The sequence below is a fragment of the Eschrichtius robustus genome, chromosome 2, assembly GCF_028021215.1.
Source record: "Eschrichtius robustus isolate mEscRob2 chromosome 2, mEscRob2.pri, whole genome shotgun sequence".
Classification (NCBI taxonomy): domain Eukaryota; kingdom Metazoa; phylum Chordata; class Mammalia; order Artiodactyla; family Eschrichtiidae; genus Eschrichtius; species Eschrichtius robustus.
The window spans coordinates 165,879,700-166,156,239 of record NC_090825.1 but is presented as its reverse complement, the minus strand read 5'-3'; the positions used below and the strand labels follow the sequence as shown (position 1 = coordinate 166,156,239).

General features: G+C 53.3%; 14 protein-coding genes across 30 annotated transcripts in view; 5 read left to right on the top strand and 9 right to left on the bottom strand.

Moving 5' to 3' along the window:
* The window catches only part of UPF1 (UPF1 RNA helicase and ATPase), a 35,556-nt gene extending 12,530 nt beyond the window's left edge, over positions 1-23,026 (top strand). The window contains exons 2-24 of one of the 2 annotated variants that reach the window (XM_068536685.1): positions 933-1,075; positions 2,692-2,781; positions 5,109-5,276; positions 5,700-5,880; positions 7,014-7,175; positions 7,803-7,887; positions 8,073-8,171; positions 8,665-8,773; positions 8,948-9,107; positions 9,211-9,329; positions 9,791-9,955; positions 10,051-10,165; positions 10,778-10,921; positions 11,317-11,530; positions 14,617-14,734; positions 15,137-15,293; positions 15,509-15,651; positions 16,790-16,964; positions 17,525-17,606; positions 19,506-19,667; positions 19,802-20,019; positions 20,364-20,486; positions 21,184-23,026. In XM_068536685.1, the coding sequence (XP_068392786.1) occupies positions 933-1,075; positions 2,692-2,781; positions 5,109-5,276; positions 5,700-5,880; positions 7,014-7,175; positions 7,803-7,887; positions 8,073-8,171; positions 8,665-8,773; positions 8,948-9,107; positions 9,211-9,329; positions 9,791-9,955; positions 10,051-10,165; positions 10,778-10,921; positions 11,317-11,530; positions 14,617-14,734; positions 15,137-15,293; positions 15,509-15,651; positions 16,790-16,964; positions 17,525-17,606; positions 19,506-19,667; positions 19,802-20,019; positions 20,364-20,483 (3,129 nt within the window). In that variant the 3' untranslated portion in view covers positions 20,484-20,486; positions 21,184-23,026. Of the gene's footprint in view, positions 1-932; positions 1,076-2,691; positions 2,782-5,108; positions 5,277-5,699; positions 5,881-7,013; positions 7,176-7,802; positions 7,921-8,072; positions 8,172-8,664; positions 8,774-8,947; positions 9,108-9,210; positions 9,330-9,790; positions 9,956-10,050; positions 10,166-10,777; positions 10,922-11,316; positions 11,531-14,616; positions 14,735-15,136; positions 15,294-15,508; positions 15,652-16,789; positions 16,965-17,524; positions 17,607-19,505; positions 19,668-19,801; positions 20,020-20,363; positions 20,487-21,183 lie in introns of both variants that reach the window. The other variant, XM_068536683.1, reaches the window with a different exon arrangement.
* Positions 23,027-23,417: 391 nt separating this feature from the next.
* GDF1 (growth differentiation factor 1) lies at positions 23,418-25,194 on the bottom strand. The gene is made up of 2 exons (XM_068534721.1): positions 24,870-25,194; positions 23,418-24,205 (listed from the first exon to the last, which is right to left on the bottom strand). The coding sequence occupies exons 1-2, from the start codon at positions 25,192-25,194 to the stop codon at positions 23,418-23,420; spliced, it is 1,113 nt and encodes a 370-aa protein (XP_068390822.1).
* Positions 25,195-25,473: 279 nt separating this feature from the next.
* On the bottom strand, positions 25,474-44,070 carry CERS1 (ceramide synthase 1). The gene is made up of 7 exons (XM_068534722.1): positions 43,717-44,070; positions 41,200-41,359; positions 36,828-37,008; positions 34,045-34,206; positions 33,423-33,570; positions 33,079-33,188; positions 25,474-25,562 (listed from the first exon to the last, which is right to left on the bottom strand). Exons 1-7 carry the CDS (start codon positions 43,963-43,965, stop codon positions 25,520-25,522), a joined length of 1,053 nt encoding a protein of 350 aa, XP_068390823.1. The 5' UTR covers positions 43,966-44,070; the 3' UTR covers positions 25,474-25,519.
* Positions 44,071-47,663: 3,593 nt separating this feature from the next.
* COPE (COPI coat complex subunit epsilon) lies at positions 47,664-65,048 on the bottom strand. The gene is made up of 10 exons (XM_068536682.1): positions 64,862-65,048; positions 58,944-59,006; positions 56,926-57,026; positions 53,686-53,838; positions 52,416-52,469; positions 51,828-51,909; positions 50,524-50,679; positions 49,170-49,238; positions 48,011-48,085; positions 47,664-47,860 (listed from the first exon to the last, which is right to left on the bottom strand). The coding sequence occupies exons 1-10, from the start codon at positions 64,985-64,987 to the stop codon at positions 47,813-47,815; spliced, it is 927 nt and encodes a 308-aa protein (XP_068392783.1). The 5' UTR covers positions 64,988-65,048; the 3' UTR covers positions 47,664-47,812.
* A 284-nt stretch (positions 65,049-65,332) lies between these two features.
* DDX49 (DEAD-box helicase 49) lies at positions 65,333-72,381 on the top strand. Its single transcript, XM_068536681.1, has 13 exons — positions 65,333-65,481; positions 66,361-66,484; positions 67,101-67,186; positions 67,275-67,396; positions 67,738-67,925; positions 68,069-68,209; positions 68,952-69,027; positions 69,329-69,405; positions 69,582-69,679; positions 70,770-70,844; positions 71,496-71,584; positions 71,675-71,746; positions 71,838-72,381. The coding sequence occupies exons 1-13, from the start codon at positions 65,367-65,369 to the stop codon at positions 72,024-72,026; spliced, it is 1,452 nt and encodes a 483-aa protein (XP_068392782.1). The 5' UTR covers positions 65,333-65,366; the 3' UTR covers positions 72,027-72,381.
* Positions 72,382-72,988: 607 nt separating this feature from the next.
* Positions 72,989-80,308, bottom strand: HOMER3 (homer scaffold protein 3). Of its 2 annotated transcripts, XM_068536680.1 has the most exons (11): positions 80,158-80,308; positions 79,475-79,604; positions 78,479-78,560; positions 78,235-78,391; positions 77,851-77,982; positions 76,735-76,842; positions 75,613-75,734; positions 74,952-75,108; positions 74,508-74,621; positions 74,312-74,398; positions 72,989-73,457 (listed from the first exon to the last, which is right to left on the bottom strand). In XM_068536680.1, the coding sequence occupies exons 3-11, from the start codon at positions 78,490-78,492 to the stop codon at positions 73,266-73,268; spliced, it is 1,083 nt and encodes a 360-aa protein (XP_068392781.1). In that variant the 5' UTR covers positions 78,493-78,560; positions 79,475-79,604; positions 80,158-80,308; the 3' UTR covers positions 72,989-73,265. The 2 variants fall into 2 exon arrangements, with proteins under 2 accessions (XP_068392781.1, XP_068392780.1); XM_068536679.1 differs by lacking the exon at positions 79,475-79,604.
* Positions 80,309-103,042: 22,734 nt separating this feature from the next.
* LOC137759912 (heterogeneous nuclear ribonucleoprotein H-like) lies at positions 103,043-104,630 on the bottom strand. The gene is given in 3 exon segments (XM_068536678.1): positions 103,043-103,330; positions 103,381-103,698; positions 103,700-104,630. Coding segments are annotated over 3 exon segments (1,356 nt in total). The 5' UTR covers positions 104,618-104,630; the 3' UTR covers positions 103,043-103,210.
* Positions 104,631-129,302: 24,672 nt separating this feature from the next.
* SUGP2 (SURP and G-patch domain containing 2) lies at positions 129,303-160,085 on the bottom strand. Of its 8 annotated transcripts, none has more exons than XR_011073213.1 (11): positions 159,914-160,085; positions 158,327-158,458; positions 153,236-154,843; positions 150,338-150,458; positions 143,987-144,474; positions 142,825-142,936; positions 138,245-138,762; positions 136,338-136,399; positions 132,882-133,018; positions 131,485-132,243; positions 129,303-129,546 (listed from the first exon to the last, which is right to left on the bottom strand). XR_011073213.1 is itself a non-coding variant. In XM_068536671.1 (11 exons), exons 1-10 carry the CDS (start codon positions 159,942-159,944, stop codon positions 132,123-132,125), a joined length of 3,330 nt encoding a protein of 1,109 aa, XP_068392772.1. In that variant the 5' UTR covers positions 159,945-160,085; the 3' UTR covers positions 129,303-131,924. The 8 variants fall into 8 exon arrangements, 5 of the variants coding, with proteins under 5 accessions (XP_068392772.1, XP_068392773.1, XP_068392774.1 ...); XR_011073212.1 differs by having other exon boundaries at positions 131,494-132,243; XR_011073211.1 differs by having other exon boundaries at positions 129,303-131,587; positions 131,782-132,243.
* A 144-nt stretch (positions 160,086-160,229) lies between these two features.
* Positions 160,230-174,164, top strand: ARMC6 (armadillo repeat containing 6). 2 transcript variants are annotated; one of them, XM_068536677.1, is made up of 8 exons: positions 160,230-160,359; positions 164,229-164,398; positions 165,574-165,656; positions 168,479-169,052; positions 170,784-170,929; positions 171,596-171,727; positions 172,102-172,239; positions 173,389-174,164. In XM_068536677.1, exons 2-8 carry the CDS (start codon positions 164,272-164,274, stop codon positions 173,599-173,601), a joined length of 1,413 nt encoding a protein of 470 aa, XP_068392778.1. In that variant the 5' UTR covers positions 160,230-160,359; positions 164,229-164,271; the 3' UTR covers positions 173,602-174,164. The 2 variants fall into 2 exon arrangements, with proteins under 2 accessions (XP_068392778.1, XP_068392777.1); XM_068536676.1 differs by having other exon boundaries at positions 160,230-160,463.
* Positions 174,165-179,369: 5,205 nt separating this feature from the next.
* On the top strand, positions 179,370-204,516 carry SLC25A42 (solute carrier family 25 member 42). 2 transcript variants are annotated; one of them, XM_068536670.1, is made up of 9 exons: positions 179,409-179,457; positions 190,716-190,878; positions 192,531-192,645; positions 196,653-196,758; positions 198,509-198,534; positions 199,224-199,390; positions 199,787-199,903; positions 200,397-200,548; positions 202,177-204,516. In XM_068536670.1, exons 3-9 carry the CDS (start codon positions 192,565-192,567, stop codon positions 202,482-202,484), a joined length of 957 nt encoding a protein of 318 aa, XP_068392771.1. In that variant the 5' UTR covers positions 179,409-179,457; positions 190,716-190,878; positions 192,531-192,564; the 3' UTR covers positions 202,485-204,516. The 2 variants fall into 2 exon arrangements, with proteins under 2 accessions (XP_068392770.1, XP_068392771.1); XM_068536669.1 differs by lacking the exon at positions 190,716-190,878 and having other exon boundaries at positions 179,370-179,457.
* Positions 204,517-212,004: 7,488 nt separating this feature from the next.
* Positions 212,005-224,024, bottom strand: TMEM161A (transmembrane protein 161A). Its single transcript, XM_068534720.1, is given in 13 exon segments — positions 212,005-212,753; positions 213,127-213,223; positions 213,345-213,519; positions 213,661-213,774; positions 213,878-214,021; positions 214,118-214,178; positions 218,398-218,549; positions 219,405-219,561; positions 219,674-219,771; positions 220,166-220,246; positions 220,894-220,997; positions 223,858-223,913; positions 223,916-224,024. Coding segments are annotated over 13 exon segments (1,602 nt in total). The 3' UTR covers positions 212,005-212,499.
* Positions 224,025-231,004: 6,980 nt separating this feature from the next.
* LOC137759904 (BLOC-1-related complex subunit 8) lies at positions 231,005-264,707 on the bottom strand. 4 transcript variants are annotated; one of them, XM_068536661.1, is made up of 16 exons: positions 264,561-264,707; positions 264,136-264,310; positions 260,781-260,893; positions 257,586-257,696; positions 256,016-256,091; positions 253,946-254,007; positions 241,154-241,253; positions 239,629-239,703; positions 235,308-235,390; positions 234,570-234,773; positions 233,498-233,632; positions 232,512-232,659; positions 232,213-232,346; positions 232,031-232,124; positions 231,763-231,874; positions 231,005-231,462 (listed from the first exon to the last, which is right to left on the bottom strand). In XM_068536661.1, exons 2-16 carry the CDS (start codon positions 264,170-264,172, stop codon positions 231,237-231,239), a joined length of 1,710 nt encoding a protein of 569 aa, XP_068392762.1. In that variant the 5' UTR covers positions 264,173-264,310; positions 264,561-264,707; the 3' UTR covers positions 231,005-231,236. The 4 variants fall into 4 exon arrangements, with proteins under 4 accessions (XP_068392762.1, XP_068392765.1, XP_068392763.1 ...); XM_068536664.1 differs by lacking the exons at positions 231,005-231,462; positions 231,763-231,874; positions 232,031-232,124; ... (6 more) ...; positions 253,946-254,007; positions 264,561-264,707 and adding an exon at positions 260,239-260,303 and having other exon boundaries at positions 241,191-241,253; positions 264,136-264,218; XM_068536662.1 differs by lacking the exons at positions 231,005-231,462; positions 231,763-231,874; positions 232,031-232,124; ... (6 more) ...; positions 241,154-241,253; positions 264,561-264,707 and adding an exon at positions 260,239-260,303 and having other exon boundaries at positions 253,109-254,105; positions 264,136-264,218.
* On the top strand, positions 264,278-269,756 carry RFXANK (regulatory factor X associated ankyrin containing protein). 3 transcript variants are annotated; one of them, XM_068536665.1, is made up of 10 exons: positions 264,278-264,367; positions 264,963-265,102; positions 265,610-265,803; positions 267,044-267,127; positions 267,269-267,334; positions 267,602-267,702; positions 267,883-268,008; positions 268,408-268,474; positions 268,886-268,966; positions 269,600-269,755. In XM_068536665.1, exons 3-10 carry the CDS (start codon positions 265,617-265,619, stop codon positions 269,668-269,670), a joined length of 783 nt encoding a protein of 260 aa, XP_068392766.1. In that variant the 5' UTR covers positions 264,278-264,367; positions 264,963-265,102; positions 265,610-265,616; the 3' UTR covers positions 269,671-269,755. The 3 variants fall into 3 exon arrangements, with proteins under 3 accessions (XP_068392766.1, XP_068392767.1, XP_068392768.1); XM_068536666.1 differs by lacking the exon at positions 264,278-264,367 and having other exon boundaries at positions 264,895-265,102; positions 267,047-267,127; XM_068536667.1 differs by lacking the exons at positions 264,278-264,367; positions 268,886-268,966 and having other exon boundaries at positions 264,895-265,102; positions 269,600-269,756.
* On the bottom strand, positions 269,324-271,416 carry NR2C2AP (nuclear receptor 2C2 associated protein). Its single transcript, XM_068536668.1, has 5 exons — positions 271,008-271,416; positions 270,722-270,812; positions 270,397-270,502; positions 270,257-270,324; positions 269,324-270,002 (listed from the first exon to the last, which is right to left on the bottom strand). The coding sequence occupies exons 1-5, from the start codon at positions 271,043-271,045 to the stop codon at positions 269,883-269,885; spliced, it is 423 nt and encodes a 140-aa protein (XP_068392769.1). The 5' UTR covers positions 271,046-271,416; the 3' UTR covers positions 269,324-269,882.
* Between the last annotated feature and the right edge of the window lie 5,124 nt (positions 271,417-276,540).

Genomic DNA, 276,540 nt, shown 5'->3' with positions numbered 1-276,540 from the left:
GGTGTGGGTTTTGGTTTCCCAGCTCTGCGTGGCAGGCCAGTGTCTGATCCCGTCTCACAGCTCAGAGAAACCTGGTGCCTGCCCTGGGGCTCGTCACTCCTTCCCGTCTTTCATCGCATGATGCTTCCACTGCTTGACCCAGCCTTGTGTGGGCTGTGGCCCGTGGGGACCATGATGGGGACTGCTGGCTGCTGTCTGAGGAGGCAGTTCCTGGGGGGGGCAGCATTAGGAGCGCCTGTTTCCCTCGGACAAGCTGAGTCTGTGCACCCATGAATGGATGTGTGAGCTCAGCAGAGGTGCCTGTGAAATTCATCGCTTAGTCATTTAAAGTTGCCTATTTGTATGTTTTTGCTGTTATAACATATAAAGGGTACATTTAGTAAGATTGTGTCCTGAAACAGGAAGATTATCCTAACATTAAATTTCTAATTCATAATTAAGAAGGGTTGCCTTCTGGAGAGGGGAACTGTCAGTGAAGGAAGTATGTGGACTAACGGGAGAACTGCATTCCCACATCTGCAGGGGTCACAACCTTTATTTCTGGTGCTTAGGCTTTAAAGGAGGAGGACCCTTGTGCAGCTGTCCGCAGGGGAGGACCATACCTGGTTTGTAAAAAGTCATCTTGCTTCTTGTGGCCCTCAGCTTCCTGCTTGTAGTCATGGCGCTGTGGCTAGATGGGGTTGGGCCTGGGTGTGCCAGTGGCAGGGCGGATGACCTCAGCCACCTGTGCCCTGTTTTTGGCCAGGTAGGTTTGATAGGGAAGAGGAGAGTATGAAAAGTCAAATCAGAAGATGCTGAACTGTTGCACAGTAGAGAGCAGGCCAGTGCTTCACAGGAAGGTTGCCATGACTGCTCATATGGGGAGAAGCCACGTGCCTGGGCTGAGGCCCGGAAGCTGCAGTCTTTCATGGTGACGCTGCCTTCTGCCATAGGTCGGTGGACCTGAGGGCATCCTGCAGAACGGGGCTGTGGATGACAGCGTGGCCAAGACTAGCCAGTTGTTGGCTGAGTTGAACTTCGAAGAAGATGAGGAAGATACCTATTACACGAAGGATCTCCCCATACATGCCTGCAGGTGAGCACCTTCAGCGGAGGAGAGGACTCGCCTCCCAGAGCATCCACATTCTATATGCATTTGCATATAGAATGCATATAGAACTTTACAGAGGCCCCTCTAAGACCATGGACTGTGACACTTGGAAACACTGTCCTTGGGAATAAGGAGGTTGCTCAAGCCTTTGTACACACATAAGTCCCTATTACTGGGCAGGCGAATGGGATCAGCACCCTCTGTCATCCCTGATTCTCCCAGCTGGAGGGGGAAAGGTTCCCCTTCTCTGCCTTCCTCAGGCCCTTGGGTTGTTACCCGGTACCTGCCCCACTCACTTATCAGAAAGAACTCATCACATCGGGTGAGCATTTGGAGGGTGAATAGAGCAGCTAAGATTTCTCTTACAAAGAGATTACTGTAGGCTTCTTTAAAAATCTGCCTCCTTGTTGCGTTGAAGATTCCTGAAAAATTGGAAGTGAGTAGTCAGTGGATAGACCTGCGTGTTGACCAAATTTGGAATTCTCATCTAGAGGAGGACCCACCCCTTGTGTTTGGACTTACCCTTGCTTTTTTGTTACACGCACGTGAGGAAATTGAGACCAAAAGAGGTGAAATGATCTTGCTCAGGGCACCCCGCCAGGCAGGGCAGTGGGCCTGGGCCTCTACTCAGCTCTGCCTGCCCCTTGGGCACGCTGCCCCTCTGAGGTCTGCACCCATCACGGGACAGAGGGCCGCTCTTTTCCCTGCTTGGTGGGCACACTTTTTTACTTTGTTGGCTCTTTGTTCACTCTCATTTACAGTACATTTTTACGTATGTATTCGCGTTCCTGTTATGTACCAGATATGCCTGTGAAGTGGTCCTGGTGAAGCTGCAGGTCGTTAAAGTCTGCACACCCCCTCGCACACCTGCCGTCCCCGGGGAGTGGAGTAGGGAGAGCCCCCCTGGCGTGAGGTGTTACAGGGAAGGTTCTTGGCCAGAGGACATTCTCGTTTGAGACTTGAGTCTTGGCTTCATCCACACACAGAACTCTGTGGAGAGCCAATGTTTTTGTTTTTGGTGTGTTGATTTTCAGAAAAGGGAGGCCAGGGGGCTCTCCCTAGGCGCTCCTTGCGAGCTGAGCTCAGTCTGTACCCCAGGACCCTCCGCTGCTGGGTTGAGCTGAGTGTTCCCAGGAGCACGGCGCCCTCTGCTGGAGCATGGGAGGCACTGTGAACACAGCGTGGTCTCAGCTTACCTTCTGTGTGCCCAGAGTTAGGGATGCTGATTTCCCTGCTTATAAGTCACAGTTCCTGAAACTTCAGGCCAAGGGGAGTGACTAGGTCACCGGGGGGGTTTTAGGACTCCGTTGTTGGGCTCACCTGGCACCTTGCACTGCTCTCACCCCCCCACCTCACCCTGGAAGGGGCTTTGCTGCTGTCTGAGGAGTCTCCACAGCACCCCTAAACCCTTCCCTGCGTTCACAGGGTCAGGAAGCCTCTGCAGTTAACTGATTCGATTTTGTTAGTGGGATCGTTGGGTTTGAGTATGTGTTTAATGAAAAACTTAAAAATGTTGTAAGAGGAAAGAATTTTACATCCTGCCAAATTAAAACCAGAGAGTGGTCTTCTAGCTTTAACTGTTGATGTTTTGACTTTTTTAGTTACTGCGGAATACACGATCCTGCTTGCGTGGTTTACTGTAATACCAGCAAGAAGTGGTTCTGTAATGGACGTGGAAATACTTCTGGCAGGTAGATAATCAAACCGCGCATGTGTCTTTAATCAGTGCTGTGCTCAGATTTGTGTGTAAATTATGGAAATGTTGAAGCGAAGCACAATATAAAATCACGCTAACAAACCTGGTTTTTTCCCTCCTCTGTGACTGGTTTAACTTGAAACAGATGGTGGTGTGTGAATGCCTTAATGTATTTACCCTTGATTTATTCTCTGTGGTTCTTTTTATTATGCAAGTAGGGTTGGCTTAATTCTCTTTCCCAGTTTTTATTTATATTTTTCTGCAAGATGAGCTCCTGGCACGCCCGTTCATCTTCATTACTGGGTGCCTGGGGAGGATGTTCCCAAGACAGTAATGGGCATCCATGGGAGCCCCTTCCTGAGAAGGCTCCCTCTGGCCTTAGCTCATCAGAGCAGTCCTGAGGCTAATATGGGCCAGATCCTGAATCATCAGATGAAATTAAGTTCACTTGACCGTCGGCTCTGGGCTTCCCTTCCTGCTGTTGATCAGCAGCAGCTGTGACTAGGTCCCTTGTTTTGTGTTTGGGGTGAGACCCGCATTGTGAGGGTGCTTGGATTCCAGGAGAGAGTCCGTTTGGCTAAGCTCGAGTGGTGAGACTCCTCAGCCTCCACCACTGGCATGGGTCTGGTCCTGGTGGCTCCTCCAAGGCCGCCGTGATGTGCAGCGACTCACTCCATTACCACAGGGAAGCAGAGCAGAGTCTCCGTGGGACAGGGATCCAGGTCGCCTGCAAGAAAGCGGCATCTTCCTCTGAGGTTCATGTTTTATAGAAATAAAGTGACAAAATTCTGTAGGCAGCTTTATTTCTACAGAGCCCATACCCTTCCTGTGCCTTTGGCAGCCGTGGCTGAGGACACAGAATGGTCAGATCTCGTGTCACCTTGGAGTTAGTAATGCGAATTGTGGGGTTCTGAGTGAGGCAAGAAAGGGAGCTGGTGTTTTTTTAGAGATTTGAAGGGAAAAGCATCTTCAGGGTACCCAGAAGAGACTGGTATACCATTTTCCAAACGTTCTGGGTAATTATAAGTGTTACCGTGTTCGCATTAGTTCCTCTCCTGCAGGAAAAGCAGTTAAATAAAACTTGCCTTGGCTGGCAACCCCAGCTTCTGGTCAGCAGAGCCAAGATCAGGGAAGTGAGTGGAGGGCCTCTAAGAGAAAACAGACTCGGCCAGCCAGATTGTGTGTTCTGTGCAGGGTCAGACTGTGAAGGTGATGGGACAGCCACTCGCCTTCAGGAAGCTGCCAGTGTAATGGGGTGAGGTGGGCCTAGAAAAGACAATAGGAAATCACTGATCCTGGTAGAAGGCCCAGGGGTGGCGGGGTGGGGGGAGGGGTGGCTTTGGAGGTACGGAGAGCAGTGATGATTAGTTAGGTAATCTGACAGTCTTCGTGGGGCCAGAGAGGATTCGGATGTTGGCATCTGAGCCGAAGCTTGCAACGGGAGGGGTTTCCCAAGGTGATGTGAGGGCGGCAGCAGGGAAGGCTGGAGGCTTGGCAGGCATGCTCAACGTGTGACAAACCTGCAGCCAGGCTGCAGATCGCTGGGGGGGCTGGGAGGGCTTGAGGCAGAGCCGTGCACCACCCGTGGGCCCTGAGTGAGGCTGGCGTGGCGGAGGGTAGAGTTCGGTGGCTGGGGCAATCAGGCCCTGGTTTAGGTGAGCCGTGTCCCGGAAATGAGAAAGGCGTCAGAGCCCTGGCCACGCGCAGCAAGGAAAGAGCTGAGGCGGCGGGGCTTTCAGACCGTTCAGGGCTGGCCCTGTGCTTCCGGAGAGTAGCCCTGAGCCCCACTACTCAGTATTTTTTACTGTCCTCAGGTTTCTAATACATTTGGTTATCAGGTTTCCTGGCCTGCAGCAAATGAGGAGGGGTGTTGCTCCTGGAAGCAGGCACAGGGGCCATGAGAAGTGACTTTGAAAGGAGCAGGAGAGAAACTACAACGAGCAGAGGAGCAGTGAAAGGGGCGAGCCTCCTGCCTCTCCAGGACAGCAGCCTTGGCCCCAGCCTTAGATTCACTTAGGTCCAATAAGTTGGATTTAAGAAAGCAGGAACTGGGGGCGGGGGGGGGGAGAGAAATAAGCAGGAACTGTGTGAAACATGTTAGGAAAGTTTTCCTTAAAAATGGTTCAAGTCGGATTGATTTTTGTGCTCAGTGGGGAGCCAGTTCAGGGGCGGGCTGGTCCCCCGGGATGCCAGATGGATGAGGTGTGACCACTCCTGCTAATGGACCGTGAACGGTACCGGAACTTTTAACGGAGCTCGAAAATTGGAAGTGGTGAAAAGCCAAACTTTGGGTGTTAACTATTTATCATTTCCTGGTTTCAGCCACATTGTAAATCACCTCGTGAGGGCAAAATGCAAAGAGGTGACTCTGCACAAGGATGGGCCCCTGGGGGAGACGGTTCTGGAGTGTTATAACTGCGGCTGCCGCAACGTCTTCCTCCTCGGCTTCATCCCCGCCAAGGCTGACTCGGTTGTGGTGCTGCTATGCAGGTGAGGGCGGGGCCGCGATTTCCCTGGGGGAGTGCCTTTCAGCCCCAGTCATCTTCCCCAAAGACTCAGCCACTCCATGGCTCTGACTCCATGGAGCTTTAAAATAGTTTCTGCCGACTGACGAGGTGTAAGGAGGTTCGGGGGGTTGGGGCTTGTTAGAGAGTTAGGAATGTCAAGTAACCCTTTTGGGGTGTGTTCTGGTTAAATCATGAAAACAATTCTGTAAAAGCAAAGTCTGTTCTGAGTTTTAAGAGTTCAGAGCTCAAGTGTGTGGGGAGATGCAATTTATTGCTAACAATTTAAAGGTAATGTGATCATACAGTAAAATGTAGGGAACGCCCCTTTGAGGTTAAAGGCAGTAAGCCTTTGGGGGGCTAGAGGTCATCCTCACCCGGGCTCTCCCCGCCCTCGGGGCTTCTGCAGGCAGCCCTGTGCCAGTCAGAGCAGTCTCAAGGACATTAACTGGGACAGCTCGCAGTGGCAGCCCCTGATCCAGGACCGTTGTTTCCTGTCCTGGCTGGTCAAGATCCCTTCTGAGCAGGAGCAGCTGCGGGCGCGGCAGATCACCGCCCAGCAGATCAACAAGCTGGAGGAGCTCTGGAAGGTGAGGGCCTGCTGGGAGTGCACATCCATCTCAGCACCGAGTGTTGGGGGGGGTGGGTGGAGAGGGGAGCTGGGGGTGGTGTCTCAGAAACAGGAGATTCCAGAAGGAGCTCGAGGGAGACTCTGCAGCCTCTACCTGGAGTGGCCCCTCGAGCTCCTTCTGGAAGCGGGACCGAGGGCGCCACGGGTACCTCCCGCCAGGCCTCTGGGAAAGGAAAGCTCCGGCTGTTGGAATTTTTCTCTTCTTGCTGAGGGCAAAGGTAGGTGGTGGGAAGGAAGTGGATGGGAACTGGCCATTAGTGACTGTGTGTGGACATGTCAGGAGGAGCCGGGCCTGAGTAGACAGACAGGACTGTGGGTGCACTCTATAAAACCTGGTTGGGCCTGTGACGCATCGGAGCCAGGGCGACACCAGGCTGGGGGCGCGCGGGATTCCTGCTCTGCCCACAGACTCTTTCTCCAGGGAAGCCCATCTCTGGTTCTGGCTGTTTATATTTTTTGATAAAGTTTTAGTAACTAGGCTAGAAATTTTAATTAGGCACCCATATAATCAAAGATGTGAATTTATCTTCACTTCAAGTGCAAGTCAAAATATTTCTGAAGGACAGTCCAGCAAGGAACCTTTCCACCTTGATTTTCAAGTTGCCACAATTGTTTCACTGTTCCTGTTTGTATCCAAACAGCCCACATACTGTTCTGTCCCTGCCAAGAGAGTGTGCGTTGCTCCTGTTGGTGAAGCATAGGATCAGGAGGAAATGGGGAGGTGGGCCTTCCTTTCTGTTTACACAGCCAGGGAAGCCAGTAATCTTTCTGGCAGCCAGGAAGAAGTGTCATCTCTCCCAGGTCAGGGGCTAGGCCTTTGTTGGAGAATGCAGCCATCTGATGGTATAGGTGTGTCAGGGCTGTGTACCTGGGGTGTCCACCCTTGTGTGCCACGTGGACTTCCTGATATGAGGGCTCTCCTTACGGGGTGGACACCACCGACCACCGGGTGCCCTTCTCTGCATCAGCCCAACATCAGCTCGTTCTAAGAAATGGTGGGTGTGACTGTGCCTCTGTTGACTGGGGAGCTCGCATATAGTTCATTTTAGAGGTGAGAACAGGGAAGAACGTGGTGCCGTTCTTGTCCTCTAGGAAAACCCTTCTGCCACCTTGGAGGACCTCGAGAAGCCGGGAGTGGATGAGGAGCCACAGCATGTCCTCCTGCGGTATGAGGATGCCTACCAGTACCAGAACATATTCGGTCCTCTAGTCAAGCTGGAGGCTGACTATGATAAGAAACTGAAAGAGTCGCAGGTGATGTGGTGTGTGCAGGAGGGTTTGGTCATTTTAACAAAGCATCTCTCCTAAGGTCTGGGGAGGGTGGTTTTCTCTGCAGACTGCAAATGCTGACGTGGGCCGAGGCCCAGCCCCTGAGAGACGGAACCGTGGATTGAGGACAGGCCTGTGGGCAGACGCCCCATCACTCAAAGCCAGACACCCGCCTGGGTGTTTTCTGATTTTAAATGCAACAAAAATTCCTTACAGTTGGGTTTGTAGCCTTTGCCACAGCCATGAGAGTCAGACCTCAGGAGCCCACAGCACACTGAGGACACTCCTTGTGCCCATTCCTCGGAGACTGTGCATAGGAAGCAGGAGCCCTGAGGCTCACGGGATGTGTCCTCAGCCATCGGCTTCCTTCTCTCCCTCCGCAGCCCACGGAGAAGCCGCCTCCAAGAACAGACATCATGTGGGGGTCTCCTGGTCGTCCTGTGCAGGTTTCGGGGTCCTAATGACTTCTCTCTTGGATGTGCCCTTGTTGGTGTTTCAGGCTGTCCGGTGCTGCTCGCCATAGGGCACGCACCTGTGGAAACCCAGACACAAGGAGTCCAGGCCTGTGTCTGTGTTGCAGGCTAACAGGGCTCTTATTTTTTATGTGCTCAGACTCAAGATAACATCACGGTCAGGTGGGACCTGGGCCTTAACAAGAAGAGAATCGCCTACTTCACTTTGCCCAAGACTGACTCTGGTAATGAGGATTTAGTCATAATTTGGTTAAGAGGTGATTTTAAGTTTTAAAATATTTGTGACCATAAGTAGCATAAAATTCCTAGTTTCACCCCTGTAAAGTGTCCCTTAATTTGAACTCTTCATGGTAGCGTCTGTGGCGCGTGTGAAAACTCTTAACTTTTCTTGCTGTCTTTTCCCTGTAAGACATGAGGCTCATGCAAGGGGATGAGATATGCCTGCGGTACAAAGGGGACCTGGCGCCCCTATGGAAAGGGATCGGCCACGTCATCAAGGTCCCTGATAGTATCCTTTGTGTAAAGAAGGGCTGGCACAGGCACTGTCTGCCCAAGTCTCTGGCGAGCTTGTCCTGAGCACAGGAGACCTGCGTGGGGGTCACTGCTGAGAGCAGCCTCGGGGCCTCAGGTGGAGGGAAGGGTGTGTACAGCCGCGGCTGGAATGCCCTTTCTTCAGGTGTCCTCTGAGGGGGCACCGTTTATATAAAACTGATGAAGAGAGCTGCTTAGGCAGAAGCCAGGGTGCTCCGAGCTATGTGCCTCAGGGCTCTGCGGAAATCCACAATCAGGGCCTGGAACCTGGGCCCTGAGCTTGGCTGCTCCATGCTGGGTGCTGGCTGCACTGGCCCCGGACACGGTGGGCAGAATCTGTCACTGAGAACATGGGGCTCTGGCTGCGTTTTCTGTCTTTGGTGCAGAGGAGGGTCTGTCTCTTCAGTAACAAGAGTGAGGGCTCCTCAGAAAGGCTTTTGACAAGGATGAGACTTAACTCGGCGGCATAGATTATGGCGACGAGATCGCTATTGAGCTTCGGAGCAGTGTGGGTGCACCTGTGGAGGTGACTCATAACTTCCAGGTGGATTTCGTGTGGAAGTCAACCTCATTCGACAGGTATGTCTGCCTCCTTCCCAGCCTCTACTTCCCTGCATCTACTTTGCGGTCACCTGCCCTTGGCATGGCTGCTGCCTCCGGCGTCTCCGTGCTTCTCCTCCTCGTCACAGAGGGGCAGGTCTGCACAGCAGCTCCACGGTGGTGCATGCCACTGACCTGGAGCTTTCCTTTCAGGATGCAGAGTGCGTTGAAAACCTTTGCTGTGGACGAGACCTCCGTGTCGGGCTACATCTACCACAAACTGCTCGGCCACGAGGTGGAGGATGTGATCATCAAGTGCCAGCTGCCCAAGCGCTTCACGGCGCAGGGGCTCCCTGACCTCAACCACTCTCAGGTTCTCACCCGCCCCGGGGGCAGGAGGGTCCCGGACTGCAGAGCCTGCCTGGTGAGCGGCCCTCCGCTGTGTCTACACCCCTAACGGCCACTTGTATCTGAAGGTTTACGCCGTGAAGACTGTGCTGCAGAGACCACTGAGTCTGATCCAGGGCCCGCCGGGCACAGGAAAGACGGTGACCTCAGCCACCATTGTCTACCACCTGGCTCGGCAAGGCAACGGGTAGGGCTCTGCACAGCCCAAGTCGGGGAGAGAGGGAGGCCTGTCTTCCAGGAGGCTTTGGGGCCCGGGGTGTCTGGCATGCTGCATTCTATGCCGTTTATATTAGATCTGGCCTTTGTGGTTGCTTTTAACAAGCAAACCTGCCATTCTTGTAAAGGCCGTAGTGGGTAAGTTCATCCTGGGTTGTGTTGTGCCTGCGTGCACCTTGGAGCTTTGAAAGTCTTTACAGTGCAAACAGGAGGTGAGGATCTTGGACTCGGGTGTTAGCAGTGGGTTGCATGAGTGGCGTGAAGATCAGGAAGCTCCAGACCATCTGGCTCTTAGCTCCTTCAGCATCATGTCACTCCTGGCTTTAGTCTTAGAGCTTGAGCTAGCTCCACTGCCTATGATTCAAAACAACAGTCTTGGCTAATTAGACTTTCTCTGGGCGAGCACTGACGTTTGCTCACATTGTGTTGAAGGCCCGTGCTTGTCTGTGCTCCAAGCAACATAGCCGTGGATCAGCTGACTGAGAAGATCCACCAGACTGGGCTGAAAGTCGTGCGGCTCTGTGCCAAGAGCCGAGAGGCCATCGACTCCCCGGTGTCGTTCTTGGCCCTGCACAACCAGATCAGGAACATGGACAGGTGGGTGTCGGGTAGCCGGCCGTAAGCGAGGCGTGTCTCCCCTGGGCAGGCCCTGGCGGCACACGCCTCCCTCTCACGCGCCCCTGTGTCTGCAGCATGCCGGAGCTCCAGAAGCTGCAGCAGCTGAAGGATGAGACGGGCGAGCTGTCGTCTGCGGACGAAAAGCGGTACCGGGCCCTGAAGCGCACTGCCGAGAGAGAGCTGCTCATGGTGAACTCACCCGCCCTGCTGCCGGGGGAACTGGCCTGGGCCTTTGGGCGTTTGTCTTGTTCACTTGGGCCAAAGGACCTGTTTGGATACGTTAAGTCCACGATGGCACCTTTAGCTAGTTTGTTGTTTTGCATTTGAGGAGAGAACTCTGATACCCTCCTCCATATGCTTTCTCTGAGATCACACAGAGACATCTTGTTGAGGTAGATTCCACTCCCCGCCAGCCTCCCTGCTGCTGGGATCTTGGGAACCTGGTCCGTACGCGGGGTGGGGCAGGGGGCAGGTCTGGAGCGCCGTCTCCTGCTCTTTGCTGATGAACCAACCGAAAGTGGATCTCAGCCTGAGCATGGTGTCCCTGGCTTAGCGCTGCCCCTCAGAGGCTGTCTCAAGGCACCAAGCTCTTTCTTAGGCATGAAGCCCAACCACTTAGGATCTCGAAAGTTAGGGTCATTGCACCCTGGACAGATGTTGTCAGGGAGGGACCATTTATTTCCATAGTTGCGGAGGAGGGCGTGGACCGGAACGGTGTGTGTGCCCCGTCCTGCCTGCTTTTGGGATCTGGGAACATTGACTGTGCAGGTGCCCTGATGCCTGGCGCACTCTCTTCCCCAGAATGCAGATGTCATCTGCTGCACGTGTGTGGGCGCCGGGGACCCGAGGCTCGCCAAGATGCAGTTCCGATCCATTTTAATCGACGAGAGCACCCAGGCCACTGAGCCAGAGTGCATGGTCCCTGTGGTCCTTGGAGCCAAGCAGGTGGGCCACAGCCCATCCATTATAGTCTTGTTTGAAAATTGGTGTGCATTCTCTCCTGTTCCAGTTCTGTGTAATTCTTAGTGCTGGGGGTTTGTTTTTAAGTGTCCTATGGTGCTGTTTGATGCCCTGGCAGAGCGCAGAGGGATGCACAGCAGGCCCTTTGAGGGGGTCTTCGAAGGGTGGACTTGGCACAGAGTGCCTTTGTGTGGGTTCTGAGTGCAAGTTTGCGTGTTTCATGTATGTGGTGGGCAGTTTTCCCACCCCCAGTCCATATCTTGCCACTTGAATTCACATAGCCGGGTGGTTGTATGGACCCTGGCCCTCTTAGTCCCCTGAGTGGGCGTCTAGGCTATTCCATGCTTGAGCTTCTTACCTGTGTGGGCCTTTCACCACAGCTGATCCTCGTGGGCGACCACTGCCAGCTGGGCCCCGTGGTGATGTGCAAGAAGGCGGCCAAGGCCGGGCTGTCCCAGTCGCTCTTTGAGCGCCTGGTGGTGCTGGGCATCCGTCCCATCCGCCTCCAGGTCCAGTATCGGATGCATCCTGCGCTCAGTGCCTTCCCATCCAACATCTTCTATGAGGGCTCTCTTCAGAATGGTGTCACTGCAGGTAATACTCGGCCCAGAGTGGGGGGCCTGGGGAGACAATACCTCCTGTCACTTCCTTCTTAAGTGGCCTTACGTGGTGACTGCTTGTGGGTAGGGGACGCCTCAGAGAGATGCAGTGGTCAGTGGGACAGAACGTGCGCTCTGGAGTGCACTCTGGGACATTCTCGGGGTGTGGGCAAGGGGGAGCCCGCGTCCTCGTAAAATTCAGAGTCACTGTGTGAGAATCCCCACCATTGGCGCGTCACACACAACACACAGAAGAGGGGGTGGCAGAGCTGACTGCCCGTCCCGCTCCCTCCTCTTATCGCTGGTTCTCAAGGTCGGGGCCCTGGCGGTCTCAAAGACCTCTGCACGACCAAGGCCAGACGACTTCTGTAGTAACACTGGGACATCGTGCGCCTTTTGGCTGTGCTGACACTCGCGCTAATGGCACAGAAGCCGTAGCATGAGTCAGCGGTGCGACGAGGCTGCTGTGTGTCGTCACCACCGCACACCTGTGGCAGGCACCATCCTGGGTGCACAAGCGAAGAGTACTCAGTTTACTAATCCCTGAGTGCACGTTCTTGTGATTCTGTGTGTGATGGGAGAGGACGTTCTCCTGAGAAACTTGGCAGGGGTGTGAGGTGCTTGAAGGAAGGACTCACACACTGGTTATATAGACTGGGGTATTTAGCAGGCGTTTTCCCAAAAGTGACCAAAGCGAGCCTGTGGCTTCAAGGAAAATAACTGAGAATATTCATCATCAGTGATAAAATCTGAGAATTCACACCAAAATTAGAATTTTGGAAAACCCATGTCCCCTATCATGAGATGATCAAGTCTTCCCAGTGCTGAGTGGATTTTCTGATGAGATCTTTGGTGGTGACAGATGTCAGGTGCGTCAGCCTTTGGAAGCTCTGCCTGACGGGGTGAGCAGGCACTTGCCATTCCAATGGCCGGCAAGGGTGCTCCCAAGTCACTGGGGGGTCAAAAGCCATGCAGGTGCAGGGCAGAGTAGAAAGGCCATCGTCACTGACCCTGCAGGGTGACCTCCCGTCCAGCTTTCCTGTAGAATCAGGGACAGAATTCCACAGTAGTAGGAAAGGTCATAAAACACGCTTCCCTTTTCCAACCACGTGCATCTGTGACCATCCTCACATGCTGCAAGGGCTCATGGGAGACTGGGAACAGGAGTAGAGTAAGCTGGATAGTGAAGTGAGTTGCAAAAATTCACTAAATATATATTTTAGTGGAAAATACAGTTATATTTCATTAAAAAAAATTTGTAAGTTAATATGTTTATCTTTAAATGAATTTTAAAATATTTTAGATTTCTGGGTTTTAAAATACAATAAATATCAATAGGTGTAATCCACAAAAACAATAGCTGTTTGAACTCCTCAACTTTTCAGAGTGTAAAGGGGTTCTGAGAGCAGCATTCATTCAAGAACCACTTAGTATCTCGTTAATGCCAACAGCCCACCACGTCGGCCTTGTTTAGCCCATGTTATAGGTGAGGAAACTGAGGCTGAAAGTGTGCGTGCCTGGGCAGGGCCACACGGCTGCTGTGCAGTGCAGTCTTGACACTTAGAATGCTGCTGGTCTGTTGGGTGGTGGGGCTAGAAAAGGCCAGGACATGAGAAGCTTGTTTGTGATTCTCTGACGCGGTTGACGCTTGTTGGGAAAGCCACCGCGTAACCCTGATTCACACCCTTGCCCACCTTGCTCCACCTTCCTCCATGGCGTCAGCTCCATAGGGCAGGGGTTGGTGGTGGTGGTTCACTGCTGAACCATCAGTGCCCAGGACATAGCACCCCATGAGTATATTTTTTTAAACTCTCTACTGAAGTGTAAAAAAGTGCCTAGATCCTAAGTGTTCAGCTTAGTGCGTTTTCTCTAAGTGAACACACCTGTGTAACTAGCACCTGCATCTAAAAGCACAACCTGACCAGCTCCTTGCAGCCTTGAAGTGACCCCTGTCCAGGGCAGTGCGGGTGCCCGCCCAGACCCACGGACTCAGGGTAGCCTGACATCAGTGGTGGCGGGAGTGTTTACACCACAGAAATTGCCCAGCATTGTAGATTAGCCCTCGCCTTACCCCCAGCAGGTGGTTAAACGTTTGCCAGCAGCGAGTGGGTCACCAAGCTTGCCAGCCACTGCCCTTGCTTGAAAGGTTGAGGCTTTGCCTCATTTTCAGCTTGACATAAAAGGGATCATACAACGTGTTCTCATGGGTCAAGCTTCCTTCATCAGTGTTAGGCTATTTTCATGCAGAAATACCAGTTTTCTTAACACTAATCTGATTAGGTACAACTCCAGTCAGAATTCCCAAAGGTGTGGGTGGGATGTGTGATTTGACAAGCTGATTTTTTAAAATTGTAAGGACCAAGCACCCAAGACGAACGTGAAGAGCCTGACAAAGGTGGCAGCTCGTACTAGAAGATGTCAGGAGTTACTGTAAAGCTGTAGTCGCAGAGACACTGGGCACAGTGCCCAGGATAGAGTCCAGAGGCAGACCCATCTGTCGACAAGCCCTGGTGTGTGACAAGATAGGGTCAGCTCAACAGTGTAATTCTTTTTTTTTTTTTTACCGCACCACGCGGCATGTGGGATCTTAGTTCCCCAACCAGGGATCAAACCTGCACCCCCTGCATTGTGGAAGTGTGGAGTCTTAACCACTGGACCACCAGGGAAGTCCCAACAGTGTCATTCTTAAAAGCCAATTGTAGGGGCATATGAGTCCCTTAAGGTACATCATAAAGCTTCTGGAAGGAAATAGAATATCTTCGTTACCCTGGGGCAGACACAGCTTTCTTAAACAGACTGCAGAAAGCACTAACCAGGGAGATCTGTTCAGTCAGTGCGCCGGCTTCGTCCCAGACACGGTGCCAGGTGTTCCTGGGAGTTTCGGTCAGAGGACGTACTCGGTGGCCTGCCCCGGGCCCGCAGACCTGGGTCTTTTGCCTGGAGCCTGCGGTTTCCTGCCCTGCTGTGTGCCTGCCCAGGATGGCATGGCCTCCACTCAGCTCTCCACGTTAGCTCAGTCCAGACTGCCTACACTTTCTTCTCTGATAGGATATTCTCTTTTTTTCTCCTCTACGATGACAGCGGATCGTGTGAAGAAGGGGTTTGACTTCCAGTGGCCCCAACCGGATAAACCGATGTTCTTCTACGTGACCCAGGGCCAAGAGGAGATTGCCAGCTCAGGCACCTCCTACCTAAACAGGTAAGCAGAGACTCATCTGTGGCGTCTCCTGGCTTCAGTGATGGCTTGTCCAGTGACTGCTAACCTGTGGTTTTGTTTAATGTGGTGGTGAAACTTTGCCTTGTCCCCCTCATCCTTATTCTGTTCAGACACTTAAACCAACAGCCTATTTCCAAGCTCATCTTTTCAGCATATGTTTTTATGTTGAGCAGATCCTTCATAAGCCCACGTGTGAGCCTTTCTATCCCTCATGACTCCCTTGGTAAAGGATGGGCAGCCCAGCCGTGGCCGCACTGGGCAGGGCCTTCACAGCGTTGTGCTGGAGGCGGAACTGCCCCTGAGCCTCCCGCAGCCTCCAGCCTTGGTGGGGGGTCTCAGGAGCCCAGAGATGGAGCCTGGGAAGTGAAAACCTGATTTTCTTAGGACGGAGGCTGCAAATGTGGAGAAGATCACCACGAAGCTGCTGAAGGCGGGCGCCAAGCCAGATCAGATCGGCATCATCACGCCCTACGAGGGCCAGCGCTCCTACCTGGTGCAGTACATGCAGTTCAGTGGCTCCCTTCACACCAAGCTCTACCAGGTGCGCGCACCCAGTCCGGTCTGCTGGCTCCTACCCCAGGCACTGACCTTTGACCACCTTGTAGCAGAGGCGCAGTGAGCCGGTGGCCAGCACCTAGGGGCTCTGCAGGCTTCAGGTCCCAGGCTCATCGCTGGGATTTGATGGTGCATCTTAACACGAGGCTGAGGGGTCCTTGAAGGAAGCCTATTGGCTGACCGTGACCATTGCCCCTGCAGGAGGTGGAGATCGCCAGCGTGGATGCATTCCAGGGCCGCGAGAAGGACTTCATCATCCTCTCCTGTGTGCGGGCGAATGAGCACCAAGGCATTGGATTTTTAAACGACCCCAGAAGGCTTAATGTGGCCTTGACCAGAGCACGGTACGGAGGACTGAGTCCTGTTGGGCCTTGCTGGTGGCTCCTCTTGCATAGGAGTCCTTCTGAGGCGCTGGGAGGTGTTGGCCTAAGAGGCTGCTCAATGCCTGGTTCTCTTCCTATTAATTCTCCTACCCCAGCTGCGCCCTGTGCTGTGGCACAGGGCATGGTAGAGGGGCTTCGCCAGTGCTAGCGGTCAGAGGGCTCCCAGCAGCAATTCGGAAAGAACGTCTCACTCATGAGTTGTCTTTGTTTCTGTGTTCTGGTGGCTTTCTACGGCCTCAGTCTCGAAGGAAATTCCATCCCAACAGCGGAGTGTCCCTGTCAAGTTGTTTAATCTATGAGTCTAATGTTTTAGTCCTATTTGCCTTGTTCAGTTCTGGAATATAACTTTTCTGAAATGGTGAGGGACCCAGAGGGCAAGGTGGACCCTGTGTTAACCCCACGTGGCACCAGACAACAGCCACCATCGTGCCAGCCCCAAGCTGGGCTCACGTTCGCATGTTGGTTCCTTCCCCACTGAGGGCACCTTGGTTTTCGTTTGTTACCCCATTTGCTTGGTGGCCAGCGTTGGCGGGGGCGGGGGTGGTCCCAGCACAGCTTGATGAGTGTGAGCATCCATTAGCAGCTCAGCTTGGGCCTCGAGTTACATGCCCGGCCCATCAGGGGTCCCGAAGCCGCTGTGGAGCCTGCCTGGGCCACTTATGACATAGTGCCCGGGAGGCTAACTCATGGTTGCAAACAAGGAGACTCATCTCTGAGCTCATCGGCCGCAGAGGTGTTTTGACATCTGGGCTCCACAGAAATGTGCCCTCAAATAAACCCGAGTGTAGGCTCGGCAGCTTACAGGGTGGGCTCCAGTGAAAGTCACCTCGGCTCGCAGTTACCCACCTGTCCCCAGCATTCACGGCGGGCACTGGCACAGGCAGGGCAGGCGTCTGGGCAGGGAGGTCGAGGGTGGCCCCCAAGGCTCCTGTGTGGCAAGAGGAGGGGTGCGTGGTGGGCGGGGTGCCAGGAGAGCTGCCTGGGCACCTTTTACTCTGGACTTGGGTTTCGAGTTTGTTTGCTCTTGCCTTGGACCGATCTGCGTAGTGCTCTGCTCACTGCAGCCCTGAGCACGGCGCTCTGTGCACACGTCTTGCAGATACGGGGTCATTATCGTGGGCAACCCGAAGGCCCTGTCCAAGCAGCCGCTCTGGAACCACCTGCTGAACTACTACAAGGAGCAGAAGGTGCTGGTGGAGGGGCCGCTGAACAACCTGCGGGAGAGCCTCATGCAGTTCAGCAAGCCCAGGAAGCTGGTCAACACCATCAACCCGGTGAGTGCTGGCCGCGGGCAGGGGGCGGGGGTGGGTGGAAGAGACTGCTGGGAACCCCGTCCTCCCCAAGCCGGTGTTCTGGGCACGTGGCAGTGAGCGATGGCAGGTGTGACTCGTGACGAGTGCGAGCTGAGGGTGCGCCGAGAGTGTCAGTGTGTGAACAGGAGCCATGCGTGCCGGTCTGTCCCCACGGAGCCCCCCACGCCAGGTCTCCCCGCTGTTCTGAGGCCTTTCTGGCCTTGGACCTCATGGGATGCTACGTCACGGGTGGCACCTAGGGGTCAGACCCAAGCAGTTAGGGAACTTGGCAAACCCAAAGTGCTCTGGGGGCCTAGGGAGTGGATGCTGCTTGAGCTGAAGCCCAGAGACGGAAATGTTTGGCAACAAAGGCCAGGTCAGGCAAGGAGGGGCAGGCAAGGCCCAAAGCACACAAGGCCCAAAGCCGGCAAGCCTCGGGGTAGTCCTCGGTGCAGCCTGGCCACCTCCCAGGCCACCAGATCTTTGGAAGTTCTTCCTTGTGTCAACATGATAAATTCCTCACTTATCTAAACTCTTTGCAGGGAGCCCGCTTCATGACAACTGCCATGTATGATGCCCGGGAGGCCATCATCCCAGGATCGGTCTATGACCGGAGCAGCCAGGGTGAGTCTCTGCAGGGGACCGGCCCGGCCCCACAGTTGTTGACCGTTCCCACGCCCACAGCTTCCAGCCCTGTTACTCCTGGGGTGGCCTCCCAAGCCTTGGTCCACAGAAGCCTGCCTGACAGAGTTTTCTCAGCTTCCCTTGTCAGAAGTCAAATAACTGGTCTTTGGCCATTTCTAAAAAACATGTTTTTAAAGTAATATAGCTCAATGGACAGCAGTTTCTCAACAAATACCGCAGCTCAGCTAGTTTGCCCCTGTGCTCGCACCCCACCCTACCTGCCCTTCGCTCGCCTTCTCGGGGGGGGTGTTACACCCACCGCCTCATTTCAGGTTTCGCAGCTTCCCCAAGCTTCAGCTCCATCTGTCAGACCTCAGGGTTGCGTGTGCCCTCTTTTCCTGTGTGAGGCTTCTGTATGTACTGAGGCTGAGCCTTATCCTGCTGCCTGGGACGACTCCTCTTGCCTGAGCCAGTCTGTAGACGGTTCCCATTCATCCCCCAGATCCCTGCCTCCTGGGACCCTTCCCTGCACCAGCCCCCATGGAGGGTGACTGCCTCACCCATGACTCTGCCACCTGCCCGAGTTTCACATTGACCTTAAACCTCTCATGTGCTTGCCATTCACCCTGAGGGCAGGCGCACCCCAGCTGCTCCTTTTCCACATTAAATTGGCAAGGCCCCTTTCCCTGCCCCAGTGTTCTCCCTGTCCCTGGGCTCAGACAGGGGATTGTGTTGTTTTGTTTGTTTTTGTCTGTTTAAATATTTATTTATTTACTTTTATTTGGTTGCTCTGGGTCTTGGTTGCGGCAAGCGGGCTCCTTAGTTGCAGCACGTGGGCTCCTTAGTTGCAGCATGCGAGCTCTTAGTTGCAGCATGCATGTGGGATCTAGTTCCCTGACCTGGGATCAAACCCAGGCCCCCTGCACTGGGAGCGCAGAGTCTTAACAACTGTACCACCAGGGAAGTCCCAGGGATTGTGTTCTTGAAGAACAACAGATCTCTTACCGCCATATCTGACGAGTCCCCGTGTGGCTGGGGGTTTCCTGGGTCCAAACTTCATCCCTGATGCCACCGTGGGTCTGGCTACACCCAAGGTTGCCCTGGGGGCTTTTGCTTTCAGTGAGATCTGCTGGTCTATCAAGCTTGGGCTTTTTCTTTTTTTTTAATCAATTTTATTCATTTAATTTTGGCTGCCTTGGGTCTTCGTTGCTGTGCGCGGGCTTTCTCTAGTTGTGGCAAGCGGGGGCCACTCTTCGTTGCGGTGCGCAGGCTTCTCATTGCGGTGGCCTCTCTTGTTGTGGAGCACAGGCTCTAGGTACATGGGCTTCAGTAGTTGTAGCACGTGGGCTCAGTAGTTGTGGCTCATGGGCTCTAGAGCGCAGGCTCAGAAGTTGTGGCGCACGGGCTTAGCTGCTCCGCGGCATGTGGGATCTTCCCGGACCAGGGCTCGAACCTGTGTCCCCTGCATTGGCAGGTGGATTCTTAACCACTGCGCCACCAGGGAAGCCCCTGGGCTTTTTCTTTTGATTGGGAGGTGGCAAGGTGGCAGTGGTAGCATGTAATATGAATATAGCATTTGCCATAAAAGGGGATTTTTTAAGAAATTAGAAATGCAGAGCGGTTTCAGTTTTTCAGATCCCCATGGGCCAGTGATTCTCAGAATCCCCTGGGAGAAAAGGTGCCTTCCCAGGCGCCAGCCTCAAGGAGGCTGTTGGGCGCAGGGAGGGGGAGGGGGTTGAGTTGTGAGATTCTGCATCAGGTGACTTTGCTGTTAGGGACGCACCAAGAAACGCTGGGGCAGACAAAGCAGTGACAGGACCAAACACACTTCAGCTGTGGGCAGGCACCAGACTCATCTGGATGCAGTGTGATACCTGCCGTTCACCTTGTGTCTTGTAGGCCGGCCCTCGAACATGTACTTCCAGACCCATGACCAGATTGGCATGATCAGTGCTGGCCCCAGCCACGTGGCTGCCATGAACATTCCCATCCCCTTCAACCTGGTCATGCCACCCATGCCGCCACCGGGGTATTTTGGACAAGCTAACGGGCCAGCCGCAGGTGAGCACCGAGTGGCATCCCATGGGGAAAAGCAGTTTGGCCTTGGAGTTTGTTCACATCCAGACTTTGAGCAGGAGTGCTTGTCTGTGAGGCTCAGAACCTCCTTCAAGGAACCCTGGATGGCTGTCTTTCAGGCCGGGGCACCCCAAAAGGCAAGACTGGTCGTGGGGGACGCCAGAAGAACCGCTTTGGGCTTCCTGGGCCCAGCCAGACGAATCTCCCCAATAGCCAGGCCAGCCAGGATGTGGCGTCACAGCCCTTCTCACAGGGCGCGCTGACCCAGGGCTACATCTCCATGAGCCAGCCCTCCCAGATGAGCCAGCCCGGCCTCTCCCAGCCTGAGCTGTCCCAGGTGAGCCCTCTGCCACTTTAACTTGAGACATCTCCCACCCACAGAAAAGTCAGACCAGCCCAGGGAGCCCTCTTCACACATGCAGACCCCATGACACTCACCCCTAAAGACCTTAGCAGGGGGACTGTAGGTCTAGAACATTCCATCCACAATACTGTCCTGGGTAGCGTGTCTCCAATGGTGAGGTAACCAGTGTGGGTTTCCTGCCACTTAGGCTTGAGGACAAGTTTCCAGATTATTCCCTGCGGCTGGTGATGGGCTGGACACAGAGCAGGTTCTCAAGGCTGGGAGGGTGAGTGCGCATCCTTCGACTGGGTGCTCATCTCTCCAACCTTGTCTTCCAGGACAGTTACCTTGGAGATGAGTTTAAGTCACAGATTGATGTGGCGCTGTCGCAAGACTCCACGTACCAGGGGGAGCGGGCGTACCAGCACGGCGGAGTGACGGGGCTGTCCCAGTATTAGAAGGCAAGCTGGCCTCTGGAGGAGGTCTTCGCTGGGATCTGGACTTGTAGGAAAATGTGGGAAATGTGGGAGTCTCAAGTCCTCGAGTGGCCAGCGCATCCTGTCACCTGTCACTCTGGGTCCCTGCACCTCTGCTTAGTGTCTGGGGGATGTGAACTTCATGCACACCGTCTGTGCCACGGTCCTCTCCAGAGAGAGTCTTAGAGCTGCTCCTGGTGGGCAGCCAGGAAGTGGACGCACCCCTCGCCCTGACGAGGCAGGTCACGAGGTTGGCGAGGGCCCCAGCTCCTAGGTGCACGGGTGCCTCTGGGGGTGCTTCTAGGTGCCCGTGAGGGCCCTGCCTCATGGTTCTCCATCTGTAACGAGGCCGAGCAGGGCAAGCATAGGCCTGGGGCTTGCCCCTCTGCCCCTTCCTGACTGTGTGCAGGGAAAGTGGGATGCAGTAATGCTGGGAGAAGGGGTGCACCGCTGTTGAACAACACAGGCTCAGCAGCCTTAACTCTCGGCTGCCTTCTCTCCGGGTGGGAAGTCATTGGTCTGGGTACCCGGCCGGCCTCTGAGGTCACGTTTAACACATGAGGACGTGGGTGCCAAGTGGAGTCGGGGAGAAAGCCCCGTCCGTGCCTTCCGGGCCTGGCCCGGGAGCTGCCCCGGCTCCCACTTTCTCTGAAGCCTCTTGCCCTCCCTCCCTCCCCAACAGGTGGCAGCGGAAGAGCTAAGCTACGTGGCTTAGTCCATCAGCATCTTATTCTGGGTAATAAAAAATAAAAATAAATGGATACCTGTTTTCCACTGCTAAAACTGAAGCACCACTGTGAGCAACAGGAGAGGGAGAGGAGTACCCGAGGGAGAGAGGAGCCCGAGACAGAGCGAGCGCCCACTGCTGGCACGTGGCGGCGAGGAGACGGAGAAGGGAGAGCGGGAGGTGGGGCGGCCACGGAGGACCGCCCGCCAGCGAGCCCCGCCAGCCCCGCTCGCCGAGGAGCCCAGCGCTCGCCCGCTGCGTCCACACCTGGGTCTGCGACCAGGGCGGAGGGAGGAAGACCCTCATCTCAGAGTAGCCCTTTCCTCTGTTCTTTTCTTTCTTTTTCTCTTTTATTGAAAGGGGACTACGTTTTAGCCGGAAAAACTACGCGTTTCTGTGCCGAGCAGGCTCCTTGCGGTGGCGGCCGTGCCGGGAGAGCCCCTCAGAGTGTGGGTTCTGTCCACGCCGGCTCTGATATCGCCGCGCTCACGCTGCCTGTGTTCTAGGAGGGTTTTCATTTAAAGAAAATACGGTGGTTTGTGTTTTTCTGTTTGTTTTTTAAAGATTCTTTCAAAGGAGTACTGAAAAATATACTTTCCTGAATTTGTCTCTCAAATCTTAGTGGTGGACCTGGGAGATGCGAGAAGCTTCCAGAAACGAAGTTTAAACATGCCAAAACAACTCAAGATTAGGATCAACACCTGTGACGGGAGGAGGATTTTTTTTTTTTCAGTTTTAGCTTCCAGCAGCTTCTCCCTGTACGTCAGGGCGGTGAGGGAGCACGGTCCTGGGCCGGGCAGGCGACTCCGTGGTCTCTGCTGGACTCCGAGAAGCAAAGCGCTTCCCGTGTGCCGTGGACTCGGCCCCGCAGGAGGGGCCTCGGCAGGACTGGCCGTGAGGCCAGAGGGCAGGAAGGTGGCTGTTCCCTGGCCAGTGGCTCCTTCCCCAGGGTCCTTCCTGAGGATTTGGTGGAAAGCACCAGCCAGGAGGATCTGTCCCCGTCCCCAGGGAGACTCCCACCGTCCCTGTGGCCAGTTAGGCTCACTGAATGCCCCATCCCCTCTTGTTCCCCACCCTGCCTGACTAGTTCGGGGCCCTTCTACCTGCGGGCACAGTTTTGATGAGGTGGGGTCGTTTTAACTTTGGCGGGGAAAGGGAATACGTTTCTGAAATAAGTTGGTTCTGTGCCGAAGGGCTTGAAGGAGTTGTCACATCACGTGGTACAAGGGGGCCTCTGCCTGGGTCTGGGTTGCAACTTGCAGTTATTGTTGCTGGTGGAGTCACCCCCAGCTCTTCGCACACTGTGATGCGGATTAGCCTCCCTGGCGGGACCTAGTTGGGGACTGTCTAACCCTAACCCTGCCTATCCAGGCCCTGATGACCCTGACCCCCAGCATCCCCCTCCCCATGTGCCTTATCCCAAAGCCTCCAGATTCCAGCTGGTACATGGGAGAGATGGGGGACACACAGGCCACCTTCCTTCTGGCAAGGCCTCTTATTTATTACCATTGCTGTAGTGCTTTCGGTTCCCACTTCTTTTGGTAGCTGCATAGAGTTTGGATAGGTTTTTGCTATGACCCCTTGTGCACCGTCCCCATGGGTGACACACCCACCCACCCTGTTCTGTTCCTTGGAATGCTTTGCCTCTGCTTTGTGCTGTTTGCTTTTTTCTCCACCTTAGCAACAGTTGCTATGAGTCCCCCAAATCAAGAAGCATCTGTACCAAGGCAATGTAACTTTTTGATTTTCGGTCAATTTGTTTTAACTTCTTTTGTCACCAATAAAATCTTAATAAACAGCTCTGCATTCACACTGGGGCTGGATAACTACAGGGGGTGGCAGAGCACTTGGTTTGGGGTTCTGCCTGGTTGGGGGTGGGGGATTCGGAGCCACCTCAACGGCACAGCTGAGACGGGCCAAACCTGTGCAGCAGGGACCGGAATGGGGGAAGATGGGCCTATGCAGGGTCAGTTCCTGGGGCCCGTGTCCATTAGATGTTGGACACCCTAGAGATGGGTTCTGGGAAGGCTGGGCCGGCGGCGTCACTGTAGGACCCGCCACCCACCATCCTGGTGGTTGATGGTGATGGACATAGCTGCTTCCCTCCCCACTCCCAGGTGACAAGACCCGAGAAGACAGCAGAGCGGACCACGCAGTGTTTATTGTTGCCCCCTCCCGCCAGCCCCCGCTCAGCGGCAGCCGCACTCATCCACCACCATGTCTTCGTAGTGCCGCAGTACCACGTTGTCGCTGTTGTCGAAGAAGAGCACGGAGATGGGCGACAGGCGCGCGGGCACGCAACAGGGCAGGCCGGCGGCGGCGCTAGGGGCGGCCGCGTGCATGAGCGCGCGCAGCACCGCGTGGTTGAGCGCGGGCGTCCCGCCGGGTTCGGACAGCGCGGCGGGCAGCCCGCACTTGCCCTGGCAGTAGTTGGCCAGGAAGCCGCGTGGCGCGATGACCCAGCGGTGCCAGCCCACCTCGCGGAAGCTCACGTAGAGCCGCCGCGCGCGACACGCGCCCCCGGGGCCGCCGCCCACTGCGGGCTCGGCCTCGCGCCGCGGCCGGGCCAGGGGGTGGCACAGGCGCGGGTCGAGGGTCACCAGCAGCAGCGAGGCCTCGGCCAGGCTCGCGCAGGCGGCGGGGGCCCGGGAACGCAGCGCCAGCGTCAGGCGGAGGCTGCGCGGCGCCGAGGCGTTGCGGGCCCAGGCGGCGCCCAGCAGCTCAGCGCGCACCGGCATTCCCAGGGCGGGCACCGCCTGGCGGAGTACCACCTGCCCGGGGCCCGCGCCCGCCGGCGCCACGCTCAGCTCCCAGCCGCCCGCCGTCCCCGCCGTCGCCTCTGCAGCCGCGAAGCGCAGCTCCAGGCGGGCCTGGCTCGGGCGCTCGGCTGGCTCCACGGCCGACAGGTCGAAGACGACGGTCCACTCAGGGCACTGTCCCGCAGCTGAGGGGGGCTCCGGGGGCCGGGCGGCTGCGCCTGGGGAGGAAGGGAGAGGGCTCGGCTGGCGCTGGGTCCACACTCGGTGCCGACCGGCCCGCGAAGGGGTCTCGGTTGGGGACAGCGGGGGGAAGGTGAACGACCGGAGCTGGGGGGCGCACCATCTGTTAGAAGGCGTCAAATGGTGTGAAGCGGCGGTGGGTGAGGGAGATGGAGTGGGGGCAGGGCATCACTTGCAAGGAAGAGGCCCCGACCAGTGTAGGGCGGCCAGCCCGCCGTTGGGGACATAGGCGGGGGTGGGGAGGTGGGGGGGGGGGTGGAATGAGCGAACGCATGGGGCCAGTGGGGAAGCGATGCTAGGGCGGGTGGCATCTTCAGGAAGGCATCAAGTGGTGTGAAGCGGCAGAGGGGGTGGGATGGAGTGGGGGCAGGGCTTCAGCTGCAAGCAAGGGGCCCTGCTCGGTGCAAGGGAGCCTGGCCTTCGGACCACTCCCCCACCCCATCCCCTGTCCCGGCAGGTGTCCACGCGGAGGAGCTGAGGGAGTTCAGAGGCCCAGGTTGCTTGCGGGCTGGACGGGGCGGGTGGGGACCCTCAGGGCTCTCCGGCCTTCCTCACGCGCCGCTGGAGGCTCGTGGCGGGCTCGGGGCGCCCAGCGGGGTATCGGCCTCCCAGACCCACGCCCCCAGCGCAGACCCCACTCACCGCGGTCCGGGACGTGGCGCACGATGTTTCCGGCGACCCCCAGCTCCTCCACGTGGCACGGCCGCAGGGTAGCCCCCAGGGGCGTCCTCCGAGGGCCCGCCCTGGCCTCCTGGTGGTCCCGGCGGCGGAACAGGCGCCACATGACAGGGGGTACGGGCCGGGACTTGGGGGCGCCCCGGGGCACGTCGGGAAACCCAAGAGCCTGGAGTAGGGCGGCGGCGGGGCCCGGGGGCGCGGGGGCGCGGGCCGGGGGTGACGAGGGCAGCAGCATGGCCAGTAGGAGAAGAAGGACGCGGCGGCCCGGACGCCGGCACAGCGGTGGCATCTTCGTCACAGGCGGCGGCCGGGCGAGTGCTCAGGGGCTGCTGGGCTCCGGGACCTGCGGGCTGGGGGCGGGACCGGGGTCCCTGGAGAGACCTGGGCCAGGTCAGGGTCTCGGGGGGCGTGGCCGCGATCCTGAAGTCGAATAGGGACCAATCACGGGGGCGGGGCAGAGGTCCCGGGAGTGGCCAGGGCGTGGTGGGTTGCGGCGGGGGCGGAGCCTGATAGGGCCGGGGTACAGGGGGCGAATGGGGGAGCCGCGTGGCTGGTCCCCGAGGGCGAGGTTGGGTGGGGCTGGGTCCTGGGCGGCGGGGCCGGGGTCGAGGGGTTCAGAAGCGCTTGTCCTTAACCAGTCCATTCCTCAGCGGCTTCCTGCGAGCCAGAACCGGCCCAGGTTAGCCTAGGGACCCCACGCCACCACGTAGCGCCTCCCACCACCGTCCCGCCCTCCTTGCCCTCCTTTTCCCAGCCCCGCCCCATTCTTCCTCCCAGCCCACAAGGCCAAAAGACCCTGCCATCTGACTGCTGGGCAAGTGGTCCCTGCTCCTTCCCACAATTAAACCCTCCTCTCCCCTCCCCCCTGGGCCACCCGCGACTGCTGGAGGGCAAAAGTCACCTACCAACCTCTGCCTGATTTAAGCCCATCGCCTGGACCTGGACCAGCACTTTATCCTCCTCCTCTCCCAGGGAGGCAGAACTGGCCAGAGCCCCCGACGATCCCACCGGGCAGGCTCCTCCCCAACTACAATGGCCCTACCAGGAAAGGCTTCCCAGCCCATGATTCTCCATCCACTGCCCTCTGTCTACACCTGCCGCAGCCCCTACTTTGCTTCCATGTCCTTAAAACAAGTTACGTAGTGTTTTAAAACGAATCAGTACTGTAAGATCCCAGAGAAAGACCCCTAACGTCTAAACAACGTTCATGGTTTGCATATTTCAAACTGTCTATAAAGATGTCTTCTCCTGCACCTCAATTTTCCAAAAATGTGCCACCGAGATCGCTCCCGTGTGCACTGCTGCTCTCCTTAATTCCATCTTCCCTGCCTGTGTTAGTGGCAGGTCTCTGGGGTTCCGACTGGGAGGGGACCTGCGCCCTGGGGATCTGCCCAGGCCCACCTTACTGGACTCAACAGGTCCAACCCTGCTCCTCACCGCTACTGCCATCACTTGCTCGGTGTTGTGTCCTGTTTAACTGGCCAGCCTGCTGATGCCAAGACAGCATCTCCCCGCAGTCTTATGGTCACGGCCATTGACCATTCCTACTCCCACGTATGAGAACTCTTTGTGCCTTTGCACATGGTCCATCAGTCTCTGCTGAAGTGAATTCTACAGTCTAGTTTATGTACAACTGTATTAAGTTTTCTGAGCCAGTAATATATTCTCACGATCTAGACCTCAGAAAGCATAGAAAACTCACAGTTCAACCGAGCGGCTCCTAGGGATCTACCACCGTTTGACTTCTGTGTATCCTCAGATACTAGCATATGTGCATTACTGCACCCTGCAGCCCTTTGGTTTGTGGAGCACTCTAGCTCAGAGACCGTTCCCTATGAGAACGTAAAGACTTTCCTGGAGAAGATGGTCTCAGTCACTTTAGTTCGCTCTTCCCTGGGGCTGGAGCCACTGGATGCCCCTTCCTGGGAGCACACCTCCCCCCCTCGGCCCACTTCTCCGTGGGCTGCTGCTTTCTCTCGCTGCCACCGCAGGAGCCCTTTATCTGGGAGATCAGAGATAAGCCCCCCGTGGACCTCCCATCTGTCCTGTATCTTCAGCTTTGCCTGTTGGTCTTTTAGACAGAGCACAGGTGGGGTTCCCAGCTTCTTGAGTCTTCTCGTAGTTCAATTGCTGGACGGCACAGTCTCTCATTTCGACTCTTGTTTGATTTCACAGCTTCCATTTCTGCATCAACATCTTTGATGCTTCGGGAGTTTGCACTGGGGGCTCATGCGAGATAAAGATGGTTACCAAGCAAGCGTCCCATTGAAGGAAGTTCTTCCTTCCCTCCCGGGATCCTTCTTTGTTAAAGTTTGATGGGCTTAGCTCTGTTCCCCCTGTTTTAATTCCTATACTTCTATAGAAGGTTTAATACCTCCAAGGATCTGTACCCCCACCCTGTGCCTCTTTATCAGAGCTTTCCTGTGGTGATTCTGGTTTGTTTTTCTGCACAAGCTTCCAAGTGCCCCCTCCCTCCTCAAAAACAGTGTATTTGCGGGGGAGGGGAGTACCCAACTAGGGCGAGATGGCCTCTCTGCAGAATCAGATTTACACTTTTTCGTCTCAGTGCACCACAGCGGGAAAGAGAAAATCAGGACGACGGTGGAAGCTGGAGGGAGATGTGGGCAGGCAGAGACTCAGGTGGATTCTGGATGTTTCCTTGAGGATAAGGAGGAGAGGGAGAGAAGGGGGGCTCCTTAGGGTTTTGCAAGGTTTTCACCCTGAGTTGCCATCAACTGCGATGGACAAATGTTCAGGAGAGGTAGTTTGCGGTGGGAATGGGGGTTGATTCTGGATATTTTAGAAGGTGCTTGGAATGTCAAGCAGACACTGACACAGAGAATGGCACTCAGAGGAGCACTGTGAGCTGGGAGAGAAACTTGGAAGTCGGGGTGGATTAAGTGAAAGGGCCCTGGGAGAGGGGGAGGCCAGACGCGGAGCAGGAAGGCACTAAAAAGTGAAGCAGGAGCCCACGTGCCGCAACTAAGGAGACTGAGAGCCGCAACTAAGACCCAGTGCAACCAAGTAAATAAATAAATATTAAAAACAAAAAAGAAAGTGAAGCAGGGAGCAGAGGCAGACTGGCGATTGCAAAAGGAGGGGTTGGGTTGGGTATGGGTTTCTTTTGCGGGGGTGACAAAAATGTTCTAAAACCGCAGTGATGGTTACACAACTCTGTGAATGGACTAAAAACATTGACTTCTACACGGCAAATGGGCAAATTGCATGGTGTGTGAATTCCATCTCAATAAAACTGTTCAAAAAAAGGCGGTGGGGAGTGACCACCAGATTTGTTTAGCATCAGTGGAGCGGACAGGAGTGGTCTCGGGGTGGTGGGGGGAAGACCCCAGAGGGAGCTGGGTTCGAGAAGGGAGGGGAAGGGGGTGCTGTGTTGTAAGTGAGGCGGAGAGAGAAGGTTTCTCTTCTTGATCAGAATGTCCCTGAGCAGGCAAGGGGGTGGACGTCGGTGGCCTGGGACGGTGGCCTCAGAGGGAGACGGACCATCTACCAAAGCAGCCAGCCAGCACTAGAGGGTGGATGTCCTCATCCGGCTACCCCTGCTTTCCTGGGGACACGGAGGCCAAGTCATCGGGTGAGGGGACAGTGGTGAGGACAGTTGGTGGCTGAGGAGAAGGAAGAGTCTCAGGAGATCAGGCACTGCCCAGGCATCGCTGAGGACCCCTGGCCCCCGTTAGTGCTGCAATGAGGACCAGATGTGCGGGTCGTGGCTCTTCAGATACAGCGGGGGCAGCTGAAAGTGTCACGGAGGAGAAAGCTGGTGTACGGAGGGGTGGGGTAGCCTCGGGCAGGTCAGCAGACCCAGAGCGGGGTGAGGGCCCCCGATGGATGGCGGTCCCAGCAGCCCAAGAGAACGATGGGGGCTTCGGACCGAGGTCGTGACCAGGGTGCAGGGGCCACTGCAGGGGGCCAAAGACAGAGGTCCAGGACGGGCCCCATGGAGGGGGGTTCAGAAGAGAGAACCAGCAGGAGCAAAGAAGGCCTCAGTGCTGCTTTGCCACGTGATTTGTTCTCCACTCCGGGGTCCTTCAAAGTGGTTCTCAGTCATTGTTTTCTTACTGTTTTCAAATCTAACTGCATCTTCATCATACACGGTCTGCACGATCCTGGTTCTGAGCAACTGAAGTTGCCCCTGGTTTTTTTCAATTTTGAGAAGTGTTCCTGTGCTTAAAAAGAACATCTTTTCTTGCTTCGGAGCTGCCTGATGAGGAGCACAGACTTTACCTCCTGTGGTCCCATCTCGCCACGGCTTAGGGCTGCATCATGCGGATCCTTTCACATCAAAAATTACACCTGACTTTCTCCTCCTGTCTTTTTACTTACAACTTTTATTTATCCTGGAGTTGAAGTCTTTTAACCAGGTCAGAGGTGGATTTATTTAAAAGCCCAGTCTCGTAATTGTCATGATTATTCCATGTGTGTTTATTTGCATGCCCAATATTTGAGATTCTACCCTCATTCTGCATTACTTACCCTGCTTTTTCTAGCTTTCCTTTCCTGCATTTACTTTGTTGTACCTGTTTTTGGTTCCATTCTCCCCTCTACACCCTAATAGTGTTAACATAAATACTCAATATAGCCCAAAGGTAATGCCCTACCCTCCTGCAAAATGCAAAGCCACCAATCCTGTTTCAATAATATTAAATATTTCAGCTCTAATTTTTAAAAATATCTCAAATTAGGCGTTTAAAAAAATTTTTACCCAGATATGTATCAATTTCTCTGCTGATCTGTCTCTTGGGGTAGTTTTCTGAAATATTCTCCTAGAGAAGATCTGTGAATGGTAAGCCTTCTTAGTTTTTGTTCCTGTGGATATCTTTTTTTTTTTTTTTTTTTGGTGGGGATGCTGGGGACCAAACCCAGGATCTCATGCAAGCCAACGGGTATCCTTTCTCTTGAGTAACTGTTTTTAAAGTTGTGTATAAGAGTCCCGGTTTCTTGTTACTTCCTTTCAGCATTTGAGGTGATATCTGACTCCAGTCTTCCAGCTTCCCTTGTTGCTGTTAGTCTGTCACTGTTTCGTAGGTCATCTCTTCTTTTCTGTGAATGTTTCACATTTCACTATGATGTGTTTGGGGCCCGGACGCCTTTGTATTCATCCTACTTATGATTTATGTCTTGTCACGTTCTGGAAAAATTCTCAGCATTATGTCTTCTCATGTTGTCTCTCCCTGTCTATCTATCTCCTTATTAGGACTCAGCCACATAATTCTTACCATTCTAGCTGTCATATTTTCCATTTGTTTAGGCTGCATCCTAGGTAATTTCTCCGCAGCTTTCAATTCACTGATTCTCTTTTCAGCTGTATCTAATCGTTGGAGACTTAACATCTATAATAGGTTGAATGGTGGTCCCTAAAAGGATATGTCCACATCCTAAACTCTAGAACTGTGAATGTGACTCTACTTGGAAAAAGAGTCTTTGTAGATGTAATTAAGTGAAAGAATTTGGGATGAGATCATAGTGGTCTAAATCCAATGACAAATGTCCTTACAAGAGAAAAGAGCCAGAGAGAAGAGACCATGTGAAGACAGGAAACAGAGATTGGAGTGATGCAGTCACAAGCCAAAAAACATCTGGAACCCCCAGAAACTGGAAGAGGCAAGGAAGGATCCTCCCCTAGACCTTCAGAGCAAGCGTGGCTCTGCTGACACCTTCAGTTCAGACTTCTGGTCTCTAGAACTGTGAGAGAATAAACCTCTGTTGTTTTAAGCCCCCTAGTTTGTGGTACTTTGTTACGACAGCCCTAGGAAAGAAATATATTTAACATCCAATGCTGTTTTTGATGGACTCTCATGCCTTTTACATCTTTATTTATTTATTTATTTTTAATTTTATGGCTATGTTGGGTCTTCGTTTCTGTGCGAGGGCTTTCTCTAGTTGTGGCAAGTGGGGGCCACTCTTCATCGCTGTGCGCGGGCCTCTCACTATTGCGGCCTCTCTTGTTGCGGAGCACAGGCTCCAGACACGCAGGCTCAGTAATTGTGGCTCACGGGCCCAGCTGCTCCGCGGCATGTGGGATCTTCCCAGACCAGGGCTCGAACCCGTGTCCCCTGCATCAGCAGGCAGATTCTCAACCACTGCGCCACCAGGGAAGCCCGCCTTTTACATTTTTAATAAACTTTTCATTTTAGAATAATTTTAGATTTGCAGAGATAGCATAAAGAGCTCCAGGGTAGCCCTCGCCCAAGTCTCCCTGAACGTTAACATTTTACATCTCCACAGTGCATTTATCACAACTAAGAAACCAACGCTAGAACATCGCTATGAGCTAAACCATAGACTTTATTTGAATTTCACCAGTTTTTCCACAGATGTCCCTTTTCTGGTCCAGGATCCCACATTGCATTCAGTCAATCTGAGCTGAGACGGTTCCTCAGTCTCTTGTTTTCCATGACCTGACGATTTTGAGGTGTCCTGACCAGCTCTTTTGTGGCACATTCCACATTTTCATTGCTTTTTATCCCATCTTGTTTTATACCCAACTGTGCTAACTCTAGCCATCCTTAGGGATCAGGTTCTGCGGGTGGTGCCCATGGGGCCAACCATGGCAGCGTGTCCCCAGTCCCCTGTCATTTCTGTATGGAGTTTGTTCTTTGCCATCCTAGTGGGAATGCTGTCATTTGGGGCTGGAGGCGCCAGCCTCCCAACTCACATTCTGGCTGGACATTCTTGGGGGAGACAGAGCAGGGAGCAGGGTGGAGCTAGGGGGTCTGGCTTGCTCTTTGCCTTGGGCTCGGCATTTACAAGGACATCTCTAGGAGTTCACAGTTTTACAGCAGAAAGGTCTTTCAGTTTTAGATTTAGCCAACCAGGTGCCTCCCCAACCTCACCCCTGGAGTTCTCTTTAATCACTGCTTCTTCTGGAAGCCTCTGAGGGTTGGTCAGACTCCTTGGTGAGACCTCACCGATCTCTACGCGCAATTCCCAACTCACGCTCGCTGGACGTCGACAATCCGACACCCTCAAAACTAGACTCCCAACCCCCTACCCCCACCGGTGCACATGGCCCTGCCCTGAGTCCCGTCTTGGTAAATGGCAGCTCGAGCCAGAGGTCTTAGGTCATCTTTGATTTTTTTATTTCTGTTTCACCTACATCCAAAGCAAGTCTGGTTAGTTCTACAACAGAGTTGGGATCTGACCACTGGGGTGACCTCACCTGCTGCCCAGCCCTCGTGTGTCCACAATCCCTGCTCACCTGCCTGACTCCTCTCTAACCTGGGCGCTGGCTTTTTGGCCGCTCTGGCAATTACCCCAATTCTCTGCTCCCCTTCTCATGTCTTTCAAGGAGATTTTTAAAAAATCTCTGCTTCTCTCATCCTCCTCCCTGCCCATTCTGACCCACACCTCATTGCACTCTGAGCCCACTGCTTCCCCAAAACCATCTTTCCCAGGTTGGTCACTGATGACCTCCCAGGGGCCAAATCAGAGGGTCTGCTGGGGAGTGCCCTGCGAGCCTTCAGCAGCCCCCATCTCACTGCTGCTCAACCACTCCTCACATTGACTGTGGGGCGCTGCACACCTTGGACCCTGCTGGTCATCCCAACCTGCCTCCATTCACTCCTGGGGCCCCTCCAGGCCAGGCGCTTTGGGTGCCATCTGGCTCACATCCCAGGGCTGGCAGTCCCGAGTCCCCTACCTCCAGGACGGTCGAAGAGGCCCCTTTTGCTCGTCATCCCTACAACTCCCACCTGGGCCCGAACCCCCGGCCCCATCTCCTGCTTGGCTGACCAGTGGTTGCTCCGCTGGACCAGGGAGTATTAGCCCGAACAGAGCACAGGCTCCCTGGGCCGCCCATGGCACCCCCTCCCCGCCCCCTTCCACTGCCACCTGCTTAGAGGTTGCCGTCAGGCCTGGAAAACAGCTGCTCCTCAGCACTGGGCTTGGCCCTCACGGCTCCCACCACTGAGACCGATTCTCACCCCTCACCTCTCTACCTCCACCTTCCTCGCTGTCTGTCCTGACAGCATCTAACTCTGTCACTACATCGTCCACGCCTTTATTTCAGTCTCTCTCTTGGACGCAGGCTCCGGGGGGGCAGCGTCGGCATCAGCCTCATCCGCTGCCGTGTCTCCAGGGCCTACCCACAGAGCGCGCTCGATCAGACAGACGTGGTTAAGGAATGAACTAGGGCTGGGGGCCCCTCCACACTCACTCAGCTTTGCTGGGCTTGGGGCTCAGGGCCTCTGCTGTGTCATACTCCCGCACGTCCTTCAGCTCGCGCACCTGGCCCGTCAGCACCTTGGCAGCAAAAGCCACGATGTACTGTGGGAGGGGAAGGCACAGGTGAGAAGAGAGCCCCGTCGCCCCCGACCTCGCTGCCCTCCTGATGGCTGGGTACTCCTGCCACCGGCCCTTTGCACGTCACCTAACATGCCCCTCCTCCCTGGGAGTGCGTGAGAAGGGCGTGCACCTGGAGCGCTCCTTGGGGACTGGGACCAGGACAGGACTGGCATCTGAGAAGAAGGGGGTGGTGAGGAGTTGTGAGCGCCAACTCACCAGGAACCAGTAGAGGTTCATGAGGGTGAGCAAGAGCAGGAGTGCGTTGAAGAAGAAGTAGAAGGGGATGTCAGGCACCGACCGCAGGCTGCAGTGGCTCGTGGCATACAGGACCTTGAGCGGGAACCAGTAGAGGCGGAACCAGAACCTGCAGGAGGGAGGGGCGGGTCGAGGAGGCTGTGGGGGAGAGGGGGAGCGGAGCCCCCCTCCCTTCCCCCCAGTCCCTGTCCTGTCCCGTCTGGACTCATCCATCTGCCCCTGCACATCCCCACCCATCCATGTCTCCTTACCCCACCCTTGTTCATTCCTGCCCAGCTGTCTCCATTCCTGTTCTGTCCTTTCCTGCCCAGCTTGCTTATTGCCAACTCGCGCCCTCCGCTGTCCCACCAGGCCCCGCCCACGTCACCCTGGCCCTGTCTGGCCCCTCCCACCTCACCAAGCCCCCACCCACCTCACCAGGACCCACCCCTTCCCTGCCCACCTGCCTCTCTAGGACCCACTTCCTTCCTGCTTGGCTCCACCCATTCTCACAAGCCCCACTTCCTTCCTGGCCTGGCCCCGCCTACCTCCACCAGGTCCCCCCCACCACCCACTAGGCCCGCCTCCTCCCCTGCCAGCTCACCAGCTGAGGCTGAAGCTGAGGCAGCCCAGGTCTGCAGCCAGGGCGTGAAGCCGGTGGTGGGATCCTCCGCGGGACTTGAAGTAGACATTGAGCTTGGTGAACTCCAGCTGTACGTCACTGATGTCATGCAGGAAGAGCACAAGGATGCCCACCTTGTGGTACCTGAGGAGGAAATCGGGAGAGGAGAGAGGGCTGGTTACCCTGGGACCCCTACCCGCCCCGAGGTTCCCAAGCACAGGTCCCCTTGGCCACCCCTCCAGGCTTCCCGTGGGTCTGTTCAGGGCTGTCCTCCCTGGCCCATCTGCCCTGCCCATCCCCCCCCCTCACAGGGCTAGGTCAGCAGTAACACTCAGGCTGCACCCGTCCTGTGGCAGCCACACCCAGGCTCAGGAACTTCCCTGGAAGTGCCCTCTCTGATCCTTCCTCATCTCTGTGACCTCTGACCCTCCATGACCCCTGACCCTCACACGCCTGGGTCATTCTGTGTCCAGATACCCCACACTTTAAACATGACTGCCTCACTGATGCTCCCAGGTTTGTACATTTAACCTGAACACTGCTGCAAACTGCAGACTTGCCCGGGAAAGGCCGCACCCCCACCAGGATCTGAAGAAGGCTGGAGCCCCGCCCCTATCCACCCTTCCGCCTCACAGCTGCTTGGTGCCTGAGTTCAGCCTGGATGTGGCTGTGCACCTCTGTCACCGTCTTCGTCCCCACTCTGCCCTCCGGACAGCTCAGGCTCCTGACAGCCACAGGCTGTTCTCATCCCCTAACATCCCTGGTGTTCCCGGAGCCTTCCTTCACCGACTTTCAGTCTCAGCTCACCTGTCACCCCTGACCACCCCACCTAACCTCACCACCTCTGCAGTCCTTATCTTCCGACTTGAATTTTCCATAGTGATCACCTTCAAACAAACTGTTAGTTCTTTTCTTTCATGGTTTTTTTTTTGGGGGGGGGGGGAGTTGTTATCTGATTCTACCCTCTAGAGCAGGGCTGTCTAATAGAATTTTCAAGAATGATAGGAATGTTCTAAATCTGCATTGTCCAATACAGGAGTCACCAGCCACATACTGGGCTGAGGTACAGAATGTGTGATTTTATTTAAGTTTAATTGAAGTTGACATGACCACCTGTGGCCAGCAGCTACTGTGCTGGAAGGCACAGCTAGTCCAACAAGAATAGAATTTGAGGGGCTTCCCTGGTGGCGCAGTGGTTGAGAATCCGCCTGCCAGTGCAGGGAACACGGGTTCGATCCCTGGTCCGGGAAGATCCCACGTGCCGCAGAGCACCTAAGCCCGTGCACCACAACTACTGAGCCTGTGCTCTAGAGCCCGTGAGCCACAACTACTGAGCCCACATGCTGCAACTACTGAAGCCCACGTGCCTAGAGCCCGTGCTCTGCAGCAAGAGAAGCCACCGCAATGAGAAGCCCACGCACTGCAATGAAGAGTAGCCCCCACTTGCCACAATTAGAGAAAGCCCGCGCGCAGCAACGAAGACCCAACACAGCCAAAATAAATAAATAAATAAAAATAAATTTAAAAAAAAAGAATAGAATATGAGCTGTATATGTCGTTTTAAATTTTCTTTTTTAAAAAAAATTTTTTTTGAGTTTCCATGTTCAATTTTTATTTTTTAAAATATCTTTATTGGAGTATAATTGCTTTACAATGTTGTGTTAGTTTCTGCTGTACAGCAAAGTGATTCAGTTATACATATATACATATTCTTTTTCATATTCTTTTCCATTATGATTTATCACAGGACATTGAACATAGTTCCCTGTGCCATACAGTAGGACCTTGTTGTTTATCCATCCTATATATAATAGTTTGCATCTGCTAATCCCAATTTCGTTTTAAATTTTCTATCAGCAACGTTTAAAAAAAAAAGTAAAGGGGCTTCCCTGGTGGCGCAGTGGTTGAGAATCTGCCTGCCAATGCAGGGGACATGGGTCCGAGCCCTGGTCTGGGAAGATCCCACATGCCGCGGAGCAACTAGGCCCGTGAGCCACAACTACTGAGCCTGCGCGTCTGGAGCCTGTGCTCCGCAACAAGAGAGGCCGCGATAGTGAGAGGCCCGCGCACCGCGATGAAGAGTGGCCCCCGCTTGCCGCAACTAGAGAAAGCCCTCGCACAGAAACGAAGACCCAACACACCAAAAATAAATAAATGAATAAATAATTTTAAAAAAAAGTCATTCTCCTACATACCACAATACCATTATAAAAAAAAAAAGTAAATAGAAAGAGGTAAAATTAATTTTAATAATATATTCCAATTGACTCAGTATATCCGAAATGTCGTCATTCAACATGTAAATGATATAACAAAGGGACTGCAAGATATTTTCACTCTCCTTTGCCCTTGGAATCAGGGTGGCTTTTACACATACAGCACGCTGTGGCTTGGACAGGCTCTGCCTTGAAGCACTATGACCACGTGTGGTGGCCACAGTGGGCTCTGGAACATCACGTTTGTCTACTGTGTTCACGGCTGTGCCCCCAGCAGCACCTGCCACATGGCAGGTGTTCTGTAAACCCTTGCTTTGTGACCCGGCCAAGGTTGCCATCCAGGAGGAGCTGGAGGGGGACAGACGGGGTGGGGGCAGGGTGGTGCCTCTCTGCACCTGTTTTGCCCCATCACTTCAGAATCTCTCTTCAGAAACCTCTCCCACGGACACCCCCATACCCCCCACCCAGGCATTAGCCTCTGCCCTGTGCTAGCCTCTTGCCACTGCTCACGCCAGTGCCCTCCACTCTTCTGTCCCCTCCTGGACTTACCGGAAGGCGTAGGACGAGATAATGAGGACCAAGGTGACCACATGGTGGATTAGCATGACCACTGAGTCCTTGCGCCAGGCATCCAGGTACAGCGTGGCGTAGATGGAATGGCCGTAGAAGCTTCCCTGTAGTAGGTAGGCAACTGCGATGTCCCGTGGTACCGCCATGCCTGTCTTCCAGTCTGGGGAGGGCCAGACCGTGCCGTCAGGGACCTGCAGGGCCTCCGGGACCCGCAGGCGACCCTGAGCACTCCCTCAAGCCGGGCATGGGTCCTCTGCTTCCTGGGCGTGCCACGCATCTCTGCAGCTGCTCTGGTCGCTGGTTTTCTGTTACCCATTCTCCACCCATCATTGTTTATGAATAGGCATTACTTTTTAGAACAGTTCTAGATCTACAGGAAAAGGTGCTCCTACCCTGAAATTGGTCCTTTGCAGAATTTCCAACTGTGCCCCAGGCCCCCTTCCCGTCTTCTCTTACCAGGCTCGCTCAAGACACCCGGTCCTGGGTGCCCCCCTCCCAGCAAATCCCCAAACCGATGGAGGCTGCCACCTGCCTTGCTGTGCCAGCCAAGCAGCTGAGGCAGAAATCACACACTTTCCAACGCCCATGAGTGCGGGCTCTCCCGCAGAGCGGGCCCGGCTCCGCTTCCCCTCCTCCTGCGGCCACCTCCTGCCCCCCGCCCGCCCGCCCCTGCACATGCGCCCACCCGCACTCAGGCCTCGTGCCTTCCCAGGGGACATCGCTCCCCCCACCAACTCCGCCTCCCCTCCTCAGTCCATCACCAAGGACTCTGCCCGAATCGACCTAGAACTCCAGACTGTGCCCCGCTGTCTGCGGCTCCTTCTTTGTCCACCCCCCGTAATGGCCTCCCTGGGCTCCATCCCCGGTCTCCCGTCCCTCCCCCTCCAAGCCTCAGTGATCTGGAGCTAGACCCTCAAGTCCCCCTGGAGGCCAGCTATCCCCTAAATGCCTCCTATGCTACCACCTCAGTGACAGCCCTTCATCTGTACCCTGGCCCTGCCTGCAACGGAGATCCACTTGGACCTCTATCTGGGGGTCCCTCTTCGGTCCCCGCCTCCACTCACTTGCCCTGCCCCCAGTGCCCCCACCCTGGTCCAGGCACCGCCATCTCCTCCCAGCACTGCTCCAGCTTCTCCTGGCCTCCAGAGCCTATTCCCGACTGTCCATTCTCCCCACAGCAGCCTCGATGGCTGTGAATACACAGACCCCATGATCTGGCAAGTCCACTCTTGGCCTGTGCCCAAGGAAACTGAAAACAGCGACTCAAGAGACCCCTGTATACTCATGTCCACAGCAGCACTAGTCACAATCATCAAAAGGGGAACAGCCCAAATGTCCACCAGCAGGTGACTGGGTACACAAAATGTGGTAAATCCACGTTTCGTGTGTCCACATAATGTGGAATATTATGCAGCCCTAAAAAGGAAAGAAGCATTGACACACACTACAATGTGGATAAGCCTCAAAAACATTATGCTGAGTGAAAGAAGCCAGACACAAATGGGCACATACAATCACATACCAATGATTCCATGTATATGAAATGTCCAGAACAGGCAAATCCATAGAGATAGAAAATGGATTAATGGTTGCCAGGGGCTGGGAGAGGGGGGATGGCAAGCTGCTAATGCGGACGGGTCTCCTTTTGGGGATGATGGAAATGTTCCGGAACTAGATAGACACGGTGCTTGCGCAACACTGTGAACATGCTAAATGCCACTGAATTGCTCACTTTAAAATGGTGAATTTTTAAAAGTTGTGGTAAAAATATATATAACATAAAATTTACCATCTTAACCATTTTTAAGTTTAGTAGCGCTAGGTATATTCACACTGTTGTGCAACCAATCTCTAAAACTTCTTCCATGTTATAAAACTGAAACTCTGTTCCCATTAGACACTCCCTCTCTGTTCCCCCTTCCCCAGCCCCTGACACCCACCAACCTACTTTCTGTCTCTATGGATTTGACGACCCTAGGTGCCTCACATAAGTAGAATCACACAATATTTGTCTTTCTGTGACTGGCTAAAATGGTTAATTCTGGGAATTCCTTGGTGGTCCAGTGGCTAGGACTCCGCGCTTCCATTGCAGGGGGCATGGGTTCGATCCCTGGTCGGGGAGCCAAGATCCAGCGAGCCGTGTGGTGCGGCCAAAAATAAATAAATAAAATAGAATGGCTAATTCTATGTTATATAAATTTTACCTAATTTAAAAAAATGAAAGACACCTGAGAGATCACTCATCCCCCACTTGAACACGTCCAGGGCTCCCCAAGGCTCAGCAGCAAACCTCACACTCCTGGCTGGGGCTCCCCCCACGTTCCGTGCACAGCCTCGTAGCAGTGCTGCAGTCAGCAGAGGGGGGCCTCCCCACACCTGCCAAGTGTCTCTGTCCCTCTTGAGAAGGAAGGGGCGCGGAGGCATCCCCTGTGGAAACGGGACACCCTCTTTTCCACCTATCACACTGGCGAGACTGCTACAGTGGGGAGCACCCTCTCTCCAGCTTTGGGCCCCAGATCTGGGGCAGAGGGAAGAGGGGAGCAGACAGTTCCCCATCTGGGCTGCGTCTGCACCTCCCTGCACGTTGTGGGGTGAGGTGGGCCGGGCTCTGTCTGTGGACCTCCAACCTGCTCTCCACGCACACCCCGCCTGCTGCTCTGGCCTCTCCATGTCACTCCTGCCTCATCCCCCTCCCCGACCTCCAGGATCAGCCACCTGGGCATCCCACACCCAGCTCCTGGTCTCCCCCAAACCTGCCCCACCCTCAGCCCCCTAGACCCTGGCGTCAGCCCCATCCTCCTTCTCTCTCACACCCACCTCTGGTTTGGCAGTGAATCCTATCAATTCTGCTTTCAAAACATTTCTTAAATCAGCCACTTCTCTCCCCGCCGCAGCCCTGTCCTGGGCAGTGCACACCGGCTCCTGCCCTCAGCCCCACCCTTAGGTCGTCCTGTCAACGTCCCCCCTCTGCTCATGGCCCTACGGTAAAGACCCCCTCTGCTCCCACCCCACCTGACTGGGCTCCTTGCTGCTTCTGATCAGCCAGTAGCATGTCTGTCCGACAGTGGCCTTTGCATTTCCCATCTGCCCCAGGCTCCTCCCAGTCCCCACTCAAAAGTCACCTTTGGTGCGGACAATCCCCACCCCTGTAGAAAATGCCCTCCTCCCCACCTCCTAGACACCCCACATGCCCTTCTCCTCTCCTCACTCAAGTTTTCTCATCTGCACTTATCACTGTTAACAGATTTCTTATTTCACGTTAACAGATCTGTCACCCCAAAACACAGGGGTGGGGGCTTTCTCTGACCTACTCACAGTTGTATCAGCACAGCACCCAGTACACAATAGTTACTCAATAAGCGTGCCTGCAAAGAAGCAGCTAACTTGCAAGCGTGCTATCACAGTGTAATTTATAAGGAGGAACCAGAGGCAACTCCATGCTCGAAACTTCAATTACAGAGACAGAGTTCAATTACAGTTCACTCTCATAAAGGAAAATTGAATGACAGCTCAAACCTCCCCCTAGGGATTTATGACACGGGAAATGTGCGTGTGTTACACGGGAAAAGTGGCCATGTGGGCAGCATGGTCACAAGACAGACAGGTGCAGCGCAGGGGTTCCATGCCCAGCTCCCTGGTGCCACCAGGAGCCCTCTCAGGATGTTTATATCACACGGCAGGAAACACGTCCATGTGTGTCCCTGATACATGGTCTGGGTGGTCAGCACGAGAGTAGAGAAGCCTGACCCCTCATCGCAGACTGAGTTTTCTACATCGGCCTGCCAGTTGGTAACAGAGGACACTGCAGTCAAATTCCTGCTCATCCCACCCAGAGCTCAGGCCTTGATGACACCCACATCGAATCCAATCAATGGATGCAGCCACTTCTCACCACCTTTATCTTCTTGCCAAGCTGGTCCAAGCCACACTGGTCCCTTGCCTAACCCCTGGGCCCAGCTCCTCTCCTTACCCAAGATTCATCTGTCTCCACATGGCAGCCAGAAGAAGGTTTTTTATAGTCCACAAACCCATCCCATTTAGGATGAAACTCAAGCTCCTGCCATCCTCCTCTCGTCCCCACACATCAAGCTCATGCAAGCCCCAGGGCCTCTGCACATGTTGGACTGCTTGCCTGGGCCCACACAAGGGGTCCCCTCCTCTAGGATGTTTCCCTGAGTCCTGACAGGGACAGGTGCCCCCTTTTCTGGCCCCAGGGCCCCTTCATCGCCCTTGTCTCAGAGCAGACATCCAGCATGGGATGTCTGATGAGTGTCCAGCTCCCCCATGTACCCTTCTCTGAGTTCAGAACAGGGCCCTCCCCCAACCTGCCCCATCCCGGCAGGTCCCCTACCATAGAAGACGGAGGGTGGGTCGTGAAAGAAGGGGTAGTCAGTGCCGAAGAGCAGGTAGGTGCTGTAGCTCCAGGCGCCCAGGTAGAAAAGAAACTTCCAGGCGCTCTCAGGCATCTTGGCGGCATCTCTAGGCTGGAGGCGGCACCGCTTGGCTAGGGGCTACGGGTGAGAAGGCGGACGGCCATCAGCACTGGGAGCCAAGGGCCGCTCCTCCAGGGTAGGGAAACCAAGGCCCAGGGACTCCCCAGGCCAGGCAGTGCCGGGCCCGGTACCCACAGCCTCCTGGAACGTAACCAGAGCCCACGTGTACCTGCCAAGGGCTAAACTTAGTGCCCAGCTGTCCAGCCGCAGCCGCAAGGGGAGGGGAGTGATGGGGGGAGACCTGGGAGGAAACGTGAGGGGAGGCTGTGAGGGGAGGAGGGGGACACGTGGGTGTAAAGCAAGGGAGACCAGTGGGGTCAGTCCAGGGGACTGAGGGGCTTGGGGGGTCTCAGGGGGAGCTAGAGGTATGACAGAGAGGAAGAAGGATTAAAGAGAAGACTTGGAAGGGGCTGTGAGGGTGAACCTGTAAAAAGAACATAGAGGGGAATATGGGGGCATCCGGGGGAACATGGGGGGCTGGAACCCTAGCAATCCCCATGGGGGAGGAACTTGAGGGAAGGGGGTGCCTCAGAGGAGGAATTGGGGAGATCAGAGAGGAACGGGGGCTGGGGAAGATGGGGTGGGTAGGTGGGGGAGGACACGGGAACTCAGGGGAGAAAAGGAAGAGAGGATGGGGCAGAGGAAGAAAGAGGGTCAAGGAAAGGACATCGCAGATGGGGGGACCTGAGGGGACAGCAGGGAGGGGACAAGAGAAGTGGGAGCATGCAACGGTGAGGCATGGAGGAATTTCAGGGGCCCAGCGCCCCTGGAGTCCTGGGGGCAGAGCTTCAATCTCCCTGGGGGCGGGGCTCCAGAGCTGCCGGCCAAGCCACGCCCCCCTCCCCTAGGCGAGGCTGAGGGGGCCGGAGCACCAACAGTCGCCATGGAGACAGCCAGAGCCAGCTCCGGTAACCCCTGGCAACCACACACTGCCAAGAAGATGAGCTTTGGAGGACGAGGCAGCCCCTCCGCCCGCCCGTTTCTTGGGAAGGGCGAGCCACGAGCTGGAGTGAGTGCCCGACGTCCGGGGATTCTAAAAGTGAGGGGCCCGTGACCTTGCTGTCCCCCACCCAGCTCCCTCAGGAACGTGGGGAGGAAGCCTGCTCCACCCTGGTAGTCCCAGAGCAACCATATCCCCCTCCTGGGCTCTGGCCCTCGTCCTCCTGGACCTCCCACTGCCCAGCTGGAAACTGGAAAGGTGGGGGAAGCAACAAAGCCAGACTGGGACCAGGGCTCACCTACGGAGGGGCCCTAGTCACGCCTGCCTCCCCCTCCCTGGAGCAGCGTCGTGGCTGGGGTCTCTAACCCCCATGTGGGTCATATGGGGGTGGGAGCGGGGACAATGGCAGCCAGACAACACCCCATCCCTGACTTAACAAGGGCCAGCCTCTGCCCAGCCAGCAGAGAAAGGCCCCTTTGTTGGCTCCAGGCACTCTGTCCCTGCACCCACTGCCACCTCCAGTCAGACGGGCGGAGTGACCCCAGCTGGTCCTCAGGGAAGTCACAGCCAAGCTTGGAGCCCAAACGCCTTCCAACAAGCTCCCATAGCAGCGACCCCTCCCCAAGGATGGGAGGGAGGCCAGGCGCCAATGTCACCCCCACAGTCACTTTCCAGCTGGGGAGGTGGCCTTCCCAGGCTCGCCGGAAACTGAGCAATTCGGTGGCGACCCCTTGGAGTCCGCACAGTCCAGCTTCGCAGACCCAGGCCGTGCCACCTCCCCCAAAGGCTGCGTGCGAACACGGCGTGGCCAGGGAGCCCAGGCCTTTGCATCCCTTGATCGGAGGGTGGCGCTGACTCCAGACAGACGAGCGGCAGCGACTGGGCAGCTCCTACCTCTTCCCGGTCGCAGCGGACGAGCCAGTCCCGCCGCCGCACCGACCCCGGACACCGATCCGGTTCCGAGCGCGCCCCGCATGACCCGGAGGCGCAAGGCACACGCAGCCCCTGTGCGCCGAGCCTTCCCTGCCCGTGACCTCCGCTCCTCTGTCCCCAGCTCCGCTAGGTCCGAAAGAGTGCGCAGCAGCCAAGGCCCTCACACCTCCCGGGGCCCCCTTGTCCCGCACTGACCGGGCCGGTTCCCCCACATCTTGAGCATCCTACCCTTGTCAGGGTCCCCATGTCCCAGGCTTCCCCCAGCCCGGCCACACCCCCACATCCACTCGCAACCCCACCCCGCCCTGACCCAGAGGGGCACGCGGCGGCCCAAGATTCCGCGTGCCGAGCTCCTCCAGCCTGAGGCCCGCCACGTTCCAGTCACCCTGGTCCGTGGAGACAGAAAGGGGCGCGCGGCGGTCCTGGGTCCCCGCCCCGGACTCCCTAACATCCCGGCCCCCCAGCCCGGGACCCCCACGTCCCAACCCCCAGCAGCACTGACCCGAAAGAGGCGCGAAGTGGCCGCCGAGCGCAGCGCGGTCCAGCCGAGTGCGCAGAGCGCCAGCAGCAGCAGCTCGGGAGGCGCCAGGTGCGCGTGCTCGGCCAGGCCGCGGCGCGCCAACCCCCAGCCGCAGTCCGCGCAGCCCCGCGCCGCCGCCAGCGCACTGCCCCAGCCGCGCTGCACCAGCTGCGCGTAGCTAGGCATGGGCTCAGGCCCCGCCGGCCCCGCCGCGGTCCCCGCCGCCGCCATGCCGCCAGCTCCCGGCCGTCCCGGCAGTCTGCGCCCGCCCACGGTGGCCGCCGGAGCCGCGCGCCCCGCGTCACGCGCCGCAGTTGGGCCGGGGGCGCGCTGGCCGTAGCCCGTGGAACGGAGGGGCGGGGCCAGCGCTAGCTCCGCCCCGCAGGGACGCGGGGCCGGGGCGCGCAGCTGGGTACCCCGGAGGCAGCAGCGGCGACCTCGGGCGTACAAGTCCTGGCGTTGTCGCGCCGCGTCCTGGAGGCGGGCCAGCGATCTGGCTCATTTTCCAGTGGAGGAAACCCAGGCGCGGGGGAGGGGGGAGGGGGCGACCGGGGGGGTGGAGGGGGTATCTGCCTGGAGCCCGCCTGACCTGAACCCGAGTAGGGCCGGAGCGGCACCGTGTCCCCATCCCTCGTCCCCGCTTGGATGCCCTTGCCCATCCTGGGCTCCTTCACCCCACCAGGCTGTGTCCGCAACATGGGGCAAGGTGAGCACCAGCAGGCCGTGCCCAGGACCAGCGATTCTCTCTTTCCCAGGTCCTCCAGCATGCTTCTCTTGCCCTGTCCCACACTCAGGCCCCACCATCCCCCCCCGCCTGACGGCCACCTGCTGCTCTCTGTGACCCTGAGGACCTGGCAGGCCTCCCTGAAGCGGGTTAACACAGGCCTTCAGGGAGGCCAAGGGAGTGGGTGCCCACGTGGGGGAGCTCAGGCTGGATCAAGACCACCACTTCATTGGGACCACCCCCCATGATCTTCCACTATACACCGACCAGGCCGTGTCCAAAGCCCCCAATGGCCGTCACTGAAGGCACCGGTCACCTCTTGGGGACATCGTCTCGCCTGCCACTGGTAGCCCTCATCCCAGCCCCCGGGACTCCCGCACGCCTGTGCCCCTCCCTTCTCCCCATCTAGGAGTCCTCCCACAGCCTTCCGAGGTGCAGCATGCAGGAATCAGTGTGGGCCCTGCAGGGGCCAGGCTGCGTCCCATATGGCCACCAGCCTGACCTGACCTTCAGGTGCACAGGTGAAAACAGGGAGGGGGGGGTCAAAGGGGCCCTCATCCCCCGTCCTGCAGCAATCCAGTTCTCCCCACCTTCAAATGTTCCCAGAATCCAGCCACTTCTCTGCACCTGTACAGACTTATGCGACCCTCGGCCACCCTTGTGCCTCCTTCCTAGTGTCTCGGCCTCCTCCCTACCCCGCTCAGAGGCCAGAGGAAACCTACCTGTCCCTCCTCCGCTCACAGCCCTCCATGGCTCCCATCACGCAGAGTGAAAGCCCATCTCCTCACTGTGACTCACAACCTATCCTCACGCCCTTCTCTCTCCATCTTTCTCCTTCCGTTCCAGCCACATTGGCCTCATAGCTGGAGGTGGTTCTCCAACACCCCAAGCAGTCCTGCCTCAGGGTCTTTCACTGGCTGTTCCCTCTGCCTAGAATGCTGTTCCCCCAGGTATTGGCAGGGCTCCTCCTTCACCAACTTCAGGCTTTACCTACAAATGTCACCTGCTTGTTGCACCTCCCTGATCCCCCATCAGTCTTCTCCTTGGCACTTGTCACCATCTGTCCTGCTGTACCTCCTACTCATTATTATTATTATTTTAAACTTTTGGCCTTATTTATTTAATTTATTTATTTATTTATGGCTGTGTTGGGTCTTCGTTTCTGTGCGAGGGCTTTCTCTAGTTGCGGCAAGTGGGGGCCCCTCTTCATCGCGGTGCGCGGGCCTCTCACTATCGCGGCCTCTCTTGTTGCGGAGCACAGGCTCCAGACGCTCAGGCTCAGCAATTGTGGCTCATGGGCCTAGTTACTCCGCGGCATGTGGGATCTTCCCAGACCAGGGCTCGAACCCGTGTCCCCTGCATTGGCAGGCAGATTCTCAACCACCGCGCCACCAGGGAAGCCCTACTCATTATTTTTGAATGTGCACTCCATGTGGGCAGGGGTCCATCTGTCCCGTTAAGATAAGTAATGCCACAGCCAGCGTGGCAAGCAGATGGGGGCTAAGGGGTCCCGGGCTGCTGGACATGCCCTCATAGGTCCAGTCGGGCCTGTGGGGCAGCCCTGTACCGTCCCAACCACCCACCTCTGCCCTCCCACCCAGGCACTATCTGGTCACTATGGCACCCATCAGTAATGGGAGAGGTGCCCCCACCCACCAGCCCCAGCCCAGCCTCGAGTTTCATTTTGGCAGGGCCCAGATAGGAGGCTGCCAATGTGTGGGTGCAGAGCGGAAACAGAAAGTGGCTCCCGGTGCTGGCAGCTGGGAAACAGAGCTCCCAGGCACCAGGGGCTCAGTGAGGGGCTGCCGAGGTCCCAAGGATGGCACCCATACCCTGCCCCATCTGAAAGGGCAGGCCTCCTCTTCCCCAGGGAGCTCATCTCAGCCCTCACTCCCCCTACACACCACCGCCCCTGACTGATGCCCCTGCCCTGGGGCATCCGCACCAGGCAGGGAGGGGCTGGGGGCAGGTCCTGATGCTGGGGGTCCCTTGCTCTCTGTCTTGTCTTGGCAATCAAGGACAGGGCTTCCCAAGGCCACCTCTGAGGCAAATGAGGCCAGGCTCTTGGAGCCCAAGTATCTTTCTTTCCCTACCCAGACACTGGCCCAGAGACAGAGCCCTGTCCAGCTCACTGAGTCCAGTGTGGCCTCAAGGTCTTTGCACAGGCTGTTCCTACTGCCCAGGATGCTCGTCGCCCCAGAACCTGTCCTGGCAGATCCTTCTTCTTGTTTTGGTGGACACAGCTCAATGGTGACCTCATCCAAGAGGCCCCAGCCACTCCCCTCCCTCCCTCTGTTGTTCAGCTTTTTTTTTTTTAATTAATAAATTGATTGATTGGCTGCATGGGTCTTCGTTGTTGCACGCGGGCTTTCTCTAGTTGCGGTGAGCGGGGGCTACTCTTCTTTGCGGTGCACTGGCTTCTCATTGCAGTGTCTTCTGTTGTTGCAGAGCACGGGCTCTAGGCACGCAGGGTTCAAGGAGTTGCAGCACATGGGCTCAATAGTTGTGGCTCGCGGGCTCTAGAGTGCAGGCTCAGTCGTGGCGCATGGGCTTAGTTGCTCCGCTGCGTGTGGGATCTTCCCAGACCAGGGCTCGAACCCATGTCCCCTGCATTGGCAGGTGGATTCTTAACCACTGCGCCACCAGGGAAGCCCTTAGCTTCTTACTGAGGGGCGCTCACTATGCATTTCTCTCTCTGGGCAGGGAGCTCGGTGCTTTGGCCACAGCAGCGTTCCGGCACCCACAACCCCGACCACAGTGGGTCTGTCTTGGCTCATGACTCACTACAGGGCAGCAAGGAGCAGGGGTCTGGGGGGCTGATGTTTACTCCTGTGAGGACCCGGTACACACCCTCCCCACTTGGCTGAGCCTGAGTGCTTCTGGCACCCTCACCACCTGCAGACTACCCAGGGGTCCTGCGTTTAAATCCTGGTGCCCCTTGTGATGGCTGTGACTTCTCTGTGCCTCAGTTTCCCTGGATGCCAACTGGACTTGGGGAACATGGCTGTGCCACCTGCAGCTCAGTAACATGAGGTGGCTGTTTGAGGGCAGGGGAGTCTGTACAGCTGCTGCTCACAGACCCTGGTCACCAGGGCCCCCTCCCAGCAACAGCCCTGGGTGATGGTGCCCAGGCCTCTCCCATCTGAGCCTTGGTTCCCACGTGCTCCCCTCAAAATGGCTAGAGCAAACATGGATCCGGTGGGGATACCTGGAGTAGAGACATTTATTGACAAAAGGGGGCTGGGCTGGGCTTCCAGCCTCTGCTTCTGGCCAAACAGCAAGTGCCCGGTCGAGAGGGCAGCACAGCCCTGGCCTTGTATCCCCACAGCTCCGGAAACGCGTCTGGGGCCGGTCTCAGGCGCTGGGGGCGTAGTGCAGCACCAGCCGGTCAAAGTCGTTTTCCTTCAACGTGAATTGGGGGCGGGGAAGGGGGATGGGGGTGGGCAGAGAGAGAAAGGGGAGAACTTGTGAGCCAGGCCCCGAGCTCCGCGCTTTGCCTGGCAGAGCCTGGGGGGTCTAGGGCTCAGAGACGGGCCGCCTGCATGGGCTCACCTTGGCCTGGTACTCCTTGATGAAGGGGTGGGACCTGTGGGCGTCCTTCAGCTGGGATAGGTAGCGGTTTGTCACCTGTGGGGGAGGCAAGGTTAGCTAAATATGGGGACCCCATGGTGACTCTGACCTGCAGGGTAGGGAGTGGGGTGAAACAAGGGCCACCTGGCCAGACCCAGGCAAGAGCCCTGGTTTCCCCACATTTTCTCCATCACACCCTGCTGCCCCGGAACCATGCTGAATTAGAGAGGACCCTGGCGGGTGGGGAGCACCACCTGACACAGAGCCTGCACTTGGCACATGGGTGAAGCATGCACCAGGTTCAGGGATGTGGGCTGGGCAGGGACCCAGGCCCTGGGAGAGGCAGGGGGCCAGGAGTGGAAGGCAGGTCAGGGGGGGACGGGGTTGGGAAAGGAGATGGATTTGTTCTGGGCACGTCGTATGGAGACACCTCAGAGGCTTGGGGATTGGAGCCCTCGCGCCCAGCCTTGCCCTACCCGCCAGGCTCAGCCCTGACCATGTGGGGCTAGGGGCGTCTGTCTGGCTCTGTTTCTCCAAAACTGATAGTCTGGGGATGTCTCTGCGGTGAGTGGGAGAGTCGTCCTATCTGTCCTGCACCACCCCAGCCCTGAGGCTGTCTGGGGGGCTCTTCTTCGAGGAACTGGTGACAGACCATCATGAAGCCCTGAGGTGGGTCCCCGGCCAGCTGGGCAAGGCACCTAAATGGGGCAGTGCCCCAGCGTCCTCCTCCCCGCCCTCAGACAAGGTAGGCTCAGCAGGATTGCTCCCCTGAGCCCTGTTTCTCTGTCCTGGTGTCCGCCCCCAATCCTGAGGTGGCACAGGCCGAGTCCCAGCCTGGGAGCCCTGAGCCTCAGCCCACTTGTCCGTAGGACCCACATAGCAGCTGACCTGCAGCCCCGACCAGGGTGGGGACCCTGGGGGAGTACCCGCAATGCCAGCTTCCCAGGGCCGATCTCAGATGCACCCACTCGTGGGGAACAGGTTTTTGCCCCAAGGCCAGGCCAACCTTGAAGTTCAGACCCTGAAGCCCCAAGCTCCCTCTAGAGCCGGGGCCACACCAGAGACCCCTGCCCACCCCAGGCTGGCACCGTGAGGGCTGGAAAACCCTCCTGCACCTGGCTGAGGGTGGGGAGGGTCCTACCTCGGGAGGCTTGCCCAGGTGCTGGGACAGGACGATGAGGTTGATCAGCGTCTCAGGGTGGCCGCTGTCCTGGCAACACAAGGGGACACCAGACAGGCAGGGTCAGCTCCTCCAGGCCCCCATCTCAAGCAGGGCTGGGATTGCAAGACCCAGCATGCCCCCACCACTGGCCGCTCCGCAAGGCAGTGATCTCAGGGCCCTCCCTTCTGCCTCCCCACACCGGCTGCTTTCCCAGTGAGCGCGTTGCTTCATGTGCAGACCAGGCGGTCACAGAGCCCCCTTGCCTGTCGCAATTTGGGAGGGGCGTTTTTATCACAAATCTCAAAGTAATGGAGTCCAGACCAAGGCGGCCTCAACCTATCACAGCCCAGCTAGCTGCTCCTCCTGCTGCAACGATGAGGCCTGAGACCGTGGGACAGACCCGTCCCGCCCTGCCTGCTCCCCAGGGGCATTGGCAGGAAGCTGCGGGAAATTACCAGAAACTCCAAGGGGGTGGGTGACCTCACCCCACCCGCCCATATTGGGCTCTGAGGCACAGGGAGCTCTGGGAATCAGCTCGGCCGCTGCCTTGGCCAGGAATCCCAGCCAGAGCCCGTGGTTGGGGCGAGGCAGGGACATGCCGCTCAGGATGCAGGGCGCCACAGGCTCGAGGGGCTGCAGGAACCCGGGCCTCCTACACAGATCTGGCTCCACCCCGCGCTGCCCTTCTTTGCAGAGACCTGCATTCTCCCCACAAGCACGGGGCGCTCTGGTAGGCGAGGCAGCTCCACACGGGCAGCCTGACGACGTCAGCCAGCAGGAGCACCCGACTGCCCCCCCTCAGCCTGTCCCCACTCGGCCAACAACCTTCTGACGATAGCTTGGCCCCTCGCAGAGACGAGCACGGAGAAAGCTTCCCATTGGTGTCAGTTTCTCATTATATCGAACAACGTTTCAGATGGCAGCCGTGAGAAGACAACTGCGGCAGCCCTGAGGGCAGCGCTCCAGGCCCTCTGCTCAACAAGGATGGGCAGAGGCGACACCTCCCGTGTCGCTCTCGGCAGCCTGCTCTCCCCTTGGCAGCAAACGGGAGCTGTCTCTCCCAAGCACACACCCAGGTGAGGGATCACCGCGAAAGGCCCCGGGCCAGGAAGCCAAGGCGTCAGTGAAGAGACAGGGCGTGGGTCTGCTCAGCTCAGGCCGACGGGGGGCCCAGGCTGACGGGATCCTCGCCTTTCCAAGAGAAGCTAGAATCAGGATTGTCGCTTGCAATCCCGAGTTTTAACTGATGTGGCATTAAAATCCCCACATGGCCACAGGCAGGCCACGGGGTCTCGCACACCTGTTTCTGGGGTGGGGCTGCGCCTGCCCATACCTTGTCCAGCGCCTCCTGCAGCACGCCCTCCGCGGCCTCCCACCGGCCCTGGGCCATGTGGCAGGCTGCCTGCCCGTTGAGCAGCAGCAGGGTGGACGAACACTTGTCGGCCATCTCCTGGAAGATGTAGTAGGCGTCCTGCAGCTTCTCACCACCCTGCGGGGACAGTTGACGTCACCGCTTTGTCACCCTGCTGCCCGGCCCTACCCTGCCTGCTCCCTCCTGGAGGGATCCCAGCACTTTGTGGAGACAATCCCAGTGCAGCCGGCCCACGGCAGGCACTCTTTGGACACCGCCCCCTTCCCCTAAGAGACCCCCGTGCAGCTAGTGCTGTGAAGGGGCAGAAGCGGCACGCAGACCCCCTCAAACCCGGCTCCCCAAGCCCTATGTTTATAGACTCGAAAGCCTCGGCTTTGAGAGGGAGAATCAGTGCACGGGCAGCTGGGTCAAGGTCTGAGCTGGGAGCACTGGGACACATGGCCCATCGGGGCAGCCTCTGCTCCAGCAGCCGTGACCCCGACCACCCGAATTCTGAATAGAAGGTTCTGTCCGCCTGGTAAAGACACAGCGCCACACTTGCAGGGGAACCTGAGACCAAGATGTGCTTGTGAAAGACTGCTAGGCTATGGGAGAGAGCTGTTCGGGTTTGTCCCACTAAACTGAATGGATACTGTGGGGTGAGGCCTCAGCCTTGCAAAAGGATGTGCAGATACACACAGACGAGGAGCACAATTTAAAGGCCCGTACGAAAGAGCGACTCAGAGAAAGGAAGCCAAATGTCCAAATCCAGAAATGGGGCTGCTGCCAGGAGAGGGGCGCCCAGGCACGTGGGGACGGGGGGCTGGGCCCGAGGGGGTAAAGCGCAAGGGGGATACAGGCACCAACCCTGTGCCGGGAGCCCGGAGAGCAAGCTGAGCAGCAGCCAAGACCAGGGCCAGACCCCAGAGGAGGGTGCGCTGCCAGCTGGCTGGCTCCGTGCACCCGGGCTGGGGGGCGGGTGGGGTGCGTGCAGGCAGAGGTACGCCGAGTCCGGTTCCATAAACCCCCAGTTTGTTCACTCTGGCTCTGGCCAAGCCACTCGGCTGCAAGGAGCCAGAAGGGGTCAAGCCCGAGAGAGGGGGAAAACGTGCTGGGGCTCCTCCAGGGGACTAGCCCCCAAGAAAGCAGGAGGTCCAGTGCGTCTGTGGAACCCCACCTGCACCCTCCCCACAGGAGCAGCCAGCGCTGCGCACAGGGGGTCGCCGCCACCTCCTGGCTCCCGGATGCTCCTGTCTCTCATGCCCGCACACAAGCCGGGTGCTCACCACAGCCAGGCTGACCCAGGCGGTGGCCAGCTGGGTGAGGGTGGCGTCCTCGTCCTGGTCCTGCATTTTCTTCAGCTCCTTCCTGGGGGCAGAGGAGAGAGGCGGGAAGGTGCCCGGTGGCTGAGTGGCCAGTCACTGTGCCCCACCCCACCCCCGAGTTCCTTGCTCACGAGGCCCCAGGACCTCAGGCCCCGGCCCGGCCACCCCCCATCCACGGCTGCACACGCCTCTGCGTGCTTGCGAAGCCCACCCCAACCCTGCAAGATGGGCCCCGCTGCCTGCGTCACAGAAGGAAACTGAGGCACAGACAGTGACGTCCCTTGTCCCAGGCAACACCCTGCAGAGAAGGGCAGGTAAACAATCGTGCAGTCACCCCAATAGACTCGAATGAAATAAATGGAGAAACACTCGTGTCACTGATAATCAGAGCCAGGCGGAGGGCTCTGGGTGGTCCCCATGCCACATGCGCCCTTGAAGACAGAGGTCTGGATGCTGGAGAACACAGGGTCCCAACATGGCCTGGCCGTTGCTAAGATACCCCCTGATGCACAGGCCACAGCCCAGCAGACCTGGGGGGGAGGGGCTTACCGGGCGAGGTCCAGGCGGTCTAGCTTCAGCAGGATCTGCACTGTCATGGCCATGCTGTGGGAAGGGCGGGCAGTCAGTGAACTCCCACCCCACTTTATCTTCCACCAGGAGCTCACTCTGTGTAAGCACCACCTTCCAGAAACCTCCCCTTGAGTGCTCAGGCCACCAGCCCCGCCTTACAGAGGGGAACACTGAGGCTGAATGTCAGCCCAGCAGGGCCGAACTCAGACCTGGGCGCTGCTTGCTGGGCTGAGCACCCCATCGCTTCCCAGGCCCTGCACTCCCGCCTGTCTCTGCTGAGTGTGATTGGGCCGGGAGCTCCCATGGGGTCCCCAGGCCTGTGGCCCGCTCCCTGCCCGCCCCGTGGCTGGCCATCCCATCTGTACCCCCCTCTCCTTTCCAGAGTCCCAGATGAAGTGCTGCAGGGGAGCACCTGCTCCCTGCCTTCAGGGCCCACACCCACTGCACCCCCGCCTCGGGCCCAGACAGCTGTGACCACCGATCACTGATGTGGCCACCTGTTCCCAAGTTTTCCCACCAGAATGTGACCCAGCGCCCAGACCAGCCCAAGGAGAAGCATGAGAAACATTCGTGGGGTGCACTGCCTCACCAGCCGTGTAACATGCTTATTGCAAAGCCCCCTCTGGATCACAGTGGGACATAAATGGATATGAAGGAATACGTGGTGACCAACTAACCAAGGGAAGGCAGAAACCAGAGCGCTCATGGGGGAGAATGGCTGCACCCTGCAGGGCTGGAGCCCTGGCCGCAGGGAGCTGGACACAGCACAGCCCAGAGCCACCTCCTGGGCTGGGGGTGGAGCCGACAGCAGGCTGCACGGGGCTCCAGTGCCCAGGCCTGGAGTGCCCTGAGGGGCGGCCTCAGGGGAGGGTCCGTGGGGCCCAGGGAGGACATGGAAAGTCCAGGGCCCAGGGCAGAGAAACACAAGGCTTCATGGGAGAAGGGAGGGTACAGAAATTCTCAGGCAGAAACAAAGGTGCTTTCTGCTCGGCTGCTGGGAACAGAGGGTTTTCAGCCCCGGGTGCTGTGTCCTCAGAGCAACAGCCCAGCCATGCGGAAAAGTGTGTCTCCTGGACGGAGAACAAGAGCTGCAGCCTAAATGGGAGGCCCATGCCCCACCCCAGTCCCTCTCTTTCAGAGCAGCCCCGCGTGCCGTTCCTATGATGATGGCTGACGAGGCCCTGAGCTGCCCGGACACCAGAGGGGCCACTCACGCTGGCCGTTCCCCCAGTGCAGGACAGCCACTCACCACTCCAGGCTGTCCCCTTGGTGCAGGGTGCGCAGGGCTGCATCCGGGTTCTGGTTGTGGAAGTAGATGGAGGCAGCCATGAGCAGGAAGGTGGTGTTGGTCACGTCCACGCTCCGGCTCATCTCCCGGTCCAGCTCGGCCACGATCCCATCCCTGCGAGACACGCAGCTGCTCAGAGCCCAAGGCAGGGGCAGGAGGCGGCCTCTCCCCCGTGGGAACAGACAGGCCCAGAGAGGGCGAGTCAGGCCCCCCGGGGCACAAAGCAGCGGCGGGCAGGATAGGCCCAGCTGTCTCTGCCAAGCCCCACTAGGTGCCAGTCTCGCCACCTCCCCACCAGGTACTCCTCACCCCTCACATAAACAGGGAAACCAAGGCCAGGAGAAGCGGGGTTGGGTGCTCCAGGCCCCGTGGGGAGTGTGGGGCAGGAAGGGCCACGCCTGGCTCTGCCCACGAAGCAGCACAAATGACCATCCAGGTCTCGAGCTCCCCTGGCCCTCAGTGCTTGGGGGCTGAGGTGTCCATGCCGCCCCGCATGCACAGGGACAGGCTAGCTCAACGGGGACACCTCCACAGGGACACGAGGCCACACAGGTGAACCTCACACTGGCGACGTCACCAACTTCCCAAGGAGGCCAGTGGTCTCAGCAGAGGGTCCTGATCTACCTCGGTCAGCGTCGGGCCTGGGTCCTGAGGGCAGCTGTGCAGGACGACACCCCACTGACAGGGTGGCTGCCCCCGGTTCCCGAGCTTGGTGTGCAGGCTGCTCCCGGCAGGTGGACGTCGTGCGGGACTGGGGGCTGGGAGCCGGCAGCAGGCTGGAGTTCAGGCTTGCCCAAGGACCAGCCGGACGCCCTCACCCGCCACAGGACACCAGAGCCTTGTCTGCTTAACCGAAACGAGGAGCTGCAACTCCTTGTTTCAAAGGGCTGCTGAGCGGTTAATGAGAGAAGGGAGGCAAGGGCCCGGCCCTGTGTCACCGCTGGACAAATGCTGTGGCTTGGGACACACAGTCTCAACAAGCGCATACGTTTCATGCGGGTTGCTGGGGGCTGGTGGCCAAGTGCCTGTGTACCTGAGGGCCCCTGGAGGGCAGGGATGTGCCTATTACTCCCTCTGCGCCCACCAAAGAGGTGCCTGATGGACAAATGACTTCAAATCTGAGTCTCTTCCCCGCTCTGCACAGAAGGACTGTGTACAGGGATCACACAGGGTTGGCGTGAGGAGCCCCAAGGCCACCTCACAAAGCTTCCTGCCTGGTTCTTGGCACACAGGCTGTGAACAGGGCGCCTGCTCTTGTCCTTGTAACGTTAGTGTTGTACGTTGTTACTGGAACACATTGTGGTTATCCTTATGGGCTCCAGCACTTTCTCCACCACCTGCTCGCTGGGCAGTTTGCATGGGGCGGTGGTTTGTACTGCCAGGATGGATGCACCGAGAGCCGCTCTGCTTTCCCGAGCACCTGCCCCGCGCCGTGGGCTTCCTGCGGGTTCTTTTCTGTAGCGCTCACAGCAGCCCTGGGGCTCCTTCCCCTTCCAAAAGGAGAATGGGGTTTGTCACCCCAGCTAGAGAAGTGCACAGAGAGGGTGAAGTGATGGTCTCAGGAGGCTGCCTGTCTTAGTGTCCCGGGGTTGCTGTCAGAAAGCCCACGAACCAGGGAGAGGATCAAAACAACAGGGGTTTATTCTCTCCCAGTTCTGGAGGCTAGCAGTCTGAAATCAAAGTGCTGGCAGGATTGGTTCCTTCCTCCAAGGGAAGATCTGTCCTGGTCCTTTCTCCTGGGGCTGCGGCAGTCCTTGGCTTGTGTCTCTTTCACCCCAATCTCTGCCTCCATCTTCATGTGGCCTCTGCGTCTGTGTCTTCTCTTCCATCTCTTATGAAGATACCAGTCACCGGATTTACGGCCCACCTTATATCCAAGATGATCTCAAGATCCTTAACCACTTACATCTGCAAAGACCCCCATTTCCAATGAGGCCAGGTTCACAGGTTCTGGGGGTCAGGACACGGACATGTCTTTTGGGAGTCCCCACTCAGCTGCCACTGCTTAAGCCTCTTTGAGTAAATCCTTCAAGTGTCTGTGGACGAAGGAGCCTGATCACAGAAGGTGGAGCACAGGGCGCTGCCCTCCATGAGGAAGGAGCAGGGGTGGGGGTCACAGCAGATAGTCGTACCCACACTTGGGACTCACAGATGGCTGCAGCAGCCTCCGAGGAAAGCGTAGTGTCAACAAGGTCATGACCACATCCTGGTCTAAGAAGTTCCACAGGGCAGAGATCGGGGGAGGGCCCCTCTGTGAGGCGTCACAGAGCTGTGAGGGGCGGCCTGGGTGGTGGAAGGGCCCTGGGGCTGGGACAGGTAGGCGGGAATCGGTTCACAGAACAGAGTGGCTCCCTGTCGTGGGCTGTGCTGCCCCAGCCTTCTATCCCAGCCGCCCTCTGGGGAGTGTTTTACCTCCGAAATCCCAGGGGGCCTCACGACCAGCCCATTCCGAGGGCCGGGGGAAACCGAGGTGCAGAGGGGCCACGGGGCCTGCTGCGTCAGGCTGGTGCTCCACGCACAGGTGAGGCAGGGCCACACAGCCCCCACCTGCAGAGGCCGAGTTCACGTGCACCTGGGCGAGCATCCCAGCCAGCAAGGAACAGCCCACGCGCCTGCCTGTGCAGGAACCACCTGAGGCCAGCAGGGCTGGACCGTGAGCTGTCTCAGACCCCAACGGAGCAGCAGGTAACAGGCGGGCCTGGTCCTGGGATGCTCAGCACTTCCCACAGCCCGGACCACCCCGCCTCTCCTGGCCATCGCCTGAGGGAGTTTGATGACTGCTGGTCTGTGGCACAGGTGGACACGCCCAGCTCAGGGCGAAGACTTGCTGTCCCCTCCCACCCTCCATCTGGGCAGAGATGAACGATGCGTGGTGTGGCTGCCATTCCCTCCCCCGCACAGTGGGTGAGCAGCAATGGCTGGAAGACTGGCTGCAGGGTCCCCACCCTTATGTACCAGGGGAGGCCCTCCTGGCAAGAATGAGGCCCTCACAGTCCCCAGGTATCTGTACACAAGGCCTCATCTCTGATCCCCAGCCCCCCGCCCCCTTTGAAGCAGGGTCCATCACTGCCTCCCGCTGTGCAAGTGAGGGAAACTGAAGCTCAGAGAGGTGAGAGGGCAGAGGAGGGATGCCAACTAGACATCCTCTGCCCACCCGGGCCCATCCACCATGCCCCAGGCCCGCCCCCCACCCAACCTCACCGCCGGCTGTCGCTAGCCAGGTACTCAGCAAACATGCGCACGGCCTGGAGCTCTGGGGCCGAGGAGGGCTTGATCTCATCCAGGACCACGCCGTACTTCCTCTGTGGGCAAGACAAGCAGGCTGCCAGCCCCGCCCGAACTCCCCGTAGGGTTTATATGTTCTCAGACCCCAGGAACATACAAGGGCTTCTTGGCTCCAGCACTGCCCTGGTGGAGCCCCAATACCAGGGGCTGGTGCCCACCGCTCCCAGGGACCCCCTCAGCCCACGGCTGCCATCCCCACTGGAGTGCGCTGTGGAAGCCAGCACAGCATCACCCGTTAGCTGTCGTGCCACGCTGCCCACTGCTCTAGCTGGAGACCCTGGCAGGTCACCGTCCAGCCCCCGGTGGTGAAGTGACGGGGTGAGGGCCCCGCCAGCCCTGGGGGTGGGGTGTGGTGGTGTCACCAGGGGCAGGGGGTCTGGGCATTGGCTTCTATTGAGCAGAACATGCACCCCACCGACAGACACCCAGCAGGGAGGTCACTGCAGGGAGGGGAACTGGAATCAGGGACCCATTTTTCACTGTCTTTCTTTCTAGGTAGTTTCAGTATTTTCGTTGCCACCGACACGTATTCATCTTTTAAAGATATATATACACACACAAATATATGAACACATCCAAGGAGATTCTGGGGTGCGCCGGGGCACCCTACTCTGCTGGGGACCACACACACTGTCTGGGCCCCAGCTTCACCCTGGAGGTTGGTGGGGGGAGGGTGGTGAGGGGGACTTGGTCCACAAGGGGGAAGTTCCATCAGGCTCCAGAACGCTCCGTAGAGGGAAAGATGCAAAAAGACCTGGGAAGCCACCCGAGGCCTGATGTGAGGTGGGGGCATCTGTGGAGCCATGTACCCACAACAGAGCAGTCTACGGCTGTGGCTGTGGGACGAGGTTGGTGGGAGGTTGGTGGGCCTGGCGTGGGAACAGGGCGGGGCACAATTCAATCCTGTCTGCGGAGTCCAGATTGTTTTTAGAACAGAAGAATGCAGTCTTACTGTATTATCAGGGTAATGCTGCTTTTTAAAAACCCTAGTGTCTGTGGAAGCAACCTAAATGTCCGTCAACAAAGGAGTGGATAAAGAAGACGTGGTACATATATACAATGGAATATCACTCAGCCATAAAAAAGAACAAAATAATGCCATCTGCAGCAACCTGAATGGACCTAGAGATTCTCAAACTGAGTGAAGTAAGTCAGAAAGAAAAAGACAAATATCGTAAGATAGCGCTTATATGTGGAATCTAAAAAAAGACTACAAATGAACTTACCTACAAAACTGAAGTAGAATTACAAATGTAGAAAATAAACTTATGGTTACCGGGGGGGGTAAGGGGTCCGGGGGGAGGGATAAATTGGAAGATTGGGATTGACACATACACGCTACTATATACAAAATAGATAACTAATAAGGACCTACTGTACAGCACAGAGAACTCTACTCAATACTCTTTAATGGCCTATATGGGAAAAGAATCCAAAAAAAAAGTGGATATATGTTATTTGTATAACATATTCACTTTGCTGTATACCTGAAACTAACACAACGTTGTAAATCAATTATGCCCCAAATAAAAAAAACAAAAAAAAAACTAGTGTCTAAACTGTGGGCTTCGGTTAATAACAGTATCAATACCACTGCATCGATTGTAACCAAAAGCACCCTGCCAACCCAAAATGTTAATAAGAGAAAATGCCTGTGTGGGGGATGGGCATTTGGAATTCTCTTTGCCATCTGCTCAGTTATTCTGTAAACCCAGAACTGTACTGAACAAGTGAAATCTATCGATTAAGTATAAAAAGAAAAGCAAGAAACCCCAACATTGGCCCTCTGGCCTGGTGCTCCAGGGCCTCAGTGACGTGGCCACCTTCTTGTGGGGGCCACACCAGCTGCTCGTGGTCCCCGCCCCTGCCGACACTCTGTTCCTTACTCTCCTTCCCCAGGGTGTTGGCAGTCATGGTCAAGGGCCCACACTCACCTGTGCCAGGTACGCTCTGTACAGGAAGACATCCCTTTCCACATCTCTCTCCAGGCTTGACGGCTGTGGAAAAGCGGGTCAGAACTCTTGGGGGCTCCGTGCCCAACAGGCCCTCAGAGGCCAGAAGTGGGCAGCTTTCCCAGTGGAGTCTGGGTCCTAGTCCCGGCCCCGGCTCTCAGCCGCCTACGACCTTAGGCAGCAGGAGAGCAGCCTCCGCTGAGGGCACGCAGTGTGCCGGGCACCTCATTCTGTGCCACCCTGACATCTCCCTGGGAAAGGAGGCTCGACTGTCACCCCCACCCATCCAGGTGAGGGATGGGGGCACCAAAAGTGCTGAAACTGCTCCAGCCACACAGCAGGGGCCAGGGCAGAGCCCACGCTTCTGACCACCGGACACGTGGCTGCTGGTGTCAATGTGGAAGGACCCCAGGGTGCAGTGGATCAAAACAGAAGCTGCTCAACAGTATGGGTGGTCCGAGGACAGCAAGGGGTGGGGGTGGGGGTGGGTATGGGAGTTCGGGCGGAGCCGCCCAAGTTTGTACAAGCCGAGCAAACAGGCCTGGGAGGATTCCTATCCGGACATGAATGGTGGATACTGGAGAAGGGATGGGACCCAGCGGGAGATGTGCGAAAGGGACTTACTTCCTGTAACGAATACTTCCATGCCTCTTGTTCCTGTCCTGCTTTTGTTTCAAAACGTTCTTTAAACGTGACAACAGGAGAGATGAAGGTCTGCCTCACTCAGAGGACCTTTCTGGGAGAGCTCAGCTTGGCTGTCCCAGCATAGCGATGTCTGGGTCTAGCCAGGCTGGGTGAGACCTTGGGGACCGCCCTGTACTCAGGGACGAGGCCCACGGGCCACACTCCCTCAGCCCAGCCACCACACAGAACCCAGAAGCAGGTGCGAGGTGACCTCATACAGGGTTCACTGTGGGACTGCGAGGGAGGCCCCCACGAGGCTACGGGCAGGCGAGGGACCCTTCCTCGGGAGAACAGCTTTGGACCACGTCCCAGGGTGCTGGCTGACTTCCTGTAGGCCCTGTGGCACTTGGGGTGGCACAGAGCAACTCAGCCCAGAGGGCATGCGGGTGCTGGGACAGGCCACCTGGGGGCTGGGAGAGGAAAGTGACATGGGGGAAGGGGGCCCGGCCACCTTGGAGTCACTACTCCAACAACCTCTAAACCACAGGGCCTGGGGAAAAGCACAGAGAGAATGAATAGCCTGTCCAGCTGCCAGAGCACAGGGACAAATGTTCTGGAGCCCCGCCGGTGGGAGCACGCCAGGACCACTCTCCCCCGAGGCTGAAAACCAGACTCCTAGTCCCCAGGCCTTCTTCCCAGCCTGAGGGGGTGAGGGCGCTGAACGTGTCCTCCTCCCAGGCCAAGGGAGACTGCGAACAAGAAGCCTGGCTCCTGGCCCCAGCCAGACTCAGGCCAACTTTGCCTCGGGGTCCCAGCAGCTTGCTCCGGCCTTGGTGGCCAGGCTGGGGATCCGGCCATGATTTGGAACACGGTGTCCTCCAGATAAGTGACTCTGAAATGACCCTCAGAGGCGGACACTGGTGAGGACAACCCACCTGGGGTTCCCACACCACCCTCAGTAAAAAAAGAGACAAATGTTGGCTGTTGGTATCTTTGAAGCAGGGACACAGTGGGATGCCTTGTGGGGGACCAGGGTCCCAGAGGCAACTCTGAGCCTCAGCTGCCCCCTTTGTAAAACAGGCACCACCACTGACCCTGCAGGACTGCCAAGGGGGGTCACCGAGACCCCACACACAGACGCTCAGGACCCTCTCAATCAGCCAAAGAGAGGAGAGCTTCTGGGAGGTGTTAAGAACAAGGACAGGTGTACAGACCCGGGAATGCCGGGGACTGTGATGCATGCCACCAGGTGAGCGGTCTGGTCCCCAGTCCTGACGGCTCATCAGAATCACCTGGGAGCTCAGAAACCAGAAAAGCCAGGAGGCTTATGTCCACCAACGATGTCCCACCCCGGGGTGGCCTCAAACTGCCTTCAAACAGCTCAGAGGCGCAGCCAGACCTGAGAGCAAGGGGTACTGTCCGGGGAAGTCGGTGATGGGGTTTGGGAAGGAGGATCACGTCCCCTCCCCTTACTGGCCATCAGTGTCCCCCGACCACACTAGACGGTGAGCTCCTGGAGGCTTTCTTAGCCGCTTCATCCCTAACACCTGTGCGGTGCCTGCCATCTTGTGGGCACTTGCGAAATGTCTGACAAGTGGGGAAACAAACATCATCACGGTGCCAGCACTGAGACACACCAGGTGTTCTACCTGGGGCCACCTCTGGTGGTGCCTGAGGTTGCTGGAGCTGCTATAACTAACCACCAGCTGGGTTGGGGGATGTGCTTAAAGAAACAGAAACTTATTCTCTCATGGTTCTGGAGGCCAGAAGTCTGAGATCAGGGTGTTGGCAGAGCCGTGCGCCTTCCATAGGCTCTCTGGGAGGATCCTTCTTTGCCTCACCCGGCTTCTGGTGCCTCCAGGTAGTGCTTGGCTTGTGGCTGCCTCACCCCCATCTCTGCCTCCATCTTTTCTGTCTGCCTCAAGCCTCTCTCTTCATTCACAGGTCCCGGGTGGACATATCTTTTCAGGGACACCATTCAACACAGTACAGGCTGCCTAAGAAGGTTTAGGTGGCCTGTGGACCAGAATTAAATCACGTCAAATGGCTCAGCAGGGATAGGACTCCCACTCTTCTGGATGCGTCAGGTAGAATCTCTTGGTTTGGTGCCGGTGCATCTTTACCACGTTGCTAAAGAGGGTGTATATCCCCCAGCTTAGAGGTTGGGCCGCAGTGTGCCTCCAGCGAGAGTGACTGCTGCGGGTTTCCCTGGTGGCGCAGTGGTCAAGAATCTGCCTGCCAATGCAGGGGACACGGGTTCGAGCCCTGGTCCGGGAAGACACCACATGCTGTGGAGCAACTAAGCCCGTGCACCACAACTACTGAGCCTGCGCTCTAGAGCCCGCGAGTCACAACTACTGAGCCCACAAGCTACAACTACTGAAGCCCGCGTGCCTAGAGCCCATGCTCCTCAACAAGAGAAGCCACCGCAATGAGAAGCCCGCGCACCACAACGAAGAGTAGCCCCCTCTCGCCACAAGTAGAGAAAGCCTACGTGCAGCAACGAAGACCCCACGCAGCCAAAGATAAATATAAATAAAAATAAATAAATTTAAAAAAAAGAAAAAAGGAGTGACTGTTGGGGACTTCCCTGGTGGTTAAAAATCCGCCTGCCAATGCAGAGGACACGAGGTTCGCTCCCTGGTCCGGGAAGATCCCACATGCCATGGAGCAGCTAAGTCCGTGTGCCACAACTACTGAAGCCTGCGTGCCTAGAGCCCGTGCTCGGCAACAAGAGAAGCCACCGCAATGAGAAGCCTGCGCACCGCAACGAAGACCCAACACAGCCAAAAAATAAATTAATTAATTAATTAAAAAAAAAAAGAGTGACTGCTGATCTGGTTTCCTTTGTTTTCCATCACTCTCTACATACAGCAGGTCACGCTGATTCTTTCAGGAAGGAGGTAAAATTTGCATATTATGACACAATAAGACTGAAAGAACACATTGCTGTAATGTAAGCAGAACAGACACACAACAGAAGAGAGACAGCGGATCATGAGTATAACGCTGAACCTCACAGGGACCCTACTGAGATGAATGTCATCGTTCCCATTTGACAGGAGGGGAAAGTGAGGCTCAGAGAGGTGCAGTGGCTCAGCCCTGGCTGCAGAGAGAACACAGAAGAGACAGAATCTGAGCCCAGGTCTGTCTCAATCTTCTCGTGGTCTACACTACCCCAGCAAGGAGGCATGTAACAACCATGGCGCTGAACGGATAAGGTCCCCCAGAGATGTCCATACCAGTCCCTGGGACCTGTGAACAGCTTACGTTACATCACAAAAGGGACTTCACAGGTGTGATTAAGATTATGGACCCTAAAAATGGAGACACTATGCTGGGCTATCTAGGAGGATCCAGTCTAATCACGGAAACCCTTAAAAGCAGAGGACTTTTAGACAAAAGAAATGAAGGAGAAGGGGAAATTCGAGAGACTCCAAGTGAGAACCCTGTGGCTGGTTCTGAGATGGAAGGGTGATATGCGAGGTTGAGGACTGGAGAGAAGCATCCAGAAGCCTCCAGGAGCTAAGGGTGGCCCCTGGCCAAGAAGCAGCAACTTGAACAAGTTAGGAAGGTGTTTCTTCCCCAGAACCTCCAAAAAAGGACATAGCTGGGCCAACACCTTGATTTTAGCCTGGTGAGAGCGGTGTTGGACTTCTACCTACAGAAGCTGCGAGATAATAAACGTGTGCTGCTTTAAGCTGTTGTTTGGTAATTTGTCACAGTGGCGATGGAAAACGAATACAGTCATGCAAATGTTATTTCAACGATTCCTAACCTCTTACTGAAGTCTGTTTGAGGTTTTACCCCCCCATTACGCAGATGACGTTCAGGGACATGGGGTTCACTGCCAAAGGCCAGAAGGGAAAGCAAGCCTTCTCTACTTCAGAATCCAAATTCCTCCCAACCCTCTGGCTGCCTCTGGGAAGATGTCTGCCACTCCCTTGTGTTGTGTGGTGCTCCGATGGCCTCCCACACCTTCAGAATAAAATCCAAACCCCTGCTGAGGCCTTCAGGCCCTGCCCCTCACTCTGCCCACCTCATTCTTCATCTCCCCCACTGTGCTCGCCCCACTCCTGCCACACCACCCTCGTATGCCTTGACTACATGGAGCTCACCGCTGCCTCAGCACCTTTGCAGCAACTTATGGGGTTAGAGCCTTCTCAAGGCTTGGTCACAGGTTAAAATGGCAGTCAGAGAGACCTGATCTGACCACTCCCACGTGAAGCAGCCCCCGCCCCCATTTCTGATCAGCACTTTTTTATCTCCCCTCTCCCCTAGCCGACTCAAGCTGAAACTATGTATTCACTTGATTCGTTACTTGTTTACTCTCTTCAGAACACTAGACTATGAGGGCAGGCAAAGACCCTGTCACGTTCACTGCTCTTAAAAATTCTCCAATGGCTCACTCTCAAAGTGACAGCACCATCCATGTGCCTCCCCAAAAGGTGCTGCTAGTGGCCCCTGCTGCCCCCTCTCCTGTCACCCACTCACCGCCTGGCTGCCTGGGCCCTGCCTTGAAGGGCTATATTTTCTAGCTCTCAAACAGCCAGGCTCACTCCCAACACTCTCCGTCGCACCACCTCCTGACATCTTGTTTATTTACTTGTTTACTGTCTGTCTCCCTTGGGAGCTGAGGCTTCCAAGGTAGCTGGGAGTTTTGTCTATTTTGTCACTGCTTTGAGCCCAGCACGAATATCCTGCCTGGCCCATACAGATGCTCAATGAGGAATGGGTGAATGAATGAATGAGCAAGTCTGGGGAGAAATAACCTGGTTAGTGGGGCAGGGTAACGAGCGAGAAGCCATTTCTCTCTTGAGCCTCCCTTTTCTCACCTGTAAAATGAGGATAAACAACAGTCCCTACTTCACGGGTATTGAGGGCATGGCGGCACAGTGTGGGTGCTCAACAGATGGAAACTATTATTGTTGTTGCTGTCTTTAGTATTACTACTGTAGCGTAATATCATTACCATTGTTATTATTACTATAGCGGTATGAACCCCTCTCTTACTCAAATGCCTCCCAAGGCTCAGTCTGAGCGAGCGCTCAGAGTAAGAAGTATCGCTAAAGTGTTACTGCTTTGAGTTTGGTCATAGAACAAGGATAATTCTTCACCGCGCTCTGAAGAGATGTGGCGGGGGTGGGGGGTGAGGGGGGGATGAAACGGCGCGAGGTGAAAAGGGAGGGTTTTTAAAATCAGAGCGCGACCCGCAGCCACCAGGAAGCGTCTTCCGCCTCCGCCCCCAGGGTCCCCCAGCCCCGCAGCCGCCGCACCTTCACCCGCTGCGCCTCGTTGATGCACTGCTGGTAGCTGCCAATGTAGAAGGCATTCTTCACGTCGAACAGCTCGTCCACCTCCCCGGAGCCTCCAGAGGCTGAGCAAGGAGCCGGAGGCGCCATGTCGCTACCCTCTCACCCGCTACTCCCACTAAGAGACACGTCGGCCGGAAAGAGAGAGCCACCGCGGGGCACGCCGGGAAATGTAGTTTACTCGTTCCTCCCTAGAGATGAGCCAATGGGAGACTCTTAAACGGGAGTCAAAGGGGCGGAAGACGCAAGTGCGTCTCTCAGGGCATCTGTAATTCGATTCGATCCTGAGAGCCAACAGGATTCGGGGAAGAGTGGTAAGGATGTGGTAGAGGCTGGGAATGGCAGTGAGCTTGCAGAGGGTGGGACCAGGCAGGAGGCAGATCCAATAAACTGGAAGGCTTTCCTGACGTCATCAACACGCGCCGGAAGCACGGCTCACACGGGTGCTTACACGGGGCTGGCTGCGAGGATGGCTGGCTTCGCGGAGCTTGGGCTGTCATCCTGGCTCGTGGAACAATGTCGACAGCTGGGTTTGAAGCAGCCCACGCCCGTGCAGCTCGGCTGCATTCCCGCCATCCTGGAAGGTGAGTGTGGCTAGGCCTCTTCTCCAGGAGGCGTCCCCGCTCCTGTCGCCTCACTTTGCCTTCTCACAGCTTTTGCCCACGCCGGCCCCGTGAGGCGAAGGGCAGTCTTGGGCCTTACGGGCGATCCTGGGTTCTGGAGGCAGACTAGGCAGTGTTGGCGTTTAGGGTGTACGGCTGACTCGCCGTGTGTCCGCACCCAAGTGATGTAATCTCTGAAACTTTTATAGCCTCAGAGCACTGGGAGGGTTTGATGAATAACTAATAATAGATAGTACTGGGAAAATTCGGTAGAGCTTGGATTACTATCTCTATTTTAGAAATGGAAACTGAGGTTGTCAAGATTACTGGTAAATCCACGGCTCTGGTCCCTAGACTGCTCTTCTCCCCACTCCTCTGGTCCAACCCAGTTTTGCCATTAAAGAGACGCCTTCAGGAAGCCTAGGATGTGACAAATTGAGGCATTAAATAAACAAGGATGAAGGAGTCAGTAGGGAGCATAGGATGCAGATTGTGGGGAGGGCATTCTGGGTTTCCCAAGCCCTGATACCCCGGAAGGGGTCAAAACGAGGTCGTGGTTAGTGGCAGGCATCTCAGGTCAGATGGATGTGGGTTCCATTCCAGCCTGATACTCACTGTCTGTGTATCCTGGGCAAATCTTTGAGACTCTGTTTCCCCTTCTGTTAAATGGGGATGATAATGGCCTCGCCCTTCTAAAATGTGTCAGTTGCTCTAAATGGAAAGTTGTCAGAATTCCTGGAATGGAAAGGGCACAGGCCAGTACTGAGCACACAGTAATTGCTCATTAAATGTTAGCTGCTGTAAACTGTGCCCGATACAACACCTGTCTACACCTGTGACACTGCTTTGCCCTCTGCCCAGGTCGGGACTGCCTGGGCTGTGCCAAGACAGGCAGTGGCAAGACGGCAGCGTTTGTCCTGCCCATCTTGCAGAAGCTGTCTGAGGATCCCTATGGCATCTTCTGCCTCGTCCTGACACCCACCAGGTGAGCCCCCCAAAGGCCTCGTGGTGAGTTAACCAGCTGTGTTCTCTTGGGCAAGCGCCTTTACCTCTCTGAGCGCACTTTCCATGTGTGCAAGATGGGGACAGAAATTATGCCCACCTCTTAGAAGTGCTGAAGAATTAACAAGACAGTGAGTGAAAAGTTCTGAACACAGAGCTTGACTCAGGGCAAGCAGGAAGGCCAGGAAGTAGGGACACAGGCAGAGAAAAGGCCTGGGTGGAGCTGGGGCTGGGGGCAGAGAGGAGAGGACTTGGACACTGACCAGCCCTGGGGGAGGGGGGACTGACACTTGGGTCTCAGGCTTTGATGACTGTGGTGTTGAGGCCATTGCTGAGGACGTGGGAAGAAGAAAGGCCAGTGTGGGTGGGACTGGCAGGGGACAAGCCATGGGCTGTTTAGGGACCCAGCCTAGTGAGAGGGCAGGGGCCACAAGGGGCCTCCAACACTCAGTATCAGAACCTTTGTCCAAAGGGGACTGGGAGCCTCGGAGGGTGTGTGAACAGGAGAGGTCCAGGCAGGAGGCCGTAGGGTGGAGATGGGAATGAGAGGCAAGCACAAAACCGCTATCTGACCCAGGCTGGCCCCTTCATGCCCACAGGGAGCTGGCCTACCAGATCGCAGAGCAGTTCCGGGTCCTGGGGAAGCCTCTGGGCTTGAAAGACTGCATCATTGTCGGCGGCATGGGTATGGGGGGCCCAGGGAGGCTCTGGGCATGGACCCTCTGCAGCCTCAGACCATCCACCCAGCCCCACCTCTCACCCTCCACCCACAGACATGGTGGCCCAGGCCTTGGAGCTCTCCCGGAAACCACATGTGGTCATCGCCACACCAGGGCGCCTGGCTGACCACCTCCGCAGCTCCAATACCTTCAGCATAAAGAAGATTCGCTTCCTGGTAACTCAGCCTGGGGCCCTGATACATCCATGTGGGAAATTTGTGTCCCATAGGCCATCCAGTACCGCATTGGGAATGGTGACAAGAACAGCTCGGGAACCAACAAAAGGGGGCCTGTATTAGTAAAGATAGTTGGGGGCTGGGCCTCTCTGAGGAGGTGACATTGGAGCCGAGATGGGTGAGGGAGCAGGCCTCCAAGACCTAGAGGGAGAGTGCTCTAGGGCCCAGGTCTAAGACCAGGAAGGAGGCACATGGGGAAGGTGGGTCGAGCCCAGGCATGTAGTCAGGACTTGGACAGCGCCCTCACCCCGGATCCCTACCCCCTGCTGCTGGCACTACAGGTGATGGATGAGGCGGACCGGCTGTTGGAGCAGGGCTGCACTGACTTCACTGTAGACCTGGAGACCATCCTGGCGGCTGTGCCGGCCCACAGGCAGACGCTGCTCTTCAGTGCCACGCTGACCGACACGCTGAGGGAGCTGCAGGGCCTGGCCACCAACCAACCCTTCTTCTGGGAGGCTCAGGCCCCGTGAGTCCATAGCCACGTCCCTGGGGGAGCAGGGCAGGCGGGGGGCCAAGTGGGGGTCACACCCAACAGAGGTTATTGCCCATGGGCAGGGTGGGCTATTGGCCTCATTCAACAGAAGGGGAAACAGGCCCTCCTGTCCCCAGTGTGCGCACAGTAGAACAGCTGGACCAGCGCTACCTGCTAGTGCCTGAGAAGGTCAAGGATGCCTACCTGGTCCACCTGATCCAGAACTTCCAGGACGAGCACGAGGACTGGTCCATCATCATCTTCACCAACACATGCAAGTGAGCGTGGGCAGGCCTGCCTCTCCCATCCCCCAGGCGCCCATCCCACAGCCCTTCATGGAGGCCCGAGAGGTGGCCCAAGTTTGGAGGTATGGGGCACACAGCCAGTCCCGGCACTCTGGGGCCTCTGCTCAGGCCGGCAGTTTCGGAGGATGCACTCAAGGGGGCTTAGAGAGGTCAAGCAGTTTGCCAACGTCACCCCTCCTGAAGGCAGAGCCAGAATTTGGGGTTCCTCAGACCTGCCTTTAACCGGAAGGGCTGAGGGCCTCAGGCTCTCCCCAGGAGACCCCTGCAGCAGCTGAGAAGGCCCTGGAGCAGCCTATTCGCTGTGGTCTCTGGATGTCAATGAGGCCCAGCACATCAGCACCAACACCCGGGGCTGTCCTCTCCGCAGACCCAGGGATTTCAAAATCCTTTGAGGCGTTTAGGGAGAGCATCAAGGAGCTGTAGGGTAGCCTAGCCTGAGCCAGCGTAGAAGGGCAGTCCACAGCATGTGGAGGAGACCTCCTGACTGCTGCCCGCCAAGAATTTCTTGGCCACCAGAAGAGAAAAGTCTGGATGTAGGGCCCACTCTTGTTGGCTTAGGCCAGGGGAGGGGTCAGTGGGCAGGACACTGCACCCCGGCTTCTCCTTCCCCAGCTGTGCAGGGCCACCTACTTGGGGTCTCGGCGGGTGGGAGGGCCAGGAGCGCCTTTCCAGGACCCTAGCGCTAGACGGGCTGACAGCACATCCTTCCTGCCAGGACCTGCCAGATTCTGTGCATGATGCTGCGCAAATTCAACTTCCCCACCGTGGCTCTGCATTCCATGATGAAACAGGTGAGGCGCTGGGCGGCCCCACAGATCCCCTCACCCGCCAGCCTTGCCCTGGGGACTTCTCCCAGCCTCAGGGCTTTTGCCCAGGCCCTTTCCTCTGCCTGGAACACTCTTCCTGCCACCTGTCTGCCCCAGTCTGGCCTCCTCAAGCTCATCTCCCTCACTGGACTGTGAGCCACTTGAGGGCGGAGACTGTCCTGGCCTCTGCCCTGTCCCCAGGCCTCACACAGTAAGCGCGCAAACGTTTGTTGAGATGCTACCTCACACCCCCCCCACCCCCAATTCTCTCCCCAATCCGGCACAGAAAGAACGCTTTGCTGCCCTGGCCAAGTTCAAGTCCAGCATCTACCGGATCCTGATCGCGACAGATGTGGCCTCCCGGTGAGCAGCTCCAGGGTACTCCCTTCCCCATGACGTCCCCCACAAAAGGGCCAGAGGGAGAGACTGGCTTCAGGCATGGGTCAGGCAGCCTCAGCTTCACTGCTGAGCGACCGTGGGTGAGTCCCAACCTCAGTTTCCCCACATGGACAGAGGTGCTGACTGACCTCTCTCTCCAGGGGCCTGGACATTCCCACGGTGCAGGTGGTCATCAACCACAACACCCCCGGGCTCCCGAAGATCTACATCCACCGAGTCGGCCGGACAGCCCGTGCAGGTGAGCAGACAGGGCAGGGCAGCCTTTGGGCACCCGCCCCTCCTGCCTGCCCACACCATGAGGAGTCAGAGTCACAAGCTGGTGGGACACGGGAGGGCTACAGGCCACAGGTGAAAGATACTAGAGGCAGCACTTGCAAGTTGGGGGACTTGCCCTTTCAAAACCATAGGTGGGGATTCTCTGTCTTTTCACCCCCGGCAGCACTAACAGCGACACGTGCTGTTCCCTGGGGACACGGCACACACTGGCCCCATCCCCGCCACTCCCTGTTGCCTCACCTCAGGCCCCTTTACCCGTCAGGGCTGCCAATCCATGCCCAGCAGCAAATAGGTGTACGAGTCCTGGTGGGTATGACGCTGCCCTGTGGGATTTGGCGTCCAAGTTCAACCCCTCGCTGTGACTCTGGCTAGGAGCCAAGGAGGCATCCTTGTGTCTGCTCCCCAGCCCCACCCCGGAGGGGCACGGAGTCCAGGAGATTTTCTCACACCTGGAGTGGGCAGAGATATGGTTTCTGGGGCCAGACTGGGCCTGGCCCTTCTCTCCTGCCCTGTGGCCTCAGGAAGGTCACATCAGCTCTCTGGGCCCCCACTGCCTCATGCAACAATGGGTAGTAAGAAGGTGACACCTGTTTGGGGCTGCTCCGAGGGTCATGGGCCTGGTCAGCTGCCAGTGCTGTTCCAGCACTAGTCACTGTCACAGAAACGGCGAATGGAGAAAGTGGTGTGCAGAGATCTGAGCTGAAGCCTGTCTGGGCTTATTGCTGACAGAACTTGGCCTGGGCTCCCTGGCGGCCACACTGAAATGGGAAATCAGCCACATCACCTGTATAAGGCCAAGCTGGCAGGACAGCCGCCTCTCCCTGGAGTCCTGCAGCTCCCCTGGGACAGACCTGCCTACTACGCAGAGGTCAGGCAGGGGGTTGAGCCGTGACGCCCTGAGCTTCGTTCATTTCCACTCACTCACTCACCCACCGAGCTCCTGTACTGTTCCCCTTGATTGAGAGGAGCCCTGAGCCGCCTGCTGGTCAGGACCTGCTTCTACTGGCCCTTTGTTCTGGCCTCCAGCTCACAGCCTGGGTGTGTCCCCACAGGGCGGCAGGGACAGGCCATCACGCTGGTGACGCAGTATGACATTCACCTGGTACACGCCATCGAGGAGCAGATCAGTGAGTGGAGGGGCAGAGGAGGGGAGGGGAGGGGAGGCGGGTGCTTCTGGGTGAGATGCCGCTCAGCCCTATCAGACACCCGCTAGCCTGCTCACATGGGCAGGCTTAAACTGCGCTTTCCTTCTTATGCAACCCTCAAAGAAGTTTCTTTGCCCAGTTGTTGAAACAGAAGCTCTGCAATGGCCTTCAGCAGCTGAAAGCCACATCTAGTGGGAAGGGACTTTGGTTTCTCAGACCAGAGTGTGTGGGTGGTCCCTGCGGATGAGTCAGAAGCCCCAGGGCTGGGGCCTGGGCATGTTTGAAAAACCCCCTTGGGTAGTTTAATGTGTAGCCAAGACCGAGAACCTCTGGGGCACCTCCAGTCACTGCAAAGACTGTCCTAAGATTCAGAAATGTCTCGACTTTAAAGAACACTGTTTCCAGGGGGAAAAAAAAAAAAAATCCCTAGTCAAATTCATAGTATTGCTAACAACAAAAAAAAGAGCAGTCTATACCTTCCTTGGGTCTGAAATCTTAGATCTTGCCCACCTGATCCTTATCTGCTATGGCCCTGGATGGCCTTGCATGCCCTACTACAAAGGGAACTCGCTACATGATTGAAATCCCTCTCCATGTCGTGCCTGCCCCCCTGTGACCCTGCTGTCCCCACAGAGAAGAAGCTGGAGGAGTTCTCGGTGGAGGAAGCTGAGGTGCTACAGATCCTCACACAGGTCAACGTGGTGCGGAGGGAGTGTGAGATTGTGAGTGTTGGGGAAGGGGCTGGTCCTCGGGGCCCAGGGTGCTTCCTGCAAGATGGTGACCCCCCAAACGGCCTCTCCCTCCCCCCCCAGAAACTGGAGGCAACCAACTTTGATGAAAAGAAAGAGATTAATAAGCGGAAGCAGATGATCCTGGAGGGGAAGGTGAGGGCTGAGCCGGTGGTGGAGTGGGCGTGGGGCACAAGCTTCCCTGTGGATGATCAGCTTAGCCACCTTCTGGTCCTCCCCATGCCAGGATCCCGACCTGGAGGCCAAGCGCAAGGCCGAGCTGGCCAAAATCAAGCAGAAGAACCGGCGCTTCAAGGAGAAAGTGGAGCAGGCACTGCAGCGGCAGAAGGCCAGTGGGGCTGGCCGCAGGGGGTGTCCATCCAGGGCCCAGCCTGAGGCCTGCTTGTCCCCAGCACCCGCTCAGGGCCCAGCCTGAGTTCCACACGGCCCCCGTCTGCCCAGCCTGGGATGCCTTCATCCAGCTGAAGGTTGGAGGGTCCTCCCCTCAGGATAATCCCTCCTCCCAGTCTGCCCAGTCCCCCTCAGCGGAGCCCACGGACACCCACGTGCAGTGCGCAGCCCTCCACCCCACCCTGCAGCCCCTGGTGGCCCCTCCTCAGAACCTTGGCCAAGAGGTAGGCTGCAGAGGAGGAAAGAACGCTATGAGGTTGGGCCCAAGTCCACGTACAGTGACCCCAGCCCAGGGTCACCCTGGGGGTGCTGTGGGGCCCCAGAGCGAAGGTGTGTCGCTTGCAGGAGATGCTCAATAAATGAGTCTTTTGACTTCCTCAGTCTGACTCGGGGAGCAGGGGCAGAGGGAGGAGGGTATGACTGCCTGTACTTCTCAAGTCTCCCAGAACACCACTTACTACCCCCCACCCCCCAGGTCTCCTTTCCTGTCAGGCCAGGCCCAAAGCTTTGAACTGCAGTGCTGACCATTCCAGCCGAGTGACCTTGGGTTGGTGAAGCCCCTTATATGGGCCTTGGTTTCTTCATCTGGAAAATGGGCATAGCAACTGCTCTACTCTGCAAATGCAGATGTTTTGGTGAGATCCCTCCCATGCCCAGTGAACACAGCCATGTGCTAGGACCTTCCCCTCCTGCCCACCTGCTTGCATTTGGGGTTTGTGGCCAGAGCAGAGTGGTGGGGGGAGTCCTGAACCAGGGTTCACCTTAGTCCAAACTGGTCCAGACAACATGGGCAGAGCTCAGGAAGATGGGGCAGCAGAGCCATGTGGCCTGGGCCCCAAGTAGGTGGCCTGGTCAGGCCTGCCTGACCCTGAGGCTTTCTGAGCCTCCCTCATCTCTGAGGGGCTTACCAAACCCTACACAGACTGAGGGCAGAGGGTCCAGTGACGGCGACTAGGTACCTAGGTGCTCACACACCACACACACAGCCACGCTTAGAAATGTAATTTGGGCACCAGCACGTGCCCTGGGGAGTCTAGAAATTCTACATGATGAAGAGCTCAAAAACAGCCCATGAGCTGTGAACAGCCAGGGCCGGCTGGAGTACTGTGGACAGGCCCTCCCCAGGCTGAGTCGGGCCCCACTCCCTGCCAAGGGGAATGGCCCACTGTGCCGCCTGCGGCCTGGCCCGTGCCCCAGGCGGGAATTGTTCATGTAAAACTAGCTCCCGCAGGCCCCTGCTCCCACGTAGACCCAGAGGCCGGACTCAGGGCGCGCCCTCGGCCAGGCGGGCCAGGCCCTCCCGCAGCTCGCTCAGCTCAAACAGCCTGACGTCCAGCAGCTGCGCGGCCCGGCCCACCTCGGCCCGTGCCCGCTCCCGCTCCACCCGTGCCTCCTCCAGGCTGCGCTCCGTTGCCCGCAGCTGGTGCTCCAACTCTGCGTTTCGGGTCTCCAGTTCCTGCAGGGAGAGGGCAAGCAGGGTTGGGGGCCCCAGCAAGTCTCAAGGGTCCAGCATCTGAATGCTATCCCCACAGCCTCCACTCTGGGCCAAGCCCTCTCTGTCTCCTGGCCTCCTCCCTGCCACCTCTACCCAAGACACTCCCTGGTCCCCTGGCTGATTGGAACATCATTGAAATGACCACATTCCTCTTCTGCTCAAGACCCTCGTCACCCATCATGCTGGGAATGAAATCCATACCCCTCCTCGCTCATTCCAACCCAGGCTTGCTGGCTTCCTTGTGGTCCCTTGAACATACTTTCTCCCCACCTCAGGGCCTTTACATGTGCTGTGCACTCTGCCCAGGAAACAACAGGGAGCATTCCCCCAACTTCTCTCTCTTTGGGGGCACCAGCTCCTTTAACTTCTCCCTTCTGCTGGACTCACAGGACATGCTTGAAGCTTTCTCAGATAAAGTCTTCAGTGAGGGCCAGGCCAGCCCACACCTGGGTACAAATGCAAGCTCCTGACCTCAGGCTGGGAATGTGTGAGGATTTGATGGGGTCAAGAATGAAGATTCAACAGAGACTCAAAAACTGCTTGTTGAATGAATGGAAGGAGATGATATATTGTACTAATAACCATCTTTTATAAACCACCCACTGTGATTCAGTCCTTCCATGCACCTGGTCATCCAAATCCTTCACAACCTTAGATGTCTTCCTGACTCCATTTATAGGTGAAGAAACTGAAGGCCAGGGAGGCACATAGCTGCCCAGAACCCACTAGGTAGGGAAGATGCCAGGTCTGTCCTATGTCAGAGGCTGGCTGCCATGGCTGGTCACCCCACCCCGCCTCACAGCAACCGCACACACCTGCACCTTCTGCTGCGTCTCCTCATGCTCGGCGGTTTCTGGGGCCTCACGGGGACCACCAGTCTGGCTCTTCAGCGTCTGGATCTCCTAATGGAGAAGTTCCCAGAATCTGTTCTGAGAGTCCTGGCTCCCCCATGGGCGATCAGGGAAGGCAGGGCCCGAGGAAACACAAATGCATACAGACACGCTCACACACCTGGTCCTTAGTTTGCACTAGTGCCTCCAGCTGCTCCAGCGACTGGCCCGGTCCCTCCTTCTCACTGACTGCGGGTGGCTCGGCGGTGGCAGCCTGGGCCTCCAGCTCAGCCACCTGTGCAGACAGGAAGGTCAGCCCCTGACGCCCCAGCCTGTACTCTCCTGATCCCTGGGGAATATGCCTGACCAGCCAAGCCCATGACTGGGCACTAACCCCTTCTGGTTGGGGCTGCCACCCCGCCTCTGGCAGGTAGGTCTTTTGGGTCTGACAACCCTCTGAGGCTGACATTATTTCAGACCCATACTACAGAACAAGAAGCTAAGGCTCAGGGAAGTGATTTGCCGAGATCACACAGCCAGCCGGGGAACCCAGGACAGATAGGAGGCAGGGGCTTCACAGTGGTCCGGGCCACTTGGGGTCTCTGGGAGGGAGGGGCTTCCTCACCCGCTGTCGCAGCCTCTCGGCCTCTGCGCGCTGGGCCTCCAGCTGCTGCCTCCACTGGGCGGCGGCCGCGTTGGCCTCTCGCAGGGCGCTCGCCAACTTGTTGTTACTGTCCTGCAGCGCGAAGAACTCGGCCTCCCACTGCACCTCGCCCACCGAGCTGCGGGGACGCTGGAGTCGGCAAAGGGCAGGGCGGGGCCTCACTGGGCCTGAGGCAGGGTGAGGGAGGTGCTGGGCTGGGGGCGGGGTTATGGGCGGGGTCAAGATACCCAGGTGGGGACTTCCCGGGGAGGCGGAGTCTTGCCGGGGGTGGGGTCAAAGTAGGCGCTTTGGTGTCAGTTCAGTGAGACACAGTCGGAAGGCCAAGCGGGATCAGCCCAGGGGATGTGGACAGAACAAAGTGGGTGGGGAGGCACCCGTGGGTTTAGAATTAGCCGCGGGAGATGTGGACAGGCCGGGGTTAGCCCCGAGGAATGGATGAGGCAGGAGCGGGGTCGGCTCTGGAAGGGTCATAATCTGGGTGTCTCCTCTCCTACCACAGGCCTTGGGTCCAGTGTCAGATCCCGCCGCTTGAACAAGTCCCTACAGTTTCTGAGAACTTCCTCTCCCCTCTTCCCCCGCCCTTCGTCCTGCCACGCCCCTGTGCCCCGCCCTACCCCCTCACCCCTCGGACAGCATCTTTCTGAGCCGCTCGCGCTCAGCGGGGCCGGGAGCGTCCGCGCTCTGGCTGCGGAATAGCTTCTCGTCGCCGGGGCCGTTGGAGCTGACGAGGGGGCTCGGGGGCACCTAAGAGCATGGGCAGAAGTGAGGGCACAGTAAGGGCTGATGCTACTTGGGTCGTGACTGAGGGCAGGAGGTCCTTCCCAGCTCTGGGATCTGATTGCTCCTTTCCCCTCCTCACCCACCACCCATGGCTCCCGATGGCCCCTTTCTGGGCCCTGCCCCCCATCTTGCCTGCTGGGCTCTCACAAACCCCCAGGAGCAAACCTGATGCAGGCTAGCCTAAACCCCGGGAGATACTCATAATCTGCAAAGTGAGGAGCAATCCAAAACTTCCATGCTGTTCCCTCATAGCAATGACCTTCCCTGGTGCCAAATTTCAACATCCATTTAAAATTCCTACAGGAAACCCACTCCATCAGGCTAAATTCATTATGAATCCACCTGCTGCCTGCACCAACCTACTTTTACATCTCCTTAATCCCTGTGCCCAGCCCTGGGCCTGGCACACAGTATGTGGTCAATAAATGATGCTGAGGGACTTCCCTGGTGGTCCAGCGGGTGGGACTCCATGCTCCCAATGCAGCGGGCCCGGGTTTGATCCCTGGTCAGGGAATAGATCCTGCATGCATGCCACTACTAAGAGTCTGTGTGCCGCAACTAAGAAGCCCACATGCCGCAACGAAGATCCCACGAGCCGCAACTAAGACTCGGTGCAGCCAAAATAAATAAATAAAATAAATAATAAATATTTTTTAAAAAATGATACTGAATAAGTTAGTGGGGGAAAACACCCAGGGACAGTTTTTTACTCTGCCCCTCTACTTAGCCATTTCAACTTCCACATTTCAACTCTGCCCTGTGAGCTGGTTTTCTGGCCTTCCTTGATCTAACATTTGGACAGCCTATGACACGCTCCCATGGCACCCACAGCCCTCTTCCATGGTCCTTGCCATGGATCTAGTTTTACATCATCTGTGAGCGTTTGGTCCTGGGAACCGGCACAGCACCTAGACTCCCCAGTATCAGTTGATCTCCTGGCATGCATGCGACAGGGAGTGCTGACCTGGTGGGCAGTGAGCCCCAGGGCTGGACTGGTGAGCTCTCCCCCATCCTGAGATTTCTCCCGTGCCAGCCTCGCTGCTTCCTTCACTTCCTGGAACTTCTCAGCAAACTGAGGAATGGGGGGCAGGAACAGACAGTCAACAAACTCCCAGCCCCCTCCCCCCAGGTTCCCACCACATTAGCTCCACCCAGTGTCAGCTCTGTCGCTTTGGAAGGAACTTTAGAACTGAGTGCATCCTCTCCTCTCATGAACTGGAAGAGTGGGAAGAAGGCTTGGAAAATGATGCCCAATGAGCAGAGTGGGTATCAGGATGGGGGGTGGGTGGGATGTTCATGGAGGTGTATCACATTGAGCCACCTTGAGAAAGGGACCCCCTTTCCCTCTCAATCAGGCTTATTTCAGCAAGGACAGCCTGAAGTGGGTGCTAATCTGTCTTTCATTTCCAGCTAGGGTAGGATACACTTTTTTTTTTTTCATTTTAAAATAAATTTCCTTAGCTTGAAAGTAATTTTTTAAAGAAACATATTTACAGACATACAGCCACTTGATTTGTGCAAAGGGGCCAGTGCAATTCATTGGGAGTTGGGGGGGGTAGATGGTTTTTTCAAAAAATGGCCCAAGAGCAACTGAATACTCATGTGGAAAAAAAATACTCCTCCTTTAAACCTCTGGTAGAAATTAATTCAAAGATCTAAATTTGAAAGGAAAACTAATGCTTCTAGAAGAAAAGCGAAGAAAAGCATCATGAACTCAACAGGATTCAGAGAGCACGAACCATACAGGGAAACAATGGACAAGACAATACTGAACTCTAGAAACAGCAGAGGGTGGAGGGAGGCGATAAAGAAGGTAATGCCAGGGGTGCGGGGAAGCACCCAGCCCATCCTAGGCACCCAGAGAGGGGCAGGGTGTGTCCGAAATCAGAGCAGGTGGCCAACAGAGCTGGGATGTGAACCAGGGAAGTGGGAAGAAGCTACTGGCTTGTCCAATTCTGTAGGCCCATTCTGCAGCTGGGAAGATGGAGGCCCAGCATCTGTCCAGGGTCCCACAGTGCACCCCCAAGAGAAGACCCAGCCCCAGCCTCATTCCTCCCACCATGTATCCCTGCAGGCCCACCTGAGTCAGATGCTGCTCAGAAGCAAAGCCAAGGCCATAGACGGTGTTGGCGCGACTGTCTGCCCACTGCCCGAACTTCTGGGAGGTTTTGGTAAATGTCATGTTGGGGGTGACAGTGCTGTTGATGATGGCCTGGGGAAGGTGGTGGGGAGAAAAGTTCCCGGGTGATGGGACTGGTAATAATGAATGTGAAACCCCCAGGGGTATAGCTTTGTATCAACACCTCAGAGGTCCTTGGTCTGAGCCATTTCAGGAGGAAGATTGAGACCCAGAAAGACTCAGGGTACTCCCCCGGCCCCCAAGGCACACAGCAAGGAAGCGACTGAACCAGGCTTGTCCCTGGGATTCTTGGCACCTGCCACCCCACCCAAGCCCCACCAGGACCTTGGCACCCCCAAGGCTGATGATTCGGTAGACGTTGCGGGTGGCATCGTAAAAGTAGGAGACAGTGAGTGCGTGTTTGCCCGCGGGGATCCAGTTCCGCTTGGTGGCCGGGTCGATCTGGAACACGTGCGCCCGTGTGCTGAAGATGGGCTGCTCCCTGCATGGGGAGAGGGTGTTCAGCGGGGGCCAGGCACCGGCCCCCCAGGGGACTCAAGGCCAAGCTTTGGTAGAAGCAGGGGCTCACCTGGCTGTGGACATTGGTCAGGCTTGTCTGGGTGGGCTCCAAGGGACAGCCAGGGGGATGGTAGGAACTGCTGGCTTGGCCTCTGGGGGGACAGGAGGTTTGTGAGTGTCCCCGCAGACCAGGCTGAGGGAGGCCAAGCATGTCCAGCCCCAGGACCCACTTCCAAGTACACCATTCATAGAACTTCAATCCAAAAGTGAGGGAACCACTCAGCAAAAAGACCCCAACTCTCTCCATTGGGAGGAAGCTCTTGCAACACCCTGGGCAGGAGACGGCCTCTGATAGGAGCCAGGTGGCATCTAACAGCCCAGCATAAACCTCACATCTTCCTGGTTACTGGACCCCCAGTGAAGTCTTCTCAATCTCTGGGCTGGGTGGAGGAGGCCAAGGTGGCCAACTCCTGTTCAGTACTTCCTGACACTTTCGTCCATCACTCCTCAAAGCAGGGCCTCCATCAAAAAGTGGGGCATTGACAGGTGCCTACTGGGAGACCAGTCCCCCACTGGACCCACAAAGAGACCCCTCAGCTTCCACTGTAGGGCAGAGGCACACCTTGGAGTCAAAGTCCAAATCCCCAGGGAGCCTCCAGCCTAGTTAAAAAGACAAGATGTGGCTGAACAGGTCTACCGTGGTGCCCACCCATCACCACTCAATCCCAGTACCATGGGGCTGGGCAGGATCCAGGTCCACGAGAGACCTGGGGGAGGGGGGGAGGCAAACTAAGGGAAGGGAGGCCCGGACTCGGTAGCCTCCGTGGTCAGAGGGGGGAATGGCGCCCCACTCTGTCCTGGGCAGCTGCTGTCCCGGTCACAGGGTCTGAAACCGGAGCCCCTGGGTGGGGGAGGGGCAGAGACTTTGACCGGGGTTGGGGGTGGGTCCTGGGTCGAGCCAGGGTTCCGGGGCGCAGGGGTCCTAGAAACTCAGGCCCCTCCTGGCCGGACGTTCCTGCAGCGGACGTTCCTGCAGCGACTTGCGGCATTGGGAAAAGTTACTCACCAACTAGTCATGCGCCTCGGACGCTGCCGACCGCGGGGCTCCAAAGGGGAGCCCGACTCCGCCCGGTGTCCGGGATCCACAATCGCGTGCGGGGGCGAAGCCCCACCCCAGGAGCCCCAGTCCAGGGGATCTGATATTCAGTCAGGATCGAGTTCCCAGGGTCAGGACCAGGGTGCCCTATGCGCGCCCCAACTTCGGGAAGTGCCGCCCCCGACCCTGGAACTTCCAGGATCCCTGCGACGCCCCCCCACTCCGGGTCCAGAACTTCGGGGACACGTTATCTACCTCCTGCAACCGCAGGTCCAGAGCTTAGGGTATCCTGCGCGCTGTCCCTGACTCCTGAACTTCGGGGAACCCCCTGCCACCCTTCCATCCCCGGGTCCTGAGTCTCGGGGTTCCCTCGCGTCGCCCCTCCACCCCAGGTCCGAAACGTCGGAGACATCTTCACAGCCTCCTCCAATGACGGGTCCGGAACTTCGGGAACCGCTCGCACTGTCCCCTCCCCGACCCCGACTCCGGAACTTCGGGGTCCCCGCGCCCTCTCAAGCCCTGGAACTTCGGGGCTCCCCCAGCTGCCCCCAGCCTCCGTATCCGGAACTTCGGGACCCCCAGCGCCCTCTCCCCGGCCCTGGAACTTCGGGGCCCCCCGCGCCCCCAGCGCTGGCTCAGCTGGCCGGGCTCACCCTGCCGGCTCGGCGCCCCGCAAGTGTCCGGGCGCTAAGCGGGTGCGGCCCCGCGGCGCCGACTCCCCGCAGACGGGCGCCCCGCTCGCTCGCTGGCTCCGGGGCCCGCGCCCTCCGCGCCGCCCTCCGCACCGCCCGCGCCTTTGTCTGCGCCGCCGCCGCCGCCGCCCGCGCCGTCTCCGGTCCCATCGCGGCGAGTCCCGACGCGGCCGCCGCCCGCCCCGCCTCCCCGGGCCGCCGAGGCCGCCCCGCAGCGCCCCCTGCCGGGCGAAGGTGGGGGGAGAGGGAGAAGGAGGGGCGCGAGCAGGGAGGAAGGGGGGAGGATTGGGGACGAGAGGTTAAGAAGGGTGCGGAAGGGGACAGGGAATGGGGTGGAGACAGAGACCCAGACCTAGAGACAGAGAGATGGAGGAGAGAGGCAGAGACACAGGAGACAGACAGACAGACCTAGGTGGACAGAGGAGAATGTGGCCTCATCCTCTCTTCAACGGGGGCCCTGACCCTCGGGGCCTCTGCTGCTTTTGCCCGTGATGGGGAATCAGGTTCCTCTTCACCCGATGGGAGTCCAGGGGCAGGGCACATCTGCTGCCTTGGTGGGCCCAGGCGCCTGCACACAGTAGCTCTCAGTGGCTGTATCCAGAAAATGAAAGAGACCTCAGCAGAGATGAGAGAGAAGCAAACAGTAGGCACTTAATGGGGCTTGATCCCAGGTCCCCTGCTCAGAATCCTTCCTGCCTGCTCTCCCACCTCACCCTGATCCCCAGGTTGGGTCTTCTGTCAACCTCGGGGCTTCTGTGTCCCCTAAAACAACTGTAACAATGCCGATGAGGCTGGATTAGGATTATCGTTGCTGTGTTATAGGGTCCCCAAATCCAGGTGGAGGGAATGTCAGTGTCCACTTGCCACCAAATGGGTGAATTGCCTGGAGGTCCACAGGCCCAGGTTTGCCACCTCTGGTCAGAGGGAGTCCACCCCTTCCCACACTTGCTGGGAGAGGGTCCTTTTAGAGCCGAGCCAGGATCTCCTGGTCTGAGCCTGCCTGTGGAGCCCACTTTTCAGTCCTGTATCTGCCCTTTCTCTGGAGACACACAGTGTCTCCAAAGTCACAGAGTGCCATCGGGTTCATGGACAGAGGCACCGGGGCTCCTCAGAACCAAGCCCTGCACTTCCCTGAAGCTCTGACTCACATGCCAGGTTTTTGCTTTTCCTCTCCTCTACGTCCTTTCCCTGTTCTTGTCTGTCTGTTTCCGCCAACAAGAATCGCACATCTGAGCTGGTAGCTTCCTTCAAATTACCTTTAGGTGAATCCCAGATCATGTCATTTCCGGAGACTTACTCCCAGGCCAAGATCTGAGTTTTCCTCCCTCCAGGCCTTTGCCCAAGCTGTTTCTTCTACCTAGAATGCCCTTCCCAAAGGCATATATTCTGTTTCGTCCTTCCAGGCTCAGCTCCACGGCCCCCTTGCCTCCTGGAAGCTTCTCTAACTATCCTGGGTTTGGAAGGGATATTACCCGCCCCTGTTCCACCACCCCATCCCTTTCTGTGGGATCTCTGATCTATTTATTTGTTCGATTTTGGCCAGAGCTGGCCCATCCTGGAGCCCCAGCCTCACTCAGCATGAGAGGTACTATCACTCCAGCTAGGAAAACAGAGCTGCAGACTCAGTTTCCCCAGTTGCCTTTAACTTCACACGGCATCTGCATAAGCAAAGGATTTGGCTTCGCTCTCAGGCCTGAAGCCACAAAACGCTTGAACACTGTAGGGAACAAAGAAAATACCGTCTGTTCTGTGCAAAGAATGACTTTTCCTTATTACCGAAAAAAAAAAAGAAAATTTAAAAATTAAAATTAAAAAAAAAGTAACTGGAAAGGTGCCGGCAGAGCCAAGGCTTCTGGAAGCTGCTCGGTGTGTGCTGAGTGCTGGCTGGCTGTAGAGCTGGGGCCTTGTGGTTGTTCTGTGGGGGCGGCTGGGCGAGGAGCCTGGGCAGACTTTACCCCTTATGAGGGCAGGAGGCAACAGCATGAGGGAGAATGGGGTCCCCTCTCAGGTCTCCAGGAAGGACAAGGATGCGGCTGGCCTTGAGCAGCCCTGACCTGACGTTGTCTTAATCAAGTTCAAACTGAGGGAGTGATTTTGTCAGTGTAGACCTCAGTTTTCTTGCCTGGAGAATGGGCTGATGCTTACAGGGCTGTGGGTGGGGGGAGGAGGCAGGAAGGATCCAGGCAACACCAGCAGCTTCTCACTGTCCCCTGGGTATAGATGGGTAGGGGGCTGCCCTGAGCTGCCACTACCATCCCAGCCTGAGCCCTCTTCTGCCTGGTTCTTGGGCCTCTCTTACTGGGAATGTCCTTGAGGGGCAAACAGAGGCCACCAACCCAAGGTGGCTGACTAGTAACAACAGCTTTCTCTTGGGGCTGAGGAAGGACATGAGGGAATGAGCTTCCTGTCACAGGAGGAACCAAGCAGGAAATAGAACAGCTTGTTCGGCTCTAGGGCAGCCGCATTTACAGAGTGGCTCTTAGAGGTCAGGATCTGGCCTCTGCCTAGTTAAATCTGACCCAACCTTTGGGCCGAAGTTATATTGTTTCTCCTCCCTGGAGGGTTCCTGTCCCACCAGAGCAGGGGAGGTCTGTCACACTTCCCCAAAGCCACATGCCCAACCTGATGGCATGAGTCACAGTGGCCACTTAGATCTGTTTATGTCATGATTTGGTTACTGTCTACTTCTTCCATGGCTTTGTCTCTAGAGCAAGGCCTGACTTGCAGCAGGAACTCTGTAAATGTTTCCAGAAGGAAGGGGTCCCAAGGCCCCGCCTTGGTCCTTGGTGGCCTCCAGAGTCACATGAGCCAGGGAGTGAATCCCAGCCCTGCCTCCTACCAGCAGGGTGACCTTAAAGAAGTCACTTTCCTTCCCTGCACTTTAGTTTCCCCATCTATAAAATGTGCATAAGAATGGTGTTCACTTCTGAGGTTTCCTGTAAGGTTCCAACATGTCCTGGCGTGAAGAGGGCATGACCCTAGGAATTTAATAAATGCTTGCTGTTATAAACATTATAGTTATTCTTGGCATGTGGTTTCGACCCTGAGCCAAGTTCTTAAGATTTTCTCTTTTAGGGTTTGAAGGGTCCCAACCAGGCTTGAGCTCTTGAGAACAGAAATGGGTCCAACCTGGCATGATATCCTCTAAATCTTTAGCTCTGGGCACTGTATGTGCCTCTCTAACCATTCTCCTTCTCCTACTCCCTATTGCCCCAGGCTGGCTAGTTGGGCCAGCCACTAGACCTTATCCTCCTGGCAAACTCCTATTCATTCCTCAAACCCCCACCCCCCATGCCCTCTTCTCTAAGAAGCCCTCTTTCCTCTTCTGCTGAACCTTTCCCAACATCCTCCCTCCTTGTAGCCCAACCCTGACCCCAGGGGGTGTCTGTGTCCAGCGCTGATTCCCCCAGCCTGAGGGTATCTCAAGGGCTGGGCTGAGGCCTCTCTTGGGCTTGGCATCTCCCAGCATGGGGTGGACGCATAGGGGTCATGGCAGAGGAGAATTTGATGATTCAATACTGGTGATTTTTCTTCACTAGAAAGTGACCCCACCTAAAATTCAGATCCAGTTCAATTTCTGCCCAAGGCCAAGGTTAATTAATTAAACAAACAGCCCTCAGGAAGTAATGGAACCAGACCCCCTCAGGCCCAGACATGAAGGGGCTGGTGCAGGGGGTCTGGCACTGGGCTATGGACTCAACCTCTCAGGACCAGGGCAGGTTGGGGGTTGAGGGAAGCGGCCCTTGAGCCCCCTCCAAACTCCAAACCTGGATCCGTGGTTCAGTTCCCACAGACCTAATTACACTCATTTGCCACATGTACTAATTACCTCCGCACGGTACCAGGTGGCTGGGCGGGGCTGCCCCACTTTTGGGAGGTAGGTCAGGGCCTGATTATTTTTGGCTGTGTTGTCCTTGAAGGCTCCACCATCTACTCATGTGAAGGGCAGAAAGTGGGGCAGAAAAATCACGGCCACATCAGGAGGGACAGTGGGAGACTTGAGAGTCAAGTTGGCCCAGGAGCTCCCTGAGTAGCAGGTTTGGGCCTAAGGACTGAGAGTCTCTGGCACTCACCTCGGGTGGCAAAACCTGGAGAGGCTGAGAATCATTCATCTCCATGGTGGACTGGTCTGGAGGCCTGTTTTGAACGTGACACCATCTGTGGGAGAGGGCTTGGATTGGGGGGTAGTAAGTCAGGCCTGGGTGTAAGTCCTGACTCACACCAACTTGATGTGTGTCCCTGGACACATGATCCCCTCTCTCTGCACCTTTGCTGAGGGATCAGATAGGGATAATAAGTCACAAAGAGTGCTCTGGGCAGAGGCACAGCATGTGCAAAGGCCCCAAGGTGGGGATGGGCTAGGTGTGTTGGAGGAACAGCAGGGAGGCCAGGGTGGTCAGAACAGAGTGAGTGGGAGGAGACTAAGGGGATGCTGAGGGCTAAGGGAGCCAGGTGGGAGCTCGTGGATGGCAGTGAGGTATTGAGGGTACTGGGGAGCCATGGGAGAGTTTGGAGCCAGAGAGGGAGGGATGTGATCAGATTTACACTGCAGGCTTCAGACAAGGTTTCAACTCTTTTTTTTTGGTGGGGAGGCAGCGGTGCTCTGCGGTTTGCGGGATCTTAGTTTCCTGAGCAGGGATTGAACCCAGGCCCTCAACACTGAGAGCGGGGCGTCCTAACCACTGGACCGCCATGGAATTCCCCAGGGTTTCAACTCTTAGGAGAGAACGAGGTATCTATACACTGCGCAGAATAGGGGCAGACCCTGACTTTCTCTGAGCCTCAGTTTCCCAATCCCAGACAGAGTCCAGAGGCTTTGGCAGCCCCAGGACATTCAGGACCCTCAGCCAGGGAATCTCCCCTTCCCCCAAACTCCCAAATTCTGGCCAAGCAGCCTACATGGCCTCCCCTTCCCCTGCCCTCTCCTCCTACTCTCCTTCTGTGGCCTTGAAGGAACAGCTGTGGGAACAGAGAGCAGGAGGCCTCGGGGAAGTCTGCATGGAGGGGCTCCGGGGGCAGTGTTCCTGCTTTGTGACAGCCCACGTGGGGCCGCTGGGTGCCGAATGTTCTTGCAGGAACCGGGTGACTCAGATGCTGCACCCTCCTCCCTCAGTCTGCCAGGGGAGGTTGTTGCTGGTCCCCAGGCACAGGCTAGAGTCCGGATTCACTCCTCTGGCCAGCCCCTAAACCAGCATCCCCACCCCCGGGACCCCTTAACTGGTGGCATTGCTCACTTTCCTACTCCAGCACCTTCTATGGCTCTCTTGTTAGGTTTCAGAGGGAGAATCAAGAGCCTCATTTCCATCAGCCAAGCTGCTGAACCCCATTTCTGAACCTATGCATTCGGCCTCATTTCTGAGCCTTTGCACTTAACCCCACCTATGGCCTGGAATGCCAGCTCCAACACTTCCTCTTCCAGGAAGCCTTCCCAGACTCCCTCTACTACCCCAACCCTGACCCTACATGATGAGGGGGTATCTCTGTCTGGCTCTGCCACTACCCCAGACTGGGAGTCCCTCAGAGTCCTGACTTGGGCAAAGGCCTCTCAGGGGCGCCAACGTTGTGCAATGTGGGAGGGCACAAAGAGGGAGGGAGATGCCTGCTATGGCAGCCCATGGCAGGACCCCACAGGCTGCCTCCTTGATCTAACCTCTGACTTCATTTTTATAGAAGAGGAAACTGAGGCTCAGGGGAATTAGGCCACTTCCCCAAATTAAAAAATGGCCGAGTGGAAAAGCTTGGCCTCGAACCTGGATCTGACAGGCCAGGCCCTGCTCCGTGCAGCCTTTGGAGCCTTATTTACCCATTGGAGGGGGTGGGGGGGCATTCACTTCCCTGCAGGTAGACTTGATACAATCTGGGCTCAGACTCAAATGTTCTAACGACCCATCTCCACGGATGCACGGGGGGGCGGGGGCCTCTGTTTCCTCCTCTTTTTTTTTTTTTTGTCGCACCGCGCGGCTTGTGGGATCTTCGTTCTGCAACCAGGGATTGAACCCAGGCCCTCAACAGTGAGAGCACGGAGTCCTAACCACTGGACTGCCAGGGAATCCCCTGTTTCCTCCTCTTTAAGATGGGGCTCTTCATTTGTTAACTCATGTTTATTGAGTACCTACTACATGCCAGCATTGTGGGAGGCTCTGCCCTCAGGGCGCTCACAGCTATCTGGTGGACAGAATGGATGACAGAGGACAGAGTAGGCTGGCTTCTGACAGCATTATGCGAAGGAAAGAAAACCAAGCAGAGCAACAGGCAAAGACAGGTGGTTGGCAAAGGCTGCTCTGAGGAGGTGGTGATTCAGGGGAACAGCATGTGCAAAGGCCCTGAGGTGGGAACACACTCAGCCCCTTGGAGCGGCATCGAGGAGGCAGGTGTGGCTGGAGCAGGGTGAGTGGGGGGCACAGTTGGGGGCTGTGTGGGCAGAGAGCTTCATAGACTGGGTCAGAAGGGGCCTTCTGGGCCCCAGTGAAGAATGTGAACTGGGGAGCCATGGGAGGCTTTAGAGCAGGACAGGGACAGGATTTGCTTTTACATGTTGAGATAAGATTCGCCAGCACACCACATGGCAAATGGACTGAGGAGAGTGATTCTAACACTTTCCTCTTCGTTTATCACGAAACAGAGGGTATCCTACTCTGTGCTTGATATACAAATGACATTGTTATTAGTGCTATCATTATATCTTTGGGGAAGGTCACAGGCTCTAAGCGCATCCCTCCCAGGGCTTCCGGGAGAAAGCTTATCTCAGTAACCCTCTTTCTGCTTTGTCTGGCCTTCCTCTTTCTCTCTCTCAAAAACTCTTGATGCTGGCCCCTGGTCTTATCACTGAAATCCCAGGCCTCCAACAGGACGGAAACATCTGGTTTCCGGAACATGTGGATCCTGTAGCCCCAAGGGAGGTCACAGAGGAGCCTGCTTTGCCCTGGGCTGGATTGGAGGAGGGGACCCACTAAGGGACAGAGAAACGATCACACATTGGACACCAACCGCATACACAGGGGAGACTACCTCCAGGCTGCAATCAGAGGCCTGGGTTCGGATCCTGCTCTGTGTTATTCTAGCCAGGAGGCCTGAGAGTAGCGGCCACACACTTCCAGAGAGGGGAATCATGGCTTGACTTTGCTTGCATTCACCTGGCGCAACATAAATGCTTGTTGATTGACGCAGTGGGAGCAGTGTAGCCTGCGTGATTTACAGGACCCAGCGTGAAAGGAAAATGCAGGGCCCCTTGTCAAAAAATTATTCAGATCTTTAAGACTGTGACATCAGAGCAGTAAACTTAGAAGCTGGTCCCAGTTGGGAGCTTTCGTGGACACCTTTTACAGCTGGAGAAACTGAGTCTGAGAGAGGGAAGGGGCATGCCCAAGAGCAGAGGGACACATGGGGACCCTCCCACCTCCCAAAATGTTGGCAAGTGTGATAAGTGTCGTGGGGACAACTAGGACTCAGCCTCCTCGTCACATCTTGGGGACCCCAGCAGGGGGATTGTGGAACTCTGGGTCCCCGCTTCTCAAAATCCTTTAATTCTTTGTTATAACAAATCCCAAAGTGAGCACAGACCGGGGGAACTCAGAGTCTGGGGAAGGGGTGTCAGTCTCATCACATCTTGGGGTGTCTCGTTGCACCTTGGGGCCCAGGCAGGATGTGTCTAGTGGCTGGGCTGAGGTGTCTCTGCTGTTCTGGGGGCACCTTCTAGGGAGAAGAAGAGCAGAGGCAAGAGGGAGGGAGGCTGAGGGGCCCCCACAGGGTCGGCCAGGTGGTCAGTGGTTCCGAGTGGCCTGCCCTGTCTTATTCACCCATCCACTCATCCATCCACCCACCCATTGTCCATCCATCCACCCATCCATTCATCCTCCCACCCAGCCACCCATCCATCAATCCACCCACCCACCATTCATCCACCTACCCATCCATCTACCTACCCTCCTAGAGATGCAGGCATCATCCATGATCCACCCCCAGCTCCTCCATCCATACATCCACCCAGCTAGTCTTCCACTTCTTTTTTTTTTTTTTAATAATTTTATTTATTTATTTTTGGCTGCATTGGGTCTTCGTTGCTGCGCACGGGCTTTCTCTAGTTGTGGCGAATGGGGGCTACTCTTCGTTGCGGTGCGCGGGCTTCTCATTGCGGTGGCTTCTCTTGTTGTGGAGCACGGGCTCTAGGTGCGCGGGCTTCAGTAGTTGTGGCTCGCAGGCTCTAGAGCACAGGCTCAGTAGTTGTGGCTCGCGGGCTCTAGAGCATAGGCTCAGTAGTTGTGGTACACGGGCTTAGTTGCTCCGTAGCATGTGGGATCTTCCCGGAATAGGGATCGAACCCGTGTTGCCTGCATTGGCAGGTGGATTCTTACCCACTGCGCCACCAGGGAAGTCCCTCCTCCACTTGTCAACCTAGCACACTTCTACTCATCCAAGCCCCAACTCTGTGCCCCCTCCTCCATGCAGCCCTCCAGATTTTCCAGGAAGAGCACCTGGCTCAGGCCTGATGCCAGGGAGCAGGGAGCAAACGTATCTCAGCCTGGGGCTGAGGCTTCTTGGGGAACCAGGAGCACCAGTGTGAGGTGTATACGAAGGAAAAGACCAGCGATTTCTGCCAGTGGCCCATTGAGAAATCAAACTCCATGTGGGGTGCAACTCTCCCCATCAATAATAAAGCCACCATCATATAAGCCTAATAAAATGGCTGCAGGGTAGGAAAGAATCCGGGCTTGGCCTGAGTCCATTCCAGGTAGCAGAAAGAGCTCTGGAGGCAGACAGCTTCCATTGACACTTACGTGTTATGTGACATTGAGCAGGTCAACTTACCTCTCTGAGTCTCAGTTCCCCCATCTGGAAATCTCTCCATCTCATCCTGCAGCTTGCAGGATCTTAGTTTCCCAACCAGGGATTGAACCCAGGCCACGGCAGCGAAAGTGCCAAGTCCTAACCACTGGACCACCAGGGAATTCCCTCTCCATCTCATCTTAATTGCACATTTTCTAGGATCCCAGCCCAGCCCCAGACCCTAGGAACTGGGATGTATCAACTCCAGTCTCAATGAGAGGTCAGGAGGAGCCAGACTGGAGGAAAGGAGAGGCACCTGGGAAGATAAACAGCCATGATGAGGGGCGGGGGAGGGTGTGAAACATACACGTATATGTTTTCTAATGGACTTAGATTTATGTGTTTTCTCTTCTGATTGCCAAAGTAATATGCTCAGTGTAAAAACAGTTTCAGAAAACACAAACAAGCACGACATAAATAATTTAAATAGGTCCTTTGTTATAGCATTTAATTTCCTGGGTGAATTTTTACGATGCACCTATGATGTGCCAGGTGCTCACTGTTAAGTTAAAAAACACTGGCAAAGGAGGGCTGGCACACACCAAGTGCTCAGTAAATATCTAGAGTGAATGAAAAAAAAATTTTAATTAATTAAATTATTTATTTATTTTTGGCTGCGTTGGGTCTTCGTTGCTGCGTGCAGGCTTTCTCCAGTTGCGGCGAAGGGGGCCTACCCTTCGTTGCAGTGCGCGGGCTTCTCTTGTTGTAGAGCATGGGTTCTAGGTGTGCAGGTTTTGTGGCACATGGGCTCAGTAGTTGTGGCTTGTGGGCTCTAGAGAGCTGGCTCAGTAGTTGTGGCACATGGGCTTAGTTGCTCCGTGGCATGTGGGACCTTCCTGGACCAGGGCTCGAACCCGTGTCCCCTGCATTGGCAGGCGGATTCTTAACCACTGCGCCACCAGGGAAGTCCCTGAAATTTTAAAAATAAAATCAATGCCCAGAAACCACTGTTACTAACATGATCGTCTATTTCACTCTAGATTTTTTTTTTCCTTTATTTATCTCAGCCACAATGGAATCACACGGTACACATGATTTGTCAGTCAAGGCCCACTTTCCACACTGATCAGTACCATTCTATCCTCTTGTGTTGAAAGACTTCATCATTGTCCAGCTGGGGGATCTTCCATGATTTATTCAACTGATCCCCTATGGTTGGGCATCTAGGTTGCTTCCCTGAGGGATGCTTTTTGGAGATAGCCTTACAAGTGGAATCACACGTTTTCAGGGTTTCTTATGTATACTTAGGGCCACACCAGCTTCTATATTTCCATATGGGATACCCATATCTCACTCTGCTCCCAGCAGCAGTGGGTGAGTGTGTCCATTTCTTTGAACATCTGATATTTGCAAATAAATATTAGAGACATTTACTTTGCAAAATGTGGATTAAAATCAGAGGCCCCCAATGGGGCCCAAGGGGGCATGGGGAGTGACTGCTTAATAGGTATGGGGTTTCCTTTTGGGGGATGCTTTCATCAATGTTCTGGAACTAGATAAAAGTGATGGTTGCACAACATTGTGAATGTACTAAATGCCACAGAATTGTACATTTTACAATGGTTAATTTGACGTTACGTGAATTTTACATCAAAACCAACCAACCAACCAACAAAATAAAGGCCCCAACCTGGGGTTTCTGGCTTCCAGGAAGTCCCCAAAACTCTGCTCAAATGTCCTCCTGTAAGCCTCTCCTCACTACCACACCCAAGCCCCTGTGCCCCTTCCAGCACTTTCCATCAGTCCTGTTATTTGTCTTCACAGCTCTCATCAGTCCCTGGCATTCATTCATTCATTCATTCACTCACTAGCTGTGCTGGTCACACAGTAGGTACTCAGCAAAAAAACACTGATTTGTTAATCAGTGTTTATGAAACAACAGTCACAACCCAATTATTGCTATCCTGTCCAGCAAAAAGGTCAGGCACAATATACAACAGAGAAATCCCAGCCAGGCAAGAAAAAGCAAAATCCACACAGAAAGAGTCATTCCGGCTAAGGGCTGGGGGTAAGGACTCCAACGGAGTGGGGATGGAGCACACAATTCTCAGCCCTCCCTGATTGTCTGTATTTTCCTCATTTCTATCTTTATGAAAAGCCAAAGGCCAAATGAATTGTGGGCATTTAATCACACAGAGTATGGGAGATGGGCAGAAATTTTTCCAGGAGTCGCTCCCCAAGGTTAAAGGGGAGGGAAAGAAGGTGTCCTTGGTGATAAGTTGGGGGCCCCAGCCCAAGGGAGGGACCTCTGGGTCTTGAGTGGCTGGGCAGCAGGGCTCAGCAGGGGGTAGTGGCCAGAGAGAAAAGGGTCACCCTCTCCCATGGCTTGAGATGATACCCACGTGGTCCCCAAACACAAAACCCAAGCCCTGGGGCCCCTTGGTTATTTTTCCTGGTCCCTGGTCAGCATTTACATTCTCTGGACAGAGTTTTTTTAAAAAAACCCAACATAAGCCCCTGGTGGGACTTGCATGGAGGTAGCAGAGGTGTCTCTCCATTGTGTGTCTCCCTACCAGCCAGGGGACAGCCAGACATGCTTCCCGGCTGGATGCTCTGAATTAACATCCCCCCCCCACCAGCAAAAAAAAACCCAGGAAGGAAGCAGGCTGAGGGGTGGGGCCCCATCTCCATCCCGCCCTTGCCAGCTGCAGGACGGTGTGTTCCCAGCCTCAGTTTGCCTGTGTGAAAAGTGGGGATGAGTGCAGGCTTCCAAGGGCAGCATGAGGAGTCATCACATACGCACAACACTGAGTGCCAGGCGGCCTGCGTGCAGCAGGTGCTCAATGGATTCTGGTAGCGGTTATGGTTCCTGTAGGTATCAGAAGTCCTCCGTAATCCACCTCAGCTCTCTCTCCTGCCATTCCCTACAGTGCAGTGAAATCAGGCCAATTACTGGCCTCAGAACCCTCCGGCTACTTCCCATCACCACACCTTTGCCCATGCAGTGCCCTCCGCTTGGAATGCCTTTCCTCCTTCCCCCCTTGCAAAACCGTGCTCAGCCTTTGAGGACACTCAGCGCTTGCTCCTGAAACAGACAGGATGTCCCTTGCTTTGAGGCCACTCAACACTTGTGAATTATCGCGATGGGCTTATAGAGTGGTTAAGACAGCTGAGGACCCTGAATTTAGGGTTCAAATCCTAGTGTGCTGTGACGCCTCCATTCCCTTGCCTGTGAAATGAGAGAGAGGAAAGCCCTTTGTCCCTGCCTCAGTGGGCCAACCAGAACTAAGAGAGGGGGGCCAGGCCAGGGTTCCAGGCCAGGGGGATGCCGTGGGCAATGTGCAGGGCCCTGGAGCAGTAGGGAGGGGACTCGGGCCAGCACTCAGTCAAGGCCGAGCTGGTAGTAGCCTCAGGCCACTAGTGGAAGCTGCACCACTCAACTCTGTAAAGACACAAATTGGAGGCCTTGGGGGACAGGACTGGGGGGCTACTGAGCTGCAGCCTGCCTCTGACCTCCAAAAAACAGGCTCCCTCTGTGGCCAAGCAGCCCTAGGGTGAGGTGGGCAAGTGGAACAGGAACCCGCAGCCTCTTCTCTGGCCTCGTCCTGGCCCTTCTGGCCTGCGCACAGCCTTGAGGTGGGCAGGGCTGAGACAGAGCCCCCTTCTAGCACTTGAGGGTGCTGGGGAGACGTGACCCTCCAGGGTGAGCCCGGGCCGGGTCTGGGCAGGAACCTGGGAGGCTGTGGGGACAGCCAGCAGGATGGAGCTGAGAACTGAGGAGGGAGAATTGTCAGGACCAGAAGTCTGAGTGAATGTGGGTTTGGGAGTGAGAGGCATCAGGGGCTTCAGTCTCAGGGGCCTGGAGTGGATGAGGAGGATGGTCTGAGACCAAGTATGCTTTGGGGACATATGGCATTGAGAGAGGGATTCAGGGAACTTCTGGCCTGAGATTCTGGGATGCAGGTCCTTTCCCAGCCTGCAATCCTGCAGATCATGTCGGGCACACAGTCGCTACTAAATAAACATTTACTGAGAGAAAGAATGGAGAGGGCTGTATACACAGGGAGGTCCAGGCCTGGAGGGTGGGGGAGATTTATTCAGCATGCATTGAGTCCTATCGTGTGTCAGCCTTGGGTTGAGCCTGGGATGCCACTGGGGGCAAGTAGAGACCTGGGCCTAACCTCATGGAGTAACGATCCAGTGCAGAAGATATAGTCAGAGAAATAAATGGCTAAGTCTAAATGGAGCTATTTGGAAAGAAAGGAACTAGTTCTATGAGAGCTTTATCAGGGGGCCTAACCTGGGCTGGGGAGTTGGGGAAGGCTTTGGGAGGATGGCTGGAGCTAAGGGATGGAGAATTCAGTGAAAGGGTCAGGCACAAGAGAAGGTGTTTCTTTTTTTGTTTTTAATTAATTAATTTATTTTGGCCGTGCTGGGTCTTCACTGCAGCGTGCAGATTCTCTAGTTGCAGCACGCGGGCTTAGTTGTGGTATGTGGGGTCTTAGTTCCCCGACCAGGGATCAAACCTGGGCCCCTGCATTGGGAGCGTGGAGTCTTAACCACTGGACCACCAGAGAAGTCCCGGAGAAGGTGTTTCTTTTCTTTTCTTTTCTTTTTTGGCTGCATCGGGTCTTCGTTGCAGCATGCAGGATCTTTCATTGCGGGCGTTCAGGCTCTTCATTGTGGCGCGAGGGCTTCTCTCTAGTTGTGGCATGCGGGCTCCAGGGTGCGTGGGCTCTCTAGTTGAGGTGCGTGGGATCAGTAGTTGTGGCGTGCTGGCTTAGTTGCCCTGTGGCATGTGGGATCTTAGTTCCCCGACCAGGGATCGAACCCGCGTTCCCTGCATTGGAAGGGGGATTCTTTACCACTGGACCATCAGGGAAGTCCCCCAGAGAAGGTGTTTCTGATAGAGGGTGCTGCATGTGCAACGGTCCAGCAGTGGGGATGAGGTGGATGTCAGTGTAACCAGAGTCAGGCAGAGAGTGGCCTGAACTCACTTGAGGGCGGGGCCATCGGGAGGGGCAAGATGAAGCAGGGTCTTGGTGGGGAGTTGGGGTTTTATTCCTAGTGGGCTGGGGGCCGCAGGAGGATTTGGAGAAGCCCGCTGCAGCCGAAGTAGGGGGAGGAGGAGCAAGCAGGGCTTGGGACCTCCGGGAAGAGACCGGGGCACCTTGAGTGGGGGCATCGGGGTGGAGAGAAGTGGGAGGACAAAGGATGTCTTTGGGATAAGAAGATGTCTTACAGTCGTCCCTTGGTACCCATGGGGGGAATTGGTTCCAGGACCCCCCTTGGATACCAAAATTTGTGGATGCTCAAGTCCCTGATATAAAATGGTATAGTATTTGCATATAAGCTATGCACATCCTCCTGTATACTTTCAATCATCTCTAGATTACTTATAATACCTAATACTACGTAAATGCTATGTTAGTGGGGCCTGTGGGGCTGGCTGGAAGCGCCAGGTCAGTGACACTAGAGCAGTGACACTAGAGCCACTGTGACTTCACCCCTGGGGTGAGACCACTCTGCGGTGTGCTCTATCCTGTCTCGCGAGGTCCTCAGTGGGATGGAGCCCCGGTTGCCCACCGCGTTGCCTGCAGAACTCCCCCCGCCTTAGGTCTTTACCCCCCATCTAGGTCTTCCTGGAGCCACTTCCCAAGTAATCCAGGGACCCTCAAGTCTTCGTCGTGGAGTCAGCTTTTGGGAGCCCCAAACCACTACTGATAATGAACAGTGGCCAGATTGAGTGGACTGGATTTGCTCATTCTACAGCCATTTAAAGAGGACCTCCCAGGGCTTCCCTGGTAGTGCAGTGGTTAAGAATCCTCCTGCCAATGCAGGGGGCACGGGTTCGAGCCCTGGTCCAGGAAGATCCCACATGCCGCGGAGCAACTAAGCCCGTGCGCCACAACTACTGATCCCGCGTGCCTAGAGCCCGTGTTCCACAACAAGAGAAGCCACCGCAATGAGAAGCCCGTGCACCGCAAGGAAGAGTAGCCCCCGCTCCCCGCCAACTCGAGAAAGCCCATGTGCAGCAACGAAGACCCAACACAGCCAAAAATTTTTTAAAAATAAATAAATAAAATAAATAAATTTTAAAAAACAGAGGACCTCCCCACCCCGCACCCGCCAACACCTGACCAGACCCTCCCCATCTCTGGGGTATTTGGACCTCCCAAGCTCAGCATGATCATCTCCATGCCACAGATGCAGAAACTGAGCCCAAGGACTGTAATGGCCATGGCCACAGGCCCACAGGCCAGGAGGGGCGGGACAGTTCTGGGGTTTGAACGTGGGCCTGGCTCCCTTCCCACCCTTCCAACTCTCCCCAATGGCTTAATTTGTATGGGACTTGGGGTGTGAGTTGGGGTGAGGTGTATTTGGGGGGGCAGATGTGAGGAGAGCCAGGCAGACTCCAGGCCAGGACTCGGCTTCCGGACTTGGCTTCTCAGCCCCTCCCTCACCACATGCCCCATGAAACTGCAGGTTTAATGCATTCTTCTCCTCCCTGACCCAATTCAGGTTGGCCCACATGGGGAGGGTGTCCTGCTAACAGGAGGATCTGGGCTAGCTCCCCGCTGCTCACACACCTCTTTGGCTTTTAGCTGCCTAGCACCTGTCCCTCTCCCCACTCCAGCTGGCCTCAACAATCTCGTTCTCAAAAGCCCTAAGCAGGGACTTCCCTGGTGGTCCAGTGGTTAAGACTCCGCACTTCCAATGCAGGGTGCTCGGGTTCAATCCCTGGTCAGGGAACTAGATCCCACATGCCGCAACTAAGAGCCTGCATGCCACAACTAAAAAAAAAAAAAGATCCCACGTGCCACAATGAAGACCCAGCGCAGCCAAAAAAATATTAAAAAGAAAAAAGCGCCAGGCTCCCCTGGTGGCGCAGTGGTTAAGAATCCACCTGCCAATGCAGGGGACACGGGTTCAAGCCCTGGTCTGGGAAGATCCCACATGCCCTGGAGCAACTCAGCCCGCACGTGCCACAACTACTGAGCCTACGCTCTAGAGCCCGCAAGCCACAACTACTGGACCCGTGTGCCACAACTACTGAAGCCTATGTGCCTAGAGCCCGTGCTCCACAAGAAGAGAAGCCATCACCGTGAGAAGCCTGCGTACCGCAATGAAGAGTAACCCCTGCTCGCCACGACTAGAGAAAGCCCGCGTGCAGCAACAAAGACCCAACACAGCAAAAAAAAAATTAAAAAATAAATGAAATAAGTAAATTAGAAAAAAAAACCTCCATAGCAGAAAAAAAAAAAAAAGCACCAAGCATATTCCAGCCTCCATGCCTTTGCCTGGGCAGTGGTTTCTATGGGAACACCTGGGGTCTGCAGTGCTAGCCCTGGGCCCCCCCACTTGCTGTCATCTCCCTCAGCCACCACCTCCTCCAACCACTGCCTGTTTCCTCATCTCCTTACCCGGAGGAACTAAGCAAACAACTCCAAACATTTATTGAGTGCCAGCTGTAGGCTGAGAGTCCAATCTTCCTCCTCAAAGTTCTCCCAACAGCCCATTATGAGTGGGGAAACTGAGGCACAGAGCAGTTAAGGTCCTTGCCCAAGTTGACACAGCTGGGAAATCAGGGGCTGGGTTTTGAGGAGGGAGCTCATTGTACCCATTGTACAGAGAGGAAAACTGAAGTCACAGAGGTGAAGTGACATGCCTAAGGTCACACATCAAGGACGTGCCGGAGCAGGTTTTGGGGTGACACTATTCCTGCGTTCAGTGTATAGAGGGGGAAGGTGAGGCTCAGAGGTCAGCACGGTGCCAGAGGATACATAGATGCGGGCATCGAGGAGAAGACTTGAATCTGGCTGCCAGAGCGGTTGGGGTGGGGCTACCCCATCAGGTGGGGCCAGCTGGGATGCACCTGTGCAGAGGTCGTGTGCAGCTGGGAGGATGGGCTTAAACGGGGCTGGTGGGGCGCGGCTACTCACAACGGGTGGGTGGAGCCATGGAGTGAGGGGGTGGGATTGTTCCATTTGGTGGGCGAGGTGGGGTGGAGTCACACATGGTGGGCGGGGCTGGGGAAGGGCATTAGTGTGCCACGAGGTTGAGAATATGCTGGGGGCGAGGTTAGGCAGGCCAGCCACCCATGGTTGTGCACAAACTGTGGTTGGTGTCTGCTCTGGCAGCTCCAGCGAGAAGCTGCAGGGCCACGTTGTCCATGCACTGTGGAAGGGAGGGGGCTGCCGACCTAAGCTCCTCTGCAGAGAAATGGGACCACGATCCCCACCCCCTGTCTGAGCCCCACTCCCCTAGGCCTCTCTAAGCCTCAGTCTCCAAGTCTGACAAAACATTTGCAATATATATCACAGACAAAGGGTTAATATACCTAATATAGAGTTCCCAAAAATAAAGAAGAAAATCAACTACCCTATATTTAAAAATGGACAAGAGATCACATTAAATAAGTGCACTAGCCCTGAAAACATGCTCAACCTTGCTCTAATAAGAGAAATGGAAATTAAAACTACACAGAGGGCACTCTCTTTGCTACCTTCTCTATCCCTTCATCATTCCTATGCCTGGAATGCAGATGTGATGGCTGGAGCTGAGGCAGCCATCTTGAACCGTGAGACATTGGACATGGAGGCCACCAGGGAAAACAAGGCTGAATTCCAGAGGACTTTGTGGAGCAGTCACCATGCCTGCCCTGGACCATCTACCTCTGGACTTTTACAAGACAGAAAATACACTTCCATTTTGTTTGGGGAAAAATATACATGGAGATAGAAATATGACCCTTCATTCTTGGTGAGGTTGTGAAGAAACAGGCACTCTTATTCACCACTGGTGGGAATGTAGAATACTATAATGGCATGGTGGAAGTATGTAGCAAATCTGCATGTTCATTTGCCCTTTGAACCAGCAACCCTACTTCCAGGAATCTTGTCCAAAGAGATGTGTGGGAAATGCATGATAATAACAGAGACTGGAAATGACCTAGAGGGGATGATGGGATGAACTATCCATACATCCACCCAATGGAATACACCACTGTAAAAAGAAATGAGTAATGGGACTTCCCTGGTGATCCAGTGGTTGGGAATCCATCTTGCAATGCCGGTTTGATCCCTGGTCAGGGAACTGGGATCCCACATGCCGCAGGGCTACTGAGCCTACACGCCACAACTAGAGAGCTCTCATGCTGCAACTGGTGAGCGTGTGCACTGCAACTAGAGACAGACCCACGCGCTGCAACGAGGAGCCCACACGCCCCAACGAAAAGATCCCCCGTGCCACAACTAAGACCTGATGCAGCCAAAAAAATATATATATATATACATTTTTAAAAAGCAATGAGTAAAAAAGCTCTATATTACAGGAGTCATCTCCAAGGTATGTTATAAAGTGCAAAGGGCAAGATAGAGAAAAGTGCATGTAATAGGCTATCATTTATCTAAGGGGGATTATGAATGTATATTTACTTACTTATATTTAAAACAGAAGAATAAACCTCAACATTTAAAAGGAAGAAACAGGATGAAAGGGACAGGCTAAAAGCTGATTTATCTGAGTTTATCTTGTTTTGTAAATGTGACTTTGGGATCATGTGAATGTTTTGCACGGTTACAAAACAAAATTAAATGAAAGGGAGAGAGAGAAACAAAAAACTTGAAATAAAAAAATGAGACAAATGGGGAATTCCCTGGCCGTCCCGTTGTTAGGACTCCGTGCTTTCCCTGCGGAGGGCCCGGGTTCAATACGTGGTTGGGGAACTAAGATCCCACAAGCGGCACGGAGTGGCCAGAAAAAGAAAAAACGAGAGAGAGAGAGAGACAAATGAATCTAATTGTGGTTCTGAGCTGTTGGCTTAACCCCACAAACAGGAATTATTTCAGATGACTTTAGAACACAGTCATTTGAACACAGTATACAGTACATAAATCATATTCCCTGGTGGGGAATCATAGCATTAGTAATAATATTGGTGTTGCTATTCTGAAACTATTATATATATATATTTTGGATAAAGCAACTAAGTCATTTTGTTAATGTTAGAAACCAAGATTTTCAGTGTTAGAGGAAAGATGTACAAATAAAGCAAAGAAGTTAAGTAAAATTCTGTGATCCTAAATAGTTGAATTGGAAAATCAGTAAGAATACAGCATGTATTGTCTCTCAAACAGAAGAAGTATGCTCTCACTCTGTCCACTGAAAAGGCCTAGAAACAGTGACCAGATGTGCAGCAATGAGCACCCTTGATGCCAACTGCGGTCTCTAAATACCATTTCCCACAAAAGAAGCCAGGGCTCCTGGAGGAATGGCTGATTCCAGGTCTGGGCAGGAAATGGGCCAGAGGATCCAGGAGCATCTTGCGAGGCCAGAAAGCAAGGATGTTTCTAAAGACCTTCGGGGTCATATTAGAGAGAAGGAGGGAAGGAGGGAAGAAGGGAGAGAGGGAGGAAAGGAGGGAAGGAGGAAGGAAAGGAAAGAAGGAAGGAAGGCAGGAAGGAAGGAAGGAGGGGGAGGAAAGGAGGGGGGGAGGGAGGAAGGAAGGGGGTATTTCCTGGGTCTCCATTGAAAGGTGCTCAGAATCATCTCATTTTTCTACAAGCTGGACTCTCATACACCTGACACTTGTCAGCATTCAGAAGCAGGCGTGTTTGGGCTGATTTTGCAATTGTCCTGCAGGGCACAGAGCCAGCCTGGGCCCCTGTTGTCTCAGGAGAACCCCGGCTTTGCCCCTTCCCACTCTACCTCTGGGTGCGCAAGGTAACCTCCCTGAACCTCGGCCCCCTGGTGCCATCCTCAGCCTGTACTGGAGAAGTCCAGAGAGGCGTCGCTTGGAAGACCCCCCGCCTTAGTTCCCTTCTCAAGGCTGGGCAAATAGGGAAGCCTCTCTGGGTCTCAGTTTCCCCTTCTGGGCTGCCCTGAAGCTCAGGGTCCCGTGGATGTTCCCTCACTGGGGTGAGGTGGGCGTGGGAACCCCAAGGACCAAATTCCCCACCTACTCTCCAATCCGGGGGTTCAATTAGGGCAGAGATGACATATGCCCCTGGAGCAGGGGTAAGGGGAGGCAGAGAGAAGAACTTGGAGCTCTGCCAATTATGAGCCCAAAGGGGCATGAAGTGTAACCATGGCACCCAGGCCTCCCAGCTCCTCAACCATCCCAGCAATGGCAGCAGCTGATACTCCTGGACTCTGCCCTGGTCCAAACCAGGTAGAGGAGAGCAGAGGAAGTCAAAATTATTATGCCTGTTTTCCAGAGAAGGAAACTGAGTCTCAGAGTGCTGGGGTTGCCCCAGGGCACCAAGCCAGGTGAGTGCAGGTCTGGGCTGCATCCTCACATCCCACCCCGGTCCTGGCCCCTTCCAGAGATGCCCAGTGGCCATGGCTGGGGTCATCTTCAAATTGGGGAAAGTGTAAACAGTCTACCCCATAGCTGGACCTCAGAAGAGGTTCTTGTGGCTTCTGGTCCCTTAACCACTTCTGTCCCTTCATTTATTCATTCATTCATCCATCTATTCATTCATTCCATAAAGATATGTTGAGGTCTAACCATGTCATGGGCCCTGGGCTGGGTGTGGGGGGTGTACAAAAAACATAAAAGGCAAATATATAAATAAGGAGAGGTCACATGACAATAGGTACTGAGAAGGAAATTGAACAGGAAAGGGGAGATGGCTGGGAGAGCATGGGGGGGATGCATTTGGAGACGTGACATTTGAACTGAGAGCAGAAAGAGTAGAAGGAGTCAGGCACACTGAGATCAGGAGGAAAGGCATCCCAGGTCGAGGGCACAGCACATGCAAAGGCCCTGAGGTAGAAAGGAGCTGGGAGTGTTTGAGGAACATTGAGGAGGGTGGTGAGGCTGGAGCAGGGTGAGCAAGGTGGGGGAGGGAGAAAGAGGAGGCCAAGGAGATGGGCAGGGACTGGGCCTCCTTGGAGGGCCGCAGGGAGTAGGATTCTAGGATGATGGGAGACATGGGTAAGCTGGGGAGTAACCTGATATGGTTTTTAAGTTCTGGAAAGCCCCCAGCGGCTGCTGTAGGGAGAAAGGACTCAGGGACAGTGGTGTCAGGGGGCATGGAGTATAACTATGGCTCCATTCAACATTTATTAGGCACCAACTGTGGCCCCTAGGCCTCCTGGCTTCCTGACCATCCCCAAACCTTCTGAGGGAGAGATGGCCTGCCTCAACAGGGGGAGAATTTGGCCAGTGGAGGAATGTTCTAGAGGCTGAGGGAGGCAAGAAATCTAGGGAGACTCCTGGATATTTTGGGTGCTTGATGGAGCCTCTCCCTGACTTGGGGAGACTAGGGGGGAACGGGGCCAGTTTGAGGGTGGCCTGGGAGCCTCATGTTCACCTCTCCCAGTGGACAAAAGTGCTATATGTAGGCATGCACTTGAACGTCCCCTTGGCAAAGACATGCTGGACCTTCCGCACTGGGACTGCACACACAGTCCAGACAACTACCTTCCCCCTCAGAAGAAGGCAGAAAAAGGAAAAAAAAATTTAAAGGTGGGGTCAGGGTGGGAAGGAGACAGAGTGAGATGTTTCGCCATCCCTGCAGGAAGGAAGCGAGTTAGAGCTGGCCTCTGCCTCCCCACCCTGCTTCCTCTGGCAAACGCTCTAAAAAAGTCATTCCATTTTGCTGACAGGGCAAAGCTTGCTTGGCTGGCTAGCTGTTAGGACAGGCCCACAGGAGACCTGGAGACTGTTCTGGGTTAAGTTGGATATTTCTGGGTTGGAGTCCCTGCCCTATCCCTGGTTATCTGTGCGAGCTTGGGTATGGATGGACTTTTTAAGAAAATTTTCTGGAGCAACTGGATATCCATGTGGGACAAAACAAACCTTGATCCCCACCTCATGCCATACACAAAAGTTCACCTTTTAAAACTCTGAGCCTCTTCTGGGAGATGGTCCCCACCTTGCAGAGCTCTGGTGGGATTGGGTCCCAGTAGGCCTGCTGTGCAGCTGGCACTCAAGCTACTGCCATTATTATTTCTTTAAAATTCTATGAGGAGCACACATGAGTGCATGTAAAACTGGAGAAATCTGAATAAAATCCGTCGATTGTATCCATGTCAATTTCCTGGTTGTGATAATGTACTGTAGTCACGCAGGATGTTCCCACTGGTTGAAGTGGGATGCAGGGTACCCTAATTCTCTCTGTATGTTTTCTTTGTTTTCAACAGTTTTATTGAGATATAATTCACAGGTCATACAATTCACCCTTTGAAAGTGTTCAACTCAGTGGTTTTTAGTATATTCACAGAGTTGTACAATCATCACCACTATCTAATTCCAGAGTATTTTAATCACCCCCAGAAAGAAACTCTGTTCCCATTAGCAATCACTTCTCATTTTCCCCTCCCCCAGCTCCTGTCAGCCGCTAATCTACTTTCTGTCTCTACATATAGATTTGCCTATTCTAAACATTTTATATAAATAGAATCATATAATATGTGACCTTTTATTTTATGTCTGGCTTCTTTCACTTAGCATAATGTTTTTAAGATTCATCCATGCTGTGGCATGTATCAGTATTTTCATTCCTTTTTGTGCATGAATGATTTCCCACTGTATAGATGTCTCACTTTTTATTTACCCATTCATCAGTTGGTAGACATTTGCATTGTTCCTACTTTTGGTTTTTTTTTCAGTTTTTAAAAGGAAGATTTATTCAACAAGTTTCACTTAGCGCAATACACCTAAAAGGAAAATCACAATACAATGAAAAGATTTAAATCAAGGCCTCAGAATTTCATACAAACACCAAGGCCAAAATCCTAAAGTATTGGTATTGCGTCTCAAATTTTCCCCATTAACTTAAAAAAAAGCTTAAACTTACGTGCCATAGAGGTTATTAAATGAAACTAGAATTAACAAACATGCCAAATGTTTCACTTTTAATTGTAGACACAGCTATATTGAGTTTTACAAAAAAGCATGTCTTTCAACAATGCATCCAACAGTGTTTAATGTAATGTGGTGTAAGCAACATGTAACATAATTCAACTGCTTTAACCTAAGTACACCTACTGCTTAAGTACATACTACATTATAACTGACGTGAGAAAAGCTGAAAATTATTTAACAGTAATAGATTACTCAACCTAGTTACATCCTAAATGAATGTTTGTGTTAAAAAATACTGAACCTTAAGTCTTTAAAACAATCCTGATTTCCACTTAGAGTAAGCATAAATCACAAGCTTGTATTGCAAAACTGTTAAAACTTAAGTTTTGTTTTTCTTTTAAAAAATGTTGACCAAGAGTCAGTGATCAGGATCAATTACATTCCGCATCCACCACTCACACTGGACATGCTAGACATCTCTCCCATTCCGTTCACTCCCATAGATGCTCGGCTTCCACTATTGCAGTAGCTATTGTTCACTGCTCCTTGGCTGCCTATGCAATGTTTGATTGAAAATCACTGGAGTTTTCCTGTAAAACTTGGTCATATCCACTCATGCTGCTCTGGCCACCATAGCCGCCTCCATAACCACCACTCAGCTGCTGGCTGGCTGGGCCGCCATAACTGGACTGGTTTGACAAGCCCATGCCTCCCATCATTTGGCTACCATAAGCACCACCGTTTGCTCCTGCTGTAGAATTCAAGAAGAGTTCTACATATCTGTGTTGCATATTTGCTTTGTCTTTTGACATATCTGCCACAGCATCTTCATGAGTTGCAAACTCGACATCTGCTTCACCAGTTACTCTGCCATCGGGACCAATTTCAATATGTACTCTCACAGGGTTGAGTGGTGAAAAAAAAATTATAAATGTCGTTCTCAGTAGCTCTGTAAGGTAATCCCCGCATGTGTACACAGTGTCCTGTTGTGCTCTGGAAAGTAGAGCCACCATCCCCGTATCTGTGATCTGACATTCCTGAAAAACAATAATTGAGGTCTCTTCCAAATCTATCTGACCCAAATCCATAGCCATCATTATAGCCATTATCATCATCATAGCCTCCATAACCTCCACCATAAGCACCACACCTCATCCTTTCAAAGCCAGCTCCTCTTCCAAAGCCGTTATACCCTCTGCCAGTCCCAGGTCTGTCATAGGGACCTGGCAGCTGCATGGCCATAAGTTTTCGTGGTGGATCATAGTGAGTTCTAACTTCAGCTCGACTGCTCTTAAAGATTTCGATATACCTGTGCCCTATTCTTTCCTTGTGTTTCTTTACAGCCTTTTCAGCTATTTCCTGTGAAGCAAACTGCATGAAGGCCTCCCCCGTACTCCTCCCCCGGAAGTCCACCGACAATGTTATCCCATCTGGCACGATTTCCAACCCTGAGAAGAACTGAACAATCTCTTCCTTGCTACATCCAAAGGGGAGTCCTCTAAGCCGTACAAAGCCATCATTGGCTGTGTCAGGACTATTTGGACCAGTATGCTTCAACACCCAATCCATTTCAACGTTGTTTGACTTGAATACTTCAACATATCTGTGTCCCATAGTTTCTCTGTCTTTTTTCAGGGCCAATTTGACTTCATCTTCTGATTCAAGTTCAACAAAAGCCTCGCCACTCGGTCTGCCTTCTCTGGTGTAGATGAAACGAATACCTTGAGCCCCATTTTGAATTTTGCAGTCAGAAAAAAACCGCTGCACTTCGTCGGCCGAGCAAGACCAAGGCAAGCCCCGGACCTTCACCACGAATCCCTCGCTGCCTTTGGTGCCCAACATCGTCGTCTCTTAGGGGGTCTTGGCGTCGAAACAGCCTGCAAACACAACTTCGGCGCGGCTGAGAAGAAAATCTGTTCCTACTTTTGACTGTTATGAATAATGCTGCCATGAATATTCACATGCAAGTTCTTGTATGAACATATGCTTTCAAGTCTCTGTCTTATTTTTACAACCGCACGTGAATCTAGAATTATTTAAAAATAAAAAGTTTAATGAAGATAACCAACAAGGACCTACTGTATAGCACAGGGAACTATACTCAGTATTTTGTAATAACCTATAAGGGAAAAGAATCTGGAAAAGAATATATAACTGAATCATATACATAGATATATAACTGAATCACTATGCTGTACACCTGAAACTAACACAACATTTTAAATCAACTATACTTCAATTTAAAAAAAATGAAAAAAAAGAACTTGAAAGCAAAAACAAAAACCAAAGTTTAATGAAAGGGAGAAAAAGACTTGCAACGCTGAGACATTAAGATCAGATAGTGAAAATAATGGAGGACAATAAAATTATTTTTTAAAGTGGGGGACAACCTCTATGAAGATAGTGAGATGCATACAGCTATTTGAAACATGATGTACTGGGAAGGGCACCAGGTGACCTGCCAGGTTTACTTGGGTGGTGGTTACCTGGGTGTGCCCATATCAAAAATTAACCAGGGACTTCCCTGGTGGCAGAGTGGTTAAGAATCTACCTGCCAATGCAGGGGACAAGAGTTCGAGCCCTGGTCTGGGAAGATCCCACGTGCCGCGGAGCAACTAAGCCCGTGCACCATAACTACTGAGCCTGCATGCCACAACTACTGAGCCCACATGCCACAACTACTGAAGCCCGCGCGCCTAGAGCCCGTGCTCCTCAACAAGAGAAGCCACCACGATGAGAAGCCCGCGCACCGCAACAAAGAGTAGCCCCCGCTCGCTGCAACTAGAGAAAGCCCGTGGGCAGCAACGAAGACCCAATGCAGCCAAAAATAAATAAATAAATAAATAATAAAATCCATAAATTTAAAAAAATAATAATAATAATAAAGAAAAAATAAAATATGTAAATTTACATTTACCAAAAATTTTAGAAAACATTACAAAAAATGTCAGTGGGGGATTAAAGTAGTCCATTTAAGGAAAACAAATGAGGTAGATCTATGCGTATAGATGTGCACATATATTCATAGAACAGTGTGTAAACAAAACAATTTGAAGATTAATATGCAGAGTAGAATAACATTTCTGTAAAAATAAGAAAAAAAATTGTATATAATGTCTGCATCTGTATATTTATACCTGGCAGGTATAAACTAACTGGAAGGATGCATGTCAAATTGCTCTCAAAAGGGCAAAGTGGGGATTCTCCCTTTATTCAACAGGACTCTAAATTTGAATTTTTCACACTGAGCATATAATATTTTTGTATTTAAAATAAAATAACATATTATACATATCTTAAAAGGTGCATACTCTCTTTGGTAACCTGGATTTTCATATTATAACATATCATAAATGTCTTTCCATACCAATAAATACAGGCAGGCATAATCATATTTCATTTCTGAAACACATTTCACTGTACAAGTGTACCATAAGTTTTGTAAGCAATACTGTATTTCTGAATGTTTTGTTTCTAGTTTTGTATTATTATTAACAACATTTTCTGAGCACTTATGTGATTATTTCCTCAAGATAAATTTCTAAATGCAGAATTGCTAAGCAAAAGGGCATGCATATTTATTAAGGTTTTTGGGATATAATGTCAGATTTTACTTCAAAAAGGATGGACCAATATATACTTTCACTAATTGCAGGAGTTTCATTTATTTAGGAGTTTCATTTTTTAATCTATAAAATGGTTTCATCCAATAAATAAATAAATAATAAACAAATAAAACAAAATAACAAAAGGAAAAAAATTTAAGAATTAGCTTTTTTCCTAATCACTTGACTCTTTCATCCATGTCATGGATCAAGTCTGGACCCTGGACAAGTCACCTACCCGTTTCTGGGTCCCAGCTTCCTCTTCTGTAAAATGGAGAGAAATAATAGCCCCTGCGAGGGTGGATTTGGATATATTAGCCCAGCCCCCTCACCTCTGAGCGAGACAAGCTCTGGGGTGCTGTTCATGCTCCAGGGCTCCCCGTGGGATCAGGCTGGGGCTGGACGTCAGCTTGTCTCTTGCCCTAACTTGCTTTAGGCTGGGCTTTGCTGGGTGGGGTTGCCAACCTTACCCTTCCTATTAGCTGTTGCTACGTGTGTGTGTGTGTGTGTGTGTGTGTGTGTGTGTATTTTTGTGTATATGGTATGTACATCTTAACTTTGTAAGCAGAGGAAAGAAGCATAAAAATCAAGTTGTAAAAAATGTTCTGGGCACAGCAAGTGCATTATCTCAATCTTCACTGTGCCTTGGAAGCATGATGATCATCCTTCCTGTTGTATAGATAAGAAAACTGAGGCCCAGAGAGGTGAAGCTACTTGTCCAAAGTCACACAGCCAGCAGGCAGAGCTAGGATTTGAACCTGAGCTGTCTGGGTCCAGAGTCTTTGCTCATAAGCATTTGCTGTTCTTCATCTCATGAGTATTCATAGTGTGAAGAAACCATAGAACTGGAGTTAACGAGGCTCATCTATGGGTGAAGGAATAAAAAGAAATTGTTCTGCCTTTGGTTTAGTTGTATTTTCTAAATCATTTGCAGTAGACATGAGGTGTTGCATACTAAGAAAAATAAATACTTTAAAATAGAAAGAGTTCTTGGAGGAAAGTGGCTGGGGGCTGGTGGTGGTGGGATGAATTGGGAGATTGACATATATACACTAATATGTATAAAATAGATAACTAATAAGAACCTGCTGTATAAAAAATAAATAAAATAACATTCAAAAATTCAAAAAAAAATAGTAAGAGTTCTTGTTTTGGAAATGATAGGTAATTTCTGCTTATGTTTTCTTTCTCCTTATCTTGTCAGTTGCTTATTCTCCAGGAGAGTCACATTACTTGGATAATAAAAATATAATAAGGCCATTTTTTAAATGCTGGGAGGCAGTACATGAAATGCCAGGGCAGATTATCTCTGAGCTGAGCAATTGTGGGACAGGTTGTGTCTTTTTTTGTTTGTTTGTTTTCTTTTCTGTTTCTTTGGTTCTCCATCAGGAAATTGCTTAACATTTTTATAATTAGGGGAAAATGATCATGTAAAACCCAGGTGCTCCCTCTGGAAGGGACTGGCCTTGAAAATGGGCCTCAGCCTCCTGCCATTTTGAACTCGGGGTAGGGGGAGATGCGTGCAGGTGGGGGTCTCAGGCTCTGCATTTCCTTGGAGGCACCAGCACTATGAACCCTCAAGCAGAAATCCTCTCTTGGAGGTTCAATAAATGGAGATCAGACTCTCTCCTCCCAAGTGTTGGGGGTGAAGATGAAATGAAGTGATTCAAGGAAGAGATGGCCCCGTCTGGCCCAGGCCTGCAGCCGAGTGTTCAAATCCAAAGCCCTGAACCTTCCTGAGCTGCTGTTTTTGCCTCCGGCCATGAGGAGTTAGCATGCAGTGGATGTCCTATTATTGCTCCCAGAGGCATAGAGGTGATGCCCACTTACACTGCGGTGTAAGTTTCCCGTAAGAGAAAGTTTCTCTCTAGTCTTTAGTCTTGCAGGATATTGACATGGAAGCTAGTCTCGGGATGGAGCATATGAGGCCGACCTTGAGGAAGACTGTCCACTGCCTCTGCAGGAGCTGCTTCCCTCTGAGGTCACTCTACAGACGGGGATCCTTAAGCAATGTCCCCCCTGCCTCCGTGTGCCCACCTGCTCACAGTTCCCCATGTTCGCTCAATGTACTCTGACTCATGCTCTTGCAAATTCCCTCTGTCAGGGTCACTGCCATCTCTTCCCCACCCACTGAACTCCTATTCATCCTTCAACACCCAGTGTCATTGCCCCCTCCTCCAGGAAGTCTTCTTTAAACCCCCAGGCAGCGCCCAGCTCCCTGTTCCGGGGTCCTCCAGCCCCAATTCCTCCCTCCAACCCAGCCCTGACCCCATGGGACTGGAGGAATCTGTGTTTGCCTTTGCTCCCCAGACTGGGGGGATCTTGAGGATTGAGGTTTCGTGAGTCCAGCATCACTTGGTGTGGGGCCATGCACAGTGTGGCAACATAATATTTGTAAACAAATGATGTAGACAGGAACATAGTGGCCTCAGCTTCCTGGAACTCCCTTCTCTTTCAGGAGAAGTTCAGAATATTCATTCATTTTGGGCTCAGTTCAGAGCACTAGCAGCTAGTAATTTTGTAGTCAGAAGTGGAAGGTTTGGGGAATTCCTTGACGGTCCAATGGTTAGGACTTCGCACTTTCACTGCCAAGGACCCGGGTTCAATGACTGGTCAGGGAACTAAGATACCACAAGCCGTGTAGTGCAGCCAAAAAAAAAAAAAAGTAGTGGAAGGTTTGAAGGGAAATCAGCATGCAGGAACCCTGTGACATTGGTCACTGGGGACTTCTGGAGGGAAGGCCAGATGGCCATGGATATCAAGGACTCTCAAATACCCCTGCCCTCTCATTCCTCGAGAGACGGCTATGAAATTTTGGCACAGTAATGCACAGCTCAGTGACATTTCTTTTTTTAAAAAATTTATTTATTTTGTGTATTTATTTCTGGCTGCATTGGGTCTTCGTTCCTGAACATGGACTTTCTCTAGTTGCGGCGAGTGGGGGCTACTCTTCATTGCAGTGAGCGGGCTTCTCATTGCGGTGGCTTCTCTTGTTGCAGAGCACGGGCTCTAGGCACGTGGGCTTCAGTAGTTGTGGCTCGCAGGCTGTAGAGCACAGGCTCAGTAGTTGTGGCGCATGGACTTAGTTGCTCCGCGGCATGTGGGATCTTCCCGGACCAGGGCTTGAACCCGTGTCCCCTGCATTGGCAGGCGGATTCTTAACCACTGTGCCACCAGGGAAGTCCAACATTTCTAATACTGGGGAGAATTGAGAGCAGCCCCCAGACTCAACCCAAGAGGCCAGGTTAAGTGAGTGTGTACATGATGAACCATGGTGTGATGTGGGGAGGGCGAGTATCCAAACACCTCTAGCTTGCACCCATGCCCATGCCAGCAACTTCACTCCTGGGACTTGCCCCACAGAAATGTGACACAGATGTTCCCAGAAGCACCATTCCTAGTCACCCCAACCAGAAGCCACCCAAAATGCCCATCCACAGAAGGATGGAGACTCTGTGCTTGAGGCATGCTGTGCAATACTATACAGCCACGAAAAAGAGCCAACTGCCAACCCACAACAGTGTCTGCGAAATCAGTTCTACTTCCACTTATGTGAGATTCTGCCACAGGCAAAACTAATCTGCATACGAAAATTTATCAGTATGACACACCACCTTTAAAAAAGGACAAAAATCACATGATCACCTCAGTTGATGCAGAAAAAGCATTTGACAAAATCCAACACCCTTTCATGGTAAAAACATTCAACAAACTAGGAATAGAAGGGGACTTCCTCAATAGGATAAAGACCATGTATGAAAACCCCACAACTCACATCACACACTTACAACTCATATCACACTCACATGCTTTTAGTGAAAAACTAAAAGCATTTCTTTTAATATCAGGAACAAGACAAGTGTCAGTCAGTTTGGACTGCTATAATAAAGTACCATAGACTGGGTGGCTTATGAACAACAAAAATTTATTTCTCACAGTTCGGAGGTTGGAAGTCCGAGATCAGGGTGCCAGCATGGTCAGACTCTGGTGAAGGCTCTCCTCTGGGTTGCAAACAGCTGCCTTCTGGTTGTGTCCTCACATGGTGAAATGAGGACAAGAAAGCTCTCTGGGATCTCTTTATAAAGGCATGAATCCCATTCATGAGGGCTCTACCCTCATGACCTAATCACTTCCCAAAGGCCTTACCTCCTAATATCATCACATTGTGGGTTGGGATTTCAATATATGAATGTGGGGTTGGGCACACTCAGTCTATAACAGCAAGGATGTCTGCTTTCACCAATTCCATTCAACTTAGTACTAGAATGCCTAGCCAAAGGAATTAGATAAGAAAAAGAAATAAAAGGCTTCTAAATTGGAAAGGAAGAAGTAAAATGATCTCTCTTCACGATGACATGATCTTATATGTAGAAAACCCCGTAAAGACTCCACACACACTAAAACAAAAAACAAACAAAAAACCCCTGTTGGAACTAATAAACAAATTCAGCAAAGTAGCAGAACACAAAATAAACATGTAGAAATCAGTTATGTTTCTATACACTAACAATGAACAACCCAAGAAGAAACTTAAGAAAACAATTCTACTTACAACAGCATCAAAAAGAATAAAATACTTAGGAACATACATAACCAAGGAGGGGAAATGCTTGTACATTGAAAACTACAAAATGTTGCTGAAAGAAATTAAAGAAGATATAAATAGATGGAAAGATATCTGAGTTCATAGATTGAAAACTAATATTGTTAAGATGACAGTACTACCCAAAGGCATATACAGATTCAATGTTACTCCTATAAAAATTGCAATGACATTTTTTTGCAGAAATAAAAAACCTATTCTAAAATTTATATGGAATCTTGGGACTTCCCTGGCAGTCCAGTGGTTAAGACTCCATGCTTCCACTGCAGGGGGCATGGGTTTGATCCCTGGTCGAGGAAATAAGATCTTGCATGCCATGTAGCATGGCCAAAAAATTAAAAAATAAAATCAATAAAATTTATATGGAATCTCAGGGGAACCTGAATAGCCAAAACAATCTTGAAAAAGAAGAACAAATTTAGAGGACTCACACCTCCTGATTTCAAAACTTCTTACAAAGGTGCAATAATCAGAATAGTGTGGCATTGGCATGAAAACAGACAAATAGACCAATGGAATAAAGATCCCAGAAATAAACCCTCAAATATATGGTCAAATGATTTTTGATAGAGATGCTAAGATCATTCAATGGGGAAAAGGACAGGGTTTTCAACAAAACAGCTGGTTCTGGAAAAACTGGATCTCCACGTGCAAAAGAATGAAGTTGGAACTTTACCTAACATCACATGCAAAAATTAACTCAAGGGCTTCCCTGGTGGCGCAGTGGTTAAGAATCCGCCTGCCAATGCAGGGGACATGGGTTCGAGCCCTGGTCCAGGAAGATCCCACATGCCACGGAGCAACTAAGCCTGTGCGCCACAACTACTGAGCCCGAGTCCCTAGAGCCCGTGCTCCGCAACAAGAGAAGCCACCGCAATGAGAAGCCCGCGCACCGCACAAAGAGTAGCCCCCCGCTCGCCACAGCTAGAGAAAGCCTGCATGCAGCCACGAAGACCCAATGCAGCCAGAAATAAATAAATTAATTAAAAAAAAATTAACTCAAAACAGGACTTCCCTGGCGGTCCAGTGGTTAAGACTTCGCCTTCCAATGCAGGGGCGTGGGTTCGATCCCTGGTCGGGGAGCTAAGATCCAACATGTCTCGTGGCCAAAAAACCAAAACACACACAAAAAGAAGCAATATGTAAGAAATTCAATAAAGACTTAAAAATAATTAACTCAAAATGGATCAGAGACCTGAATGTAAGAGGAAAAAAAATAAGAAAACATAGGGCAAAAGCTTCACGACTTTGGATTTGGCAGCGATTCTGTGGATATGACTCCAAAAACACAGCCAACAAAAGAAAAAAATATATAAAATGAAATTCATAAAAATTAAAAACTTTTGTGTACGAAAGGAAACAATCAAGAGAGTAAAAAGGCAACTCGCAGAATGAGAGAGAAGATTTGCAAATCATATATCTGATAAGGGATTAATACACAAAATACATAAAGAATTACAACTCAAAGACTAAAAGACAAACAACCCCATTTTTGGGCAAAGAATTTGAATAGACATGTCTTCAAAGATGATACACAAATGGCCAATAAGCACATGAAAAGATGCTCAACATCATTAGTTATCAGGGAAATGCAAGTTAAAATCACAGTGAGATATCACATCACACTCACTGGGATGTTTATAATAAAAACAAAAGGAAAATAATGCATTGTTGAGGATGTGGAGAAATTGGAACCCATGTGCATTGCTGGTGGGAATGTAAAATGGTACAGCTGCTGTGGAGAACAGTCTGATGGTTCCTCAAAAAATTAAGCATAGTATCACCACATGATCCAGCAATTCCACCTCTGGGTGTACCCAAAGAACTGACAGCAGGGACCTGAAGAGATATTTGTACACCATGTTTATAGCAGCATTTTTTTGCAACAGACAAAAGATGGAAGCAACCCAAGTGTTCATTGATGGATGAATGGATAAACAAAAGAGAACATTGGCCTTAAAAAGGAACGAAGTTTTGACACATTCTACAATATGGATGAACCTTGAAGACATTATGCCTAGTGACGATAGCCAGTCACAAAAGGACAAATACTGCATGATCCCACTTAACATGAGGCACCTGGAATGGTCAGATTCATCAAGACAGAAAGGATGGTGGGTGTCAGGGGCTGAGGGAAGTGGCACTAAAGAGCTGTTTAGTGGGGACAGGGTTTCAGTTTTGCATGGTGAAAAGAGTTCTGGAGGTGAATGGTGGTGATGTTTGCACAACAAAATGAATATATTGTACTTAATGCTGCTGAACTTAAAAACTGTTATGATGGTAAATTTCATGTTGTAGTTTACAAAAAAATTTTTTAATTTAATTTTTAATTTTATATTGGAGTATGGTTGATTTACAATATTGTGTTAGTTTCAGGTGTATACAAAGTGATTCAGTTATACGTATACACATATGCATTCTTTTTGAGATTCTCTTTCCATATAGGTTATTACAGAATATTGAGTAGAGTTCCCTGTGCTATACAGGAGCCAAAAAAAAATTTGAAGGATAAATACTTTATGATTCCACTTATGTGAGGAACCTATAGTAGTCAAATTCATAGAGAGAGAAAACAGAAAATTTACCAGGGGCTGGAGGGATGGGGATGGGAAGTTAATGTTTAATGGGGACAGAGGTTCAATTCGAGAAGATGAAAAAGTTCCTGAGATGGATGGTGGTGATGGCTGCATAAGAGTGTGAATATACTTAGTGCCACTGAACTGTACACCTAAAAATGGTTAGGATGGTAAATTTTATGTTTTATATATTTCACCAATGGACAAGCTAAAAAAAAGTAATAATGTAAGAGCAGTATGAAGATTGAGGTCCTACTGTGCACTGCCTTGTGCGGACCCACACAGCACTTCCTCACCAGGTCTAACCGTGGTTCCCATTGCTCAGGTGAGGAACATGAGGCTCAGTGATGTCCCGTGTCCCACAGCTGGTGGGGCAGAGTCCAGGCCTCCCCCAGGGGGTACCATCAGGTGGATGGTCTCCCCGAGCTTCCAACTTCTCATCTCTAAGATGAGCCCCCAGTGGGATTGCTGTGAGGTCTATAGCACTGCACCTTAGGCAAGATCCTTCCACGTCATCAATACAACCTCTTGCAAGAATGTTTGGTTTTCCAATTCTCACCAGTCTTGCAGAGCAACTAAGCGTCAAAAGATAGAACATTCCTGAGAGGAGCTGAATTTTCTATGGCATGTCCCAACAGGGCATGTCTCATGTCCCCTTGGCTCACATGCGGCTTTTAAGCTTTTTCACATTCCTTGAAGGAGAGTTGACAAATCTCAACAAACTGGAGAGAAATCCCAACTTCTAAAAGAATCACAACTCCTCGAATCCAGTCTCAGATGTAGAAGGAAGGGACATGCTTGGGGGCTGCGCAGCAGCAGGTGAAAGATTTGACCTCACAAGTTCATGTAGAAATGTAAAAACGCCTTATAGACAAAGATGGAGCTGTACTGCAGGAAGGGATCCAAGCGGCATCTGTCCCAGTTCTCCTTGGCTAGGCTAGCCAGATGTATGTCTGTGTGGCTGACAGTCTGGACCCAACATGGAAACCAAGAAGAGGTGACTCACAGTGTGACTCAAATATCTGACTACATGCTTACCTGTGTTAAATAAATGATGACGGTGTGATCCATCTTTCACAGGTGATATCAGGGGTTCCCCAAAAGTCCCCAACCTTTGGGAGACAGAACTGGATGCAGACATCCTCAGAGGGGAGTCAGGGCTCTGTTTGAAGGTAGGGAGTGCTTCCAGAGGAGGGACCCTTTGAGTGGGGTCTTGAAGGTTGAATAGGAGTTCACCAAACAGAGAGGTGGGGAAGAGCAAACTAGGCAAGGGAACAACTTGTGTTTGGAAAAGAGTGAGCAATGAGACAGGGCCCAGTCTGAAGGGCTCTGGAAAATGAGCAGAAGGGTCGGAATGTTCTCTTGAGGGCAATTGGGAGCCATAGAGAATGTGAGAGCAGGGGAGGCCCATAGCCAGACTTACATGTTTAAAAGATTCCTCTGAAGGCTGCTGTGGGGGATGGAATGGACGGAGTGAGGGTGGAGGCTGCAGGAATGGCTCAGGCAAGCAATAGGAGAGGACCAGGAAAGCAGTGGGATCAGCGTCTCCATGGTGACATCAAAACTCTGGGGAGAGGAGGGAAAGGAATCCATGAGTCCAGAGTCATGGTTTGAAGGGTGAGAGAATGATGAGAAGGGGATGTGGCTCTTTATTCATTCACTCGACAAGCAGTTACTGAGAGACAGGTATTGTGGGAACCGTGGATGAGGCAGTAATCAAGGCAAAAAAATCCCACCTTCATGGCTCCATACTCCAGAGGGGGAAGCATAAAATAAAATAAAATTGTTTCAAATCCTGGGCGGTAAGACAGGTGATAGAGGCTGACAATAGTGGAGAGAGCTTCCTGGGGGCGGTGAAAGTTAAGTTGAGCCTAGGGACGAGGAGAAACTGGCCATGGGTAAAATGGTGGGAAAAGCAATCCAGTCAGAGGAAACCGCCAGTGCAAAGGCCCTGGGGTAGGAAGGTTTTCATGTTTGGGGAATGGCAAGATGGAGCCCGTTTTCCCTGCCAGACTGTCTGCCAGGGGAGAGGGGTTGGCTTTCCACTGGGGGCAGGGAGAGGAGGCAGCCATCTCTAGGCAACAGCTCCCCAGTGGTCCCACAGTGGGTGGGAGGCATTGGTGTCACAGACATTCGCGGTCAGGTCACTGACCTTGTGCAGCCCAAGGAGGTATTTTCTGAAATAACTCCTGGAAGAGATCAGAGGCCTGAACCGATGGTCAGAGCTCAGCATGACAGTTTAGCAACTCACATTCATCCCAGACTGATGTACCTGGAAACTCTTAAATCGGCCCCACACCCATCCCCACAGCCCTTGGCCCAGACCTTGCCATTTCCTGCCTGGGCTGGGGCCTTGACCCCCGCTGCCCCCATCTAGGGGTGCTGAGAGACCCATATCAGTCAGTGACAAGTTTTTCAATCGTTAGTGTATCCAACCATATCACTCTCCTGCTCTAAAACCTACTATGGCTCCCCATGGCCCTGGGGCAAAGTCCAGAGCCTTGGCTGGCCTTGGAGCTCTCGCCCTTGCTGACATCTCCACTGCCTTCCCATAGATATCCTGCATGCCTGCCCTGCTTGCTTCCCTTCTGGCTCCCTCCGTCCAGATGCAGCCGGTCAACATGCCTCCATGTTCTCTCCTTTGTGGCCAGGGAACATCACAGCAGTCTTCTCAGAGGAGGTGGCATTCTCATGGATGGTTTGTGGTGGGGTGGGGACGTGGAAACATACTGATGGTTTAAATTTATGTGTCAACTTCATCAGGCAATGGTGCCCAGTGGTTTAGTCTAAATGGTGCTGTGAAAGTATTTTCTAGGGACTTCCCTGGTGGTCCAGTGGTTAAGACTCCGCACTTCCAATGCAGTGGGCATGGGTTCGATCCTTGGTTGGGGAACTAAGATCCCACATGCCACGCAGTGCAGCCAAAAAAAAAAAAAAAAAAAAAGGTAGAAAGTATTTTCTAGATGTGGTTAACATCTCCAATCAGTTGACCTTAAGGAAAGGAAGTTATCCTCGAGACTCTGGGTGGGGCTTATCTAATCAACTGAAGGCCTTAAGAGCAAAAACTGAGTCTCCTGGGAAAAAAGAATTCTCCTCAAGACTGCAACATAGAAACCCTAAGCCAATTCCTTGAAACAAATCTCTTCATATGGGACTTTCCTGGTTGCGCAGTGGTTAAGAATCCGCCTGCCAATGCAGGGGACACGGGTTCGAGCCCTGGTCCAGGAAGATCCCATGTGCTGCAGAGCAACTAAGCCCGTACACCACAACTACTGAGCCTGCGCTCTAGAGCCTGTGAGCCACAACTACTGAGCCCACGTGCCTAGAGCCCATGCTCTGCATCAAGAGAAGCCACCGCAGTGAGAAGCCCGTGCACCACAACGAAGAGTAGTCCCCACTCGCCACAACTAGAGAAAACCCGTGCACAGCAATGAAGACCCAATGCAGCCAAAAATAAAATTAACTTAAATTTAAAAATAAAATTAAAAAAAAAATCTTTGGACTTCCCTGGTGGCACAGTGGTTAAGAATCCGCCTGCCAATGCAGTGGACACAGGTTCGAGCCCTGGTCTGGGAAGATCCCACATGCCACGGAGCAACTAAGCCCGTGCGCCACAACTACTGAGTCTGCGCTGCAGAGCCCGCGAGCCACAACTACTGAGCCCGTGTGCCACAACTACTGAAGCCAGCGTGCCTAGAGCCCGTGCTCGGCAACAAGAGAAGCCACCACAATGAGAAGCCCATGCACCACAACGAAGAGTAGCCCCCGCTCGCCACAACTAGAGAAAGCCCGTGCAAAGCAACAAAGATCCAACACAGCCAATAAATAAACAAATAAATAAATAATTTCCATCTCTCACACCACACACACAAAAAAAGTTAAAAAAATAAAAAGAAAGTAGATTAGTGGTTGCCAGGGGTTGGGGGGAGGAGGAGTGGCAGTGACTGAAATGGGCACAGGGTTTATTTTGGGGGTGGTGAAAGTGTTCTAAAATTGATCTTGGTGGTGACTGTACACATCTGTGAATATCCTAAAAACCATTGAACTATATATTTTAAATGGGCCAATTGAATGATATGTGAATTATGTCTCAATAAAGCTGTTTTTTAAAATGTTCCCCCCAACCTCCACATTTACTGAGCACCCACTATATGCCAGGCACTGCGCTGGGTGCTAGAACAGAGCCCAGAGAGGGACACAGAGTCATAAACAGATGACCACAGTAGCGGAGGATTCCTCTTTTACAGCACAGAGAGGAGAAAGATGTAGCATTTGTGTGGACATGTGAAGGATGGAGGAAGGAGTCTGTGTATTGGGTTTTGACGGATGAATAGGAGTTTGCCAAGTTGAAGTTGGGGACTGAGGGTGAATTCAACTTTGTAAAATTTAATAAACAAAATAAAATAAACATAATTTTAAAAATGAAAATGAATGCATCCTTATTTGTCTGCATGAACTAAAGGAGTGTATATTTGGACACTTCACAACCCACCCCAAACCATGCCTGGCTCACCCATGTCAATTTCTAAGTGACGTTGTTTATGTCTACAGCAAAGACAGTGCTGTAAACTGGCATGTCAGTCTCTTCGTTCGTCAGGAATGTGGAGAAATCTGAAAATTCGGCCGCCCGCACTCCTAGTTGCTGTCTATGGGGATAAACAAAAGATCAAGAGCCAGGCGTGACCAAGACCCTCCCCCAAGGACCCGCCTTCTCTCAGCTAGGCTGGATTCTCTCTGGCCTTCCTTCTCCCAGCGTGGCCAGCGCGCGGCTCTGGCAGGTGGCCATGAGAGTGAGGAGGACTGATGTTCTCGTCCAAAAATAAATCATGGCCCTGAATGGGTAAATAATAAACTAGGGCGGAGGAGGGGGCTGGGGAGGCGCTGAGGGGAAAGAGAGAATTGTGATTTTCCTGGGAGGATGAATGCAGCCTTCAGAGGCTGACCTCCCAGGGCTGGGCTGGCAGCCACATGCTGAGCCTCTGCTGTGTCTCCAGCTGCTCCCAACCACCTGACACCTTCCCTGCTGGGTCTTGACTCCTGAGCCTGACACCTCTCCCAAAGTGGACCCCATCAGCACTCAGAAAAGTCCTTTCCTTGCATTCTTAATGTGGATCTTACTTTTTGTAAACCCAGTGTGACTTTTGACTGTTCACTGAGTGCAATATGCTCCCTCCCTATGACCCATTTTACAGAGGAGGAAACTGAGGCTCAGAAAAGGAGAGAGAGCAGAGACTGGGATTCAGTGGTGAGGGGTGTGCATCCAGCAGAGTCCCTGGAGGGGGACTTTGGCTCTATCCTGCTGGGAGAGCTGGAAACACCTTATGCTACTGATCAGGGCTGCCTGGGGGATGTCAACTCAAGGCACTTCTGGCCTTCTGTTGGTCATGCAGGCAACGGGTGCTCCAGCAGCCCAGGAGAGCCCCTGGCAAGCACAGGCAATCACACAGGTGCCTGTTGTTAAACAGGGAGTGGGATGGAGGAGTGAGGATGGAGCAGCACGTGCCTATTTGCATTCCTGTCCTTCTAAGTTGCCTTTTAAAAGTACGCATTGGAGAAGTCAGATGTAAAAGGCCACATATTGTATGATCCCATTTATATGAAATGTCCAGAACAGGCAAATCCATAGAGACAGAAAACAGACTGGTGGTTGCCAGGGGCTGGGGGACCGGGAATGGGGAGCAACTGCTAATGGGGACAGGGTTTCCTCTTGGGATGATGAAAATGTTCTGGAACTACATAGAGGTGATGGTTATACAACACTGTGAAGGTGCTAACTGCCGTGGAATTAAACACTTTAAAATGGTAACTATGTTATGTAACTTTTACCACAATTTTTAAAAAGCATAAATTGGGCTATGCCCCTTCTGTGCTCTGAAGCCTTCCGTGATTCCCCATTGCCTTAGGACAAAATCTATACTTGTCTCCCACCCCAGAAACCCCTCACCCTTGTCTCCCTCCCTCCTCTCTTCATCTCACTCCTCTTCCCACAGCTGAGATCATTTGCACCTCAGGGCCTTTGCACATGCCACTCCCTCTGCCTGGCATGCCCCTATTCATCCTTCAGTTCTCCAGTGAAAATGTTATCTCCCAGACCAGGCTCCATTATGGGCCTTTCTTTGTACCTTGGATGTTTCCTTCAAATCACTGACTGCAGTTGGTATTGGGCGGGCCAAAAAGTGCCTTCGGTTTTTTTGTTTGTTTTTTGGCTGCGTTCGGTCTTCGTTGCTGTGTGCGGGCTTTCTCTAGCTGTGGCTAGCAGGGGCTACTCTTCGTTGTGATGTGTGGGCTTCTCATCGCGATGGCTTCTCTTGTTGTGGAGCGTGGGCTCTATGGCACGCAGGCGTCAGTAGTTGTGGCACGTGGGCTCAGTAGTTGTGGTCCACAGGCTCTGGAGTGCAGACGCAGTAGTTGTGGCGCACGGGCCCAGTTGCTCCACGGCATGTGGCATCTTCCCAGACCAGGGATCGAACCCGCGTCCCCTGCATTGGCAGGCGGATTCTTATCCACTGAGCCACCAGGGAAGTCCCGCTTTGGTTTTTTAAGTAAAAACAAAAGACACATTTTTCATTTTCACCAAGAACTTTATTGAGCGACGTATTCACCGTTTTGTTCCGCTACCTTCTGCCATTTTCAGGCAACTTCATAATTCCATCTTCCCAAAACTTTTTATCTTTTTGAGCAAAGAACTGTTCCAGGTGCCTTTTACAGTCTTCCAGGAAAATGAAATTTTTTCCATTAATAGAATTTTGTAAAGACCAAAATAAATGGAAATCCGAACGTACAATGTCTGGTGAATACAGTGGATGAATCAGAATATCCCAGGCAAGCTGTAACAGTTTTTGTCTGGTCATCAAAGAAACATGTGGTCTTGCATTATCCTGCTGGAAGATTTTTTTTTTTAATTCTTTATTTTATTTATTTTTATTTTGGGCTGCGTTGGGTCTTCGCTGCTGTGCGTGGGCTTCTCATTGTGGTGGCCTCCCCCGCTGCAGAGCACGGGCTCCAGGCGCGTGGGCCTCAGCAGCTGTGGCACGCAGGCTCAGCAGTTGTGGCGTGCGGGCTCCAGAGCGCAGGCTCAGCGGCCACGGCACACGGGCCCAGTTGCTCCACGGCACGTGGGATCCTCCTGGACCAGGGCTCAAACCCACATCCCCCGCACTGGCAGGCGGACTCACAACCACTGCGCCACCAGGGAAGCCCCCTGCTGGAAGATTATGTGTTTTCTTTTTTGTTGTTTTAAAGATTTATTTTTTATTTATTTTATTTATTTTTGGCCATGTCGGGTCTTAGTTGCGGCACACGGGATCTTCGTTGTGGTGTGAGGGCTTCTCTCTAGTTGTAACGCGCGGGCTCCAGGGCGTGTGGGCTCTGTAGTTTGCGGCACGCGGGCTCTAGTTGAGGCACGCGAGCTCTGTAGTTGTGGCACGTGAGCTCAGTAGTTGTGGCACATGGGCTTAGTTGCCCTGTGGCATGAGGGATCTTAGTTCCCTGACCAGGGATGGAACCCGCGTCCCCTGCATTGTAGGGTGGATTCTTTACCACTGGACCTCCAGGCAAGTCCCAGATTATGTGTTTTCTGTTGACTAATTCTGGACACTTTTCATCAAATGCGTCCAATTAAACCAAATTCATCAGTTGGTCTAATTGGGAGCAGTATTTGTTGGAATTAATTGTTTGGTTTTCTGGAAAGAGCTCATAATAGAGGACTCCCTTCCAATCCCACCATATATGCAACATCACCTTCTTTGGGTGAAGACTGGCCTTTGGTGTGGTTAGTGGTGGTTCATTTCACTTGCCCCACGATCCCTTCCGTTCCACATTGTTATACAGTATCCACTTTTTATCACCCGTTACAATTTGTTTTAAAAACAGAACGTTTTCATTACGTTTCAGTAGAGGATTGCATGCGGAAATATGGTCAGAAGGTTTTTTTCGCTTAACTTATGTGGAACCCAAACATCAAAGCGAGTCACATAACCAAGCTGGTGCAAATGATTTTCATCGCTTGACTTGGATATTTTGAGTATGTCGGCTATCTCCCGTGTAGTATAACATTGATTGTTCTCAATTATTGTTTCGATTCGATCACTATCAATTTCAACTGGTCTACCCGAGTGAGAAATCTCCAGCACAAAACTTCGCAAACCACTTCTGACACGTTTGATCAGTCACAGCACCTTCTCCATACACTGCACAGATCTTTTTGTGTGTTTCAGTTGCATTTTTACCTTTCTTGAAATAATAAAGCATGATATGCTGAAAATGTTGCTTTTTTTCTTCCATCTTCAATATTAAAATGGCTACACAAATTTTGATGTCATATTTTTAAATGCACGCCGATATGACAGCTGTCACATACAATCTAACAAAATTGTTTTGAATGAAGTTAAAGACCACTAAGTGCTACTAGAGCCACCTTATGGGAAAAAAACAAACGAACTTTTTGGCCCACCCAATAATTTCCTACTAGTTTTAGATCTTGGAAGGAAAGTTCCACCTGGAAGGAGCAGTTAGGTGTTTCTCAAATACGTAGTGAATGAATGAGTGAGTGAATGAATGAGTGAGTGAATGAACGAACCAACAGATAGATGGACAGAGGCTACTGAGAGTCTGCTAGGGAGATGCTGGAGGGACTTTCATGGCAGCCTACAAACAGCGGTCCTGGAGGAAGCAATGTTTACTCACCCATTTGACACAGGAAGAGACTGTCTAGATTCACATCTGGTGCTTTTTTCTGCTAAGACCACAGCTGCCTCTGAAACAAAGACCGACAATTGCCGCCAGCACATGCTTCATCATTTTTACTTCCTCTGAATGTTCTTCAATGGGTTTTCTTTTCAAACTGCATAAGCATGCACTCTTGGTGTGCCCAGGCGCATGGCTGGGGAAGGGATAGGAAGAGCTTCTCCCTCGCGCCCCCCCCCCATTCCCCGTGACTCAGACAGTTTGGAGCAAACCCCTCTCACTCTCTGCATGGGGGAATCTGTCTACATTTTATATATTTTCTACAAAAATCACATCACACTTTGCAATTTCATCCTTTCGGATCCTACAAAAATCACATCACGCTTTGGATTTTGTCCTCCAGGGTCTCTTTTGTGAAAAACGTCATCATATTTTACATCCAGAGACCCCTTAACTTCTCCCTACTTTCCCTCTATTTGCTTTGTTCCCAGGATTCCATCTCACATCTGTGGACATTGAGAGTCATGCCCTGGGTTGACCTCGGTGAGTTTCCCCATGAGGGAGAGTATCATGGCTTTTAAAGACACTGGCCCAGATCAGTTGGCAAAAAAGGCTGGAATATGGAGCAACCCCGAGGAAAACAGCTTGGCAGTTCCTCAAAAGATTAAACGTAGAGTTGCTATAGGATCCCGTAACGCCACTCTTTTATGTATAGACCCCAAAGAATTGAAAACAGGTGTTCAAACCAAAACTTATACACGAGTGTTTTCAGCAGCACTATTCACAATCGCCAAAAGGAGTAAACAATCCAAATGTCCATTGACAGATGAATGGATGAAGAAAATAGGGTCTAGCCACACAATGAAATATTACTCAGCCATGAAAAGGAATGAAGCACTGACACATGCTACAATATGGATGAACCCTGAAAACATCATGCTGAGTGAAAGAAACCAGACACAAAAGTCCACATAGTATATGATCAATTTCTATGAAATGTCCAGAACAGGCAAATCCATAGAGACAGAAAGCAGAGTAGACATTATTAGGGCTGGGGGAGGGGGGACTGGGGAGTGACTGCTAATGGGCATTGGGTTTCCTTTTGGGGTGACGGGAATGTTCTGGAACTAGATAGAGATGGTCCTTGCACAACACTGTGAATGTATTAAATGTCACTGAATCGTTCACTTTAAAATGGTGAATTTTACGTTATGTGAATTTTACATCAATAAGAAACAAAAAAATCGGGGTGATCCTCATGGAAGCCAGCAAGGAAGGCGGTGCTGTCCCTGCCAACACAGGCAACCACTGGGCATTAGCAATTCATTAAACATTTGTCTGGGCGTGTGGTCAGCAAAGACGCCCCTTCTCAGGTACCTGTTGGCTGCCTGCATTGCTTTCCTCCAGATCCCTTGCTCATACACACTTCTCGGCTGATGCTCCAGGATGGGGGAAATCTCCTTATTCTACCAATGAGGAAACTGAGGTTCCAAGAGGTGAAGTGAATATTGTAAGATCACCCATGTGGCCCTCCCATCACATCACGAACTTGGGACTTTATTTTTAGCAGGAGCAGGCCAACAGGAAACCTCAATGACAGGCTCCCAGTGTCACAGAACGATGGAAAGAGTGCAGTGAACGTTTGTGAGCTTCGAAGCATGCTGGTGCTGATTCTCAGAAGCCCGGCATTAGATACTACCATTCTCCCATTTTATAAATGAGGAAAATAAGGCTCAGATAGGTGGATCACTCACCCCAGGTCACACAGCACAGGGAGGACATATTAGGACTGAGGACTCAAACCCTCAAGTTCTGCTTTGCTCTGAGCTGCCTCTGGGCAAAAGCAAGTTATCAAGATGTGGACACTGAAATCCTGAAGCTGAAACCTCAAATCTCACACCTGGACCAGGAATTCCAGGAACTGGGAGGTGGTGCGCCCAAAAGTCCAAACAGAGGAATCTCTGGAGAAAAATCAAGCAAAGAAAAGCTCAGTTCATGAGGTCCCCCTCCTTGGGTCCTGAAGGAAGCAGCTGGTGTCAGATTCATCGTGGGGCTGCAATTCCTCAGTGTCAAAGTTCCCAGGGCGGTGAGCATGGGCTTGGTGGGAAATAGGAATGGTGCGTATGCATGCATGTGTGTGTGCACGTGTGTGCGCGCATCTGTGTCTGTATATATACATGTGGTTTTGAGTCTGCATGTGCACATGTGTCTTTGTATGTGTGTACGTATGCATGTACATGCACACGTGTGTGTATATATGGGGAGCTTCAAAACCAGATGAGACCAACTGGAAATCCTGGCATTTAGTGTGAGCCTGGAGTCAGGCTCCCAGGCCTCAGTGTCTCCACTGGGAAATGGGCCAGTTTCTGCTGGATGTGAAGATTAGAGTCCAGAGAGACCACTGTCTATCAGAAGATTTGTCACAGATTTGTCTGAGCTACAGGCTGCGAAGCTGACACCTGTGATCTCCTTTGATTCTCAAAGCAAACCCAAGGCTCAGTTTATCATCCACGTTTTCATAGACAATGAATTTTTGTCACTCTAAAATCGTGCAAGCAAAAGCTTTCAAACCACACAGAAATGTATGAGGTAAACAGGAAAAATTCCACCCGCAGCTCAGCCCACTTCCCAAGGACCCCTGTTGATAGGTGGGTGTGGAGTTTTCCAGAATTTGTCTGTGACGGTGCATGGTGCAGGTATATATGTTGAGTTTGTATCTCTATTTCCATATAGTTCAATACAGTGTATTAAAACAGCGATGTATGGGAATTCCCTGGTGGTCCAGTGGTTAGGACTCAGTGCTTTCACTGCCACAGGCCTGGGTTCAATCTCTGGGTGGGGAGCTAAGATCCCACAAGCCGTGCGGCACGGCCAAAAATTCAAACAAACAAACAAAAAAACGGCAATGTAAATACTGGAGAAAAGTGGCTTTTCAATTAATGGTACATTTTGGACTCCCCAAGCTCATACATCATCATCTGATGTTATGGATGAAGGAGATGGAGTCCCAGAAGTCATGGGGCTTGCTCAAGGTCACGCACTGTCATGCCCCCGGTCTAGGACTTGACTTGGGTCTGCCTGTCCCACCCCAAAGCGGTCCCCTTCAGACACTGTACAAAATACACTTGTTCATTGTCCTTTCATGAAACACTCATTCAATGCTGGGGGTTTAAAGACAAGAAGGCCCAGGTGAAGGAGCTCTCAAGCCAGGTGAGACAGGGCCAGACTTGGACGCCCCAAGCCAGGGGTGTAAGGGACAGACCTGGGGAAGCCAAAGGGGCAGCAGGGCCTCTGTCAGGGAGAGCAAGATGGGCTGCCTGGAGGAGGAGACATGGGAAATGGGCCTTGAAGGTTGAATGGAGGTCCGGCAGGCATAGTGGAGCCTGGGGGCAGGGTGGAGAGTCACCCCCACTGATGGCCAGCTGGGCAGCTTAGGAGTTTCCCTAACACTTGACATCCAGGAGTAGGAGCCAATACTTGACCCCAGGGCTCAATCGTATGTCCCAACAACAGGCTCAAAAGTTTGCTGCCTGCTGCAGCACAGTGCCAGCCCTACCCAGATGGGGAAACTGAGGCTCGAGCAGGCACTGAGACTTTGGAGAACTCATTGTGCAGCCTGAGACTGGCCTCTTCCCCTTTCTGGGCCTCAGTTTCTCCATCTGTACAATAGGACAGGACAGCTGGCAGAGTCGTGTAGCTGGGCAGGAGTTTGGCTCCAGCCCCAGCAATAACTGTCACCCCTGCTCCTCCCCTCCGACTGTCCCCATGCCCCAAACACATGGAAGTTTGACAATTTACCCCTCTCCTAGGGACTGGACCCTAGGCCTCAGCCCCTCCTCAGTGGAAGGGGGGCAGTTTGGGGGTGTGACCCCCACCCTCGGGCTGGCCAGGGAGGGGTGAGGAGGGCACGCAGTGAAGGGGGTTATGGATCCTCAAGGACAATGCCTACTTCACAGGTGGGGAAACTGAGGCCCAAGAGGACAGGATATGGAAGGATCAGTAACAAAACCAGTCCCTCTAAACCCTCTCTAGGAGTGGTCCTGGATTACCCTGCAAATCGGCTGTACCATTTCACTAGAGGAAGCCAGGCACCTTGTCCCACCACCTGCTGTGGCAGGCTCCCCTTCCCCTCCCCGCAACCCCCAGCTGGTGCATATCCAACCCTCATGATGCCCCTTGGGTGGGTGTTGGCCAATTACTGGATAGAGGGGGAAGTCAAGGCCTGGAGAGGCAGGGTCCCCTGCCCAGGCCGATGGGCCCCCTGGGAAAACAAGGTCACCTGCTGCAGCTGTGCTGGCTCCAGAACGGTCAAAATTGGAGGGAGGGGGTGAAGGGGTTAGAGGGATCTGGGGGTAGAAGAGACGGGTGGCAGCTGGACCTGTGTCCTGAATATAGTGCAAGGACGTGGTCCGGAGGGGTCAGGGCTGCAGGCTCTGGTTTGCAGTGGAGCACTTCCCAGGGTCCACAGCCCCACTACGCCCTGGCGAGGCAGGCATGGCTGGGGAAACAGGGGCACCCCCAGGGTTGCCCCCAAAGTCGGATGACACAGGAACACTGGAGGGAGGCAGTGAGGTGGGGAGACCCCAGAAATGCCATTTGTAGGGCTTTATCCACAAAGGTGCTCTACGATGTCGGGGCCAAAGTTTTGGGATAACCCATATGGCTACGGATGGGGAACTTGTGAGATAAATGACAGTCCAAGACATATATACATACTTAAATGTTTTTTGGAAAGTTAAGTGGAAAAAAGCAAAAGGCAAAACAGAATGTGAAGTATGATTTTCTTTTTTTTTTTCTTAAATAAATTTATTTATTTATTTTTGGCTGCGTTGGGTCTTTGTTGCTGTGCGCGGGCTTTCTCTAGTTGGGGCGAGACGGGGCTACTCTTCGTTGCGGTGCGCGGGCTTCTCACTGCGGTGGCTTCTCTTGTTGCGGAGCACGGGATCTAGGTGCTTGGGCTTCAGTAGTTGTGACACGCGGGCTCAGTAGTTGTGGCTTGCAGGCTCTAGAGCACAGGCTCAGTCGTTGTGGCCCCCGGGTTTAGTTGCTCCGTGGCAGGTGGGATCTTCCTGGACCAGGGCTCGAACCCGTGTCCCCTGCACTGGCAGGCGGATTCTTAACCACTGCGCCACCCGGGAAGTCCAATTTTCATTTTTAAGGTCTGTATCTAAAATATGCCCACACATACAATCATCTAGGGACTTGCCTGGCGGTCCAGTGGTTAAGACTCCACGCTTCCATTGCAGGGGGTGCAGGTTTGATCCCTGGTTGGGGAACTAAGATCCCACATGCTGCGTGGCCAAAACTAAACAAAGAAAATAAAATAATCTACATATAGGGATCTGATACCTGAGCGCTGTGGGTCGTGGAAAATTATCTTCCCACAGAACACACTTCTGTACCTTCTGACTTTAGCCAGGCATTACTTACTCACAAACAGTACTTGAAATCAAACTCATGTGGAAAGACTGTTGAGATGACACGGAAGCAAGTCTCTAGGCGGCATGCATGGTATGCCTTACTTTAAATTATTAAATTTATTTTTTGTTATTTTTACACGGGAGTGGGAAAGAGGGGAAACCTCTGTGCTTTGTTCCGCGTCTATCTGGGTCTTGCATTTCCAAAAATCTTTTACAAAGAAAATGTACTCATGTTGCTTGAACAGGCATGTTTGCATGTTATTACGCACGCATGTTATGTAGGTCCGTGTGCAGGCATAGCAAAGGCCTGCTTTAACACTGGAGACTGGAGCTTCTCCGGCAGTGCCCTCTGCCTCTCAAGGTCCTGGTCCAGAAGGCTTCCAGGGAGAGGAGAGGCTGTGGGGGGAGGACGTGGAGGGGAGGGGCCCTCCAGGCTCAGAATGGCATGTTCAGGTTCCAGTTAGCCCTAAATGACAAGGTAGCAGAGGAAGAAATCCTTCCCAAATCGCAGAGGGGAAACTGAGGCCTGAGGTGGAGAGACCTGCCGGAGGTCAAAGCCTGAACAGCGTCCTGGGCTGGAGAACCTCATTCTGTGTGCCTTTGTCTAAGTGACCTTCACCAGCCCTGCACAGTGATAAAGGGGAGCTGGGAAGGGGGTCTCCCAAGAGGGAGGAGGAGAATGGGTGGGGTCCTTGTAGGTTCTGAGCAACTTTCTCAGGGAGTGGCATTAAAGCTCACGGTCAGACACCAACCTCCAGGGCTCTGGTGAAGATGATAGCAAACGCGTGGGAGGTTCTTGGGTGACAAGAGCCCCCATCATGATCATATGGGTCCTCGTCACTCCTGAGTGTCCTCTGGGACATAGTGAGAGGAGAGGTTCAGGGGTCTGACACCAGCTTCCTAAGGGGCCCTGTCTCCTCCATCCCCCCCTTTCTTGCTGACAAAGCCCCCCAAACCCTTCCTGGCTCCCTGCTACCCCAGGCACAACCATACCCCAGGCTCCTGCCCATTACACTGTGCTCAGGTGGAGGTCCCTGCAGGTCCTGTAGGTGCCAGGCTTGCCCACCTATGTGCTCTTTACCCTCCCTCCTCACCAGATGGGCCCAGGGGCTGCTGATGGAGGAATCAGACACAGGCTGGGCAGAATATGGGAACAGCAGGGAGCTTTGAAGATGTCCCACAGGCCAGCTCCTAACTCAGGGGGAAGCCCAAGTGGGCCTTGGTCTAACCCTGGCAGCTGGAACCCCGACCCTGAGATCAGGGAAGGCCTTGAGGTGGGCAGGTGAATTGTGGGCAGCTCAGGTAAAGCTCCCATGTCCCGACACCCTCTCAAAGGCAGATTTCTGTACCCAGCAATAAACCCCCCTCTCCACAGAAATGACAGGGTGGACCCACCCACTGTTTGGCCCTGATCACTACCTGCTTTCTGGTACCCTCTAGGCTTTCCCGGTGACTTACCAGGTCCCCCAGCTGCAGCAAGCCAGTCAGAAAGGCCCCCGCAGGCAGAGGGCATGCCTGGGAGGCAGCAGTGTTTACGACCTGGCTCCACGTAGGCCCTACAACATCTACCATGTGTTCCCCAACCAGTCTGATTTAAAAACACATCAATGGAGACCATGGAAAACTGGGTTTCCTCTACATTTATTTCAACTGCTAAATGATTAACAACATTCACAACTTCTTAGATTAAAAGAAAGAAAAAAAACCCAAAGCTTCCATTTTGTAACATCACAAACGTCTTCTAGGTTTTACCAAGGACCAAAAACGCTAAATTTCTCTATATGATTTCCAGTGATGGAAACAAGGCAGAGACAGTAAGCACCCAAAGTGGTGAGTTAGCACTTTCCGGATGCCTGTCGTCCTCATGGAAGAGACCCTGGAACTAGAATGACAGAAAAGACACTGTGACTTTGACAAGGCTATGCAACTGCACATCGCACTTGCTCTCACGCGTGCTCCCCGCAGAGCGGTCTCTGCTGGAGAGGGCAAGGGCGGGCACAGAGGGCCAGCGCGCTGGTCCCCAGCCGACAGCTGGCACAGGGACGCACCACCACGCTCCTCCCCGGCCCACGCAATGCCTTCACTGCCTCAATGCCAACTCCACAGAAGCGCCACCTGAGTGCTTACAGGACTTTCCAGGCTTAAGAAGTAGGTGCTCCCTTTGACGACTGCCAAAGGCTCACAGTGTCAGCTCAAAGCAGGACACCCCCAGGAGGAGGAGTGGCAGGAGGCTGTGGGAACAGGGCTCAAACCCCGGGAATTCCTAAAGTATTTTACTTATAAATAAAAGCAGAGAAAGCCAAGGATGAGCATACTAGGACAAAGCGAATATGACGGTCAAAGCTACGCTTGAAGAAAGAGCCAGGACCCATGCTGGGGGGTGCACACCTCACTCAGCACCAAAGGGTGCTCTGTGAAAGGCCATGCGGGATCGAGGCCCTGTTCTCAGAGTTCTATCCCTTTACCTGACCCCCAGCCAACGTGGAAGGCTGTTGGAAAGATTAGAAGAGAAAGGAGGTGAACCCCCATAGCTGTGGTTCCCCCAAACCACACCACCCCTGCAGGCTATTTCAACTCTGCTGAAGAACCTCCAGCATGTCCGTGGCCATAAAGATCTGCCAGTTGCCAAAGCAACAAAAGTGACCAGAAGCAAGCAGAGCCCTGGGGACTACCCGTGGCATGAAGAAGGGCAACATCAGGCGGGCACGTGAGATGCTGGCACAGGCCCGTGATGCTGTGCTGGTGAGTGTGGGCCAGACAGACAAGACAGATCCAGAGGAGCCTGGGACTGCAGCCCAGGAGGTCTCGGGCTTTGAGAAAGCAAGGATTTCACAACAGCCAATACGAGTGGCTGACAGGGAAACTCACTGCTGTGTCCCCCAAGCTTATAGTATCAGCAGGATCCTGTTTTCCAGATTTTAGCATGTATTTAAAACTTCAACACTGCTGCTTTATGAGGAAGGGCTGAGAGATTCCCACAGCCTGAGAATTTCGCATGTAGTTGCAAGAGGCAGAGTGCGAGAAGCTGGAAGGGGCGGCAATCATACGCCTTGCAATAGCAAACAGCTGCAGAGCCCACCCCAAGAGGATCCTTTCTGCTCTGTACAAAGGCCCTAATAAAACAATTCTTTACACTGCCACACATGCAAAAAATGAAGAGTCTTGAAGAGTTTACACCTCCCACCCCTTTGTAGGAGAGACTCCATATGTGGTTTAAAAAAAAAAAACACCAGTTTGCTTTGTGGATTCTAAGAGACACGTAAATTTGGGGAAACTTTCATCGGTGTAATGATTACTCCCCACTGAATACAGCTGCTGAATACACTGCTGAAATTTCGTTAAGTCTCTTGGGATGCATTTAAGAGTTGAGACTCCATAAATAACACGTTCATCGAATCCAGTACTTCCACTTGTTTAAAGAGCTTCAGCACTCCGACTGACAGCTGTGGTACCAGAGCACAGACCTCATTATTACTGATTTATATTCCCTATTTAAATTTGAGAAGATACGATCTGTGACTGTTTCGGTATCAAGTTTGCTAGCAGATCACTTTTAGAGAGCAATGTGTCCAGGGACAGGAAAACCAACAGAAGCTGGTTCCTGAGCACTTAAAGGGCGCTGGTGCTTTCAAGGGCAGCCCCACCTTCTGAGCGGAACCAGGGGAGACTTGGAGAAGACTTGCTGCCAAAAGCATTTGGAAGAGGGTGAAAGGCAAAAGCAGATTGGAAATGGTGCGTTCTTTTTTTAAGAAAAAGAAAAGCCAGCGGGTGGAACCTCCGCACCAGAAACTGCAGAGACGTTTGTTTTTCGTGTACACACCAAACCTACTTGGGCACTGGTTCCAGGGCAGATCCGGGACAGAGGTGGCGTTTTAAGAGTAATTGCTGCTTCAAGCCTTATCTTTCTCACCAATGGTTTTCATCTATTCAGGGAGAGAACGATTTTGTTCAAAACTGAGATGGAAATTATGGGTGGGGAGGACAACTAAAAGGAGAGGAGAAAGATAGGATATTTACAGGCCAAAGGCCCCTCAGAAGGAAAAGGATTTGAAGACCCTCAGAAAGGGATGAGGCAGAGTGGCGTCCTCTGCAGCACCAGCTTCCAGGTCACCCTTACACTTGCAAGACACCAGGCCGCTCCCGTGGTGGCTTGTTTCCACAAGATGGCCATGTACAGTCGCACCTGGGAGCCCAGTGCTGAGGCCGCACCATGGGCTGCGTGCAGTGGCGCTTGGCGAGCATGGGGCTCGTTCCTTCAGCCTGGAAGGTGAGAGGTGGGACACATCCACATCCAAACACTCCTTGTTTCCCTCACAAAATTTTATGATCTTTTGGGGGGAGTGATATTTTGATGTTTGGGTTTTGAGTGGGGCACACTAACTTTTCTAGAGGAAGCGTCTCTGTGTACCAGAACATCAGCTTAGGCAGAATGCCCCCCACACTAGCTCACACACATACCTATTTGTTGGCCCGTTTGTGTCTGTACATCTGCATCATCCTCTGACGGAACACGTCAAACGTGTCTTCTTTGTGCTCCTGCCCGTCGGCACCCAACCCCTCCCCTTCCGAGGCAGTTCCCCTAAGGAGCAAAATGGAGAGTTAGCCACACCTGAGCCCAGAGCCCGGCCACCAGGAGATGGAAAATAGCCTGAGCCATCAGAGTGGGACAGAGGTATGAGGGACACACAACAGTGACAGCAAGGGAGGGGGAAAATAAAGACACAATTCACAGTGGGGAACAAGGGATACTCACCCGTGCAGGCATGCAAACTTTCTGAGAAGTGTGCTCAGAAGCCAGCCCCTGATTACAGCAGAAAGCCTCCCCAGCAGGTGCTAAGCTCAATTTTAACTGAAATGCTTGCTGGATGCTAATGGGGCTTAATAAACTCTGGGCCGTGCTCTACCCTGGCTAGTCTTCATGTGGGCTCCTGGAAAAGGGAAGTGGCTCTTAGCGTAACTACGCAGCATTACCACTCAAGCTTTTATGATAATAATGAATGTGGCCAAATGCCAGGGACCAAGTCTATGCAAGTGCAGCAAGGAGCTGTGTGAACACCTGCATATGTAAATGATCTGCTATAAGCCATGTTCGACGTGAAGGAAACCAAGAATCAGGCTGCAGGTCAAAGGACTTAGGACCAGAATCCCACAGAAAGCCTCATCTCCCCAGGCACGGTTGCCCATCCCCACCCCTGGCCCCCAGCGCCCACTGCGTACACGCTGACGGGCTCCCTGATGCCCTTCCCACAGGAGCCCAGGCCGTGGCCCTCCTTCCAGCCCATCTTCTGTAGCATCTGGAACCCCAGGTTCTTGTCGGTCAGTTTCTGCTGGGCGAAATCAAAGTCCTGGGGTTTCTGAGGAGAGAGAAGAGTGTGGCATGTGAGGTGCAGCAAAGCCCCTGGAGCAAGGGTCTGCGTGGGTTACACCTGGACATGGTCCAGTACTAACACCCCTAATGCCTCCCTGACGCCACAGATGCTCAAGATCAAGCCATGGTCCTGGCAACATTCCCTGGGTGGGTTGAGACCTCTAAAGGTTGTAGGTCACCAGCTTGAGGTATCCCCACAGAACCACGCCAGACCAGCCTCTCAGGCTTCACCGTGACCACTCTTGTTGCAGTGTTGAGGCTGTGAATTAAACTTCGTGAGAGGAGGGTGGGTCCTGGGGCCAAAGGGTGAGTAGGAAGAGCCCAGAGTGGAGACCTGGATAAAGAGAGTGGCCCTGTGATGACCAGAGGGCATATCCCAGGCTGAGGGACACAGGGCACAGGACTTGAGGCAGGAAGGCCCCTGGAGTGCAGGAGTCAGAGGGGCAGCAGGGCTAAGGCAGGAGGGATCCAGAAAGGCAGTGGAGAGAGGCTGTACAGAAAAATCGGTTCAAAGGGTCCTCCCTATTTGACCCCCACTCCTCTCCCACTGCTTCATTCATTCTTATGGGCTTCCAAAACTCTGAGCAGTGACCCCATCCTGGAAGCTTTCCTGGCTGCCCTCAGGCATTACTCAGCAAACCTGACTGACCTATGTGTCTGTCTGGTCCTTCCCAGGTCTGGAGCTCTGAGAGCTCCCCAAGGGCAGGGACCGGTTTTACTTGGACTCTGAGGTCCATGCTAGCACAGAGCAGACCTCACTGAGAGCCAGTGCAGCTGGGAAGAAGGATGGGGCCTGGGAAAGACCCTGTGGATGGAAAGGTAAGAAGCCCTAGAGGAAGTCTGGGCTCCAGAGCTGACTGTGGGAAGACAAATTAAAAAGCCTAGAGGCCTCTGGAGGAGGAGCCTGCCCCGTGTGAGCAAAGGGGATTTCCATTCACTCATGAATATTCATTAGCACCCACAGTGTGCTGGAACCGCTGGGCAGCTGGGGGCTCAGAGTCCCTGCCGCCCGAGCCTGTTTCTTTAATCCGTTTACTAAACACTGAACACAGCCTGTCCCCAGGGCCTCACATGCTCCCAGGGAGAAGGTTCCTCTGTCCTGATCAATGCAGCTGGGAGTAGTGGAGAGGGTCTGAGCAGGGGAAGTGTGGGAGAGGAAGAGGATGGGGAAGGCAGAGGGAAGGCTGGCCACAGGTCCCCAAATGGCAGACTTGCATCCCCCTTCAGGAAAGCTGTTCAGGTGGGAGCAACAGGACGAACAGGGGTCCACTCAGCTGGACAGATCTTTGTGAGTGTTCAACTGTGTCTAAGAATCACCCTGCCTGGTTTCCTGGGGCTGGAGCAAAGCCATGCACCAAAGGCCAGGCTGAGGTGTGCACAGAGAGCTGCAGGGGAGACCTCCTCCCTGCCTGCAGTCACCCCAAAGAGAGACCCATGTTTGCAGGACACCAGCTGGCTGCACACCGGGTTAACACACATTGCATTTAATCCTCAAGGTATCTCCTACATGCAGGATAGGTGCAACTGCCCCACTTTACAGATGTAAAAACAGAACCTCAGGATTCACATGCCAAGATTAGATGGCCAGGCTGAGCCTGAAAAGGCTGCCTTCTCAGCAGGCTGTGCCTCACCCAGGCCACCAGATGGGTACCCGGGTACTGGGTCAGCTTAAAACCCAACACAGCTGTTAAGACCACAAGCTTCGGGTACAGGAAGGTCCCTGCTCTCAGCTGTAACTGGGGTCACACTGACGCTTCCTCTGGCCATTGATATTGACACAATGCACTCAGAACAGGTCTGAGCCACAACTTGGGCTTTGCTCACCCCCTGACACCAGCAGAGACCTCGCCTGGTTCCCCACTCACCTCCCTGACCTCTAGAGACCTGTGATGTCCCCACATGCATCCCAGGTGAGTTTGTCTAGCCTCACCTGCCCCAACATGTGTCAGCCCAGCTGTCTGGAGTGTGCCCCCATCTCCTTCCAATGACCTGCTCCCACAGGGGCTCCCCATTTCAGTCAATGGCAGCTCCATTCTCTTAACTGTCCAGGCCGACAACCCTGGAGTCACCCTGGACTCTTGGCTTTCTCTGTTCCACATCCAATTCATGAGCAAGTCCCACCAACTCCACCTTCACCTCTCCTGGCCCCCCGGCTCTGCCTCACCCCCCACCCCACAGGCTGCTCTCAACACAGCAGCCATAGTGGCCATGTCTTCCACCCAAATCCCCACCGTGGTTCTCCAATGCCTCTCCCAAAGAAGGGGCCACAGTGCTGACATCCATCTACAAGCCCTATGTGACCTGGGTGCTTGCCACCTCTACTTCCTCACCCCATCACTCCATTCTAGGCACAAAGGGCTCCCTACTGACCTGTGACTGATCTGGGGCTTCTCCTAGGCCTCCCTGCTTAAAGGGTACCCCCCAACCCACCTTATTCCTTGTCTCCCTTTGACCTGCTTCTCTGCACCCACAGCACCCACCATTCCTGGTCCTGCACATTTCTGTTGCTGCCAGCTCCGCTCATGGCTGCCTCTAGGTGGGCAGATGGAGCTGGGAGCACAAGAGGTGCTGACCAGTTAATAAACACACACACGCACGCACATGCACTCGGCGTACTAGCAAAGTAGCGCACTCTTTTAACCACAATTATAGTCTACTAAATCTGAACTTCTCATTGGCTGAGACATTATCTTGTTCATCTCTCCAATCCATTGCACATATCAGGCCTCACACGTCCATTAAATAGACTAATTACTCCCTCTTGTGGTTTTGAGCAATGCAAAACACTTTTAAGAAGTCCCGAGGGGCTTCCCTGGTGGCGCAGTGGTTGAGAGTCTGCCTGCCAATGCAGGAGACACGGGTTCGAGCACTGGTCTGGGGGGATCCCACATGCCGCAGAACAGCTAAGCCCGTGTGCCACAACTACTGAGCCTGCGCGTCTGGAGCCTGTGCTCCACAACAAGAGAGGCCACCACAGTGAGAGGCCTGCACACCGCGATGAAGAGTGGCCCCCACTCGCCGCAACTAGAGAAAGCCCTCGCACAGAAACGAAGACCCAACACAACCAAAAATAATAAATAAATAAATAAAAATTAAAAATAAATAAATAAATACAGGCTGTTGTTAACTGACAAGAGGCTTGTGCTTAAAAAAATATGAAGTCCCGGGAGAGAAAAGGCTGTGTGTTGTGCTTTGTATGCTGACACCTGGCCTGAAGTATGAGTATAGCTTAGTCACGCCAGTGCCCTTTGGAACTCTGGCAAACTCTGACTACGTCACACGTAAGGACTCACAGCCACACTCACCTTCTTCTTGGTCACGGGACGACCCCGAGGCCTGTCATAGGCAATTCGAACTGGTTCGTGAACTGGAAGACAAAAGAAATGTATATATACACATATATGTACTTTCCCCAAATTATTTAGTAGAAGATGAGGGTGCTGTAGTTTGGGCTTATAGCCCCTCTGCTGACAGAAGGTGGCTAGGAGCTGCACCACAGGGCCAGCCATTCGGCCCTGGCTCCTCTAAGGAATCGTGTGACCCACAGAGTGCAGAGGCAGAACAGAGGCTCAACTGAGGGCTGCCTTGCTGTGGGAGAGTCTACCTAAGCGTGACTCCCACGTTTATGACGAAGGACCTGACACGTGGATCATTTTCCATGACCGTAGGAATACATTTTGCTTCAACAAATGAGCTATTTGCAACACTGTGCCCTCCTCATGTCCCTGCGACTGTTCCGTAGATAGAGAAGTAAAGTCCACTCAGAACTTTCTAGTAAAAACAACCATGCTTCTCATACACAGCACCACATCACATTATTATTATTGTTATTATTATATTTGACAAAGGATATATCAGCAGGTCTGGTACTATCTCATCAACCACCCTATCAAAATAACTGAGAGCTTCTAAAGTAGAAAGAATTCCACTTTCCCCCCACGAAAGCCATCTTAACAAGCATTCTGATGTGCTACCACACTCTGATAAGTTCTGAAGGACATAAGAGTTTAGTAGAACAGTTAGAAATCCATTGCAACACCAAGGTTTCCAAACACAAACCACGAGAACTGTTCCTTTAGCAGGAGAAACTATACTGACACTGCTGGGTGTGAATATGATGGTCTCAATAACGTAGCACACACAGGCTCTCCGCACACGATGGAGGCCTGTTCACCAAAACCACCTGCCACACAAGCGTTGCAGCATCAGCTCCACACAGGCCCGGCTGTGTGGAGACCTGGGTGGGCAGCGAGCAGCCCAACAAAAGGCGGGACATGATGTGGTTCACCTACTGACAGTCTAGAAAAGGCAAAACCACAAGGCCAGAAGATGGTCAGTGGTTGCCCGGGCTGGGTAGAGGAGGAAACTGCAGAGGGACACAGAGACACTTCTCGGACGAGCTCCAGCTCGGCCGTACTGGGGGGCTCATGCCTATACACCTTTGCCAAAACTCCGTGAACTGTCCACTTGAAAAGGGTGCACCTTTACTGCTGGTAAATTGTACCTCAAGAACCTTGACCTTCCCCACAGGCAGGTAGGAGATGGCCTTCCATGGCCAAAGCTGGCAGAGCATGGGTTGCACAGCTCCCACTAACCACTGCCCAAGACTGGTCCCGGTCCGTGTCCTCCTGCCTCATCGTCACTAAGCAGTCATCACTACCCTGGGGTCTTCGGGGGGGTGGGGGCACTCAGAAAGCTGGGCACGCCTCAAGATCACAGGCAGGAAACAGCCAAGATGACCCAGGCCCGTTCCTTCCACAGCCAGGACTCCCCTGTTGGAAGCTGAGCAATAATGGAAAATAACAAGCAGCATGTGGGGTGCTAGAAGCCAAACACAGCATCTCCTTAGAATGCCAACTTCAGACCAACTGGAAACGTCAGTTTCTCATGAACGTTTTGGACTGTGTGCAAAACCAATAGGACTATTTTAGGTTAAAAACATAAGACCGAAGAACTCCATGTTGTGTTGGCCCTGGGAGTGTTCTGGAAGGTAATGTCCAGGTTAGCTGGAGCAATCAGAGGCGGAAAGGGTGACGGGGGCCAGCTGGTCATCTTGCACCTGAACTTGGGCTGAGGGCCAGGTAAATTCTTCAAAACAGTCAGACAACGTCTCCACAATTTTTCATGGCCCACAACCGAGCACCATGACTCCTCCTCAGGTGTTAAACAGAAGACCGTGCTGGGGGCACTGTGTCGATAGCCAGGCACTCACCTTTGGGCTCCTGGATGAGACACAGCCTCTTGGGAGCCGGAATCATGCCGACCTTCAACGACTTGCTGCTGACTCTCTTCCGAGGGAAGCAGGCCCCTGAGGAGGACTGTGACAGGGCAGGCGCACCAGCCGGGCCATCCTCGGCCACCTCGCTCAGGAGGCCATCAGCTGGGGGGCTGCCCTCCGAGCCCTCGGACTTGGTCGACCCTCCTGCCGGCCTGGAGGCCCCTCCAGGAGTGGGGGCCTCCTCACCCCTTTCCTCGTCCTCCTCATCCTCCTCCTCGCCCTCATCTTCCTCAGGCATCACCTCTGGGCTCTCCAGCTCAGCCTCGTGCTGAGAGGGCTCATCCTCAAACTCTCCTTCCCCCTCCATGGGCTCCAGGGGGCTCTCCTGAGAATCGGCGCTCTTGCTGGCATGAAGGTTCAGCGGAGATGACGTAAAGCAAATCGATGGGCACAGTTCAAATACTTTCTTTCGATAGAATTTGAAAGCTGAACTGTTTTGGTCATGTAGAAACCTGGGATAAAGATGAAATACATTGGTTAACCAGAGGGTTCTCTATAAACATTCCTATTTTCTGAAACTGTCCAAATGGACCTGACAAAGCTGGGGGTGGGACAAAGAAGCAAACACATGACCTCTTTCTACCAGCTGTGGTTGATGGGCAGCTTTACAATGAGATAGAAGGCTTGAAGAGTATTAGTAATTTAACGAAGGAGCCAGAACATAAGAGGCCTAATTGCTTTCTGGGGGAGGGAGCTGTAGGAACAAGGTATGCAGGGACGACCAGAGAACATGCTAGAACGAGCTCTAACACTACAGCCAGGAGATCCGACCTGGGCCTTACCTCATCTCTTTCTGATTACATCACCGGCCACTCTGGGCCTGCGTGTGCTCACTGTGACTCTCTGGTTCCTCCCATACTCCAGCCATGAGATGGAGAGAGGTGTGTCACCTCCTGCCTCATGTCCTGCAGCAAAGCTGCGTGAATGTGCTGGCAAAAAGGCCTCTCTGAGCCTCGGAGTCCAATGGCCCTAGCCACAGCTTGGAGCTGCAGCTGGTGTAGGAAACCAAACACACAAAATTTACTTGGGCCAAAGGAAAGACAGCCCCTGTTCTTGGACAGGACAACTCAGGCTCATAACGAAGTCAATTCTCCCTTAATTAAATGTTAATGTATAAAAGTAAAAGCATCATTTTTTTCTGGATCTGAACATGATTCTTAAGTTCATATAGAAACATGAGTATGTAAGACTGTCTAGGAAACCCCTGAACAAGATCAACAAGGGGCCCAGTTCCACCAGGTATTACAAGGTGTGCGAAGCCTCTACAGTTAAAACAGCGTGCTACTTGTCTATGGACAGACAGGCCAAGAAAAAGGCCAGAAACACAGTATCTGATGAAGGTGGCCTCTCAAACCACTGTGAAAAAGAACAGTCTTTTCAACGAATGGTATTGGGACAACTGGGCAGCTTTTTACAAAAATATTTAAATTGGATCTATGCTGTACTCTCTGCTCCTGAATAACCCTACACCGGTCAGAGATCTAAGTGTAAAAACCAAGCCATACAAGTTGTAGAAGAAAATACATAAATGTCTTTATAATCTGAGTGTAGGGAGATTCTTTCTAACTGTAACTCTGTATCCAGGTGCAACGAGATAAAACTGAGAAATTTGACTACATCAAACGTTTCTGCGCTGCAAAACATACCATAAGTAACGTGAAAGATAAATATCCAACTATGAAGGAAACAGATACAATTACATTACAGGTAAAAGGTCAGAGAAACTAGAAAGAATAAATCCAAAAAGCCCAATCAAGAAAAGGGCAAAGATTAAGAACTTCTGCCCTCCAAAAGACACTGCTAGAATGAGAAAACAAGTCACGGACTGGGAGAAATTATCTGCAAACCACACACTTGACAAATAACTTATATCAAGAATATATAACAAACTCTCCAAATTCATTAATAAGTAAATAAACGACCCAATAAAACAATGGGCCAAAGATCCGAGCAGACACTTCACTAAAGAAATACATAAGCACATGCAAAGATGCTCAGCACTGTTAGTCCTCAGAGAAACACAAATGAGAACCACAGTGGGACACCCCTCCCCCACACCAGGACGGCTAACATGAAGACTGACACTATCAAGTGCTGGTGAGGATGGGGAGGAAACAGAACTCTCACCCAAGGTGCTGGAAATGCAAAACTGTGCCACCACTTAGAAAGACAGTCTGGAAGTTTCTTCAAAAGTTAAACACAGACCCACCATGTGAGCCAGCCTTTCTCTGCCTCAGTATTTTACTGGACAGAAATAAAAGCAGACCTTGTACATGACTGCTCACAGAAGGTTCATCTGAAATCATCCCAGACTGGAAACATCTCAATGCCATCAACAGCTGAATGGGTAAATAACTGTGGTCCAGCCATACAATGCGATACACTCAGCAATAAACAGGAATGAACTATGGATACACACAACATGGATGAACCTGAATAATTATGTGGAGTAAGAAGCCAGACAAAAGGAGAGAACAAACTGCATTTATACAAAATTATAGAAAATACAAACTATTTACAGTGAGAGAGCCCTGATCAGCAGCTGCCTGCAGGAAGGGATGACAAGGAAACTTTTTTTTTTTTTTTTTTTAATTTATTTATTTTTGGCTGTGTTGGGTCTTCGTTTCTGTGCGAGGGCTTTCTCTAGTTGCGGCGAGCGGGGGCCACTCTTCATCGCGGTGCGCGGGCGTCTCACTATCGTGGCCTCTCTTGTTGTGGAGCACAGGCTCCAGATGCGCAGGCTCAGTAGTTGTGGCACACGGGCTTAGTTGCTCCGCGGCATGTGGTATCTTCCCAGATCAGGGCTCGAACCCGTGTCCCCTGCATTGGCAGGCAGATTCTCAACCACTGCGCCACCAGGGAAGCCCCAGACAAGGAAACTTTTGAGTCATGGATGTGTTCATCATCTTGATGGTGGTGATGGCTGCATGAGTGTAAACACGCATTAAAACTTATTAGACAGGGACTTCCCTGGTGGCGCAGTGGTTAAGAATCCGCCTGCCAATGCAGGGTTCGAGCCCTGGTCCGGGAAGATCCCACATGCTGTGGAGCAACCAAGCCCGTGTGCCACAACTACTGAGCCCACGTGCCACAACTACTGAAGCCCGCGCGCCTAGAGCCCGTGCTCTGCAACAAGAGAAGCCACCACAATGAGAAGCCCGCGCTCCGCAAGGAAGAGTAGCCCCCGCTCACTGCAACTAGAGAAAGCCCACGCGCAGCAACAAAGACCCAATGCAGCCAAAAATAAATTAATAAAAAAAACTTATTAGACAAATATGTGCAGTTTATGGCATGTCAATTATACCTCAACAAAACTTTTTTTTAAAAAAGGGCAAATGATATGAACAGTTTACAGAAAGATATTCAAAGGACACAAGTTTATGTAAAGAGGTTCAATTTCACTCATAAGAAAAATGCAAACTAAAACTTCACTGAGAAAATTAGAAATTCCTCACCAATCCCACTGGCTCAAAGGCATGCCAAAAGGTGGGGGGTGGGGACAGGCACTCATGACACTCCTAGGAGAGTGGCCCTCAGGGAGGGGAATCTGCACTAACAAAACTTAGTTTGCATTGAACTATGATTCAACAATCCCCTTCTGGAAGATACCCAAAAATTCTCACCACAAACACAGATTGCGTGTAAGGCCAAACTAGAAGTGTGCACTTAGCCACTACTGGGTCCCAGAAATGCTCCAGGAAATGTAAAGTTTTTAACTGTATTCTTAACTAAGCTGAGGCACGACTCTCCAGCATGTTGGGAGCAGGGTGAGGGCCCGGAACCCCTAGCTGGCAATAGGACACAGTCCACACAGCATGGGAACCCCACCCACTCCAAGGGGAGCCCAGCCGGGTTACGGCTCAGTACTGGGAACACATGGCCCTCAGGCAGCCTCTCCCTGAAGGAGAACCCGCACCCCGCAGGCAGAGTGGGGCTCTGGTTCTGTGGCCTCTGGGCTGTGTAGTGTTGAATGATTACGCCATCTGAAGAATGGAGAATATAATGGTGCCCCCTCCTGGCACAAGGGTGACAAGCCATAACTGCGTGGAAGTGCTTGTTGCTCACACCTGGACCAAAACCCACCAACATGCTACATGAGTTGCACATTCTCGTCCTGCCCAGAGTAGCCAGCATGACCAGGGACAGTGCCCTCCTCCTCCTCAGACTCATGGGCGAGGACACACTCTCCTCTTTGCCTCTGCAAAGGTCCGGGGAAACTATAAGTCCCGTGGCCAGGGCATTCTCTCCCCCTTCCCCGGGCCAACGCCCACTGAACCTTAAGATCCAGCTTAAACTTCCCTCTGGGAGAGGCTTTTCCTGATGCCCCAGATGAGGGCAGGTCTCCCAACAACCTAAAACAGATGCTCCCTAACAGCCCTGAGCTCAGCAGAAGTGAAGTTGTGATTTATCCTGGGGCGACCCGCTGTGGGCTCTCAGGACACTCATGGGGTGAACTCCTGTGGGCTCTCAGGACACTCATGGGCTCAAATTAAAGGGGTGTGATGGGTACATACCAAAGGTCGGGGTTGTCACTGCTGTTTTCTATGCTGAATTGTTCAATCTCTGGTCCCACCTGAGCAACAAATTTGGCCAGTTTCTCTGCAGTCTCCATTGTCTTCGTATCAACTACAAAATAAAGCAACTGTCATGTATTGGTTCTGAGCTGCCAATTCCCATGTGAACATCGTGGGGTTGTGGAGGCTGATTACAAAGATGGCCCCTCACTGTACCCTTGCCCTTTGCCATGTGACTCTGCAGCTCTGTCCAGCAGAGGTGGACTCTCTTTTCTCCCCTTGAATTGGGGCTGGCCCTGGAACTCTTGCTGGCTAAGAATGTGACAGAAATGTGGAGTCCAGGCCTGAGAGGGCTTAAGCACCTCCTCTGCCTCTCCTGGATGCCCAAACCCGACTGTCAGGTGAACTGCTGGTGGGTGACAGGCATGTAGCCCACTACCCCTATCACCTCAGCTGACAGTTCCAGACAACTGGCCACTGCCTGCAGACAGTTTGCAGGCCCGGCCCAGCTGACTCAAAGCAACACTGGATGCCTCCTGTTTGAAGCCACAGTTTGGATTGGCTTGTTACGTAGCAATAGCTAGAGAAATGTAGCAGTTGTGTAAATTTTTCCCCTCTCCATTCCCACCTAGTGCTGAGCGGGAAGCACTGGCCAGAGGGCAGGCCTGTTGCAGTAGGAGAAGGTAATGGCTGGGAGAAACAAAAGAAACTGCACATCAACTAACTCTAAGGAAGGAAACACAGAGACCTTAGCGGGGAAGAGGAAGCAGAACGAGAACACGGGCAGCCTTATGGAACATATTAACGGGCAAGAATAGAGAGAAATGGATCAAGGAGCTCAAAGCCCTAAGCACGGGCACATGGCACACCCTGCTGGCCAGCAGGAGGACCTTGCAGGGAAGCACAGAGTCACCAGGCAGCACCTCGTGTCAGCTCCACACTCAGGATAAGAGGAAGGGGGCAGCAGGAGTCTAGGGCCAGCCCCTTGAGGAAGCAAGAGGAGAGAGAGTACCCCTGTGTGTGCCATCCTGGCCAGGTCCCTTTCGCTGCTGCCTGCTGCCCAGCCCAGCCCACTGAAGCCACCTGTCTCTGCAGAGACCCCCGGGGATAGATGAGCATTGGGCCTGCGGCCCAGAGGAGGGGGACAGGAGTGAGCACTCACCATCAGTAGACAGGCAGGGAGAAGAGGTCTGAGGGGCTTCGGAGACATCCACTCCTGCTGGCTTGGGGGATGGGCCTGAGGCTTCTGGGCTGGGGTCCCGAGGAGAGGGTCCGGCGGGGTCTGGCGGGCAGTCCTTGGCAGCATCATTTCCGTCTGGTTGGGGCGGCTTTCCCTGCAAGGAGCCTGGAGCCTGCCGGCCATGGTGTTTCAGCCTGGTGCCTGAGGAGAGGAGGGTCTGGGTCCCGGTGGTCGCTCTCCTCACTTTCCAGGCCCGCAGTCCTTGAGCTCGAAGCAGCCCCCGCCGCCGCCCTGGTAGGAGCCTCTTCTTGAGGCTCCGGACCGCCCGGGCATATAGCATGGCCCGGACTGCACATTCTGCCGCCATCGGCTTCTGATCTGCTCCTGGCAAGGTCTGGCTCATCCGCTGCATTTCTGCCAGTTTCAGCTTATAATATTTATACTCCAGACTACTGTCATCAGATAAAAACCTATATAACAAAAAAGGAATAGCAGGACATTTGTGAATACACCAGCATGACCAAATTGTCACTGTAAATACACTTCTGCAAACCCTTTCTACTTGGTGGCCTCCCTGCTGTTGGAGAGGCTCTGCCCGGCTCCACCAAGGACCCAGAGCTGGGCCCTGGTCATCTGTCCTGCTCAGAGTGACCACAGGGTGACCAGGAGCTTTGACCGAACACTGGTCGATTCCTCCTCAATTTCTGTCATCAGCAGACATGAAGGAGCTCCCAGCTCCTGGTGGCCTCGCAATACAAACCAGTTACCCTGAAACCACGGAAGCGCTCTGCTGTCAGGGACAGGCAGGTGTTGCTCCTGGACATCACTTTCAGGAGATGACGCCCTTCAAATGGTGGACACTCAGCGACCTTTTAACTACATCATTAAGGCCAGTGTGCCACTGCTGTGAAATCACGTGCCAGAGTCATAATGAGAACAGTACAGAAAAGAGGAGTTTGAATTACACGTACTGACATAGAAAGAGATCTGTAATATAGCCCATGGAGAGCAAGCTAGAGAAGAAGAGCAACATTGATACGTACCATATGAAACTGCTCTGTGTACATAACATCCACGTATATTTGTTTTTTTCACAAAGTTTGAAAGAATATAAAGCAAACTTAAGGATTTGCTCAAGGAATGGGTTAGAAAGGGGAAGGTCACATTATTTACTTTGTTGACCATTTCATTAGCACTTTCTTTCATCTCTATTAACCCTTTCCTTGTAGTCTCTGGGCTTTTTGCACCATTTCTTTCTTGCTTCATGAGTTGAATGCTTACCTTCACTCTTTATTTCTGATACACACGCAAGGTCACACCTTTCCCCCAACCACTGTTATGGCTGCATTCTATATGCAATGCTCTCCCTGCTACTTCCTTCTGAAGAGTTTCTAATTCCAATTCTAATTCTCTTTCATACAAAAGTTATTTAGAAGCCTGTTTTATTTTGGCTGTTGCTGGTTTCAACTTTTATGCATTGCACGATGTGGCCCACGTGATTTTCCTTTCCTGGGATATTCTGTAATTTTCTCCACGACCTCATTCATAACAAGGTTTTTGTGAACGTTCAATCTCAGTTTGTGTTAAAGAACGAGTACTGTTTGGTGAGTATGGCAATATTTCATGCGGCTTTTGGACTGCTTGACGTTGAGTTCATATATTAGATGAGGTTCCCAACTACCAATAACAGAAACTGATTGGCTGTGAGGTGGCAGTGCACAGCAGGCCGCTGGCAGCACCGTGTGATGTGGCATGTCCCTGGTGGGCAGCTCCATATGAAGCTCCTGTTGATGCTCACTGCACAGTCAAGGTCTGGCTGGATATGAGGAAACAGCCTGTGTGCTGGCTCCTCTGCTGCCCTGGACACTCTGCTGGGCCAACAGCAGCATCCTGCAAGACTGCACCCTAACAAGCAAGGGTTCCCACATAAGGGAAGGTTGACCAACACGGAAGCTCCAGTTCTCAAGTCAAACGCAGCCCCTCATCCAGGGCAGAAAGTGGAGTCAGTGCCCAGGTGACCTGGATCCCCACAACGTAAGTCCCTTTCCCCTGGTCGGTTCTAATGCCAAGTGCAGTGTGAGGACATAAGTCACAAACCCATCTCCCCTAGTTCTAGTGGAGCATAACATCAAGAGCACAGAATACTCCTAAGCTAGCCTGCCAGGTTCAAATCCCAGTGTAGCCACTTATTAACCGTGAGATTTACTGAATCTTTCTGTGCCTCAGTTTCTCCATTTGTAAGATGAGACGGATGATAATAATAAGCTACTTCATCATGTTGCTGTGAGGCTTGAATTATACACTTTTCATTATAAGGAAAATGCTTTGAGGAATTCCCTGGTGGTCCAGTGGTTAGGACTCGGTGCTTTCACTTTTGGAACCCGGGTTCGATCCCTGGTTGGGGAGCTAAGAACCCACGAGACCTGCAGTGTGGTCATAAAAAAAAAATAAAATAAAATAAAAAAGAGCAACATAGGCTTATCATCTCTAGAGATACAGAAGTAACTGTTAAAAGTAGTTTAATGAACTAAAAGCGACTGTCTCCAAGGAGTAGGACTTCCCTGGCCGTCCAATGGTTAAGACTCTGCACTTCCACTGTAGGGGGCACGGGTTCAATCCCTGGTCAGGGAACTAAGATCCTGCATGCCGCATGGACACAGCCATGGTTTCTGCCATGGATATCATGGCAGAAACATTTTGCCTTTTGTGCTTACTTCAATTCATTTTTTTGGTAAATCACATACAAGTACTACTTTAACTTAAGAATTCAAATATACACACCAAAAACCTAAGTTTACTAGTTCTTTAACACTGTTTTTTTGCACACTCTTTCTTCTTACAGTCTCTGGGTAATTCTTTCTGAAGGAGGTCACAGGCGATCAAGTCTCTGAGTTCAGCTCCCTAATCTGTTCTTCATCCAGGTCAGTTCTATCAGCCGACCACTGAGATCATTTCAACAATCACATTTGTCAATTCCAAGATCCTTAATTGGTTCTTTTCCATAACAAGCAGTTCCTATTTCATGGATGCAATATGCTATTATTCACCAAAGACTATTAACTACACATATGTACTTGTAGACAATCTTCTTTTTCTTATAGTAACTGTCTTCTTAGGTGCCAGATCTGCTGAGTTGGGTGGTCTTCTTTCATGCTGCCAGCTTCCCTCAAATACTTGGTTTAGAGCTCAATGCTCATTTCTGATTTGCAACCCCCTCCCACCACCACACATACACCCAGCTCTGGCTATGCTTCCGTCCGCCACCCCTGGCTGTCAGTGATCATGAACCTGCTGGGTAGTGCGCAGTGGTCATGCGGCAGAGAGGCATGCTCCTAGTCCTCTCAGGGTCCCCCTTCCCTCCAGCCCAATCACCTCGGCAATCACCTGGAAATTGCCCCTGGGTCTTCCAAGTCTAGATGACATCTTGCCCAGAGGATTTGGTCTCTGCTTTCATCTGTCAATCTGAGGCTATCTAGCCTCCTTCCTTCAGTATGAGCACTGGTTGAGACCACAGAGCCAGAATGTGAATTTCAGCTCTGTCTTTTACTAGCTGTGCCTCCTTGAGGCAAGAGGTCTCTTTTGAGCCTCAAGTTTTCTGTCTGTAAAATCAGGATGACAACATATCTACCTCAAAAGGTTGTTTATGAGGGTTCGGCCAGCTAATGCTTAAAGCAGTAAAGTGCTTAGAACGGTACCAAGTGCACAGAAAGCAAAAGTATTTGCTAAATAAAAAGTATTCAATAAATGATACTGGGGCAATTAGGTTGCTGGGTTTCTTTTTTTTTTTTTTACCTTTTAAGTTACATGCCTATCTTATTCAACACATGAACATAATCTAGATGAATTCAAGAATTCTGTAAAGGATTTCCCTGGTGGCGCAGTGGTTAAGAATCCGCCTGCCAATGCAGGGAACATGGGTTCGAGCCCTGGTCCGGGAAGATCCCACATGCCGCAGAGCATCTAAGCCCGTGCGCCACAACTACTGAGCATGCACGCTAGAGCCCAGGAGCCCCAACTACTGAGCCCAAGCACTGCAACTACTGAAGCCTGTGAGCTTTGGGGCCTGCATGCTGCAACTACTGAAGCCCACGCACCTAGAGCCCGTGCTCTGCAACAAGAGAAGCCACCGCAATGAGAAGACCGCACACCACAACAAAGAGTAGCTCTGCTCGCCACAACTAGAGAAAGACCGAGTGCAGCAACACAGACCCAGTGCAGCCAAAAAAAAAAAAAACGAATTCTGTAAAAATAAAACCATAACAAGTTCCAACTCTTCTCCTGAAAAATCATGCTGGTTAGGACCAAAGCCCTGGTGCCATTACACAGAAATTTACACCTTTCAAGCATCTCTAGCAATTACAACAGCAAGAATAGAGAGTTTGGTATGAATACAACATTGACTATACCAGACCTAAACAGACCACTCAAAAAAGAGGAACTACAACCAGAAGTCCTATGAGTAAACACATTATCTCTTTAATTAACAAAGGAATATAAGGTAAAACATCACACTATGAAATTATCTTAAGTCAAAACACTCATGTGAGGGCATGGCACATGTACAGAGTGGCAGTGAGGGTGTCAATCACGGAAAATAACCTGATGATAAAGATCAGTGGTCTCCACCAGGGACAACTCTGTCCCCCAGGGGACACTGAGCAATGTCTGAAGGTATTTTTGGCTGGGATGGAGGTTTCTACTGGCATCTAGTGAGTGGAGGCCAAGGATGCCCAGGACAGTCCCCCCGCAGAGAATTATCCAGCCTCAAACATCAATAATGCTGCAGTTGAGAAACACTGACACAGATCAAAAGCCTCTGAAATGAGCTTTCCTTTTAAACTAGCAATTTCACTCCCAGATATTACCGTAATAAACTGCCAGAAATGTAGACATAAATAAAAGCAAAACAACATTCATCATAACTTTATTAGAATCTAAGAATCCACCAATGGGCAATGGTTGAGTGTAGTATACTGTGTACGAAGGAATAGTATGCGTTCATTGATAATAAGGACAATTATGTTAAGTTTAAAACACAGGACACAACTACAGAGCACACACTGTGGGGGAAAAGTGGGAGAGCTCTGAGTAACACCATCTTTGCCTTTTTACTTTTCTCTATTTTTACAAAGGGCATATGCCACTGTGATCATTTTTTAAAAAGTTAACAAAGTATAAAACCTTTCCACTTCCAGCAATCTAATCTAGAGATAATCCTAAACACACACAAAAATGTGACGCATTGGGCTTCCCTGGTGGTGCAGTGGTTGAGAATCCGCCTGCCAATGCAGGGGACACGGGTTCGAGCCCTGGTCTGGGAAGATCCCACATGCCGCGGAGCAACTAGGCCCGTGAGCCACAACTACTGAGCCTGCGCGTCTGGAGCCTGTGCTCCGCAACAAGAGAGGCCGCGATAGTGAGAGGCCCGCGCACCGCGATGAAGAGTGGCCCCCACTTGCCGCAACTAGAGAAAGCCCTTGCACAGAAATGAAGACCCAACACAGCCAAAAATAAATAAAAATAAATAAATAAATAAAAGATTACTATAAAAAAAAATTATAAAAAAAAAAATGTGACGCATTAAGCTATTCACAGAAAAAATTAAAAATAGTGTACAATCAAAAACATTCTAAAAATCCAACAAGAGAGGAATGGCTAGATAAACTGATCACCTACTCTGCGGACCGGTAAACACAGCCATCTGAAATGTTTACAAAAAGTAGGGAATACGAGCATTTTCCTGTGTTATCTAAAAGGAGTAGGGTATACCACAGCATAATCATAACTGTGTTAAAAACCAAACAGCTCACAATGAGCAGAAAGACTGGAAGCAAATACCCAAAAATGCCAGTGAATGCCAGTAAGCACACAGGTGGCTTTGCCCAATTTTCTGTTCTTCTTTACCTTCTCTAATAAGCAAATACTGTATTTATGGTGAAAACCTTAATTTTAAAAAGTTTTATTCAAGTGAAGAGGCAATAAGGCAAAAGGAAAAGACAGTTCAACAAACAGTAGCAATAAATCACAAACAACTGCTGTGATATATTCCTTATCTTACACTCACTCTTTGCATACACCTCTCACCTCATCCTCAAACCAGAACAGCAGGGACAAAGTGCTCCATGTCCAGATGAGAGAAGGCCACATGGCAGGTAAGTAGCAGGCTGGAGCTTGAACCCACATGAACCTGACCCACCCTCATGCTCTTCCCACTGACTACACCACAGCGCAAAATAAGCATCTCACCCTCTTCTCTGGACATCATCAGAGCAACAAAAACATTGCCATGTACTTTACGGGAGGAATTCTGAAGAGCAACATCTAAAGACCTACCAGTAAGCAGGGTCCTCCTTGAGAAGAGCTCTTTCTTTGGGAGACAGGCTGCCTCCAACAACACGTGTGACCAGCTGGTCAATGGTGTCCACCACCTTGTGGTCTGCTCGCTGGGGGACCTCTGGAACACACAGAAGGGCTTTTCTGAGAAACACACTGGACTACATGGGGCCTGGGAAGACCAGGACAGAATTGAAGGCTTAGGATGGAGCCTAAGCAGGCACCTGGAACTGAAATCCTCGTTCACGACAGACCAGCATTGAAAAGAGGAAAGGGGCCTGTTATTCTCGAAACCAATATGCAAAATATCCTCTCAAAAGCTATAACAGCATAATCGCTAGGAGAGAAATAGTCACAAACTTACGATGACTGTACAGAGCAATATATATACATATTCTATAGGAGAAAATGGTGTGTAGCAACTCCATACCACTTTTTGCATACATCTTAACTTGAATGTTCACAATATTAAGGGGAGAACAAAAGACATAAAATGTATCTAGGTATAAAATATGTAAAAAGTATATCTAAACTGTGAGTTGCAATATGAAAAAAAGGAAAAGAGATACATAAATACAGACACACAGAAAAAAATTAGAAGGAAATATACCAGAAAGTTAACAGAGGTTATCTATGGGTGGTAGATTTATCAGGGATTTCACTTTTTGTGTTTGCTTTATCTATAAAAGTTAAACACACATGTGTTTTGTAATCATAAAACATATACATAAATTTACAAAGAAAAATTTCCCAATTAAAAAAGTCAGTAGTTCCAAGGTAGGTGTTCACAGAAAATATCTGCTGAATGTATGAAAAGAAAACATTTCTTAAAGTGTGAATTTCCTCCAATGACTTGTAATTTACAATGCCACCAGCAACACAGAAGAGCATTATGTCCTTAAACACTAAGATTGTTTAGTTTTCTGATATTTGCTAGTTTTAATAGCACAGATGGTCTATTTTTTCATTCATTCAATAAAAATCACCCCTGAACTGGAGAGGTTTTCCAGTTTGTTCTGTGGAATGGTATTTTAAACATCAATGTGAGTTCTTAACACAGGATGAGTCAATCCTTCAATTGTCATGTCATTTCCCCTCTGAAATTACTTTCCCTTTTTTTGTTGTTGGCTCTTACTTTATAGAACTGCTAGTTTTATATGATTTTAGAAAAGAATAAGAGATTCAAAGTCAGAAGCTTTCAAAGACAATGAAATTTGTGCATCACTGCAACCATCTCTAGAGAAGATGACCATAGTAAGGGCCAGAAAGTGGGTCCTACTTTTGGCCCAGCAATCATTCTGTGAATATCTCCTTTAAGGGAGGATTCAAAAACATTTTTAACGAAAATAATAGCAATAATAAATGCAACCAAAGATGTCATCCCAGCATTTCTAACAGTACTGAAGTAATGGCAGGGCAGCGCCCCATAAGACGTGGGCGCTGGTGCTGTCTACCTGCTGACCGGAAAAGGAGCCAATGCTTTGCAGATGCCAATCTCATGGGAACTGAGCTCTGCTCAGCCTCAGAAGCCTCTAGTAAAAGGCACTATGAGTCCAACATCAAGGGAGAGGTGAGGTAAATTTACATTTAGTCATGATGCTGCAAATGCCGCAGAAACACAGAAAAGAGCCTTTGATAATCCTGTGAAAGAGCAGATTGTAGTGTTTTCAGTACAGCAAGACTGCAGCTACAGGCATGCCTGCATAGCAGCACAACCAGGGGACGGTGGCAGGCAACTTTAAGTTATGGGGGACTTTTTTGTCCTTCTTACGGTTCTTCAGTATTGTTGTTATACTGACTTTCCACCCCACTACTTTGGGGGATGTGGGGAGGAGAGGTCCTGCTTCGGCCCTGAGCCCACTACTGGAAGGCTCTCTCTCTGGGAGTAGGTGTGCCCGCCCATCCATGGAGCGACCTACCCAGTGCCTGTTGCAGTCAGGGCTCCACGAGGGTGGAGAGGATTGAAGAGACTCAGGGACAAATGAGACTTCCCAACTTGGCTGGGGCAATGGAAGCTGAAAACTGTATCAGAGGGAAAGGGGACTTCCTAAATAGCCACATGGCCACTATGTGTGCTCATGACCTCTGGGATGTCTGGGTTGTGAGAACGTCCATCCTGAGAGCAAAGGGGCAGGGACAAGGGACCCCAAACAGCCAGTCATTTCTATTTCTATTACCTTCTTCTAGGTCTTTCCCCTCCCCAGTAAGCCAACTCGTTAACTGCAGGTTACCAGGTATACCTAAGTGATCTCTCAACCTTTAGCCAGTCTAGAAAAGCGAGCAGGTGAAAAGGTGCCTCCACCACGCATCCCTCAAAACAGCTCAAACATGGCCTTCCCGACTCCCCAGGCTGAGCTGAGCTGGGGCCTCTCCTATAGCCCCCTTAATCCCAGCAAAGGAGGGGCTGGGTTTTGTGATTTCTTTCCCTTAGAAGCCTGGGAAATTCTTAAGAGACTGTGCCCAGCATTTACTCTCCCTTCTAGTAATAAGTTGGCGGGGGCGGAGGTAGAGAAGGGGTGCTGTTGGAACAAGGCTTCTTAAAACTTGGCTGCAAGATGACACAAACACCCCAGAAAGTGCAACATTGTGTACAAACATATATGCATTTTTCCTGGCAAGGGCCACAGCTTTTCATCAGATTCCCAAAGGAGTCCGTGACCCAGAAAGTCTAAGGACTTCTGTAACAGACAGACGATTCCTAAGGCATGCTTACATGCTTACAGAATGAATGGCAGGCATGTATACTGGTCATTGTGAGTTTACTACTAAAATTCTGATTTGTTTCCAACTGGCTAAAGGAGTTTTATGTACAAATATCAAAGAGAATGAGAGACATTACAAGAAAACATGAAAAGCAAGCAAATCGCAACAAATAGAAACTTTTGCTGCTTTCCTTACCATCACTCAGACCACTCAGAGCCTTAGCCTGAATTTCAGGTTTGGTAGGAGGAACCGTTTTCTCCTGATCTCGGGTTGGCTCGGGTTCGGCTTTCTTGACCTGGAGTGGACACCCACTGCTGACCAGCCAGGCCTTCAGGTGATCGATGTACTCTCTCCCAAACAGAGTAGAGTCCTCGAAGTTTGGAAATGCGGCAGGTGAGGGAGCTATATCTTGGAGGCCAACAGCTTCTAAGATTTTCTCTTGCCGGAAAGAAGAGGCCAAGGAGAACGTCTGTCCCAAAAGAGCTAGAGACTTCCGGCAGAGAGAATTGGTGGTCTCCAGGGCAATAGCCAAGTCCAGGGGGTTACTGAGGGTCTTCATCTTGACACTCAGCTCGTAGGCATTGCAGGCCATGAGCAGGGGTGTGACACTCTTCAGCAGCCGGTCTTGTAGCCTCATTATGTATTTATCAAAGGGCTTTATGATTTCAAAAAAGCAATTTTTGGTCTTCACAGCACCTTTGTCTAAAAGCATGTTTAAAAACTCGTTATCAACTCTGGGTGTTTTCAAAGCAGAGTGCTTTAAAAATTTGATAGTAAAAAAGCAAAAATCTCTGTGCTCTGGTTTTAAGGAGCATTTGAATGAGGCGAGCATTTTAGCACAGGTTTCGGTTTCAAGTTCAAAGAGAGTCTGGAAAAGCTGGGAAAATTTAACATCATCTTTTATGGTGTGGAATCCTGCCCATTTGATTATTTCTATCCCAAACCTTGAAAAAACATCAGACTTATCTATCAGGTCGAAGCTCATCTTTCTTCTGGGGAGCCGAATATCCTTCAGATTAAGCCCCAAAGGGATTTTCTGAGTGGGAAATTGGACATCTTCCGTCCCTGGGTTTGTCCCCAGGGTCAGATCAGGACTTGGGGTGGTTTTCTGAATTTGGTTAGTGCCCTGAGTTTTGGGAGTGATACAACTTATAGTGGGTACCTTTTTTGTGCTCACATTTCTCAGCATGACAAGTTTCCCGACCCCCCCTTTAGGCGTGAGCAGGCCTTGAGTCTCCCCCTTTCCTAGGAGGGCACCCTCCTGGTCAACGATGTTTAGACCTCGGCCTCTGCCCTGGACTTGGCTGCTGCCCCGGAGCACAGTGTCTGCCTCTCCTGGACGGTCCACGTCGTAATCCCGACTCTCTTTCTCCAAACACTCTTTCTCAATCAGCCTGGAGGAGCCAAAGTCCCCCAGTAATGCAGAAGGACCAAAACTATACTCCTGTGACCAGGAGGATTCTTGAGAAACTGAATGGCCAAAGTCTTGTTCCCAAGAGCCACGGAGTGCAAATTTCCAGTCCTGAGACCGGAAATGTCCCAATTTCCGGTGGCCGAAGACCTGGTCTCGGGAGTCAGGGTGGGAAAATTCCAGGTCCCGACCACATTCTTTGCGAAAGTAGCTGTCGTCACTTACAGAAGGGTTGCTTGATCTGAAGGAAGGTCCTGGAAATATATCACCTCTCAGGCCTTCTCTCCCAGTGTCTCGAGGATGAGCTACAGATCCGCCCAGAGTGTATCTGCTGTTGCTATGAATGTCATCATACATATCTGCTCTGGCTCTTGGGACTGTCCTTAGAAGATCTGAAATAAACAATCCAAAAAGAAACACAAAGGTACTTTAGACCACAGGTTGCAAATGGATGATCCACAAACCACCAGCCAGCAGGGGTGCTTTATCAGTCAGGGTGCATTTTAGAAGCTCATATTTGTTGCCAACATTGAAAACGTGTGTGGTTTCACTTAAAAATAGATTTACTACTTATAAAAACAGAAGACCTCCAAGTACTGGGCCTGCATTTGCCCTTACGACAGTCCATCGAGGCTGGGCAGCAGTGCCTCTCACTCATTCAGATCTCCTGCCCTGGCTCTGTTTTACAAGCCCTCTTTTAGATTCAGGGAAGGGTATTTGGTCCCCAAATAACCTGGGCTTCTTTACTGCTACCAGAACACATGTGTATTTCTACTTCTATCACACAGCAGATGGGTTTTCTAGAGGATGCCTGCTTCTCCTGCTTCCTATGAGGAACTCTTGGCCCACAGTGCCACTGAGGCAGGAGCCATATCTGACACTGCACCCACCACAGCTGGCTGGGCCTTGGCTGAGCATCTGACCCAAAGTTGGCTGACAGGCTCCCTCAGAAAGGTCCGTTAGGCCAACCAATACCTGAAAAAACAGAGACTGAAGCAGATAGGAGGGAAGGCAGAAGCTAAACAAGCCACAGCAACAGAGGCCACAATGGAAACTAAACACTGTGTACTTTTGTCCTCCTCTGTGGAGAAATGAGAAAAATAGGAAACTATGTTTGCATTTGCTCATTTGTGCATAAAGAAACTGTAAGGGAAATTCCCTGGCGGTGTAGTGGTTAGGACTCCACGCTTTCACTGCTGAGGACCTAGGTTTAAGCCCTGGTGGGGAACTAATATCCCATAAGAAGCGTGGCGTGGCCAAAAAAAGAAAAAAAAGACGAAACTGTAAGAAGCAAGCAACAGAAGTGAACTATGGGCATATGGGAACAGTGGGCCTCAGGGAGACTGCACAGAGTGCCTTTCTTTCTTTCTAGCTTTTGAATCAGAATCTATTACCTAGTCAAAAAGTCAAATGTAAGAAAAGGGAGAGAGAGATGCCAGGAAGTAGTGATGGGCCAAGAGGGCACAGGAAGCCAGAGCTTTGTATAAATCCAAGTTTATTTGTCCAACCAGTACTTTCTAAGCACCTACTGCATGTTGGCACTGTTATAGGCCCTGAAGTTACAACAGGGAAAGGAGATAGCAAAGACCCCACTTTCCTGGACCTGTCAGTTGAGGGAGCCAAACACAAAAAGTCCTTGAGGTGTAAGGAAGTGCCAATAAGAAATAAACAGGCAGGAAGGTGAGGAGGGAAGTACATTTTTAGACAGGCTGGTCAAGGTGGGCAGCTCTGAAACAATGTGTCTGAGTAGCAGAGACCTGCTGTGGGGGTCCGAACGGGCAGTTATGGGGAAAGCCTACCAGGCAGAGGGAGTGTGAGGACAAAGCCCTGAGGTAAGACGAGGAGGGGACAAATGTGGCCAGAATGGAACAGAGGGAAGGAGGGACAAAGTGGTAAGAAGGCAGAACCTAAACTCTGCTGCACACTGAAGTCCCTGGGGCATCCTGACTTAATTAACTAGAATGAGGCGTGACCTGGTCATTAGGGTTTTTAAAAAGCCCCTAAATGATTCTAATGTGCAGCAAAATTAGGGAACTATTATGACAGGAGATGCAAACAGAACGGGGTGGGTACCAGATCAAGCCAGGCCCTTGACGGGACTCTGGGGTTTACTATGAATGAGACAGAAAGCCATGGGGGTGGAGGGTGAGGGAGGGTTGGAGCAGAGGGACGACCTCACTGGCTGCTGTGTGGGGAATAGACCACAAGGGACAAGAGTGGATGTGGATGTTCCAGCAAGGAGTCCATCAAGAGAATCCAGACAGTGATGGTTACTGATGGCCTGGTGAGGGTGGCAGCACTAGAGGTAGAGCAGTGGCTGGATTCTACACAACAGGATCTTCCAATGACTTGGTTTACAAGGCATTGGAAAAGTGCAGAGTAGAGCACACGCACAGAGAAAGGCTGACCGATGGACCATGCAGCTCTGTGACAAAGAGATGGTTCCAGAACCATCTAGCACCCTACTGGGTTCACATCTAGCACCCCACTGGGTTCTCCCCTGCCCCCAACCTTTCCTGAGGGAACTTAAGATATGTAATAGTGTTTGAGTCTCTAGATAAAGATAAACCAAGATTCAAATACCCATATATATACACACACGTTTATATATATACACATGTATACGCACTTACATATACACACATATATGTATATATATATATAAAAACACATTAAGTATTCAGGATCCACATATGGCTAAAAGAATTAAAAGATGCACAAAACACCACAGATATGGTTACTTCTGAGGGGTAAGGAAACAGCAAAGAGGCTTTTTACATCCTATTCTTAACTACTTAATTCTTCCAATCTTTTGTAACAGGAATGGTTTTATCTGCTACTCATTTTTGAAAACTCAGAATCTGGAGACAGCCTCTAAGCCTCAGTTTCTCCAGGTCCAAAGCACATAATAACAGTTATCCCTACCCCAAGTACTTAGGCTCATCCAGCCAACACTGAGGAAGCCTCCTCTACACCTCGGCTGGCTCAAGGGCTGGTGCAGCAGCAAACAGCACAGGCCCAAAGGAGGCCTGGAGGAGGCCAGCGCATGGCAGAGGAGCAAGTTCACAGTGCAAAATCAATCTCCAGGCCTACTAGAGCCTCCTGGGGGAAGGCACCTGTGAGCTGGGTCGTAGTGCCTGAGGGAATTAACCATGCAGAGCTGGGATGAGGGAGTCAAAACACAGAGAGGCAAACAGTATGACTGAAACAACAGGCCCAAAGCAGGGGATGAGGGCTAGGAGCCTCGTGTGCTGTGAAGGACCTCCAAGTTGTCCTGCAATCTGTGTGGGCACCATTTTTAATTCTGCTGGCATGATGTTTCAAAACTTTGCAAAAGGAATGTTTTCAGGCAGGGCCTATGTTCAGCAGCGCCACAGGACCCCCAGGCCCTCCTGTCTCGCACATACCAGTCACCTGTCTGCTCCTGCACTTGTCTGAGGATGTAAACCCAAAACGGGGAGCCCCAAGAGTCCAAGCAGGGCCTTGGCCCAGCAAGGTTGGCATTAAGAGATCTGTGGGGAAAGCAGATTTGAGGAAATGAAGCCAGAAGCTGAAAGACCTTTCAGGAGATTATTGCAATAATCCAGGTAAGAAATGATAAGAGCTCAAACCTGGGTAGCGATGGTGGGGACGGAGCCAGGAGGTTTATTTAAGAACCCTTCTTTAGGTGGGGCAAGGTGCCCAGGGAGAAGAACCTCGAGATAATGACAACACCTCCTTCTACATAATGATGTGACGTGACAGGTGGACCAAGAGAAAATTTTCTCTCCCCCTAACAAATAAGAAGGTAGGATCTGAAGAGTTGCAGGTCGGGTCTTGTCCCAACCCTAAACACACGCTCCATCCCCCCCAAAAAAACAGGCACTTTAATTTACCTTGAGCTTTAAACTGAAGAGCTTCGCCTACAGCCTCACCACTGGGGTCCATATGATATCGGTTAGCCTTTTCCTGCAATACAGCATCAAAAGTCTCCTGCGCAATTCTCCTTGCTGCCATGTTTCTCTGACCTGTAGTGAGAAGGGGGAAACGAAAGACACTAAGAATGACAACTAATGCTCACAGAGCCTGATCTGTTTCACCTAATCCTCAAAGTAAGGAGGCAGTAATCCATAATCTGGCATGGTACTTCAGAGGGAGGCTGGATTATTTTAAGGGGAGCTCTGCCCTCATGAATCTCATAGATGTGTACTGGCTGAGAAGGAGTTAAGACAAGCATGTTGATCTTGGACAATTTATTTTGCATCTCTGAGCCCATTTTCCCAGAGTCCCTTAAAAGAAGCTCTATAAAAGCAGTCCTACCTCTGGGGTTGCTGAAGGACTACATGAAGCAACACACATAACTGAACACAACAATGTAGGGCAGTAGGAGCATAACCCTTGCAAATGGTGGTTAGGAAAGATGTGATCTTTCCCATTTCTATTTTCCTATTTTCACAGACATGGCGAAGAGGCTCTGAGAGCTAACTTCCCCTCTGAGAGAGGTGTCTCAACGAGTGAGTGGACAAATCCCTAACCAGTGAGGATGACCTACTGACAGAGCTTATTCTGTGCCAGGTCCTGTTGCAGGGGAGGGACTCCCACAATCCCGTTTACTTCTTGCAAGAACCCAATAAAAAAGTGGGTCCTATTATGAATGAAATTACACAAAAATGCAAAAGGGAGATTCAGGCTAAGTGACCCACCCAAGGTCAGCCAGCCCAGACTGAAACCTGGCAAACAGGGCACTGGAAGTGGGGACAAAGCCCTGAAGACTTAGTAGAAAAAGACTGAGAAGCAACACTGAGCAATCCAGTGGCAGTGTCCTTACCCACCAAGATATCCCTTCCATCTTGAAACCTCCAGCCTCAAAACCCAAGTCTGCCCCTGCCTTATAGTCATTTCTTATAACCATCACCCCCTTTCCCTATCCTTCAGCCCTTTTCCCGGGGCCCCCTTGTTCTCTACTACCGAAGGGCAGGGTCTCCTGGCCAAGTGGCCCGGGATCAATTCAAGTGACCTAACCTTTCCGTGCCTCCGCTTCCCCATCTATGGAATGGGCAGCTCATGATGGGGGTTGCTGTGGGCATGGAACCAGTTAAAAAATGGCAAAGAGCCGGATTCAGCGCCCCGCCGCCGTTATCGCCCCACCAGAGGGGTCGCTCCCGGCTCAGGTTGAATGAATGAACGACCGAACGAATGAACCCCTTCGGGCGCGGCCTGCCTCCTATCGGCCTCCGAGGACGAAGAAAAGGGGGCGTCGGGCCCGGCAGGCCGCAGACAGCCCCCCAGGCCGACCCGGCCGCAACGCGGCCGCCGCGCAGCCAAGGGCCGAGCCCGCTGCGCCATCGTGGAGACCCGGGATTCCCGGGGTGCAGCCCAAAGCCCCCACCCCGGGGCCCATACGTCGACGACGCCCTGGCCCGGGCCTCACCCCGAGCCCACCGCGCGCAGAGCCGCCCCTGCCGCCGCCTCAGGTTCCTCACCCGCCGCCACCACCGCGCGAGGCGGGGACATGCAAATGAGCCAACGGTCTCCGCACCGCCGCGCCGCGCAGGCGCAGGCCGCCGCCGAGCCTTGATGCACAGGCGCAGGCAGCCGCCGCCAAACTCTCTTGCGCAGGCGCACTGCCCCGTCTTCAGGGCGGACACTCCTGAGGCAAAAAAATTTCTCTGCCTGGAGCGGCGGCAACGGGAACCGCCCGAAAAAGGAGACAAAGACGCCGCCGTCGCACACCTGTTGGCTCCCTCGGCTTTACCTGCACTCACGGTCACCCTTGGTCACCCCGGGAGCGGTTCACAGGGCTGAGGGAGGCCGAGGCGAGGCGGCGCCAAAGCGCCTGCGCACGTACGGCGGCCGAAAGGGACCAGAGGCGGCGCAGCCGGTGACAGCCGCGAGCCTCACCGTTTCCCCACGTGGCCGCGAAGACCGGGTGAGGAGCGGTGGCCGCCGAGCCCCCTCGCGCGCGAGGCAGAAAGTGGACGCCGCGGGGTCGGACTAGTGATTGTGGCGCGCCCGTCTGGGACTTCGTTTTGGGTAATGAAAGACTGTTACGAATGCCGCCCAGGGACAAAATCGCCCACTTCCGTGCCCTTCGCTTTTTTTCATTTATTCATTCTTTCACCTCCTATGTATGTACTGACTGCCTGCTGCATGTCCGGCCCCATCCTAGGCATTGGGGGGGGAAGGTGTTTAACAAAACGGGCCCCAGCTCTCATTCAGGTTAAATATCATTGGGGAGGAGACTAGACAGTAAAAGCAAATAAATAGATGAATCATTTTGCTCCATGTTGAGACAGTATTAAAATACTAAAAGAGAGCGATGCGGTAGGAGAGCGGGGCTGCTTTAAACAAAGTGGTTATGAAGGATATCCCTTGGGTAGCTGGGAAGAATGAGAAAGGAGCGGGGAACCACAGGTGAGAAGGTGTAGGTAGGGAAAGTGCTGGTAAGGGAACTGGGTTTTGTTCTGAGAGGGTTGGGAAGCCACTGCGGGATTTTGAATAGGTGAGTGAGGTGGTCTCTGTGCTTTCAAGTCTCCCTCTGGCTGCCTTGTAGAGCACAGAGGCACGGGGTATGGCAGGGAGGAAGCAGGTGAGGCCACCTGAACCAGGGTGGGTGTGGCAGGTGGAGGAAGATGAATCATTCAGGGTCCTCGGTTTGTCAAGGCACCATTTTCTTGAGAAGCAGAACCATGGCTTAGAGAGGGAAGCAGGCTGTCAGTTGAGAGCCTTGATAAGTCCCTTCCCCTCAGCATGCCTTGGACGCAGCATGGGGGTTGGTAATGCTGTTTCCTCTCCTGGCCTGGGCTGTTCCCCAGGTGGCTCCCAGATGACCATTCTCAGGCACCATCTTTCTCATGAGCTGTACTTTCATCCCTGTCCCTGCCCCCCACAGGCCTGTGCTGGACCCAGGGGACCCTGAAGGACTGTCCTAAGTGGTGGTTCCAGAGCCAGACACTGACTTCCCCAGCTCAGGGATCTCAGGGCTGAGCAGAGGGAGATTCTTGGGGCGGGGAGGGCGGGGGGGGGCGGGTACCGAGAGTACACAGTCTCTGTCTGAGTATCTAGGGAAGGCTCCCATGAGGAGGCGGCCTGGAAGGGCTGGTGGAAGCTCCGCAGAGGACCTAGGTGGAGGGAAAGTGTTAATGAGACAGGATAGGATCATGGCCAGGCCTCTCGCTGCCTCTCTGAGCTTCAGATTCCTCATCCTTAAAGTAGGCACAATGACATTCCCCTTTAGGACTGTGCTTCTATGACCAAGTGGCCACTCATCAATGGCCCACTCGGGTCTGAAGCATGGCCAGAGTCAAAGAAGCAACGTCTGGTGGCAGAGCCAGAAGCAGAGTCCCTCCAGCAGCATCCAGCCCCTCAGAGCTGGCCAGGAGCACCCCACCACCACCAGCCTGGGCTCCCCAGTGAGAAATTCTTTATCTTGAAACAGAAAATCCTTATTCTTTAACTCCACCTTTGATTTGGAAATCCTTAGCAATCCCTAAACAGGCTCCCTGTTCTTCTGGAGAATAAAGAGGGGGATATCTGCAAGGGAGTGAGATGAGGTGTTTGATGCCCTTATGTCTGCCACCCCCCCAGTAAACTGGCTGAATTACCTCTTAAGCAACAAAGGAAGAGAACAACTAGGTGATGTTTATTGAGCTCTGTGCCAAATCCTGTTCTAAGTGCTTTGTAGAAATTGATGGGTTGAATTTTCACTGCAGCCCTCTAGGTAGATTCTGTGGTTGTCCCAGTGTCACACATGAGAATTGACCAACAGTGAGGTTAAGTGGAGGGCTGGGGATTTGAGCCCCCCTGGCTGGCCCTGGAGCCTGTCCTCCCCCCGACCCCCAGCCCAAGCGTCTGCACAAACACAGATGGAATAATCACATCCCGTGCTGCCTCCACAAAGAGCAGTGAGGGCATGAGTGGCTTGTTTCCCTCACAGCCCAAATTTGCACATTCCCATGCCACGGTCCTAGTGCCCCCATGTGCCTTTGTCCCCCTAACGCACTTTCTGTGCTTTCTATGATGCATGCTTCTGGAATGGACTCGGGACCAGAAGAAAACAAAACTTTTAAAAGATGATATTACAACAATCAAGAAAGTCCGTCGTGTACTGTATGGTAGAAAATAGCATTGTATCAGTGTTAAATTTCTTGTGTTAAATTTCAGTTTTGCGTGAATGTATAAGAGAGTGTCCTCTTCATGCTGACATCTGTAGCAGGAAGGGGTCCCATGACTAGAACACACTCTCAAATGATGTACGTGTCACACACTCGTAGGCACACACTCACTCACATAGAGAGGTTAACATGGCAAAATGTTAACAATTGGTGAAGCTAGGAGATCCTTCCGCTTATACAGTGCTCCTTGTACTATTCTTGCAACTTTACTATAAGTTTGAAAAGTGATGTATTTTTCATTTTTTAAATTCTTGGCCATACCGCGCGGCATGACCCCAGTGGTCTTCAGAAGCGTCTTTGCTTTCTGGTCTCACTGGATGCTCCTGGCTTCTCCGGCCCATTTCCTGCCCAGACCTGGAATCAACTCTTACTCCAAGAGCCCTGGCTTCTCTGGTGGGAAATGGTATTTAGAGACCACAGTTGGTGTTCAGGGTGCTGCTCATTGCTGCTGTGGTATCATTTCCTCCAGGCATTTTCGGTTCATATTAATAGAAAATTGGTTATTTGCTCAAGAGAAAATGCATCATGAGTTCATATCATATTTCCAGTTCAAATTTAGTTCTGAGTTTTTACTTCTTTGATTTTATGTTAGAATCTTTTTTCTTTTATGCTCATTCCTAATGATATAAACATTATTACTTATTTGCTACATCTATAATTGTTTCTGAATAATATTTCTAATGTGGTTTCCAATAATATGATTACTGAAAACTGTTGAAGATTTTCTTTTGCAGTTCTATCCTTAGGGTAGATCCCAGTAAGAATATACAGTCATATCACTGTGTTTTAAAGTTGCATGAAATGATCTGATCCACATAGAAATACTGTTGGGTTCATGGCTTTCATTTTGCTCTTGATTTTTAGGGATTGCTTTTATTTTTATTTTGGTTATTTTGGCGTATTTCTTTTCCTAATCACATAAAGCATTTAGTTGAGTTCCAAATTCAAACCTGTAAAACAAGGTACGTTAAGAGAGAATAATGCAGCTTCTATTCCTGCTCTCACCATCCTTTTCTCTACCTCCTCTTACAGGTAACTATTTCTATTAGCTTTTGATTTACTTTTCTTTTTATTTATTATCATTTAGTAATAATAATAAATATTAATAGTAACAGTAATAAACATTACTAATTGTTATTATTTAATTAAATAAGTTTAATATCATTATTTTATTTTATATTTTATTAGTGCAATGGTATGCTATCATAACATATTATTTCATTAGATAAGTACATTTGAAGTACATAACTATATAATAGAGTAATATGTGAATAATATTGTTTATATTGTAATATTATAGTATATTATAATCATACAACATACAACATAATATTATTAAGATATTATTTTATATTTATTTTACTGTTACTACTGTTTATTATAAGGACATACATTATATTAACATTCCCCATTTTTTAGATAAAATATACTGAACTACCTGCCCTTGTCTGTACTTTTAGATATTCTGTGGATGTTGGGAGATCACCCTTTCCTGTGACTCGGGTTGTAAGAATTTTTCCAGGGCGGTTATAGGCTCTGGCCCCTTGGTAGATGCTCCCTAAATGGTAGCCAGGTTCTCATTTGCCCTCTGACCCTTGATGATGCTTACTTTTCACCTTCTCAGCTTGGGAGCAGCTACTGGGTGCCCTTGACCCCGCACAGAGGAGATGAAGATGGCCTCCAAGCGCATCACCCAGGAGACCTTTGATGCAGCCGTTCGGGAGAACATCGAGGAGTTTGAGATGGGGCCAGAGGAGGCAGTGAAAGAGGCTGTGGAGCAGTTTGAATCACAAGGTAGGGTGGTGTGGCTCGGTCTCAGCGCTGGTCTGGCTCTTTGCCCAAGAGTCGCCTCCAGTCCACGGCTCTCAATGTGAAAGGAGTGGTATCCTGCCATGACCACATCCCTCCTGGCATGACAGCCCTGGGCACTATCTTCTGTCTACACTCTGCCCCAGGCACGCTGGCCACCCACTCCCACCTTGCTGGAGCCCACCCTCTGCTTGCCTGGACCTTACCCTGACATCTGCAGGGCTGGGTCCTTCAAGGTGGGTCTCATTTTAACTGTCGCTTCCTTGAAGAGACTTTTCTTGACCACCTCTCGAGAAACAGGGCCACCTGTCTCCCTGCCCCACCTGCACCCCAGCTTGAGTTCATGGAGGCAGAAGGGGTGTTGGTCACCAGCCTCTGGAAACAGGTGGCCTGCTCCAGCCAGGCCTTGGAAGAGAGTGGTTAAGAGGGAGCTCTTTGCAATAATGTGGGCAGGGTTAGACCCTGCTAGCCACAGCAGGGACCTCCCCCTTCCCATGACAGGCCAAGGCAAGGGATGAGGGTCATCTGATAGAGGCAGAGGCAGGAAGCTGGGGATGAACACCCTACTCTCCCACTCCTCCTGCCCCTGATCTTGAGTCCGGCTTCCCATTGGCCAAACCCAGTCAGACGCCAGAGGGCGAGGGAGACTGGGGATCCAGCGTTCGAGGTCAGAAGCTGGTGTCCTGGGCACAGAGTAGTGTATAGACACTGGACAGGGGCTGGTGGGGCCCCTAGACAGGTTCTGCACAGTGGGGGCTTCCTTCGGGGGTGCAGACGAGGCTGGGGATGCAGCCAGGGTGAAGAACAATGGGAGCCCCAAGGGAGAAGGCCATGGGTTCCCCTCCCTTCTCAGCCCACCAGGCAGAGTGTGTCCCTCACTGTGGCGCTGGTGTGTAGCCTCACTACTCCTCTGCTCCCATTGGCTGGACAGGGCAAAGACAAGGCAAAGGTGCAAAGACCCCCCCCCAACCCCACACCCCCGTGTGGGTGTGGCTGCTGGGCCCTGCCCAGGCAGGGAGGGAGTGGGGTGGGGAGCTGGGCAGATCCCTGAAGGCCTCCAGAGTAGGGTGGTCCCAGCTGAAGGGACGTGAGGTGTGACTCCAGCAGGCCCATGGGGATGATGGCTGTCACTTGTTTCCTGACTTCCCCATCCCCTGCAGGGGTTGATCTGAGCAACATTGTAAGGATGACGCCGAAAGTCTCTGCGGATGGACCCCAGGAGCCCACACATGACATCCTGCAGGTAGGAGAGGGCAGCCCACGTGGGCCTTACACGCATGGTCCTGCATCACCTCATAACTCTGTCGGGGGCACCCTTTCCCTGGTTCCCAGATGGCAGACACAGATTCAGAAGGTCAGAGCCTACTCAGCAAGCACAGACAAGCCTGAGTGTGCAACCAGGGCTCCTTGAGTCCATGTCAAAGGGCCTCTCAGGGGCCACTGTGATCTGCCCACCCACCCACATGCCACATTCTGGGATTGGAGCTGCCAGAGTGGACAGGGAGTGGATAGCACTCCAGACGTAAGGGGCGGACAGCATTCATGTTTGTCTTGGGGTTCAGGGCCCCCGGGAGGAGCCTCTCTCCGGCCTCCCAACCACTGAATTTGCTCAGAAAATTGGACAGGAATCCCAGGAAAAGAAAATGCAATCACAGTAAGGCTGTCACTTACTGAGCACCGACTCTTTACTGGCACATTACAACCCATCCCCTTAGCACTCTAACTGGCCTGCAAGGTAGGTGGTGTCATCTCTGGCTTTCTGATGGGGAAACGGAGGCCCAGAACCTGCCCTTGCTCTGCAGTGACCCAAACAAGGAAAGTACAGCTCACAGAGGTTAAGTCCTTTATTTAAGGTCATCCATCAAACTGGATGGATGTAAACTGTTGGTAAAACAGCAGAAGGTTCTAGTTTTTATTGAGAACCGGCTGTGGACTCAGTTCTGTGCCAGGTGCTTTCCTTATGCCGTTTCAGTTATTCACCCAAAGACACCTCTGAGGGTAGGGTTATCATCCCCATTTAAAGGATGGGAAAATTGAGATCCAAAGAGAAGAAATGATCCCACAAGCCACACAGCATGGACCCCCCCCCCCCAAAAAAAAGGGAGGAGGAGGGGGAGACAGCCATGGATGTGAACCTAAGGGAAATCATACAGTATCTGTCCTTTTGGAACTGGCTTATTTCACTTAGCATGATGTCCTCAAGGTTCATCCATGTTGTAGTATTTGTGGCTGAATAATATTCCTTTGTATGGTTGAATAATATTCCATTGTATGACTGTACCACATTTTGTTTATCCATTTGTCCATTGATGGACACTTGTGTTGTTTCTGCCTTTTGACTGCTATAAATAATGCTGCTGTGAATATGGGTGTACAGATATCTCTTTGAGACCCTGCTTTCAATTCTTTTAGGTATATACCCAGAAGTGGAATTGCTGGATCTCTTGGTTTAATTTTTTGAGGAACCACCATACTGCTTTCCACAGCAGCTGCACCATTTTATATTCCCACCAATAGTGCACAGGGTTCCAGTTTCTCCACACCCTCACCAACACTTGTTATTTTCTGTTTGTTTTTCTTTTCATAGTAGCCACCTGAATGGGCGTGATGGTGTCTCATTGTGGTTTTGATTTGATGTTGAACATCTTTTCATGTGCTTAGTGGCCATTTGTGTATCTTCTCTGAAGAAATGTCTATTCAAGTCACACACACAAATAGGTTTTAACCTATTTCTTTCACCTTTTAAAAAATTTTCTTTTTTATTGAAGTAGAGTTGATTTACAGTGTTGGGCCAATTAACCTATTTCTTAATATTCTGTTTCATCATAACATATGTTTAGTTAAGTCCACAAATGAGAGCTCAGCGAGGGTTGGCTGACAGGCATTCTTGACTTTCATGGCAGTCAAGGCCAAATCAAAGCACTTTGGGCTGATGGTATCTGTAGACCCACCCTCTCCAGGGCTGGATGCAAATGATGTCATAAGCTCCAGGGGCATGGGTTCATCTTGGGCTCAAGCTGAGACAGGTCCTCAGGTCAGGGCATTGAGTGGCCACTAGACTTGTGTGCCCTATTGAAATTGTCTTCTCTCATTATAAGCTTTTTCTCCAAGGGCTTAGAGTTGAACATGGGTAAACCAACCGTGTGTACAGCATGGTTTCATTTGGCAGGTGCTCAGTAAATATTTGTGGAGTGAATGAGAGAGATGAACAGGAGGTATATGATATGGGCAGGACTGGTAAAGGTGGCTTTCACCTTCCTTAGAGAGCTAGCCATTGGTGGGTATGTCAGTTAGTTATGACTGCGTAACGAACAACCCAAGGGGAATTCCCTGGCAGTCCAGTGGTTAGGACTCCGTGCTTTCACTTCTGTGGGCCCAGGTTTGATCCCTGGTCGGGGAACTAGGATTCTGCAAGCCACATGGCACGGCCAAAAACCAACAACAACAAACAACCCAAAACAATAGCCATTTTATTGTTTTTGATGATTTTGCTGGGTTGACTGATCTCAGCTGGATGGTTCTTCTGCTGGTCTCACTTGGGAGCCTCTCATGCAATGGCAGCTAGAGCTAGAATGTTTAATGTCTGTACTCGTGTGTGTGACTCCTTGTCAGGGACACTGAGATGGCAGGGCCTCTCTCTTCCTCTCTCCCTCTCCCTCCCTCCCTCCCCCCCTCCATGGCCTCTCAAGCTCAGTGGGGACTTCCCTGGTGGTCCAGGGGCTAAGACTCCATGCTCCCAATGCAGGGGGGCCCGGGTTCAATCCCTGGTCAGGGAACTAGATCTCACATGCCACAACTAAGAGTTCGCATGCCGCAACTAAAGATCCCACATGCTGCAACTATAAGATCCTGCATGCCGCAACTAAGACCCAGCACAGCCAAATAAATATTAAAAAAATAAATAAATAAAAGCACAGGTGTGGAAGCTGCCACAGCTGGAACTAGCCCCACAGAACTTCCACCAAGGCCCAGATCCCACACGAGGGAATCCCACAGGGGTGCAGCACTGTCGCTGTGACCGTCTTTGGACTGAGCTGACACTGAGGTTTCTCCCATGTCCCTTAGGCCCTGGATGACCTGCAGGAGTCCATGGCCCGCTCTCACCCCCAGGAGGTGTCAGCACACCTCGCCCGCTTTTGCGAGCAGTGCAAGCAGCAAAAGGCCTGCCGCTTCTTGGCAGCCGAGAAGGGGGCCTACCCCATCCTCCTCGCCACCTGGAAGTTGGCCACAGCAGGTGACCAGGGTCTCCTGCTCCAGGCCCTCAATGCCCTGTCAGCCCTGACTGATGGCCAGCCCGACCTCTTGGACACGCAGGGCCTGCAGCTCCTGGTGGCCACACTGGCCCAGAATGCTGACTCGGCCAACGTGACCTGCTCGGGGATCCGCTGTGTGCGCCACGCCTGCCTGAAGCACGAGCAGAACCGGCAGAGCCTGGTGAAGGCCGGCGTGCTACCCCTGCTGACCGGCGCCATTGCCCGGCACAGCTGCTGTGCCGACGTGGTCAGGGAGGCCTGCTGGGCCCTACGCATCATGACCTTTGACGATGACATTCGTGTGCCCTTCGGCCGTGCCCATGACCATGCCAAGATGATCGTGCAGGAGAATGGAGGCTTGAAGGTGCTCATTGAGGCCGCCAAAGGTAGGAGCAGGTGTGGTAAGAGTGAGAGTCAGGGTTTAGGGCTGCTTCAGGTCTGGCTGGCTCTGGGCACCACTTGTATTTGTCAGCTTGGTCCCACCTGCATGGCAGCCCTAGCATAACAGTGTCTTTACTCCTAGTTGCTCCAGGAGAGTTCCAAGCCAGCGCTCATTGGCCCAGACCACATCCCATGCTCATCTCTAGAACCATTTGGGGAGGGGGCTTGGCTCTGTCCAGCAACACAGACTGAGAGTGGAAAAGAGGGCTCCTCAAAGGGAAAAATAAGGGTGCTGTTTCCTGAAGATGGGGGAGTGTTGCTGGCACTCACTGTGGCCGCTCCCAGGCAGAGGTTTACACTTTGGTTCATACTTGGCCACCCATTCTTGTGCATGTCCATGTGCCTGACTCTGGGGTGACCCTGATGAGGCAGCCAAGGGAGGTCACAACACTGACGTTTGGGCACCAAAGCCCCTGACCTCTGTCCACTGCACCCACTGGAAAAGGCCTGACTGGGGTCTGGTGCACAGAAGGTGCTAGAAGAATGAGTTCCCCTTTCCAGCCTGCCCTGTGGCTCTGGCTCTCTCGCCAGGCCTGTGTGTGCGACTCTGGCCCTGTCTGTGGGGGAGTAGGGCCTGCCTCAATCTCCCCTCCACATCTCCAGAGAGGGTGAAAACCAGCTGCAAAGTTGGGCTGCTTTTCCGAGGGGTGCTTTGCATCTTCCTTGTTTATTTACAGGAGCTCCTATCAGTGAGAGTGCTACCACAGAGACAGCACCAGTAGGGTGTGTGTATTTTTGTATATATATGTATACATATATACGTGTATATATATAGAGAGAGAGAGAGATTTATTGCAAGGTATTGGTTCATGTGGTCATGGGGCTTTTGAATCTGAAATCTGTGAAGCAGGCCGGAGGCTTGGGCAGGAACCAACACTGTACTCTGCCGGCAAGCTTCTTCCTCTTCAGGGAGACCTCAGTTTCCCTCTTAAGGTCTTTGGCTGATTAGATGAGGCCCACCCAGACTGTCGAGGGTTATTTCCTTTACTTGAAGTCAGCTGGTCGTGGATGTACCACATCTAGAGAACGCCTCCACGGCACACCCGGATTAGTATTCATGGAGTCACTGGGGACTGTGGCCTGGCCAGGGGGTCCTATAAACGACCATCACTGAGCTCTGTGTCATTATGGCTCTCCGTGCCCCCCTGCTAACTCCCTAACTCTCCTCCCGCCATCATTCTCAGTCATGCCTCTCCTCCCTGGTGCCTCTGAGCTTTGTCTTCAGCATCTGTGTTTAATTTTGCTCAGGTCAACTCTATCCATATGTCCCTCTGCAGCTTCTAGGTGTCCTGTTGCAGTTAGAAAGGTCGTTCCCTACCCAAGATCATAAAAATAGTCTCCGATGTCTTATTATAGCACTATTACGGTTTTCTTTTTTTAGCCGAGATCATCAGTTGGTCTGGAATTTATCTGGGGCACAGTGGAGGGGAAGGTACAGTCCTGTGTCTTCCCCCGAAGCCAGCAGGGGGCACTGCAGGCCCAGGCAGCACCCCGCCCCCACCCCCGCACCTTGTGGTCCCTGGGGCCCTCCTGGTACAGGCGGCCACCCGGCCAGGCAGAGGGACCAGGCTTCGCTGGTGGAGCGGGATTTGGGATTCCTCCCAGGACTACTGGCTCGGAGCCTGGGCTGGTTTTCTCTCTCCTCACCCCAGCGGTTCCTCCTCCTCCGTCTGCAGCGTTCCCCGACAACCCCAGCATCCTGAGTGATCTCTGCAGCACCCTGTCCCGCCTGGCTGTCCGCAACGAGTTCTGCCAGGAGGTCGTCGACCTCGGGGGCCTCAGCGTCCTGGTGGCCCTGCTGGCCGACTGCAGTGACCACCAGGTGGGCGTCCAGAGCTGTCTTAGGGTGTGAAGTCCCCTCGCCTGAGTTTCACTCTGTCATTTCTCTCGACACCTGGGGAAGGCTCCGGGCCTCCCAGTGAACTTTGTCCCTCTAGGCCCTGATCAGCCAGCCAGGCTTGAGTCAGAACACACTGGCCCTGTCTGCTGAGCCCAGATCCAAAGATCAGTTTTCACTTCTCATGACCCATGAGAAGGACCTCAAATTTAGGGGGAAAACAAACCCACCCACTCTCTCTCACTGTCCTTTAGTGGTGGGGGGGCTGGTCCAGACCCCAGCTCAGGTGTGTGATGCTTCAGTGAGGCCACTCTGCTCGCTGGCCTGAGCCAGCCACATGCCTCTCTGTGTGTTTTGGCGGGGGGATGGGGGGGTGTTGAAGTCATCCAGACGCCTCGCCTGGATGCAGGTGGCCTGAACCACAGGGTCCACTTCCCCGAGCCTCCCCTGCCTTCTCTATACAGCAAGTGATGAATAACCCTGCTCTTCCATGCCAGCTGCATGCCCCGGGGTGGCCCCACCTGTGTTCAGACAGCAGACACTGAAACAGCCCCAGACCCTCCCTCGAGACACAGCCAAGCAGTTAATGCCTGGGTGCCTCTCAGGAGAGGGGTGTGGCTGGGTGTGACCCGTGCATTGCCCTCTCTTCAGGACCTTGTGAAGCAAGTGCTGAGCGCCCTGAGGGCTATCGCAGGCAATGATGATGTGAAGGATGCCATTGTCCGCGCCGGCGGGACAGAGTCCATTGTGTTCGCCATGACCCGGCACCTGGCCAGTCCCCAGGTACCCACCCCAGGGCAGGGGGGACACACGAGGTGGGGCTGCATGGCTGGACTCCCAGATCAGTATCTGTATCTACATGACGGTCTTTCCCATCTCCCGAAGCAGGGCCAGGCCTAGGGTGAGGTCAGCGAGCAAGAGGCTGGGGGCAGGGTGAGTGAGGGCCGGGGTGGGGTGAGCAAGGGGTCTGGGGTGAGACCATCACCCCTAAGAGCTGGTTTGATGCACCTGGTGTCGTTTCTGTTACTTCTGGTCCAGTACACACGTGGACTGACAGCGGTCTGTCCAGGTGAGGTTTCAGGGCACTCACCTGGGGAGCTGGTGACAGTGGGGGTCTGTCTGCCTCCTCTCAGCCATCCCCGTGACCCACCCCGCAGGTGTGTGAGCAGAGCTGCGCGGCCCTGTGTGTCCTGGCACTGCGCAAGCCAGAGAACAGCCGGATCATCGTGGAGGGCGGCGGGGCCCTGGCTGCACTGCAGGCCATGAAGGCACACCCGCAGGAGGCTGGCGTGCAGGTAGGCGTGGGGGACAGGAGGAGGGGACGGGAGCCTGGCGTGCACGTTGCCGGGGGTGGGAGGGGGAGGGTGCAGGTCCTCTTTGTCCCTGTCCCATCCCCATCATGACCCAAGGCTCCAGGGTCTCCTTCCTTCTCAGCCCCTGATGTCCTGCATCTACTTCCCATCCTCCAGAAATGTGCTGAATTCTGCCCGCTGCTGTCTTCTTTGCTCTTCTTGCATTTGCTCTTTTCCTTTCCTAACAGTCTCTTTAGAGGGATCTGAGGAGGAGGAGGAGCTGTGGGGACCAGCAGCTGGGGATCTGCTGGGATTTGGGAAAGGTTCCCTGCCCCACCTTAGGCTGCTGCTTTGTGTTTTGCATGTGGGGCCACTGTCCACGCCTTGCTGGGGAGGCAGCAGAGGTGAAGTGTAGGCAGGGCGATGCGCAGCCCTGCCAGAAACCCACATTCCTCCCTGCAGCAGCCCCCAGGGCGCTCCCTGCCTCCCACCTTTCATACCCTCCCAGCACAGGGGCCTCCTTGTTGGTCCTGAGACACACCAGGCTTGGTCCCACTGGGGACCTTTGCTCCCTCCTCCAGGATGCTGTGCCCTTGGCTGGCCCATCACCTTGTCCACTCCTGACCACCCCGGCCGGGCGGGCCCTCACACCTCACCTGCTTCTCACCTGCTCTCCCACTGGTGGTGGATGCCATGTTGGGGTGCTTCTCAGCACCCACCCCCGGCAGAGACACGGAGCACAAATGCCGACTGAATGAATAACAGTATAATTGACAGATGGACCCTGTACACAACCCCACTTTTCCCACTGTTTCCCTGCCCTCCTCCCCTGCTGCCCGGCCAGCATCAGGGGATGTTGCTCTGAGACTTTGGGTCTCGCACCTGAGGGACCAGCCCCACCTGCCAAGCACTTGGCTACCCTGAGCTTTAGTCTCCTCACCTGGGAGCTGGGGTGATTAGCCCTGCCTCCAGGGCTGCCAGGAGGATGAAGTGGAGGCATGAATCTAGCCTGATGAGTCATAGCGTAGGCACCTGCTGAATGTTGGCTGCAGCCATGTTGTCTTATGATGAGGACTCCGAGGTCAGAGTGGACCCCACCCCCGGCTCCCACCTGCTGGCTCACAGCCACTCGCCTTCTGCTCTCCCTTCTAGAAACAGGCCTGCATGCTGATCCGAAACCTGGTGGCCCGAAGCCAGACCTTCTCACAGCCCATCCTGGACCTGGGGGCTGAGGCACTCATCTCGCGGGCCCGTGCCACCCATCACGACTGTGAGGACGTGGCCAAGGCCGCCCTGAGGGACCTGGGCTGCCACGTCGAGCTCCAAGAGCTGTGGACTGGCCAGAAGGGTAACCTGGCACCATGAGCCCAGGCTCAGTGTGAGCTGTGACTGGGTGAGTCATGTGACTCAGGAACAGCTGGGGAGAGGGTGGGGGCAGGAATCATGTCCTGCTACTCTGCCTCCAGATTCCTCCCCCATTAACAGGAAGTGTTTTCTGATGGGTACCAAGCATTGGCCAGGGGGTGGGAAGGGAGCATTCCTGAGGTACCTACACAGCAGAAAGCAGCCCCTGGGTCCCGGCCTCCCCGCATGCTGTTCCGCTCACCGGCTGACAGCCTCGGCTTCATCTGTCCTGTGCCACCCAACCCCACTGCCCTTTCCTAGTAGAAGCGCCCCCTCAGCATTGCTTAGGGCCAAAGGTCTGTCTGAAACCTGGAAACCATACTGGCCAATCTCAAAGCAGGGCAGGGATCCCACTTCTGTTCCTACAAGTCCGTTCTCATCCCTGCTACTGCTTCTCTCACCTGTAAAATGGATCACAGATGCCTTGCTGTGCTGAACAGAGGGCAGGGACCAAGGCTCGTTTGTTTCCAGGTGTCCCAGGCCAGCCAGTGATGCCTGGTAATAAAGGACTGTTGGTTGATCAATGGAAGGGTCTCTTCCGTAGCACCACGTGGCATGGGAGCCACAGCAGTGGCCTCAAAGAACAGGGGAGAGGGGTGCATGTTTGGGGAGGTCATGGGTTCACTGAGGAAAGTGAAGGGGTTTTGAGAGCAGCCTGGGATGTATGATTCACTGTCACCCTCAGAGGGGTGGGCTGCTGGGGTCATTGTCAGACTTGGGATCCAAGGGTGCCAAGGTTGCTGTTCCTCAATGTGCATTGACTTTCGGGGGCTGGAGCGCTCAGTGTCTAGCCCCCACCCAGCTCTGTGGCCTTGAGCTGGTGACCTAACCTCTCTGAGCCTTGATTTGCTCCTCCGTAAAGCAGGGAGAGGGGAGGGGATAGAGCCCCCTCCAAAGGGTGTTGGAGCAGAGCTGGGCACATGGGAGACACCTGACCGTCTAGCTTTAGCACCCGAGTCACCCCAGGAGACCGTCCTGCACTCTCCCACCTGGCCGCGTTGAGGTCCTCACTCACTGGCTGGCTTCGGCAGCCTGGCTTCCCTCTCTGAGCCTCAGTTTCCCCATCTGTAAAGTGGGCATCACTGTTGCTGCCCCCAGTGCCCATCCTCCCCAAGTGTCTTGGAGGAGTCGCCAGGCAGCGGTGCCTGGCAGACCCCAGCTGTCCTTCTCTGCATTCACCCTTGGGGTCATGTTGTGGTCACCTGGCAGCTCGTGCATCCCGCGTGGCCCAGTCAGGGTCAGGGCAGCCTCAGGCCCCCTGGTGGGCTCCAGGCGCCATGCCTGACACCTCCAGCTCACACATTAGGAGCCCTTCTCACCTCTCGGAGTCCCCACCCCACTACAGGTCATTCACCTCCTCTAGGCTGAAGAATGTCTTGAGTTCAGTCCTTGACATCAGCTCAGGCCCTTGCCCAGAAGGCTTCTGGTTTCTATGGAAGTTGGCCCATGCAAATAGCTATGGGGGGAGCATCACCCTGGTCCCACCTTCCTGTGGTGTCCAAACCTCCTCCACCCCTGGATGGGTGGGGCCCTGCCAGCTCAGTGGGGCTGATGAAAACCTCTGACCCAGTCACCCGGCCCTGACCTCCCTCACTGGGGACTCAGCCACACCTGCTCCAGGTTGCCCGACTTGACTTCTAGGTTGGCCACCCATGTGACCTTGGAGCAGTCCTTGGGCCCCGTGAGCATCATGTTTCTTCATCTGTCTCTTGGGGGGGGAGGTGGGAGCTACTAGTCCATTTCTGGGGAAGTCTGAGGTGCCAGCCGTGTAATTCCTGCCTCAGCTCTGCTCTCAACCTGCCTGTGGCTCCCCATTGCCCTCCCCATAAAACCAAACTGTCCTCCAGGCCCTACCCGCCTCCCACCCACATCTTCCCCATGCTCCCCTTTAATCACAGTTCCAGTCACTCCAGCCTCCCCGCCTCAGGGCCTTTGCACATGTTGATCGCTGCATGGAGCATCCTTCCCCAGCCCTACCTGTGGCCAGCTCCTTCCTGGCACCAGGTTCCAGATCACACATTGCCTTCTCAGAGATTCCCTATTGTTCCCCTGCCCTGGCACCACCACCCGCCCCCCCTCCCCCCCCGCCAATCACCACTTGTGCTGTGTCCTTGATCTCTGACCCCATCTAAGGTCACCTCACTTGTGGGCTTTTCTCCTTTGTCTGCCCCTCCCCCCCGCCCATGAGCTCCATATGGGCAGGCTCCTGGGTCCCCGCTCTGCTCCAGTTTCCCATAAATGTGTTTGAATGTACACCTGAGTAAATTAATAGGTACGCAGGGTGGTTGGAGGGAAGGCCTCTGCCCCTGCAGCCCCAGTCCCCTCCCCTGGGCTTCCAACCAGCCTTCCTACAGCTGCAGGCTTCTTCCAGGAGGGGTGGCTCCTGCTTATCAGTCCTCCCCACCTTGCCTGAGGGTGTCTCCAGCGGGTGTGGGTCAGGGCCTGTTTGGACATCCCCAGGCTGGGTGAGGCCCCGCCTCCAGCTGAAGACCCCACATTTCACTGAGGTCCGCCAGGCCTGTGTTCCAGTCCCTCCTCTGCCACCTCAGGTGAGCCTCTGCCTCCTCACCTGGAAATGAGCTAAGTGTGTCACTGCACAGGGCCACAGCAAGGCCTGGTTCAGGGGATGCCTGGCACAGAGCACTGTTTTAAGGAGCGCTTGCCATACTGTCCTTGTTTTTGACACGGAAACATGGGCTAAGGGGGAAACCGCTACAAGAAAGGGGTCAGCACATTCAGTTCTGCCTCTACTGTTGTGTGCTTTTCGAGGAGGGGCCTGACCTCTCTGAGCCTCTGGGAGGCTGAGTGAGGCTGCCTTTGAATCAGTTAGTCTTGACTGTCGTCTCTGTTAAGGATGTGTCCCTCCAGCCAGGGAAGGGCCCAGCGTCCTGGGAAAGGAACACTGTTGCTTTTTCACTGTGAACACATTTGAGAGGCAGGGCCTGTGAACCCCATTTTCCAGATGAGAAACAGACTCGTCGGCATTCAAGGGGCCAAGATGGGATGAGAACCTGGCTCGGCCTGCCTCCATGCCCCTCCTCTGTTGCCAGCGTTGCTAACATGACCTTGGGCAAATGGCTCTCTAGCCTCGGTTGATTAAACCCTGTCACCGTGCCCAGGCCTGGCTCACGGCCATCGTGTCAGATGATTCCTGGGATTCCTGAGAAGTAGCGGGAACTGGCGGCGCAGAGAGTCAGTGTTCTGCCCAGGGGAAGCCAGGCAGACAGGGAAAAGCTGGAATCCCCTGGGCACCCTCACCAGGTACAGCCGAGGTGCCCATGGTGGGGGTGTCAGTTGCTGATGCCAAGAGGCACTGCCTGCCATTGTTGGGAGGTGGCAGGGAGGTTGGCCAGCACCAGCTTGCTGATGAGTGAACAGAAGCCAGAGCCCAGCCAGCGCCACTGGCACCATCAGGAGAGGCAGCCCAGTGCTGGACCACTGCCTGACACTTGCCTCAGTTGGCACTGTCCCTGGGGGTACTGTGAGACCTTCCAGGAGCTTACTGCCTCCCTCACAGGACCTGGCAGGTGGGTGCTGCAGGTGGGGACTCCTCCAGTATAAATATCTCCCTCTTTGGGTGGCAAACCACGCCCATAGTTGGTCTGTGTCTACATTCCATCAAGTGCTATTTACAGAGAGGGAAACAGAGGCCCCGAAAAGAACAGTTTATCCAACCAACACTCAGCAAGCACTTGCTGTAGACCAACACGTTTGTGGTTTGCTTCCATTCATTTCGCTAATGCTCCCATCAACCCTGGGAGCTACTTGGAGAAACTGAGGCAGGGAGTTTGAGTCACTTGCTGAAGGTCCTGTCGCCAGCAAGTCAGGAAGAGCAGGGATTCAAACCCAGTCCCAGGCCCTTCCAGCAAGAAACAGCGGTTGCACGAAGCTCAGTTTTCCCATCTGCAAAGTGGGCACCATCACCCCTATCTGGAAGTCAGGTCATGAGATGGTGTTTGAGAAGTGCCTGGCTCAGCAAAGACCTGACACGCAGTAGGTGTTCAGCACTCAGCTCCTCTTCTCCAGAAGGCAGAATGGAGACTAGGGCCTGGAAGTTGCAGGGAAGCCAACCAAGTTGGGAGATATTTGAGAGGAGGCTCAGGTGGGAATATCCTGGGAATATCAGGAGGCAGATGGTAGCCCCAGGCTAGTTAATCCCACTTGTGAGCCCCCCATTGTTTCCTCACAGGGGCCCTTTGAGAAGTTATAGATTACGCACTTAGCAGGGGGCTTGCACAGCCCTGAAATGTGAGCCATTATTAGGGTCTAGCTCAGCCTTGCTCCCTCTCAGGATTCCCTGGTTCTGAACTTGATCTCCACCAACCCCAGCCCACACCTAGAGGAAATAAGAGCCAGTATCTGGGAACATATGTAATCCTCTCTGCCCTAGCACTTGGTGAGTCACAGAACAGGGTGGGCTTGGGGGAGGTGCCAATGACACAGCCTAGCACTGGACAGCAGCTGCCTCCCTATCTGCAAAGAATCCCATGACCCCGCACCTCACAGAAAAGCTGGGGCTCACAGGCCAGATGTGACCTGCAGTGGGTCAAAGGCTTTCACCAGAAGGTCAAGGTGAGGGCTGGAATATAAATTCTCCCAGGGGAGAAGCCCCAGAGAGGAAAGATGAAGGTGTAGGAATCATTGTCCCATGAGGAAACTAAGGTTCACAAGTGCCTTGCTCAAGGTTATGCAGTCAGTGGCTGGACAAGTATTCAAACCCTAGTCACTCAGGGCCCCAGTGGCTGTGCTCTGACACTGCCTTACCCCTTTTCCAAAAAGCAGGCTACTTTGGGCCTGCTGACCTGCAGTGTGCCAGGGGCAAGGAACTTGACCTCTCTGTGCTCTGATTTCTGTAAAATGGGGCCAGTGGTCTCTTTGACCTCATGGGCTTGTGGTTAGGATTCGGTTAATTCACCAAAGGTTTAGCAGGGAGGTGGCCCCGATAGGGAGGTCATTTGATCCTGTGGAGGAGAAAGCTTGAACTCGGAGAAGTCAAACATTTCCAGAAAATCACGAAGTGTGTGAGTAGGATTCCACCTATTTCCACGTGTTCGCACTACCCGGAGCTGCAGCTGAGTGACCTCCAGCGAGTCTCTACCCTCTCCGTATCATTTGCAGGGGAACAGCGGGTAGTGAGGAGATGAAGAATTATCCACGAGTCCTTCAGCCGTGATGGCCAAGCTCAGGGCCCAAGTTGGAGGTCCTGCTTCTGCGCTGGGTGGCCCGAGGGTCTGACTTCGCCACAGCCTCAGGGGACCCTGCGCGTGACCCCCGAGGCCACCTCCGGGCACCGCGCTCAGGGCCAAACTCTGCACCTCGTTTGCTCCAAGTCTTGTCCAGGGCGCACGGCCCCTACGATTGGCCGCCGGCCCTGCCCGTCTTTAGCTTTGCAGCCAATGTCCGTCGCTCTCCGGGCTACGCCCTCCGTTCCTCTTGCGCCAGTAGCGCCAGCTTCTTCGGAGCCCCGCCCTTACTCCGCAGCGATTGGTCACCAGGGATGCCCGTCTTCTTCCAAAGCTCTAATCTTCGCCCTCCTCTAGGCCCTAGCCTCCCAGCACCTCGCGCCCAGCAGGACCACCCTGGGGACCCACTGGGTCTCCCGATAGCCCCGCCTCTACTCCTCAGTGATTGGCTTCAGGAGCTGCCCGTCCGCTTCATGTCTACCAATCTCAGCTGTCTCCAGAGATGGTTGGCCAGCACGTAGCCAATCGCAGTACGGCGTGGACCCCTCCCGCGGCGCGCGCGGAGGGTGCGCGAGGCGGGGCTGTGGCGGCTGGAGGTGGCGGCGGCAGCGGCTTCAGCGACACGTCCCAGTCGGTGAGGGGGCACGCGGGGCGCGGGGCGGCGCAGGCGTCGAGGGGGCCCGCGCCCCTCGGGCCGACCTAGGGCGAGGCCCATTGCTGTCATGGGCCCGGGGCGGGGGCGGACGAGGCGGGGCGTGACAGCAGCATCGCGGGGACTGGGAGAGGTTAAAGCCTACCCCCCCGCCCCCAACACCGCTAGTCTGGTGCCCCCTTGGGGCTCCCACAGCCGGATCGGATCCTCTCTCCGTCAGCCCACACATACCTGACACCACATACCTTCTCGCTGACATCTCCCCTCATACACCTGAGACTGTCCGCCTCGCCGACACCCTCCGCACCCCTGGGGCCGCGCCCCCAGGCGCCCCGCACAGTTGACTCTGCACCCCTACAAGCACCTGACTCTGTGCCCGTACTTATATTCCCCCTCACACACCTGACACCGCGCCCCCGCTCATGAACACCCACCGACACGTCGCTTGAGACTTTCCCTCGATGACAGCCCCACACCACAGGGCGTCCTCACGCGCACACACCCCACCCCCGGCCCCCGCGCCACCACACATGGGCCTGCACCTCCACACCCAACACCTGAGCCTGTGACCCCAAACTCACCGCCCCCCACTCACATCTGTGCTTGTTCCTATCCCCTCGCTAGCTTTTCTCACAACCAAGTCTGGGCCCCTCTCACTGCCCCCCACCTTAAGTAATCTGGGTCAGTGCCCTCAGGTACTCCCTCCACACATGCACACGCCTTCCCAGTACCCCTGACAGCCCCCTCTGACTCGAACACCCCCAGTCTGTGCACCCACCCATACTTTCTTCCACATGCACCTGTGTTTGTGCTCCCTCCGTAATGCAGGTTTTCCAACATTTACCCAAGCCTTGCTATCTCAGGATCACTGCAACCTCCACCCACCCCCCCAAAGAAAAGCCCACCCAGATGTTATCTTTTCACTTATGACGGTCTGTAAAGTGATTTCCGGGCTTAGAATAATCCCATGGGCCAGACAAAACCGGAATTATCTCCATTTTACCAGCAACAAACCTAAAGCGATTTGAATTGGGGTGGCATTGCTCACCCCTTCCTGAGCATTGCTGCTGACCCTTCTCTGCGGACCTCCCCCACTTTTGCCCATCTGTTGTGTTTATCTCTTAGCGGTTGGCATGGGAGGGGAGGGGAGGGGAGGGGAGAAGGGGAGGAGGGGAGCCCCACCCTCCCTGCAGCTGTTCCTCAGGAGTCCTGTCTTTGACTGGGTCTGGAAAGCCTGAGCTGGAAGGGGCGGCCCCTGGTTGCTTTCTGAACACGTGTCTCAGAGCCCTGGGGCTGGTGGAGACGGGGGCCCTGTTGCAGCTGGGCTTCAACACCTAGGGTGCCGCCGGCCCAGCTGGTAGGGTCTCCTGGGGTGGTGGTGGGGTTTGCTGGGCTTCCACCCTCTGGCCCAGCTCTTACAGACTGAGGCCCCTCACTGACCTGGGAGAGCTCCTGAGGCCTTAAAGCTGATAAACCGAGAGAGTAAGGCAACACTCTTCAGAGTGAGAGAGCTAATGTTTCAGCCGCTTAGACGCAAACTGCAAAACTGGAGCCTGGCATGGTGCTGGGGATAAAGATTTTTCTGGAACTTTTCAAGTTCCCTGGAGGGTGATTTGCAAGTGTGCAGTGTGGAAAGAGGCTGGTGGCTTTACTGTTAAAAAAGCAATAACGTGCCATTTCCTGTAACGCTTGCATGGTACTTCTTATCCCTCTCCTGTCTCTCCCTGCAAAGATGGTGCTGGAATGTTCTGGAGGGTCTTGTCACCATCGGCTTCAGTGGAAACTGAAGCCATTGGGGTTTTCTGTCCAAATTCAAGAGGAGTCATTTAAAATGTGTGTGTATGTATGTGTATGTATATGCATATATATAGATGTACATATATACACATGCACACATTTTATATATACGTATGTACATGCATATATTATATATATATACACACACACACACACGTGCAAATATATGAATAAACCTTGACAAGGTCATCGATGTACATGGTAAAAAAATAAATAAATAAAATCAAACAGTACAAAAGGGCGTAACAGTAAAAAACAGGCAGGTCTCCCCATGCTGGTTCCCTATCCCCCTCTGGAGGCCCTCATTGTTAGTAGTTTCTCATGTATGATAATGTTCCCTTCCAGAGATAGTCTATGGCTGTGGGGAAGATGTGCATATTCCCCCTCACCACCCCTTTAAAACCACTGGTAAATTTGTATCAAATTTTATGAAAAGGGTGAGTGATTTTATAACGAGTCCCTTACTGATGGCTGTTGAAGTTGTTGCTGGTATTTTGCTTTTACAAACCCAACTGCAATGAATAGATAGAATTTTGCATGAGCAAATATGTAGTAAAGGTGTGTGGGTCTCCAGCAGTGCACAGATGCGTGGAAACCTCTCTGTCTTCATGGAGTTTAACATCCAACTGCAGCAACTTCCTAGGAGTGGCCAGGCCAAAGGGCATGTCCATTTAAATGGTTAATATTCCTCCGTGGAGGCTGTGCTGTCATCAGTATTCTCTCAGCTGTGAAGTTGGAATGCTTGTTTCCTCTCCCAGCGGCCACGACGGTTATTATCAAGTGTTCTGGTCTCTCCAGTCTTCCTATCTTGTCTCTGAGGTGTTCTGGCCCATGGGGGTGGTGATTAAACATTAGATTTCTGTTTCTCTTCCAGAGTCTAAAGTTCAGTCCAAGAAATATTTGAGTCCCTCCTCTGCAGAGCTCTGAAGGAAACCTTGGGGGTTGGGGTGGAGGGGAGGCGGTCCTTCTAGAGAAGGAGATGCAGGCGTTGCCTGGAGTCCCAGGAGGGGAGGTCTGAGATACTGGCTGTTGCTCTTTTTTTTTGTTTGTTTTTTTTAAGCATCGGGATCCGGCAAAAGAATGAAGGTGTCACATGAGATTGAGACAAGTCAGATGTTATATCTATTTGAGAAGTTGTCTTGAGATTTTCTTGAGTTGTCGGTGATTTCCCACTATTGGTGCCAGGTGGAGGGCGTCATCAGCCTGAGGGCAGGCCTTTTCCCATGTGTCATCCTGCTTTTTTGTTCTTCTCTTCTATTTTGGCAATTAGACATTAGAGGAATATTGAGATGATCAGAGCTATTAGCTTGTTTGGGTTTTGCAAGCCAGCTCTTTTAAAAATGCATTGTATTTTTTATTTTAAGTGTGAAATACTTCTTAATAATAAAAGTATGTAATGTGTGCATGAAAAGAAAGACGGTAGAAAGAATAACGAAACCACCACCCAGTCTAAGAAGTAGAATGTTCCCCCAGTGGCCCCTCCCTGGTCCCTGTGCTATTTGTTTTTTTTTAACATCTTTATTGGAGTATAATTGCTTTACAATGGTGTGTTAGTTTCTGCTTTATAACAAAGTGAATCAGTTATACATATACATATGTTCCCATATCTCTTCCCTCTTGCATCTCACTCCCTCCCACCCTCCCTATCCCACCCCTCTAGGTGGTCACAAAGCACCGAGCTGATCTCCCTGTGCTATGTGGTTGCTTCCCACTAGCTATCTATTTTACGTTTGGTAGTGTATATATGTCCATGCCACTCTCTCACTTTGTCCCAGCTTACCCTTCCCCCTCCCCATATCCTCAAGTCCATTCTCTAGTAGGTCTGTGTCTTTATTCCCGTCTTGCCCCTAGGTTCTTCATGACCTTTTTTTTTTTTTTTTCTTAGATTCCATATATATGTGTTAGCATACTGTATTTGTTTTTCTCTTTCTATGACAGACTCTAGGTCCATCCACCTCACTACAAATAACTCAATTTCGTTTCTTTTTATGGCTGAGTAATACCTTTGCTATTTTTAAAATATGCTTGTCAACATTTGTTTTCTTCACTGAATACCTTTTGCTGCAGCTGAGTGCTTGGGTTCCAGGGTCTCAACAAAGATCAGGAGAAGCCAGGTTTTCTGTTGAAGTTCTGCCAGCTGGGCAACCTGTGAGGTCCATAGAGAGGTGCAGTGACCTCGGGGTCATGGGCAGGTCACTAGCCAAGGGACAGTACACACTTGGGGGGCTTGGTCTCAGACTCTTGCTGTATTAGTTTCCTGGGGCTTCCATAACAAATAACCCCAAGCTGGGTGGCTTAAAACAACAGAAGTTTATTCTGTCCCTGTTGTGGAGTTCAGAAGTCCAAAATCAAGGTGTTGGCCAGTGCTATAGACTGAATGCTTGTGTCTCCCCTAAAATTCATATGTTGAAACTTAATCCCCAGTGTGATGGTATTAGGAGGTGGGGTTTTGGGAGATGATTCGGTTATGAGGGTGGAGCCCTCATGAATGGGATTAATGGCTTTATAAAGGAGGCCCAAGAGAACCCCCTTGCTCCTTGTGCTATGTGAGGACACAGAGAGGCCACCATCTGTGAATCAGGAAGAGCATTCTGAACAGACACCAAAGCTGCTGGCACCTTGACCTTAGACTTCCCAGCCTCTGGAACCGTGAGAAATATATTTCTATTGCTTATAAGCCACCCAGCCTGTGGTGTTTTGTCACAGCAGCCAGAACTGACTAAGACAGCAGGGTTGGTTCCTACTGGGGCTCCTGAAGGAGAATCTTTCCCCGTCTCTGGTGGCTGCCAGAGGCAGTCCTTGAATTCCTTGGCTTGTTGGCCCCATCACCCTAATCTCCACCTCCATCTTTACATGGCCTTCTTCCCTGGGTGTGTGTGTGTGTGTGTGTGTGTGTGTGTGTTTGTGACCTCTTATAAGGACACCCATCATTGGATTTAGGGTCCACCAAATCCAAGATGATCTCATCTTTTTATTTATTTATTTATTTATTTATTTATTTATTTTGGCTGCACAGGGTCTTAGTTGCAGCACATGGGATCTTTGTTGCGGCATGCAGGATCTTTTAGCTGTGGCATGCAGGGTCTTTTAGTTGCGGCATGTGGGATCTAATTCCCTGACCAGGGATCGAACGCGGGCCCCCTGCATTGGGAGCACAGAGTCTTAGCCACTGGACCACTAGGGAAGTCCCCAAGGTGATCTCATCTTGATATCCTTAACTAATTATACCTGAAAGACCCTATTCCAAATAAAGTCACTTCCTGAGGTCCTGGGTGGACATGAACTTCGGAAGACCTCATGTAACCCCTACAGCTGTGAAGCCAGCATTCTTGTCAGGGCATTATTGAAGAAGGTGCTTGCCCAGCAGCCTCTGCTATTTCAGACAAGACAAGGCCAGCAGGGTCGGGGCACACTTCTCAGCCCCTCCAGATGGCCCATGTGCGCAGCCCCTGTGGGCTCCCTCACTCACCTGCCTTCCTGCTGGAAGATGGGGGCATCTGCTCAGAGCTAGCAAGCACCCAGACAAGTGAACATTATGTCTTCATTTTGCTCTCTGCCACCCTTTGGCACATGCTTACCAGGCTGTGAGCTTGGTCCTAGATCATCCCAGTTTTACAGAAAGGTGACCGAGGCTTCAGGGGACCTTTGCCCGAAGATACATAGGGAGAACATGGGGAAGCTAGGACAGACCTAGATTGTCCTGAATCCAGATCCCTGTCCTCCTTCAAACAACTCACCCATAGCACCGTGCTTCCAGCCACTGTAAGACACGGACGTTTTATACGGCATCCTGGAATGCCAACACCAGCACGGCCTCCTGGAGTGGAACAAACTTGAAGCCTTAACAATACTATTTTTCTACAATCTGTAAATATCTGTGTGCCAGGGTCAGGGACAGGTGTGGAGGAGGCAGAAGCACTGGCTCAGAAGGGTACGGAACATGGATGTGGCTCAGACCTTCCCCAAGTGATTGGGGCGCTGTAATTGATTGGTCCTGAGCAGAGGCTGGGGGTGCTAATTCAGGGGGCCGGGAAGGCTTCCGGAGACCTGAAAGCCAGCAAGGAGTTAGCTAGGTGACGAAGCATTATGAGCAGAGGCAACTAACAAGCCTGGATTTTGTGGGACCCAAGAGAAGGCCGAGGGGCTGGGGAACACGAGAGGGTCCTGAGAGGGGATTGGGTTGAAGGACCTGGTCCGTGGTGCTGGTGAGAGATGTGGAAGAGGGCCTCACATCGAGGCCGGGCCGCTGTGGGCAAGCCATGATAGTAGACCCAAGCTTAGAACCTCTGACCGCCTGTGCCTCCCCGACTGTGAGATGAAGACCAGAATGGGAGACCTACCTTGTCAGTGGTTTTGCAACTTACAAGATGAAATGTGCCAGGGACTTCCCTTGTGGTCCAGTGGTTAAGACTTCACGCTTCCACTGCAGGGGGCACGGGTTCGACCCCTGGTTGGGGAACTAAGATCCTGCATCGCATGCTGTGCAGAGCGGGGTAAAAAAACAAAAACAGAAGAAGAGGGACTTCCCCGGTGGCGCAGTGGTTAAGAATCCGCCTGCCAATGCAGGGGACACAGGTTCGAGCCCTGGTCCAGGAAGATTCCACATGCTGCGGAGCAACTAAGCCCGTGCACCACAACTACTGAGCCTGTGCGCTAGAGCCCGCAAGCCACAACTACTGAGCCCTCGTGCCACAACTACTGAAGCTCACACGCCTAGAGCCCGTGCTTTGCAACAAGAGAAGCCACCACAATGAGAAGCCTGTGCACCGCAGAGAAAAGCAGCCCCCTCTCGCCTCAACTAGAGAAAGCCCACGCCGCAACGAAGACCCAACGCAGCCAAAAAATAATAATAAATAAATAAAAATAATTGAACAAAAAAAGAAATTCGCTATTACTGGCAACAACAGAAGGGACGAGGTACAATAGAAACAAAAGAATGTGAAGAAACCATCTGGCCCAGTTGCCTGCCTTGGTGCAGAGCCCAGGCCTCTTGCCCTGGAGAGAGGGAGGCAGCAGGGGCCGCAGGGGCTGGAGGAAGTCGGGAGGGAGGGGGCTCCGGCCTCGGAGTTTCGAGCGCCAGCTGAGGCCACCCGCCATATACTCTGGGCCTCACCCTCAGCCACGTGGGCTGTTGGTCACCATCTGACCAATGATGGACTCCAGACAGCACCCAAAAGAGCCCATGTTCTTGGGCACAGATAAGGGGGCCCGACCTGGGGGGCTGGGCGCGGAGAAGTCCCAGGCACGGTGACCCCACACTGGTGGCAGAGGGAGCCTGGCAACTGTCCTGAGTATGGATGCTGTGTGGGCATTGGGAGCCCCAGTTCAGTGAGGGAGGCCTCTCGGGGCAGGTTGGGGGGTAAATTCAGAACCTTGTGGCAGTTTGGGGGAAGGAAGCCAATAGGGGGCATGGCGGGGGTGCCTGAGTGCAGGGGGAGGGGCTCTGACCTGGGAAGGGTACAGCGGGGGTTGGGTCAGCCACACGTGGGTTGTGTCCTCTGTTATTCTTGAAGAGGTGAGTGGGGGGAGGCAAAATGCCAACTGCTGGAAAGTATGTACATCCACAGTCAGGCTCCCTCCATGCCCTTGTCTCCTCCCCTGTATGGCGAGTCCCCATCACTGTTTTTTTTTTTAAATTAATTTACTTATTTTTATTTATTTTTTATTTTTGGCTGTGTTGGGTCTTCGTTGCTGTGCGCGGGCTTTCATGTGCTTGAAAGGCGATTCGAATCTACCTCCTGAAATCTGTTTCCTGCAATTCTGCCTTGCTTTCAAATCCTCTTCGTTGCCTTCCCTCAATATATTTGTGGACGAGAGTTATCATTTATAACTCTGCAGGTTTGTGAATTGCAGTGCCCCTGAGCTCCATTTTTCAACTCGCTTTTTTGGGAGCTGGCCGCAAAAGCGCAGGATTGCTTCAGGCCCTCTTCTGGTTCCGGGGGCAGGCTGAGCCTGTGGTTAATTTTTCTTCCTGATGGGAAAGAGAGCTACTTTTCGTTGCGGTGCGCGGGCTTCTCATTGCAGTGGCTTCTCTTGTTGCGGAGCACGGCCTCTAGGCATGTGGGCTTCAGTAGTTGCGGCATGCGGGCTCAGTAGTTGTGACTCACGGGCTCTAGAGCGCAGGCTCAGTAGTTGTGGCGCACGGGCTTAGTTGCTCTGCGGCCTGTGGGATCTTCCTGGACCAGGGCTCGAACCCGTGTCCCCTGCATTGGCAGGCAAATTCTTAACCACTGAGCCACCAGGGAAGCCCCCCATCACTGCTGACAGCACTCTATAAACACCTGGTCTGCTTCCAGTCTTTGCATCTGGCAGCCTCCCACCTGGGTTCAGGTAGGTTCACTCATTAGTGACAGGCTGGGTGGCGTCCCCCTGTGAGGGCTTAGGTCACACATTCTCCCTGTCCCCCTCTCCTCGCTCCCCCATAGCTTCCCATCCATACCTTCATACCTTCACTGGGACCAGCACCTGGCTGTGGCCTTACTGGCCCACGAGGCTTCATGCTTACCTGTCTGGGGGCACAGCACACGTTCCAAGGCGTCTGCCAAATCACCTGCAGAGAGATGCTCCCCGCAACCTGCCTGTCTCATCTACCAGTTGCATTACTGTCCCCACACATGCCAACAGCCCCCCACCAAAGGTTAAACCCACTTTTCTCATTATGAGTGCAGTCTGATACCTGTCATGTTTTTAAGTTATTTTTTTTTCCTTCCCAGTGACCCGGCTGTTTCTTTGCCTTTGTCTTGAGTTTTTTTGTTTTTGTTTATGAAAGGGCAAAGAGCTCTTTATTTCCTAGGAAAATAGCCTTTGGCCTAAGAGGCAAAAGCTTGAGACCTCCCCCCCACCCCACCCCCCACCAGCCACTGCCCCAGGACAGGAATCTCCTTCTCTCCGCCCTGCAATCCTGGGGAGCTTCCTGGCGGCACTGGGCCCTGGCAGAAGCAGCTTGCAGACTCTGGCTGCCCCTTCTGCTTGGGGTTGGGGGGCCTGAGGCACCCCAGCTTCTCCTCCAAAAAGGGTCTTAGTTTCCTTTGGCCACTGTAACAAATCACCACAAACTGTCTTAAGACAACAGAAGTTTATTCTCTCACAGTTCTGGAGGTCAGAAATCCCAAATTAATCCTCCTGTAGAGCCACTCCTAAGGCTCTAGGGGAAGATTCTTCCTTGTCTCTTCCAGCTTTTATGCTCCATGTGTTCCTTGGCTTGTGGCTTGTGTGTATCATTCCAATTTCTGCCTCTGTCTAAACACGGCCTCCCTGCCTGTGTCTGTTTTTCTGTCTCTTATCAGATCACTTGTCATTGTTGTTAGGACCTACCCTCATCCAGGGTAAGGATCTCCAGATCTTTACCTTAATTATATCTGTGAACGCTTTTTTCAAATAATGCCACATTCACAGATTCCAGGGAGACATGTCTTGGGGGGGGGGGCACCGTTCAGCCCCCTGCAGGTGCTTTCCCGTGACTCAGCCTTGGCGCTCCGTCACCTGCAGTGACACGCTCTTGTAGGTCTGCACTGATTTGTGTGGTGCCTTTGTTTCTGTTTGCGTCCACCACACAGAGGCCCTGTCTGAGCCGTCTGCAGAGCTCCCAGGGCAGGCCCTGGGCCCGGGCCAGGGGTTGAAGAATGGTTCAGAGGGCAACACGAGCAGCCTGGGCCTGAGCCTGCACCGCCTGCCTGGGGAAACTGTTTCCTCCTGGGGAGCTTGGAGCAGGAGTCAGAGGGAGGGAGGGAGGCGAGTGCTCAGACTCTAGACTGTATGAGGCTGGGACTAAAGGGCTGGATCCTTTCTCAGGAGGGCAGTTTTGCAGAACGAGTCCACATTCACCACGCCTACCCAGACCTAACAAAGGCTGCACCGGGAATTCCCTGGCGGTCCAGTGGTTAGGACTCCGCACTTCCACTGCAGGGGGCACAGGGGGCACTGGTTCGATCCCTGGTCGGGGAACTAAGATCCCACATGCTGCGAAGCGCAGCGAGAAGAAACAAAGAAAGGCTGCACCATCTGCATCCGAGTGCCCAGGTGTGAGGACAGTCCCCCGCGGTCCATCGTGTTGGGGGTGACACTGAGCGGCAGCCGGACGCATGGAGGGCGCTAGAGTCAGTGTCCTCCACAGACTGATACCCCAGCCACTGGCTGGAAAAGATCCCTAAGGCCTAGTTTCTCTTTGTTTGTTTGTCTGTGAGCAGTTTTAGGTTTATAGAAAAATTGCAAAAGTAATACAGAGTTCCCCTCCACCGCACACACCCCGTTTCCCGTGTTAATAACATCTTCCTTTGGTATGGTACATTTGTCACAACTGATGTACAAATACTGATACATTATTATTAACTGAAGTCCATTGTTTATTCACATTTCCTTAGTGTTTCCCTAATGTGCTTTTTCTGTCCCAGGATCCGCACGTTACCTTTAGTCGTCACATCTCTTTAGGCTCCTCTGGGCTAGATAGTTTCTCAGACTTTCTTGGTTTCGACAACCTTGACGGTTTTGATGAGAACTGGTCAGGTGTCCTATGGCCCTTGGCCCTTGGTTGGGATTTGTCTGGTGTTTTTCTCATGGTTGGACTGGGCTTTGGAGAGGAGGACCTCGGAGGGGAAGTGCCTTTCTCATCACACGTGTCCAGGGCACGTGCTGTCAGTGTGACTTATCACTGCGGTGTTGACCTTGATCATGTGGCTGAGGTGGTGTCTGTCAGGTGTCCTCACTGTAAAGTTACTCCCTTCCCCCCTTTCTGTGCTGTGCCCTTTGGAAGGAAGTTGCCACGTGGCCCACACCTAAGTGGTCGTGCTTACGCTTCCCTTCCTCCAGCGCTGAGCATCTGCGTTAACTTATTTAGGATTCTTCTGCCTGGGAGATTTGTCTCTTCTCCCCCATTTATTTATTTATTCAGTCATTTATTTATATCCATGTGGACTCTTGGCTATTTATTTTACCCTTTGGGTTACAATCCAACACTTCTGGGACTTCCCTGGTGGTCCAGTGGTTAAGACTCCGTGCTTCCACTGCAGGGGACACGGGTTCGATCCCTGGTTGGGGAACTGAGATCCCTCATGCCTTGGTGCAGCCAAAAAAAAAAAACAACAACACACACAACACTGCTTTATTGATTTTTTTGCTCACAGTGTTCCTGCTTTGGCCACTAGGAGCTCTTTGATTTGCCTTTGTGTCCCATTTTCACAGTCCCATTGACTTTGGTTCCTGCCTGGCACCTCAGGGTGGTCCAGGCTCATCGTTGAGTTTCTGGCCCCGTCCTAGAAGCAGCTGTTCATCCCCGAGCGAGGGACCATTTTAGGTAGGAAACAGCGGCAGAGGCCACTTGGAACAGAATCCTGCTTGAGCTTCCTCGGATGTTCCATACCAGCGGGTGCCTGGGAGGACCTGGAGGGCAGGAGGGGCTTCCAGAGCTGGCTCAGGGGGACATCTGCCTCATTTGCATCATTTTACAGGAAAGCATATTGATTCATTGGGTGATTTTAAAGCAAGGGATACCTCCAAGCATACCGGTGCCCAGTGGCATCTCAGCGACGCCAGTCCGTCATCCTTTTTTCCTCCTGGTCCCCTCCCTGTGGTTGGCTGAGCTCTGAGTGCTCCTGCACTAGGAGGTTAAAGGTAGGTTTGTTATCCGAAAACTGGGTTCACGTCTTGGTGGGTGTCCAAATAGACACAACTAAGTCAAAGATGGGGAGAAGGAAGCATGTATTGCTACTTGAGGTTGTTAGGGTGGACCCCGATCCAATAGGGCTGGTGTCCTTACAAGAGGAAAAAACATTCTTTCATAAGAGGAAATTTGGACACGAGCCTGTGTTACCTGAAAACTGGGTTCATCTCTTGGTGGGTGTCAAGCCAATAGACACAACCAAGCCAAAGATGGGAAGGGGAGATGGAAGGATTTATTATGACTTTCAGCAAGTAAGGGGAACACTGGGGACCTTTTCCAAAGCAGTGTCTCCCCGAACAGCAAAATTGGGGAAGTTTTGGGCTTCCCTGGTGGCGCAGTGGTTGAGAATCTGCCTGCCAATGCAGGGGACACGGGTTCGAGCCCTGGTCTGGGAAGATCCCACATACCGCGGAGCAACTGGGCCCGTGAGCCACAATTACTGAGCCTGCGCGTCTGGAGCCTGTGCTCCGCAACAAGGGAGGCCGCGATAGTGAGAGGCCCGCGCACCGCGATGAAGAGTGGCCCCCGCTTGCCGCAACTAGAGAAAACCCTCGCACAGAAATGAAGACCCAACACAGCCATAAATTAATTAATTAATTAATTTTTTAAAAAAATTGGGGAAGTTTTAAGCTCAGGGTACATGCATATTCATGAAAGGGCTTGAACAGAGGAGAGTTCAGCATAGAATTGGGGCAAAGGTCCACAGAGTCCAAGCTTTAGTTGATTGAAGTCAAGAGGGTCAACATCATTCCACCCTCCACCTGGGTGGGGGCCTTAGTTCCCAAAGAACTCAAAGATATATTTATTATTATGTCTATCCTTGAGGAGGAACTAGGACTCCGCTTTATCACTGCACTACTGTCTGACTGCCTTTTCTCTGTTCCTGCATTCCTTTGTTCGCTTTAGATCATTAATTACCGAGACCTGTTCAAGGGCAGGCATTGCTGCCAGGCTTAGCTCACAAAATGGCTTAGGCCAAAATGGCTTCTCTTATGTCAAGAGAGCCATTCCTGGTTCTCTTTCTCCGGGGACCCCCTAACTTATCTGCTCACAGGTTTCCAGGGAGGAATCCTCAAGTATTAGCACACTTTACTATAACTTGTCCGCAAAGGGCAGGCAGCCACACAGTAGGACAAAGATTAATTTTCGAAAAGTATTTCTGTGGATGGAGTCTCAGGTCCAAGCTGGCATAAGCCCAGAGGGCATTGGGCTCCAGGGCAGGTGGAGCCCTCCATCCTCCACACCCTACACTCTGCCACGCCCCTGCCTCCTGCTGTGTGACCTCGCTGTCAGCTTAACCTCTCTGAGCCAATCTGGGCAGTTGGTACTAGGTTAAAAAAACAGAGGACTCAGAGGCCTATTTGTGAGGATGAAATAAAAGAGCTGATGAGAAGAGCTTTTGTGAATGATTAAGCAATCAGGTCAGGGGACTGTGGCATCCAGATGCAGGTTCGGGTGTCTTCATCCTGCAGAGAGACAGAAGCCAGGTTAGGAGAAGCGTGCCACTGGGGCAGTGCTGGCATCGGGCCACTTGAGGATGAATCAGAGGCCCCAGGCTGGTGGAGGAGGCCAGATTCTCACCTCATCCCTTCTTGCTCCCCAGGACTGAGTCTCCCGCCGTCCTGAGCAGGCCTGGAATGGGTAATGGTGTGAAGGAAGGCGTGGTGCGTTTGCGTGAGGATGCTGAGCCCGTCCTGCCCGCTCATGTGTCTTCAAAGGCAAGTATCCTGGCCCCCCCCCCATTGGACATTCTCACCCAGTCCCTGTTCTGTACTCGAACCCCATTACAAATAACCCCCTAACACGCTGAGGGCGAGGCCGGGGGGGTGAGGGGGTGATGCAGGCCGCCTCCTATTCCATTTTTATAGCTCCATTTGTGCTGTGGATCCAGCTGCCCTACCACTTGGCAAGAAGCCAAAACCTCGCCCAAATTTGGCTGGGATGTCGAAGGTGTCCTTGAGCCACTTTTCTCACTCAGATTTGCCAACACAGAAGAATTAGCCAAAGGTGGGGTGGGCTGCAGGGGAACTCCTCGCTCCAGGGAGGAGTTTACCCTCAGCTGTGAAATTCATCTCTGATTACGCCCTTCAACTGAAGACAAAAGCCTTATTCCCTCGTAAAGAAATTGGATCAGGGACTTCCCTGGTGGCACAGTGGTTAAGACTCCGTGCGCTCCCAATGCAGGGGACCCAGGTTCGATCCCTGTTCAGGGAACTAGGTCCCACATGCATGCTGCAACTAAGAGTTCACATGCCACAACTAAGGAGCCCATGTGCTGCAACTAAGGAGCCCGTGAGCTGCACCTGCGGGAGCCTACCCGCTGCAACTAAGACCTGGCGTGACCAAATAAATAAATAAGTAAGTATTTAAGAAAACGAGAAAAGAAAAGAAATTGGATCAGCCCTGTGCTTGTTCACCATAGAAGCCGGTAGAAGTTCTCCCAGCTGAACCTAGAACATGGACTAACCCACCTTCACTGCCAGGCTGGCTCAGGCACCCGCAGGCAGTTCTCAAAGTCCATGGGTTCAAAGCCTGAAGCAGCATCATCCTCTGGCCCTCCTGACCTTTCCCCAAATTCCAAGTCTCCCTGTGGAACGCCAGGCGGGCAGGAGGACTGATTTTCGGGGCCACCGTCACCATGCTAGGGGCGGCGGGGGGCAAGCCCCAGAGCAGGCACCCATCCCTCACAGTTTAGTGAACTTCGCGGCAGAGTGTGAGGGAGACGTGGCTTTCCCTCCACGGGCCCGATGGATCCCGCCAAGCGGACATGCCCAGCAAAGGCCCCTGTGCTTGGCGTGCACTGGGACACACACAGCGCCGGTTTTCCTCTGCGCTGGCTGACACAACCCACGTCAGTCTTGGCCTGCTTGGCCAGCGCAGTGCAGGGAGCTTACTCTGCAAAGTCCCATTTCTTTGGTTAAGGAGCCGGGCATCTTCTTGTGATGTTCACCACTGGTGTGGATCCCATCTGTGGATCGCCTGTTTCCTCTCCGTCAGGCTGCCTGCCTCCTTTTTCATTTGCAGGAGCTCTCCGTACGACGGGTATGGAGACTTTGACCATTCAGTGATGCCTGTGCCAACCAAGCTCTTTAAAGAATAAGCCAGCTGTGGTCATTTAAGAGTCAGTGGTGGGGGGGGCTTCCCTGGTGGTGCAGTGGTGAAGAATCCGCCTGCCAGTGCAGGGGACACGGGTTCGAGCCCTGGTCCAGGAAGATCCCACATGCCACGGAGCAATTAAGCCCGTGAGCCACAATTACTGAGCCTGCGCTCTAGAGCCCGCGAGCCACAACTACTGAGCCCACGTGCCGCAACTACTGAAGCCCGCGCGCTCTAGGGCCCGTGCTCCACAACAAAAGAAGCCACCATAGTGAGAAGCACGCGCACCACAATGAAAAGTAGCCCCCGCTCTCATCAACTAGAGAAAGCCCGCGCACAGCAGTGAAGACCCAACGCAGCCGTAAATAAATAAATAAGCTATGTGCTGCCCCGATGCCTCTTTTAAAAAAAAAAAAGTCAGTGGGAGCGTCTGCCGAAGGCAGCAGCAGCCTCCTCCACTAAGCGTGTGAAGTGGGCTCACAGCATGTCCCTGGAGCGCCACATTGAGAGTTAGGGTTTAAGGATGTGTGTTCCCCATGTGCAGAGCTGGCTTTGTGATTGTAAGAACCACAGGTTGCACAGGAAGTAACCTGGTGAAGGAGATGGAAGGGACACATCGGCTCCACTTCTGGTGCCCACAGAGCACAGGGACTCCCCATAGGGCATTCCCTCTGCTCACGGTGGCTCGAGGTCAGCTGTCACCACATTCACTCACAGGAAACTGAGGCAGAGGGCCTCGGAGCTGGTGCCAGGAACACCACTGAGCCTTCTGGCATCAGATGTCCACACCCCTCAAAGCCAATGGGACCAAAGGACGAGAGCCTTGCTGTGTGACCCAGAAAAGGCAGGGGTCCCCAGTGACAGGCCTCTGTGAAGCAAGAAGATGGAACCCCGTGGTGAAGCTCGGCCTCAGAAACTGAGAGGGGAAAACACTGCTATGGGATTCTGTTCTTTTAGCGAGAGGTCGGCTGGGCTGGTGAAGGGAGCGCTGAGCCCAGACTCAGGCCAGGAGTGTGGACAGACCCAGCCCTTCCCCCTGAGCCACCCGCTGAGCTGAGCAAACTTGGGGCGTAGCCCTGGACTCCACCATGCCCACTGGGACCCAGGCTACCAGTTGTACCCCCCACATGCCCCTTCATCCCGTCCCCCTCGCAGCCTCCCCTGGTCCCAGCCTCTGCCATCTCCATCCTGGGTTTCACAGGAGCTGCCTCTTCTCTGGTTCCAGTTAAAATAGCCTGTTCACCTTCCACACTTCTCCATTTCTCTTTAGGCAAAGACCAGCCTCTTCGTCAGGCCCTCACACTCTGTGGGGTCCAGCCCCACCCACCTTTCATCTCTTTTCTCTTTCCTGTGCCCCTCCCTTTCCCTGTGTCAGCCACTCTGCCCTCCTTGTGGTCCCCCAGGGCCCCCCACTCCTTCTCACTGGGGCCTCTGAGTGTTGCGTTCATCCCCCTCTAAGAGTGTCACACACGCGCGCACGCATACACACACACGCCCTGCAGTTAGGTGTACCTCATCCTTCAACCTCGGTCCCTTACCCCTCACCCCGCATTCTCCTGGAGCCCCGAGCCCCCTCCTCATAGCCCATCCCAGATTGGTGATTCTTCACACATTTGTCTGAAGAGTTAGTTCATGTCTGGCTCCCCCCTGTGGCCTGGCAGCCCCATGCGGGGAGTGGTGAAGGCTTGTACATACCCCTGCCCCGCTCCATGTGTCTCCAGGCCCCTGAGGGCGCCTGCTCCGAGTGGACTTCACAGATTCCCGGGGTCACTGAGCTACCTGCTCCTCACCATCCTTGCGCGCTGCAGACTGAGGACACGTGGGGCATGTCCAGAAGAGCACTTCCAGAAAGTTCCGTGACTGAGTCAGCAGAGGGGATGGAGACTCCAACCCGATGAGCAGGTGGCTTCCTGTGTGACAACTCAGGGCTCCCTGGGCCTCTAGGGAAGGAGGGCCGTTGGAGCCGGGGCTCGGGGAGCCGCAGGAAGACTTGGGCAAGCACTGGCTCTGGGGCTGGCCACAGGAGTGCACAGTGCTGGTCAGCCACATCTGTCACCATCGCCCTTGCCTTGGCTGGATGAAGAGCCACAGATGCCAGCCAGCCCCTGAAGTCCTGATAGAAAGTTGTGGAAAGGAGACACGCTGAACAGTCAGGGTCTGCTTGCCTAATACGCCCCACCCACTCCCCAGACCACCAGGAACATTTACCCTGAAACACTGCAACGGGAGAATCCCTCACACACAGGTGGTGGGTGGAACCAAGGCTTGAAAGCAGGACAGGTCAGGGGGGACGCTTATGTTTGGAGTTCGTCCCGTCGTAGGCCGTCTCCGAGAACTGGGAACCTCACGGGACAGCCCAGCCAGTGCATGACCTCTCATGTCATGGTTGGTCCCTGTGGCCCAGGAGGTTTTCACTGTGTCCCACCAGGCTTTGTGGCTGCTGGACCCACCATGGCTCAGCCCATGCCCGGCATGCTTAGGGCCTAGCAGGGCTGTGTCACTCTGGCCACTGTGTGTCTGTCAGCCCTGGACCAGGGGGAGAAGGAAGACGCTCAGGAAACTTTCCCGAGCAGAAGAGCCGCCCTCCTCTCCCTGATGACAGACCGCGTGTTCGTGTGTTTTCTTGCAGAGTGATCACAGGCAAGTTCTTAGCTCCCTCCTGTCAGGGGCCCTGGCTGGCGCTCTTGCCAAAACGGCGGTAGCTCCCCTGGACCGAACCAAAATAATCTTCCAAGGTAAACGCTGCCTGTCCATCTATCCCATGTGATAGAGAAGCTGCCAAGCAATCCTCCTCCTCCTCCGCGGCCCCCCAGACTGCTCTGCAAAGTGGTTTTTAAAATGCCTCTGTAGAATCCACTTAGAAAGTCTGTTAGTGTTTAGGACTGGCGTCACAAAGTACCACAAACGAGGCAGCTTAGAACGACATGAATTTATTCTCCCACTTTCTGGAGGCCAAAAGTCCAAATTCAAGGTGTCTCTAGGATTGGTTCCTGCTGGGGCCCTGAGGGTGGACATTTCCTTACCTCTTCCAGCTTCTGGTGGCTCCAGGCATCCTTGGCTTGTGGCCGCTTCCCCCCAGTCTCTGCCTTCCCCTCTGTGTCTGGGTCCTCTCCTCTTATAAGGACCCATGTCACTGGATTAGGGCCCACCCTCCTCTAGTATGACCTCAGTTTAATTATATCTGCAAAGACTCTGTTTCCAGTTAAGGTCGTGTTCACAGGTGCGGGGGGTGAGGACGTGGATATATCTCTGGGGAGGACACAGTTCAAGAATCCATCTCCCTCCCTTCTTAGGGTTGAGCAGGCACAAGGTCCCCTGAAGATGAGGCCTTTCTGTCCTGCAGATGGTGGCCAGTGCGTGAGGGGTGCTGGGAAGGAGGACGGTCACAACGTGGGACGCCCTCCCTCTCAGCTCTTTAGGAGGAGAGGACTGCAGACTCGTGCCAGGCGCCTCGCACTTGCTCAAGCTGGTCCCTTAGCCTCTCTGGGCCTCAGTTTCCTCATCCATATAACAGGAGCGTTGATATCAACCTCCTCCCTGAGGAGGAGGGGGAGGAGGAGCGAGCTGACGTGGGAAAGGACGGGCATGCAGCTGAGCACACGTCCCTTCCCCACCACCACCGCCACACACACACACACACACGGGCATGCAGCTGAGCACACGTCCCTTCCCCACCACCACCACCACACACACACACACACGGGCATGCAGCTAAGCACACGTCCCTTCCCCACCACACACACACACACACACACACACACACACACGCCCAGGCAGCTGTGTTGTTCCTGGAACAAATGCTCAGTGTAGCACCCCACAGGGAGCTGGGTGTAACTCCGAAGGCAGGTGGTGTGCATACGTCCATGCAGACGGGAGCGCAAGGCTATCCTGGGAACGCAGCCAACCCTTGGGAAGCAGGGGATGGGGGGGTGAGCCAGGCAGCCCTGGCGGGCGGGAGAGTGGGCGTTAGGGCTGCCTGGGCCAGGCCGTGGAGAAGAGAGGGCAGGCCGCAGATGTCAGACACCCCCATGGCCTTGTCCTGCAGGAGCCAGAGCCCCTCGGCTGACCCCCGCATGGCTGGTGGCTGGGATGCCTCCCCCAAAGGGGTCTGGCTGAACTGGGGTCCAGCAGGGGTGGGGACTGCTGGGTGTCAAGCCCAGCGGGGTGCGTCCTCCCACAGGCCCCTACAGAGATCCTCACTGTCCTGGGGGTAAGGTGGCAGCTGGGCTCCCCTTCCTGGGGAGAAGCCGGTGTGCAGAGGGGCCTGGACGTGGGCGGGGGCGGTAAGGAGGCTCCTGGGAGGAGGCTGACTCTGCTGCGGAGGCCCCCACCTCAGCCCTTGTGGGGGGGGGGGGCATTCCCAGGGGAGGCTCTCACTCCCTGTGCTCAGACCAGACCCCTGCGGAGGGGGTCATGCAGACTGGGGTTGGGGGGGGTCCCGTCCTTCATATCTCACACTCTCTGTTGTGTTTTGTTTTTTTCCAGTGTCCTCAAAAAGATTTTCTGCCAAGGTGAGCCACTAGGTCAAGGACCCCCGGCTCTAGGACCTTCATCTCCGCCCTGCTGAGCTGGCAGCGGCAGAGGAGGAGGGTGGTAGAGGTTAGGGAAACGTTTTTCAAGGTGCTTTTTCCCATTGGTTCTCCCCCAACCCCGCCCCAGGCCAGCTCCAGGGCCACCGGGTGACCAAGGCCTCCCCTGCCAGGCACCAGGGCCAAGGCCACCCGTCTGCACCCTGAGCTCTGCCTGGACACAGCCCACCCTGGGAATTGACGGGAGACCCCCCTATCCTTGGGGTAGCGGTGAGGGGACTTGACAGTCTAAACCCACAGTTGTCGTATTTGATTTATTTTTAAACACGGAGCAGGTGTTACCTTCTTAATAAAGGAAAAGGAGAATATTTTAAAAAGCTAGACTACCAGACGCCAACAAAACACCCTCTGTGGGGCTCTAAGCCTGCTTTGCAAGCCTGGTTCCCTCTGGCTTGCTTTCCAATTCCGAGGGCTGGAGGACAGGGACTGGGCGTGCGGGGGTCCTAGCGCAGAGCCCAGAGAATGTGGGGGAGGGGGACGATGGCTCCCCCCAGGCGCAGGGCTGGGCAACATAAGGTGGGCAGGGAGGTCCAGCGCTCTGCCAGCAAAGGCACTGCTCAGGTGGAGGCGGAGGGCACTGACATTGCCCCTTTCCCCTGCTCTCCCCCCAGGAGGCCTTCCGGGTCCTCTACTTCACCTACCTCAACGAAGGCTTCCTCAGCCTGTGGCGCGGAAACTCGGCCACCATGGTGCGCGTGGTGCCCTACGCCGCCATCCAGTTCAGCGCGCACGAGGAGTACAAGCGCCTACTGGGCAGCTACTACGGCTTCCGCGGAGAGTGAGCCCTCCCCCCCGCCCCCCCAATAGAAAAAAACCCCTCTCAGCGCTATTACATCACCCTGTTCTCCTGTCTTCCACCTGCTCACCGTGTCAGAACTTCTCTTGTTTATCCGGTCTCCCCTCAGAACCTAAGTCCCAGGACGGCCACTGATCCTACCTGTGCCCCAGAGCGGGTAGGGAAGGTGCTCGTTGTTCATTCATTCGTACGAGGAGGGGGAAAGGCGAGGCAGCCAGGGGGACTTCAATATGGCATCCACCCAGAGACTCTCCCCCGCTCCACCCGCTTCAGCTCGGCTGGCTTCCTTGCAGCCGGTGCCCGTTCCTCCATCCCTCCCCCCCAGACCTGTGGGCGCCCGGGGCGTTGGCGGCTGACCTTCTCCCCACCCTCTTTCAGAGCCCTGCCCCCTTGGCCCCGCCTCCTCGCGGGTGCACTGGCCGGAACGACGGCCGCTTCGCTGACCTACCCCCTGGACCTGGTCAGGGCACGGATGGCCGTGACCCCAAAGGAAATGTGAGTCCTACCACGCACGGCGACGTTTTCACCGGCAGGGTGGGCTCTGTGTCTAGTGGGGTCCCCAGGTGGGCTCCCTTCACTGGGCCCCTGGGGTTTGGGTCTGGGCCTCCACATCCAGCTGCAGACAGAGCTGTGCTGAGGCTCTGCTACCTACACCTCCCCCTGGGTACCGCAGGGCGGGCCAGGTGTGCGGCTCCGCAGCTGTTCCAGAAAGGCCATAATCGGGTCTCTTAGCTTGGGGATCAGTTTCTGCTTCCATCAAACCCGAAGTGTTCATGTGGAGTCAGACACAGCCAAGCGCTGAGCACGGCAGAGTGATCCCAGTGGTGAAGGTGGCGTATGGCCTTGGGCGTGCATGGCCCCCTCGAATGCCAGAACTTCTGTGAGGTTCTGTCCGTCAGCATCCAGGCCTGTCCCCGCTGACGTGGGAAGAGGGGAGAATTAGTGAATTGAGGCCTCCCCCCCCTCCCCGCCCCGCTCTGTCCTGCAGGTATAGCAACATCTTTCACGTCTTCATCCGCATCTCCCGGGAAGAGGGGCTGAGGACGCTCTACCACGGCTTCATTCCCACCGTGCTGGGGGTCATTCCCTACGCCGGCCTGAGCTTCTTCACCTACGAGACACTCAAGAGCCTGCACAGAGGTCAGGAGTGTGGAGCCAGGGCAGCGCCTCCGCGGGTCACGCAGAGCTGGAGGCGGGTGGAGGCAGGGGGGCACTAGGACTCCCCTGGGAGGGGCAGGCCGGGGGCCCAGGGTCTGGATCAGGAGAAGACACATAACAGGCCAGCCCCGGGGAAGCTGGACTCCTGACCTTTAATGCCTCATTTTGAGAGCAACCTTGTGAAGTCCAGAGTGTCACCCAGAGGGCTGGAGGCCCCTGGTGCGCACACACGCCTACGGGTAAAACCTAGACGGAGGGGAAGTGCCCTCGTGTGTTTTGGTAATTTTGAGAAACTAGAAAAGTACAAAGAACATTGTAACCCCACCCATACCTGCCACCGCCCGGTCCGATGAGTCATTAACAAACTGCCTTATTTGCTCCAGGATGTTTTTTGTTAAAGAAGGAAAACAGTCCAGGTAAAGCTGAGATCCCTTGTCCAGAACCCCCAGCCCCACTCCCCTGAGCCTCCTTATTAGGGGTGGGGCTCCACCCCTCACCTCCGTTGGAAACCCTTCTACCTGCGCTTTTGTGTAGCGGGAACAAGCCTTGTGCTGTTTCCTGGTCATGGGAAGTGAGTGAGCGGTCACCTCCTGCACTTCCGGGTAGTGCAGCTCTGACCCATCCTTTTAGCAGTGGAGGCGGGGGGGTCCCCCGTTGGGGCGCCGTGAGGCCATTTGTGGGTTTTCTGTGATCAGCTGACATCAAGAGCTCCTCTCCTTGTGTGGATGTGAGACCCCTTTTTTTTGGTTTTACTCTCCACCCTCTGCTCTTCCAGTGACTGCGCTTGCCGTGGCGCCCTGCCCCCTTCTCACCCCTAGTGGTGCTGCTGGCAGGTTCCTTAATGTTTTGCCAATCTGCTGAGTGAATAGGGCATCTCCCTGTTTTTAATTCCTAGTTTCCAATTTACAACACATTTTTAAAGAACCCCTGTTGATCCCTTGCTGCCCCTTCCTCCCTCCAGCCCACTTGTCTTCACAGCACCCAGGGGAGGGCGCCTGTCAGGCAGGCTGGGCCGTGGAGAGGGTTCCGGACATGAGTGATGTTTTCTTTTTTTTTTTTTTTTCCAGTTTTTTTTTTTTTAACATCTTTATTGGAGTATAATTGCTTTACAATGGTGAGTTAGTTTCTGCTGTATAACAAGCTGAATCAGCTATATGCATACATATATCCCCATATCCCCTCCCTCTTGCGTCTCCCTCCCACCCTCCCTATCCCACCCCTCTAGGTGGACACAAAGCACCAAGCTGATCTCCCTGTGCTATGCGGCTGCTTCCCACTGAGTGATGTTTTCTTTCTTTACTAGACGAGAAACAAGAGTGACTGGGTGTGAGCTCGTTCTTGGTCTTAGGACTTGGTTATATGATTCTTTGTGCTTTTCTGTCTTGTAAAAATCTTTTATCTCTCAAATTTGATTAAAAACGAGGGACCAGTAGGTGAGGAAGTAGGGAAGCCATGGCCTGGGTGGGAAGGCCCAGGAGAGCCGGTCAGGTCCTGAAATGCAGCTGTGACACTGCCGGCGCATGTGAGCGCGGGGCGCAGGGGTGCACGGGTGGGTGCCAGTGTGCCCCCTCCCATCGCTCTCACAGCCCCTCCCACCCCTCCCCCTGCAGAGTACAGCGGCCGCCCGCAGCCCTACCCCTTTGAGCGCATGATCTTCGGGGCCTGCGCGGGCCTCATCGGGCAGTCGGCCTCCTACCCGCTGGACGTGGTGCGGCGGCGCATGCAGACAGCCGGCGTCACGGGCCACCAGCGCACCTCCATCGTGCGCACGATGCACACCATCATGCGGGAGGAGGGCGTGGTGCACGGCCTCTACAAGGGCCTGAGCATGAACTGGCTCAAGGGTCCCATCGCTGTGGGCATCAGCTTCACCACCTTTGACCTCATGCAGATCCTGCTGCGGCACTTGCAGAGCTAGGGGCCAGTGGGGTCGGCTGCTCTCGGGCTTCAGTTCGCGGTGGACCGCTGACCCCTTCTGTTTCTGAGCCCAGCGAGCAAGGGCGCGCTGGGTTCCACCCAGGAGGTGCGCGGATGCGCCTTGTGGAACAAGCTGGGGGGCCTGGGCTCAGTACGTACAGGTCTGAGGGGAAAGCCAGTGGCCCTCGAAGTGCATTGTTGGGACCGGGGGGACCGGAGCTCCCGTGCTGTCCTCTTCCCGCCTCAGTAGGGCTGGGGCTGCCCCGGGAGGTATTACCATGAACGCCCTGAGTGACGAGTGGCCGGCACTGCTTCCTGGTGCGCTCTGTGTCCTTGGACAGGCTCCTGGTTCTAGTGACCTGGTCCCCCCTGGGCTCAGAGCCAGACTCCGCCTGCCCCTTGTTGTTCCGAGTCTATGTCCGTTCAGAGTCTATGTCCTCTGGCGGGGGGAGCCCCAGAGAATGTGGGGCTGAGGCCTGGCCTCCTGCCCTGTCCCCCATGAGACCAGCCTCCTGCTCAGCTGTGGCTACAAATGCAGCCTCTCACCCTACCCTGCCTGCCCCGCCTTTCCTGCCTTCACTACTTCCCCGGTAACATGACTCCTTGTCTGTCCCCAGAGTCTACAGCTTGGGCACAGCCTTCTCCTAAGAGTGTTACCCCGATCCCAGACTCTATCCCGGGCCCCTGGGATTGGGTCTTCCCCTCTGTTGTGCCCCCCACGCCCCAGTTTGTAATGTTCTCAGGAGGGTCACGCCTCCTCCGGGCAACAGGGTTTGAGGAATTGCCATGGGTTTGGGTCTGAGCCCCAGCCTGAAGCATCTGCCTGGGTTGCCAGGAAGCTCTCATCCCCGCCCCACTGGCTGCACTAATGGAGGCTGGGCCTCAGGCCCTGACCCTCTGCCCATAGGCATGGGGGCTCGTGGGGGGAAGCCATGGCATCTGGCACATCCCTGGCTCCCCACCTGAGCAGTTACTTGGCTGGGACATGGGACAATTTAAGGCCCGTGGGGTTGTCTGATTTCCCATGAATGGAGTACATGGAGGCAGCTGGCCTCCTTGATTCTCCCAAAGTGAGAGCCCGAGACAGCATCTGGCCTGGGGGCAGGAAGCTTGGAAGAGTCAGGGTACCCCAGAGAGCTGGTCTCACAGAGGAGGCCCCCCAGGGCCCACCGGGAATCACAGGGACTTGGAAACACCTGTTTCCTAATGACATTTGGAGTTTGATTTTTTTTGGTTTTGTTTTGCAATTTGGCTGGCCCTGGGTCTAGACACAGTACACCCTGACCAGTCCAATCTGCTTCCAGGACCAGGACCACCAGAGGGTAGGTTTTCACAGTGGGCTCAGTAGCCACGATGTGTGAAAGGGTTTGAGAGGGTATCTTAGCTGCCACACATGCATTTCCAGTTGTGATTTTCATTTCCTCCCTTCATTCTGTCCTGTTTCTGTTTTTCTTGCCTTAGTCCCGTGGGTGTGAAGACCCCTCTTTCTGTCCTTCCTGCATGTTTCCATCAGCCAGCCCCAGTCTTGTCCCCAGACTCTCATTCCCGGGGGCCCAAGCAGCCTGTGATGGCTGTCCTGTTGGGTAAGCATCCGACCCACCTTCTCCCCCAGCCTTGCCCAGTGCTCAGGGGAGGCAGGGGCGTCCCTCACAGGGAGACAGGATGGGAACGTGAGGGCCCCCAGGCGAGAACAGCAGGGACTGGCGGTCCACCCCGGGCGGGTGAGACCAAATGGATGGTTAGGCAGCACCCTCCTCTGAGCTGCAGGCTGGGCAGGAGCGGGGAGGGTCCCCCAGGGTTGCCGGCCCCAGCGTGCCTCCCCAAGGCGGCTCCCAGCCAAGCGAGCCTCGGCAGCACTGCCCCCGACCCCCCCAGCCCTGCACACAGCCGGACCTGCACCCTCGGCAGTCACCCCTCTCACTGATTGCCTGGCCCGATTTGGAGTTACATTTTGACGCCATGAAGACACTTTGTTTATATATAATGTTTATATATTTTAAAGATTTGTGACAAGAGAGTATATTTAATAAAAATTAAAATGACTTTTTCTCCCGCCCATGTCTCTTCTTCGGCTCTGACCCTCACCCCCCATGAACCAAAAACAGGGTTGAAGTTATTTCGACAGATTTTTTTTTTTTAATTTATTTACTTTATTTATTTATTTTTGGCTGTGTTGGGTCTTCGTTGCTTCGCGTGGGCTTTCCCTAGTTGCAGCGAGCGGGGGCTACTCTTCGTTGCGGTGCGCGGGCTCTAGGCACGTGGGCTTCAGTAGTTGCAGCACGCAGGCTCAGTAGTTGTGGCGCACAGGCTTAGTTGCTCCGCGGCATGTGGGATCTTCCCGGACCAGGGCTCAAACCCGTGTCCCCTGTGTTGGCAGGCGGATTCTTAACCACTGCACCACCAGGGAAGCCCCATCGACAGATTTTTGAATAAACTTTTTTTTTTATAATGTAATTGCTGTTTGGACTGTTAAATGATTGGCTAGAAAATGCAAACTGCACACAGAGTTTACCATGAAAATTAGGTCTACCTCCCCGTTCTCTTTGCAGGGATGTCTCCCATTACCAGTTTCTCGTGTCTCCTTCCAGAGAGATCCTGTGCACACACACTTGTCCCTCTGGGGACATCAGTCGGGATGGACCGTGTGCTACTCAGGAAGCACTGCCCCAAAGTCCTGTGGTTTCTCCCCAGCCCTGTGTCTGCTCCATGACTGGCTGAGGCTTCGGGCGTGAGTGTCACTGTCCGCAGGGGCAGGAGGATGAGGCCACCAGAGGTCTCCCAGGGGCCACTGAGATTCGGTTCACCTGCAGCCCATCGTCTGGAATAACTTGCAGGGGCCACCCAGCCAGAGACTGCCAGTGGGAGCCTCTGCGTGCCCGGGGTAGGCGGGGCCGGGTGAGCGCATGTGCCGCGTGTGCACCTGCGCAGGGGTAAATGGTGCCAGGACGGTCTGTCGAGCTCCTTTGTGTGCTGCATTCATCCATTGTATTTCTATCACATTGGTCCCTGTTGCATACAGGCCTCATTGTTTAGCGGCAGTTTAGTGTTCCTCTGGGGGATGGCCTGTGATGAGATCCACCCATCCCTTATTGATGGGTAGCTAGGTTGTTAGTGAGCTGTTGCCACAAAAATGTGGTAGTGGCTCCTTGGGGCTCCTGAGCTCGCCCCCCCGCACGTCCACCCCAATTACTGGTCAGTCCCATTTCTCACACCACCTCCTGAGCCTGAGGGGTGAGGTCAACCTCTCCCCACTCTCCTCCACCACTGCGGCATCCCCTAATGTATAGAGGTGGACACGATCCCATCTGGGCCTGTGAAAGTAAAGATGTTTGCTAACCTCTTCCAGGGAGAGCTTTGAGACGCACCCTTCCTCTTCCACTGGCCCCAGGGGAAGAAACCCCAACCCTGGGTGGTCGTTGGCACTGTCTTGTGACTGCAAGGTAGGAACCAACCCCAGGGTGAACCTGCCACTGCAGGAAGTAGAGCAGAGATGAGCAGAGAAATTGGATTCTTGGTGACATTGTCTGGGATGCTGGATTCAGCTTTACCTGAAGCTGAACTGCCTCTCAGCTTCCAGCAGCACGAGTCATTTCATCCTCTTTATTTAAGACAGAGTTGAGTTTCCTGGCACTTTCTGAAACAAACCTCCTTGTAGGTACCTCATTGGGTTCATAAGCTAGTGTGCCTGTGGCATAAGTTTCTAGGAATGAAATTGCTGGGTAAAGATCAGGGATATATTAACAGTACAGTTGATGCTGATGCCAAGCCTGGAATTCATGGTTCGCACCAACTGTTTTTTGCTGTAAGCCACTTGGACCCAGCCTGGGGTTCCCCTCGGGAGCACAGTCCAGGAGCCGATGACTGTGGACAGCTGGAGGGTATGTAGTGCAGCCCCTCACCACCTGGGTGGGACCACTCTCAGGCTGTGTGCTATGTTTTCCCCCCTGAGGTCCCCAGCAGGACCCAGCCCAGATTGCCCAAAGTCGTCTGCTCACTGGCAAACCCTGCAGGGCTCCTTCCCTCCCTGTCTCAAGTTGCTACCCTCGTAGGGGCTTCCTGAGGTCACCCCTCAGGCCGAGGGCCCTGAGTCCTAGAGACAAGATCATCTTTTGGGGGAATCTATCCAAAGATGAACAGACGTATCAGCTACTCCTGCGAAGAGATGTTATCCATTTACACCACATGCCCTCAGTGTCTGAGTTTCCTATGGCCAGTGTACCAAAGTACCACGGGTTGGGTGGCTTAAAACACCCCTTAATTTTGTCAGTGTTGGAAACCAGAGGTCGAAAATCAAAGTGTTGGCAGGTTTGGTTCCTTCCGAGGGTCACAAGGGAAGGATGTGTTCCAGGTCTGTCCTTGAGTTCTAGCCGGCTGTCTTCTCCGTGTGTCTTCACCTTGTCTTTCCTCTGTGCCTGTGTAAGCAGATAAGTTAGGGGGTCCCCAGAGAAAGAGAACCAGGAATGGCTCTCTTGACATAAGAGAAGCCATTTTGGCCTAAGCCATTTTGTGATCTAAGCCTGGCAGTAATGCTTGCCCTTGAACAGGTCTCAGTAATTAATGATCTGAAGGGAACAAAGGAATTCAGGAACAGAGAAAAGGCAGTCAGACAGTAGTGCAGTGATAAAGCAGACTCCTAGTTCCTCCTCAAGGGATAGACATGATATCTTTTTTAAAAAAACTTTTAATCAAAATTTGCTTTACAATATTATGTAAGTTTCAGGTGTACAGCACAGTGATGTATATATATATATATATATATATATATATATATATATATATATATATACACACATATATATATATATATTCTTTTTCAGATTCTTTTCCCTATAATAATGTATCTTTGAGTTCTGCAGGAACTAAGGCCCCTAACCAGGTGGAGGGTGGAATGATGATGTTGACCCTCTTGACTTCAGTCAACTAAAGCTTGGACTCTGTCGACCTTTGCCCCAATTCTATGCTGATTCTCCTCTGTTCAAGCCCCTTCATGAACGTGCATGTACCCTGAGCTTAAAACATCCCCAGTTTTGCTGTTCAGGGAGACACTGCTTTGGGAAAGATCCCCGGTGTTCCCCTTACTTGCTGAAAGTCGTAGTAAATCCTCCTTCTCCCCATCTTTGGCTTGGTTGCGTCTATTGGCTCGACACCCACCAAGAGGTGAACCCAGTTTTCAGGTAACATGGGTTCCTGTCCAAATTTCCTCCTGTAAAAAAAATTTTTTTTTTCCTCTTTAAGGACACCAGTCCTATTGGATCGGGGTCCACCCTAACAACCTCATTTTAACTTAATCACCCCTTAAAGACCCTATCTCCAAATAGTCACATTCTGAGGGCCTGGGCATTAGGACTTCAACATAAGAATTTGGGGGAGGACACAATTCAGCCCATAAACACTAGCCTTTTTGATCTTCCATAATCTGACAAGTTAAAAAATGGCATCTCACGATTTAACGCTACCTGCTTTTTTGTTTGTTTCTCCCCTGAGTCCATCTGGGAAGTCTTTCCTCCTAAAAAGAACTCAATTTTTCATGTTCTTACCAACTATGTAGTTTTCCCCAGTTTATTTACTTGTCCCTAGGTCAGCTTTCTACCGTCAGAAATAATTTGGTACCTGCCACCCTTGCATGATTCACCCATGTGCAAGAATCTCCCTGGGATGTATCCCTAAGGAATCCACTGGCCATGAGGTCACCTCTTCTAGGTGCTGCCAAAGGGCTCCCCAGAGAGGCCGTGCAATGCAGGCACCATAAGTTCATTTGTATCATTTTTTTAGATTCCACATATAAATGATATATGATATATGTCTTTGTCTGACTGACTTCACTTAGTATGATAATCTCTAGGTCCATCCATGTTGCTGCAAATGGCATTATTTCATTCTTTTTTATGGCTGAGTAATATTCCACTGCATATATGTTCCACATCTTCTTTATCCATTCATCTATCCATGGACATTTAGGTTGCTTCCATGTCTTGGCTATTGTAAATAGTGCTGTTATAAACATTGGGGTGCATGTTATCTTTTTGGTGTTTTGTTTGTTTGTTTGTTTGTTTTGGCCACACTGTGCAGCATGTGGGATCCTAGTTCCCCGACCAGGAATCAAACCCGTGCCCCCTGCCTTGGAAGTGTGGAGTCTTATCCACTGGACCGCCAGGGAAGTCCCCATGCATGTATCTTTTTGAATTAGAGTTTTCATCTTTTCCAGATATATGCCCAGGTGTGGGATTGCTGGATCATACGATAACTCTATTTTTAGTTTTTTAAGGAACACTCTTGCTTTTCTTTATGGTGTTTCCACATTCCTATGTGTCCCTAAACCACATGGTGCTGAGCTCCGAAAGTGGAGAGTACCCACAGCCCAGGCTGAGCAAGCGAAGGGCCAGGTGGCCTGAGGTGCCACTGCTGGGGGGCTGTGCCCTGTGGGCTCAGGGGCCAACCAGGCTTCAGCTGTCAGGAAGTCCCTGATGATTCCTGGGATGCTGGGTGGATAGAGCTAGGAGACAACACTCCATCATCTTTGATTCCTGAGCCACTAGATGTCACTTGTTGTGTCCTTGTTGGGAGTTGGTCCTCATTCTGGAAGTTCCCAGAGATGTGCCTTGGGATGGGGCTTTTGTCACCCAGCCTCAGGCACCTGGCATCTTTTGGTCCCAGGGAATTCCCTTGTTCCAGCCAGTGTCGCCATCTATTTGCTTGGATCTCTCCTCCCAGAACTCTCACTGTCTGGAAGGTTATTGTGAGTCAATCCTTCCGTTTCCTTTTTGTCCCCTGTTGTTTTCGGTATATTTTATCTTTTTGTTCCTTCTGCAAGATTTCCACAACTTCATCTTCCAAGAGCTCAAAAACAAACAAAAAATGTTCCTTAGCTATTCCTTTTTGTAGCATTCTCTTCTTGTTTCATGAATACAATCTCTTCTTCCTGAGAACATTCTGGACTGTTTGTTTTGTAAGTTTTCTTCTCCCTGGAGAGTCAATTTCCCCAGTTTGCTATTTTTGCTCTTTGAGTCTGTAACTGGACACTTCCTCAGATCCCTGAACACCCCTGGACATCTGCTCATGACAAAGAATGGGGACTGAAACCAGCAGATTGGAAGACCAGCTGTATGGGGGTGGCGGGGTACACTTGGGGGGGCACAGCTCAACTGGCGGCTGATGAGAACTCCATGATGCCAGTGTCTTTAGCTCTTTCTTCTTTGGCCATTTGGATTCCCCAGGAGTCTTCAGTCTCATGCCTGGAAGATTCTGTAATCTGCACACAGGGTAAGGGATGGTGGCTCTCTCCATTTAGCTTTATGTGTAGTCACTTAACCCCATTTGCCACCACACCCCCTACCAAGCCTGGCTTCCCTCCTTCTGGCTGCCCAGTGGTACTGTGGGAGGGGACACAGGTACCTGAGAACTTCCCAAACAGCTTCCACACCAGAGGCCTCCATATTCCACTGCCATCTTCAGCCCAGCCCAGTGGGGCCTGGCGCACTCAGTGCCTATGGAAGGTTCTAGAGGTAAATCTGGCTGGGCTTTGGGTTTGGCATCCATGGACCAGGCAGTCAATTGTGGCTCCTCCCTTAATTCCCACCTTCGGAATGTTCTGTAGCCTCTATACTTTCACTAGTGTTTTGAGAAGGATCAACACGAGAGGATGCATTTAGTTCGCCTTAAGCCTTGTGTTTAAAACACTTTTCATTTTTATCCACACAACAGAAGCACAGAGTTTCAAAAGTCAAACACCCGTCTAGGGGCCAGGACAACAGCATTCCCGGCTCCCCCGCCCTACATGTCAGCACTTTCTTCGGGTATCTGGTTATAACCTCACTTCCCTAAGTGAAATCATGCTCCCTGTTGGTGGTTCTTGTATAAGATATGTAGCAAATCAGTGGGGCAGCTGGGCTTGGGAGGAGAGGTCGGTGAGGGCGCTTCTCCCCTCAGGTGACACACACAGGTGAGGGAGCCTGGAGCAAAGCGCAAGGCCCCGAGGTGGGTCATGCTCGCTGCGTTGGCTGGGCAGGTATGCTGGGTCCCACACCATCACTTAGGCCCTTGGCTTCCACCCTGGTGAGGGAAATGGCTTTGCTTTGTCTTCTTTAGTCTTTTTTTTTTTTTTTTTTTTTTTAATATTTATTTTTTAATTTATTTATTTGGCTGCGTTGGGTCGTAGTTGCAGCATGCTGTATCTTTGTTAAGGCATGCAGGATCTTTCGTTGCAGCACACGGGCTCTTCATTGCGGTGCATGGGCTTCCCTCTAGTTGTGGCCTGCAGGCTCCAGGGCGCGTGGGCTCTGTTGTTTGCAGCACGTCAGCTCTCTAGTTGAGGCGCGTAAGCTCAGTAGTTGTGGCGCACGGGCTTAGTTGCCCTGGAGCATGTGGGATCTTAGTTCCCCGACCAGGGATCGAACCCACGTCCCCTGCATTGGTAGGCATATTCTTTACCACTGGACCACCAGGTTAGTCCCACCTTGTCTTTTTTATTCTTAATGTACATTTTACATATGCTAAGAGATTACGTAGCTTACATTGTGAAAAAAACAAGATGGGCTCAAAATGGAGTCACTTATGCTAAGGCTTATGTCACCAAACCGAGACTTAATTACAGTTTCAGCTCGTCCAGAAATGGACTCTGAAACCAGTCAATCAGAAATCGCCTGATCAGCATGAGTGAGGTGATCTACCTGACAGCTGCCATTCCCTAAAGGAAAGGGACCTTGCCACAAGTCCACTTTTCGCTAATATAACTTCTTTGTTCCCACTCCCTTCTGCCTTACAAAAGTCTTTTATGCAGCTCCTCAGAACTCCTTTCTATCTGCTGGATTGGATGCAGCCCGATTCATGAATTGTTATATAAAGCCAATAAGATCTTTAAAATGTACTCAGTTGAATTTTAACAACACGTACATTAGAATACACACGTGCACGCACACGGGTTTCCCACCGCATGACCACAGCTACAGGAAAATGCCAGTCGGTGATGGCCCCTCGTCCTCGTTCTCCTGAGTCACCACGGCCTCAACAATGTGCTCATTTGCTGTGTGTGACCTTGATAAGAAAGCAGTCCCCCTGTACTTGTGGAAGAGGGCGGTATCCCCCATGGCCCCCTGCCCAGTACCATGGGCTCACCCACCTCCCTCTCCCCCATTTCTCTCACTTCTCACCCTTTGTCCATTTCTTCTCACCCCCTTTCATTCCCTCTTCATTTCTTCCTCCCAGGCCTTTGCTATGCTCTCCCTCCATCATTCCCTTCTTTCAGCACTGAAGCCCCGGACTCCCCACCCAGCCTGCACTACTTAACCTGACAGCATGCAGAAAGCCGCCTCCCAAACCACCTGAATCCTTTTTGTAAAAATCGGCTTGCTCGGGCTCCCCTGGTGGCGCAGTGATTAAGAATCCACCTGCCAATGCAGGAGACACGGGTTCTGAGCCCTGGTCCTGGAAGACCCCACATGCCGTGGAGCAACTAAGTCCGTGTGCCACAACTACTGAGCCTGTGCTCTAGAGCCCGCAAGCCACAACTACTGAGCCCACGCGCCACAACTACTGAAGCCCACACGCCTAGAGCCCGTGCTCCGCAACAAGAGAAGCCACTGCAATGAGAATCCCACACACCACAACAAAGAGTAGCCCCCACTCGCCGCAACTAGAGAAAGCCCGCACGCAGTAACAAAGAACCAAAGCAGCCAAAAATAAATTAATTGAATTAATTTTTAGAAAAAAGTGGCTTGCTCCTTTATTTGTTCAGAATAGTGCCCCCTCCCACCCCCACTGCAGTCAAACTGGGCACGTGCAATCTGGGAACAATGACTGGCCGTGGGACCCTCTGCCTCTGGGCCTGGGGAATCAGTTTCTAGACAGAAGCTCAGGGTCCAAGGCGTGGCCACGGCTCAGGCATGCAGTGAAGGGGACTGGCACAGCGGACGCATCTGGGACTCCCAGGACCACCTTGCACCTGGGGACACAGAGGGGGTGGCCCGCGCCCCGCTGGACCAGGACCAGACCTTGGGGCCGCAGGAGTGTCTGCAGGCGGGCTAGGAGCCCGCCAGATGCTGGTGGAAGTACAGGCCGAAGAGGCTGGAGAGCAGTTGGCAGGTGGCGATCCACCAGATGAGGAAGGCAAGGACGCCGCGGAGGAAGAGTGGCGTGAGCAAGCTGCCCAGGACCCCGGCGATCAGGGCCACGGTTTGCTGGGCCTCATCCTCCTCGGGGCCGACCGGGCCATCGCGGGCTGAGGACGGGGTCGGGGACAGCGGGGGAACGGGGCCCAGGCCCCAGGAGTAGCCGCCTGCGAGAGAAAGAGGGTGGAGGGAGGGATGGGTGGAGGCGCAGGCGGAGTTGGCCTCCAGGACCCCCACCCATGCTGACACTCACCCGCCCCGCCCCAGGCTCTGCCTCCTTCCACCGCCTAGGCTACCCCATGCTCTGCCCGCACCTCAGCTTCGGGCCCCACCCCAGGCTCCGCCTCTGACCTCGCCCCATCTCAGGGCCCTCCAGCCTCCGCCCCGCCCCCTCTATAGCCAGGCCCCGCCCCCGCCTCGCTCAATCTCAGGCCCTCCCCTCTCCCAACCAACTACAACTCCAGCCCCTCGTTCCAGGCTCAGCCCCGCCCCGCTCCAACTCCAGACCCCGCCCCCGCCTTCGCCCAGGCGGGTTCTCACCCAGCGTCTTGAGCAGCAGCGTGCAGTTGAGTGTGAGGATGAGCGGACTCAGGTACTGCAGGCTCACGACTGTCACGTAGCAGTACACCCGCACCACCTGGTGGATAGGTAGCAGTGGCTGCAGCAGGGGACCTTCGGTCTCCTGGTAACCCCACGCCTGAGGGACAGGGAACCCCGCCCTGAGGCCCAGGTTCCCTCCCCGCCCCCCGCGCCGGTACCCGCCGTTGGATCTCTCGGGCCTCGATGCGGCCGGCCTCCCGCCGCAGCTGCTCCACTCGAGCCTTGGCCAGGCACAGGTAGGCCTGCAGGTGGGGCCGGGTCACCGCCAGCCGCAGCAGGCACAGTGCCACCAGCATCCAGAGACGCAGCGAGTCGAAGGCCGAGTCGGACAGCCTGCGCCGAGAGGGGCGAGGGGGCTAGTGAGGCTGCCCTCTGCCCCAGGATCCTCCCCCAGGACCCACTCCTCCCTTAGCCTCAGAGACTGGAGTACCCAGAGGGGGCCCCAGCTGCCCTGCCTCCCACTTCCATACGCACAGAGAAAAGGACGTGCTCCCAAAGGGAGCCTGGTGCAGGAAGTCCCGCGCCATGGGCTTGGTCCAGAGCCACAGGACAAACAGGGGGGACAGGAAGCTGGTGTGCAGAAGGAACCTGGGGGCAAGGGCGCAGAGCGGGTAGGCTTGGGCACCCACCATCCCCACCGGCCCCTCCCCTAGGCACCCTAACCCTCCATCCACCCGGTCCCCCACGTAACTGCAGCATGGGCCGGTCTTCCGACATGGTCAGTGCATCATGGTGGGTCTGGGCCAGCCGCAGGCCTGGGAAGGTGAGGAAGGCACCCAGCATGGAGCCCACTGCCGCCAGCCCCACGCGGATGGCCAGCTTGACCAGAGGAAGACTGGGAAAAAGAGAAGGGTCAGGGCCCCGCGGCAGGTCAGCACCCTGCCTGCAGGTCACAGCATGCCGCTGCTCCCCCTCCCTTCCCAGGACTCACGCCCAGTCCCAGCCCTGTGTCTTCAGAAGTGGCTCCAAATTCTGGGTCATACTGGCCAGGCCTGGAGAAGACAAAGAGAGGGAGGTGTCCAAAATAGACCCCTGGGGCCTCAGAGCCTACTCTGCCCCCCTCCCAGGCATCCTTTCGTTCCCCAGGTAGGAACACACTAGTGGCAGCCAGGCCCTGTGACAAGCATGAGGACAATTTTGTTCTCCAGTTATGTGAAGCTCAGGAGAATGTGCTAGGCAGACACCCTTGATTGGACTGAGGGACATGGGGGTGGAGGGCACTGAGTCTGAGCTTCCCCGAGGCTGGAGGGTCATGAAGGGCTCCACAGGAGGAAATCAAAGTCCTGGAAAGAATTCTCAGTTCAGGCCCCAACATTTTCCACGGAGTAAAAGCAAATAATATGAGTTCACAACCAAAATCACCAAACACACGAGACAACAAATTACCATAAAGGTGAGTCAGGAGAAAAAAAACAAAGGACAAGTTTAGACTGCAAGGCTTCTGTGTGAAATGCCTGAGGAAAATAAAAGTTGGAATCACAGAACAGGTGACATGAGACTACCTCAGAGGACCAGGTGGATTTGCAAAGGAATCAATTAAGCTCTTCCAAAAGGAAAATATAATTATTGAAGTGATAAGTTGTTAAACAGCATCTTAGAAGGAGCCAAAGAAGGAACTAATGAATTGGATCTGAAGAAATCACTCAGATTCCAACTCAGAAAGACAGGAAGGTGGGAAATGTGATGGAAGATTAAGAGATAAAGAGGACAGAATAAGAAGTTCAATATAAGTCAAGTCTGAACCCCAAAGGGAGAGAAGAGAGAATGAAGAAGAGATATTGAAAGGGAATTAATGAGAAGTCTGCAGAATGGATGATACATACAAAGTGTATAAAACCAGATAAATACAAAGAAATCCATACCTAGACACACTGTGGCAAAACTGCAGAATACCAAAAACAAAGAGCTCACAAAGCAGTCAGAAGTTATGACAGATCACCTAAAAGGAAGGACAATTAAGCTGGCAGCCACTGTCAACAGCACAAAAGAAAAGGAACAAATAGAAAGTGAAAATGTAAGATGGTAGAGACAAGGCCAAATATGTCAGAAATCACAATAAATGTAAGTGGATTAAACTTTGAAGTTAAATGATACAGACTATCAGACTTGATGGAAAATATCCAGATAGGGAATTCCCTGGCAGTCCAGTGGTTAGGACTCTGAGATTTCACTGCTGAGGGCGCAGGTTCAATCCCTGGTCATGGAACCAAGATCCCACAAGCCATGCAGCATGGCCAAATTAAAAAAGAAAGAAAGAAAATAAATAAAATATCTATATCTATATATTTATTATTATTATTTTTTAAAGTAGACATACCTCAACATGAGGTCACTGGAAGGTTGAAAGTAAAGGGATGTCAAAAAGATATAACAAATACTAATCAAAAGAAAGGTAGTATTGTATATTTGAAAGTTGCTAAGCAAGTAGATCTTAAAAGTTCTCATCACAAGAAAAAAAAATTGTAACTATGTGCAGTGATGGATGTTAACTAGACTTACTGTGGTGCTCATTTTGCAGTATACACAAATATTGAATCATTATGTTGTACACCTGAAACTAATATAATATGTCAAGTATATATCAATTTAAAAAGAAAAGAAGGAAGAAGGAAGGAAGGGAGGGAGGGAGGGAGGGAAGGAGGGAGGAAGAAAGGAAGGAAGAAAGCTGGAAAGGCTATATTAATACCAGACAAACTAGACTAAGATGGAAGTATTATTAGAATCAAAATGGGTCCATACATCATGAAAAAATGGCTGATTTGCCAGGAAGACGTAGCAATTTTAAACTTGTAAACACTTTGTCAATTAGCCTCAAAATACATAAAGAAAACACTGACAGCACTACCTGGAGAAATCGAGATGTCGAAATCGAAATGGTCTCCCTCTGGGAGAAATCATCCCAGAGGGAGATTAACCTTTTAGAAACAAGAAGTTAGGAAAGATGGGGATTTGACTTTATTGGACACATAGAGGCAGGGAATATATGTTAATCAAGAACACATGGGGGCTTCCCTGGTGGCGCAGTGGTTGAGAATCTGCCTGCCAATGCAGTGGACACGGGTTCGAGCCCTGGTCTGGGAAGATCCCACATGCCGCGGAGCAACTTGGCCCGTGAGCCACAATTGCTGAGCCTGCGCGTCTGGAGCCTGTGCTCCGCAACAAGAGAGGCTGAGACAGTGAGAGGCCCGCGCACCGCGATGAAGAGTGGCCCCCACTTGCCGCAACTAGAGAAAGCCCTCGCACAGAAACGAAGACCCAACACAGCCATAAATAAATAAATAAATTAATTAATTAATTAAATTTTTAAAAAAGAACACATGGAGCACTCTTACATGGTCAATTAACCTACAACAAAGGAGACAAGAATATACAATGGGGAGAAGACAGCCTCTTCGATAAATGGTGCTGGGAAAACTGGACAGCTACATGCAAAAAAATCAAAGTGCACTACTTTCTCACACCATATACAAAAATAAACTGAAAATGGATTAAAGACTTAAATGTAGGACAAGAAACCACAAAACTCCTAGAAGAAAACATAGGTGGTACATTCTTTGACATTGGTCTTATCAATATTTTTTTGAACATGCATCCTCAGGCAAGGCAAACAAAAGCAAAAATAAACAAATGGGACTACATCAAACTAAAAAGCTTTTGCACAGTGAAGGAAGCTATTAACAAAACAAAAAGGCAGCCTATTGAATGGGAGAGGTGGATTCATGGGTATTTACATTATTTGTCTTTGTAATATATATATATATATTCTTTTATATATATTCATTATATAATTTAAAAATTGAACGGTGAGAAGAATTGGTTATGATAAAGCTCAAGGAGTCAGCAGGACCATGTGGGCCATGGCGAGTATTTTTATCTTTATCAAAAGACCATTAGAGTCTGGTGTCAGGCAGAAAAGTGATCCAAATTATATTTTTAAAAGATCATTCAAGAAGCAGAGAAAGTCAAAAGAAAAATGAGAAACTAAGAAAAAATATTTACAAATCGTATCACACGTAAAGGCTAATTTCCTTAATATATAAAGAACTCCTACAAATCAATAAAATGGTCGACATCCCAGTAGAAAACTAGGCAAAAGAACAAACCTTTCCCAGAAGGGCAATAGAAATGATTCTTCAACATATGAAAAGATGCTCAACCTCACTTATATTTTCACCCATCAGATCACCCAAGACAAAAAAGTCTGAGAGAACATATTGGAGAGGATGTGGGGAAATATGCGTGTTCATACATCTCTTTCTGAAGGGCAATTTTGCAACATTATTAAAATTATAAATGCACTTTCTTGCACAGGGTCACAAGCACAAGGCTGTTCTTGTACAGCATTGTAGTACAACATGGTTTTGTGCAACAACATTTAATAGCGGAAAGACTTAAATGTCCATAAATTGGGACCTGGTTAAATAACCACAGCAAATCCATAAACTGAAATATTGTATAGCTGTTACAAAATGTAACATCAAGTTACTATTACTATGTTACTGTAACATACATTTACTGTACATAGCATTTAGGGACAACCTCCAATACTTAATTGAAGTATAGTTCATTTACAGTACAGCAAAGTGATTCAGATATATATATATATATATATTCATATGTACATATATTCTTTTTAAGAGTCTTTTCCATTCTAGGTTATTACAAGATATTGAATATAGTTCCCTGTGCCATACAGTAGTCCCTGTTGTTTATCTATTTTATCTATAGTAGTGTGTATATGTTAATCCCAAACTCCTAATTTATCTCCCCCTGATCCCACTTTCCCCTTTGGTAACCATAAGTTTCTTTTCTATGTCTGTGACTCTATTTCTGTTTTGAAATAAGTTCATTTATGTCTGACTTACTTCACTTAATATGATAATAATATTTATTGTTTCTAAGGGAAAAAGACAAGGCATAGAGACATATACACTACTGTTTTATGTGAATATGGGAATGTGGTGCCCTAGGTTTCCTCTGGGGAGGAGAACCAGAGTAGAAGGATGATTTTCATTCTATATCCTCTTGTACTTTATGAATGTTATACCATTATCTATTTCCTCCCCCAAATTACCCATGGAGACTGCTCGGGCCCCAGGGGTCCCTTCCTTCACCTACTGTGCAGGTGGAAAAGCCACTTAAACCCCGCCTTCGCCAGCTTACATGAGGCAGTGATGGAGGCGGAGACCCCAGGCCCCAGACTGCACATACCTGGCTCCAGGCCCAGCTCAAGGGTCTCCTCCGGCACCACCTGCACCAGCATGGCCAGGAGGAGGAAGAGGAAGGCGAAGGTGAGGCAGACTGAGCGCTCGCCCCCCTCCTCTGCACTGAAGTACAGCCGGGTCACAGTCAGGAACACCTTGCTGGGGGCAGGGCTAAGGAGGCCTCCAGTGCCTGTAGTGACCCCTCCCCCATCCACCCCGCCAACCAGTGACCGCCCCCCCCCCCCCCCCCCCGACTCCAGATCACAAACATGGAAGTTCAGGCTTGGAGTCCTGGGGAGCAGAGGAGTGAGTTGCTGGGCAAGCCCAGGACACGAGGCTCACTGCTGTTCAGGCCTGTGTCATCAGCGAGCGGGCGGTCCTGAGCCAGGCCTCCAGCTTGGCCTCATCACACTGCCGGTGGTCAGTTAGAAATGGCCAACTCTGCCTCTGTCTGTCTGTCTGTCAGGAGGTCAAGTCTCCCTGACCCACTCAGCCTCCTGGCTGAATTCACAGCTCCCGAGTTTCCCGTTCCTCTGAGAGGCTGCAAGAGATACAAGTCTCTATCTCCAATCTGCCCTTCTTTGCAAGCCCATTCCACAAGGACATTGTCTCCGACTTGGGTCCTCAAAGTCACAGTTTTGCCTCTCTGCAGCTTCCTAAAAAAATTACAGAAGGGACGTCTCTTTGCCAGCCCCTCCATCTGTTCTGGACTGCTGAGTTGCTTTGACCCAGAGAATGGACAGGGCTGGGGTAGACCGACTTCAGGCAAAGCCTCAGGAGGCCTGCAGTGCCCCCTTTTCCTTCCTGGCCCCTGTGGTGAGGAAGCTTGCTCTAGACTGCTGAAAGGCAAGCCCACTTGGAGCAGATATGAGGCAACCCAGCTGAGCCCCGGCCCAGGAAAACATAAAATAGTGACTGCTTTACACCACTGAGTTTCTGGGGTGACAAGGAGCCTGGGGTCCAGCTTCCACATGCCTCCACCTTCCCCCCCTGGGGAGCTAAGAGGAAGGATACATAGAGAAGGCGATGGTGAGCAGGCACCAGAACACAGCGATGTTGGTCTCCTTGGCCGGGCCCAGCACATAGTAGTAGGCCTCTGTGAAGAGGTACACGCCACCCGAGTACACCGCGAAGTCCACAAACCACTGGTACTCCAGGAAGAAGCGCAGGACTGCGGGGAGCATGCAATTGAGCCCCCAGCTTAGCCCGCCCAGGATGCTCCCCCCACCAACCCCACCAGGGTGTGAGCCAAGGGCCAGGGGAGTTGGGGACCCAGCTGTTACCGAGGGCATCAACGGCTGTGAGGGGACAGGTCTCCAGCTGGAAAGGGGTGTCTCGGGGCACGGATAACGGCTTCTCCTCACTATAGCCATTGGCCCACCTGGGAGGAGGGGGGAATGTGTCAGAACAGCACCCTCCATCCTCCCCTCCCCAGGCAGCCATGGCGGTCCACCCCACCCCAGCCTGAGGGCTCTACCATGTCACCCTCAGAGCACAGGAGGCCTAGGAGGTACCTTCTCCCCCAGCCTGGGTGTCCTCTGAATGCCAGGGTGTGGCCACCACCCACCCATAGGGCTGGCCCAGAGCAAACTTCCAATAAGCATTAGACGCCAACTGGAGGCAACCAGTGAATGACAGTGACCACCTCCTCAGCCTGGGGTGTCCCCAATTCTCCTGTGCCCAGAGCAGTGCCTGGAAGTGGGCAGGGAAGGCCCTGTGCCCTCATGGCCTCCCCTGGAAGGGAGCCACTTACCTAAGGCTGGGGGTTCACTCACCGCTCCTTCCTGCCTCTGGGCCTCTGCTTTCCCGCCAGGGCCCGAAGCTCTTCCTCGGAAGGGTGCTTGTATCGGAAGAGACTGAGGGCAGAGACAGGCAGTCAGGAAAGCTTGGGCATGGGAGGGGGGAACCAAAGCAGTGAACCTTGGGTGCGGGGGGGATCAAAGCAGGAACTGTAGTCAGAGGGAAGCCTGGCCCCCAAAAGCCTGGGACAGGATGGGTAGGGGCCATCCAAGGCCAGGGGAAGGCCGGGGAGGTGGGCTGGGGGTTGGTTAGCGGAGTGCAGCAGGGGTCCTAGACATCCCAGAATCTGCTGGCTAACTCTCCTGGAGGAACTGCCATGTGAATTGCCCTAGAGCGTTCACAATTTCCACCAGATTCTCAGAAAGGGTCCGAAACCCAAACCGGGACAAAAAGAGTTTCAGGAAACAGATCTACAGCTAGAGTAGGGATGAAGGGGAGCAGGAGTTGGGGAAGCAGCTGCTCTTCTGAGTGTGGAGATGGTCTGAGTGATGTGTACAATCTGTCAAAATTGATCCAACTGTGTACTTCAAATATTTGCAGATTGTACATCAATTACATCTCAACAAAGCTGTTTTGTTTTTTTTTTTTTAAACAAAACAAAAAAACCTCGTCTTGCAGGGCTTGAGGCAGGGCTAGGAGAAAAACCAGGGAGGGCGGGGCCTTAGGGGCTCCGCCCACCGCCCGGGGAGGGGGTGTGGCTCACCTGCCATTGCAGAGCAGCCAGCGCGCGAAGGAGCAGTGTGGTGCAAGCCTATGCATGAGGGTGGCAGTGAGCAACGTCACCACCAGCTGCACTCCAAGGACAGCCTGGGGGGAGGAAACGTGAAGGGCAGTGCCAGCCAGAGGATCACAAGCTCACGCCTCGGAACCCCGGCTATTTATAGCGACGCTGGGGCCAGGTGGCGGAGGCAGGGCCACCCTGGCTCAAGCTGCTGCTTGGGGAAAGGTCCTGGGGTGGGCTCAGACCCAACCCTGGGAGCCCCAGCAAAACGCACGTCCCTCCCCACCACCTGGCTGGGGTGTGGGGCGGCGGAGAGCACGTGCTGGAGCAGACACTGGGGCTCGCTTTCCTCCTTGTGCTAAGGATTTAAGGATTTAAATCTCCCCAAGCCTCAGTTTCCTCATCTGGAAATGGGGTGCTTCCTATTTTGTTTCGTGTACTCTCACGACCACCTTCTGGACCTACAACGAGCCGGGCACACCCAGTGGAAGCGCTCTTCTCCCACAGTCCCACGGACGCAGTTTTTGTAACTGTCTCAGGTGAGCTTGTCGTTTCAACGTTCACCCAGGTGGCTCTGTCCCCCAAGTCTTTCCCTTCTTAAATTATCCCTGATAATTGAAGTCACCCTCTCTCCCTCTCCCTCCCTTTGTAATCAACCAAGGAGGAAAGCGGTCTATTTCTGGCCCCACTACCTGTTTCAGGATAAAGACTTACACGTTTGAGTGGGATGACTTTTTTTAATTAGGAATTTTCTTACCAAGTTCTACTAACAAACTTTTAAACAACAATTCATTACACATTTTCATATACTTATTTTAAAACGTTTTAGAAAAAATGTTTTTGGTAATCAGTCTGAAGCTGGGTTTTCCTGCTTGAATGCAGTAAATACCAATTTGCTATCAGTAATTATGTAAAATTAAGTGCTCAGGAGGGCTGTCTGCTAGTACTATGGTATTAACAACTAAAATGAAATAAAGATTACATTAATATTAAAACTAATTATTAAAATTATCCTTTAATCAGGCAAAAATAAGCTAACTTTAATAGGGAAAGCTCTAATGTGATGGCTATCGGGCCTAGCACTGTAATTCAGAATGACTGCTGAGAAATCCATCATTAAAATAAGAGACTAATAGGATATGTTCTCTATGCCGTGACTTGTAAACTGAGACCAGGAACATTTTTTCAATAATGAGGTGGGGCGTACTCTTTCTGGTCTCACTGCTCACCTCCCCCCACCCAAGTGCAGACTGGCTAGCAGGCATTAATGACCCAGAGCACAGTTGGGCCCCTCGAAGCGGCCCCGCCCTTCCTCCCAGGACCCCTCCTCCACTCCTCCCTGGAAACCCAGCACCTCCCAGCAGCTGCTCCCCAGAGCCTCCCTGGCTCTCCAGACACCTCTCCCTTGTGACCCATCATCCCCTGGCATAACCTCTCTGCCGAGCTCGCAGACCATGCCTCCTCCAGGCCCTTCCCTGGAGGCCCCAGCACCGACCCATCACTCCCGTGGACACGGCTTTCGGCTCCTCCAGGCGGCCCAGGCCCTTCCCAGTCTCATAGTAAACGTCCAACTCCACTCCTCAGCCCGCAAGGCCAGGCGGACCCATCTCAGGACCAACGCGCCTCACTGCCCGGCTCTCTCCCCCGGCGTCCTCTGCGCCCAACCATTCGGGTCTCAGAGACCCTTCCAGACCCCCGGGCTCTCCATCGCTGACCCCATTACCCTCGGACACCTCCCAGGGAGGAGACCCATGGTTCAAACTGCGATCCCAGCACTTGGAGAGGAAGGACGTTAGAAAGGAAGGAGAGGGAGAGAGAGGAAGGAAGAAGAAGAGGGAGGAAGGATGAAGAAGGAAGAGAAGGGAAGGAGGGAAGACATGCATCCCTCCACCTAAGGCTCCCGAGGTCCATCCGGGGATGTTTCGCACCGCCCGCCCCCAGCAGCCTCCAGTCTTAGGGTCCACGCTCTGCAGATCTCCAAAGATCTCTGAAGCATCCCATCAGCCCATGTCCCTCCTCAGCTCAAAGCTCTTTCCTGGATCTGTGATCCCAGAATCCTGCTAAGTAACATCAATGCGACTTTCCTCTATCCCGTTTCCTAGAGCCCTTCCCCTCACCTCCCACAGCGTCCCGCACCCTGGAACGACATCCACTTTCATCAACCCCTTCCATCAATGCTCTTACTTCAGACCCACCTCCAACGCCCCTCCTCGGGGTCACCCCCCACCCCAAGCAAGGTCAGGCCGCCTTCCTGGCCCCTCCATCCTGTCTCTCCCTCTGTCCAGTCCTAGGGGCTGGGGGGTCTCCGCCCTCGCCCAGCACCCGCCTGACCCACAGGGGCCAGGCTAAGCTTGAAGAATAAACTCAATGGGTTGGACCCAGAACCACGCGAGACCTGAGGGTTCCAACTGTGCAGTCTCCAATTCTGGGACCCTCCCCCGCCCTGAGCCCACCCAGATCCCCTCCGCATGGCCCCCTCCTCTCAGGATTCTCCCTAGTCCTTCGGCACACGCCACACCCGTAGGGAGCCCCGATGGACCCTGTCGGCGCGGCCCCCACGCTCCCGCAGGACACCATCCCCAGAGTGGGCCCCAGGGGGACCCCAGATCTCCCTCACGGGGCTCCGAAGGTGTTCAGATCCCCAGTACCCTCCACGGGACGACACCCTCAGCAGAACCCCAGGCCCCTAGAGGGCCCCCCAGGGACTTGTCAGAAGCCCAGAACACTCAAGGCCTTCCAGTTCCCTTGTACAACCCCCCACCCCCTCATAGGTCCCGCAGTGAGACCCTGACCCCAGAGAGGGAAACACGGCCCTCAGCGCGATCCCAAATCCCTCAGAGACCTCAGTGCCCACAAAGGGATCCCGGTCTCCTCGGTGTCTCCCTGGATCCCCCTCGGCGGAACCCCTAGCCCCTCAGGGCCCCCCATGCTGAGTTGCCGGCTTACCATGTTGCCTGCTGGAGCGCTGTGCCGGGACCCATGGGCCTGGAGCTCGGAGCACAGCTTGAAGTCGACCAATCAAAACCCGAGTTTGGTCTGACAAGCAGCCCATCCAACCAATCGTCAGGCTTGGAGCCGGGGGACAAATCAGGAGGACAAGGAGTCTCTCGCATTGCATGCTGGAAGTTGTAGTTCAAAGTTGCTCAACGAGCTCCGACCGGGGTCTCCTCACCTGCACCTATTTCGCACGTTTGAGTGGAATACACTTATTCATCCAATCACTGTCTCCCGCTGGGGAGTTCTGAGCGTGGAACTCCCCTGATCAAGAATATTTGGTGGGGGCTTCCCTCGTGGTGCAGTGGTTAAGAATCCGCCTGCATACACGGGTTCGAGCCCTGGTCCAGGAAAATCCCACAAGCGGCGGAGCAACTGAGCCCGAGCGCCACAGCTATTGAGCCTGCGCTCTAGAGTCCCCGAGCCACAACTACTGAAGCCCGCGGGCCTAGAGCCCGTGGTCCACAAGAGAAGACACCGCAATGAGAAGCCCGTGCACTGCAACAAAGAGTAGCCCCCTCTCGCCACAACTAGAGAAAGCCCACGCACAGCAAGGAAGACCCAAGGCAGCCAAAAATAAATAAATTAAAAAAGAAGAACATTCGGTGGCCCCCAATGACTAGATTCCAATTGCTCAGACTGAATTCAGACCCCTCTGCCTGACTTCAATCTGCCGCCAACACTATTGTACGCGCTATAGTACAGCTAGCCACAGGTCATGCTTTCTGATATCTCCAGGCCTCTGTAAATGCCATCTTCCATCTTGGGGTGGCTCCTTCCTCCCCCACTCCCCCCTTTTTTTTCACCTGGCAAAAGCCTTATTTATCTCTATCAGCCAGAACCCTGGTTGCAAACAAACAAACAAACAAACAAAAAAGTCCAACTTAAATGGGTTCCAGAAAAAAAGGGAAAAATTTAGCTCACGTAACAGAAAACTCCAAAAGCATTGTCAGCTTCAGGCGTGGCTAGATCAAGGACTAAATGTCAGCCTCAGGAATCTGATGTTTTCTGTTTCAAGGCTTAGAGGAAAAGGCTTTGAGCCCAAGTTTTGCAGCTCTGTTTCTATGGATAAGTATAAGTATGTTTGCCTGAGTGTGGACATATTATGTGGGTGTGACTGTCTGAGGGTCTTTATGAGGGCTGTGAGTGGATAATGTTTAGTTTTTTTTTTTTTTAAGGAATAACAATTTTTAATATTGGTTCATTAATTGTCACAAGTGTACCATATTGATGCAAGGTGTTAATAATATGGGAAACTGGGTGTGGGGTATATGGGAACTCTCTGTACTATGTTCACAGTTTTTCTGTAAATCTAAAATTGTTCTAAATTAAACAGTTTATTTAAACAAAAGCCTAGATTGTGTATAATTTTTTCCAGCGTTATTGAGATACAGTTGGCATATAGCATTGTGTAAGTTTAAAAGTGATGTTGTGATACACACATATTACAAAATGATTACCACCATAGGATTGGTTAACACCTCCATCACCTAATTATCTTTTTTTTGTGTGTGGTGAGAACATTTAATACTACTGTCTTACCAACTTTCAAGTATAACAAGGAAAATGAAAGCAGGGGACTTCACAGTGAATAAATTATATTTTGGGGACTATGTCTCATTACTGCTGTCATCTTTGATCATTTATCTGACAGACATCCCCATGGTAAATTTACTAGTTTTCCCTTTGTAATGAATAGTTACCTTGTGGACAGGTGCTTCTTGACCAAATATCTTGTTTCTCATTATACCTTAAACCTCTAATTTTAGCATCTATTGATGATTCTTTTTAATTTTTTTATTTATTTATTTTTGGCTGTGTTGGGTCTTCGTTGCTGCGTGCGGGTTTTCTCTAGTTGTGGCTTGCGGGCTCCAGAGCACAGGCTCAGTAGTTGTGGCGCACAGGCTTAGTTGCTTCGCGGCATGTGGGATCTTCCCGGACCAGGGCTCGAACCCGAGTCCTCTGCAATGGTAGGCAGATTCTTAACCACTGCACCACCAGGGAAGCCCATTGATGATTCTTTTTTTTTTTTTTTTTTAATATTTTACTCTTTTTTTTAAAAATAATTCTTTATTTTATTTATTTATTTTTATTTTTGGCTGTGTTGAGTCTTCGTTTCTGTGCGAGGGCCTTCTCCAGTTGCAGCAAGTGGGGACCACTCTTCATCGTGGACCTCTCACTATGATGCCCATTCTAACCGGTGTGAGGTGATACCTCACTGTAGTTTTGATTTTCATTTCTCTAATAATCTGTGATACTGAGCAGCTTTTCATGTGCCTCTTGGCCATCTGTATGTCTTCTTTGGAGAAATGTCTATTTAGGTCTTCTGCCCATTTTTTGATTGGGTTGTTTGTTTTTTTAATATTGAGCTGCATGAACTGTTTATATATTTTGGAGATTAATCCTTTGTCCATTGATTCATTTGCAAATATTTTCTCCTATTCTGAGGGTTGTCTTTTCGTCTTGTTTATAGTTTCCTTTGCTGTGCAAAAGTTTTTAAGTTTCATTAGGTCCCATTTATTTTTGTTTTTATTTCCTTTACTCTAGGAGGTGGGTCAAAAAAGATCTTGCTGTGATTTATGTCAAAGAGTGTTCTTCCTATGTTTTCCTCTAAGAGTTTTATAGTCTCTGGTCTTGCATTTAGGTCTTTAATCCATTTTGAGTTTATTTTTGTGTATGGTGTTAGGGAGTATTCTAATTTCATTCTTTTACATGTAGCTGTCCAGTTTTCCCAGCACCACTTATTGAAGGAACTGTCTTTTCTCCACTGTATATCCTTGCCTGCTTTGTCATAGATTAGTTGACCACAGGTGCTTGGGTTTGTCTCTGGGCTTTCTAGCCTGTTCCATTGACCTATATTTCTGTTTTTGTGCCAGTACCATATTGTCTTGATTACTGTAGCTTTATAGTATAGTCTGAAGTCAGGGAGTCTGATTCCTCCAGCTCCATTTTTTTCCCTCAAGATTGTTTTGCCTGGATTGTGTATAGTTGATTGCCTTGTCTCTGTGGGTGTTTTTGTCTTTGTATATGAGTCCATGTGGATGTCTGTTTTCAGGGGATTAACTATTTGTGACTTTGGTCCTCTGGACTCAGAGCATTGGCTTGAGAGAGCATGGGTGACAGTGGCAGTGAGGGTCACTGGGATTTCCCAGGACCTACATGGGGGTCATGAGACACGCCTCAGGGCTACAGCATTCAGGTGGGATCCAGGGAAGCTGGGGAGGGTGTCAGAGAAGGTGGACCAAGAAAAAAAGGGGAACATTTGCTGCAGGCCCATTGCTCATCAGGCTGGGGGGCTGACTCGAGTGCTTTCTCCAGCAGTTCAGGGTGCTGGGACAATTGTCCCCATTAAACTGATAAAGATACTGAGACTCTGAGGCCCGAATCTAATTCACACCCTGACTTCTCCCATGGGCATAAGGTTTACGAGTCCAGGCATCACAGCACCCCCATGTGGTGAGCCACAGGCAGCTCACACACATCCTGGCCCCAGGAGCTCTGCATCTTCCCTCTGCAGCCTCCCCATTGCAGAAGGGGCAGCTCCATCGTCCAGGTGCTTATCCCCAAACTCTGAAGTTGGCCTTGAATTCTCTCTCTTGCTCCATACCTGACCTGTTAGCCCCTCCTGATGGCTTCACCTTCCAAGTGTAACCATTGTCCCAACCAGCCTCCTTCCCTTCACAGCCTCCACCCAATCCAGCCTCCATCATCTCCCACCTGCAGTCCCCTCCTCCCTGGTCTCCTGCGGCTTCCATTCCCCACTCCCCACCCACCCCCCACAGTCTGTTTTCCCCTGAGCAGCTTGAGGACACCTGTTAACACTTAAGCCAGACCGTGTCCCTCCTCCGCTCACAGTCATCCATGGCTCCCACCTCACGCAGAACAAATGCCAAAGTCTTCTCTTGGCCCATGTACTCCATCCTTCGTTGTTTGCTCAGCATCTCAGTTCTACATTGACTGTTCTTCACTTCCTATTCTACATTTCATGTGCTATGTTGTCTGTTCTCCATTGGACATTCTTCCTTGTCTATTCTCCATTGGGTGAATCCACATTCTGTCCTACACTGGGTATTCCATTTTCCCTGATCCTCACTGGACACTCCCTATGTTTGTTTATGCTAATGTCCCACAATCTCTGTCTACACTGAGATCCACACTCTCATTCCACACTGTTTCATTCTATGGTGCTCTCTAAAATGCATCTCTATGGTGCTCTCAAAAATGCATCTCTGACTTCCATCATCATGTTCGTACCCAGTCCATACTTCCCATGGTGCTTCCAACCAGTGACCAAGCCCCTGGGAGACTTGGAACCCATCTGATAGTGACATTGGCCCTGGCCAACATCACCATGGTGTCCTTAGAAAGACTGGCAGTAGGACACTTCCACACAACCCTCCTTGCTTCCTCCTCCACACAGCCAGCAGGGGCAGAGCTAGGGTCTGGACCCAGAGGCCTTTCCAGAACCTGGTAGCGTGCCCACTGTCCCCTTATGGCCCAGGGCACCTCAAGCTGTACATGTATAGTCACACACACATGACATGTGACACAGCCCTTTTTGGTTCCCCAGGCTCATAGACTAAAAACATGGGGCAGACTCCCTGGAAGCCAAGATAGATTTTATTTACTTATTATTATTTCCACTTTATTTTAAAATTTTGAGTGGGGAGTTCAGAATCCAAAGGGCACTACTGGGCGCCACCTAACGGCAGACGGTGAAAGTGCGGCCTCCCAGGGATGACGACACAGAGCCACACCAAATGGCCCTGGGGCTCCCCAGCGTTTGAAAGCAGACCACATTTTTATGAACTCCACACTCGGCACTTACCCTGTGGGCACTGACTTCAGAGACTGGCCCACCTTCTTATCCACAATGTGGGTAAGATCCAGAGGCTGAAAAAGGGGCTCTTTGTGGACATGCCTCAGTTTCCCCCAGAGGACCTGATGCCTTGGTCTCTCTCCTCCTCCCAAGTCCCTGGTCCTGTGTCTGGTTGTATGGGGAGCTGTGACTGCGACACTGCGGGGGGCCACCAGGTTGGCGGTTCATCCACCCCATGTGCATGGCCAGGGTCCTTGCGACCTGAGGAAGGGGATCCCCAGAAGGGTGACCCAGTTGGAGAAATTTGCACCTGCGTGGTGACCATGGTGCATGTGGCAATGGTGCTGCTGGGGTGGCAGGGGTTGTGTACTCAGCCAGATCCCCAGAGGCTACTGTCATAGGCTGGGGTGGAGACAATGCCTCACCCCTCCTCTGAGGGTGGGAAGGGACAGAAGGGAGCAGGTGGAGAGGATTTAGAACCTGAATCTGAGTTCGGTGAGAGAGCTCTCCAGCCTAACTTAAACACTCCACAGAGGCCTTAAGTTCACCCCACATACTCTGCATTCTCTGCAAGTTTCCCTGTGTTGTAAGAGGGGGCTGCAAGTTGCCCATGAAACCCTTTACCCCACATCCGAGCCATCTGCAGGTCCTGGTAGCTCTACCTCCAAACACACCCTGGAGTGCCCCTCCACTGTCCCTCGGCCTCCTGCCTCTTTTGTTCCTGGACCCCACCTCCACCTCAGGCCACAGAAGCCCCAGGGAGGGAGGCTTTCACAAACCTTGATCGTGCCATGTTTCTCCCCCGGAAACTAGGGCTCCAAAGCCCCAACTTCACTGGGGATGAAGGTGTCAAGGACCAGGAAGATCAGAGGACAAAGCCCAGGCTGGATCTGGCATATGAATGGTGCTATACATATGGCTGCTTAAGCAAGTGCGCTCATGTCACAAAAAAAGGTCTGTCACTTTACACATTTTTCCCTCTCTCCCTACCTGTCAAAGGAGTCCACTGAAAGTCTTGGCTGGGAAGAGGGACTATAGGAGAAAGGGAGGTGACTTATTTCGAAGGCTGCACACATTTCTGCCTCTGTATCCACATCCAGGTCTGTGTGCGCTAATGGTGGAGTGCAAGGCATCGAATTTTACTGAAAAAGTCCTCTGTGGAGGGCTGGGATGACAGGGGACAAGGGTCTTGAAATTACTGGTCAAGCTGACTCGCCCACAGCCAAGCTGGACCAGTCAGCTTTGGATCTTCGTAGAATGATGGTGGGGTAGGGGCATACAAATCTTATAAACACTGATACCAACACCATGTGTTTTTCACATTCTTGTCCAGATCGGTGATCTCCACTAAGCAGACCCTTTGAGAATTGTCAGAGCCATTTCTCAGCTTGGGGCAGTGAGAGGGCTTCCTGCAGGAGGTGTCAGGGAGCTAGGCCTTGGAGGGTAGGAAGCAGTCTAAAAAGGAGGCCAGTTGGGGGTTGCAGGAGGTGGCCCAGGAGGAAGGACCAGCATGGCCCTAGCTTGGAACAGCAAGTATTCCTAAGGGCCTCAGGGCAGGAGACAGAGTGGGTGAGGGCAGCTGAGGAGCTCAGGAAGGTCAGGGGACAGATCTGAGTGTTATAAAGATCTCACTGAGACCACCTGGGGGGTGGCTGGAGGGGAGGAACAAATGGAGCTCCCTCTGGCTCCCTCCTGGACCCCCAAGTCTGCCCTTACACAGGACAGGCCGAAGTGGAGGGAGTTTGCACCACCCCAAAGTGGGTGGATAAACGCCTGGCTCCCTCCTCCCTCCGGTGGGAATCGTTGGGTCAAGAGATCAAGGGATATGCCCATTTAAAAGATGAACAGTGTAGCGGCCGCTCCAGCGCTCCCATAGCCCAACATTCACGGTTCCCCACTGCTCCTTGCTGCAAGCGATTGCAACCCAGCCTGAGCCCTCGACCCAACACCCTCAGGAGCTGGAGCGTAAACAGCCCAGCCCATCACCACTGGGGTGGAACCACTCTAGGTGCCCACTCTATGCGGTGCCCTAGGGCCCCCAGCGGGCTGAGCACTGGCTGCCCACGGCGTCACCTGCTCGTTGGCGCCCCCTCCAGGGCTCCTCCCCTTACGTCCCCGTCCCCCCCAACCCCGACCCCGCTTCTCCCCCACCCCCCTTCCCAAGGAGCACTGGAGTCCTCCTCTCAGGGTCAGGTTCTGGAGTGGGTCCAAGGCAAGACTGAGGCCGCTGGGGAAGAGATGGGAGGACCCGGGCGGGGGTGTGGCTCTGAGCAGCGGCGGTTTCGTTCACGGATGCCCCGTGTGTTTTATTGATGGATACACACACACTGGAAGGGGGAAAGGGGCACCCCAACCTTGGACCTGAACCAGGCTTTCCCCCCTCCAGGCCCCTGCCGCGGAGAGGGTCGTAACTGCTGGGTCTTCTCCAAGGACGCAGGGAGGAAGGTTGGGACCCCACGTGCCCTCACCCCGCCTGGTGTGAGGGGCAGAATCGGTGCCACCCCCGGGCCTACTACCGGGGCCAGCCATCGGTAGTGGGCAGCCGGCGCAGCGGGGGCCCAGGCCGTAGGGGGTCTGCCAGGGGCCGGGCCAGGAGCAAGGGGTAGGGGAAGGCCTTTGGAAAGTCGCCGGGGCCTCCAGGGGCCGGCGAGAGGCGCTCGGACTTGATGCTGACTGGTGGGGTGGGCGAGGAGGCGCCGCGGGCTGGGGGGCCTTCCTCGCCCAGGCTGCGGCCCCCACTGCAGGGAGAGAGAGAGGAGCGGGGCCGTGAGCTCAGCGAGGGAAGCCATGGAAGTGGCATGGCTTGGGCAAAGATTGGGCAGGAGGACCTTGGGAAAGGAGGGGGTGGCGATCCCTCTTGGGGCCTCCAAAATAGCCTCCCATCCTCACCAGGACCAGTCGGGAGGGGCTAAGTGCAGAACCGGGAGTGGCCACCAGGGGTCAGCAGTGGCTGGGGCTTGGAAGACTTGGAGGAGCCCCACCCGTGAACCCGAATGGGGTGGGAGGGGAGCGGGCAAGGAGGCAGTCGGGGCACTTACCTGGGCTGGGCGGGGGTGGCCGGGGACCCATCACCCCTGGAGGGCTGCCAGGGGGCCAGGGTGGGGGGCTGCAGCAAGCCTGGGGGCGGAGGGGGGTCTCCCAGGCCATATTCTGGGGGGGCAGGAAGAGTAAACTGAGGCCCTGACCTCAGGGAGCCCCTTGCCCAAGCCTGACCCACCCCACCCGCCAGTTTTCAGTTCTGGAGGGCGGGGGAGTGTGGACCCCCGGCAGGCAGGTGTGTGGACGCCTCCCACAGCGGGTGCATACCTGGGGGACCTGCAGGGAGGAAGGGGAAGCTCCCTAGTGGGGGTCCCGGGGTGGCAGTGGAGCACGGACTCTGCAGGCTACCATAGAGGCCTCTCTGTGGAGAGACAGGGGAAAGGGGAAACTGAGGCCCACACCCAGGCCACCCTGCTCCCACAGCCCTTCCACACCTTCCCCTCACTCACTGAGGTGCTCAGTCCCCCTCGGGCCCCAGCGAGGCCACCAGGCAGGTCTGGCCTCCTCCCATCCACTGTCAGGTACAGGGGCGGTGGTGTCTTGCTGCCGAGGTGGCTTGCTGAGAAGAGAGGGTGCGCCAGGCCTGGGGAGCAGGAGACCCCCAGAGAGAGGGAAGGTCACCAGGTCGCCATGTCATCTAATGGAGTGATGCCCACAGCCAAGCAGGGCCAGAGCCCATACTCCCGCCTTGCACAGCCTCCCTGGGACCGCCACCTCTCCTCCCCGAGGGCCTACGCCCCATGCTCACCTGGGGGGCCAGCTTTGGGGACTCCTGGACGGAAGGGGGATGGGCGGCTCTGGGCAGGCAGGGCCTCCCCAAGCCCACTGGGGTCGCAGCCTGGTGGGGGCAGGGCCCCATATGCCATGTCAGGGCTGGGCATAGTGGGAGCTGCTGGCTGAGGGCAGAGAGGACAGGATGTGGAAATGAGGGCATCAAGTCCAAGACAGAAAATCCCAATGAGTTCAGTCGCCAGCCTCCACCTTCTGCAAGTCCTCAATACTCCTCCCTCTGGCCTAACGCCACATGGCTGGGGGAGTCTGTGTCTGCCTCTGTAGCTACTTGACAGCTAGGCCCAGAGCTGAGGCTTCGCAATCAGCATAGGGTTGGCCCTGAGGGGGCTTCCCAGGGTGTTTGATGAATCAGAGAAATAAAGAAGGAAGGAACTGGGACTTCCCTGGTGGCGCAGTGGTTAAGAATCTGCCTACCAATGCAGGGGACACGGGTTCAAGCCCTGGTCCGGGAAGATCCCACATGCCACCGAGCAACTAAGCCCGCATGCCACAACTACTGAAGCCTGTGCGCTCTAGGGCCCGCGTGCCGCAACTACTGAGCCTGCATGCTGCAACTACTGAAGCCCGCGTGCCTAGAGCCTGAGCTCCGCCTCAAGAGAAGCCACTGCAATGAGAAGCCCACGCACCACAACAAAGAGTAGCCGCCGCTCACATCTAAAGAAAGCCCACGCGCAGCAACGAAGACCCAACACAGCCAAAAATTAAAATTAAAATTAAAAAAAAAAAAGGAACTGTCTGCCTGTTGAACTCTTTTCCATCCTTCAAAGCCCCTGCTACAATGCCCACTCCTCCAGGAAGCCTTCCCTGCCCACCCAGGCAGAAACCTGCCCCCAAATTCTAGGATTCCTGGTCTTAAGTCTCTCTCTCAATCTCAGCCTCAGTCATTTGGACCTCAGAAGTGGGGCGAGGGCCCCATTCATGGCGGGGCAGGGAGTCACTTACATAGAGCCGGGGTCGGGGCAAGGCTGGGTCACCCCCATCACCTGCCAGCCTCCGCAGCTTCTCTCCTGGCCCTTCAATCCCCTCCTCTGGCTCCAGCTCTTGTCCATCAAGGCCCACACCCCTCCGCTTCAGTGTCTGTGGAAGGGGGAGACAACAGGGTGACACTCCCCCAATCCTGGCCAAGAAACCTGGTTCTACGGGAGAGGGGAGGACCTATCCCATCCAGCTCTGTGGGCAGGCAGGGTGCAGGCACAGCCTGCTCCAGCCAAATCCCATTAACCAAAAACCCCAGTGAGTTATCACCTAGTAAGTTCCAACTGTTTGTGAGAGAGGGACTGTCCTGCCCTGGGACCAGAGAGGCCTGGGTCACACAGCAGAGGCCGAGACCCACCCAGGCCTGATGGCATTATCCTAACACTGCTCCTGAGTGTGATTCGGTTCCTGCATTCTGTACCACGTGCAGCCTCGGAGCCTGGCGTGCAATAGGTGCTTAATAAATGTCAGCTGACTGAGCACCTCTCAGCCTCTCCTGTGCCAGCTTCTCCCCACCCTCTGCCACATTGGGGCTTCCTGGGTGCAGTCCTAGCCTGCTGCTCTCTCCAGCCCAGTGGCTTTAGCTTCCCGCCCTGGGTAAAGATGCCCACATCCAAAGTGACAGTGATCTTGCCCATCCTGGGTCGTGGGTGTGAGGGCTGCCCAGCTAGTGCAGGGGCTGCTCCTGCCTCTTTCTCCTGAGGATACAGCGGCTCAAGCAAAAACATTCCTGGACCTCAGTGAGGTCTGTTTGCTTTGTGGTACCTTTTCTTCTCTGTGTCTGTACTCACCAAATGGGTAACAGGAGCAAATGAGATGATGTGTGTGAGGGGCACATAGTGGGGCCCTCGATGTTTTTTATTTCCACTATCCAGGAAGTTGCCCCTAAAAGGGACACTCTGTTACTCCAAACCTGCTTTGACTAGCAGCAAAGCCAAATTGCAACGCTCATCTTTTGTGCAAACCAAGAGTCCCTAGGCTCTGAGTGAGCAGAGTGTGCTGGGCTTCATGAGGCCGGGGAGGTGGGTCCCAGGGGTACCTCGAGGATGTCAGTGTTGGTACGGCTCTCGTGGGGCTCACTGTACTCTGTGTACTTCAGTAGCACACGGTCCATGTCCGTGCTGGCGTACTGGAAGAGGCGGTTGGCGCTATTGAAGATGATGAGGGCGATCTCACAGTCGCAGAGTACACTTAGCTCATAGGCCTTCTTCATCAGCCCAAACTTCCGCTTGGTAAATGTCACCTGGACCCAGGACCCACAGGTGGGGCAGGAGAAGACAAAGATTTGGGATGGTGAGAGGGGAGGTGGAGGGGCCTAATTGTTCCCTGAACATGCCTCGTGATTCCATGCCTTTGCATGTGCTGTTCTTTCTGGCTGTACTACTCCTTCTCACTTCTTAACATGGCAAACTCCTATCAGTGCTTCAAAACCCAGCCCAAATGTCCTCTCCTTTGGTAAGTTTACCTTGGCCTCCAGGCAGAGCCCACACTCCCTCTCTGAGCTTCCCCAGTTCTGTGCCTCTCTCTGGTCCAGCGCTTTGAGTTGGGTGTATTTGTATTGAGTTCCATCTCCCCTGTGACTGGGGCTCCAGTCATCAAGAAGAATCAGTGAATTAATCATCATGAGAATGAGTAAATGCTACATCTCAAACTCCTGACGTTGCATCAAGTCTCCTTATTCCCTTGCAGTTCTCCCAGATGGCCAGGCCTTTGCCCAGGCTGTGTCCCCTGCCAGGAATGCGTTTCCCCGAACCACTGTCCCACCCACTGAACTCACCTGCCGATTTCTTTGGTCCAGAATGCGTGAGATCTGAATTTTCTTCCTCCCCATTGTCCCAGGCTGGGTGGAGTGTCCTTGGTCTGGGGGTCGGTGGGGGGGGGGGGAGGAGAAGAGGACAGAGTAGGTGGGTGGAGAGTGGGGACAGGCACCCCAGTCTACCCCCTATCTTCCTCCTGCCCCTGCCAGGTGCTGAAAGGGAGATGATGGGGGAGATCAAGGCAGGCTGGGTCATCCCCACAGCCCACACCCTCGACCAGTCCAGGATGCACCAAATGCTCATTGAACACCTTCAGACCAATGTTTTATAAGGAGAAGGCTGACCAAGGGGGAAAGATTGAGAGGTATGGGTGCCCCCACCTGAGGCTCTAAAGCAAAACAAGCTGGTAACTGTGGGACCTCGGGGGAGCCTGACCCCCTGTCTGTGCAGTGGGGATAACAGTATGGTGCATTGCCCAGTGCTGCTGGAGCATAAAATGAGCTAACCCACACAGGGCATTCAGATCTGCCTTGCAGACAGCAGGTGCTGTGTATGCACTGCTGTTATGAATACTGGCGACAGCTTAAAAGTCCTCAACAGGCCAGGTTGGAGGGCCATCTGATGTTGGTACCCAGCGGTGCTCAGTGATCCTGAGCCTCTGAAAGTAAGCCTGGTCTACACAGCAGACACTTCTGAACTCATTCAATCCCACAATAGCCCTTCGATGAGCAAGGTTGAGGGCTGCGGTTACCAGAAAACATATATTAAAAATATATAAAACGTATATTTAAAAACTGTATTGAGAGTGGAAAAAAGACTAGAAGGAAATGCTCAAGCTGGGAGTCAACGCTGGGTGGAAATTTATGGGTGAGTTTTTTCCCGTTTTTAAAAATTGAGATGCAATTCATATAACATAAAACTCGCCATTTTAACGTGTGCAATTCAGTGGCATTTAGAGCATCCACGACGTTGTACAACCATCACATCTACCTAGTTCCAGAAAATTTTCATCCTCCCAAAAAAAGGCCCCAGCCCCATTAGCAGCCACTCCCCATTCCCCTCCCCTCAGCCCCTGGCAACCACTAATCTACGTTCTCTCTCTATGGATTTGCCTGTTCTGGACACTTCTTATAAATTGAATCATACAATGTGTGGGCTTTTTGTCTTTTTTTTTCCTTTTTGCTCTTTTGAATTTTCTAACATTTCTCCCTCAGTGATTATAGATTTCTATTTAAAAAATTGTGTGTGTGGGGACTTCCCTGGTGGTCCAGTGGTTCAGACTCCACGCTTCCAGTGCAGGGGGCGCGGGTTCGATCCCTGGTCGGGGAACTAAGATCCCACATGCTGCGTGGCGCGGCCAAAAAATAAAAATAAAAATAAAATAAAAAGTTGGGGGGAAGCATAAGAGAAACCCTATCCCTGCCCCACTTTCCAGCGGGAGGAGGGGGGAATGCCCTGAAAGAATTAAGCTTGGAACCCTCAGACTGGGGGATGGGGTGGGCCCAGGCAAACTGGAGAGAAACCCTGGACCTTCCTCATGGGGATCTCGGATCTCCCTGGTGGGGGCCCCAAGGGTGAGAATGGGCAGCTCAGTGAGTGCAGCATGTATCCAAGACACGGTCCAGGACTTTCCCAGCAGCCCTCATGCAGGGCTCCTTGGAATCAAGGAATCATGTTGCCTGTTCTGCAGCACCCACCTCACTGTACAGACAGCCACTCCATGGCCCCCGAGACCCCCTCTGCCAACTCTATGACCACACTCCACCCCCCCAGCCCTCCCACGTCATAGGTGGCTGAGGCCACGCCACAGGCCTGCCCAGGGTGAAGTGGGCCTGCTCTCAGGTCTCAGCCAGAAGAGCGGTCTTTAGCAAGGGAGGCCTCTCCCTCGGCCTCAGTTTGCTGTTCTGTGAATGGGGTGGGTATGAAATACAGAGTACCTGGCACAAGGCCTGGGAATGAGCTCTTGGGAAGCGTAGGGAAATGTAGGTCTGTCTCTGGGAGTAGCCATACCTGCTTCCCACACCCCAGCCCGAGGGGTCTGGGCGGGGTGCCTCATCTTCCCACAGACCCAGGGCTGTAAGTATGAGACGCCCCAGTCCATCATATGCGGCCCGCTGTGTGACCCCAGACACACCCTCCACCTTCTCTGGGTTGGGTCTCTGAGTGGTCACAACTATGCAAATCCCAGGCCAACAAAAGCCCCCATCTCAGCCCCCCAGCTCCAGCTTGACTTGCTAAATTTAACCTCTGGGGCTAATTTTAATCCCCGGCTGGAATCAGGCTAGTTCCCACGGCTGGGATGCGTTATCCCTGCCCTGACAGGTCCCTGGGGACAGGAGGAGGGCACTGGCCGGGAGGTCTCAGTGCCAAGATGACTCAGGAAATGCCCCCCACGCCTGGGGTCCCATGGGAACATGGGACTTGGACATGAGTCTCTGGGCCTGGAAGATCAACTCTGGCCCCTTCTCAATCTGTCCGCATTTTAGACAAGGACATCCTGGCTAGGGCAGGGTTCACATAACGGGGGAGCCCCAAGAGTCAGAAGGTCGGGGGGTTCTCTCTGAACTGAGACCCAAGAGCCAAGACAGGAAGTAAGTTCCAGGCAGAAGGAATGACAGGTGCAAAGGCCCTCAGGAGGGAGGAGATGCATCAATAAGGCTGGAGTGAGGAGGCCAGCAGGAGAGGCTGCAGAGGCAGGGCCACTCCGGGTCCTCTGAGCTGCAGGGAGGCCTGTGGGTTTTGGTCTAAGAGCAATGTACAGCCATGGGAGGGCTTTGAGCAAGAAGGCACGGGACTTTAAAAACTTGGCCATGGCTGCCATGGGGAGCAGGACTGTTGGGGGTAGGGGTAGAGATGACAGGAAACTACCGGGAGGCCAGGGCTGTGTCCATCTGTGCAGAGACTGGGGGTGAGGTCCTCTCTGTGCTATGCCTGAACCTTGCACTTTAAGTCACTCTACTCTAGGGCTCTTTGGGTCCTCTAGAAGCCACTAGGTCCTCTGCCATCTCTGGAGCCAGGCTTGACAGGTGCAGATGGGCTCACACAGGGGTTTGAGTCTTCTGAACTTTGATGACCTTGGAGCCCCCAATCCTCACCCAGGAACCAAAGTCATCCCCTGCCCTGGTCCTTGAGGGATCTACCCAGCACACAGCTGATCATGTCCCTTCACTGCTCATGCACTCCTCGTGGGTCCTCACTGCCCTCAGGAGGAAGGAAGTTCCAGTCCTCAGCCTGGCATTCAAGGCCCTGCCCCAGGGACTTCCCTGGTGGTCCAGCGGTTAAGACTTCGCGCTCCCCAGTGGTTAAGAATCTGCCTGCCAATGCAGGGGACAAGGGTTTAAGCCCTGGTCTGGAAGATCCCATGTGCTGCGGAGCAACTAAACCTGTGCACCACAACTACTGAACCTGCACTCTAGAGCCCGTGAGCCACAGCGACTGAGCCCGAGTGCCACAACTACTGAAGTCCACATACCTAGAGCCCGTGCTCCGCAACAAGAGAAGCCACTGCAATGAGAAGGCCACGCACCGCAATGAAGAGCAGCCCCCACTTGCCGCAACTAGAGAAAGCCCATGCGCAGCAACGAAGACCCCACGCAGTCAAAAATAAATAAATAAATAAATAAAAAGAAAGAAAAATATTAAAAAAAAAAGACTCTGCGCTCCCAATGCAGTGGGCCTGGGTTCAATCCCTGGTCAGGGAATTAGATCCTGCACACCGAAACGAAGATCTCGCGTGCTGCAACTAAGACCCGGCGCAGCCAAATAAATAAAATAAATTTTAAAAAAGTAAAAAAGGCCTGCTCCAATCAGCTCCTGCCCACTGTTCTCTACCTTCAACAAAATATCTCTGCCTGAAAAGCCCTTGTTGCCCCTTCTGCACCTGGCCAACTCCTATTCACATTTCAGAAACCTAGCTCAAAAAATCCATTCCTCCATGAAGCCCTCCCTGCCCTCACTCTGGTCTCCCACAGCCTCCAACCATCCCCTCCAGTTCTGACTCTGTGGGGCTAAGGGGGTCATATATCCAGCTCTCTCCCTCTCCCCGAGACTGGAAGACCCTCAGGACAAGTCAGAGGGGTGACTGGGAAGATTTGGTGAAGGGAGCAGGTCAAGAGGGACACATTTGAACTCCCCCCAGCTTCCCTCAACAACTTCCTCTCAGACTCCCCCAGCTGACTCCCTACCCAGAAATACACGGGCATGCAAATCCAGCCACTCAGCGTTGACCTGCCTCAGGCCCAGGTGTGAAGGGCCAGCCAAGGAATGCGGAGGCGGAAGGCCCAGGGTGTGCATATATATTTGTACTCACATGCAAATCCCCACCCCAAGCAGCAGACAGACCTGGCGGCCCCTTCTCCAGATGTTGGCGTGACCGTGACCGGAACTGCTGGGGGGAGGTGGCTGTACGTGCTGAATCTGCAGAGCACGAGGGGGGAGGCTGAGGTTAGGAGGGGCTGAGGTTAGGGGAGTACTCTTCTGTGCGCATATCCCCCCCACCAATGTCCAGCTAGAAAGCAGAGAGCTTGTGGCATCTGCCCAGCAGAGAGGCACAGGTGGACTCATCGACCCAGGAAAGGGAAGAAGAGTCAGGAGAAATCCAAGAGGGCATCTCAAAGGAGGAAGCATGTAGTTGAGCCTCAGTGGAAGGGCTGGATGGGGCCCTGAGCAGATGGGCAGGGGAGTGGGCATTTGAAGTCAAGAGTCCAATACCTCCCACCCCTTTCTTTGCCCCCCCACACTTGGCATTTATCAAGTGCCAACCATTGTGATAAACTGACCTCAAAAGAAGTAGAAAGCTTAAGTAGACCAATGACCACAGAAGATTAGAAAAGTGACTTGAGACCTACCATTAAAAGGACAACAGGCCCCGACAGTTTTATGGCTATTTTATCAAATCTTAAAGGACAGGAAAGTGAAATGTTCTTTAAACTACCTCAGACCTTTGAAAACAATGGGAACCGCCCAAGTCATTTTATGAAGCTCTTGTAGGTCAGAACCTAAGTCTAAAAAGAGAGAAGTATTGACCACGAAAGGGGCAATGTTAGAAGCCAGGGATTTCAAGGAAGATCTCTCTGAAGAGGTGACATCTGAACTGAGACCCAAAGCCCAAGAAAGACACAGCCAAGCAAAGGAAGAGTCAGTTGTGGGGAGATCTGGTGCAAGGGTGTTCCTGGCAGGGGGAACTGCAAGGGCAAAGGCTCAGAGTGATCATGAGTTTGGCATTTTGAAAAAAGCAAAGAAATCTCTATGGCTGGACAGTGCGAGCAAGGGAGAGAGGGGAGGGGACTGGTGGTGGGGGGAGCTGTGGCTTGGATCACATAGGTCCTTGTGGGCCACAGTGACGAGTGTGGGTTTTACTCTGAGGGCATTAGGAAGCCACAGAGAGTTTGGAGGCAGGGGAGGGTCAGGATATGATTTTACAGTTTAAATAATCCCCTTGTACTTCCATGCATTGCTGGTGGAAAGAGAAAGAGGTAGAGCCACTCTGGAAAACTGTCTGGCACCTACTAAAGCTGAACATGCATCTACCCTTTGACCCAGCGATGCTCCTCTTCAATATTCACCTAAGAGAAAAGTGTCCATGTTTTACCAAAGGACACAGACAAGAATGTTCTCAGCAGCCTCATTTGTCATAGCCCCAAATTGGAAACAACTCAAATGCCCTCAATGGGAGAATTGGTAAATGATTTTTGGTAGATTCTGTGCAAGACTACTATACAGCACAGAAAAAGGATGCATTCCACCTCCATGCAACCACACAGGTGAATCTCCCAGACCATGTGCCAGTTCAGCAATACTGGGCTCCATAGAGAGGACACATCATGTGATTCCATTTATATGAAGTTCCAGAACAGGCAAAACTCACCTACAGTGATGGATATGAGCACAGTGGCCACCTGGAGCAGGCACTGTGACAGGACAGCGGGAGTCCGGGGGCTGGGGTGTTCGGTTCCCCGGGCCAGGACCTGGATACATAGGTGTGTTCAGTTTGTGCAAATTTTTTAGCCCTACTCCACTGACTTTTGCATTTTTCTCTATGTGATTTATCTCAACCAAAAGATTTTTTTAAAAACCTCGTCCCTGGGGACTTCCCTGGCCGTCCAGTGGTTAAGACTCTGCGCTTCCATTATAGGGGGCATGGGTTCGATCCCTGGTCTGGGAACTAAGATCTCACATGCTGTGCGGCACGGCCAAAAAAACAAAAATAAAAAAACCCCCAAAACAAACCTCGTCCTTAGTCATGGCTGCCATGAGAACAGCATCTGTCTGGGCAGGAGCGAGGTGGCCCAGAGAGGCTGGGGCAGGTGTCTAGGTGGGAGGTGAGGGGCCTGAACTGGGACGGGGGCTGCAGGTAGGCAGAAGAGGATGGATTGTTTGGTGACCAAGGGGACAGGACGTGCTGGTGGCATATGCCTGGGGTTGGGAGGGAGCCTGGGGTCTCAGGCCTGAGCGTTGTTCTGGAGGGGGGAACTGGGGGTGCAAAGGAAGATTTCATGAGTGCCTGGAGCATCAGAAACTAAGGTGATACCTGTGGTCATTAAGTCCATCAACAAACACTGCTGCAGTCCTTCAGGCCATGACTGTCATCTCCCTCTAAGAGGTCTCTTAGCCCCCTGGTGATGGAGATGGGGGTCTGGAAGGAATCCCACCCTCCCACTAACCCTTCACTGCTGGCCTCTCCCTGTGGAAGGACTCAGTTTTCTCACCTGTAAATGGGAGCGAGAATCCTTCTCCCACCAGCTGGGAAGGAGGGGGCAGTGGAGGAATCTATCAATCTTGCCTTCTGGCCTCCCAGAAGCCAGAAGGAAGAAGGGCCTTGGAACTGGGGATGCTGAGTCAGCGTGCCATCGTGCAAGACCACGGTGACACTTACTGTGACACGCTGGGCGACATCAGACCCCTACTTCCTCCCCCACAAAATGGGTCACAGAATCCTGATCTCAAAGGCTTTGCAGTGAGGTTTGAGAGAAAAGATCAGGAACAGTCAAGTTCCCCTTCTTGGCTCCCAGGGGGGCTTTAATGGAGGGACAAGTGGCAAAGTCACGCTGCCAGACCCTTGAGCTCAGAGGCCTCAGCTTGGTGGGGGACCCAGGCCGGCGAGGAAAGGAGAGGAGGAAAGGAGAAGTGAGAGGCAGGTGGGTGGCCTGGGGGAGGTGAGGGCCCTCGGGACTCGGCGAAGCGGGGAGGGGGCGCTGCTCCTGGGCCTTGCAGCAAATCAGGCCGGTGGCCCCGCCTCACGCAACCCAGGCGGTGGTTTCATCACCTGCTCCCCAAGTACCTCATTACAAGCGACAGGAAGAGCCCCTTGGAAAGTCGGGACCCCCCCTCCCCTCTCTTGAGGGCTCCAGCGGCTCCCACCCCAGCTGCTGGCGACCCCCCCACCCTCCCCGAGCCGGGGCCCTGGGCCGCCTCCTCCCCTGGGAGCCTGGGGAGATGGTGGCCCAGGTGGGGGGGCACTGTGGGTGACCTAGGGGCTGGCTCAGCCCACAACGGCCCCTGGAGCCCCTCACCTGCCCTGGGGAGAAGGCGGGCTCTGGCAGTGACTACCGTGCGACCATACTTCTCTGGGCCTCAGCTTCCTACCCCAGAAGATGGGGAGAGTCGGCGACACCTCCCTGATTTGGGGGCCTCTCTGAAGCAGATGCTCTGGAGATAATATCGCCCTCTTTCTCTATGCAGGCAGCTTTTGCCATCATTGAGCCTGACCCCTCCCAGAAGGCCTTGGAGTCACCTCTCCTCAGCCCTGGGGTGCCCAGCTCAGAGTGAGGGCCCCGGGCAAACCCAGGAAGGGTGCTGGGGACAGGGGGTCAGGGAGAAAGTCCTTTCCTCCTACGTACAGATGGGGGGGGTTGGGAGATTCCCCTCGCAGGGAGACCCCCCCAAACACATGCATCACCCCCAAACACCCACATACATAAGTCCCCAAGACACATGCAGTCCACAATACATGCAGAGCCCTCCCAAACCCACACGGCCTGCCAAACACACATCCCCAAAACACACACAGAGGCCTCTGCACACGCAGACCCCTCAGACACACACAGAGTCCCCCAACACCTGCCGATCCCTCGAATGTACACAACCCCCCAATATACGCAGACACCCCCAAACACACAACCCCCAACAACATGCAACCCTCCTAGACACACACAGAGCTCCCCAAACACATGTAGACTCCCCAGATCCATGCTAGTCCCCCATTATAAGCAGGCCCCCAGACACAGATAGGGCCTCTATCCCCTGCAGGGGTATCGCCCACCCTCTGGCTTCCTGAGGCAGGGTGGGAGCACCCCCCCAGGGGAGAGATGTGGGTTCAGGGCTGGGGGTTCTGAGGGTGGGGTGTGAAGATCTCAGGGATCGCACGTACGGACACTGCATGGGGAACACAAGCTATGCTGGTGCAGGTGGCAGGGGGTTGAGGGGATCTTCGGGGTATTCCTGGGGACTGTGGGGGTCTGAGGGTGGGGTGTGTTACCCACGTGTGGCTCTGAATCCCAGAAACCCAGAATGTTCCAGCTGGAGAAGGCCCTTTGGGGAGGGTCCCTTTGTTTATAGGTCCCTCTGGCACTCATGGGGAAACGGAGGCCCAGTGAGGGACCCTCAGACCCACCTCCACAGACCCCTCCCCAGGCCTGCTCCATGTGCTGAGAAGTATGATGGCCTGGCTGTGGCTATGGGCACAGCCAGACGGGGGTACCCACTCCACTGGCTCCACTGTACGCTCATTGCCTGACATGCTCCAAGCCTCAGTTTCCCCATTGGTACAATGGGCCCTGGGGGCGCCTCAGGCACTCACCTACCTGTCCCTCTACTTCAGACAGGCCTCATCTACCAGCAGGTTCCCAGCTCACCTTCCACCCCTTTCCAGGCACCTGAAACACCAGCCCCAGACAGACCTGCCACTTTCCCATTGCCAGGCTTTTGACCCCGCTGTGCCCTCTTCCCGGAATGCCCTTCTCAGACTCACCCAGGTCTGAGACGCTGCTACACGTCCTTCAAGCCTGGGCAGAAATCTCTCTTTCTAGAGGTGCTAATTTCCCCAGACCAGATTTCTCTTTCCCTGTGTCACTTAGTCCTACCAGATATTTTTGGTGCTTCTTTGTTACTTTCTTTGATGATCCTGTTGCCCCACTAAGATGTCCGTTCCACGAGGGCAGGGATGGAGCCTTCCCAATGCCCGGCACACAGTAGGTCCGCAATCGCCCTTTTTTGAATGAATGAGCAAACAACTGCTTAACAAGTGGAAGAAACATCGGCAACGGGTTCCGTTTTCTTTTAAACACCTCATGGTTCACAAAACAAATTTGAGGCCCCATCTGGCCCACAGGCCACCAGTTTGAGGGGACCCCTGCTCCCCCACCCCTCTCTAAACAGCCCACAGCACGACAGCCCACTGGATGGTGCTCATGCTTCTCTCAGGCCAAGGGGCTGACCCTCTGAAGGTTCCAGTGCCCACCTTGGAAGGAAACTATGTCCCGGGGTCATGCAGGACCTGGCTGCCCTCACTGTCCACTGCAGGTCCTGCCAGAAAGGCCATTTTCTCTGTCACGGCCACTGCAAATGGAGACGTGCCCCATCCCACCTCCCATGGGGCTTGGGACTCCTACCCCTGGGGCTGAGAGAGACCATACATTCAGAACCCAACTCTGCTATCTCACACAAGTCAGAGCCCTCGGCCACCGAAGGCCCCCAACGATGTCCCCTAAGCTGCAGTGGCAGCTGCAGGAACGACCCAAGGCTTCTCTCTCTTTGTTCCAGAGAAAGATCTCCCCGTAGGGCCCCAGAAATTCATCCCCAGAGGCCCAGGCCTCCCTGCTTGGGAAATTAGCACATCTGTCAGAGCTGAGCGGAAGAGACTCAGCCCATAGCCCAGCAGACCCAAGACACAGCCAGTGGGGAACCCAAGATGGGGCCTTTGAGGCATCCCCGGTCCCCACTTTCTTCCCCAAGAAATGTCTGGGAGCTGACCAAGGTGCCAGGGACACAAGGGCAGGGAGTGGACAGACCCGTCTGGCCTTTCCCATTGCCCAGTCTGGTGGGGGAGACGACAGACACGTAAACTGTCAGGGACAGAGCCCTCACCAATGAAATTCTATAGGGCAGGGGTCCCCAACTCCCGGGCTGCGGACTGCTACCCGTCCGCAGCCTGTTAGGAACCTGGCTGCACAGCAGGAGGGGAGTGGAGGGCAAGCAAGCGAAGCTTCATCTGCCGCTCCTCATCGCTCACATTACCACCTGAACCATCCCCCCTGCCCCCAGTCTGTGGAAAAATTGTCTTCCATGAAACCGGTCCCTGGTGCTAAAAAGGTCGGGGACCACAGCTATACGGGGAGGCAGTGGGGGAGGTGGCAGGGGAGGGAGCTGCTTTGGAAAGAGGGGCCAGAAGGGACTTTTTGAAAAGGGGACCTCAAGGACGAGAGGACACCAGCCATGAAGGGGTGTGGGTGAGAGACTGCCTGGTGGAAGGAATGGCAGGTGCAAAGGCCCTGAGGTGGGAATGTGCTGGGTGGGTTCCAGGTGCAGGCATGGCTGGTATTGCCAGGTATGGGTGAGCAAGGGGCATCTGGAGACAGAAGAGGGCAGGGAGGCTGCAAGGGGCCTTGGGGATCAGGGTGAAAGAGCGGGCTGTAGAGCAATGGAGAGTCATGGAGGGTGTATGAACGGGGGTGGGGGGTGGCTGTGGTGCAATTCAGGATTTTCAGCAGACTCCGTGGCTGCTGTGGGGAAAAGTCCTTTGGGAGCAGGAGGCCAGGACAGCATCCAGTGGGAGAGGGTCGGGGCTCTGATTGTGGAAACTGGACAGAGGCAGGCCTGTGCCCACAGCAGTGACTCATTATGACAACTTGCCTGGATTGTTCCCTTCCGAGGACCCCACCTCAACCTCTGGTGAACCTGAACCTGGAGGAGATCAGGACAGGGAAGCTGACAGGCCTGAGGCTTGCTTGGCCCCTGGTGGAGGGTGGGGTGAGGGTGGACCTGGATGGGGTTCACAGGCACGCCCACTCGGTCACAGTTCGGATGGCACCTCCTGTTACTGAGTGCCTGCTGTCTGCCCGGGCCCATGCTCCACCTCATTTACACACAGGACCAGCTTGACTCAGATAGCCCAGTGAAGCGGAGACGGCTGCCCTGTTTTACACAGGAGGAAACAGGCTCCTTCCCAGGGCCACACGGTGGGACCCCAGATCCTCGCTCAAGCGTGGGCTTATACCACAGGGTTGTCCGGCCGTGCCCCAAACTCACCCCCTCCGACCCAGTCTGGGAAGTGGGCCTGGGCACCAGTGGGATCTGAGACATTCATTCCTGAGTTCCCTGGGGCCAGTGGGCAGCCTCACAAGCCCCCCCAAGATGCAGGCTCAGGGAGGACCTTTGGGAGGCTGAGAAATGGGACCCAACCTCTGCGTACATCCCACTCGGATTCATGGGCCTGGGCTGGGGTGACCTCTCCGACCCCACATGGGATCCCAGGAATGTGATAAATACTCTCTGAAAAATGACATCTGTCTCCAGGTGCATATGTGCCTCTAATATTCCAGAAGGGCAGACCCCCAACATGTCTACACTCATTGCATCTGAGTTGGGGTGACAAATGATTTTAATTCCCTTTCTCCTCTAATTTGCATTTTCTAGATGTCTGCCTGGTTGGGTAATGATTTAATGAAATCAATCATTAGTTGGAGATGGGAAGTAAGACCGGGCTCAAATTGCTCAGGTCACAGGGTCAGAAAGGGGTAGCTATTTGTCTGAGGTCACACAGAGAGGAGAGAGGAAGCTGAGGCCCCTCACTCCTGGCTTTAGTTCTCCTAGGGGCTGAGGGGCAGCCTTGAGTCCATCCTTTCTCTGAGGGGTCTGGGTGTTTCCACCTGGCCTCAGTCTTCCCTCCTGCAAAGTGGCAGCTTCAGACCAGATAGCAAGTTCCCAGCTCTCGCAGGTGAGACCCCAGGACTCTAAATGTCCCAAAATTCCATTCCCTGGAGGCCAAGATTCACTCCTGGACTCAGACAGGTAGTGGAAGGCAGGTATGGGGACAGGAGGGAGCAAGGCTGACTTCTCCCAAAGCTCCTTTTTTTTTTTTTTTAAATTAATTAATTTATTTATGGCTGTGTTGGGTCTTCGCTTCTGTGCGAGGGCTTTCTCTAGTTGTGGCAAGCGGAGGCCACTCTTCATCGCGGTGCACGGGCCTCTCACTATCGCAGCCTCTCTTGTTGCGGAGCACAGGCTCCAGACGCGCAGGCTCAGTAATTGTGGCTCACGGGCCCAGCTGCTCTGAGGCATGTGGGATCTTCCCAGACCAGGGCTCGAACCCGTGTCCCCTGCATTAGCAGGCAGATTCTCAACCACTGCGCCACCAGGGAAGTCCCCAAAGCTCCTTTGACCTTTGGAATCAAACCCCATACACTTGTCCTTCTGGGTCTAAATACTTTTTTGAACCCCGTTTCCTTCACCCCAAGAGTCTGAAAGTTCTCATCCCCGACGCCAAAGATCCAGAGGTCCTGACCTTCCCCAGTGAGGATTCTCAGCCGGTCAGGCAAAAGGCTTCAGCTATTTCTGACTCCTTGGGTCTTCAGCCTGGGGACTGGGAATAGCCAGGGACCCCAGTTGGCAACGTCTGTTGCCCTGGTCCCTGAGAGAGGCAGAGGGTGGGGACCATGACCATGAAAGTAACGCAGCCACGGGCTTGTCATGTGCTGACAACCTCGGAGGGCTGTGACTATCGTTCCTATACCCATGTCCCATATGGGACACTGAGGCACGGGGAGGAAGTGGCCCAGGCAGCTGTGGTGCCCCACTCAGGGCTCTGTGCCCACCATCCTGCCCTCAGCCACTGAGGCATCCTGTGGGCCCAGCTGAGGCCCCACGTTCACTGCATGAAGTGCAAACCCCATGGGGTGGGTGAGGGTCATGGCGGTCACAGGCACACGTGGATGTCATGCCACTTGCAGGTCTGGGGCCGTGACACACAAGGGCACACCAACAGCAGGAAGGCACGGGGTCGTGGTTGTGCACAGGGGCCTCCAGGATGCATAAAGGGATGTGACCCAGGAAAGGGGACCACTGTAACTCACAGTCGCATACCAGGGGCTCATGGCACCACAACTTTGGACACACAATTCCCCAACTGACACAACCCTCAGACACATGCCCTTTGGACGCACAACCCCTCAGACATGACACACACTCCTTCAGACATAACTCCTGGACATGCAACCCCTGGGACACTCACCCTTTCGGACACACAACGTCTCAGAACCACAACCATCGAACACTCCCCCTCGAACACAACCCTCAGACTCACACCCCTTGGACACATACCCTTTGGACACACAAACCCTGGACACATAACCTCTCAAACTCACGATCCTAGGACTGCACACCTCTTAGACACAACTCTCCCTCGCACAGCAGGACATTCGGACTTTGGAACTCAACCCAGCTCACAGATGCCATTCAAAGGACACCGCACAAACCGCGGCCCGACGCAACACGCACCTGCTACACCTGGACCCTTGGACGCTCGCGCAACGACCTGGAGGAAGCGGCTCAGAACCCCGAGCGCCCTGCGGCCGCAGGGGCCTTCAGAGCGGGCGGCCCCGCCCCCGGGAGCTGATTGGGCGGGGCGTAAATTTGCATCGAGGGCGTGCCCGTGGGCTGTGACGGGCGGGCACTTGGGCGTGGCCGGGTCCCGGGAGTTCTGGGGCCCGAGACTCAGACGCGGGAAGACTCTGACGTGGGGGAATAGTATAATGAGGGAGGGGGGCCCGGGAGGGAGCTGGATCAGACCTGCCAGGCTTCCCCCGATGTCAGTGGGCGACCCTGACCTTACTGCTGAGCCTGACCCTAATTCGGACCCTGTCTGTAACACCCTGCTATCTCCTACTCTGGGCTAACTCCAACCTGAGTGATATGTAACTCCCACCCGGGACCCTGAGGCCCCAGGCACCGAGACCTTCTCGAAGCCAACCCTGACCCTTGCTCTCACCCAAATGGAGGGACTGCAGAAAGGGGCTCTGGGGTCGCTGAGGGACCTCGCCCAGCTGTGTGCCTCCTGCAGCAGAATGTGACCCACGTGCTTTGACAGGAGGGTAACAGACCCCTCGGTGGCTGGGCGCCCTCCTCCACTTCAGAGGTCAGCTTCCAGGACTGGACCCCCTCCCTGGGATCCCAGCACCACCCAGCACAGGTCCAGGCCCAGAGGGGGATCAGAGCAGGATTAATGAGTGAATCAAGGTGGAAAGAATTACAGGATGAAGATGACTTTTGACTCGGCAATTCTGGAGAAGCCCCCAGTCTGGAGGAGGCAGAGCTACCACATACTCCTTATCCCTGTGGGATCAGAACTGGGCCAGAGGGGTCAGGGAGGGCTTCCCCCAAAGAGGGGCAGAGCATTTATACTGGGCCTTGAAGCATGAGTAGGAGTTTGCCACTGGTAGAAGAAGAGGGAACAGGACTTGCAAAGGTTCAGAGAAAGAGTGCAGAACATTCTTTGGTGGGGGAAGATGAAGCCAGAGCAGTGAGTGGAAGTAGATTTAGCTGGGCACCCAAAGAGAGGCTTGGAGATAGGGGGAGGGGGTCCACTGGGGCAGATGAAAGGGGAGAGCAGGTGGGTTGCAATAGCTGCCTGGTGTCCACCTTCTAAGAAGACAACAGGAGATAATTGGACCCCTGGACTCAGGGGGGAACATGTGGAGATATTAGTATGTGGGGGACACTGAGAAAGGGAACAGAGACCCTGGGAGGCTTGTGCCTCTCCCCACACCTCAGTTTCCCCATCTGTGACATGGGAAGTTTGGATCCCCAGCCTGGGCACAGATTTCTCCTTGGACCAAAAAAACTAGGGTTCACACTGTGTCATAAAGGTGGGGATCAGGGTTCCTGCCTCTCCCACCCCGTCTTTGCTGCCCTTCAGTGCTCAACACCAGACACTCAGGTGTCCCAAGAACACACCAGGGCCTAGGCCAGGTTGGGGGTTTCTGCCTGGGCTCGAAGGCACAGAACAAGGCTTGGGGAGTGTGGAGGTGGCTGGGGAGCCCTGGGGCCCTCGAGAGCTGCTCTGTTTACCCAAGACCGCCTGCCTGCCTCTGATGCAACAAGCAGGCTCTGGTTACGTGAGGGCGGCAGCTGGAGCAGCTCTGGGAGCAGCCTGGGCTGAGCCAGCTGGGGCTGCCCACTATGGGCCACAGCTCTTGCCCCCTCACCACTGGGGCTTGCTCCTGTGTTCTTGCCCCTGCCACGTTGTCCCCTTCCACCACTCATGTTCCCAAACACCCTTCCCATTCCGGTCCATACCATCTTCTATCATTCACACCGTTTCCTATAACGACTCCTTCTTTCTGCCTTTACCCCTGTTCCTGTCCTATACCCTCCCCCATCACTGGCTGTGTTACCACGTGTGGACCCACACTCCCCACTGGGCCAATCAAGAGTCTCAACCTCAGTCTTCTCAGATGAGGGGACACTCTTAGGTGTTGGAGTAAGAGATTGGGGGGTTGAAAGGGAGATTTCGAGGGAGAAGGGAATGGAAAAGGCCAGAGAGGAAGATCTGGGAAAGGGGCCTGGAAGGTGGAGACAGGGATGGGAAGGTGAGGAGGTGTAGAAGCTGCTCCCCCCAAGTCTCCCTCTCCAGATCCTCTCCCAGAATGTCAGCAGGGGAAGACTTTGAAGGATCCTCCATGGCAAGGACAGTGTGGTCCCGTGGATAGGGCTTCAGGGTTCGAGGACCCTGGGTTCCCATCCCAGCTCCGACTCCCACTCGCTGTGTGACCTCAGGCCAGTCACTTCACCCGTCTGAGCCTGTTTGCTCATGTGAAAAGTGGGGACAATAGTAGTCTCTCCTCTGGGGGGGAGAAGCGTTTCAAGGTTGGCCTCCAATGCCCCCTCCTCCTCCAAAAGCCTTCCCTATCCCCCCTCCCATCTGGTGTTCTGACACCCCCATCCCTCCTTCCACCTCAGCGCTGACCCAGTGGTTTAGAAATGTCTGTGTCCAGCTGTCTCCCGGAGCCTGGGCCGTGTGTTGTGGTAGCACAAAAGGGGTGTTTCCATGGTTTCCTTGAAGAACTGGAGTCCTGGAGAGGGTCTGAGTAGTGTAGGGGCATGCGGACCAATCTTGGGGCATCCAGAGACCTTGCTGGGGGATGAGGCAGGGGCCAGGAAGGGGCTTCCCAGGGGCAGGACCCTCAGAGTGCAGAGCAGGCCTGAAATAAAAACTAGGACTTGGATCAGGGGCTAAGAACAAAAAGACAAAACTCAAGTCTGATTCCCATCCTGACCACTGTGGACCAACTGGAGACAAGTCACCGCCCTCCTGGGCCTCCTTTTACTCCATCCACAAATTTGAAGGAGACTGGGGGTGGGGGGGGACGGTTCCCACACTTAACCCAGGGAGCCCTTCCAGGTTACCCCCACCCTCGTGGGTGCTAGGCTCCCTACTTGAATGCCCCGTGGCACGGGGAGTTCCCTGTCGCTCTCCTGGCTGCCCACCTATTTCTGGGAGCAAGTCTTAGTGAGCCAGGTCAGGGCATGCCCACACCCTTCACTCCGGGGAGGGGGTAAGTCGGCCAGAGCGTGGAGGCAGATGCGAGGTGTTGCTGGGTAATCTGGCCTTGCGGAGCCTTAGTTCGCTTTCTAGAAAATGGAAGCAAGAACGTGTGAAGAGAAAAAGGGCAGAGGGTCACGATGCACCCTTCAGGATCAGCCAAGACTGGGGACAGGGGCTTGAATCAGGGGCTAAGAATAGCTTGGAGGCGGAGTGCCCGGCCAAGGCTTTGCCTCTTGCGCCCCCTTGCGGCCGGCAGGGGATGCACGTTCGCCAGGCATGAAAGGCGAGCCGGCCACGCAAAGGAAGCGCAAATTAACCAGCACCTCCGTGAGTCCCAGGATTTGGGGTGGTGGGGCATCTGACAACCCACAGTCCTGCACAGACCTCTTTGAGAGTACTATTAGTCGCTGGCTAAGGTCGTGTTCAGGGGCCGTGGGTGACGGGGAGCCATCGGAAGGTCTAGGGCACCTCATGACTGCCCCCCACTAGCTCACAGCACCTGAGCCATCCAAGGCTGCCTCTGGGATACATGCAATTACCTCACTTAGCTGCCCGTCTGTCCAATGGGTCTGAGCCCTGGAGCCAGGGTTGGTCTGTCTGGCTCACCAGGGCATCCCCTGGGCAGGCAGGGCCTAGCTCAGAGAGAACGGTCAATGTTTGATGGATACATGGCTGCATGGTAGAAGGAGAGATGGACGAGAGGTGCCTTCAGAGTGGGCGAGGAGAGGGAGAGTGACTCTGTGGGGGCTACACACCAGGCAGGGCCTAAAATAATGTGAACCTGAGGCTCCTCCCTCCCCCTCAACTGAGCTGGGGCAGGGGGAAGGCAGGATGGTGGCACACAGGCCCCCAGTACACCCTAGGAGAGGTGAGAGAGGGCTGACCCTGTTTCCTGGTGGTGGGAGGCAATTATTAATACCTCCTGTGTTCCTGAACCTCCTCCCAGGCCCTCAGGCCCCTCCACAGTCCTGATACCCCACCAGGACCCTCTCTGTCTCCCCTAGGGTGCCCTTGGCCTTTGCCACCCCTCTCTCCCAACCACTTCTCTGTGCCAAGCTGGGGGATCCTCCCAGAGCAGTGAGCCCGGGACCCACCCTGGCTCTACCCTCCATGTTGTTGGCTCGACAACTCCATTCTGCTCTTCCTTATACATTTTGCTGGGCACTTTGTTGGCACACAGCTGGCTTCAGAGGTGTACAAACCATGGGCCATGATCTCCCAGGCTTCGCAGGGATCAGATCAGTGTGGGCTCTTCTCAAGTCAGCAGAAACAGACTCAAAGCAATTTAGGCAAATACAGTAATTTTAGGGACTCATGAAACTGAAGAATTGAGATTTTCTAGTGTCAGGTACAGGTGGATCCAGGGCCCCAGGCAATGTTCTCAGGTCCCCTGGTCCATCTGCCGAGCTCACCAACCCCAGAAGGAAGATGGTACTTTTTGCACTTTTCCAGCAAAATCCTCAGGCAAGACCTCTCATTGGATCACATGCCCATCTCAAACCAATCACTGTGACCTGGGAGATGGAGGGCTCTGATTAGCCAGGCCAGGGTCCCACATCCATCCCTGGAGTTAGGGTGGCTTCTCCTTATGGCCTGAGCCTGGGGTGGGCATTTCTGCTCGAGGCAGAATTCAGTCCAGGCAGGCAGGTACACGAATGCCTGCCTCAGCCTGTAGAGAAGGTCCAGTCCAGCCTTCCTTGTTGAGATGGAGAAAGGTAGCACCAGGGAGGGTCGGTGCCAGACCCATGTCACACAGCATGTCAGAGGCAGGGCTGGGACCAAACTAGGCCGGGGTCTACTCTTCTCTGTGTGACCTCACACAAATAATGCCACCTCTCGGAGCCTCTCTTTTCCCATCTGCATTTGGGTGACATCTGCCTTATGGGGCTGTCTGAGGATGAAAGCTGACCCTTGTGAAGCCCCCAGCACAGATCTGGGCACACAGCAGGTGCATGATCAGGATTGTCATGGTGGCAGTTATCGGTCCGAGGGGCCATGGCCGTGTCCATGGCCAGTGGGGGCGGGTAAGAATCCAGAGGCAGCAAAGCCCCATCTCAGGACATTCATGGCTGGCCCAGAGGCTCCAGGCAAGAGCAAGAGGAATGCACCGGCCACACTTACTTGGTCTTCTGTCCCTGCCAAGTCCCACAAGGCTGTGTCCAAGGGTCCAAGCTTTGGTCGGGCTGGGGGGCAAGAGGTGAGTCAAGGTGAGGTCTGAGAGACCCCTAGGGCTGCAGGGTGGCCCTGATGAGGTGGCATCTGAGGAAAATCCTGGGCGAGGCTGAGGGAAGAGGTGAAGCACTGGGAGTTAGAGGGTCTGGGTGTGAATCCTGGCATTTCCGGTCACGGGTGGTGACCCTGCCTCGCCTCTCTGAGACTCAGTTTCCTCTTCTGTAAAATGAGGCTGTGTGTAGAGCCCGGGGCCTGGAGAAGCAGGGGAGGCCAAGACTTGACCCTGTGAAGGTCACCTACAACCCTTGGTGGGGGCAGTCTGGGGAGAAGTGGGAGTGGAGGCTCTGAGGTGGGGAGTGGGGCGGCAGTTCTGGGGAGGGGCAGAGCAGGGTCTGTGGGTACAAAGGTGGGATCAGGAGGAGCCACAGAGCATTTTGTTCTGAGGGGGCGCAGCAGTAGCAGTAAAGGGACAGCAGATGACCCTGGATGCTCATGGCTTGCCTGGACGCTCCAGGCAGGAGCAGGAGAAACACACTGACTGTGGACGGGTGGAGAGGGCAGCATCCTTGAGGCTTGAGGGTGGGAGGCACCAGGGCACAGGGGATAGGATGGAGGAGATGGTGGGGTGTGGGTCCAGGGCTGGTGGGCAACAATGGGGGGGAAATGGGGTGGGTTGATGACCCCCTTGGCAGCCCCTCTTGCTCCAGGCCCTCCCAGATGTCCCCCAAGTGACCCCACAGTCTGTGGGATTCCTCACCACACCTATGCCCAGAGCTAAGCCCGTCACATAGCAAGTGCCCGATAAGAACTCTGACTGCACACCCATGAACTCTGCTGCCTCTTGGCTCTCGGGGCTGCTGCTCTAGGAGCTGTGGGGGCCCTGTCCCCTCCCACGCCTCCCTTGACCCTCTGAGAAGACCTCCACAGCACAGAGCACAATCGCAGCAAATGAGCAGGGGGCTGTGAGAGCTACACAAGCTGCGGGCTCAGTCAGTCCCTTGGGTACTGTGTCTGCCCTGCATGAGCACAGAATAACAAGACACTAGGCCTTTCTTGGTGCCACGCTCTCCTCAGATGGTCAACCACACCTCCCAGTACTGAAGCCCTCCTGCAGTCCTCTCCCATCTGGTCCTGGTCACGTGACTGGCCTTGACCAATGGGACAGCCATAACTGAAGCAAGGGAAGGCTGGATGAACACGTGCACACCGGGCGCCCAACCACCAGGAGAAGCTTGGGCTGTCCTGCTGGAGAGGCCACGTGGAGGACCAGACACCCGCCTCCCAACCAGCAGCAGACAGCACTGGTCAAGGGCCAGATGTGAGGCTACTTCTGACTATCTGGCCCCATCAAGCTCCCACAAGATCCACAAGTAGCACCCAGGTGAGCCCAGCAAAACTGCCCGGCTGAGTCCAACCCAAACTGCACAACTGTAGCAGGCAAATGATTGGTGTCATAAGCCACTAAGTTTTGGGATAGTTTGTCATGCAGCAGTAGCTGACTGCTACAATACACATCACTGTATACAGCTGCGCCTAATGAAGCACTCTGACAGAAGGGAAAAGCAGAGACCAGAGTGGGGAGGGACTTGCTCAGGGTCACACAGCAGGTCAGCAGTAGAATGAAGATTCCAGAGCTGGGTGGGTAACAGTCCTGCTGGGCTCTGCCTGAGACAATGTGTTTGGGTAAAGCAAGCAGCTGGCATGTGGAAGGGTATGGAAAATGGGGCTCCCCTCTGTCTTGGGGGGCAGGGGTCCTTGGGATCAGGACAGGGCCTGTGGCCTGGATAAGGGGCAGGAAGATGACAGAGAGAGCACAAGGGAGATGGGCTGACAACAGCCCTGAGCAGCAGAGGGCACAAGGTGCCCCTACCCTCTAGCCTCCCGCGGATGAAACCATCCTACAAGCCCAGGGAGAAAACTCGAGTGGTTAGTCAAGTAGGTCCGTTCTTGGATGCCGAGAGCATGGGTTAGTTCAGAGCACGGAGCACAGAGAGGCTTACGGCCCCACTTGGCACTGACCTGAGTCAGAGGGGCCAAAGCACCTCCAAGTCTCTTCCGGGATCAGGCTGAGGAGGACGGGGGCGGCTCCTCGGGGCTGGAACAAAACATGTGCAGCGTCCATGAGGCTGAGGTCAGAGGCCATGAGGCCTGCTCGGCTAGGCTGGATTGTGCATTGGGGTCACACTCCAGTCCCCCAAGACCCCTGGCCTGAGCCTTCAGGGCATCCTCTGTAAAAATGGGACCAGCCACCCACTTCAGAGGTCATGCCTGGGTCTCACATAGGACTGGGAGCTTCAAACCCCCGGGGCTTGCTAAGAGACGCAATAGCAGGTGAGTAGCTACTACACAAGTTGCTACTGGTGTCTTTCAGAGGCATGTTGCATTTTTGCAACAGCAGGCAGAAGCAGGGCTTTTGGAAGCAGCTGGGAAACTGAGTTAAAAGTAAAAGCTATGGTTTTTGAGGCCCTACTGTGTGTATGGCACTGTGCAAGGCTTGATGCAGTGAACTCCAGTCCCAATGGCTGTCACCCACCCGGGGCAGAGCAGCCAGAGCCAGATGGTTATCTAGTGCGAGTGAACCATCATGAACCCCTCTCATGCTACCCTCAGAGGGCAGGTTGCTGCACATCCCTTCTTACACATTTGCAAGGCTTTTTTGGTTTTTTGTTGCTGTTGTTGTTTGTTTTTTGTTTTTAAGGCTTTTTTGGTTTTGACAGTTGTTTTGTCTCAATTATCACAGGCAGCAACACAGTTTTTTTTCTTTCTAAGTGCCTGGTCAGGGACAGGCATGCCAAAACCCCACACTGCAGGAGCCAGACACATCTCAAGGTCGAGTGATGGCTTACAGCACGTGCGCATGTGTTTACATGCATGTTTATTAAGTTATAATGAAAACAAAAACAAAAAGAGCTACTTCTCCAAAAACTCTCTCCCCGGTATGTAAGAACTGTAAGTAGTTTTCATTTTTAGACCGTCTGGTCATTGGCTCAAAGCCTCTTTCAGCTCCGGGCGCCCTCCCAGCTGCCCTCGAGGCCCCTGCCCACCTCCCTGACCCAATCTCCCTTTCGCTCACCCACTGCAGCCATACCTGCCTCAGATGTTCCTCCAACACACCCAGCTCACCAGGCCCCGGGCCTCTGCCCTGCCGCCGACGTGTGTGGAGCACCGACCCCGGGTCATCTCTGTCTGCAGGTTGTTCAAGCCTCTGCTCACACCTCTGCCGCCTCCCCAGAGAGGCCCCCACAGCCCTTTTCCTCCTTCACATGTGTCTGAAATGTTCTTGTCTGTTCCGTGTTTACCTGGTTGCTGTGTGTCTCCCCGTGAGGCCACGAGCACACCCGTCTTGGTCACTACTGTGTCCCCAGCACCCAGCCCAGGGCCAGGCACACAGCAGAGCTCAGGAGCTGGGTGCCGAGTGACTGAACTCTCCCACTACAGACGCCAAAGGATGAGAGGAAGTCACCGGCCACCGTAAGATGAAGAGGGGGAGTTGTCTACGGAGCGAGAAGTGGCAGCTCCTGGCTGAGCAGCGAAGGTCCTTACAGCAAGGAGGCTGAGAGCAGCAGGGGCGGGCGGTCCCGGGAACTACCTGTGGCCCTGGGCTGTGGCGTTCATGTGGTCTCGGATGCTGATGGCCTGTTTGAGGAGGCCCTCCACGCTGCGGAAGTAGACGCTGCTGTCGACAAGGTTCTTCACGGCACTGAAATGGGAGGATGGACCCAGTCAGCGGCACCACGCTCTCTTCGCCCCCCAACCAGAGCTCAGCGGATGCCTGTGTGGGCCGGCACTCATCAGGCACCTGGAGGATTCCATGGGCCTCCCTGAGGGCTCACTGTGGGCTTAAAGTTTAGATTTCCCTATGCAACAGAGCACTGGATGGCAACATGCAACTTTCGCTTAACGGCTGCTAGACCATCTAATGCTTTGAAGGAGCTATAAGCATGCAAAAATGACCTCAAAAATATCTTGCTTTCTTCTTAGGGAACCCATTCCTGCCTCTGAATCAGGAAGCTTGTCATCTGGACTGTGAAAAGCTCTAGAGGTGAGTTTAGACTCATCGCCGTTAGAGGGGCACTACTGCAAAGCTGTGCTAAGCTCTGGTGTTGAAGCCACATTGATGGATGTCTAATGAAAACGTCCCTTCCAACAGCACTACAGGAACAGATTCACCAAGCCACGCGGGGCCTTGCTAACGCCAGAAAGTTGCCTGTGCAACGACACCTGCAGTAAAAATAAGAGGGTCGTTTTAAAGTCCTTCTGTTAAAGACAAAGAAATCACTCCCATTTATCATCAGTCAGGGACCTGCTTATGGCTATGAGATCAAAAGGCGTTGGCTGTCGCCCGCTCATCTGACACCACCAAATGTAGTCAGCTTTCCTAGTGCCCGTCCACCTTGATAAAAAGCTGTCTAACATAAGCTCACTACTGAATAGTTCACCCCAACCAATATACCATTTTATTATCTTTCAGTTTTACACCAACCGTTAACGCTGCACAAAGCATTTCAACAACTAAAAGGGCACTTTCGTGTCCGTAAAGGAAACAGTCTCTCAGCATTAGAGAAATTCACATCTCACTAAAGAAAAGTGCTCAGAGCTCGGAGTAGACTGGCCCCCTGCCTAGCCCAGGGCTGCTAAGCACTTGAAATGTGGTTCATGAGACTGAGGAGCTGAATCTTTCGTTTTATTTCATTAAAATTTAAGTGTAAACAGCCACCTGGGATCCGGGCTCCTGCACTGGATAGCACAGCTAGAGGAACTGGGAGAAAGTACAGACTTTGATTTGTTCTTCCTTGAACCTGGACCTTTCTGATGAACTCTTGGCTGTCTGGGAACTATTCAGCAGCTGCGAGAAAAACTCCCATTTCTTTTCTACTCTTCCTGGAGCTAAGGAGGGTGTCTGTGACCACCATCCTCAGGAAGATGCCATCTGTCTGGGTCACCCTCCCGTCCCAGCGGAAGGGCCAAGGCTGGTGAAGGCAGAACTCCCAGCGGCACGACTTCCTGTCAAGGAACCTTCGACCACACAACAGAAACAGGCAGGCAAACCGCACAGTGCCACGGACGAGAGCTGCTGGGGAGTATCCAGCCTCCACCGAAACAACCCACAGCCCGAGCCAGGGGCAAACAGCACTCCTAATTAAAGTCACCAACTCCTAAAGCAAACGGAACAAGCCAGGGCATGAAATACAGTCATGCGGAACAGAACCAACAGGAGCACAGGAGGCAAGGCTGGCAAAGCTGCAATAATGGGAAGAAACAACAACTACTGCTTTTTATTCTCAGGCACATCTTTCACTTGGGGTTAAAAAATCTGGATATTTGGAGAAAGTTAAACAAACAAAAATAATAAATGGGATACCCACGGTCACAGAAGCTTTATTCATAGTAGCCAAAACATGGAAGCAACCCAAATGTCCATCAACAGATGAATGGATAAACAAAATGTGGTCCATCCATATGATGGAATATTATTCAGCCCTAAAAAAGGAAGGAAATTCTGACACATGCTACAACATGGATGAACCTTGAAGACATTACGGTAAGTGAAAGAAGATGGTCTCAGAAAGACAAATACCGTATGATTCCACTTATGTGAGGTCCCTAGAATAGTCAGATTCTTAGACAGAAAGCTGAATGGTGGGTGCCAGGAATGGGGGGTGGGGAATAGGGAGTTAGTGTTTAATGGGGACAGAGTTGTAGTTTTGCAAGATGAAAAGAATTCTGGAGATGGATGGTGGGGACAGTTGCACAGCATTATGAGTGTATTTAATACCACTGAACTGCACACTTAAAAATGGTTAAGATGATGAATTTGCATCTTACCACAATATAAAAAACTGGAAAGAAATAAAAATTTAAAAATAAACAGTCATATTCATGTTTTGGCCCTCCCCCACAGCTGCCATCCACCCCACCAGCCAGTCTGTGGTCCTGACTGTGGGTGGGGAACATTGGCCCCTTGAGGCACCTCCTGGAGTCCTTATCAGCCCCTCCTGTGACACATGGGGAGGGGTTGAGGGCCGGGAAGAAGCCTGCCTGAGACACACGGGCACCAGTCAAATAGCGAGAAGCACAGGTCTGGGCTGGAATTTTGCCCTGTGGCCAGGTGAGTCCAGATCCGCATGCCTCTACTCAGGTGGGTTCGGCAGGGCAAGGCTCACGGGCAGCTGGCTGAGATGCCCCTGAACATCCGGGGCATAACAGGGCAACCGTGGCAGTGCGGAGGCTGTGGCGCTCACCTGCAGGCGTACTCCACCGTGTAGATGGCTCCCTGGCTCTGCTCCTCCCACCGCTGCATGTCAGCCTGCGGGGGGGTTGGGGGCTGTTAGCAGGGGTGGCTGCTACCTCCATTCTCCCAGCCCCCTGGGATGGAGCACCCGAACACCAATCATCAAGGCTGTAGAGAGCAGCCCCCTCCAGCCCCTGATCTTTCCTCCTGCGACTCCCACCCCTCATCAGTCTGGGCTTTCTGTGAACACACGGTGACTATGGCTCAGGGCCTTTGAGCAGGCTGTTCTCTCTGCCTGGCATATCCTTCCCTCATACGGCTGCCTCCTTCTCACCACACAGGTCACAACTACTGCAGACCCTGCTGTCCCCTTCTTCCAAATCTGCCCCAGATCTGTCCACCCAGCGCCAATCTGGGCTGGTGACCATGTGCCTCCTCGCTGGTGTCCCAGCCTTGACTCCTGCACCAACGGCTCCTGCTCCACAGAGTAGGCCCCAGCTCACGAGGTGCAGACCCTGGGAGAGGTCGGTGGCTGGGGCGGGGACGGCTCACCTTATGCTGGGCCAGCTCGGGCAGAGAGCGGCGCACGTGCTCCTGCAGCCGGTACAGGGCCACGGATGGCTCGTTGGCCAGGACGTAGACACTCTCAGTGAACTTGTCTGTTACTGGGTCCAGGATCGACAGTCGGCAAAGTGGGATGGGAGGGCAGGGTGGACAGGGGGTCAAGGAGACAAAGCATCAGACTCCTGGTTGCTCAACCTGCGAGTCCAGCCAGAGTAGAGAGGAGTATCCAGTGTCCCTCCCAGCGGCTGCGTCACCTGTGGCCCTGGTGATGGGTTGCAGGAGATGGTCACAGCAGGGCCGAACAACTCCATCTGGGAGTCACGGAAGGGCCTTAATCTTTTTTTTTTAAATAAATGTATGTATGTATGTATGTATTTATGGCTGCATTGGGTCTTTTTTGCTGCGCGCAGGCTTTCTCTAGTTGTGGCGAGCAGGGGCTACTCTTCGTTGCGGTGCGCGGGCTTCTCATTGTGGTGGCTTCTCTTGTTGTGCAGCACGGTCTCTAGGTGCGCAGGCTTCAGTAGTTGTGGCACATGGGCTCAGTAGTTGTGGCTCGCGGGCTCTAGAGCGCAGGGCCTCAATCTTGATGACATTAATGTGCCCCGTGAATTCATGATCTTTCCCTTCCCAAACCCACTTACAGTGGACACTGCTGCCACCCGCTCGGATCTACTCACATTCCTTTTACCCCAGTGACAAAATCCAAGATTCTTCTTCGGATGCCCATTGGCTACCGGACCCAAAAGTGCCTGGAAGTTTACATGGGTGGATGGCTCTCAGCCATGACTGACCACCGAGTGGTACGAAAGCCCATGTCCTGCGCTGTGTGTTGGAACAACTCAGAGGTGTGACCCATCCCCGTGAGCTCCCCTGTGGGAACAGACTGTGGCTTCTTTCTGCAGGATTTTACCTTGAGGTCACTCCTTGCTCAGCTTCCTCCCCGGCCCTGTCCTGTTTCCCCCACTCCTCTGTGGGGTTCTCTTGGTAAGCTGACTACACACAAATCCTCATCCCAGGGTCTGCTTCAACAAACAGCAGCCAACTGGTTGTCCCTGCCCTTCCTACCCCATCAATGAGCAGACCCTGCTTGTTCTGTCGCAAAACAAAGCCCAGAACTCACCCATTCTTAACACTGTACTGCCCTCACTGGTCCAGACATAGCTGCCTCCCACCTGGATGACAAACTCAGCTGCTCCCTGGTCTCCCCGCTCCCACTCCTGCCAACAATCCAATCCCCACAAAACAGATGGCATGAGCTCCTAATGAACATATCAGATATGTCTTTCCCTTGGTTGAAACACTCTCATCAGCCAGAAATTAAATCTTCCTTCCTTAACATGGCCCTTAAGGCCCTGTATGTTCTACCTGCTGTTACCCGCCTCTGCCCTCCTCGGCCACCGCTCTAGGCACAATGGCCTCCTAGCTGGTCCCTGGACACTCTCAGCACTGTCGAAAAGAACTTTCTGTGATGATGGAAAGTTTCTATAATCTATACTGCCCAATATGGGAGCCACTAGTCACATATGACTACTGAGCACTTGAAATGTGACTGATGTGACTCAGAAACTGAATTTTAAATTTTATCTAATTTTAATTAATTTAAATATGCATAAGTACTGTGACCAGTAGCTACTGTATTGCAGCACAGCTCTGAACACTTTGCCACCTCAGGGCCTTCATACCTGTTGATCCCACCACTGACACTGCCTCCCTCCCCCCGCAACCCTCATTTCTCTTAATCCCTCATGTCTCAGCTCAAATGTCACCTCCTGGGCAAGGCCTTCCTTAATCACCAAGCTTAATCAGATGTCCCTTCAACTTCACTCTCAGCCTCAGCACTTTGTTCATTTCCCTTATACTTAAAATCTCACTCTATTTTTTTCTTAAATTTTATATTGGAGTATAGTTGATTTACAATGTTGTGTTAGTTTCAGGTGTAAAAATTCTCATTCTTTATTAGGTTACATGTTTACCTAAAACTTGATTTGTGAGGGCGTGGGCTTCTCTGAGCCTGTTTCCTCATATGCAAAAATGGAATGATAAAGGTACCCACCTCAAGGTTTGTTACAGAGATGGACCCCATGCTATTGCGCAGGGCAGTGTAGTTGGTGAGGGAGAGAACCCACGTGTGTCTGGAAGTCAAGGGAGGATGTATATGAGTCTGTCCAGTTTGGGTTTGTCCAGCTCACCACGGTGTCCTGACTCAGGCAGAGCCCAGCCTGCCACCTCCAAACTATGTGTCCTCTTACCTTCTTAGGCCTCCTTGTTTTGAAAATGAGCACAGTAGCTTACACCTCACAGTGCTATTATGAAGGATATGGAATTACATGTACTTGTGACTTCTAAATAATTAACTAGTGGGAGTTGCCTGGTGGCCTAGTGGTTAGGATTCCGGGCTTTCACTGCTGTGCCCCGGGTTCAATCCCTGGTGGGGGAACTGAGATTTCGCAAACCGGGTAGCGCAGCCAAAAAAAACCAAACAAACTATAAACAAATAAATTTGTAAAAAAAAAAAAAAGAAAAAATTAACTAGTAATAACATATATAATAAAGTAACGAAGACATTTATACTTTAAAAATAACTTGTGGCATTTTGTAATTTGTAACTATGTGATTTACATATATTTGATAAGTCGATGTAAATGTATGCAAATGCGTAAATACAAAGGAAACAATACGCACAGCAACTGCCACGCCCCAAGCGTTCTTCCAATGCTTTACAGATATCAGATTACTGGGGGCTTCCCTGGTGGTGCAGTGGTTAAGAATCCGCCTGCCAATGCAGGGGACAAGGGTTCCAGCCCTGGTCCGGGAAGATCCCACATGCCGCGGAGCAACTAAGCACGGGTGCTACAACTACTGAGCCTGCGCTCTAGAGCCCGTGAGCCACAACTACTGAGCCTGTGTGCCACAACTACTGAAGCCCGCGCGACTAGAGCCCGTGCTCTGCAACGAGAAGCCACCGCAGTGAGAAGCCTCCGCACTGCAAGTAAGAGTAGCCCCCGCTCACCGCAACTAGAGAAAGCCCGCACAGCAACCAAGACACAACACAGCCCAAAATAAATTAATTAAAAAAAATATTTATCAAGTTACTGAATTATCACAACAATTTTATGGGGGGAGGGAGGGAGACTATTATACTCCCCATTCTACAGATGACAAAACCGAGGCACAGAGACTTTCTAAAGGTTTCAAAACTAGTCAGCGGCCGAGCCGCGATTTCGTGGCAGTTCAATCACAGCTCCCAAACGCTCCCTCCGCGCCTTGGCCCCCTCCCGCCCCCAGTCAGGTCGCCCTTCTGCGAGTTCCTGACCCCTCCGCCCCGCCCGGGGCCCCACACCACCTTTCTTCCCCTTGAGCTGCATCTCCGGTTCCTCCATAGTGGCTGCGGCCCTATTCCGAGAACAGGAACCGGAAGTCTGGTGGTGGAAACAGCTGCCTAAACCATCCCTGGGAAACTGGGGCACCGCATTTCTCCAGTTCCGATACTCATTGGCCTGCCCGCCGCGATCTTTAGTCTACCCAGACAGGAGAAGGGCCGTGAGTTAGAGACTGGGGAAAGAGGCAATCGGCAGGTGGGTGAAGAGGGGCCGGAAACCCCTTGAAGCTCCAGGAGGGACGCTCAGGCGGGGGAGTGGGAAGGGCGCCCTCCTTTACCGAACCCCTTTTCCGGGGGCAAATTGGGGGAATACTCCACACACTGCCCACTTCGGGCCGTATAAACTCCCTTCTTGTACCCCTCTGCTGCCACCAAATCCCTGCACATACTCCTGAGCCCCCAGGACCGCACAGGAGACATTGTTATGGACGGGGACGCCGTCTGTCCGAAGGTGGAGCCGATTGGCTCCGTCTGGGAAAAACCTGTGGGTGGTGTTGAGGGTGAGGGAGGACAAGGTCAATGAACTCTTGAGAGCCCTCTGAGGCCCCGCCCATCCCTCCCGTTCCTACTAGGCTCCCTCCCGAGCGGCGGGTATGAGAAAGCGCAGGCGCAATTGCATAGCTCTTGCCCCAGCGGAAGCCACGCCCCTCCCCCAAGCCTTAAAGGGCCAGAAACAGCTCCTACAGCTCCAGCCCTTCCGCACTTTCGGGGGGCGGGGGCGCGCAGGCGCAGTGGAGGCACTCTGCGGTGTGGGTAGCGGTCGCGTATCAAGTTGCTCTCTGTCCCGGCAGAAGAAGCCAGGGTGCAGAGGGTCCAGGCTCCATTTTGCTACCCATTACATCAATTGGAAGAGAAAAGTTTGTGAGTTGGGCCCCCAAGTTTGGGGGGACCCGGGCTTGCGGCGTGGAGTGACAGAGGAGGCTCGTTGGAGGTGAGTGGACCTCCTGGATTGACTTGGGAGGGGCGGGTGGGATGCAACCAATCACATCTTTGTTGAGCCCTAACTCATTCTAGGGATTTCCACCCCCTCAGAAAAAAAAAAACTCAGCGGACGTTTAAGATCTGCCCGTGTATCAGGCCTCCTGCTTAGATATTTACAGACATGATTTTTTTTAGTCCTCCTTTCCCCCATTTTATTAATGAAGACACTGAGGCTTAGAGAAATTAAGTAATGTGCCCAAGTTTTCACAGCCTATAAGTGGAGGGATTCAAACCCAGATGGCTGACCCCAGAGCCAGGGCTTTTAAGCAATGCATATTGTATGTGCTCTGGTGTTGGGGAGGAGTGGGCCTGAGAAGCAGTTGGACTCTGGTGTTAATTTCCTGGCTGAGTCTTCGTTTACCCACCCTCACTGTGTGAGGCTGGGTATGCAGTCAGTGCCTACTTAATGAGTTGTCAATAATTATTGCCATCTCTCCCTGTTTGGCCTTTCCACCAGCTTCCCCATGGAGCCCACCCAGCCTGCAGAGGATCTCAGCCTGACCCAGCAGCCTTCTACCCCAGAATTTGGGGACCCCGAAGACCCCAGGGGTGAGGCCCCTGACGGCTCAGACACTGTGGTCCTCAGTCTCTTCCCTTGCACCCCAGAGCCTGGGAATCCTGAACCAGATGCTGGTACCTCCTCACCTCAAGGTAGGATACTTACCCTGGACTCCTGCTTCTGGGATGTAAAAATGGTGGAATGTCAGGCCCAAGATGGGACTTCTGTCTTTGTGTCCTTGAATGTGTCTTCCATCTCCACCCTGTGAGGGGTTGCTTATTATTATTTTTTAAAATTGTGGTAAAATTCACGTAACATAAAAGTTACCATTTTAACCAGAATTGCTTACAATTCAGTGGCAGTTAAGTACATTCACAATGGTGTATAACTTCCACCTCTATGTAGTTCTAGAACATTTCCATCACCCCCAAAGGAAACCCCAGACCCATTAGCAGTCACTCCCCATTCCCCTCCTCCAGCCCTTGGGAAGCAAAAATCTGCTTTCTGTTTCTATGGATTTGCCTGTTCCGGACATTTCATATAAATGGGTTCATACAACATGTGGCCCTTCCCGTTCTGGCTCCTTTCACTCAGCAAGATGTTTTCAAGGTTCATCCACATTGTATGGTGTGTCAGTGCTTCATCTCTATTATAGCTGAATGATATTCCACAGTATGGCTGGACCACATTTAGTTTATTCATTTATGCATTGATGGACATTTGGGTTGTTCCCCTTTTAGTGACTGAATAGTGCTGTTGTGAACATGCGTGTACAAGTTTTTCTCTGAACACATGATTTCAACTCTTTGGGGTAGATACCTAGGAGCGGAATTGCTGGGTCAGATGATAATTCTGTTTGACTTATCAAGGACCCAAGGTTTCTTTTGACTGGAATCCTTGAACATGTCTAACTCAGTCGCCCTGAGGCCTTTGTCCCTACCATTCCCTGTGTGAAATGCTCTTCCCACACTTCTCTCCAGGTTTCTTCGACTGGCCAAGCTCTCAGTTGGTGTTACCTCCTTGGAGTGACCCTCCCTGACCATTTGCTTTAAAAGGGACTCACTCTCTGCCCTCCGTTCTTTCCACCCCCTCCCACCTACTTTTCATTTCTCCTGAACACGTATTTCAACTTAAGCTCTCATTCTATTTCTTCATTTCTGTCTGACTCCCCAACTTGTCCATGGGCCCCTTGAAGGCAGGGACTGTCTCATTTGTGCAGAACCTTGCCAGTTGCGGAGGAGAAATCCACACCCTGGGTATCTGGGAGGATGGAGTCAGTGAATAGTGGAGCCAGGCACTGTCTCTGGTAGTTCCAAGCCCCCAGGGTCTGGTCTGAAGCCCAAGACATACTGGGGAATGAGAGGAAACTGAGGCCCTTTCTCTCTCTCCCAGCAGGCAGCTCCCTAAAGCACTCCACGACCCTCACCAACCGGCAGCGGGGGAATGAGGTATCAGCCCTGCCGGCCACCTTGGACTGTGAGTGGGACCCTGGTCCCCAAGGGGGAGAGAAGTAGCGGGCTCGCAGGGGCTAAGAGGAGCAACTTTGGACAAGGAATAAACTGGGGCATGGAGCTCAGATGGGACAGGTGAGGACTCTTACCTCTCTCTGCCCCCCAGCCCTGTCCATCCACCAGCTCGCGGCCCAGGGGGAGCTGAGCCAACTGAAGGAGCATCTGAGGAAAGGTGTGTGCCCACGCTCGTGTGCTGGTGTGACCGTGCCTGTGTGACCTCACATGCTGGTGTGTGCATGTGGCTGCTGACATGACCTGAGTCTCCACATGTGTACCTGTGTCTGTACGTGTGTCTGAGCATGTCCGTGTGTGCATCCACATGTGTGCTTCCCCGCCCCACATCTGACCCCAGCTGCCTGCCCCGCCCCGCCCCCAATTCCGCAGCACTGGGGAGAGTGGGCAGGGGTGCATCCCAGTGGTACCACCCCCCTCCTGCCAGGAGACAACCTCATCAACAAGCCGGACGAGCGAGGCTTCACCCCCCTCATCTGGGCCTCCGCCTTTGGAGAGATCGAGACCGTCCGCTTCTTGCTTGAGTGGGTGCGTCCCAGCCCGGCTGGGGGCTTCGTGGGGACTCGAGGGCGGGCCAGGGTCTCAGCTGTGTCTGCTGGTGCTGTGTCTGTAAGATGGAGCTAACATGGGGACCCCAAGATTGCAGGGGATGCACCCACCCCTCCTTTTGCCCCCCCTTCTGTCACTGTCCCCCTCTGTTACCCCCAGGGTGCCGACCCCCACATCCTGGCTAAGGAGCGGGAGAGCGCCCTGTCACTGGCCAGCACGGGTGGCTACACAGACATTGTGGGGCTGCTGCTGGAGCGCGACGTGGACATCAACATCTATGACTGGGTAAGGCGCCACCCACTGGCCCTGGGCACCTCACAGGGTACCAGGCTGGCTCTGGGTGCTAAGAACGCAAGACAGACCCATCCCCAAGCCTAACAGAGCTCCCAGTTTTTTTGGGGGGGTGGGGTTAGCTGACACATAAACAGCTCAGGTATAGTGAATAACACTATGTTGGCAGATACACAGACAGCTAGCTGCAAGAGCCCAGAGGCTGCCTGTAGAGCCAAGGGAAGTCAGGATGGGCTTCCTGGAAGAAGGGGCATCTAAGCTGAAACCCAAAGGAGACGCTAGATGGGCCAAGTGACAAGCAGAAGGAGGAACCATATTAAATTGGTGGGTGTGGGGTGTCGTGAGAATCTCGAAAAGATAGTGTTGCTTGCCCCCTACCCCTGTCCCTGACAGAATGGAGGGACACCACTTCTGTACGCCGTGCGTGGGAACCATGTGAAGTGCGTGGAGGCCTTGCTGGGTGAGTAGGAGTAGAGGCTAGCCTGAGGGGCCCTAAAGCCCCATCTGGCTCTGCAGGAATCCTGAGGGCCAGGGAAGGGTCTGAGCTCTTCTTGAACAGCTCTTGGGATGGGTGGTTGCTGCCTGCTTTGCCCAGAGGATTGATGTGGGGACAGGAGGTGGCAGGAATAGCACAGGGGTCTGGCCGACTGGGTTGAGAACCCACACCCTGCGTGCCTCAGAGACCCTGGAGGTGGAGATTCTATTGGCCACATTCATCAGAGAGGTCAGGCTCTTGTCCAAGACCACACAGCAACCAGGAGACCTGTGGCTGCATAGTGGGTAGTCACTGGACCTCCCGAGTCTCCGTGCCCCACCTGGGCTCCTGGTCCCCAGGCCCAGCCCTCTCTGCAGTGTCTGCTCTGCTTTGCAGCCCGAGGAGCTGATCTCACCACTGAGGCAGACTCTGGCTACACCCCAATGGACCTCGCCGTGGCCCTGGGATATAGGAAAGGTCAGCCCGAGGCACATGGGGCTAGTGACAGGGGCCATAATGGGGGGACATGTAGGCACTGAGAGGCCCAAAGGAGGCCCTGGCAGGGTGAGGATACCAGGAAGGCCACAGTTCACATGGCCATGGAGCCCAGCCCCCTCCACGGCAAGAGGTGGGTGTGAGTAGGGGCTGTAGGCAGACCCCAGTTTGACTCCCCACTTCAGAAAATGGGGGGATCCTAACAGAACTGACCCCCTGGGGTCATGTGGGGGTGTGTGGGAAATATCCCACTCCTTCCTTGAAGGAGTTTTATTCCATTTGAGACAAGTAATTCCTCACAGTCCCTCTCATCTTTTCATAAAAGTTCCAACTTGACCATTTTGTTTGGTAAGGAATATTTTTATAATTCTGAAAAGCCTCCAAAAATGCATTTTTACAAACTTAGGGGAAATAGAGGTTCCTATGAGGGGGGCCTCTGTCTTCCCAGCTGTGCTCTGGCAAGGGCTTAGATTTCCCTGTGTATGAAATGGGTCCTCCATCCAGGTCCCAGGGCTGAGGCCCCTGTTCTTACCCTGAGGGGAAGGTACAGGTTGGCCTGTGCCTCTGCAGCCGCTGTTCAGTTCATGGCCCACCTTTTCCCTGTTCTGTTTCCAGTGCAACAGGTGATCGAGAACCACATCCTTAAACTCTTCCAGAGCAACCTGGTGCCCGCCACCCCTGAGTGAACGCCGTCTGCCAGGGACTCAGACACTCAGGGAACAAAATGGTCGACCCAGAGCTGGGGGAACCCAGAACTGGCTTCAAAGGCAGCTCCTGGACAGACGGTGGGGGGGGGGGGGCCCTTTCCAAGAGGAACCAATAAACCTTCTGTGCAGAACTTGAAGGACTTCACTGTGCTTCCCGGAGGACGTCCTGGAGGAGGAGCCACCCAGTGGCCTCACACCTTCTTCTCCCCTAGCACCCGCAGGTGGTAGATGACCACTCGGCCAAAGAAATCAGTGGCGTCCTCAAATGTCACTTTCAGCCGGTCCACCTCAGCAGATGGCACAGGGAAAGTGTAAGCAGGGCAGTCAAGGGAAACAGATGCCTTATCTTTTCCCACCCACCAGCCCCAGCTCAGGTACTACAAATGTGCTGGGTGACCCAGCACACTGTGGGTCCCTCTGAAACTCTCACACAGAACAGATTATCATCAGCCCATTTTACAGGTGAAGCAGTGGAGACCCAGAGGCCAGTTGCTCGAGGTCACACGCCAGGGCCCACAGCTTTCAGATGCACAGACCACCCCACCCAGAGGCTGGGGCAGGATATCTGAAGAGAGTTGTTGTCCTCAGGATAAAAGTCCACAATCTTGCTAAGAGCCTCACTCCCCTGAGAACCTGCAGCAGAGAAAGGAGCAGTGAGGCCAGCGTACCCTCTCTAATCCCCCATCTTCCAGGGCCTTCCAGTACCTTCTAGGTGGCCCTGGTGACTGGAAAAGCCCCCCTGGAACTGGATCTGCAGCTGGGAGACACAGATGCGCTGGGGAAACTCCAGTATTACCCACTGGGAGGGGCCCTGGAAGCAGAGAAATAGAGGTCCACGGTCACTCCAGACTCAGAGCCCTGCTGTGCCTCTCATTCAGAGTCCATGGTGGGTGGGGAGCACAGTGAGCACGGGTTCCCTCCCTGGCCAACCTAACTGCCCAGCTGGGGTGCACCCAAATTCTCAGGGCGCCCTAGACCCCTGATTCTGATTCACACTAGGGGTGGAGGATCCAGGGAGAGGGTGCCTCACCTGGTCCGAGTTCCAGCAGGTCTCCTCATCCTGGTCGAACAGGTGCTTCTTTCCAAACTGCCGAGTGTTACGATTCAGCACCGAACTCACCCTAGAGGCAACCAGAATCGGCGCGTGGAGAGGTGCTGAGCCCTGCGGCGAGGGCCCGCCCACTACCGGGCCCACCCCTCCCTCGCCACCCGTTCCCCCATTTCCGTCCACTAGGGAGGGACTAAATCCCAGGCCAACGGCCCGGTCCTCTACTGCCCGCCGCCATTCACACCCCACCCCCGCCCGGGGCTCTCACCTGCTCACTGTCTCTGGACAAACCAAAGAGTGGGTCATCTCGGTTCCACAAGGCCTCGCAGGACTCAGAGCTGGGCTGTCAGGGTTAAAATCCCGGCCGCCAAAGCGCGACCTTGTTCACGCTGAGTCTCAGAGTCTTCACGTCCTCACCTGTAGCACGGCACAAGATCAGTCACTGCTCCGTCACTCCAGTCCTAAATGTCGCCTTGACCACCCCCTTGCCAGAAAAATTTGGAGTTTCGGGGACACTGCCGATGACCCGAGGCCAAGCCTTTCACAGTGGGTCCAAGGAAGGGAAACGGGTTTCCTGTGGGTTTCGGGAGCAGTCGCTCCCTCTCGGTGCCTCAGTTTCTCTGCAAACAGCTTGGAAAACCAACATCAGTACCCGGAACCGCGTGAACGCCGCGCAGGCGCAGAGTGCCTCAGGCTCGCCCAGCCCCCGCTCCCGGGGCGCGGTTTAGTTTGAGCCCCGCCCCCTCAGCGCCTGCCTCTTAAAAGGTCCTGGTCCAGTGATTGCCTATCTCTCGGAGCTGGAGGAAAAAGGCCGGCATCTAAAGCAATTGTATGCCTACTGTGTGCGGAGAGCTGTCCTTTGGTGCCCGCGGGTATAGAGCCCTAGTTTTGGTGTCCGAGAGCCTTCTTATAATGATGTCTTCCCACCGGCAGAATGAAGTCGGCCGAATTCATTCCCTGATTGCAGTTGCCGCCTGGGAACCCCTGCATTTCACTGCCTCCCAGAGGCCAAAGGAAGAGCTGAGGAAGAGGCTACGATGGTGCGAGTACTGTACTGGGAGTCTTTATCAGCCTCGCGTGTCCCCACTGGGACACAGGAGGCCCGGTTTCCAAATCTGTCTTCTCAGTAAATGCTGCCTGGGACAGGCTTCTTGGAGGAGGGGTAATGTGAGGTGGGTTTTGAAGAATGAAGAGGAGTTTGCCAAACCAGATTATACAAAGCCTCAGATACACTGCTAAAGGTTTGGTTCTCCGATTCACTAAACAACTGCCACTCCCTACTGCCCAGCCCTGTGCTGAGTGATTCTGAGAACTGTGAGAGGCCTCAGTTCCAGCCCCATATCTGAAGATCTCCCAATGTGGGGAAGACAGAACTAGACACATACACTCCCAGCCCCATGGGGCCAGGGCTGAGCCAGGGGGAGAGATAGGGCTAGGGAAGCAGGGGGTCTACCTGGAGGGAGGGCTTCCTGGGAGAGGGGATATTGTCCTGCACTTTAATGGGTGGGCAGGAATTCACCAGGGTGAGAAAAATAGGGGGGCGGGGTGGGCAGACAGGGTGAACAGCATAAGCAAAGGCCTAGTTGGATGAAAGACCATGAATTTGAATAAAATATGTGGAGCCAGATCCTGCTGGGCCTAAAGCAGTCACAGAAGGTGTTTGAGAAAGGGCAGTACACCCGTCCAATCTGCATGAATGGAGGGTTCTGAGACAGAGCAGCCATTGGCAGGAGGCTGCAGTTCCCGGCTTTAACTGAATGGTCTGGGATCCAGTCCCTTTCTTCAAGGGCTAGGGGAATGGTCCTCCTGGCGTCCTACTAGTGTCTGCCCAAGTCCACACCAGGAGTGGAGGCTGGCTGGGAAACTGGGACACCAGCGGAAGGGCCGCCCCATCAACCCCTGCCTGCCAGGACTTCCTGCATTCAGTCATGGCCTGGTGCCATCCAGACCTGGCTCTCAGGGCCGGGGCTGGGGTGTCAAAAAACACCTCCCTACCCCTAGAGGAATTTAGGAAGAGCATGGACCCTGGAGGGCCCAGATCCTGTTCAAATCCTGCTTGGGCCACTCAGTCATTGGCTGTGTGATCTTGGACAAATATGTTGACCTCTCTGAGCCTCAGTTTCCTCATCTGTGAAATGGAGGGAAATCTATAGGACTGCTGGAGAATTCAATGGGTTCTTCAGGCTGACACATAACAACAGTGGCTGACATTTGTTGAGCACCTACCCTGTGTTTAACTTGAAGCCACGTTTGTCTCCATCCACAGGATCATTAAATCTGCTGTGCTGGTCTCTGTCACTCCCATTTTACAGCTGAGGATACGGCCACTCAGCCACTTGGCAGCCAAGGTTCCCCAGGAAGGATATGCATGGCCCCAGGGCCCCCCCTTGCCACTCCTGGTCTTGGCATGGAGCCACCTTGCCCACTGGGATAAAGCCAGCTTCGTACCCTCTTCCCGCCTCCTCACCCCACCGGTGCCTGGTCATGAAAGAGCCTCCTGTTTCTCCAGGGAATTAGCAACTCTAAGCTCCCAGCAGGGCAGCAAAAAGTGGTCCATTCATTTGCCTTAGTGAGAAGAGACTAGGCACTCCCTCCTCCCTCACCCCAGGGGATGGGGCAGAGGGAGGTCTAGAAGAGCCAGGAGCTGTAACTCTGGTTGGCTGAGGGAAACTGAAGCAAAGAAGTCATTTGGCTAAGGTCACCGAGGGGAACCGGGATACAAACCCCAGTCTGACTCTGGAGTTCCCTCCACTGAGCTGAGTTCTGCATTTTTCAGGAGAGGACTTGGAGGCTCAGAGAGGGTCAGGGATTTGCTGAAGTCACAGAGCAAGTATGGGTCAGCAGGGACTCTCTCTGGGGAGGCAGCCACACTCATGGCAGAAAACAGGTCCCACTTCCCATGAGTTTGTCATCCCGGAGTAGGGCAGGGAAAAGCCCTCAGATTGCTTCAGGCCTCAGTTCCCCCTGGGGAATAAGTGTAATGGTTGCCCCAAGACCCCAGCCTGGAGGGTCTGTGGGGGTGGAGGTGATGGAGTCGCCTGGGCTGGCAGCCCCTCTATGGGGCAGGTCCGGGTCTGATTTATCCACCAGGGCCTGCATGAGTACCACAGGGTCCAGCTCAGAGTAAACGGATGCTCACTTGTTTCCAACTGGACTTGTTGGTCCTGGCAGGGGGCAAGCCTGGGAGCCTGGAAGCCTGGGGAAGTGGAGATGACAATAGGCATGAGAGGGGTCAGCCAAGCATGAAGGGATTGAGCTGAGTTCACGTGAGAACAGGGCCACGACTGGCCGACTGGCCGTGCTGAGTATTGAGCATGAGTGGCTGTGCTGTGAGCATGGCCCCGGAGGGACTGTCTCCATGTTGGTGACTTGGGGTCAAGTGATCATGGTTGGGTGCTGGCTGTCTGTAGGTAATGCCATGGCTGTAAACATAGTAGGGTGTAAACAACATGGGGCAAATGTGGGCTGTTTGTGGCTGCCAGGAAGGCTAAGTTTCGGTGGGTGTGCACAGCAATGGGTGTGTTTGAGTGTGAAGGGACTAGGTGCAGCCGGGCTCACAGCTGTGAGTTTGGTTATGCAGCAGACATGACTTGTGTATGGCCAGTGTGACTTATATGTGGCCTGGCTGGGTATGGTTGTATATGAGCTGCCTGTGCTGTCATTGTGTCTCTGGCATATGACTTTGTATCAGTGGTTATCGGTAACATTGTATGTGACAGGAGTGAATATGGTTGCATGTGCCCTGTCAGTATGTCACCTTGGGTGTGCGAAAAGCACTTCGGGGGACACTGTCCACCCCTGATGCCCAGATGTCCTGGAGGGTCTTGCCTTCTTGCTCCTGTTCTGGCTCACAAGCCCCCTCCCCTGCTCCCTCCCCCCACTCGCAGCAGCCCCTGGCCCAGGCCCCAGTGTAGAGGAGACAGAGAGAGCACTCAGGGCTGGAGGAGGGGGGTGGTTGGCCCATTCCCAGTGCAGGCCTATAAATAGCTCTTTGAGCCCGGCAGATTCCCAGGCAAGGTTGCCTCATTCAAGCCCCCAGCAACAGCCTGCTCCCGGGCCCCAGGCCAGCCCCTCTAAGCTCAGCCCTGGCACCAGCCAGGGGAGCCAGGGGGTGGGGGAGTGAAAGGGTGAGGGGAGTCAGGATGGGGATCAACTTGGTTCTGAAGCCACAGACCTGGGCTCCCACTTGGCCCCTACCCATACTCTGCAACCTCAAGCGCATGTCCTGTCTCCCCAGCCTCAGTTTTCCCAGCTGGAAAATGGGCAGCAGCACGATAGCAGCCCCCAGCTTGTGTGTTTACTTCCCATTTCATTCTCCCAGCAACCCTGTAAGGTGGTTACTCTTAATTATCCTTGTTTTCGACAGGGAAACTTAGGCACAGAAAGACGAAATGGCTGGCCCAGAGTTACACCACTGTTAGGAGTTGCAGAGAGGGTTTTGGTTTTTTGGGGTTTTTTGTTTGTTTGTTTTTGCCATGCCGCACGGCTTGCAGGATCTCAGTTCCCCAACCAGGGACTGAACCCTGGCCACAGCAGTGAAAGTGCCAAATCCTAATCTCTAGACTGCCAGGGAACTCCCCAGAGAGGGGTTTTGAACTCTGGACTTGTGAGGCCAAGCTGCAACTCCCACACATGTCACCCAGACCCCTGTCCCCACTGCCTGTCACCTGCAGACACTTATATCAGTGTGATCCCTGACCTCCATCCCTCCTCTGTGATGAGAAGTTGAACAGTGAGCATAGTTCCCCATTGTGTCACTTTGGCCCCTGGGGCCACCACTAGCCCACCCCCCGAACAGCAGTCTGACACTTACAGACCTTCTAGGGCAACATTGCTCCCCTGGGGTCTTCATCCTTCACTCATTCTCACCCCCTTTTTGGTAATCTTGCCGAAATCACCTAGTTCCCTGTTTGTCTGTCCCCCCACCAGACTGAAATCCACCCTCAGAGATGCGCACACACACACACACACACACACACACACACACACATACACACACACAGATGCAGGACACTGGTGGAGTGCACAGACCCTCCGACCAGCACAGCCCATTCTCAGTGCTGAGAAAGTAAGACCCTGGGAAGGAAGGCCAGCTGGGTAGAGGGCTGATTTCTTTAAGATTTTGTTCTCCTTCATTTCCATTTTTCATTGTGGTAAGATACACGGAACATAAAATTTACCATTTGAAAGTGTACAATTAGTGGCATTAAGTATACTCACATTACTGTGCAGCCATCACCACTATCTAGTTCTAGAGCATTTCCATCACCCTAAAAGGAAACCCTGTACCCATTTGCAATCACTCCCTGTTCCCCCTCCCCCAAGCCCCTGGTAATCACTAATCTACTCTCTGCCTCTGTATTTGTCTGTTCTGAACACTTCATATAAATGGACTCATACTGTGACTTTTTGTGTCTGGCTTCTTTCACTCAGCATAACATTTTCAAAGTTCATCTATGTTGTAACATATAGTAGTACTTCATTCCTTTTTATTGCTGAATAATATTCCATTGTAGACCTTTTAAGATCAGGGGTCTCCCTGCAAAGACACGCCTGCTCAAAGCAAAGGTATTTCTGTAACAACAGTACCTGGTCCACAGCAGGTGCTCCATAAAAGTTGACTAGATAAGGGAATGAATGAATGAATGAATGATAGTTCTGGCTGGCGCTGGCAGAAACAACTCTGGGTGTGACACACCTGGGCTCTGACTCTGCAAGTCTCTTACCAGCTGTGTGAACCAGGGAGATTTCTGTCCTCTCTGAGCCTCAGCTTCCTCTCTATACATGGTGTAAAACAGTAA

Bases quoted from the DNA above. Each gene is read 5' to 3' on its own strand.
- NR2C2AP (XM_068536668.1), bottom strand. From the start codon at position 271,045: ATGACCCACTCTTTGGTTTGTCCAGAGACAGTGAGCAG. The intron at 270,813-271,007 runs GTGAGAGCCCCG...GGTTGCCTCTAG, and splicing joins TGTCCAGAGACAGTGAGCAG to GGTGAGTTCGGTGCTGAATC. The intron at 270,325-270,396 runs GTACTGGAAGGC...TCTCTGCTGCAG, and splicing joins TCACCAGGGCCACCTAGAAG to GTTCTCAGGGGAGTGAGGCT.
- LOC137759904 (XM_068536661.1), bottom strand. From the start codon at position 264,172: ATGGAGGAACCGGAGATGCAGCTCAAGGGGAAGAAAG. The intron at 235,391-239,628 runs GTCTGTCTGCTG...ACCGACCCCCAG, and splicing joins TCTGGAGAAGGGGCCGCCAG to ACCAAGGACACTCCACCCAG. The intron at 231,463-231,762 runs GTAAGTGCCCCG...CTCTCCCTGCAG, and splicing joins GCCACCCCCGCCCAGCCCAG to TGGGGGCCGCAGCCTGGGCG.
- HOMER3 (XM_068536680.1), bottom strand. The intron at 75,735-76,734 runs GTCAGCACTCCC...CCATGCTCTTAG, and splicing joins TGGGGCTCACTGCCCACCAG to GTGCCCCCGAGCCCCCTCGT. The intron at 73,458-74,311 runs GTGTGTGCGGTT...CTCTCCCTGCAG, and splicing joins AGACGCAGCAGAAGGTGCAG to GAACTGGAGACCCGAAACGC.
- SUGP2 (XM_068536671.1), bottom strand. From the start codon at position 159,944: ATGTCCCCGCCTCGCGCGGTGGTGGCGGCGG. The intron at 154,844-158,326 runs GTAAATTAAAGT...TGTTTATTTCAG, and splicing joins TCTTCAGTTTAAAGCTCAAG to ATCTTCTAAGGACAGTCCCA. The intron at 133,019-136,337 runs GTGAGTGTGGCT...CTCTCTCCTCAG, and splicing joins GTCCCGTGACCAAGAAGAAG to AAACCCCAGGACTTTGATTT.
- SLC25A42 (XM_068536669.1), top strand. From the start codon at position 192,565: ATGGGTAATGGTGTGAAGGAAGGCGTGGTGCGTTTGCGTGAGGATGCT. The intron at 196,759-198,508 runs GTAAACGCTGCC...GTTTTTTTCCAG, and splicing joins AACCAAAATAATCTTCCAAG to TGTCCTCAAAAAGATTTTCT. The intron at 199,391-199,786 runs GTGAGCCCTCCC...ACCCTCTTTCAG, and splicing joins TACTACGGCTTCCGCGGAGA to AGCCCTGCCCCCTTGGCCCC.
- GDF1 (XM_068534721.1), bottom strand. From the start codon at position 25,194: ATGCCACCGCTGTGCCGGCGTCCGGGCCGCCGCGTCCTTCTTCTCCTA. The intron at 24,206-24,869 runs GTGAGTGGGGTC...CTTCCTCCCCAG, and splicing joins GCGCCACGTCCCGGACCGCG to GCGCAGCCGCCCGGCCCCCG.
- RFXANK (XM_068536665.1), top strand. From the start codon at position 265,617: ATGGAGCCCACCCAGCCTGCAGAGGATCTCAGCCTGACCCAGCAGCCT. The intron at 265,804-267,043 runs GTAGGATACTTA...TCTCTCTCCCAG, and splicing joins TGGTACCTCCTCACCTCAAG to CAGGCAGCTCCCTAAAGCAC. The intron at 268,009-268,407 runs GTAAGGCGCCAC...TGTCCCTGACAG, and splicing joins ACATCAACATCTATGACTGG to AATGGAGGGACACCACTTCT.
- COPE (XM_068536682.1), bottom strand. From the start codon at position 64,987: ATGGCGCCTCCGGCTCCTTGCTCAGCCTCTGGAGGCTCCGGGGAGGTG. The intron at 59,007-64,861 runs GTGCGGCGGCTG...GCTTTTCCACAG, and splicing joins ACGAGGCGCAGCGGGTGAAG to CCGTCAAGCCTGGAGAGAGA. The intron at 57,027-58,943 runs GTGAGTGTGGGC...TCTTGCCCACAG, and splicing joins ACAGAGCGTACCTGGCACAG to AGGAAGTACGGCGTGGTCCT.
- ARMC6 (XM_068536677.1), top strand. From the start codon at position 164,272: ATGAAGATGGCCTCCAAGCGCATCACCCAGGAGACCTTTGATGCAGCC. The intron at 165,657-168,478 runs GTAGGAGAGGGC...CATGTCCCTTAG, and splicing joins CCACACATGACATCCTGCAG to GCCCTGGATGACCTGCAGGA. The intron at 170,930-171,595 runs GTGGGCGTCCAG...CCCTCTCTTCAG, and splicing joins CCGACTGCAGTGACCACCAG to GACCTTGTGAAGCAAGTGCT.
- CERS1 (XM_068534722.1), bottom strand. From the start codon at position 43,965: ATGGCGGCGGCGGGGACCGCGGCGGGGCCGGCGGGGCCTGAGCCCATG. The intron at 37,009-41,199 runs GTAGGGGACCTG...GGCCCTCCCCAG, and splicing joins CCCACCCTCCGTCTTCTATG to ACTGGAAGACAGGCATGGCG. The intron at 25,563-33,078 runs GTGAGTGTGGAG...TCTGGCTCGCAG, and splicing joins CCCAAGCCCAGCAAAGCTGA to GAAGCCGCTGAGGAATGGAC.
- DDX49 (XM_068536681.1), top strand. From the start codon at position 65,367: ATGGCTGGCTTCGCGGAGCTTGGGCTGTCATCCTGGCTCGTGGAACAA. The intron at 69,028-69,328 runs GTGAGGCGCTGG...AATCCGGCACAG, and splicing joins TGCATTCCATGATGAAACAG to AAAGAACGCTTTGCTGCCCT. The intron at 69,406-69,581 runs GTGAGCAGCTCC...CTCTCTCTCCAG, and splicing joins GCGACAGATGTGGCCTCCCG to GGGCCTGGACATTCCCACGG.